Source organism: Gavia stellata, chromosome 34 (genome assembly GCF_030936135.1).
Source record: "Gavia stellata isolate bGavSte3 chromosome 34, bGavSte3.hap2, whole genome shotgun sequence".
NCBI classification, from domain to species: domain Eukaryota; kingdom Metazoa; phylum Chordata; class Aves; order Gaviiformes; family Gaviidae; genus Gavia; species Gavia stellata.
The window spans coordinates 3,072,452-3,356,123 of NC_082627.1; the positions used below are offsets into that span (position 1 = coordinate 3,072,452).

Consider the following 283,672-nt stretch of genomic DNA (forward strand, 5'->3'; position numbering starts at 1 on the left):
GCTGGTCTCTCTGCTGCTGAGCTGGGCTGGGCTCCTGGGATGGAGGGAGGGAGGGAGCTCATGGAGGACCAGCAGCGCTGCAGGGACACAGCTCTGCCCCGGAGCAGCTCCTCTGGGAAGCGCAGCAGGGCTGAGGGCACTGCCTGCAGGCACTCAGGGGAGGTAAGGGAAGAGAGAGTTGTTCCAGACAGTCTGGGGTGGGAGGATGCTGAGAGCTCATGGGGCGGGGCGGGGGGGAGTGAGACAATTATCACAGCCATCTACACAGTGAGTCTCTGGCTGCAGGGCAATGCACATGAGGATCCTGGAGAGGTCTGCAAAAGCTGGCACATCCACAGCTTACAAGGTCTGTAAGTACAATGCTCACAATTTCTCTAGTGTAGAAGAGAAGGACATGCTCCAGAGCAGGGTTTCCCTGCTGCACCATCAGATGGACAGGGCATGTTGGCTGCCTTCTCCCAAGGACAGCTGCAGGGGTGTAAAGGTGGGTGTGCATCCAGGGGTGCCCAGGGCTGTCCTTCAGAGCAGGGTCCCTGTGTCCCAGGGCTGTGTGCTGGGGCAGGGTCTCTGCCACCTTCCAGGGTCAGCTCTCAACTTGCCCAGGGAGCTCCCCATGACACCGTGGGGAGAAGCTGTGGCTGGAATGGGTGACCTCTGGCAGGGCAGGGTCCTTCTGTTGTCAAGAGGGTGCTGCGTGGGTCAGGGCTGCTCACAGCTCCACATCACCCCCAGGACATTTCCCAGGGCACTTCTCAAGAAGCACCTGAAGGCAGGAGCTGCCTGGAAGGAAAGCTGCTTTCCAGGGTGTCTGCTTTCAGTTCCCTGCTGTGGTGGTGAAACGGTGATGGAGCTGGAACGTTCAGACAAAAGACCAAGACTCTTACAGCAATACAGTGAGTGAACAATAGGTTCTCAAAAAGTCTGATGAAGTCCCTTCAGCCACTCCTTTGCCTACAGAAAGCACAAGAAGAGGTGGGAACAGAGGAACAGCTCCTGGCAGGGAGAGCTCCAGGCAGCAAAGACAGGGGCTGGGGGTGAAGTGAAAGTGCTGACAGCAAAGGCTGGGAGGGGGGATTTGGGCACCTCCCTGGCAGCCTTTCACTAAACATGTTTTTTCCACACCAAACCCTCTTAGAGTCCTCTCCCACTCTGTAGAGCCTCTGTCCTCAAGACCATGGGGGCCAGGGCAGAAGCTGCCTCCTCTGCAGCCAGAGCTCCAGGATGGAGACTCTCCTGAGTGCCCATCTGTCCTTCCCTGCCCTTGCCTCCCTTGGCAGATGCACTGTGACATTTCTCCTTGTTTCTCCACCCATCTCTGCTGTTGCTGTTCTTGTTTTCAGGCTCTGGGGATGGGGGTTTCAGTAGCCACTCAGCAACTGCTCCTGCAAGTGCTGCCACTGCTGATGTCTCTCTCCATGGAAGCAAGGTGCCAAAGCCCCCTCCTAACATATGGGGCTCTCGGCAATGCAGTCCTTGGGGTGGGGACAAGGCTGACCCTCCATTAAGTATACTTCATTTCCAGAGCATCCAGAAGCTCACAGCTCTTCCCTGGGCAGGGGAGTGTGGAGGTCATTTGCACTTTCAAAGTGGATTCCTCTGCTCTCAGCAGTATACACTTTCCTTTCAGGCAAATATCTGAGTGTGATCACCATCCAGACCAAAGAAGCGTGAGCCAAGGACATCTGGGAGCAAGACTGATGAAGAGACCAGCTCTCCTCCCTGTGCACTAAGGGTCTGTCCCTTTGCCTCCCAGGACTCTTAGTATAGCACTGGCAGAAATAGAGCACTAGCAGAAATGCAAGGGATGTCTACCTTCAAAAAACACTCCTCAGATGTAAGAGGGGAAATAGGAACAATATAAACAAGCCTCCCACCCCAGCCCTGATCAGTAGTTGGGTGAGTTGGGAGGGACAATGCTGAAAAGCTCTTTGATGTCACAAGTAGATTTAATCAGAGATCACTGCTGGTTCCTATTTTGCTGTTGCTGCACAGCAGTTCAGATTCCTCCACAGCAGTTCTGACTCCTCCACAGCAGAGGCCCCTGCTCCCCATTGCACCCAAAGCCAGCAAAACTCAGAGCTCCAGCCAGGGAGCTGCATGAAGGTCTTCCTGGAAGCACAGGGGCCATGTGGGGGTGGTCTCTGAGAAATGAAATAGATTTTGCTCAGAGAAATCTGTCCTAACTTATACCTGCTTATTATTCCTTAGGCTCCTGTTACCAGAGGGATCAAATGTCCAATGGCAGCTCCATCATGGAGTTCCTCCTCCTGGCATTGGCAGACACACGAGAGCTGCAGCTCTTGCACTTCTGGCTCTTCCTGGGCATCTACCTGGCTGCCCTCCTGGGCAATGGCCTCATCATCACCACCATAGCCTGCGACCACCACCTCCACACCCCCATGTACTTCTTCCTCCTCAACCTCTCCCTCCTCGACCTGGGTTTCATCTCCACCACTCTCCCAAAGTCCATGGCCAATTCCCTGTGGGACACCAGGGCCATCTCCTATGGGGGATGTGCTGCACAGGTCTTTCTGTTTGTCTTCTTGATCGCAGCAGAGTATTCTCTCCTCACTGTCATGGCCTATGACCGCTACGTTGCCATCTGCAAACCCCTGCACTACGGGACCCTCCTGGGCAGCAGAGCTTGTGTCCACATGGCAGCAGCTGCCTGGGGCAGTGGGTTTCTCTATGCTCTACTGCACACTGCCAATACATTTTCACTACCCCTCTGCCAAGGCAACGCCCTGGACCAGTTCTTCTGTGAAATCCCGCAGATCCTCAAGCTTTCCTGCTCAGACACCTACCTCAGGGAAGTTGGGCTTCTCATGATTAGTGGCTGTTTACTCTTTGGGCTTTTTGTTTTCATCATGCTGTCCTACGTGCAGATCTTCAGGGCCGTGGTGAGGATCCCCTCTGCGCAGGGACGGCACAAAGCCTTTTCCACATGCCTCCCTCACCTGGCTGTTTTCTCCCTGTTTCTTAGCACTGGCATGTTTGCCTACCTGAAGCCCCCCTCTGTTTCCTCCCCGCTTCTAAATCTGGTGGTGTCATTTCTGTACTCGGTGGTGCCTCCAGCAGTGAACCCTCTCATCTACAGCATGAGGAACCAGGAGCTCAAGGAAGCCCTGAGGAAACTCTTCGAAAACATGCTACTTCATCATCAATACTGTGACCATCAGTTTCATAGGACCTCTAGGGTATCGCAGGAATAGCCAGGACTATATTTTTTTCATATCTGTCTTTTTATTTTGGCTTTTTTATTTTTGTCTTTTTTTTTTTTTCATACCTCTGACAATATTATTTCCCTTTAGATAATGTTCTTCTTGGCATCCTATCTGCCTGGATTTATTGATCAACAGACCTCATGTACATATGGAGCCAAGCTCCCTGTGTAGGTAGACACAATAAAGAAACCAGCAGAAAATTATTTGTCCAAGCTCCCATCTCTTATATGTTTTCTGGAGCTGAGAGTGCAGCCGCAGTACGCAGGAGGGGTTCAGGAGCAAGAGCGCAGATACAGCATGGAGGACCTACGCCCTTTCGATTGCTCTCCAGTGAGAGAAATGGCAGGGCTGGGGAGGTGAGGAATAAGGTTGTCCATGCAGTGCCTGACCTCAAGGGGAGCTGTTCCTGCCCATCCAGACTTCATTAGGAGACCCCCTGCATCAATAGGGATTGGCGAATTCTGCTATCGCTTCTTCTGTAAAGTGAAAAAGTAATAAAATAACAGGAGTTATTCTTCCCCTGATGTAGAACTGGCCACTTCTCCTTGTAAACATCAAGTTTGTTGGCTGAATCCCAGAATCCACATTCTCCTGGACTGAAGCTCTGTTTGGTCAGTTGTTAATGTTTGTATGCAGATGGCTTACCCTGATGGTGTCTCACAAGAAACCACAATGAGTCATGGCATGGCACTACAGACAATGAAAGAAGTTACTAGTTTAATTTCTGAACCAAGGAGGAATTACCATGACAACCATCTCTGAAACACCAGAGGAGGGTATAAAGCAAGCAATACAGGGCCAGTGGAGAAAGAGTAAATTAGGGTTGGTATGCTAGAGTGTGCTAGTGGAAAATGTATACTTACACAGAGACCCAGAAAATATGGCTCCCTCCAGGAGCTGGTCTTAGACTCTCCGTCTACCCTGGACCTGGCCCACAGTCTTCTGCCCTCTCATGCTGACCCCTCAGCTCTCATCTGACTCAGACACAAAAAGAAAGCATACAGAAGGGGTGAGCAAGGATGGGTAACCTGGGAGAAATACAGAAACATTGTCCAAGCATCCAGCAATGGAGTTAGGAAAGCTAAAGACCAAATGGAATTAAATCTGCCCATTGATGTCAATGAAAACAAGAGGGGTTTCTATAAGTACATAGGAGACAAAAGGTAGATTAGGGACAGTGTGAGTCCGTTGCTTCCATTGGAATTGGATCAGGTCAGGGAATGGTTAGGCAAACGACATACACACAGAGCTGGCAGACGTTATAGTGAGGCCACTCTCAATAATCTTTTATCAATCAAAGCAACTGGGAGAAATTCCTGAAGATGGAAGGAAAGAAAGTGTCACCCTCGTCTTCAAGGAGGGCAGGAAGGAGGACCCAGGGAACTACAGCCCAGTCAGCCTCACCTCGATCCTAGGAAGCTGATGAAACAACTAATCCTGGAAACCCTTTCTAGGCACATGAAGGACAGGAAAGTCATCAGGAAGCATCATCACGGATTCACCAAGGGGAAGTCATGCTTGACCAACCTGATTACCTTCTGTGATGAAGTGACTGACCTGGTAGATGAGGGGAGAGCAGTGGCTACTGTCTACCTGGACTTCAGGAAGGCTTTCAACACCGTCTGCCCTAAGATCCTAGTAAAGAAGCTGTTGATGTATGCGCTGGATAAGCAGACAGGGAGGTGGATTGAAAACGGGCTGAATAACAGGACCCAGCGGGTGGTGATCTGCAGTGCAACGTCTGGTTGGAAACCAGCAAATAGCTCCAGCAAATCTCTGTCTTTCTCATAGTGGGGAGCCCTGCACTGGACACAGCACTCCAGAAGTGGCTTCACCAGTGACAAATGGAGGGGAAGGTTAACCTCTCTCCACCCCCAGCAACACTCTTCCTAATGCAGCACAGGAAGGTGATGGCCGCCTTTGCCACAAGCGTGCACTGCTGGCCCATGTTCAGCTTGTTGTCCACCTGGACCACAAGGTCCTTCCTCACAAAGCTGCTTTCCAGTCAGTCAGACACCAACATGTACTGGTGGCTGGCATTATTCCTTCCCAGGGGAAGGACTTTGCATTTCTCTTTGTGGAACTCTGCGAGGTTCCTCTTGGCCCAGTTCACCAGCCTGTCCCGGTCCCTCTGAATGGCAGTGACGCTATCATCTGGGGTATCCACAACTCCTCCTTTTTTTGTGTAATCTTCAAACTTCTGGAGGGTGCACTCAGTCCAATCACCTTGGTCACATAATGAAGCAGTTCAACACTGTTTGACCCAGTGTTGATTCCTGGGGCACACCGCTAATGACTGGCCTCTAGATGGGCTTTGTGCCCATGACCACAGCCCTCTGGGTTCGGCCATTCAGCCAGTTCTTAGTCTACGTCCCTTTTGTCATGGTTTAAGCCCAGCTGGCAACTAAGCACCACACAGCCACTCACTCACTCCCCCCAGGTGGGGTGGGGGAGAGGATCAGAAGAGTAAAAGTGAGAAAACTCGTGGGCTGAGATAAAAACAGTTTAATAGGTAGAGCAAAAAACACCGCGCGGAGAAGCAAAGCAAAAGAAGGAATTCATTCACCACTTCCCGTCGGCAGGCAGGTGTTCAGCTATCTGCAGGGAAGCAGGGCTCTATCACGCGTAGCGGTTGCTCGGGAAGACAAACGCCATTACTCCGAATGTCCCCCCCTTCCTTCTTCCTCCCCCAGCTTTATATACTGAGCATGATGTCATATGGTATGGAATATCCCTTTGGTCAGTTGGGGTCAGCTGTCCTGGCTGTGTTCCCTCCCAACTTCCCGTGCACCCCCAGCCCCCTCACTGGTGGGGTGGGGTGAGGAGCAGAAAAGGCCTTGGTGCTGTGTGAGCCCTGCTCAGCAGTAACTAAAACATTCCTGCTTTATCAACATTGTTTCCAGCCCAAATCCAAAACACAGCCCCATACAATCCAAAACACAGCCCCATACTAGCTGCTATGAAGAAAGTTAACCCCATCCCAGCCAAAACCAGCACATTCTCCACCCCTTATTCCATACCATTTACATCATGCTCAGGTCTCACACCATCCAAAATGTTCTCATTCCCTATCATCGCCCTTCCCATCCTTTGATATAGTACACAGATATCATTCCCTTAGTCTATGGACCACCCCGGTGAAATATTTGTAAAATGTCCATAAATGTCCATTGAGTTCATGTAGTCCATAACTTTGGGCTCCATCTGTTATGGTGGTCACTCAGGACAGGAGAGATGTTGTATTGAATGGAGTTATTGGGCACCACAGCTAGCTCAGGTCGGGTCACTGCTGCACTTGCACTGCTTCTTGTAAGGCTTGTCCTCCTTTGGTTCAGGTGGTTCCTGCTATAGTAATTCCTGTAACATATAACTCAAATTATGGATTAGTTTCACCCAGAATTAAATTACCTTGAGGTACACACTGGACTTCCCCATTCTTCTGCATTACCCACCAAGTGCACCCAGGTCCTTGAGCAAAAACAACCTGATGAATAGGTTTACCTTTTCCTGAGGAAGGAATAACCCAGACTGTTTTTCCCAGCAAGTTCCTTATATGTACTATGGGGATCTTATCTCCTTCCACAGTGCGCAGGGGTTTTGAATGGGCAGGGCCAGGTCGACTGGCAGAGCCTCTAGTGTTAACTGGCCAAGTGGCTTCTGCTAAATGTGTATCCCAATGCTTAAATGTCCCAGCACCCATTGCTTTCAGTGTAGTTTTTACCAGTGCGTTGTATCGTTCCATTTTCCCGGAGGCTGGTGCATGGTAGGGGATGTGATACACCCAGTCAATGCCGTGCTCCTTGACCCAGGTGTTAATGAGATTGTTTCGGAAATGAGTCCCATTGTCTGATTCAATTCTTTCAGGGTGCCATGTCGCCATAAAACTTGCTTTTCAAGGCCCAAAATAGTGTTCCGGGCAGCGGCGTGGGTCATGGGGTATGTTTCCATCCATCCGGTAGTTGCTTCCACCATTGTAAGCACATGCTGCTTCCCGTGGCGGGTTCGTGGTAGTGTGATATAATCAACCTGCCAGGCTTCCCCGTATTGATATTTCAGCCATCGTCCTCTATACCAAAAAGGCTTTAGCTGCCTAGCGTGTTTGACTATGGCACATGTTTGACATTCATGGATGATCTGTGCAATAGCATCAACGGTCAAGTCCACCCCTCGATCACGAGCCCATTTGTATGTTGCATCCCTTCCTAAATGTCCTGATGTGTCATGGGCCCATCGAGCTATAAATAGCTCACCCTTATGTTCCCAATCCAGATCCACCTGAGCCACTTCAATTCTAGCAGCTTGGTCCACCCGCTCATTGTTTCGATGTTCTTCAGTGGCACGACTCTTGGGTATGTGAGCATCTACATGACGTACTTTTACAACCAGGTTCTCTACCCGAGCAGCAATACCTTGCCATAATTCAGCAGCCCAGATGGGTTTACCTCTGCGCTGCCAGTTGCTCTGCTTCCATTGCTGTAGCCACCCCCACAGGGCATTTGCCACCATCCATGAGTCAACAGAGAGATAAAGTACTGGCCATTTCCCTCGTTCAGCAATATCTAAAGCCAGCTGAATGGCTTTCACCTCTGCAAACTGACTTGATTCACCTTGTCCTTCAGCAGTTTCTGCCATTTGTTGTGTAGGACTCCACGCAGCAGCTTTCCACCTTCGATGTTTTCCCACAATACGACAGGATCCATCTGTAAACAGGGCATATTGCTTCTAAGTCTCTGATAATTCATTATACAAAGGGGCCTCTTCAGAACGAGTCACCTTCTCTGGTGACACTCCGAAGTTTCGGCCCTCTGGCCAGTCCATGATCACTTCCAGGATTCCCGGGCAGTTGGGGTTTCCCATCCGAGCCTGTTGCGTTATCAGTGCAACCCACTTACTCCATGTAGCATCAGTTGCGTGATGCGTAGAGGGAATCTTCCCTTTGAACATCCACCCCAACACAGGCAATCGAGGGGCCAAAAGGAGCTGTGCTTCAGTACCAACTACTTCCGAAGCAGCTCGAATTCCTTCATATGCTGCTAATATTTCTTTTTCAGTTGGAGTGTAACGGGCTTCAGATCCCCTATATCCCTGACCTCCAAAACCCTAGAGGTCTCTCCAGGCGCTTTCTGCCAGAGGCTCCAGGTGGGGCCGTTATCCCCAGCTGAGGTGTAAAGCACATTTTTTACATCTTGTCCTGTTCGGACTGGCCCAAGCGCTACTGCACGAACTATCTCCCGTTTAATTTGTTCAAAGGCTTGCTGCTGTTCAGGGCCCCATTCAAAGTCATTCTTCTTCCGGGTGACTCGATAGAGAGGGCTTACGATCAGATTATAACCTGAAATATGCATCCTCCAGAAACCCAGAACACCTAAGAAAGCTTGTGTTTCCTTTTTGTTAGTTGGTGGAGACATGGCTGTTATTTTATTGATCACATCCATTGGGATATGACGACGCCCATCTTGCCATTTTATTCCTAAAATCTGAATTTCCTGTGCAGGCCCTTTGACCTTACTTTGTTTTATAGCAAAACCAGCTTTCAGGAGAATCTGGATTATTCTTCTCCCCTTCTCAAACACTTCCTCCGCTGTGTTGCCCCACACAATGACATCATCAATATACTGCTGGTGTTCAGGAGCTTCACCTTGTTCCAGTGCATTCTGTATCAACCCATGACAAATGGTAGGACTATGTTTCCACTCCTGGGGCAGTTGATTCCAGGTCTCCTGGATACCCCTCAGCGGCAGTGTGACTTCATTTAGGCCTCAATAGTCCACTGTTAACCGCCACTCTCCATTAGATTTTTGCACGGGCCATATGGGACTACTAAAAGGTGAATGAGTCCTACTGATCACTCCTTGACTTCCCAGTTGACAGATCAACTTATGGATGGGAACCAGGGAGTCTCGATTGGTGCAATATTGTCATGGTAGCAATTGGCACCTGCTGTTCTTTAACTTGCAGCAACGCCACCACAGAAGGATCCTCTGAGAGACCAGGCAAGCTAGACAGCTCTTTAATTTCCTCCGTACTCAAAGCAGCTATACCAAAAGCCCAGCGGTACCCTTTTGGGTCTCTGAAGTACCCTCTCCTGAGACAGTCTATGCCAAGGATGCATGGAGCCTCTGGACCAGTCACAATAGGGTGCTTTTGCCACTCATTCCCAGTTAGGCTTACTTCAGCCTCCAACACAGACAGTTCTTGGGATCCCCCTGTCACTCCAGAAATACAGATGGATTCTGCCCCCTTGTAATCTGATGGAATGAGAGTACACTGTGCACCGGTGTCCACTAGAGCTTTCTACTCCCGTGGGGCTGATGTGCCAGGCCACCGAATCCACACAGTCCAGTAAACCCGATTGTCCCTTTCCTCCGCCTGACCAAAGGCAGGGCCCCTCTGCTCCTGGTCGGAGTCTTCATTACTTGGTTTTTGTAAGTTCAAAACAGAAGTTCCTTCCTCAGAATCAAAGTTACAGTCAGCCCTTCTACTCTGCCCCACAGACACTGGAGCAGTAATTGTCCTGGGTGGATGCTTTTTAGCTGTTGTTTTTCCTTGCAATTCCTGCACCCGAGCTTCTAGTCTCCAGGGAGGTTGACCATCCCACTTCCTCATGTCCTCCCACTGCTCACACAGGAAGAACCACAGGGCTGCACCTGGTGTGCACCACCCGTACCCTTTCCCTTGAACAGGAAAAGGCTGACTCTTAATAGCTGAGGCTTTGGTTGGAGTGGATGAGGAAATCCTACCCTTCTCAGCTTGCTCAAACATGTTTTGGGTCAGTCTGTGTCTGTCCACAGCCGAGACACAAGCACACATGGAGGGAGCAAGATTATCTTCGTATTCTCGGAGCTGCCTGGCCAGTTCATCTCTAGTTGGTGCCTCAGTGTCTGTCCAGCTCATTATCGCCAGGGTGTGGGTGCATGACGTCGCTGCACCTTGTATAAACTTCCGCCACATGGACCGTGTGCACTGGATTTCATCCAGGTCTTTGGATGCCTGGTCATTATAGATCACCTCCAACACAGCTAATTCCCTCAGATACTGGATGCCCCCCAGAATGTTGGTCCATTTCCTTTGAGAATTTGCAAGTTCTTCCTTGAAGGGATACCTGTCCTTCACACTTGACAGGAGTCGCCGCCAAAGACTGAGGACTCCTGCCTTTTTTCCAATCCCTTTGTCAATGGCCTTATCCTTAGCAAGGGATCCCAGCTGCTGGGCTTCCTTACCCTCTAATTCCTGACTACTGGCCCCAATATCCCAGCATCGAAGCAACCAGCTGAGAATTAGCTCACCTGGTTGATGGCTAATATCTTTTTGCATATTTCACAGCTCACTTAAGGATAGGGAGCGGGCGGTTTCTGTCTCACTGATTATCTCAGTCTCTTCCTCCTCCTTTTCTTGTGGAGGCTCTGCTGCAGAACAGGCTGCCTCTTCTGATTCTTTCTCCTGCTCCCTCTTAGGAGAAGCTTCTTCATCCCTTACTGAACGAGCTGACTTCCGCTTCCACTGTTTCTTTTTAGTTATAGGGGCGACTGATACAGTGCCTGGTTTATTTCCCCTCTCTTCTTCCTGGGGGTGCTGCATAGTATCGAGCAGTGTTTGGTAGATACTGGCCAGGGCCCAGCACAGCGTGGTAAGTTGTGCCTCTCTGGAGTAGCCACAGCATTTTTTTTCAAACAGTCTGCTACTTCATCAGGATCCTGTAGTTGTTCAGGGGAGAAAGTCCAGATCATTGGAGGTGAGAAGTTCTCTAGATACCTGCCCATATTCTCCCACATGCCGTGCCACCCATGACCATACTCTCACGGAGCCTGGCTCATATTCCTAAATTGCTTGTTGGCCTTAGACAAAACTGAAGCAATATGTCTAAGGAATACCAATAGAAGTATTTTAACCACCCACGGATGTTCAAGGTACTGAGAAGCCATTGTAACGAGGGAGACAACATCACAGAAGGAGGAAGCAAGGGTGCTGTTCTGTATTTCTTCCACAAAATAACTCTCAGAGGAAGGAGCACAATTGTTAAATACATCCATGAGATGGTACCCGAAGTACAGTAACAGATTCAGCGCAGAGACCAAACACCAGATTACCCAGCTCAAGGTCAGTGTTTTAAAAACAAATCTCCCAGGCAAAACATCACTCATTACTGCAGAGCACAGCAAACTGAAAAAGCGCACAGCAATCTTTAACAAGTACAGCAAAGAAAAGATCATGGTGCAGATCAAATAAACTAATGTTGACCTGTAACTTTTAACAGATAGAAGTTCTGTTGAATCTGTTATTATCTCAAACCCTTTGTGCCCCACGATGGGCGCCAAAAAGAACTGTCATGGTTTAGTCCCAGCCAGCAACTAAGCACCACACAGCCGCTCGCTCACTCCCCTCCAGGTGGGATGGGGGAGAGAATCGTAAGAGTAGAAGTAAGAAAACTCGTGGGTTGAGATAAAGGCAGTTTAATAGGTAGAGCAAAAGCTGCGCAAAGAAGCAAAGCGAAAGAAGGCATTTATTCACCACTTCCCGTCGGCAGGCAGATGTTCAGCTACCTGCAGGAAAGCAGGGTTCCATCACACGTAACGATTGCTTGGGAAGACAAACGCCATTAGTCCGAATGTCCCGCCTTTCCTTCTTCCTCCCCCAGCTTTATGTGCTGAGCATGACGTCATATGGTCTGGAATATCCCTTTGGTCAGTTGGGGTCAGCTGTCCTGGCTGTGTCCCCTCCCAACTTCCCGTGCACCCCCAGCCCACTCACTGGTGGGGTGGGGTGAGGAGCAGAAAAGGCCTTGACTCTGTGTAAGCCCTTCTCAGCAGTTACTAAAACATCCCTGTGCTATCAACACTGTTTCCAGCACAAATCCAAAACACAGCCCCATACTAGCTGCTATGAAGAAAGTTAACTCTATCCCAGCCAAAACCAGCACACCCCTTCCTCCAGACACTGCTCTTCGTCCTCTTGCTCATCATCTACACTGCGACTGTCTTTGGGAACATCCTCATCGTTGTGCTGGTGATGGCAGATCAGCACCTGCACACCCCCATGTACTTCTTCCTGGGCAATCTCTCCTGCTTGGAGACCTGCTACAGCTCCACCATCCTGCCCTGGCTGCTGGCCAGCTTCCTGACTGGGGACAAGACCATCTCTGCTCCCGGCTGCATGGCTCAGTTCCACTTCTTTTCTAGTTTTGCTGGTACTGAGTGTTACCTGCTGGCGGCCATGTCCTATGATCGGTACTTGGCCATAGGCCAGCCTCTGCTCTACGCAAGCCTCATGACCTGGAGGGTGAGTCTCCAGTTGGCAGCTGGGTCGTGGCTGGGGGGACTGCTGCTATTTGCAGCACTCACCTTCCTCTTATCTCAGTTGCAGTTCTGTGGCCCCAAGGCAATTGACCACTTCTTCTGTGATTTTAGTCCATTGCTGGAGCTCTCCTGCAGTGACACCAGGGTGCTTACACAGGTCGCTTTAACCTTTGGCTTCTCGCATGTGGTATTCCCTTTTCTGTTCACGCTGGCCTCCTACGTGTGCATCACAGCTGCCATCCTGAGAATCCCGTCCCTCACAGGCAGGCAAAAAGCCTTCTCCACTTGCTTCTCTCACCTTACTGTCGTCACTGTCTTCTATGGCACTCTCATCACTGTCTACATGCTGCCCAGAACAGCCCCCCTGAGGCAGCTCAACAAAGCCTTCTCCTTTTTCTACACCATCCTCACGCCCCTGGTCAACCCCCTCATCTACAGCTTGAGGAACAGGGAGGTCAGGGAGGCCCTCTGGAAGGTGCTCAGGAAAGCCAAGGCCTGCACCCAGAGCTCCTGGTAGGAGAGAGACAGTAGGGACAAACCACTTGCAGGTCTTTCACAAGGGCAAGCGCTGCAGCCTGAGTGCATCTCCAGAAGTGTGTGCCTCTGAGCCTGCTTCAAACTGGTATGGGGATGAGAGGAGAGCTCTCAGAAAGAAAGATTCTTGTATAGGAGAGACTGTGAAAAATGTAGCGGGTTGGCTTTTCCCTTCATAATAAACGCGTTGGTGATCTTATCAACGTGAACCGTTGAAATGACAAAGTACTCCTTTACTAAGAAAGTAGAAGAAGAAATTTGGGATGACATCTGAGTATCTTCCACAGACAAGTGTCGGGGCACATCTTTCCCTGCCACAGCTGTGTTCCTCTGGCTCCAGCTGGAGCTTTGTTCCTTTCTCTTCACCTTGTGGTAGGGAAACAGGGACAGCCCCCATCCTAGCTCCTTCACCCTTGGAGGATCAGGCTTTCCTTCTCAGCCATATTTCTCTACCGGAAAGCGTTTACTCAGCCTTCCTCCAGAGCCCAGGGAGAGGAGTGGGCTTGGGGGCTGTATTCCCACAGATCTTGACTCCTTCGGTCCCCTTTGAGATGGGAGCCTTTGCCACCAGGGCACACAGCCGACTCCTCTTCAGCTTCCTCACCAAGAGCCCCATGGCCTCTTCTGCAAAGCTGTTCTCTGACCACTTGGCCCCTCTGGCTTTTTGCATGGGGCTTTTGGGTTTACTCCACCCCGATGTGCAGGACTCTGCCCCTGCCTTGGCTGGATTTCAGCATGCTCCTGAAAGTCCCATTCTGCAGCATGTTGAGAACCCCCTCAATAGTGAATCCAGAATCTCAAGCAGCAGCTAACAGAGACCAGAGCTCTTGGGTCACTGGCAGATGGGCACTGAAGGATCCTCCCCTGGTTTAACCTAGGAGAGGCTCAAGAGAGAGTCTATAACCTTGTCACAAAGGGATAAAATGATCCTCGGTCTCCTGTAAAGAGCAAACTCCTTGTGGGATATTGAACGAGGTTTGTGGAAATTTATAAAGCTTGTTTGGGGGTGTTTGAAGAGGACTGTAGGAGCACACCAAGATTATGCTAGGTGGTTCAGAAGTGCCAAAGGCAGGGAACTGGAGGGATCCAGGTCACTCAGAGAGGAGACAGCATGGGAAACCACAGTGGAGGGCCAATGAAGGGCACCAGCCCCATGTCAACAAGGTACTGATTGGTACACGTGCCTGGGTTAGCCTGGCACCTGATTCCTGCCTTGCTTGAAGGTGGGTGTGACATCGGATTTTTCCCAGTCATCAGAAACCTCCCCATCATCATGATCTTTCCACCCTGTTGGAGAACAATCCCACCTTGACATCGCCCAGCTTCCCTGGCAACCTTGAGTGCATCCCCTCTGCTCCCAGACACATGTGAGCCCAGTTTGCTTCTGTGCTCTCTACCTTGATGTTCCCCCATTGACAAGTGGGTCCCCATTTTCCTTCACCTTTTTTTTTCCCCCAAAGTGCAACAGCTTTTTTCATTGTTCATTACTTCCCCCTTTAACAATTTTGACCTCTAGCTATGCTTCAGCTTTCCTAATGCCACACATGCCAAGACTTGGACAACCTCTCCATCCAGGGTAGAAAATCCATGTCTCTATCTTCCCTGAACTTCCTACCATGCATTGAGCAGCTGGTCTGTCAGCTCTCCTGGCCCCATGGCTTCCACTGCTGTCTCCCATGAGATCCTTGCAAGGAGAGCCTTGAACAACCCAAAGTCTCTTCTCCAGCGGGCGAGGGTTTGGGTGCATCCTACACGCCTCCTACCAACATCTTTCCCCATGCAGTGGTCACACTGCTCCCACACTTAGGCACCCTTGGGTGTTTATCTGAGGTCCAGGTCATGGCGTCCATGGGTAGGACTAAAGAGAAAGGAGGCCGCTGTGTCCCAGTGGAGATCTTGGCCAGGGGTTGAGCTCTACAGGACCACATAAGGGGCAATGGGAAATGGCTCTTGCTGCTGCAGGAAATACAATAGCTTCAGCAGGACAGGGGATACAAGCCCACCAGGCAGTGATGGGGACCACACAGTATGGTGGGTGCAACACCCCCCATCCCCACCCCGACCCAGGACTGGGGTTAGGGGCCCAGGCATCTTGGCTCTGCTGGACGTCTCTCCAGTGAGCCCAGAAACCCCAACCCAAAGAAAAGAAATGCTGAGACATTTCACTGCTGAGAAGGCAAAAGCTGGCTGAAGGCTTGGGAGCACTAGTGCAGGTGTCCCACCACCTGTGGAAGAGTCCAGGGAAGGTTCCAGAAGAAGGGACCTCACAGGCACCTAACACAGCCACCAGCCTGATCCTGGACTTCAGAAAGGAATGACTTCACAAACACAGATGCCACTCATGAGCCTTCTGCTGGCCAATCAAGTGCCCAAGCATCAGTGACGCCATAAGCAACCTGTAACAGCCGTCATGTTACATACTCAGGCAGAAGTGACCTCACAAGTACCAAGCCTAGTCACCAACCCTTGCCTGGCCTAAGCGGAACTCTGCAACACATGACTTGACACACCTACGGGCTTGCTCATGGTCTCTCAGGTTCTCAGGCAGCAGCACCCTCATAAGTGGCATTCAGGCCATATGTCTGCTGCTGGCCTGTCACAGACTCAGGCAGAAGTGACCTCACAAGCACCTAGCTCATCCATGAGACTGGTGCTGGTCTATCAGGCACTCAGGCAGCGGTGACCTCCAAATCAATGTCCAAGTGGTCCGCCTGCTTCTGGCCTATCAGAGCTTCTGGCAGGACTGGCCGCAAAATTAACATCCAATCCAGGTGCCTGCTGCTGGCCTGTCCGGTACTCCTGAAGGAATGACCTCATAGGCACTGAACCCAGCCTTGAGCCTGGGGTTGGCCTGCCACCTGCAGAGACAGGGGTGAACTCCAAATGAGCATCCAAAGCGTACGCCAGCTGTGCAGGTACCTGGGACTACAGCAGCAGTGACCTCTCATGGTTTAAGCCCAGCTGGCAACTAAGCACCACACAGCCGCTCACTCACTCCCACCAGGTGGGATGGGGGAGAGAATCAGAAGAGTAAAAGTGAGAAAACTCATGGGTTGAGATAAAGACAGTTTAATAGGTGAAGCAAAAGCCGTGCAGGCAAGCAAAGCAGAGCAAGGAATTCCTTCACCACTTCCCATCGGCAGGCAGGTGTTCAGCCATCTCCAGGAAAGCAGGGCTCCATCACGCATAACGGTTACTTGGGAAGACAAACACCATCACTCCGAATGTCCCCTCCTTCCTTCTTCTTCCCCCAGCTTTATATGCTAAGCATGACATCATATGGTCTGGAATATCCCTTTGGTCAGTTGGGGTCAGCTGTCATACCTGTGTCCCCTCCCAACTTCTTGTGCACCCCCAGCCTCCTCACTGGTGGGGTGGTGTGAGGAGCAGAAAAGGCCTTGACTCTGTGTAAGCCCTGCTCAGCAGTTACTAAAACATCCCTGTGCTATCAACACTGTTTCCAGCCCAAATCCAAAACACAGCCCCATACTAGCTGCTGTGAAGAAAATTAACTCTACCCCAGCCAAAACCAGCACAGACCTCACATTCAACATGCCAGACATTGGGCTGCTGCTGGCCTACTGGGTTCTCAAGCAGAAGTGACCTCACCAGCAGCTACCCTAGACATAAAGCCTTTTGCTGGACTTTCATGTCCGCACAGAATCATGTAGATTGAAAAGGATCTTTGGAGATCATCTAGTACAATCCCCCTGCCTAAGGGGACTCAGCTAGAGCAGGTTGCCCAGGACCGTGTCCAGGCTGGTTTTGAGTATCTCCATGAATGGACACTCCACAGCCTCTCCAGGCAGCCGGTGACAGCCTCATGCACCCGTGATGCAGAAATCCATTTGCTTGAGTTCAGGTTGAATTTCCTGGTTTTGAGGTTCGAGGCCTAAACCATGTGCCCTGGGTGGGAAGGCTGAGGGACACGGGCTTCTTCAACCTGGTGAACCTCCTCCGGTGAGGGTCGTCATCCAAAAGGGATAAACTCACTGGAAATGTTTTAGCGAGAAAGATGGGAAATGATAGATATAGACAGAATGAAGGAGTTGGCTGAAGAGATAGTTAGCCTGCTGAAAGACAAGGGCAGGCTGCTAACTCCCTGAAGCTCAAAGCAGCACCTGGGTAGTCGAAGAGATCTGGCTGAGCAAGGAGTAAGGGGAGGGGAAAACTGGAGAGCAATGGAGGGGCATAGGTCCAGATTGCCTGCCGAGAAGACACCTTTAGACCTGGCCATTTTATCAGGACAGGTGGAAAGATTCAAGAGATTAAATACAGAGGATCATGGACAAAGTACTGGCAAAGCAAGTATGGGGGAAGGCAAGATTTCTTCTCCTTCAATTAATACTCTTCCTGGAAATTCCCATTCTTGCATGGTGGGAAAACATTGTCATTTCATAAAAAAATAGTGAGTCATCTCAGCTGGTGAAAAGGTGCTCATGTGTTTTGAAAAGTTGCAAGCAGTTCCAGGCAGAGCTCAGTTGTCTCACCATGGACACTGAGGGACACTTGTAGAGGCCCCAGTGTGTCTGAGGTGGTTCCCCATGGCTGGTCACTGTTACACAGGACAGGAGGTCTCCTGCAGGAGACCAGAGCCCCTTGAGAGCTGCTGACAGAGGCCAGGCAGAGGGTCCCAGGACACCTGCACTGGCACCAGCCATCTCTGTCCCTGTAACTTAAGACATCTCTGTCCCTGTAGCTACATCCCACCCCAGTTCTGGAAGTCCTCGTTTCTTTCCAGATAGTAATTAAAAGAAATGTTTGTGAAATCCCCCAAAGACTGGTTTATCAAAACAAAACAAAGCTAAACTAGGAGGAAATAAACACAAAGAATCAAAAAAACCACTGAAAACTACTTTAAAAAAGGTCTTTCTTTAAGATCTTTCCTCATTTCTTCTTTGTTTCTTTTTTATTGGTATTTTCTAAACATTTCTATCACAATAAGGCCTGCAGCATTAAAAAAAAAGTTATCTCTATGTCTTGCAGAGTTCCCAGTGTGCTAAAAACCCTGCCCACCCAGGAGCATCCATGCCACTCCTCACTCTCTGCACAAAAAGAGTCACCCACCAAGGTGGCAGCCTCTCTCAGCTGACACAGGGAAGCAAGGTGACCAGCTTCAGTGAAACACCCTGGGTTTGGGTGGCCAGATTTGCAGTCATCTCAACACATGCCTTTTACATTGTTGACTTAAAGGGGTCTCTGGATCACCTATGAACACTCCCTTTTCATTCCCTCCAGGGTAAATGAAGAGTGACGCCTTTTTAGGTGAAGAAAGGGAGGAGACTGATCTCCTCCAGCAACAGACACCTCAGTGCAGATGTCTGTGGCATGTCAAGTTTTCTAGACTTCCCTTTCTAGTCAATGGAGAGAAAGAAGTTGTCTCGACTGACGTGCCTGGAGATACTTTTCCTGGTGACCAGCTAATGCTCCAGGAGGGCTCCCGTAGGTCCTGGGTCAGGTTTCCAAGCACCCTATGGGTACTTATCCACCCCAGGGCATCTCAGAGAGCAATAGCTGACAGATGTGGGCAAAGGAACTAATGGAATTAATTTCCTCCATCACCTTCCCAGGGACTGAGATGCAGCTGACCAGCCTCTAGTTCCCTGGATGCTCCTTCTTGCCCTGCTTGAAAATGGGTGCAATGTTTGCCTTTCTCCAGTCACCAGGGAACTCCCTGTTTGCCCGGGTATTTCAAAGATGACCGAGAGCAGCCTTGCAATGACACCAGCCAGCTCCCCCAGCACCCTTGGGCACATCTCCTCTAGTCCCACGGACCTGTGTTTGCCCAGCCTGCATAAATGCCCCCCCAGACACATCTTCCCCTGCCATGAGTGCAGCCTTGCCAGCACAGATATTGGTAGGAGACTCAAGGACCAGGGAGGTCTGGGGGCAGATCCTATCAGGAGAAGAGGATGGAAAAAACCCAGTGAGTTCAGCCTTTTCCAGGTCTTATCACTCCATGTCCTGTCCTCTGAGCCATGAGACCACATTTTCCTCAGCTGACTCCTTGTGCTGCCCTTGAACTGACAGAAGGCTTTCTGGTTGCTGTCCCCATCCCTAGTACACCCAGGCCATGTGTCCATCTTCCTCCTTGACAGCTTGCTCCCTCTTCCACCCCTGTGCAATGCCTTCTGCTGTTTGAACTCTTCAGCCAGAAGATCCCTGCTCATCCCCACCAGCCTCCAGCCAGGCCCTGCTCGACTCCCAGGCTAGCAGACAGATGTGCTTCTGGGCTTTCATGCTGTTGTCCCTGAAGATCCAAGAGGGCTCCATGGACCTTGGCTCTCCAGGATTGCGCCAAGCAGGTCTTGAACAAACTGAAATCCGCTCTTCTGTACCCCAAGGCTGAGATTCTTCTGTTTGTCTTTTTTCTCTGCCATGGTCACTGCAGCCATGGCTGCCCTCAGCATTGACATCCTCATCCAGTTCTGCCTGGTTTGTGAGTAACAAAGTCCAGCCCTAGTCAGTCATCAACTGCCTATGTCAAAAAAGAGCGGGGTGAGGCAGGTGAAAGGGACCTGTCTGTGTGCTGGCTCTGAGGACACCTCTGTTATAGCCACCCAACCTGCTGCAGCAGGCAGGAGGACAGGCCACGCTCATGGACGCCCTGCTCAGCCCTATCTCCTCTGGAGCAGACCTGACAGCAAGCAGCACGTACCTCCTTGCCCAGGTCTCCTTTGAGTCCCACATTCTGCCCCTGATGCCCAGACACAACAAGGGGGTCATCCGCGGGCTTGCTTTGGCCGCTCCACCTTCCCCAAAGTTGCACTTGATGTATTATAACCAGGCAGAAGGTTTTTCATAGCGTGCTGCAAGAGTCCGTAGTGCGTGCACGGAGGTACAGTCTGAAGGTGGGTGGGTGTGCACAACAGAGCAGAGCTTTCTGGGACAGCACTAGCATCCTGCAGAGGTAATTGACCCTTTCTTTGCTTTATCCATCCTTTCAGAAGGTCCCCTTGGGCCAAAGTAGGCTCAGAACCAGATCTGGGAATTCAGCTTGGATGGGGTTCACCTGGAAAGAAGAGCCCAGGAGGGAGCTAATACCCAAGCTGTGTGGGGGCTGACCAGGTTCCTGGAGGCCAAGACAATGAAGGAAGCAAGTGATTTAAAAGTGCTGGGAGGAAAAATTACACTGAAGAAGGGTCAAGACTCCCTGTCAGCTGTAAGAGGAGCTTGTACAAGGAAGAGTGGAAAGACGCCCAAACAGCTGTTGGCTAAACAGGGAGAGCCAAATCCCAGGTGGAGTCCATGGGATGTGGGAATGCACCAGAAAGAGAAACTCCATGCTGTCCATGAACACCGGGAATGCTTTTTTAATAGTCACAGGTGGCATTCAGCTTCCCTGATGCCCAAAACTGACATGTAGGAGTTTCAGGGTCCAGACCATGGCCTTTGAGGTGGTTAAAGCAGGATGCAATGAGCTTCAGGGGCGATGTAGAGCCACCTGAGGCAGTGCTCCCCTTGCAGTCAATGGGGTGGATGTTCACCTGACTTGTCTTTGCTGGTCACATAAAACACAGGAGGTTTTGTGCCCCATAAACACCTGCTGTCTCATCTGCTGATACGATACCGGACAAGAGATGCTAAGATCATTGAGGTTCAGAATAGACCTTGGGAGGTCTATAGAAAACCACTCTGCTCAAAGCGGGGTCAGGTGTAGGTCAGACCTGGTTTCTCAGGGATTGGACCATCTGAGTCTTGAAAACCTGCAAGGACAGAGGACTTCACAGTCTCTCAGGGTGACCAATGCTTGCCTCATGGTGAAAAAGGTGAGTCCCCCACTTGCTGTGAGGTGCCCCTCAGCCATCCCTTCTCCAGGCTGAACAAGGGCAGCTTCATCAGCCTTTCCTCACAGGGGAAATGATCCCGCTCCCGGACCATCTTCGGGACCCTTCGCTAAACCCACTCCAGCTTGCCGGCCCCTTTGCAGTCCTGGGGTTCCCAAAACCGGACACAGTGGTCTGGATGTGGTCTAACAAGTGCCAAACAGAGGAGGGGAGTCCCTCCCCTCCATCTTCTGGCCATGCTCCTGGTCACACAGCCCAGGGCCCTGCTGGCCTCCCTTGCTGCCAGGGCACGTGGCTGCCTCCTGTCCAGCTCCCTGCCCACCAAGACCCTTCCCCCAGAACTGGTCCCCAGCCAGGCAGCCCCCAGCCTGTGCCATCGCCAGGCTGAGTCCCCTGCAGGGGCAGAAACTGGCACTTGTGCTATTTCGTGAGGTTCCTGCCAATACGTGCTCTCCTCCTCCTTGAGCCCTTTCGCTGAGCAGAGCCCTGGGAGACCTTTTTACCAACGTCTAAGGCACTGAAGGCATTGAGTCCCTCAGCTCCGTCTGGGTCTGCTGGTATGACACACACCCCCATCATTCATCTTCCCTGTTCAGCCTTTTACTGCAAACACAGGGACTGAAGCTCTCCATTTTGCTCTCGATGCTGCCTGCACTCCCCATCAGCTCCAGCTGAGCTTTAGCTTTCCTAAACACATGTCCGCATGCTCAGGCCACATTTCTAAATTCCTCCTTCCTTGCCTGTCCCTGCTTCCACCTCCTAATCTTTGTGTGGTGGCTCCCATCCCTGCACCAGCGCAGCCCAACTGCCCAACACGTGCTCCCAGGGCCCCCATCATCAGACGCTGCACAGGATGGTGTATGTATGGGGTGGGGAAACATCCTCCACCACAAATCCCCACGCCAGACCTCCATGTCCATCCTCACCAGCTCTCCTTCTTTTGTAGCCCACCAGTGCCCAGCCCCGGCCAAGACCCTGCCGTGTCCCATACAAGGACTCCCAGACAGCCCTGCTCTGGGGTCTGCCAAGGTCTGGGCAAGGCAGGAGGCTGGGGCAGGGCTGGCCATTTCCTGAACACAGGCACCAAGACCAACAGCAGGAAGGAGATGGCCACAGAGCAAAACCACCAATAACTGGGTGAGTGACCAGTGCTGGAAATGGCCGATGGGAGAGGCTGGGGCGTGATGAATGCCCTGGAGCACCTTCTCAGTCCCTCCATGCCACCAAGGGCACAGACCAGGCTCCTTTCTCCTGCACCTGCATGTCTTGGCTCCCTACCAGGAGATCGGGCTCTGCACCACACACCCACTGGAGCATGTCCCCGCCCTGCATGGTCAAATGTCTAAGAAAATACTGGTGCTGTCATCTCCTGGGCACTTTCCAGCCCAGCCCAGCCCCTCCCCACCTCTTCCCACCTCCCTTGCCTGCTCCCCAGCCCAGTCTGGGCTGGCCCCACAGCAGTGCCCACCACAGGGTGCTGCAGAGCTCTGGGCATTAAGCCCACAGCCCCAGCCCCTCTGAAGGGCACAGCAGCTGCTGGGGGGCAGAGGGGGGTCTCAGCCTCCCCATCAGCCCCCGGGCTGGAGGCTCACCATGGCATGAGGAAATGGAGGTTAATGAAACTGCAGGACTCCTGCTCTCAAGTCCAGAAGATCCCCACCACAGAATGAACATGCACTCCGGTGTCAGCCCCTCTCCCCACCCCAGCACAGGAGTCCTGGCCAGGGGAGAGAGCACCCTGCCCTGAGTGGGTGCCTGCAGAAAGAGGTTTCTGTTTCTCACTGGTTCCTTCCTTCAAGTCCAGAAATGCTCCCTTGCTCTTCTCCAGAGTTATCCCTGCTCTCCAGAGAGCCTTTCCCCAGGTGAGCACATCTGCGCTGGCCTGGCTGGCTGTTCCTGGTTCCCACCCCATGCTCCCTGCAGGGCCCCAAGCTGGCAGTGCTGCTCTGCAGAGTGGGGGGGCTGTGGTGCCCTGGGGCCATGGGGTGACTGTGCACTGGCCATGCTGCTCAGGGTGAGAAGCAGACCCAGCCAGAGGAGGTCACTGCTTCTGAGCCCCTTTCCATCTTCCCTGTCATCTCAGTAGCCAAGGACAGTGCTTGGTAGGACAATGGGGCGTCTCCAATGGCACTAAGGGCAGGGGAGGGCTGCACTAGATCCAGCCCACAGGCTTTCCATCAGAGTGTGAAGAACCACTGTCTAGTCGCACATCCCTTTGCCTTCTGGCTCCTCACAGCCTCTCCTGGCATTGCAGAGCCCTTGTCAACCTATGGTCTCCTCAGGTTCACATTTCCTCTGCGAGACTCCTCCTTGGATTGTCACTCGTTCTATGAGGTGCCACTCACTGCCCACCCAGACTCACACACTGTCCCTGGAGATGCCCTGACTTCTCCTGGCAGCTCCCGATTCTGCTCCGGGATGGCATCTGCTGTCATCCCCACTGCAGGTGGGACAGTGCCTGGCAGATAAGTCAAAGACCCATTGCTGTCTGAGTTGACATGTGCAACCAAGAAGGGAGGTCTTCATCCAGCCCTTGGTCACAAACAGATCCCCCTGGCACTCTGAGCTTGTCCCTCAGAATCCATCAAGAACCCAGAAGAGCTAAAGTCCTTTTGAGAGAGCAGCTTCTTGGGTCTATTCCTGAGACCAGATTTGGAAGGGCTGGCCAGCCTTCTGGCCCTGTCCTCAGGAGCCCTTTTGGTTATGGTGGTGCTAGAAGAGAGGCCAGCTCTGACACAGTGGTTCCCATGGCCTGTCCATGCCTTCAAGCCACAGGGATGCCCCTGTAGAGACAAAAGGACTGTCACAAGTTACACGAGACCTTAGGGGTGACACAAAGGCAAGGACACAGCAGGACAGCGTGGAAGTGAGGGGAGACCAGCACTGGAAAAGCCGTGTTCTGCTGCTGGCCATGTTCGTGGCTCCAGGGAAGCAGCAGCCCGGACTCAAAGGCAGCCGAGAGGCAGTGCCCTCAAGACAGTGAGAGGCAGCCCCAGTGACCATCAGGGTTGCTCCTCCATGGGGCAGCTGGGCATTCGCCTCCTGAACCCCTCCTGCACGCTGGGGCTGCTCCCCCAGGTCCAGAGGAGATGTGGGAGATAGGAACTGAGACAAATATTTTTCAACTGCTTTCTTTATTGAGTTTATCTAAAGAGAGAGCCTGGATCCACAGGTACATGAGGTACTTGGGTCAAGAAAAAACAAGTAGAAGGCTAAGAATAATACTATCACAGTTAAAAAACAAACAAACAAAAAAAACAAAAAGCAAAATCCAAACCCTAACGCAAAGGAAAAATAAAGACACATATGAGGAAAAATTAGTCCTGGCTTTTTCTGAGATACAGTGGGACCCCTAGTGGGATAACGGGCACCTTATTAATCTGAACTCGATCATATTCAAATACTTTCCACAAGGCTTCTATGATTTCCTTGTTCCTCACACTGTAGATGAGGGGGTTCACTGCTGGAGGCACCACCGAGTACAGAACTGCCAGCACCAGGTCCAGGGATGGGGAGGAGATGGAGGGGGGCTTCAGGTAGGCAAAAAATGAAGTGCTGATAAACAGGGAGACCACAACCAAGTGAGGGAGGCAGGTGGAAAAGGCTTTGTGCCGACCCTGCTCAGAAGGGATCCTCAGTACAGCCCTGAAGATCTGCACATAGGACAGCACAATGAAAACAAAACATCCAAAAGCTAAAAAAGAACTTAATGTAAGAAGCCCAGCTTCCCTGAGGTAGGATTCTGAGCAGGAGAGCTTGAGGATCTGGGGAAGTTCACAGAAGAACTGGTACAGGACATTACCCTGGCAGAGGGGTAGTGAAAAGGTATTGGCCGTGTGCAGCAGAGCATAGAGAAACCCACTGCCCCAGGCAGCTGCTGCCATGTGGACACAAGCTCTGCTGCCCAGGAGGGTCCCGTAGTGCAGGGGTTTGCAGATGGCAACGTAGCGGTCATAGGCCATGACTGTGAGGACATAATATTCTGATGATATAAAAAATAGAAACAGAAAGACCTGAGCAGCACATCCCCCATAGGAGATGGCCCTGGTGCCCCACAGAGAATTGGCCATGGATTTGGGCACAGTGGTGGAGATGCAGCCCAGATCGAGGAGAGAGAGATTGAGGAGGAAGAAGAACATGGGGGTGTGGAGGTGGTGGTCGCAGGCTATGGTGGTGATGATGAGGCCATTGCCCAGGAGGGCAGCCAGGTAGATGCCCAGGAAGAGCCAGAAGTGCAAGAGCTGCAGCTCTCGTGTGTCTGCCAATGCCAGGAGGAGGAACTCCATGATGGAGCTGCTGTTGGACATCTGAACCCTTTGTTCACAAGGCACTGCCAAAGGAGGAAAGCACACTCACAAGTTAGGACAGCTCTGAGCAAATCTCTTCCCATTTTCTGCCTTTCAAAACCCAACCCCTGAAAACACACAGTGCCTCCCTCTTTTTTTTCAGAATCTTCTTGCCTCTCCCTGCCTGGAGCTCTGGTTTATGCTGGCCAAGGGTGCCCTGAGGAGCAGAGCTCTGCCTGTGGGCTCCCAAGGAGTTATCCCTCCTCCACAGCAGGGGAGACCTGGGAAAGGGGGTGACAGCTTCTGAAAGTCACTATTCCCCTCATCTGTAATCCACTTCAGCATATTCCTGCAGGAGAACCTCAAGGAATCTCCTGCATGTCCTAAAATTGTAGTAACGTGAGCAGAGCCAGCTCGCTCCCGAGCCCTCCACACTGCATTGTCCAGACCCACAGGTTAGGGTGGGCTGAAAGGCTTTGCTCCCATGGACGCAGCTGCACTTGCAAGTTTCTCCTCCTCGAGGGTCAGGCTGCTAAGCAGGTGGCTCAGCCTGAGATCCCACTCCCTTGATGGCAGAGGCTCTACTGGGCAGGAGAGGAGACCAAGGGATTGCTCTGGGGAAGGCATCTGCCTGCAGCTGTCCCTGCTGGAAACTGTCCCCACCTCTCTTCCCTGCCAGCGCTCACAGACTCTATCCCACCCGCTGTGTGCTCAGCTCTGCCCTGCAGACACCTCCTGGCAGCAGGGCACTGCCCAGGGCATCTCCGTGATGGCAGGTCCTACAGTGCAGATCAGATCTATACTGAGGAGGACACAAAGGTGATGTTTGGGTGTTCTGCAGGCTGAGGGGGGTGAAGGGGCTTGACAAGGTTCTTTGAAGAGCTGTAGATGAAGCACTGTAATGCTGTACAAGTCTCCTACTCTGGGGCAAACCTTACAGCTCCATCACCATTTTCACCACCAGCACAGGAAACTGAAAGCAAAGACCCTAGAAAGCACCTTCACTCCCAGGTAGCCCCTGCCTTGAGGTGCTTCTGGAAAAGTGCCCTGGGAAATGTGTTGAGGTGATCTGGAGCTGTGAGCAAACCTGACCCACGCAGCAGCGTCTCAACAGCAGAAGGACCCTGCCCTGCCCTGCCCTGCTGCGGGTCACTCCTTCCACCCACAGCTTCTCCCCACAGCACTGTGGGGAGCTCCCCGGGCAGGCTGAGTGCTGACCCTGGCAGGTGGAAGAGTCCCTGCTCCAGCACACAGTGCCCTGGGGTGCAGGGACCCTGCTCGGAAGGACAGCCCTGGGCACGCCTGGACGCACACCCGCACTCACACCCCTGCAGCCCTCCCCAGGAGAAGGCAGCCGTCATGCCCTGTCCCTCTGATGGTGCAGCAGAGAATCCCTGATCTGGACCATGTCCTCCTCCTCTACACCGGAGCAACATCCCACAGGTTTTGGGCTATGACAGCTTTACGAGATCCCTGCAGGATCTGCAGCTGCATTGCCTTGCAGCCAGAGACTTACCGTGTCAGGGGCTGTGAAGATTTCTCCCCCAGTGAGCTCTCAGAGTCCTCCCACTCCCAGTTGCCTTCAACCTCACTCTGCCTTGCTCGTCTCTTCTCGGTGCCTGTGGGCAGTGCCCTCAGCCCTGCCATGCTTTGCAGAGGAGCTGCTCCTGGGCAGAGCTGTCTCTCTGCAGCACTGCCTGCTTGCTATGAGCTCTCTCCATCCCAGGAGCCTGGCCCAGCTCAGCAGCAGAGGACCAGCCCAAGACATTTTAATGACCCCTCTGGTGGGTTTTGGGGCTGAGTCCATGAACCTCAGACACTAAGAAGAAGATGAAGAAACCTCTCAAGAAGTCAAAGTCTGATGTAAACTCCAGAGTTTCTTGGAGTGTTAATGGGTCCCACTGAGGATCGTTACCAACAAAGCCTCCCCAGGGGCTTGTTAAAGCAGAAAACTGGAGGGAGTGATGGCAGGTAGGTAAAGGTGAAGTAAAGGTGACTCTGATGATGAGTAAATAATGATGTGTTACATTAAGGCAAACAGACAAGCCCTGAAAAGAAGCCTCTGCGTAAGGAGATCCTGTCCCTCACACATTGCTCTGGGCTCTTCCTGGGGCAGTTTGATGTGGGGATGTGCAATGCCAAGTGCAAGACTACGGCATGACCCTCCTGGTTGGGGCAAGGAGGTAATGAGGTCATCCTGAATAAGGTTAAGGTGTCTTCTGGTAGACCTTGGTTGCAGAGACAATAGCCATAATCATGGTGATGAAGAGGTCATCTCTGTTGGGGGCTTTCAGCATTGCCACTGTCCTCAGCCATCTACACCACAGGCTGCCCTGCCGTGCCCCACCCCTGCACCTCTTCCTTTGAAGACTGTTGACATCCAATCCGCTTTTCAATTTCACCCCAATATCTCACCACCCTTCCTGACATCTCCCCATCCTCCCTGGCTGTTCCTTGACAGACAAGGCCATGGGCTGGTTCAGACTCGCTCTGGGTGCCCTCTTGTACCAGTTTGAGGCTATTCCCTGAGCACCCGGAGCCTCCCCACCACCAGGCCAAAGAAGCCTGGGTCCCTCAGCCTGTCCACAAAGCGCATGTGCACTAGGCCCTTAACTCCATCTTGGCAGACGTCCTCTGGACACTCTCCAGTTCTACCCCTCTTCTCCAAAATGGGGAGCTGCACACTGCGACACGCCTTTGTGTGTTGAGCCACACCGCTGCTGAGTAAACAGGGATGGTAACTCAACCTGTCTGGGTGGCCACGCTCCTCCTAATGCAGCCCCATCTACAGCTGGCCTTGGTCATAGTGAGCATGCGCCACTGGCTCGCTGGGCGTCCCTCATGGTGCCCAGGCCCTTCTCCTCAGGGTCACTGCTCAGCACATCAGGTCCCAGCTGGCACTGATGTCTGGGGTTATTCTTCCCCCCAGGGCAGGACTGGTCACACCTTCTTGCAAAACTTCCAGGCATTTCTGTCGGTCAAATCCCAGAGTTTCCCAAGGTCCCCCTGGACTCAAGCTCCATTTGGTCAGCTCTTCATGTTTGGGTGCAGATGGCTCACCCTCATGGGGATGTCTCTCACAATATGATAGCATGAGGTGTTGCAGGGCACTACAGACAGTACAAGGAGATACGAGTTTAGTTGCTGACCCACGTAGGAATTACCGTGGCAACCGTCTCTGAAACACCAAAGGAGGGTACAAAGGCAGTGAACCTGGGACTTGGGGAGAAAAGGTAAATGAGGATTGGGCTGTTTGTGGGTTAGGCTATGTTAGTGGAAATGTATACCTATGTAGACACTCACAAAATACGGATCCCTCCAGGAGCTGGTCTTAGATCCTCCGTCTACCTGGGATCTGGCCCCAGGTTCCCCTCATACCCCCAGTTCCCCCACGCACAGACAAGCACACACCCACACAAATGTCTCCCTCCAGCACAGAATCACAGAACCATTGAGGCTGGAGGGCAGCCAGCTTCCACCTTCCCTGTGCTTCCTCTCACGCTTGGTTTGAGGCAGGAGCTCCTTTCTCAGCCATGCCAGTCTCCTGCCAGCTTTGTTTGACTTCCTGCAGGTCCAGGTGGACCATTCTTGGTCTTGAAGAGGAGATCTTTGACCATCAGTCAGGTCTCTGTACCCCTCTGCTCTGCAGGGATGTATCCCATTGGATTCTTCCAAGCAGGTCCCTCAGCAGGCCAGAGCCTGCTCTCCTGAAATCCTGCTCTTTGTTGCCTTCTCTTCTCTCAGGAGCCTCAGCTCGACCTTCTCATCCCTGACTTTTATAGCCCTGACCAGCTCTTCCTTGGTGGTAAGTAGGAAGTCCTACAAGACACCTCATCTCACTGCCTCCTCAGTCACCCTGGTCACAAAGATCTCATCAAGGAGCTCCAGAAAGGTCCTGGGTGGCGAGTACCTCGCTATGGGTCCCCTTTCAGCAGGTATTCAGATAGCCAAGTCCCCCATGAGTCCCACTGCAGTGGCTGGCACCCCATCCATACAAAGAGCAGAGCACCTCCTCATCCCACAGGGTTTTGGGAAATGCAGTTTCTCCCTGCTTGTTGTTCTTTCCTAGACATCCCATGGAGAGTCTTGAACAATTCCCAAATGAACCCCAGACGTGGAAACCCCCATCCTCAGTTGGCAAGGTCATCCTGGAAGGCTCTGCCATTGACCCACCTGGGGAGTCCCCCACCCAGGTCTGTGTTCCAGCAGCTGGAGCAGGGCTGCCAACATCTGGGACACCAATGTTTGGGTGCGTGCAACAGGCAGGACCATGGCCATAGGGATGCCAGTGCTGGGTAGAGTGAGTGCCTAAGACAGACCTGGGTCTTCTGCTGGAGACACTGCTGGGCTGGAGGAGGTTGACTGGCTTCCTGCTTCCCACCGGCAGCACGAGACCCACAGGGCCTGCCAACCATAGGTCTCACTGCTGCAAGAGCTTAGGAACTCGTGGAGGAGCAGCTGGGTTCAACTTGGCAAAGCAGGCTCTAAGTCCTTGCCAGGCTTGGCTTTCCACCCCATACCTGCTCAGGTTGATCAGGTTACCATTTTCCAGCTGCCACCAGCATCAGTTGGGTAGCAGTGAGGACCCCCAGCTCCTACTTCAGTCAGGGGAGCAGTCTCTGGAGGCAAGGCATGTTGTGCCAGAAAAAGGCCAACAAGGTGTCATGGAGTCACTAAAGCCAAGCGTGAAAGGAAAAATTACCCTCGTTTTTGACAGAAAGAAAAATAAAAGCAAGTTCATTTGGAGTTGAAATGTGAGTCAGATCTCAACTAGAGCCAAGAGTGAGTGTCAATATTATGCAGGAAAAGAAAATTCCTTCAGGTGCACTGGATCAAAACAGATCACTCGCCGAATCGCAGAATCAGGCAATAGCTGGGCTTGGGAAGGATCTCTGGAGACTGTCTTGTCCCACCCACCTGCTAAACCCCTCTTCAGTTCACGTGCCTGATGGGTGGTGGGGTCTGCTGAGCCATGGCTGCTCATGGGCCCCTCATCCTCCCAGTCTGGCCCCATGCAGGAGGAGGGGCTCCCATCGGCACTTGGACACGCTCCTGCACACCCAGAGCTCACGCTGTGAGCTGCCAGGGGCACTTGCTTCCCCACAGCCCAGCAGCCCCAAGATGAACCCCGGGTGATGGACGTAGCTCTGCCAAATGCACCACAGCTGGGGCACATCTGGAGCAGGGCTCTAGGTGTGACCAGAGATTGAACCAGGGAGGCCCCTCCCAGCAACGGCTGCACCTTACAGTTACGGAAGGACGCTGAGACAGGTGGGTACACTTCATGTGGGCATCTACTCCCATCACACGTTCCACATTCTTCACCTCCCCCTAACGGGAACCCTTTGCACACAAAGTGCCGTGATCAAAATGGATCTCTGGATGTGGGAGGACCATCTCTGTGTGCCAGCTGGTCACAAAGTGATACGTCAGCTGGAAGTGCAAAGACATGGGTACATTGTTCCTGGAAGACTTGTGAGGAAATGGAGGGAGCACCGGGCTGCGTCAGCCGCCACCCTCCACTCTCTGCATGCACTGGGAAATGGAGAAATGGGTTGAAGTGAGAAGGGATCTGGGCCCAGTTTAGACAAGCGCAGGGTGATACCATCCACGGTGAACATGGGAGATCAGGAATAAGTCCATGGGTGGAGACTTGTGCTGTGCTGGATTGTGCCAGAGGATTGGGCTGGGCTGCCAACGCTGCCTGCAAAAAAGGTCCTACTTTCATGAGCCCTGTGGAGAGAGGTGGACCAAGAGCCTGCCTGTACGAGGGGAGAGGGAAAGTCTTCTTCAGTGTCAGCAAGGATGAGACTCCCAGTGCCTTGAAGAATGAAATTCTTCTCTCTTAGCTTCAGAGGAACAATGCCAGGCTTAAGGTACCTTGGCTCAGTTTAGGTGCCTTAACATAAGTCCCTCCATGGCACAGCCAATTCTCAACAAGCTTCCCCTTCCTTCAGTTCTAATGCCACGTCTCATTGCTGCTAAATCTGATGCTGGCATTTGCCTTGCACTCCTCTCTTGGGAATTTAGACCCCACCATCTGCAGTTCACTGCAGCCACCTGACACCGACCCTCTGCAGAAGAGCTCACGTACCCATGGTTCCAAGTGCCTATGGCTCTGTCTCAGATATTGGCTCCAGAAGGTCACAAGAGGCCACCTCAAGCCTCTCATCTAGCTGGGCCCATTCCTGGAGGAAAAGAGAAGTGGCAGGATTTGACAGTCCTCTTCCCATGGTGCTTCCCCCTGCATCAGCACCCTCATCTCGCTCACAGGTGGGGATAGATCATCTGGTGGGCAACCAGCTCAAGTTCCAGATGCCACCCATCTTCTCTGGGGACTTGCTTCTTTTAGCCAACAGCCATTGCTGGCTCTTGCTCCACCTGCTCTCAACCCAACCACAGCTTCATCGCCCTTCTCACCATCAGCACCTTCTGTTCCTTCCAGAGTCAACACTTGCCTCCCTGAGAGCCACTCCCAGGTGACCAACAGCCTCTGTAACAGTGGCTGTAGGGGAGAGGGAAGGTAGGCATGAAGGTAGGCACTGACCTCGTGCCACCAGGAACTGTCTTCTTTGTATCAGCCCTTAGGAAGACCTGCTAAAGCATCTCCCAAACTGAGTGCTGGCAGGATGCTCTCCTGTAGACACTTCTGGTCTGAGTCTCCTGACTTCTGCACCCCTGGGCTGGGTGCTCTGCCTGCCACTGCACGATCAGGCCACTCTCCTACACAGAGGCAGAGTTCCCTGGCACACTTCTACACACAAATGTCTCTACCTCATGCCCTGCCGCTCTTTGGAAAGAAACACCTCTAGGACTTGAAGACATGCTTCAGGGCTGCCCATTGCTGTCACCCTCACTCCTCTGGATATCCACAGAGTGCTGGGGGGTGCTTGGGCTCCTCTTCAATGAGGCCATAACCAGAGTGTCCACACAGGTCTCAGGACAACAGGTGACACCATCCAGGCCCCAAACACACCCACAGTAGGTCCTCTACTTCACAGTGGTAGTTGGTGTAAGGGCCAGCTCTCACTCCCTACTGTACTATTCTGGGCTGTGTAAGCACTATCAGAAAATGTAGCTCCAGCTCCCCACCTGGTTCCTGCTTCCTGGGCTGCCTCCATAGTGAGGCTCCCATGAAACTATTGCACATGACTGTGAAACACCCCACAGCATGCAGGATGCCTTTGCACGGCCTGGATGAAACATCTGTTCTCCTGGGATGCAGCAGTCACCCTGGGCTGCAGGTTCCTCTCCTCCTGCTCTTCCTGATGACCCACACCATGACCCTGGCTGCAAACCTCTCCACTATTGTGCTGGTGGTTGTTGATGGGCATCTCCACACCCCCAGGTACCTCTTCCTGGGACACTTGTCCTGCTGTAGCTCCACCACCCTGCCTAGGCTACTGTCCTGACAGGGGACAGGGCCGTTTCCATCTGCTGCTGCATCCTGCAATTCTCCTGCTTTGCTTCTCTCACAGGAGCAGAGTGCTCACTCCTGGCTGTGATGTCCTCTCATCACCACGTGCCTGGCTGCAGACTGCTGCTCTGTGCAGCCCTGAGGAGGGCCAGATCCTGCCTGCAGCTGGCAGCTGGGCCATGGATCAGTGGGGCCCTGGCCACGGTGGCCAACACCTCCTGGCTGTCAGGCATGGTCTTACGTGGCCCCACCGACTTCCACCTCTCCTTTTGTGAGTTTTGCCTTCTCCATTCTCTGTATTTACTTCATTTCCATTGATTATAAAGTTCACCTTACCCGGAGGTCTCCTAGGCCCTGTGCCTGTATAAGGTGTCCTCATTGGCCCTGCATTCTGATGCTTGGTTCTTGCCATGGTGTTTCTGAGATTGTTACAGTGGAACTTCCATTCATCACCCCTTCCATTACACTAGTAACCCCTTTTTCTTACCTGTACTGTCCTACATCTGCTCAAGTTGTTGTGCTGGAGGAACCACGACTCAGTATGAGGTGTCTGCACATGTACCTTAAAGGCAGATGTGCTGGAGCTTCAGTGCACAGGGACCTTGAGACACTTGGGGATTTGGCCAACAGAAACCTCCTCAAGTTTTACAAGGAGAAGGGGTGAAGGGGCAAAGTGGCACTGGACGGCCTGGACTCTGACCAGAAGGGCCTGGGCGTTATGAGGGATGCCCTATGAGCCACTGGGAAAGGCTCAGCATGAATAAGGCCAGCTGCATACGGGGCAGTGTTAGGAGCATCGTGGCCACCCTCGACTCAGCACTGGTGTGGCCACATCTGCAATCATAGTCTCACAGAATGGTTTGGGTTTGAAGGGACCTTTACAGATCACCTAGTCCAATCCCTTCTTTTCAGGGACATCTTTAACTAGGTCGGATTGCTCAAAGTCCCGTCCGAACTGACCTTGAGCACTGCCAGTGATGGGGCATTCACAACTTCTCTGGGCATCCTTTTCCAGTGTCTCACCACCCTCATTATGAAAAATGTCTTCCGTATGTCCCATCTAAATCTACCCTCTTTCAGTTTAAAACCATTGCCCCTGTCATTACTGGCCCTGCTAAAATATCACTCTCTCTTATAAGACTCCTTCATATATTGAAAGGCTGCAGTAAGGCCTCCTTGGAGCCTTTTTGTCTTTAGGCTGAACAATTTTTGGACTTTAGTAAAGCTTTCGACACTGTCTCCCAGAGTATTCTCCTGGAGAAGCTGGTGACTCATGGCTTAGGCAGGCGCACTCTTCGCTGGGTTAAAAACTGGCTGGACAGCCGAGCCCAGAGAGTTGTGGTGAATGGAGTGAAATCCAGCTGGCGGCCAGTCACAAGCGGAGTCCCCCAGGGCTCAGTTTTGGGGCCGGTCTTGTATAATATATTTATCGATAATCTGGATGAGGGGATTGAGTGCTCCCTCAGCAAGTTTGCAGACGACACCAAGTTGGGAGGGAGTGTTGATCTGCTTGAGGGTAGGAAGGCTCTGCAGAGGGATCTGGACAGGCTGGATCGATGGGCCGAGGCCAATTATATGAGGTTCAACAAGGCCAAGTGCCGGGTCCGGCACTTGGGTCACAACGCCATGCAACTCTAGAGGCTTGTGGACGAGTGGCTGGAAAGCTGCCCGGTGGAAAAGGACCTGGGGGTGTTGATTGACAGCTGGCTGAAGATGAGCCAGCAGTGTGCCCAGGTGGCCAAGAAGGCCACCGACATCCTGGCCTGTATCAGAAGCAGTGTGGCCAGGAGGAGTAGAGAGGTGATCGTGCCCCTGTATGCAGCACTGGTGCAGCCACACCTCAAATCCTGTGTTCAGTTTTGGGCCCCTCACTACAAGAAGGACATAGAGGTGCTGGAGTGTGTCCAGAGAAGGGCGACGAAGCTGGTGAGGGGTCTGGAGCACAAGTCTGATGAGGAGCAGCTGAGGGAGCTGGGGTTGTTCTGTCTGCAGAAGAGGAGGCTGAGGGGAGACCTCATCACTCTCTACAACTACCTGAAAGGGGGTTGCAGAGAGGTGGGTGTTGGTCTCTTCTCCCAAGTGATGAGTGACAGGACAAGAGGAAATGGCCTCAAGTTGCGCCAGGGGAGGCTCAGGCTGGATATTAGGAAAAATTTCTTTACTGAGAGAGTGGTGAAACACTGGAACAGGCTGCCCAGGGAGGTGGTGGAGTCACCATCCCTGGAGATGTTCAAGGAACATGTGGACGAGGCATTGTGGGACATGGTTTAGTGGGCATGGTGGTGTTAGTTGATGGTTGGACTTGATGATCTTACAGGTCTTTTCCAACCTTGGTGATTCTGTGATTCTGTGAATTCTAACGCTCACAGCTTTTCTTCATAGGAGAGGTCTTCCAGCCCTCAAATAATTTTTTGTGATGCTGCTCTTGACCCGCTCCAACAGCTCCATGTCTTTATTGTGCTGAGGCCCCTAGAACCAGACACACTGTTTCAGATGAAGTAGTATGAGATTGGAGTAGAGAGGGAGAATCCCCTCCCTCCACTGGCTGGCCATGCTTCTTTTGATACAGCCCAGGGTATGATTGGCTTTCTGAGCTGCAAGTGCACATTGCCAGCTCTTGCCCAATTTATCACGCACCAGTGTGCCCAAGTCCTTCTCCACAGGTTGCTCTCAATTCAGTCATCAACGAGTCTGTATTGATACTGGGCTTTGCCCCGACCCAGGTGCAGGGCCTTGCACTTGGACTTGTTGACTGTCAGGCACATGTGTCCCATTTACCAGTTACTTAAACAACTGAATGTTTCTTTCCCAAGGTTTAGGGTCTTGACTATATTTTTCCCCTGGCATATATCCCTTCAGCTCATGAATCCCACCAGGGTATGATCCCTGCAGCCCAGGCTCCCACTAATCTTGGCCTCTCCAATACGTTTCTCTGAGTTGGAGACCGGGCTAGGGAGTTGGGTTTGGGTTTAGGCTGCAGGCATGTGCTGAGTGTTTCTGCTTTGGCATTCGTGTTGAGGGAAGGGCTAAAGATGAGAGCTCCAGCTTAGGTACTAGGGTTAGGGTACAGGCAAAGGCTTAAGGTGACCTGCACAGTGCCACGTCTGAGGGGCAAGGGTGGGTAGGCACTCTGCCTGTATCAGCCCTTGTTGAGACCAGAGGGAAACCTCAGCTGCTGAAGACCAAAAGCATCATCACTGTGATGGGCTGGGGATGAGCACGGGCCCCCTTGGCTTGACAGGGCACATCCTAACTGATATAGGACACCTCTGTCTCCTTTCTTTGTCATCCTGAGATTGCTGCCTCTGGTTTTCTGCTCTAATCAGCCCCCAGGGAGACACGCTTCAATTTCCTGAAGCACCTTCATCACCCACAGCCCTCGGCAAGCCCTACTAAACCTCCAGGGCTCTTGGTTCCTGCCATGGCCCTCCGCACTCAGTGACTTTCCCCTGGGAGCTTGTTAGTGTGCAGCAACTGTAAGGAGTTTAGTGTTGCATCTCAATTTCGGCATGCTTGCAGAGGGACTACCAGGAGAGACCATCTTCGAGGAAGGCTTTTGCTAAGTGTGACGATGTTAACAAGCACCTGATGCCACACAGGTTCATTTCTTTCTCACTCCTAACTCAGGAATGCTTTGAACATTGACTGTAAAATGTTCCCACAAAGCACCCCAAATTCATTTGCTGGAGGTGGGCATGGGATCTGGAGGCACAGGCAGCCAGGTAGATGTGACCACAGGTGGATGGGCAGGGAGATCTCTAGAGACCTGAGTTGTTGACAAGGCTCTGGGATGGAAATTTGGCCAAGAATAAGGCAAAGTTGATTGAATCTGCCAAACTGTCCCTTTAGCCAACTCACTAATTGTGTGTATATTTATCATTTCTTATCTGTCTGCCAAACATATTTATTTTATGGTCGTTCTTGAGGAAGGTGGACCTTATTGGAGGCTTGGACTTGGCATACAGTTGAGGAGTCCATTGGGTCTTTTCATTTATTTTTTTCACCCTTTACTTCTGTTTGTTCAAAATTAATAAGAATCCTCTGTCAATTTACAGGCAAGTCTCAGGGTAAATCGGGTGGGAATTGGTGCAAAGGAGCTGTAACACTCAGCTGCAGACTTCATTGTGGAAGTCTGATGTAGGAAAAGAATGCAAGTGCCAGGCGGCCCCTGAGAGAAATGGTGGGGCTGGGGAGGTGGGGAGGAAAGGTGCCCAGACAGTGCGGGACCTCGAGGAGACGGCTGCTGCTGCCTCTCCAGACCTCCTTAGGAGACCTTCTGCATCAATATCAATTGGAGAAAGCTGCTATCACTTCTTCTGTAGATTTAAAAATAATTTATCCCCTTTAAAAGTAAAAAAAAAAAACCAAACTTGCTTTTTAATTGAGTTCTGATTGAAATCTTCCACTTTAATTAGACTCCTGAGACCTTTCCAATTAGCTGTACAACTCTGGAAGCCCTGAAGAAATTTATGGAAGACATGTGCCTCCTTAGGGCTTTCTGCACTTTAACGAGCCCCATGGGGTATTTGGTGCTGAGTCCATGAGCCTCAGATACTGAGAGGAGATTGAACAACCTCTCAAGGAGTTAAAGTCAGAAGCAAAAGCCAAAGCATCTTGGAGCATTAATTGGCCCCTCTGAGGGCCATTACAGACCAAACCTCCCCATGCATTTGTTTGAGTAGAAAATCGAAGGCTGTGATGACAGGTAGGCAGAGCCACTGTGCAGGGGGATATGACGCTGAGTAAAACTTGATCTGTTTTATCATGGCAAGCGGTCAGCCCTGTGAAGGGGGATCCTGTCCCTCACCAAAGAGCTCAGGGCTCTTCCTGGAGCAGTGTGATGTGGGGTGGGCAATGCTGAGAGAAGGGCAGCAGTACCACACCTCCCAGCCTCCCTGGGGGGGTGCAAGGAAGTAAGGAGGCCCCAGTTCCATGAGACTAACATGTCTGCTCTCAGGCCCTTGTAGCAGAGCCAGCTGCCATAGCCAAGGGGACAAAGACCTGCAGGCTGTGGACACCAAACTTAGGTCCTCACCTTGCACCCACCGTGGCATCTCCCTGCCTTTTCTGATATCTCTTCTTCCTCCCTGCCTGTGCCTTGAAACACAAAGCATTGCGCTGATCCAGGCTCCCTCTGCGTGACCTCTGGCACCACAGCACTACCCTTCAAGGCACATCTCTTTCTCTTCCTGTCCAGCCTCAACCTCCCAAGCTGCACTTTGTCATGCTTTTCCTTTCTCATGTGGTTTCCCACTGCAGAGGAAAGCTCCATCATCTCTGAAAACACCCTGAAACCACCTGAAACTCCTAATTTCAGGCTACTCTCTTACTCCCGCACAAGCCTCCACATCACCAGGGCAAGGAAGCCCAGGTCCCTCAGCCTCTCCACACAAGTTATGTGCTTCATGCCTCCTTAAACCCACCTTTGCAGGCATCCTCTGGACACTCTCCTGTTCCTTCCCACTCTTCAGAATGGAAAGCCACACAGACTGTTACAGGTGTGGTCACACCCGTGCTGGGTCAAGGGAGATGATGACTCCCCGTGTCTGGGTGTTCATGCTACAATGCAGCTCCGTATGCAGGAGCTGCCCATATTCATGGTGAGCCTTTCCCAGTGGCTCATATGGCATCCCTCATAATGCCCAGGGCCTTCTCCTTAGACTCCAGTCCTGTCCCACTCTGCCCCTTCTCCTTGTAAAACTTGAGGAGGTTTCTGCTGGCCCAATCCCCAAGTGTCTCAAGGGCCCTGTGCACTGAAGCTCCAGCACGTCAGCATTTAAGGTACATGTGTGCAGATGGCTCATGAGAAGTCATGGTTCCTCTAACATGACAACTTGAGTAGAGGTGGGACAGCACAGGTAAGAGAAAGAAATGCGAGTTTAATGCAAGTGATGATGAAGGTGGGAAGTACCACTGTAACACTAAGCCAGCTAATCCTCAATCACACTGAACCTCACAGGAACTTCACAACGAGCAGTGAGGTTGACCTACATCTACGTGCCTCACATGGTCACTACCACTCTTCATCTTTTAAGGACAGGGTCAAGTTCAGTGACAGGAGTGACAAAAAGCAGCATTTGGTGCTTTCCAAAACTTGCAGCAGGCTCCTGCCAGCAGGCAGCAGAGGGGCACAGATACAGAAGCCACCCTGACAAGAACATTTTGTGTGTGCTGACAAACCTTTTTGGTTGAAGAAAGACGGTGGGAAGGGCTGAGTAGTTTGTCACAACAGGCAGAGCACAGCCTGACTCTTTCAAGACTAGTTCGTGTTACTACAAAGGACAACACAAAGGAAATGTGTGCTAGCAAATGGCCTGGATCATTAGCGTTACTCACGACCTTTTGGTCCTAGAGATCGAACGATCCAACCGGTTGAATGGGATAAGCGTGACAGATGCAGAGGGCAGTGGGGCCCATAAGAACTTGCCTACTTGGCAAAAATGCTTGCAAGGAGCCAGTCTTCCCGAGAAAGGCAATCTGTGAAGTCCTCTTTTGCACAGATGAACACTTGGAAATCCAGGGTGCTGCTGTCCTCCTGAAGGATCACAGCAGGTTTTCTGAAGACAAATAGTGTTACCTGGATCCAGATCTCTGCCAGTTTAGCCCAATTATTTTATCAAAATACTGCTCTGATCACAGGAACTGCGTAAAAGTGGATCAGACAATTGCCAGTAAACAAGCATCCCATTTAAGTATACTGCCCATATGGCCTACCCCTCTTTAGTACTAACAGAAATCTATGTTCAAAAATACCCAACTGACTTAGGAACTGGGAATCAGGTCATACAGGACCTGCACTCATTGAAAAGCACAGGATATGCGCATACCATCTGCAGATGCCTTCAGTTTACTTCTACCTTCTCCTTCCTTCTCATCCAGTTGAGGATACTTCTAAGAGAAAGAGCAAATTTTGCCACCACGCACAAAGGCGTGGAGAATACAGTCCTGCCTCAGCACTGGGAAGAGAACTGTCAAATCCTGTCACTTCTCTTTTCCTCCAGGAATGGGCCCAACTCGATGAGAGGCTTGAGGTGGCCTGTCGTGACCTTCTGGAGCCAATATCTGAGACAGAGCCATAGGCACTTGGAACCATGGGTACGTGAGCTCTTCCAGAGAGGGTCTGTGTCAGGTGGCTGCAGTGAACAGCAGATGGTGGGGTTTAAATTCCCAAGAGAGGAGTGCAAAACAAATGCCAGCATCAGAGCCTTGGAGTTCAGGATAGAAATTTTTTCTTGTTCAGGAAACTCCTGTGCTGGATTTCATGGGAAAGTGCCCTGGAGGACAAAGGGACCTCAGACAACTGCTTCATCTTCAAGGAGAACCATGTGAAAACACAAGACCCCTCCAGGCTTTTATGGATAAAGGTGATCAGCCATGGCAGGAGGTCAGCACACTTTCTTTCCACCCCTGCCACTGCAGTTGCCTGTGCCTGAGACTGCCCACTTGCCCTCCCCACAGGCACGTTTGCACTGCAAGTCCAAGAAAATCCCAGCGCTCCTACCCTCGAGCTGGCACCTGCCCCGATTTGGTAGCCTGGCCAACCCCAGAGGCAGCAGCTGCCCAGTGCCCCTGTGTGCAGCCCAGGGCATGGGTCGCACCCGCCTTTCCCTGTTGGTGCCCCAGCTCCCAGCACTGCTGTGCTGTGCCCATGTCCCACCCTCCTGCCACCAGCCTTCCCCTGAGCCCGAGGCAGCTCCAGCTCCCTTGGAGGGCTCTGACCAAGCCTTCCTGGAGCAGGTTGCAGTGGGGTGCCAGGGGATGGGCTCTTGGCACTGCCAGGCTGGCCGGCCTGGGCAGGGAGAGGGCAGCCCCCATCTGTGGGGTTGGGCTGGGACTGGTCACAGGGACGTCCCTGAGGAGCACTCCTCTTGCGCTCCAGTCTTCACTGAGGCAGGGCTGGCACCAGGACAAGGGCCCCTGGGGCAGGGCAGAAGTAGCTGAGCTGAGAGAGGCTTTGACTGACGACCCACAGATAGGAGCCCCAGCTTCAGCAATGTGTTCCCCCTCAGCATTTAGCAGAGCTGCTCTGTCTTCTTCCAACCTTCCCTGCTCCTTGTCCCTCCACCCTCCTCATGCCCAAGGCAGAGCTTCCCCCAGGCTGGGCACTGCTTGAGTGACCCAACTCATACTCACTTGGTCATACCCAACTCTCACTCATACATGAGGTGAAGAGTTGCAGCCAAGGGTTCAGGGGGTGCTGTCTGAGGTCATTGTGTGTCTGCTTCTGTCATTCTGGGAAAACCATGGCAGTGAGGGAGGTTCCTGATGCTTGGGAAAAGGCAAACATCCCACCCATCTTCATGAAGAGCAAAAAGTAGGTCAGGGAACTACAGGCTGGTCAGCTTGATGTCCATCCCTGGCAAGGTGATGGAGCAAATCCTTCAGGAAGCCATTTCCAAACACCTGAAGTCCACGAAGGGGATTGGGAATTGGCAGCATGATCTCAAGAAGAAAAATTGTGCCTGACTAACCTGAATTCTTTGAAAGATGACATGATGGGCCCTCTGAATGAGGAAAAATGTGGATATCATAGCCCTTGACAACTTTGTGAAAATGGGCTGCCTGTAACCTGCACAAAGTTGAAGCAAGACAAATGTCACGTTCATCTTGTCGCTGTGCTGGGACAGCTCCGTGCAACAGGCCAGGCTGGGGATGACTGGCTGGAAGGCAGCGCTGCAGAAAAGGACCTGGGAGTCCGGGTGGACAGCAGGCGGGACAGGAGGGAGCAGTGTGTCCTTGGGATGAGGAATGCCAACTGCGTCCTGGGTGGGATTAGCAAAATCACAGCCAGGAGGGAAAGGGAAGTGACGCTTCCCCTCTATTTGGGGACCACATCAGGACTGCCAAGTCTAGTGTGGGTCTCCCCAGCACGAGGAAGTCCCTGATAGACTTTGGATAGTCCAGCAGAGGATAGAAAGGTGGTTTTGAATTGAAGCACATTATGCACCAGAAGAGGTTGAGAGAGCTGGTTTTTAGGGGCTGTTTGAGAAATCTCTCAAGAGCCAATCAGCAGAGGAAGGGCCCAGGAAAGGTTGTGTGTCAGCCAACGGAGATATTCTGAATTTGTTGAGAAAATGTCAACAGCACCTGATCTAGCACAAGCTGTGTGGAAATGGGCTTGGAGTAGAGACAAACTTTGGCAGGAGCTGTGGCATATCGGGTCTGAGTGTCAGTATGGAAGTGGCTTGTTCTTTGGTCATGATGGTGGTGGAGGAGGGTATCAGAGTTGTGCCTGTGTGCACCCCCATTGCACTGAAGCCGTTAGAGCACGAGGCATTATTTTTTCCTTTTAAAACAGCTGTGAGCATTTGTGCAGACCTCACAGGTCTCACTCAGCAGAAATTACTTTGGGATCCGTGGTTCCCATTTACACCAAGAAGAATTCTCGGGTGAGGACATCCTGCAGGGCTCACACATGCTCCCCGCACACTCTCAGCTCTTCTGCAAGAAGCATTGCTGGGCTGGCACTCAGCACATGCTGTGGGCTGAGGAGCACCACAGCCCACCTCCAAGGACAGCCTGGCCAGGATCTCCTGAGACCCTGCCATCTAGCTATGGTGACTGCTCAAAGCAGAGGCAGGCAGTGTGGGTGCCTGCATGGGCTCAGAAAAGGGCACACAGAGACACCTCATCGCCCAGCACAGAGGGACTGTGGCAGTGCCCGTGGGTGACAGAGCTGGGGACTGTGGGGTGAGACCTCCTCAGCTGCGCCAGCCAAGTCCCCCTGCCCCAATGGCCCCATAGCCTTGCGGTGCAGGCACTGCGTGGACCAGGGTGCATTAGGGGTTCCAAGATCATCTCCCCAGCATAGTCCCCATGGCAGCCCTCTCTGCTTCCTCCCCAAGCAGCCTCCTATTTGGCTTCCTCCCACCAGTGCCTCACTCACTCCCCACCCCAGCAAGATGGGGGCAGAGAATAGGAAGAGCAAAATTGAGGAAAGTTATGTGTTAGGACAGAAAGAGATTAATAAGTGAAGGAAAGAGGAACAAAGAAGAAAGAAAAAACACAGAAACCTTAAAATAATAAGTGATGACATTGCAATCACTACCAACCTCCCACAAGTACACTAGTGCCCCACCAGTCCCCAGATGGGGACCCAGCCAAAACACCCCATCCTTCCCTTTTTATTGCTGAGCATGATGCCATATGGAACAGAGGACCTGTTGGGTCTCTTTGGGTCAGCTGTCCTGGCTGTGTCCCCTCCCAAGTTCTTGTGCCCCCTCAACCTCCTCACTGTAAGGGCAGTGTGAGAAACAGAGACGGTCTTGATGCTGTGCAGACACTGTTCAGCAATAGCTAAAACATTGGTGTGTTATCAACATGGCTTTGGTCCCCAATCCAAAACACTGCACCTTATGGGCTGCTCGGAGGAAAATGACCTCCATCGCAGGCAGCCCCAGCCAGTGGGGAAGGAGGGCGAGTTGGAAAGCCTGATCCCCCAAGGATGAAGGAGCTGTAGCAGGGCAGTGGCTGTCCCTGTCTCTGTCCAAGAAGATGTAGGGTGAAGAGAGGAGCTTGAGCCTGAGCCAGACGAGCACAGCTGGAGCCAGGACTTGCTCCTTTCTCTGGGAAGAAGGGAGGAAAAAGTGTGGGAAGGGAGATCCAGGGGATGATCTTGTTTTAGCTCTCAGAAAGAGGAACTGCTCCCCCCACTCCAGCCTCTCCACCTCCCCTTGCAGCAGGAGAAGCAAAGGCTTCTTCCTCAGCTGCTCACCTGCTGCATCCCCAACTGATTCCTAAGACATGCCTAAGAAAAGGCCTGCTTTTCTTAGTGATACAGTGACAGTAGGCCTTCATTTGTGGCTGACATGTGAGGTTCATGCTCTGGAAATGTGCATCACAGGGGAAGATGATTCCCATACTGGGAACGCAGAGTCAGAAAGATGCCCGTGCGATGGTCCTTACAAGTATTCAATTATTAGGCCAAATACACATTCTTATGTCCTCTAGAAAAGAAAATCTTGACACTTCAACAGTTCCCACGCATAAGACCAACAAGGTGTTTATTATCAAGGCACAAGCAAACCCATGACACTTTCAACATTGTTTTTTAAACAACGGTATTTACCTCCAAGGACCTTTTGCTTTCTTGCCCTTGCCAATCCACAAGCAATCTCAGAGGCTTGCACTTCTGAAGTGTCAGCTGGTATCCAGAGATTTCAAAGGAGCTAGAAGTGTCTTTTGCCTGTGTCACCAAGGTAGTGTGAGCTCTGGGTGCAAGGCAGGGCTTTCCTGAGCACCTTCCTGATGGCCTCCCTGACCTCCCTGTTCCGCAGGCCGTAGATGAAGGGATTGACCAGGGGTGTGAGGACAGTGTAGAAAAAGGAGAAAGCTTTGTTGAGCTGTCTCAGGGGGGCTGTTCTGGGCAGCATATAGACAACAAAAAGGGTGCCATAGAAAGTGGTGACAAGAGTGAGGTGAGAGGAGCAAGTGGAGAAGGCCTTCTGCCTGCCAGTGCTGGATGGGATCCTCAGGATGGCAGTTATGATGCAAATGTAGGAGGCCAGTGTGAACAGGAAGGGAAAAACTACATCGAAGATACCAAATATGAAAGAAACAATTGTGATTGCTCTGGTGTCGCTGCAGGCAAGCTCCAGCAATGCGGTAAAATCACAGAAGAAGTGGTCAATGGCCTTGGGACCACAGAACTGCAACTGGGATAACAAGACTGTGACTACCACCAGCAGCAGTGAACCCCCCAGCCAAGATGCAGCTGCCAGGTGTAGAGAGACCTTCCAGGTCATGAGGCTTGCATAGAGCAAGGGCTGGCATATGGCCAAGTACCGATCGTAGGACATGGCCGTCAGCAGGTAACACTCAGTAGTCAAAAAGGAACCAAAGAAGTAGAACTGAGCCATGCAGCCGTGACCAGAGATACTGCTGTCCCCAGTCAGGAATCTGGCCAGCAGCTGGGGCAGGATGGTGGAGCTGTAGCAGGTCTCCAAGGAGGACAGATGGCCCAGGAAGAAGTACATGGGGGTGTGCAGATGCCGGTCAGCCACCACCAGCACAACGATGAGGATGTTCCCAACCATGGTGACTGAGTAGATAATAAGCAAGAGGAGAAAGAGCAGGCTCTGGAGCATGAGGACATCACGTATTCCCAGCAGCACAAAATCCATGGATGATGTCCTGTTGTCCCTTTCCCCATCGGCCATGCAGTCTTGTTTGTCGTTTATTTCCTCAGTAGCCACAGAGAGGGGCTATGAGAAAGAGACTCATTTCAGCATTTACCTTCAACATTTATTTGGGTAGGACATTGCTCTCTTCACATTAGCTGTTTGTGTTTCATAACTAGTGAAAGCACAAAATAAATGTTTTTCCTGATGGGTAAAGAACACTCATCCCAGCAGAACCACTGCAGACTCGAGAGGCGAGCTGCCCAATGGAAAGTCTTTCTCACTGTAGAATAAATCCATGATGTGCATTTGCTCACGCAGAAACAGACAATGTGATATGCCTGTGGTTATGCCCAGGAAGACGTGTTATAGGTGTTGAGGATGGACATCCTTCTGCTCTCAGGAAAGAGAAGGTGTGCCAGAGAAAACAAAACTCACTATCCAAAAAATCCCTGTTTATGAAATGCCATGCCAGACACCACCCTTCCTCCAAAGCAAGGGATGGGCACATCGCAGGGTCAGTGGCCACAGCTCGCTGAATCATTCACATGAGAAGGGAAGGATTCCCACCCCACTCCTCCCCCATCAGCCAACAGGCCAATTTCTTCCCTTGAGAAAGGGCAAATGAGGAGTTACTGCTTCAGATGGCCAAGGGACTGTGCTGCGGGACTGCCAGAGAGCATGCTAAAAACCACATTGTGGGTCAAAAGGTGGGAAGGAGGAAATCAAATAAAGATAGGGAAGGGGTAACAGGGAGTCAACCAAGCCCCATGGGAGAGGTTGTGCAGGAAGAACAGATGGGAGGAAGAAAGGAGACAAAGCCAGACTCTCTTCAGTGGTGCCAGGAAGAAAGGACACATTGAAATATAAGGAAATTCCATTTAAAGATAGGGTGGTCAAGCACTGGAACAGTTGTCCAGAGAGCCTACAGAGGCTCCATCCTTGTGGATATTCAAAACTCAACTGGACATGGTCCTGAGCCACCTGCTCTTGCTGACTCTGCTTTTAGGAGGGGAGCTTGGACTGAATGATATCCTGAGGTGACTTCCAAGCCCAGCTGCTCCATCATTCTGTGATTAAAAGCTGCTGGGCAGAACCATTTGCTTCACATTTTTCCCTCCTCAGCAGAGGTTCCTGAGGGCTTTGGGGTGGCCTGCCTGCAAATCCCAGCCCAGCAGCAGGACCACAGCATGGCCAGCTGTGCTTGTGGGGCTCCCGGAAAAAAGTAGGATATTGAGCTGGACTCTGCAGGGTGCCTGGGGGTGAGTGGGAGAGGATCAGGTTCAGGGGCATGGGCCATGCCAGGTACATGCCTTGGTGCATGACTGGAGAAAGCTCATGCCCAGGAAACACAGCTCTCTGAAACAGCAGTTCCCTCCAAGTGTCTCACACCCACCCCTTGGGCTGGAATGCATCTCTTCCAGGCATGATAATCGCAGGAACTCTTCTGAGAGTTTGCCAAAAGTGAGTCCGAATAACTGATAGCCCCAGTAAGTAAAACAAAGCAAGACTGAAATAGCCCTGTGAAAGATGAAGTGAAGGGCACAGGCAATCTGGCCCCACACAGCCTGCCCAAATGCTCCCCCCCGACCCCGCCCAGCTAAGGTGGGAGAGTGTCCCCGGGCTGTCCCTGGGATCTCACTGTGCAGTGCCAGGGGCTCGGGGGTGTGCGGAGGAAAGCGGGAGGTGGGGTGGGAAGACATGAAGGAAAGGACAAGGCTGAGACTCAGGGCTCTCTGCTCTCATTTCTTCTCTTCAAAGACCCAGCAGCTTGACTAATAAGACCCAGCCTTCACTCACCCTCAGCACATCCAGCACAAACGCGCAGTCCTCATCATGAAGCCGTGTCATCTGCTCTGATGGATCATGGCAAAGAAGTCCAAGGTCAGGGTCTTACCTTCTGCCCCTTCCCTACCACTTCTTCACTTCTTGGACCTCACTGCAAGCCCCGAACCAGGGCTCATTCCTTACTCTGCCTCTGCCCTCTTCTCCCAGCAGCTCCTGAGCTCAGTCTCCAGCAGCACCTCAAGGCTCCCTGCCCTCTGAGGTGTCCCAGGGTTTATGGCACAAACGAGTCTCTAAAGATTCCTGCTCCTGAGGATTTGCAGAGAGTAAAACCAATCTGATTGCCTCCCTGGTGGGATGGAAGCTGTGAGGAGGTGGAGACTGTGTCTACAGCTCCAGGCAGTGCTGACCCCCCAGAAACACAATGTAAACCGAGGCAGGGCAACTGAACCAGAGACATCTCTGAATTTGGTGAGCAGGACAGCAAAGTCCCCAGAAATGGCATTCCCCTCCCTGCCCTTCAGACAACTGCATCTTCATCAACTCATATCAAATCAGAAAGCCTCAGACGTTCTGAGGCAGAGGGTCCTGGCTTGTTGGGAGCTGAAGGCAGCAGAGCAGTCGGCATGTCCTTCCAGAGAGGATTCCTCTCTCCAGCACGGGAGGTGCACAGGGGCCTCCCTTCCTCCTTTGCTAGCCAAGGGGAGCAAGTGGGCATGACTCCCTCCAGTCCCGTTGGGCTTCCAACTTGCGAGAAGCATTTCCTGTGCCTCTGCCCAGGCTGGAAAGGCAGGAGAGGGAGGCCCAGTGGGCTCAGTAATGTGTGCTGTTGCTCCTACGTCTGATGGACACACTTGACTCCTAGCCAGACTTTGGTTTGGCTGACTAAAGAGCAATGGGCATCACGTCCTTGGGGGGAACTTGAGAACTGGAAAGCACCTGGCTCGCATACATGGGAGTGAATGAGTCTTCAAAACTATTTCGAAAGGTGGTTTCAAAACCAAAAAGTGCAAGATAATCAAAGTACAGAACACCATACCAGAATTAAAACAAGAGCATCTATCTTGTCTATACTGTTGACTTCAAGCCAACTACTTCACCCTATAAATATTACCATCAGGATGGGGCCAATGTGAGCTCTCCCTTGAATTACAGATGGGCAACACGCACGCTGACTCTCCCCTTGAGCAGGAACGTTTCTTAAGGTTAGAAATTCCTCTCCTGAGACTGAGAGATCCTTCCTTACCCAAGGTGGAGAGATGCCTTACCTGCAACAGATCCTCACTAAGTAACTGACAGCATGCTGAATTAATACTATGAAACTTTATTAATCCATGTAGCTACTCAATATTATTATAAACATTGTATGGACGATTCCATTAGACATAAACTATTGACCAAGTCTGAGACTAAGGTTGGTATGGCTGGCCCAAGGCTCCAAAAAACATTTAGAAGGCAAGCGGGTCCACTCTGTAGCCCGTGACTCAACGGAAGGTTCCTCCTTACTCTTTGTGTCTCCGATCTCCGTGTGAATCACTCTAACTCGATTCTAACTCAATTTTCTTCCATGCAGTACTTAATAAGGTGAACCTTGCCATCAAACTTACTGAACCTTGTCAAACCACTGTCAAACTTCGTGAAATTCCATTGAACATACTGAAGTCTGACAAATTCTTATTTTACCTCAATAAAACGTATTGCTGCTTCTCTCTTTGGAATGAGGTGCATTCCACTCATCCATGACAGGATCCGATGGTCCCCCTTTGTACGAAGAAGAATCGTGGGGTGAGGACATCCTGCAGGCCTCAGGCATGTCTCCTGCACAGCATGAGCTCATCTGCAGGGGACATTCCTGGGCTGGCACTCAGCACATGCTGTGGGCTGAGGAGCATCACAGCCTGTCTCCAAGGCCAAGTCTGGCCAGGATCTCTTGGGACCATGCAGGCAGCCCACCGTGACCAGCTCCAAGCAGAGAGAGGCACTGTGGGTGGCTACATGGGCTCAGAGAAGGGCACACAGAGACACCTCATCACTCAGCACAGAGGGACTGTGGCAGTGCCCATGGGGTGACAGTGGGCAGAGCTGGGGACTGTGGAGGGAGCAGGGAAGACCTCCTCAGCTGGGTCGGACAAGTCCCACTGCCCCACATAGCCCCACAGCCCCATGGTGCAGGCACTGCATGGACCAGGGTGCATTCGGGGTGGGAAAACCTCTGCCCAGCACAGTCCCCATGGCAGCCATCCATGCTTCTTCCTCCAGCAGTGGCAGCCTCTCACCGCTGCCTACCCCTGCGCAACCCCAGTTGAATCCCACACAGGGTTTTGCAACAACCCTGCTGCAGGGTCTGGCAGCATCTGGGTCAGGAGAGATTGCACAGGGCTGGCCATGCCCCTGCACGCACTGAGCCTAGGAGGAAGATGGAGTTTGCCATGCAGCAGAGTCCCTGCCCACAGCTGCTTGTACTGCCAGAGGTGGAAATGGCCAGAGTTCAGGGCTGGTTTTGGCCAGTGTTCATGGGGCAGCTTCCTCAGGGTGTCCAGGGACCATGGCACAGTCCAGGCGCTCTCTTTTCTGCCTTTGATGTCTTGCGTCCTTCTCCAAAAGGCCTGGCTGTGCACCGCGATCACACTGCTGTGTGCTCCCACCCTGCACACTCACACAGCTCAGCTAGCAGCGCTGTTTTCTGCTCCCAACAAACCTTCCAGCCCAGCCCAGCCCCTCCCTGGCTCTCCCCACCTCCCCTGCCCTCTCCCCAGACCACCTCAGCAGAGCAGCCCAGTCTGGGCCGGCCCCATGGCAGTTCCCGCTGCAGGCTGCTGCCGAGCTCTGGGCACTCCCACCACAGCTCCAGCCCTTCTGAAGGGCACAGCAGCTCCAGGGCCATTGAGGCTGTTCAGCCTCCCCATCAGCCCCAGGGCTGGAGCTGGCCCCAAGGGCACAAGGAGACACAGGCCAGTCACTCTCTGTCTCTCCCGCATTCATGCTGCAAGTGATGCCCAGCCCTGCCTGCCTCTGTCCCCCTCTGCCTCCCCACCAGCCCTGCTCCCCAAGACAGCGTGAGAGCCCCTTCCCTGGGGCACCTCAGGCAGCTCCCTCATCTCTGCCGTCTCCCTTCCCTGTGCCTGCTGCAGTTTCACTGGCTCCCACAGAACTGCAGGGTCATGGTTTGTGGGTATCTGGATTTAGTGCCTTACTCTGGGAAAACTTCACCTTTGGGGTGTTTCATCTTCTGAGTCTCCATTCACTGCCCTCCCCAAGACACACGGAGAGTGTCCTTTCTCTCCTGACCCCTCCAGACTCCTTTCCACAGGGAACAATATAGGCCATCAGCCCTCCTATACATGTGGCAGCGTAAAGAGGTAATGGAGAGCCTCTGCAGCATCCACATGGCCTCTGGACACCAGGAATAGAGTCTTGCTCCACTTGCTGTCTAATAGATCTCAGAGCTGCCACAAGCTTATTGCCCCCAACACAGGGAGAAAAGAATGAGAAAAGACCTCTTTAAAGTCTAATTCCTTGGGCTTGTTCTTGGCAGCAGCTTTTTAAGGACAGCCCAGCCTTCAGGCCCTGCACTCAGGAGACCCCTTTGATGGCTGAGATGCTGTCAGGGAGGCCAGATCTGATGCAGCATTCAAAGCATTTGTGAAAGGGTCAGACGGGACAGGATGAAGCCTCTAGGGAAGTGGTAGTAAGCAGAGCAGGTACCTATTACTACAATTATCACAGGAGAAAGACATCAGAGGCCAGGCCTAAGCCAAGCTCCGGGAGAACTTGCAGAGAAGGGGAGGGAGGTTACTGCTGGTGGAACAAAATCCATTGGATCAATATCTCCATGGCGTCCTTGAGCTCCCTGTTCCTCATGCTGTAGGTGAAGGGGTTCAGAGTTGGAGGTTCCATTGAGTACAGAACAGCCACCACCAGATCGAAGGATGGGGAAGAGATGGAGGGGGGCTTCAGGTAGGCAAAAAATGAAGTGCTGATGAACAGAGAGACTGTGGCCAGGTGAGGATGGCACGTGGAAAAAGGTTTGTGCCGTCCCTGCTCAGAGGACATCCTCAGCACGGCCCTGAAGGTCTGCACATAGGAGAGCACAATGAAAACAAAATACCCAGAAACTAAGCATGCACCACCCACAAGGATCCCAACTTCCCGGAGACAGTCTGAGTCTGAGCAGGAGAGCTTGAGGATCTGGGGGATTTCACAGAAGAACTGGTCCAGGGCATTGCCATGGCAGAGTGGTAGTGAAAAGGTATAGGCAGTGTGCAGCAGAGCATGGAGAAACCCACTGCCCCAGGCAGCTGCCGGTGGCTAAAACAGTGTTGATAACACCCTGATGTTGTAGCTATGGCTGATCAGTGCTGGCATAGTGTCAAGGTCGCCTCTGTTTCTCATTCTGACCCCACAGTTAGGAGGCTGAGGGTGGAAAAGAGGTTGGGAGGGGACAAAGTCAGGACAGGTGACCCGAACGGGCCAAAGAGATATTCCATGCCATATGGCATCTTGTTCAGCACTAAAAGTGGGAGGGGAGTTTCTCCAAAGTAGCCCTTGCTCTGAGACTGCCTGGGCATTGGTCTGCTGGTGTGAGGGAGTGCTTCTCCATCCCCTGTGTCCTTCCCTTTTTATTTTTCACCATTTATTAAGGTGTCATTATTTTGACCCATGAGGTTTTCTCTCACTTTTGCCCTTCCATTAGTCTCCACCATCCTGCTGGGGAGTGAGTGAGTGGCTGGTTGAGGTCCCTTGTTCCCTGGAATCTCATAGGCGAGCAGATAGTCAATAGGCGGCTATGTTGTGGTCAGGTCACTGGTGCCCGAGTAGCTGTTAGGCAAGGGGAGACACATGGCCTGGGTATGTACTTGTGATGTCACTCATGGCTGAGTAGCTGATAGGCCAGGACCAGGTACATGGCTTGTATAGGCCATGGTGAGGTCATTGGAGCCCGAGTACCTCCATGGCAAGTTCATGGCAGATGGAGATGATACGTACTTGTGAGGTCACTCTCGGTTGAATATCTGATAGGCCAGGAACAGGCCTATGGATTGTGTAGGTGCTTGTGAGGTCACTGGGGCCTGAGTAGATGATAGGCTGGGAGGTGGCACATGGCTTGGGAATGTCTTTGTGATGTCAGTGGTTCCTGAGTTACTGGCAGGCCAGGAGAAACATGTCTTGTGTTGGATATCATGAGGTCACAGGTGCCTGAGAAGGTGGTAGGCCAGGAGTAAGAACTTGTCTTGTGTAGGTGTTTGCAAGGTCATTTGTGACTGATTAGCTGATAGGCCAGGACCAGGCCTATGGGTTGGGTTGTGTAGGTACTTGTGAAGTCACTGCTGCCCTAGTATCTGATAGGCCAGGAGCAGGCACATGGCGGGTTGAGATGCTGTGACATCACCTACGGTTGAGTGGCGGATAGGCCAGGAGTATGCACGTGGCTTGTGTACGAGCTTGTGATTTCACTGGTGCCAGAGAAACTTTTAGGCCAAGGGCAGGCGTATGGCTTGTGTGGGTGCTTCTGATGGCATCAAAATAATACTTAGACCCTACCCAAATATGGCTTTTGGGAAGAACCGTCATCAGCAGAAGCCCGAACGCAGCACACACATGTGTGACTGTAACTCATGAGCTCACAGCAGCAGAAGTAGGAGGGTGTGACGTCACCGTCACCATAACTGCTGAGCACGCAGCGGTGGCAGTAGGAGGGTGTGATGTCACATCACCGATGGCACCTCATGGCCGTGGGGCTCGGTGCAGAGCATCCGTGTGCATCAGAGGGGCATCACGGGGGACAGGAGCTGCCCGGCCCCGTGTCTGTGAGGCCGAAGGAGCAGCCCCCGCAGCCCTGGCTGGAGCAGTCGGGGTGGGGGTGGCTCGGGGGCACCGCGGGGATGTGCCTGGGCACGGTGCCAGCAGGAAACCACAGACTGCCTTCCCCGGGCGCTGCGGGGGGAGCGCGGCGAGCGCTGCGAGGCCACGTGGGCTGTGGTTTGTGCACCTGCAGGCTCCAGCTCCCGATCCGCCCGTGGGGAATAACGGCCCCTCGGTGACAGGCTGAGAGTCAGGGACACGTCTGAGGCTCTGGGCTGCATGTCTGCTGTCAGGGCAGGGACAGGTCCCAGCTCTGGCTCCTGTGAGGGACCCACCGTGGGGCTCTCTGCGGAAGGACGGGCGAGCCAGCACTCCTGGAAGGGAGCTCTTCCCCTGGCCAAGGACCTTGCCCAGCTGCTGCTCCCAGCACAGCGGGGTCTGTCGCAGGGGCAGGGGCTGTTTCCTTCCCGTCCCAACACAGACCCCAGTGCAGCCCCAGCTCCATGGTTCCCACATCTCGGGGGCAGCTGGACGCTTGCCTCTTGGGTTCTTGGATGAGCCCAGCATAGGAGATGCTCAGTGCTCCCAGTCCCCACAGCAAGGTTCAAGGGGTGACAGACCCATTTCCCCTCCACACCCAGCTTGTCCTATGACGATCCCCTGCCACAGAGACTGTGACACCCGCAGCGGGACATATATGTGCCTCATATATGGTCATGAACGGCGCTGGAGAAGTTCATTGGAGGACTGGGCCATGTCGGAGGGGAGATAGCTCCCGATAACGTCTAAAAAGGTGCTGCTGCTTCGATTGGCTCCTCCTGCAGCTGGGCCAGCATCTGCAGAGATATAGTCCCCTGCCATCGCCTGAGTCCCCAGCAGCCGTGAGAGGGAGTGGGGCGCAGCAGGGCTGTGCCAGCAGGGCAGGAGGCTCAGGATGGGCACAGAAGGACTCCTGTCCCCTCGGGTGCTGTGGCTGCTCCTGTGGGTGCAGCTGTGCAGGGGTAAGTGCGGGCTTCCTTGTCCCACAGATAGGGCCAGCGGGCACCAGTGGGCTCATTGGGATAGCTCTGGGAATGGGGTTTCTTGGCATGTGCCAGTGAGATGAGGGGCAGAAGGTGCTCAAGTCAATTGAACTTCTGCCTTTCCCTGTGCCTCTCTGGGTGGGAGAGGGAGCTGTGGGCCTGGGGGCACGGGGCTGTACAGGGCTTGCTGGGCTGGTGAGGAGACGGTGCCCTGTGCAGGGCCGGGCACGGTGTGCAGGTGGGCATGGGCAGGGGGTCGTTGAGGTGGGAGGAGGTGCCGCAGGCTGTGGGGTGGCGAATGGCACAGCAGGTCTTTCGATGGGCACCCCCAGCCCTTTGCAGCCTATGGGGAGAAAAGAGACCCCCACACTGCCCTGGGGACAGCCCAGAAGAGGAGAGGTCCCACCCAGGTGCCTGTGACACATCCTGGGCAGGGGGTTCTTCCAGACCTGCAGTCTGTTGCTCCGCACTTTCTTGATGGGTCCCCTGTCAATGTTTGAAGGGGCTGCAGAGGTGAGGCTGGAAAATGGTGGCGGACGCTGTGCTGGAAGAGTGGAGGTGCAACACCAGGGCCAGTGGGGGACTGTCTGTAGTGACAGATGGGACATGGCCGATGCCGCAGTGGTTTGTAAGCAGCTGGGCTGTGGGTCTGCTCTTGAAGCTCCTCAGTACGGACACTTTGGGCCAGGATCTGGCCCCATTTGGATGGATGAAGTTCGCTGTCGTGGCACCGAGTCTGCCCTCTCTGACTGTACGCACAACGGATGGGGTCAACACTACTGTGATCACAGTTGGGACGCTGGAGTGAGGTGTTCAGGTAAGGGGCCGGCCCGTTCCCCACCTCTGTGACTGGGATGGGGGAAGGGACCTGGCTGTGCCCTCAGGGAAACAAGGGTGTACTGGAGAAGGGCCTGGTGGGGCCGGTCACACTGCCGAGATGGGACTGTCATTGCTGGTTTCCCCAGTCCCTGAGGACACTCCAGTGGGAACCCACCACTGCCTGACCCCCGATGCGGCTCAGCCCACCCTCCATGGGTGCCTGGGGCTGGGAGATGAATGCCCGCCCTGCCCCGCAGTCTCTGTTGGTTCCCAGCTTTCTCCTCCCGTTCACACAGGAGCTATATGGCAGCACCGAGGAGCAGGTCCCCCCATGGCAGAGGCACTGAGAGCATCTCACGTGTCAACCCAAATGCCCAGGGAAGGGCCCAAGGTGGCCAGGGAATTCTGGGTTGTGATCCCTGGCTAACACACGTCCCCCAAAGCAGAGGGGCTGCTCAGAGGAGAGGAGCACTGGGCTTGGGCAGCAGAGCAGCGTGGCCTGTAGCTACCTCATTCCTCTTCCCGGGTCCCCCCAGGAGAGCCAGCCCCCAGGGAAACAACCCTGTGCCGGCAGTGCTGACCTGCTGCCCAGGCTCTCCTGCCTACAGCCCCTGGCTGCCCTGTGCCACAGGGCATTTGCCAGCACTTTCTGGCTCTCCTTGGTGCCTATCCTTGCATTGGGAGCTTGTATCAGTCCAGGGCTGCTCCTCTGCTCACTCTCCTGCCTTCTGCCCAGCCGTTGGCCAGGGCTGTGCACGCCTGGCAGTGCCCTCTGGCCCTGGCTGAGGAGCCCTCCCCGGGTAGGTGCTGGAGCTGGGGGCTGGTGGCGACAGCAACCGCAGGTACGCTCACACGGCATCTGTGCCCTGAGAGATGTCCCATATAACAGCAGTTCCCCAACAGCCCAAGAACCACCCGGGAATGATGTGCATTTCTGGCGGCTCCAAGGGGTTCCGCAGCCTGCCCCTGGGCTTGGCCAGCAGAGCAGGCTGCAGCAGCCAACAGCTCCGGGGCCCCTCTCCTTGGGCTCAAGTGCTCCGGGTGCTGCAGTGCCTGGGGCCAGTCCTGGGCCGCCCAGGGTCTCCAGGGCAGCAGCAGTTTGTCTGAGCAGTTCCTGCGGCTGGGGGTTTGGGAGAGAAGCAAACCCCCAAGTGCTGTGCTGATGTCTGAGGAGCAGCAGGGTGTCCCTGCTGTGTTTGTGCCATCAGCACCCACTGGGAGCTGCTGGGGTCGTTGCGGGGCTCTTTGCCTGCAGCCACCTTGGAGATGAGGTGGGACGTGGGCATGTAACTGCCAGGGAGCTCTAGGAACGCACAGGAGTTTGGTTTCTTTAGGATTTTTCCAGCTGGTCGGAGGGGACAGCCCCTGCTCAGGACGTGTGGAGATCCGTGATGGGAACCAGTGGAAAACTGTCTGTGACTCAGACTTTGGTCCCAAAGCCGCCAACGTGGTCTGCAGGGAGCTGAAGTACGGCACAGCCCTGTCCGTGCCTGGGTCAGCTCACTTTGGAGAAGGTGTGGGTCCCATCTGGGACAGAGAGCTGCAGTGTGAGGGGAATGAACCCCTTCTCGCCTCCTGCCCCAGGGGGTCCCCCAGGGACCAGCCCTGCACCCACGCAAACGATGCCGGTGTCACCTGCACACGTAAGAACTCAGGGTGGGGTGTTGAACTCTGTGTGGGAGCTGGGGATGGGGGAGCAGGACAGGGGCTGTGCTGTGCGGGGTGTGATGACAGAAGGGGTGATGTGGTTGTGTGCAGCCCTAAAAGAGTGCAGAAGGAGCAGAAAGGAAGGCTGTGCCTCTGGCCTCTCCTCCAGCTATGGAGGGTGCCAGAGCACCAATGCACCCTTTCTCATCTTTCTCTGTCTCTGAGTACACAGGGTTCAGGCTGGTGAACGGCAGCACGGCGTGTGAGGGGAGGGTGGAGGTCCAGGTGCTGGGGACCTGGGGCACTCTCTGTGCCTCCCGCTGGGATCTCTTGGACGCCCACGTTCTCTGTCGTCACCTCGACTGTGGATTTGCTGAGTCTCTTCCTGGAGGAGGGCATTTTGGGAGAGGCACCGGCCCTGTCTGGACAGACTCATTCCACTGTAATGGGACTGAAGCCCACCTGGGACAGTGCCCAGTGACTGCCCTGGGGGCCTCGCCATGCTCCCACGAGAACAACGCTGCTGTCATTTGCTCAGGTGAGTGCTGGGAAAACACTGAGGTAACTACATTTGCGCCCTGGGTGTGGCATGGCCATGCAAAGCAGGGGACCCCATGGCAGCACCAGCGTGAATTTCTCCCTGGAGAATACCTGGTTTCACCAGGAGCAATGTGGAGAGCTTTGCCTGCTAGAATGACTGCTCTGCTGTGGGAGAGCTGAGGACAGAACAGAGACAGGCATCTTTGACCCCGAGGCGGCGGCTCAGGCCCTGGGGCCACCGCCAGGCCCAGGGTCCTCTGCTCCTGCTGCAGGACAGGCCAAGAACAGGGCTGCAGGGCTTTGCTCCATCTCTCCGGCTGCCGACAGCCCTGACCCAGCCCCACAGAGAGCCCCACAGAGCCCAATTCCCCACCCGCAGGGGTTGTCCAGGTACCCCCAGGAGCAGTAGCACACCTGGGGTGTAGGTCGCAGAGCAGGGCTGGGCTTTGCCCTTGCTTCTGGTCAGCACAAGTCCCAAACTGACCCCCCTCGCTCTGCTCCCTGCCATGGACACAGGATCCCAGTCCCCGATCCCCAGGGGTGCAGAGGGGCAGAGACGTGTGGGCTCTGCCTGGTGTCTCAGTGGTGCCAGTGCCAGCGCTGAGGTTGGGCAAGGCTTGTCCCAGCGCTGCCTGTCCCCGGGTAACTGCACCGGCTGCTGCTTCTTCCTATAGCAGCTGCTCCATCTGGCGCAGCAGGGACCTGTTGGGTGGCTCTGCCCCACCAAGAGCAAAGAGAGTGTCTTGCTCCGGAAGGCTCAGGGACTGGGAAACTAATCCTGTGGAAACATGCTCCTGAAGCTCCCTGCAGAGGGCTGGGGGCAGGTGGGTGAGCTCCAGGGTGTTGTGAGGGTTCCAGAGCCTGGAGAGGTGCTGCAGATTTGTGGGCTCTCTGGTGCCACCAAGGGCTGGGGCCTGGCTGCTCTCCGCAGGCTCAGCCGGCTCCATGTCCCTGCGGCTGGTGGGTGGAGGGAGCCGGTGCGACGGACGAGTGGAGATCTTCCAGCACGGGACGTGGGGCAGAGTCCTGGATGAGCAGTGGGACGTGCAGGAGGCCAGCGTGGTGTGCCGGCAACTGCAGTGCAGAGAGGCAGAGACAGCCTACAATCCCCCGAAGGCTGAGAGAGGGACGGGTCCCGTGGGGCTGCGAGGGGTCCGGTGCGCAGGGCACGAGGCCAACCTGACCCTCTGCAACACCTCCCTGCCTGCAAGTGCACCAGGAGCAGAGGACGTGGGGGTTGTTTGCAGGGGTGAGTGGCACTGCACGGGCCCCCCCAGGCTCTGAGCTGGGTGGGCACCAGCCCCTGATGGCAGATGGGGTTTCTTCCCGCTGCAGGGAGCCGGCAGGTCCGGCTGGTGAATGCGACTGGGCGCTGTGCGGGAAGAGTGGAGATCTACTACCAGGGCAGCTGGGGGACCATCTGCGATGATGGCTGGGACCTGTCTGATGCCGCAGTCGTTTGCCACCAGCTGGGCTGCGGAGGGGCAGTGGAGGCAGTTGGCTCTGCTAAGTTCGGGGAGGGCTCTGGTCAGATCTGGCTGGACGGTGTGAACTGCTCCGGGGCCGAAGCTACCCTCTGGGACTGCCCGGCAGGGTCCTGGGGGCAGCACAACTGCGGGCACAAAGAGGACGCAGGAGTTGTCTGCTCAGGTCTGTGCTGGGAGCAGGGGCGTGAGGCAGGTGCCTGGGGAGGCCGGGACGTGGGGAGAGCCGGGAACTGCCAAGGCTGTCCCTGGCTGCACCTGAGCCGCTGTCTGAGTCCGTCCTGGGGACACCCATGCACAAACGCCCTTGGTCCCACTGCGGGTCTCCGGGGAGCTCAGCCATCCCCAGCGGTTAACGGGGAGGGCAAGGATTTCTATCCTTCAGGGACTTCTCTCTGCCCATGCTTGCAAGGGGGAGTTGTTAGCTGTGCCCCTGCCTGGCTAAGGGCCTGGGGGGTGAAAAGGCTTCTCTACGCCCACAGCCCCACACCAGCCCCTTCCCCCTCTGTGCCCTTCTTCCAGAGTTTGTGGCCCTGAGGTTGGAGAACAGCAGCAGCTGCTCCGGGCGCCTGCAGGTTTTCTACAACGGGACGTGGGGGAGCGTTTGCTCCAACTCAATGACTCCCGAAACTTGATCGCTGGCATGCAAAGAGTTGGGCTGCGGGGATGGAGGGTACCTGCATACACCCCCGCTCTACCACAACTTCTCTGGTCCCACCTGGTTGGATCGTGTGGAGTGTGGGGAGAGAAACAGCTCCTTCTGGCAATGTCCCTCCGCTCCCTGGCACCCGCAGTCGTGCGATGACCTGCGAGATGAGACCCACATCACCTGCAATGGTAATTCTGAGCTACCTGGGCACCAGCACCACCCCAGCTCCAGTTCCCTGCTAGGCACAGTCAAGCATAGGGACAAGGCCCACAGCGGGCTTTTGCTTTACGTGCCAGACCCTGCTGCTTCTGGGGACACAAATGGGACTTCAGCTCTCAGAGCCACTCACATTCCCCAGGTTCCCTTTGGGGCTGAGCTGTCAGGGTCCCCCACATTGCCCTGCGTGTCCCCTGAATGACCAGGGTTCAGCTGCTGCCGTGAGTGTGGTGGCACGGGGAGGCACGAGCAGAGCTCAGCCCCACTCTCTGCTGCATAACCCCCTGCAGCAGCCCCTTCAGCCCAGCATTTCCTTCTGCAGGGAGACGGCCAGAAACACCCCCGGCCCTAGGGACACTGTGCCCTAACTCCACAAGCTGCACAGGTAGCTGCTCCTCTGCATGCCCCTCTCACCTGGCAGGGCTCTGCCTGCTGTCCCGCTGCCCTGGGAGCTCTCCCTTCTCCAGACAGGGAGAAGATTCGTGCCATGGGAGGCGAGAACAGCTGCTCGGGCAGAGTGGAGATCTGGCACCGCGGCTCCTGGGGGACGGTGTGTGACGACTCCTGGGACATGCGGGATGCCGAGGTGGCATGCAGGCAGCTGGGCTGTGGCCCCGCAGTGTCTGCTCTGAATGAGGCTGCATTTGGGGAGGGGACAGGCCCCATCTGGCTGGAGCAGGTGGAGTGCCGGGGGACAGAGCCGTCTCTGCAGGACTGCTGGGCCCGGCCTGGGGACAGCGGTGCCTGCCGGCATAAGGAGGATGCTGCTGTGAACTGCTCAGGTGAGCGGAGGGGCTGAGACCCCTCACAGGGGTATTGGCAAGGAGCCGGGGCAGGTGTTTACGCTGCTGGGTCCCACCATGGCCCCAGAGATCCTGAGAGCAAGGCCATCCCTGCAGATTATGGCAGCCTGTTCCCAAGTGGGCAGCAGCTTCTGTGGGGCTGGATGTCCTCCAGCGTCTGCCCACAGGGCTCTGCAGCCCCCCGGGACATCTCCCAGGCTGGTTGTGCCATCCTGCCCACAGCCCAGAGCAGGGCCCTGGGCTCTGTCCCAGCCACCCTGAGCAGCCCGGCAGGAGAGGCAATTTGTGAGGGATATGTCAGGGATGTCTGCACGCGTATGCACGCGTGCACACGCACACACATGGCATGTGAGAGAGGAGGGTCCCTGGTACCCTCACACACATCCTCTCAGCCCAGCTCTCTTTCTCCTCCTCTGCAGCTGCACCCAGGACGGCAGCACCAACCCCCCGAGCAGGTAACCTGTCCTCCTCACCAGCGTTGCGACTTCTCGGGCTCAGGCTGTGACCCAGAGCCAGAGGGAAGGGGATCCTTGCTGGGGTGTGAAGCTCCCGAGAGGAGGCACTGGGTAGCAGTGGAGGGGGTTGGGGAGGGCTCTCATTTTCCCATCAGGGTGGGAGCTTTGCCATCACTCACCCCTGGGGTTCCCTACCCCCGCTGTAATGGGGGGCAGTACTGGGGTGCCCCGGCCCCCCACCTCTCCCGAGCCTGGTGCTGCCCTTTCTGTGTTCCTGCCCACGCAGATCCCACGCGGGGCCGTCCGACCGGCAGCAGGAGTGTCTCATTGCCCGTCATCATCTGCATCATCCTGGGAGCCCTTCTCTGCCTGCTCCTGGCCCTCCTGGCAGGGCAAGTGCGAAGCGCCAGGGCTGGGCGCAGAGGTGGGTCCTTTCCCCACGGTCCCAGGGGAAGATGCCTCCTGGCAGGACCAGGGGTGCTGTGGGGTGTCAGTGAGTGGTACAGGTAAAGCTGCGGGGAGGAGAGAGTGTGCTGCCTGCTGTCCCAATGTCCCATTGACGGCCTGGCCATGGGCTGTCGGCAGCGAGGTGTAGAGAGAGTCCAGACGTGGGAGGAGCCAGGGATGGGGTGAAGAGAGAAATGGCAGAGCTGGGCTGGGGGAGATGGGAACAGAGGGGAAACAGAGGAGGACATGCCACCAGAAAGTGCTCTGGACAGCTCTGGAGGGGGCTCTGTGTCAGGGGAGATGCCAGGAGGAACGTGGGGCAGCAGGGTCCATCCCCGTGGTTTCAGGCCCCTGGGCTGTTCCTCCATCCAACCCTGACCTCTTCTCATCAGGGTATGGGCCGTGCTATGGATCCATGGGGCAGAGAGGAGGCAGGTCCAGGGGGAGAGGAAAGGTGGAGCTGCTCCAAGCTCAGCATCACGGACCTGACCCAGAGGCCAGAGGGGCACAAGGACTATCTCTGAGGGGATGGTGGGAGGGTGTCGCTGTCCCAGACCATCTCCATGGGGACATTGCCCTCACTGAAGAAGTGGCAGTGGGGACTGGACAGTGCAGCGGGGATATGCTGTGGCGACAGCCCTGGGGTGGCCCAGGGGAACAGGGCTGGGGGAGCAGAGCGGGATCCCATCCCCTCTCTGTGTGTCCCTGGGCCAGCCCTGCCTCTGTCCACAGGCTCCGAGAGAGCTTGGGAGCCCTTCCCTGAGGCCGTCTATGAGGAGATTGGTTACAGCCCAGCTTTGGAGAAGCAGGCAAGGTTCAGCGGCTCAGGTGGGTGTGCGTCCCTCCTGGAGGGCACATGTGCAGGGCTCTTTCCCCACTTCCTCACCCAGGGATGACCCCCTGCAGCCCCCTGATCCACAGTCCCTGCAGCCCTGGGGCTGTGGGGGCTGTGGGGAGAGCAGCCAGGTCCTTGGCCCAGGCCAGAAGCTTCCTCCCCACCAGCTCTGCCCGTCCCAGCTGGGGACAGCCCCTCACTGCCTGCCCCTGCATCCTGAGGGCTGAGGGAAGGGGCTGTCCCAGGGCATGTCTGGGAGCCCCTTTGAGACAGGGTTTGTCCCAGGGGAGCAGGGTGAGTCCTGAGCCCTCCTCTCCACTCAGCCCTGGCTCTGTGGGTCCCCCGTCCCCAGCAGCACTGACCATGAGCTGGGTCAGCAGAGCGCACTCCCATCACACCTGCTGCACCTCTCGCCAGGCTCCTATTCAGAGGGGTCCTTGACCAAGCTGCAGCCCTACCCTGGGGACAGCAAGGAGGAGGATGGTCCAGGGTCAGCACCAGGTAACAGGGGGCCAGAAGGGGTGGATCTCTCCTCCCTGCAGACGTGTGGGGAACAGCAGTGTCACTGAGTGTCACCGTCAGAGTTGGGGAGGACATGGGGAGTCTTCTGTGGTGCTGCCAACACCAGTGCCTGAGCCCCATGTCCCTGTGCATCCTCCTGTCATTGCTCTGCAGGACGTATCTTCTCACTGTCACCAGCTCCCCTCTCCTTTCAGACATCCCTGTCCTGGCTGGAGGTGACCCAGTGGATGGCTACGATGATGCCAGGGAGGCTTCTGACCCTGGGGAGGATCCTGCCCCTGGGCAGGAAGGCTGGGAAATGCCCAGGGCACCAGAGGAGGGAGAAGGGCCCAGGGGTGCACCTGGAGGTAAGAGGGAAAGATAGCGCTGCCGGTTCCTGGGGTGCCATCCCTGGTGCCAGAAGAATTGCTGTCGTACTGAAAGCTCAACCTCCTGGGACGGGGGAACCTGTCCATTCGAGTTTTGCTTGGGGGGACCATGGGTGGGAGAGGGAGCTGAACATCTCAGGACTGCTGAGGAGAAGGGAGGAAGGTGATGTACTGATGAGGAGGGGCAGCCCATGGGATGAACGTGCAATGGCCTGCCTTGCTGCTTGCAGGGACAAACCTGCACTCCCCGAGAAGTGCTGGGGCCCCTGGAGCTGAGGGAGATGCCTGGTGCCTGTCCCCAGAGAGCACGGGCTATGACAATGCTGAAGAGGTGTCTCTGGCACATCCCCCTGAGGACACAAAGGCTGTGACAGCAGAGCTCAGTGCACAGCAGTCCCTGAGCCGCGGGCCAGGAGAGCCCGTCCCTGCCGTGCAGCTGGGTGCAGCCGGGAGGGAGGAGAGGTCTGTGCATCTGGGAGAGCCGTGAGCACCAGGGAACTGTCTCCCTTTTCCATGGGCAGCAGAAACAGCCGGGCATGTCCTCCATTTTTATTCCCCTGCTTTTACATGATTCTTATTCTTTTACATGTTCTTATTAAAAGGCTTTGGGGTTTGAGCCAGAGCTGGCGCTTGCCTGCCCAGGTGTCGGGCTGTCTCCCTGAGGCTGACTGGGGGGAGCAGAGCACCAAGACATGGCAGTGGGGAAGGGGCACGTCTTGGGGACAGTGGGCTTGGGGTCAGGCTGTGGGGCTGTGAGAGCTCATGGTCCCTGGGGAATATTCCTGCTGACAGAGACATTTCCAGCCTGACAGCCACAGTTTCCAGCAAAAATGGCTCTCTGCAAGGTCCCGTGATACACCCCAGCGGGAGCACCCACCTCCTCACCCTGGGGTTCCCCAGTTGCTCTTTCCCCTGGCCCTGCCTGGGCCACACTGGTGCCACGGCAGAGAGGTCACGACAGAGCTGCCATATTGGGGTGAGCTGTAGACCCACAGAAGGGAGTCCTAAGGTGGCTGTGGTGCCTTGAACACCCGAGCCAGCCCCAGGGGGGATCACAGCCCATGCATTACCTCCCACAGTGGTCCCTAGAGTTTTCCTGCTGGCAACCCCTGGCCCCAGAGCCAGCCCCTCCATCCCCAGCCCTGGGCCCACCTCTCCCTGTGGAGATGCAGGGCTGGAGCCTGCCCCGGTGGGAGTTTCCCAGGGGATGGAGGCTGTGTTTGCAGTCCCCGTGTATGTCATCCACCACCTTGGGGGTTTCACCCTGGCAAAGCTGTTCTCCCGTGGACTTTCCACAGCCGTACTCTGCCCAGAATGGGGCAGCATTGCAGAGGGTTGGGGTCTCACCATCATGCCACTCTGGTAGGTGCTTGGGGGTTGCAGGAGCAAGCACAGGTCTGGGGCACAGTGATGATCCTGCATTGCTCCAGGGAATGGACCCAGCCTGCAGGGCCAGACAGTTCAGGCCCCAAAGTGTCATGGAATGGGCTCTTTCTGCTCAGATGAGCTGCCACCTCACACACACCCAGGGCCAGTGGCTCATCTCCCCAAGGAGGAGGCAAACCTCTGCCAGGTGCCAGAGTAAGGGAGAAACCTTACACTTGCGGGAGGGCAGAGCCAGCAGGGAGGTGGCATGGGACAGGCGCTGGGCTCTTCTCCACAGTACCCACCTGGGGTGGCTTGAGTTCGCAGGTCAGTGCCCATACTGGCACCCACCGTCATGTTCAGAAGATATCCCCACACCCCTTCTTCTTTGCTTCACTTTTGTACATTATTTCTCAGAATCTGGGCCCACCGTTCCTGGGCCTGGGCACCCTGCAGAGAAACACCATGGCTCACACCCCATTTTGGTTGCAGGCGGTTTTGCCAGGGGAGCAGCCAAGGCACCATGTCCTTGCTCTCCCGGTCTGTGCACGGCTGTGCACTGGCCTGTGCCTCCCTGTTCCCACCAGCATGGAGTGGACGGTGACACCAAACCCCCCAGGAACAAGAGGTGGGCACCGTCCCACCAGTCCCACCTCTGCAGGGCTGTGCCTGACCTCAGGAGCTCCGGGTTCCCTGAGCTGAGGCTCTGCTCGAGCAGGGGGTGATGGCAGAGGGAAAAGGACCTGGAGACAGGGTCAGGGTAAGAAATGTCACTCTTCAGCTCAGACACCCTGACCCTCTGGCACCGAGGGCTGCTTCCCACGTGGTATGGGTTCTCCACCTGGAGACAGGATAATCTCACACCCGTCCCTCTGGAAAGCCACAGGGGAAGTGTGGCCCTGGTGCCGAAGGACACCTGGGCTGGACCAGCACCCTCACATCCCATCTCTCAGTGCAGCCAGGAAGGATTGCCAGCACCCAGGGTGCTGCTGATGTCTATCCCCTCCCTGAGGGCCACCCCTCGCCTTCCCACAGGGGCTGTGCTGCCAAGCAGGGACCCCGGCTGGTGTGTGGGGTGGGTCTGTGGTGCAGGGCAGTGACCTGCACTCAGGTCCAGCACAGCTGCCTGCCTCTCCTCTGGGAGGGGGCTCAGCAGAGGCAGCACACACAGCCCTCCTTACCCCATGACCAGGCCCTGGGAGGGCAGGGCAGGCCCACAGCACCTGGAGAGGAGCAGAGCCCCAGCTCCAGCCCTCGCCCAGCCGAGCCTGGCGAGTCAGAGCAAAAACACCCCTGAAGATGGAACCCGGGACCTCTTGCATAGGAAACGGGTGCTCTTCCATTGACCTACACCCCCTTGACACCTGCCAGCAGGCGGAAAACTCTCCTCCCATGACATATCTATGACAAGCACAGCCCTCTTGTCACTTGGGTGCCCAGGGACCCTCAGCAGAAAACAGCATTTGAACCCTCCTGAGATGGGGGAAGTCCAGACTGCCTCCCCACTGGCGCCTCATCCTGGCACGGGGATGCACTGCCGAGCACGGCCCCTTCACCGTCTCTGCAGGGTGATGGGGCAGAAGGCGGCTCTTGCTGCAGGCACCGCTCTCACCCTCTGGCCTACCCTGAGCCCCCTCTGCCACCCAGGGCAACACTCCTCTGTGTCACATCTGTCCCCAACTCCACATCAGGAGCAGAACTACAGGGTGAGGGAAAGACCCTCCCTGGGATGAGGTGCCCCCACGCTCTGATGGCACCCCAGGGCATGCGGAAGGGGGACAAGGGGACAGAAATCTCACACCCCCCTCATGCAGGCACCAGGCCTCCCCTGCACCCCTCTGCCCCCCAGCACCCCTGGAGATGGGGTGAAGGGCAAGCTTCCATCTCCCTGGGGCTGCGGGTTTGGGTTGGGCTCAGGGACCTTCCCATTCCTGCAGCACTGAGCACTGTCCTGAGGGCAAAGCCGTGCCCTGGGACAGCCCTGGCTGGGGTCTCTGGGGCAGGGTGGGTGCGCATGTTCAGCTCTTAATTGAGAGGTCGATGGATTGAGCACACGCAGGGATGGTATCTTCGCGGTGCTACAGCTGGGACCATTGTCTTGCCCAATGCCATAGAATTTTCCCCACGGAGGCCCTGCCTGGCAGAGAGGGTTAGGGGGAATCCAAACCAGAGCACAGTCACTGTGAACTTCTGGAGTGGTTGAGTGGAGTGAAGGGGATGGACTACTCATCTGTTCCGCTTTGCACACATGGCCCCAAAGCTCAAGAACAACCTCGAAGGACTTTTGGAGCAGTGATAGCTCTGCAGACACCTTCTCTGTGGCTAAGCATTTTCAAGCTCGTGCTCAAAGCTGGCAAGACAGTAACCTTGCTTGGACAGATGGTCTCTCCTTCTCCCTCCTTCACTTGTGCTCAGTCAGGACAAAAGCCAAACTTCTCTGAAGGAGAATCCCTGGGGAACTGGCTGAGACATCAGAGCTGCAGGGGTCTAGGACATGCCCATTGCTTTGGGACTATAGTCCAGGATGTGCCATTCCTTGGCCTGACTGGCTGACCTGGGAGAGGCTGAGACTGGAGACAGAGGGGGATGTGCTGGGTTGCCGTCATCACTGTGTTCCTAATGGTCAAGCAGGGTTCCGTAGCAGCAAGAGGTTGCAAGAGGGGACCCCAACATCTTGTTGGAGCTCATGAGCAGGTCTTTCTTCCTCTGGGCAGGGACTGATGGCTCTGAGGGTCTGCAGCTGGGCTGGACAGTGCAGTCTAGTGGGTGAGCAGGTTGGGATAAGGCAATTGGGAAAAATTGAGACACTTGTGCTGTGGGCCCTGGGTCTGGTGCTGAGGGGATGGAGAACACAGACACATGTGCGATGCTAGGATGTGCAGAGGAAAGTCAATGTGGAGAGGTAAAGTGACATCCAGTGTTTGAGCTGGGGCTGTTGTGAAGACACTGTGACAGTTGGTGACCTTCTGTGCAGGACTCCAGGCAGCCACTGCTGGCATTTCTGTCCCAACTTGTGCCCTTGCAGCAGGAAGGAACTGATGCAGAGGGATATTCATGTGGGGCCCCAGAGGGATCCCCCTGTGCTTTGTGTGCCCTAGCTGATGCCCAGAGAGGAGCACATATGTATTTCACCGATCATTGCAGCAGGGGGGCAACAGGGGCCAAGAAACTCTGCTCGGGACAGCGCATGACTAAACAACACTGGTGCCCAGGCACTACAGTGGATGATCCTCAGCACGGCTTTGTCAACTGTCCTGGGCACATCAGAGGTCTCGCTGCGACAGACACCTGGAGGGAGGATGCTGCCTTTCAGGCCTCAGCTCCAGGGAGTGCCTCTCCCTGAGACTCAGGGGATGGCGGCCTCTGGTCTGGGAACTGAGGAGCAGGTGAAGGTGTGTGAGGAGGGGAGCAGTCAGTGCAGCATCGAGAATGGCAAAGAGGAGAGAGACAGGGTCCTTGCAGAGACCCCGCAGAGGAGAGATCCCAGTCACTTTGGAGCAAGGAAGTAGGGACAGCAGGAGACCACCCCAACGGAGCACTGACTGGAGAGTCCTGCCCAGGGGGAGGCTGGGGACTTGTGCTGCTGGAGGAAGGCTCCTTCTAAGCTGCAGATCTGCAGCTGCAGAGCAGGGACTCTGCTCTGGCAAGAGGTGAAGGAGCAAGCAGGGCTGGGGCAGGCTGGAAGAAGGCAGATGGGCTCTGCCAAAATCTAAGGGACAAAATCATTGCTGAAGCCCGGCGTTGAACCAGGGACCTTTAGATCTTCAGTCTAACGCTCTCCCAGCTGAGCTACTTCAGCCCTGCCCCAGCAGCCCTTCTCCCTCTGCCACCCATGCCAGGCCACAGGCTGACACACAGGAGGAGCGCTCCTCAGGGAGCTTCCCAGGGAAAAGCTGTGCCCAGCCCCGGGCAGAGGGGACCTGGCCTCTCCCTGCCTCCAAGGCCAGGTGGGCTCCAGGTTTGGTGGAGGCCAGCTTACACTGGGTGTGCCAAGATGTGTGAGGGCCTTGCACAACCGTGACAGTGGCAAAGGCAAGTGGGCAGATTGGGCATGTGCAATTGCAAAGGCTGAGGGTGAAAGAAGCGTGGGGCTGGTGGAAGAACTTGTCTCCTTCCCCATGGAAGGTGTCCTCCCACCCTTTTCTCCCTGGCTCAACTTACCTCCTTCGTTCCCAACTCTTCTACCTCCTCCTCCCTGAGCAGTGCAGGGGGATGGGGAGTGGGGGTTCCAGTCAGTCCGTAACCGTTCCTCTCTGCGGCTCCTTCCTTCTGACACTTCTCCCATGGGGTCCCTCTTACCGCTACAGTCCTTTGAGACAAACCTGCTCCAGCATGGGCTCTCCTCAAGCCACCATTCTTCCAGGAAATAGCCAACATCTCCAGTGTTGGGTCCTCCACAGACTGCAGGGCTTACCTTCTCCAATGTGGTCTTCTCCAGGGGCTGCAGGAGACTATCTGCTCTGGCACCTGGAGCACCTCTTCTCCCTCCTTCTTCACCAGCCTTGGTGTTTGCAGCTCTGGTTCTCACACTTTTTTTCCCTCACTCCTCCCACTCTGGCTGTTGTGTCCTTTCTTAAATATGCTTTCACAGAGGTTCCACCAGCTTCATTGAAGGGCTCAGTTTTGGCCAGCGGTGGGTCCACCTTGGAGCTGGCTGGAACCAGCTCTGTCTGGGACGGAGGCAGCCCCTGGTCTCTTCTCACAGAGGCCAGCCCTGCAGCCCCCCTGCTACCACAACTTGGACATGGACACCAATGCACAGTGTAAATCCTTGCCTTGCTGAATGACGTCCCCTGCTCTTCCCTGGTCAACAAATGCAATTGCCTCACTGGGGAGGAAGAGAGAGAACCGAGAAGGCCTTGATGCTGTGCAAACATGGTTCAGCAATAGCTACAACATTGGTGTGTTGTCAACACTGTTTTGGTCCCAAATCCCAGACACAGCACCGTACAGGCTGCTATGAAGAACATTAACTCCATCCCAGCCAAAACCTGTACTGTGTGCCCGGAAATATTTTCCACGATGAGCTGCTCAATCCTCTCTCTCTTCCCAGGGCGAGAGGTGAGGCTGACTGGCCTCTAGTTCCCTGGGTCCTCCTTCTTGCCTTTCTGGAAGATAGGAGGGACATGTGATTCCTTCCAGTCGTCAGAGGACTGTATTGTGTGCACACCTCAACTGAGGCAAGAGGAATCCCACCACCTGTGGGTTTGGGGCAGGCATGGGAGGGAGCTGAGTCCCTGTGACGGATGCACTCCACTCCCTGACCAAACCGGTGTGGTTTGGTTCAGGCTCGAAAGGGGATAAAGGCCGAGGTGTAGCCGGGCCAAGAACCTCTCTAGTTCCAATCTGATCTCTGGAAACTCACACAGGAACAGAGAGACACGGTGACCGCTGATGCCTATGGGCTTGGAAACTGGAACAGCGACCATGCGATTAACACGTGAAGAGCAGGTGGTTCCTCCAAGACTCATTTATCAAGGAATAAAGTAAGTTGTGGGGACAAGGAGTCTCATGCTTGCCTTTTCCACTGCATGTTATTTGACTACGAGCCAACTACTTTATCCCGTAAATATGACAGCCTAAGCGAGCCTTCTCTCCCTGCTAGGCAGCATGGCTGCATGGCAGTGATCTCCCCTTGAGCTGGGACACCTCTCATGGTTACTCCTTGAGGTTGAGAGACCTCTTAGCAAATTCAGATCTTTGGTAAGTGACTGATATCGCGCAAAACCTTAATGCACTAAGATTTTGTATTGGTAGCTTTGAATCATTGTTACATCCTTTGTGCAGTAAGCAATTGAGTGAGCCTGGCCATCAAACATGTTACGTTTCAAGAAAACCACTTTTGCCAATACCTTTGGCAGTGGTTCTTTAAGCGGTCTAAATTGCCCATCCACGACAAGTTGGTGTAGTCAGCAGGATTCTGAATGAGGATCCGTGACAGGAGACCTTATTGCAGCCATGCAATATATAAAGGAGGCTTATGAGAAGATGGAGAGAGACATTGTTCCAGGGCCTGTAGTGATAGGACAAGGGACAACGGTCTTAAAGTAAAAGAGGGTAAATTTAGATTGGACATAAGAAGAGATTTTTGATGGTGAGAGTGGTGAGACACTGGAACATATTGCCCAGAGAAATTGTGGATGCCCCATCCCTGGCAGTGTTCAAGGTCAGGTTGGATGGGGATTTGAGGAACCTGTTCAAGGGGAAGGTGTCCCTGTCCATGGCAGGGGTGTTGGACTAGATGATCTTTAAAGGTTCCTTTCCAATCAAAACCATTCTATGCTTCTATCAGTCTATGATTCTATGACTCTATACTTACCAGCTTCCCTCTTGTTAGCATTAGGCAGGTGAGTAGAGGTGCAGAGAGAGGAGAATAGTCAAGGGCTGAGAAGACAGGTACAGGGGAGGGCACTGTGGTGAGGACCTTGCAGCAATGCCGTGGTGTTGTCATTCAGGTTGTGGCACACGGTCACTGGGCCCCTTTGGGAGGCCCTGGGGTCTCTGCCCCACACCAGCTCTAGCAGGGCATGGCTCTCCTGGAGGTTCAGTGCTGTGTTTGCCTACTGAGTGGAGTTGTGTTTGGCACCCAGCACCTGGCTTGGCACTAGAGGCTTTTTTCTTTTAATGGCATTAAAATGAGAGCCCTGAAATAAAAGTCTTCAGTGCAGGGATGTGGATGTGTCTTAGCTCTAGAGTGACTGGAGCTTTAGAGAGTACATTGGCAAGAGAGAGACCAGGGTTTCCTCCTGGGGCACTCCTTGGTTTGATCAGCTCAGGGGGACACTTGACAAGGCACATTCAGGTGCCCTGAATGTCTGGTGTGATTGTGGGTGGCCAAGGATATCCCCCTTCCCCCTGTGGCCCTCAGCTGAACCTCAGGAAGGACCTGGGTATGCTCAGAGATTTTCCATCAGAGCTTGCGAACACTTGCACATGTCTTGGGCCACCTCTGGCACCTTGATCATCACAGAGTATCTGTATGTGAGCACCTGAGTCCGTGCTGAATAAAGGCAAGGGGCTCAGAGCAGGGGCTCACACGCTGTCAACTCTTTTGTGCACACCCAAAGTGAAGCAGGAGGATTCCCAGCTCCTCTGGGTCTGTGCGGTGCATGGGGAGAGCTGAACCGCGCTTCAACCTGAGGGCTTCCTAGTCAGGAGGAGATGCCTGCACCACCTCAGCTGAATCCCTGCCCTGCACAAGGGAAACCAACCCCTCCCTGTCGCTGTCTGTGACTCCTTTTTGTTATGGGTCAAGAATGTTGGTGTCCAGAGGGGAACATTGACACCTGTCATAGAGAACCACACTCGGGTAGGAGAAACCATGCTGCTGGAATCAGTCTCTCTCCACTGTTGGTGATTACTTGAGGTGATGTTGCAGCCCGTTCCCCAGGGGTGACCCTGCTGCCTTTCAGGAGCTGACAGTCCCAGAGCTGCAGGGACATCTCCAGTGAGTCCAGAGTGGGCAGAGAAGGTGCTGCCTTGGTCTGGTCCTCTGCTGCTGAGCTGGGCTGGGCTTCTGGGACGGAGGAAGCTCATGGCAAGCGGGCAGCAGTGCAGAGAGACAGCTCTGCCCAGGCAGAGCTTGTCAGTGAAAGCTGAGGGGAAAAAGGTGCTGAATATCTCAAATCTTTACAGGCCTTTGCTTACAAGGTCCCCTGCCCCACTCAGCAACAGCTACATATTTTCCTTAGCTGCTGTTTGTCGAGGAATGGCTTAGTAACAAGGGACACGATCTGATTCCCATGAGCAACCCAGTCTCTGATGAGAGGGAAGGCTCGGAGGAAACCGTTAACTGTCCTTGAAAGCCTGTTGTGATAAGAGACAGTGGAATGGTAAACAAGAAGAAGGAGCTACATCCACGAAGAGGAGAAGTGCTCCTGTGCGTGCACAAGAGCACTGTACCAATCACACTCGCCGCCCTGGCACGTGAACAGAGGCTGTAAGCCAATTATACAACTGTTGCGGATGCGTGTTCTTGGCATCTGTCTATATATACTCTGTAAACTTGAATAAAGGGGAGAATGACTATACTCATATTGAGATTTCATCGTTACTCCGGGTGGTTCTCCCTCTCCAACATCTGGTAGCAGAGGATGGTTCAGTTCGACTGAGGTCTCCGTGACTGCGGTAAGCAGCTAGAGGAGGGGAGTGGGAAAACCACGACTGAGGGAGGTGCTGCTCGGGCACAAGAAGTGCAGCAGACACCAGTGTGTGAGGTCGCTCCTCACCCCTCAGGTGCAGCTATGGAAATAGAAGCTGCGGCCACCTTGCTTGCAGGAATCCTCTCTATGAGAGGGATTGAAGCACCTGTAAAGCTGCTGATTAAGTTAATTAGATTGGGACAGCGATGGGGTCATTTTTCTGACATGCATGTGCTGTTTTCTGTCTCGGAATGGCGGGACTTTGGAGGGACAATGTGGCAAAAAACGATTGAGGGGAATGAAAAAGATGAAAAAGAAATAAAGATTGTCCGTGGACTGTGGAATGACGTGTTAGCAACATTGAAAGCGATGAAAGCAGAGCGGGAAATAGCCTGTGCCGCCGCTCAAATGCTAGGCTCAGGAACGGCTGCTCTGAAACTGCCAAGTAAGCCGGGACCTATTGCGCGGTTCTTTGGTATGCCTGTGGTGAAGGGCATGTCCGGGACTGTTTGCAAAACTGTTGCTGATATTCAAACTTATGAGACCCCTGACCCTCCTGAGGAAAGAAAAAGCCTGCCGCGGAGCCCCGTGCAGGACGCGGAAACAGCGGAAGTGAGCGGTTCTAAGCCAAAACGGAGAAATAATACGCATGCGGAAGTGCCTCCTCAGAAAACTCTAACGGAGGAGGGACCTGGGCCACCTACTGAGCTCATCGATTTGGGACATGAGGCATTCGGGAAGAAAAAAATCCGCGCCAGCACGTGGCGAAGTGGGGAGCGGGGAGGGGGTGAACATCTGTCTGCAGCAGCCCGGGCCTGGCTGTGCCGCCGCCGCGCGTGCGCCCGTGCTGCATGCACCCGGCGCCCCCCCCCGCCCTCCCTCCCTCCCCCCGTCCCCCGCCCTCCCTCCCCCGAAAAAACCCCTCAATTCAGAAGTTGCAGCATTCTCAACCCCCCCCAGTCTCTTCCGCACTCAAGTAAAGCATCACCTTAGTGCTTCTGAACACAAACAGGCAGAAGCAATAGATAAAGTTAGTGATAAAGGGTTTACCGCTCAAAATTTTATTTGACAAAATAGACTTATAGAAAGCAATTTGTATTAAGAGGTTTGAAGAGCAACTGAAGTGTTTTCTCCAGGAGAAATTAAGAACAAATCTATCAGGAGCTTATGTGAAACAAAGAATGAACCAGTCTGTCAAGTATTTATCCCAAACTTCAAGTTTTCCTACGTATTTCATACATTACAAATCTTGGTTTCTTCCAGCAACAGGTAAGAAGGACAGGCTTGGCCTGTTTCAAGGATCTACACATCCTCTAAGCTTAAGATTAGACAGTTCCTGCTCGTGTATCATTACATGGATGATGTTTTAGTTGCAGGGAAAGATTTAGATGTTGGAAAAACATTGCAAGATTTGACAGTTACGGTAGAGAGAAAAGGTTTAAAAATTGCACCTGAAAAGGTTCAAAAGGGTCCTCCATGGCATTATTTGGGTTGGATCATCATACAAAGTACTGTGAGGCCACAGAAAATACAGCTGACCACGCAGATAACAACATTAACAGATGTGCAGAAATTATTGGGGGACATTCGGAGTAATGGCTTTTGTCTTCCCAAGTAATAGTTACGCGTGATGGAGCCCTGCTTTCCTGGAGATGGCTGAACACCTGCCTGCCGACGGGAAGTGGTGAATGAATTCCTTGTTTTGCTTTGCTTGCCTGTGCGGCTTTTGCTTTAATGCCTCTGTTAGGGACTTCTGCATCTGCTGATGCATCGAGAACTTTATCGATGCAGCAACAGCAAGCTTTGCAAAAGATAACTGAGAAATTAGTCGGCAGGGTGTCACAACGATTTATTACAGACCTACCTATACACTTACTTATTGTTAATTCCAGTAAAAGTAGGAACCATGTTTTAGGTCTCCTAATCCAGCAATCACCAAAAAGTGTCATACTATTAGAATGGCTTTTCTTGTCGTATCAGTCTAAGACAACAGTGTGTACTAGAATAGAACTGCTTGCAAATATCATCATAAAGGGAAGGCGTCGCAGTATTTATTTAAGAGGGCAGGATCCAGAATGAATTTGTATTCTTATTAAGCAATCCTATTTAGATTGGCTTTTGTCCTCTTCTGATATTTTCCAACACGCTTTTGCTGAATATACTGGTCAGATTACTAATGCTTACCCACCTACAAGACTTTTACCGTTGTTACAGGACCAAGCGTTTGAAGAATCTCTGCAATTATCAGAAACGCCTGTCCCAGGGCTTACTGTTTTTACCGATGCAGGAGAAAAGTCAAAACGAGCCACTATTACTTGGTGTGTTCAGGGACAATGGCATTCCCAATTGCTTACAGGTTATCCGCAAGATTCGTTGCAAACATTGGAGCTGAAGGCCGAGGTTTGGGCTTTTCAGAATTGGACAACTCAACCTGTTAACATCGTCTCTGATTCCTTGTATGTAGTGGGTACTGTTTAAACGGATTGAGCGATCTATGGTACGTGAGGTGAAAAACCCAATATTATATCAGTTGTTGTTACAGATGTTGCATTTGTTAAACCAGCAAACCAATCCTTATTTTATTACGCATATTCGCAGCCATCAGTTTGACTCTGGTCTGGCCATTGGCAATAACAGAGCAGATAACTTAGTTGCCACCACTTGGGAAATCGCCAAACTAACCTGTTTGAGCAAGCCCAGAATTCCCATGAATTTTTTCACCGATCGGCTAAAGTTTTAGCGAGACAATTTAATCTTTCTATTTCTGATGCCTGTGGCATTGTACAATCATGTCCGGACTGCCAAATTACAGGTCTGGGATTGGGTTTAAGAGTCAATCCTTGTGGACTGCATGCTTTACAATTGTGGCACATGGACATCACTCATATTCCTGAATTTGGGCATCAAAAATATGTTCATGTAAGCATTGACACATATTCTCTGGCTATGTGGGCAACGGTTCAGACAGGTGAAACGGCGAGACATGTGATTAGACATATGTGCACATCCATCGCTGTGTTAGGTGTACCTAATGAAATTAAAACCGATAATGGTCCTGCTTATGTTTTGCAACGCTTCGCACATTTTTGTACCCAGTGGGGTATCCGTAGGTCTACGGGTATTCCACATTCCCTGACGGAACAGACCATAGTAGAACGTGCTCATGCTACGCTGAAATCGCTTTTGCAAAAACAAAAAGGGGGAGACTCATCCCTGTGTCCAGCTGAACGGCTTGCAAAAGCGCTGTATGTGTTAAATTTTTTACGCTTAACGGGCGACCGCGAGTCCCCCCCAATAGTGATATATCATTTATCGCTGAAATCTGGCCTGCAGCCCTCGACACCTGTGTGGGTACAGTTCAAGGACCCAATTTCTGGGGAATGGAAAGGTCCTGCTGAAGTTAAAATGACTGGGAGAGGTTATGCTTGTATCTTAACAGATCAGGGTCCACAGTGGGTCCCAGCGCAGTGGATTAGACCATGGAGAGAACCTCCTCCTTCGATTGACCCCATCCAGTTGAATGACAACTGAATACGTGCACTGTGCCACCTGCGGACAACAAGAATTTCGTTGTCGAGGATTAGCGGGACATTGGTGTCATGACTGTTTAGAAGGACAATACCAAATTCGGTTCGCAATGCTTCTCGCATCGTGGTAGCAACAGGTCACGAGCCTGAGGCCAACTCTGAGAGACTGCTCCAACAGACTCAGTTATGGTATACACGGATATGGCAGCAAATGAGTTCCGGGAACTCATCCGCGTAAGACTGCCCTTTTTAGAATTCTGATGAATATGGATGATTTTTCTGTATATGAACTGAAGTGTTTTGCTAACTCGTTGGAGCACTCATGGTGGACAAATCCCCAGTGCTGCCCAGCGCTGTATTAAAGAATGCCTGCTTAATAACAAACTAGTTGTTATTAAGTTATTCATCTCGGAAAACCGTCCTGATTGCGGGCTTGGTACCGACTTTGTTGTTTCAGTTTTAGATGGGACAATCTCTGTCTGGCTGCAGGAACCTCTGAATCGGCGACTCTCTAGGCCGGCCCCGGAGATTTCTCTGGAGGGACTCACCGATTCAGCGGATCCTCGTGGGGACAGACAAGGACCTCTGGTAAGAATAAGGCATTCATTTTTGTTAGGGACCGGTTATTTGAAGCTGCTCATAACTTGTGGTTCGTGAGAACCCCGCCTGGTGACATACAATTGCATGTATGATTTGTATTCATCACTTGGTTACTACGTTGCATGATTTGTATTGATCATTTGGTTAGTATGGTCATTTGGTTGTGCATGAATGGGAACAAACTAAATCAAAGTGTGCTGATTTGTTTAAATATAATCTCTTAATTATGATAGTTATAATTACTGTTTTAGTATGCTTAAGCTGTACTATATCTTGTATAAAAAGGTTAATTTTGCAGCTCGCTCACCAAGCCTGGATTGCTCAAAAACAAGAAGGGGGAATTGTGGAGGAATGGCTTAGTAACAAGGGACACGATCTGATTCCCATGAGCAACCCAGTCTCTGATGAGAGGGAAGGCTCGGAGGAAACCGTTAACTGTCCTTGAAAGCCTGTTGTGATAAGAGACAGTGGAATGGTAAACAAGAAGAAGGAGCTACATCCACGAAGAGGAGAAGTGCTCCTGTGCGTGCACAAGAGCACTGTACCAATCACACTCGCCGCCCTGGCGCGTGAACAGAGGCTGTAAGCCAATTATACAACTGTTGCGGATGCGTGTTCTTGGCATCTGTCTATATATACTCTGTAAACTTGAATAAAGGGGAGAACGACTATACTCATATTGAGATTTCATTGTTACTCCGGGTGGTTCTCCCTCTCCAACAGCTGTTGATAGCTTTTGGTATTGCTTTAGAGAAGCTGTTCTGGTTACCCAGCCCTTGCTGGTTCCAGCTCCAGCTGAGCTCTAACTCGAGTTGCCCTAATTCTACCCCTGCACGCTCAGACACAGTCTCGGTGTTCCCCCTGGGCAGCTGTCCCTCTTTCACTGCCTGTGCACATCCACCCAGCAGCCTGAGCTTGGCTGCTCCTGACAGGGCAGAGGTGGAGGGTCACCAGGAGCAGCTCCTGAGGGAGCTCTCCAAGAAAAAGCTGTGCCCAGCCCTGGGCAAACTCTGCCCTGAGCACAGGGAAGGTAGGGGCAGGCTGGAAGAAGAGCAAGATGCTCTGTAAAAGCCCAAGGGAAAGCGTTGCCAGACCCTGGGCTTGAGGCAGGGACCTTTAGCTCTTCCCTCTAACACTCTCCCAGCTGAGCTTCTTCCGCTCTGCCCCAGGAGCCCTAGTCCCCATGCCAGCTGTGCAAGGGCACAGAGAGATACAGAAGATGTGTGCTCCTCAGGAAGGTTCCCGGGAACAAGCTGTGCCCAGCCCCAAGAGAGGGGAGCTGGCTTCTCCCTGCCCAGGCAGTGCCAAGGGCCCATCTCCTGCCACCCCACCTCAGCCTGCTGCTGAAAGGTTTCAACTCAGCCCCCGAGGCAGCTGGGGCTGTCTGGGGCTCCTGGGCACTCTGTGGCAGAAGGACAGGACATGGGCACTGCATCAGCGATGCTGCAGCAGAATGACAAAATCTGCCCTGGGTGGCACAGCTGGGGCACTGCATGACTGATGCCTCCATGACCGGTTGGGATCCAGGTTTGTGGTGAACGCTAGATCGATGTTAGGAGTTCCAGGAGTCTTGTGGGCTTCCAGGTCAAATGTGATCAGAGCAAAGACAAGATACAAGCCACTGCAAAGGCTGAGGGTGGAGAAAGAAGCGTGGGGCTGATGAAAGAGCTCTCTCCTTCCCCGTAGGGAAGAGAGGTCTCAGGGGATGCAGAGTCTGTGCTGGTGCCATGGCTCTCTTGCTTGACTCCAGCAGGAGCAAGACTGTTTTGGTCAATGGGAGGAGATGACAGGCAGGGTGGAAGAAGACTTGAATACCTCCACGAATAGGGATGGCACAACCTCTCTTGGCAACTGACCTCATGGTGAAAACATTTCTCCTTATCCACTGGTGCCTTCTCTGCTCCAGGCTGAACAAGCTTTGCTCCCTCACTCTTGCCTTAGATGGCAAGTGCTCCAGCCTGCCCCCAACCCAACCATCTCATAGCCCTCCACTGAGCTTGCTCCAGCTGATCAATGTCTTGCATGTCCCAGGACAGACCTTTGCAGTGCTTCACTTACTCCTGGCCTCCAGGCAGAGTCTTACCTGTTCAGGATGATCCTCTGTCCTGTCTCAGCAGATGGGGATGAAGCCCCACAGATTTGTATGGGTCAAGTTCTCTCCTTGATCCTGGTGCACTGCTGGGTTTTCTTCTCCTCTTTGAACAAATTAAGAAGAATATCAATGTATTTCATAAGAGGAGAGAGTCAGACATGAAACTGAGAAGAAAATTACCTGGTCCAAAACGCTGGAGCTTCCAGGAAGCTTCCAGTTTTAAGGAAATTTTTAAGTTTCCAGTTTTTAAGTTAAAAAAATCAAACTTTTTCAGTTTTCCAGTGTTAAGGAAATTTGGATTGATGGCAGCAGAGAGATTGAAGCAGCTGGGCAGCAAAGACCTGCCTTTTCACTCTTCTTTCTTAAAAAATTTCATGAATGGCCACCAACTCAATCGTGAGGCACAGTTATTGTCTGTTGCACTGACTGAGCTTTGCTGGAGCTCCTTTTGGGTGTAGGGGTATGGAGATGAGGAATTTTTTCCTTTCCCCATCTCCTGCAGTCAACATCACAGTGGTGCATGGAGGAGGACAAGAGATTAACACAAGAAAAGTTCACACCAGGAACAAGGGAAATCTTTCTCCTCGTGAGGACAGTCAAGCACAGGAAGTGGCTACCCAGAGAAATCATCCAGGTTCCATTCTTGGAGGTTTTCAAGGAGCAACTGGGATCAAGCCCTGAGCAACAAGCTCTGACCCCGGAGCTGACCCTGCTGGGCTGGAGACCTCCTTCCAACCTGTATGTACTGGTTTTGGCTGATGATTTAGTTGTTGCTGAGCAGTGTTTGCACAGCATCAAGGCTTTTTCTGCTCCTCAGACTGCCCCACCAGCAGGCAGGCTGGGGGTGCACCAGAAGTTGGGAGGGGACACAGCTAGGACAGCTGACCCCATCTGACCAAAGGGATAGTCCATACCATATGATGTCATGCTCAGAAATAAAACTGGGTGGGGTAGAGGTCAGAGGCAGCTGTCATTGCTGGGGGATTGTCTGGGCATTGATTGGTTGGTGGTGAGCAATTGTTTTCTTTTGCATCACTTGTTCTTCTTGGGTTTTATTTTCCTCTCTCTTTAGATTTGTTTTTTATTTTTTTATAGCAGGTTCATCACTACGTCTGCCAAGTAGAGACAACATCATGGAGAGAGGGCAGAGGAAAAGTCCAGGAGAGGGGATAGCTGTGGGTTGTTCCTTGTGAGGCCCTGTCAGTTGTAGCAAAGTGAGAGTCTATCAGGTACATCAGCATCATGCGGCCATCGAGTGAACCAGAGCATGGGGGAGGGCAGTGGAGATGCCGGTCGTGGTGACATGACTGGGAGCTCAGGTTTGTCAGGGGGCAGCAAGGGACAACTGCTCTGGAAGGCACAGGTAGTTGGGAACCCAGGGGTATCCCCAGGTGAGCAGGGAGGGGGCTCACCAGCCTGAGCTCCCAACAAGGGAGCAGGACAGGCAAGGGGCCTCACAGCCGGAGGCAGTTCAGAGTCCAGATCATCTGGCAAGGTTCGGATGAGGGAGCAGGTCCAAGGTGAAGCCAGGAAGTTGATCCACAGGTTGGGGTCAGGATGAGGCCCAGTAAGGGATACTGGGGTCAAGCACAGCCCAGAGCTGCCTCCTCCCCAGCAGGACCTCAAGCAGAGGAGTGTATCACCTGCACCTCTCCCATGTTGTGCCCCTTCTCCTCTGCCTGACAAAGGGGCTGAAAGCGACTGTGCTGTGGCTGTGGAAGGTGGTGTGCAGAGCTGGGTAAGGTGAAAACCCCCCTGAGTGCCCATCTGTCTCTCCCTTGGCAGGAGGATGACACTGTTGCTCCTTGTTTTCCCCACCTGTGTCTGCTGCTCTTGCTGGCTGGACGGCCGAGCCCAGAGAATTGTGGTGAATGGAGTGAAATCCAGTTGGCGGCCGGTCACAAGCCGAGTCCCCCAGGGATCAGTTTTGGGGCTGGTCTTTATCGATGATCTGGATGAGGGGGTTGAGTACTCCCTCAGTAAGTTTGCAGATGACATCAAGCTGGGAGGGAGTGTTGATCTGCTCAAGGGTCAGAAGGCTCTGCAGAGGGATCTGGATAGGCTGCATCGAATGTCCAAGGCCAATTGTATGAAGTTCAACAAGGCCAAGTGACGGGTCCTGCACTTTCGTCACAACAACCCCATGCAACGCTCCAGGCTTGGGGACAAGTGGCTGGAAAGCTGCCCGGCGGAAAAGGACCTGGGGTTGTTGATTGACAGCCGGCTGAAGATGAGCCAGCAGTGTGCCCAGGTGGCCAAGAAGGCCAACAGCATCCTGGCCTGTATCAGAAATAGTGTGGCCAGCAGGAGTAGGGAGGTGATCATGCCCCTGTACTCGGCGCTGTGAGGCCGCATCTCGAATCTTGTGTTCAGTTTTGGGCCCCTCACTACAAGAAGGACATTGAGGTGCTGGAGCGTGTCCAGAGAAGGGCAATGAAGCTGGTGAGGGGTCTGGAACACAAGTCTGATGAGGAGCGGCTGAGGGAGCCTGGGTTGTTTAGCCTGGAGAAGAGGAGGCTGAGGGGAGACCTCATTGCTCTCTACAATTACCTGAAAGGGGGTTGCAGAGAGGTGGGTGCTGACCTCTTCTCCCAAGTCACTAGTGACAAGGGGAAATGGCCTCAAGTTGCACCAGGGGAGGCTCAGTTTGGATGGCCCATATGGACATCCAGTTGACTCTCTCAAGGGAATTCAACGGCACCAAGATGAGTTCTTACCACTGAAGTTAGAGTCAAAGAAGAAACCAAGACCATGTGGGGCCACTGCAGAATTTAGCAAGAGCAGGTGTAAATGGGTCTGAGGTGCTCTATGCTGTCTTTGGTTCAGCCTTCATCAGCAAGGTCTCCCAGACCCTGGTGCCTTGAGGCAGAACCCATGGAGAACAGCTATCAGTGGGTGGGGATCAAGTCACTCAAAGGAGTGAGAATACCTGAGAGAAACTACTCTACAGACACCAAGGTCAGTGAAGAAGGAGGGGGAGGAGGTGCTCCAGGCACCGGATCAGACATTCCCCTGCAGCCCTTGGTGAAGACCATGGTGAGGCAGGCTGTCCCACTGCAGCCCATAGAGGTCCACAGTGGAGCAGATATCCACCTGCAGTCCCGGGAGGACCTCATGCCAGAGCAGGTGGATGCACCCAAAGGAGGCTGTGACCCCGTGGAGAGCCCATGCTGAAGCAGGCTCCTGGACGCAGCTGTGGACACCTGGGGAGAGGAGCCCACACTGGAGCAGGTTTGCTGGCAGGACTTGTGACCTCATGGGAACCTCACATGGGAGCAGTCTGTTCCTGAAGGAGTGAACTCTGTGGAGATGACCCAAGCTGGAGAAGTATCTGGAGGACTGTCTCCCATGGGAGGGACCCTACTCTGGAGCAGGGGAAGAGTGTGAGGAGGAAGAAGCGTCAGAGAGAACATGTGATGAACTGACTCAACCCCCATTCCACATCCCCCTGTGCCACTCTGGGGGAGGAGGTAGAGAAACAAGGAGTAACTTGAGCCCAAGAAGAAGGGAGGGGTGGGGGGAAGGTGTTTTAAGTTTTAGTTTTATTTTCTCATTATGCTACACTGCTTTGATTCACGATGAAGTCAATTAATGTCCCCAAGTCGAGTCTCTTTTGCCTGTGGCGGTGATTGCTGAGTGATACCCCTGTCCTTATCTCAACCCACGAGCCTTTCATTATATTTTGTCTCCAGTGTCCAGTTGAGGCTGGGCAAAAAGGTGAGTAAAAGACTGATTGGATGCATTGGGTTCTCTCCTGGGACTTAATGATATTATCAATGTCCCAGAGGACCTGACAGAATTTGCAGATGACACAAAACTGAGGCAGGGGACCACTGTGTACACTGGAGGGCTGCCTTCGGGAGGAACTTCAACAGCTTGGAAGAGTGGGCCAACAAGAAGCTACCAGATTTCAGAAAGGAGAAATTCCAAGTCTTGCCGCTGGGGTTGCCTAACCCTGGGCAACAGCCCTGGCTGGGGCACAGCTCAGCAGAAAAGGCCCTGAGGGTCGTGGGGAACATGAAGGTGCATATAAGTATGTGGTGAGGCCTGGCAGCCAAGAAGGCCAACAGCATGTTGGCTGTATGAACAGGAGCAAGGCCAGGAGATGAGGGGGAGGGATTCTCCCCCTCTATCCAGTCCTCACTAGACCGCACGCACAGCACTGCACTGAGTTTGGGGCCTCCAGTCCCCAGTAGAGGCAAGAAGCGCTGCCAAGGGAAGGCGAGGGCCAGCAACAGCATTTAGTGCTTTAACCATCCATGTGGGAGAAGCTGCTGGATGTTCTCAATTTTGGAGCTGGGCTCTGGCGAGACTGAGAATGTGAGGGAACGTTAAGTGTCGAAGGAGGTGCAGATCTCCACGGTTGTTTTGCTTGCTTGAGATGGAGTTAGCTTTCCCCATCGGAGCCCTCATAACGCTATGCTTTGTTTTGATAGCTTGAAAGGTGTTGATAACACACCAGTATTTTGGCTGAGCGGTGCTTGCACAGCATCCAGGCTGTCTCTCCAACATTCTCCCCCCTCATCCCCAAAGGCCACTCGGCTGGGGGTGGGCAAGATGTTGGGAGGGGACATAGCTGGGACAGCTGATCCAAACTGACCAAATGGATATTCCACACCGTATGATGTCTGGTCAGCAATGAAAGCTAAGAGAAAGAAGGAGGAGAGGGGAGCATTCGTTATGATGACGTTTCTTGTCCAGAGCAACCGCTACATGTACTGAAGCCCTGCTTCCCAGGAAGTGGCTGGACATCGCCTGCTGATGTGAAGTAGACAATAAACCTTTTGTTTTCCTTGGCTTCTGCGCATGGCCTTGGCTTAAACTGCCTTTATCTTGACCCACAAGTTTTTTCCATCTTCTATTCTCTCCCCCGCCATCCTGCTGAGGAGGGCAGTGATAGAGCAGCTTGGTGGGCACCTGATGTTCAGCCAAGGTCAACCCACCACAGACAAGTAACCTGGGATCATTATAGAGACATTGTCTGAGAATCCAGGGACTAACACAGAAAAGCTAAAGCCCAAAAGGAATTCAATAATTAGATCTGGCCAGGAATGTCAAAGACAGCAAGAAGGGCTTCTGTAAAGACACGGGAAGCAACAGGAAGACTAGGGAAAGATGTAGGTCCATTGCTCATCAAGACAGGAGGCCTGATTACACAGGACATGGCAAAGGCTGAGGTACAGGGTTCCACCTTTGCCTCAGTCTTTGCTAGCAAGACTGGCCTTCAGTAATCCCAGGTCCCAGAGACCAGGGGAAAACGTTGGAGCAAGGAAGAGGTGCATTTGGTGGAAGGAGATCAGGTCAGCGAATGCTTAGGCAAACTGGACAGACATACGTCCATGGGCCCAGATGGGCTGTACCCACGAGTCTTGCGGGAGCTGTCAGATGTAGTTGTGAGGCAATACTCGATAATCTTGGTGCCATTGAATTCCCTTGAGACAGTCAACTTACTGTCCGTATGGGCCATTGCAGGAGGCTGTCCTTAAAGACCGGCTGTACTGAGCTCTGCTCAGTGCACAGTACTTGTGCTCTGCCCTTCAGTGCTCCTGCCTGTAAGTTCCCCAACTGAAAACCCCCAGAACAGTTTATCCCTCTGAGGTCTTGTGTCTGCACTTGTACTCTCCTTTTAACACTCTGCTCAGGAGCTGGGACACACCCTGATTTTCATGGTCGCTACAACAGAGTGTGATGCTGGATTTCACATCCCTGACCAGCTCTTCCATGTTTGCAAGTACCAGACCCAAGCAAGCATCACCTTTGTTGGGCTCCCTGGAAGCTGTGAGAAGAAGTTTCCCCACAAACCTCCAGAAACCTCCTGCACTGTGTTCCCAATGCAGTCAATGTCAGGGTCATTGAAGGTCCTGATAAGACCCGGTGTCATTGATCCAGAGAAAGCCTCAGGTTTTCAAAGAAGACTTTGACAACTGCTTTGCCCTGACTGCAGTTTCCTTATGTCCTGCCACAATATCACCCTAAATGGCCTCTCCTCTGGCTCTCACCCACAAGCGCTCAGCCCACCTCTTGCCCATCCCATAGTGGAGATCCATACTTCCCAGCAGCTCCATCAAACAGATGATGAGCGTCTCCTGAAGAGCCTGTGTCCATCCTGCACATCCCCCGAGTTGTGTGAGTTGTCCCACCACACCTTGGCAGTTCTTCCATCCATGTGGCACTTCTGTGATGGCACGCGGGGCTCCAGCTCCTCCTCTCTGTGCCCCAGGCTGAGGGCATTGGTGCACGTTTGGGCTGCAGCACCTCAGCTGCTGCCCGCTGGGGCCCACCTCAGACTTGTCACAAACTAAACTGGAACTCTGAGTCCCAAGACCCCATATATGTAAATACTTTGCTACATGGCAGAGATGTGCTCGGAATGGATAGCAGATGCAAAGTAAAAGATTATATAAGTTTTAGATGTAGATGGAGATGTAGATGCAGATGTAGATGTAGATGAGGATGATGAGAAAGATGACATGAGGGGTCCACAGAGTGAGCAAACCCTGCTCTCACTGAATCCAGATTGAAGAGGTCCAGGGCTGTACAGCCCTGGCAGGACACCATGAGACACCATAGTCAATGGTGATCTAATACATATAGGTGATGGAGAAGAGAAAGAGAGAAACTTAGCTCTCCTGGTGCAAAATAACTCCACTGGGGCAGACGAATACCTCTATAGGTTACCCTGTCCATACTGAGTGGGGACAAGTTTCATTGTCCTAAATGTGGCCATCTGCTGTCATTTCAGTTTACCAAAGGAATTTCCCAACAGACTCCAAGATGGACACTGCCCTGTCCATGAGAATTGCTCCACTAGAGCCTGCCTGCAGTTTCCTGCACATACCTTGGGCCACCTCTGGCACCTCAGATGCCACCAGGTATTTACATCTGAAGCACTCACTCCTGCCCTCCATCTCCATTAATTAGCAGGGGAGCTGAGACAAAAAGCTCACATGCAAATGTCCATTTTTGCACACCTGAAGAGAGGCAAGAGAAATCCCACCTCCTGTGGGTTTGTGGCAGGCATGGGAGGGAGCTGAGACCCCTTCCAGGCAAAAAAACTACAAACCCAAAATAAGATGCCTCGATTGCCTCAGCTGAATCTCTTCCCTCAGAAGCGGTAAAGGAGATCCCTCACACTCACTGGGTATTCTGCTACTGATGGGACAAGGATAGGTGATATTTAGATTGAACTCTCTCTCTGAGCAGGAAAATGGCAGTGCTGGGAAGAAGCGTCTCTGAGCTGCAGGGCAATAATAACAAGTATTCTGCAGGGGTCTCCAAGACCTGGTTCATCCCATAGCCTGTAGGAACTTCCCAGAGGACTCTCACAGATTCCCTAGTATAGAGGAGAAGGATGTGCTCCACAGCAGGGATTCCTCCCTGCACTGTCAGAGGGACAGGGCACGATGGCTGCCTTCTCCCGGGGATGGCTGTAGGGGTTTGAAACCAGGTGTGCATCCAGGGGTGCCCAGGGCTGTCCTTCCGAGCAGGGTCCCTGCACCCCAGGGCACTGTGAGCCGGGGCAGGGACTCCGCTGCCTGCCAGGGTCAGCACTCAGCCTGCCCAGGGAGCTCCCCAGGGCACTGCGGGGAGAAGCTCAGGGTGGAAGGAGTGACCGCTAGCCAGGCAGGGTCCTTCTGCTGTCAAGAGGGTGCTGCCTGTGTCAGGGCTACTAACAGCTCCACATCACCCCCAGCACATTTCTGGAGAGGATCTTTCAAAGATGACAGTCAAGGCAAGGCTTTCCTGCTTCAGCTTGTGCATTCCTGAGTGTTTGCAATAAAGGTTATACTAGTTGGATGGGTGGGAATAGAAATGGATCTGTCAGGTGTGGACAACCCTCTGAGACACCTTATCTGTTACACTGAGAGATCCCAGGTCAAGCTCACCAAGTGACTCTTTCCAGAGGAGACTTTGCCATAGGAAGGTCAATGAAGTTGCTCTTTGAGACAAAGTTGCTTTCCCGACCCTCAGTTCATGTCCTGCACTGAGGGAGAGGAGAGAGGGCAGGGAAGGAGTGATGGAGGTGTTGAATTTGGACAAGACACCAAGACTCCAGGAGCATTGCTTTGAGGGATGGGTAGGTCTGCAAGGAACCTCATCTAGTCCCCTAAGGCACTGCTCAGCCTACAGACAGCAGGGCAGCAGCACCTAGGTGGTCTCTGTGGGACTTGTTTGAGCTGCTCCTTAGCTTCTGCACACGCAGAGATGCCCCTGGGCAGTGCCCTGCTGCCAGGAGGTGTCTGCAGGGCAGAGCTGAGCACACAGCGGGTGCGTTGGGGTCTTGAGCACTGGCAGGGAGCAGACACGTGGGGACAGAGAAATAGCTCCTGGCAGGGAGAGCTCCAGGCAGCAGAGACATGGGCAGGGAGGGAGAGGGAGCTACTCTCAGAAAGACTGTGGGAGGGGGAACTGGGTACCTCCCTGCCATCCCCTGCAGTGCAGAAACCTCCCCTGGAGTACACACCACCCCCCATCAGGTCTCCTCTCCCATGTAGATGTAGCACAGCCTGTGGCAATGCATTTTGCAGGGCTGGGAGAGAGCCAATCCACTTTTTGGATGCCCCATTATTAGGATGTTTGACTCGTTCCCTGGGGGGTCCTGCTGGGCTGCAGGGTGCCCTCCAGAAGGGCACAGCTCACCCATGGCATCTCTGTGTTTTGCAGGAGCCCCATGGAGAAGACAAGTCAGCGCTAAGGCCACAGAAATGCTGCTGGGTGGCTCCACGCAGGCAGCGGCAGTGAGCCCTCTGTGCCCCTGGCTGGGAGGGGAGAGCTGAGCTCCTCCTTGGGTACGCTGAGGCAGGGTGAGGGGTTTGGAGGTCTGCACTTGGAAACTGCATTTCTTTTGCTCTCAGCAGCGTCCAGTTTCATTTGGGGAGAACACTTGAGTGCTATCGTCCTCCAGCTCAAAGAGGTGCCAGCACAAGGCAGCTGAGACCAGGGCTGATGGACACACTGGCTGTCCTCACTCTGCACTAAGGGACGGCACCTTTGCTTCTCAGGACCCACAAGGTTTCACCTGGAGGGCACTACTAATGCCAAGGATTTCTACCTTAAAAACACTCCTCGGGGTTGGTGGGACCACTAGAGCAGAATAAACAAAACAAAATCCTCACAGCTCTGCTCCAGGGTTGGGTGCCTTGGGAGAGACAGTGGGGAAAAGCTCTTTGATATCACGAGCGGATTTAACCATAGACCCCATTCGCAGACACCCAGGAGCTGCATCTCTTGCAGTTCTGGCTCTTCCTGGGCATCTACCTGACTGCACTCCTGGGCAATGGGATCATCATCACCACCATCGCCTGTGACCACCACCTCCACACCCCCATGTACTTCTTCCTCCTCAACCTCTCCCTCCTTGACCTGGGCTCCATCTCCACCACTCTCCCCAAATCCATGGCCAATTCCCTGTGGGACACCAGGGCCATCTCTTATGGGGGATGTGCTCTCCAGGTCTTTATGTTTCTATTTTTTCTATCATCAGAATATTTTCTTCTCACTGTCATGGCCTATGACCGCTACGTTGCCATCTGCAAACCCCTGCACTACGGGACCCTCCTGGGCAGCAGAGCTTGTGTCCACATGGCAGCAGCTGCCTGGGGCAGTGGGTTTCTCAACACTCTGCTGAACACGGCCAATACCTTTTCACTGCCACTCTACAAAGACAATGCCTTGTACCAATTCTTTTGTGAAGTCCCCCAGATCCTCAGGCTCTCCTGCTCAGACACCTACCTCAGCGAGGTTGGGCTTATTGCTTTTATTGCTTTTCTAGTTTTCGGGTGTTTTGTTTTCATTGTGCTCTCCTATGTGCAGATCTTCAGGGCTGTGCTGAGGATCCCCTCTGAACAGGGACGTCATAAAGCCTTTTCCACCTGCCTCCCTCACGTGGTCGTCGTCTCCCTGTTTATCAGCACTGCCATGGTTGCCTACCTGAAGCCGCCCTCCATCTCCTCCCCACTTCTCAATCTGATGGTGTCATTTCTGTACTCAGTGGTGCCTCCAGCAGTGAACCCCCTCATCTACAGCATGAGGAACCAGGAGCTCAAGGATGCCCTGAGCAAACTGGTAACTGGATGTCTTTCAGCAGCCATAGGCTGCCTACCTTCCTCTGCAGCTGCCTCCCAGCGTCTGTCGTGACAGGCCAAGTCTGCTTTTCCTACATTTTTTTTTTTTCCCCACTTTGGAAGTTGTTGTTTTCAATTACATATAAGTATTCCTCCCCTTAATGATTCACCCCATTTTGTGTGACCCAGAGTCTTTGTATAAATAGGAAACCATTTTCTTTAAGAAATTAAAAGTACCTGCAGCAACTTCTTGGTCTATGATCCATCCTCAGCATAGGAGAAATAAATCGGAAACAGAAACGCCTTTCTGGCTGCACCAGCTTGGAGAAGGCTGCTTTGTGCTAGAGAGATGAGGAGCTCTTGAGGACTGCAAGGACTAGGGCTCTTGTGCCAGCCTGGGGAGACGGGATGGTCCGGAGGGGCTGCGGACCTCTCAGGATATGCTGGAGAGGAGAACAGGGGACACAGGGTGCCACTGATCTCCTTGTCCTTGTGGCCCCCCGTCTCTGGGACTGCCCCCCAGGGGCTGCTGTGCCCTTCAGAGGGGCTGGGGCTCTGGGGTGAGTGGCCAGAGCTCTGCAGCACCCTGTGGCAAGTAGTGCTGTGGGGCCAGACCAGAGTGGGCTGGGCTGGAGAGAGGGCAGGGGAGGTAGGAGGTCTTGGAGGGAGCTGGGCTGAGCTGGAAAGTTCCTGCAAGAGAAAAACATCAGTGTGCAGCTTGTACTGCATGACCGTGCAGGATGAGGGCTCGCATCAGGGGGCTTGTGGTGCACAGACAGGGCTCCTGGATGCGAGCTGAGACACGCAGGTACAGGAGAGAGGAGGCCAGTCTGTGTCCTTGGTGGCACGGACAGACCAGGAAGGTGGCCCAGGGCCTTTTTCACCTCCCAGCCTCTCTCACCAGTCATTTCCAGCACTGGCCGTTCACCCAGTTTATGGGTAAGTCTGGCTGTGAGGCCATCTCCATTCTCCTGCTGGGCTCAGTGCCTGCATCGGGGAAATGGCCAGCTCTGACCAGCTGCTGCTGAAGAGTGATTGGCCCTGAGCAGCAGTGATTGGCCATGTGTAGGCCTGGGAGAGAGGGTCGGGAGATGTCCCTGAGAAACAAGGTGATGACCGATGGCTTTAGCAAATCCTTCCAGCCATGCCTGAGCCCAGAAATGGAAAGCAGTCGATCTGTGAGGGTGGAGGAGGAGAAGGAGGAGGAGTTTTTTCCTGGGAAGGTGGCAGGAAGAAAGTCCCCTCTTGTGCACAGCAAAGATAAGGAAGATGTCTCCATCTTGTGTGCATGCCTCACCCTGGCAGAGAGGGAATGCCCGCTGTTGGGGATGGCTGTGTTCAGTCACTCCTCATGAGCTGGCCTTGCTCTCTTCCCCTCCTTCACTGCCCACACTTGGATGGACCACAAGAACCATCCATGATGCTGGAAAATGCATGACCCTCCCAGAGGGAGGTCCCATAACTGCAGGGGAAGCGGGAAGGGTTTGTGAGACCCATGGGAGTGCAGGGAGAGAGCGGGGTGTGCCCAGCAGTAAGTGTGTTAAGGGTTGGAAGAGTACCTGAAATAGCAGGGGGTGTGTGGGTGTGTGTGCTGTCATGCTGAAGTGAAGTAGGTTGAGCGTTGACTTTAAAGGATGCAGGAGAAGATCGATGTGCATCTCAGTGCTGGGATGTGGATATACATAGAGGATTCAAGCAAGTGTGGGGCTGGGACATCTTGGGAGCTAGAGGAGCATCAGGAGGGCTTTGAAGGAAACCGGATAGGTTGTGGGGAACTCACAGGCACTGGCAAATCTTCAGCTTTGTGTTTGAAGCAACAGCCAGTGAGGACAGAAGGACATCAGTAAAACCTGGGATAACATAGGGTCAGAGCAAGGTGGGAAGCAGTGGGGTGGCTAAAATCTGCAGGGAAACAGGCAGAGGCATAGGACAGTGTAGGACCATCTGTGGTGGGGATGGCCGAGAGGCTGGACTGATTTCAGCAGAGCTGAAGTGTTTATCCTCCCTGTTATGGCAACTGTCTCTTCCACTGACACCTGTGAGAAAACAGTGATTCCATACAGCCCAGAGCCTCATTGCCTCCTCACCCTCACTCCACAGAGCCTAGGAAATGTCCTAACACTGTCCTGCACTCGGCATCACACACCCCCATATCCCACCGCTCCCAGGAAGAGCCATTAGCATCGCTTGGTGGAACGGATCGCCCTCCTCGGGGGACGACGGCCAGGCCTTGGCCATCGTGATTGCTGAAACACATATAGGGCTTTCACAGCCACATCCACATGGAGGTGGGCCACATGGTCGTTCCCTCCATGGTGTCTTCAGTGACGGTCTTCAGTGGAGCCCACTAACAGTCTCAGAAACTTGGACGTTTGCTGCTGACTTCTACTTCTTCAGAGGCTTGTCCAATCTTTCAGGATCTGCAGTTCAGGAGCTTGGCACCAGAGGGCTCATTAACATGCAAAACTCCCTAAGGAGCCAAGGCTCTGTGCATCATTTTCCTTTAGGTCTTCAATTCTTATGTGGTTAATAGGAGAGGTTTCAGGAGTGCAGTCAAAGTCAAAAGATGTCAATACTAAACAGTAAGAAAGGATTCATTTTTTCCCCACTTTTCTTCATTTTTCTGCTTATACATTCTGTGAGATCAGGAATCTTCAGTCCATATTGATCCTGAGCATCTCCAGTGGAGTTTGAATGTATACAAAAATCAAGACCCTTTATGTTGACAATCTGTGGCCATTCTTCAGCCCTACCCACAGCCCCACCTTTTCTCTCATCAACCACCTGGCACTTACAGCAGCCTCGTTCAAATCAGAGCTTTCTGCACTGAAGTCTGTAGCTGCATGTTTCAGCCTGTGGGCACCAACTCCCACCTGCTTTATTGGAGATGCGCCAGAGGATGGAGCTGGCCATGTAGCACCCCACAGCCGGGCTGAGCAGACAGCACTGGAAACGAACGATGTGAGGGGCTGCCCTGGGACAAGTAACTTATCATCTGCTCTTTCTCAAGGGAAGAAATTGGCCTCTTGGGTGATGGGGGAGGAGTGGGGTGGGAATCCTTTCCTTCTTGTGCAAGTGTTTAAGAGAGCTGTTGCTACTCACCCTGCGATGTGCCTGTCCCTTGCTTTGGAGGAAGGGTGGTGTCTGGCATGGCGTTTCACACAACAAGGCTCTTTTGGAGAGTGGGGTTTGTTTTCCCTGGCACACCTTCTCTTTCCTGAGAGCAGAAGGATGTCGATCCTCGACACCTGTAACACGTCTTCCTGGGCATGCCCACAGGCATATCAAATTGTCTGTTTCTGTGTGAGCAAATGCACATCACAGATTTATTCTGCAGTGAGAAAGACCTTCCATTGGGCAGCTCCCCTCTCGAGTCTGCAGTGGTTCTGCTGCAATGAGTGTTCTTTACCCATCAGGAAGAACATTTATTTTGTGCTTTCACTAGGCAGGAAACACATACAGCTACTGTGAGGAGAGCAATGTCCTACAAAAAAAAAAATATTGACAGTAAATGCTGAAATGAGTTTCTTTCTCATAGCCCCTCTTTGTGGCTATTGAGGAAATAAAAGACAAACGACACTGCAAGGCAAAGGGGAAAGGGACAACGGGACATCATCCACGGATTTTGTGCTGCTGGGAATACGTGATGTCCCCATGCTCCAGAACCTGCTCTTCCTCCTCTTGCTTATGATCTACTCAGTCACCATGGTTGGGAACATCCTCATCGTTGTGCTGGTGGTGGCTGACCAGCATCTGCACACCCTCATGTAATTCTTCCTGGGCAATCTGTCTTCCTTGGAGACCTGCTACAGCCCCACCATCCTGCCCCAGCTGCTGGCCAGCTTCCTGACTGGGGACAGCAGCATCTCTGCTCAGTTCTACTTCTTTGCTTCCTTTGCGACTACTGAGTGTTACCTGCTGACGGCCATGTCCTACGATCGGTATTTTGCCATATGCCAGCCCTTGCTCTATGCAAGCCTCATGACCTGGAAGGTCTCTCTACACCTGGCAGCTGCATCTTGGCTGGGGGGTTCACTGCTGCTGGTGGTAGTCACAGTCTTGTTATCGCAATTGCAGTTCTGTGGCCCCAAGGCCATTGACCACTTCTTCTGTGATTTAACACCATTGCTGGAGCTTGCCTGCAGTGACACCAGAGCAATCACAATTGTTTCTTTCATATTTGGTATCTTCGATGTAGTTTTTCCCTTCCTGTTCACACTGGCCTCCTACATTTGCATCATAGCTGCCATCCTGAGGATCCCATCCAGCACTGGCAGGCAGAAGGCCTTCTCCACTTGCTCCTCTCACCTCATTCTTGTCACCATTTTCTATGGCACCCTTTTTGTTGTCTATATGCTGCCCAGAACAGACACCCTGAGACACCTCAACAAAGCTTTCTCCTTTTTCTACACTGTCCTCACACCCCTGGTCAATCCCTTCATCTACAGCCTGCGGAACAGGGAGGTCAGGGAGGCCATCAGGAAGGTGCTCAGGAAAGCCCTGCCTTGCACCCAGAGCTCACGCTACCTTGGTGACACAGGCAAAAGACACTTCTAGCTCCTTTGAAATCTCTGGATACCAGCTGGCACTTCAGAAGTGCAAGCCACTGAGATCGCTTGTGGAGTGGCAAGGGCAAGAAAGCAAAAAGTCCTTGGAGGTAAATACCGTTGTTTAAAAAACAATGTTGAAAGTGTCATGGGTTTGCTTGTGCCTTGATAATAAACACCTTGTTGGTCTTATGTGTGGCAACTGTTGAAGTGTCAAGATTTTCTTTTCTAGAGGACACAAGAATGTGTATTTGGCCTAATAATTGAATCCTTGTAAGGACCATTGCGAGGGCATCTTTCTGACTCTGCGTTCCCAGTATGGGAATCATCTTCCCCTGTGATGCACATTTCCAGAGCATGAACCTCACATGTCAGCCACAAATGAAGGTCTACTCTCAGCGCATCACTTAGAAAAGCCGGCCATTTCTTAGGCATCAGTTGGGGATGCAGCAGCTCAGCAGCTGAGGAAGAAGCCTTTTCTTCTCCTGATGCAAGGGGAGGTGGAGAGGCTGGAGTGGGGGGAGCAGTTCCTCTTTCTGAGAGCTAAAACAAGATCATCCCCTGGATCTCCCTTCCCCCACTTTTTCCTCCCCTCTTCCCAGAGAAAGGAGCAAATCCTGGCTCCAGCTGTGCTCCTCCTCTGCTACAGAGACAGGGACAGCCACTGCCTTGCCCCAGCTCCTTCATCCTTGGGGGATCAGGCTTTCCACCTCAGCCCTCCTTCCCCACTGGCTGGGGCTGCCTGCGATGGAGCTCATTTTCCTCCGAGCAGCCCATAAGGTGCTGTGTTTTGGATTGGGGACCAAAGCCATGTTGATAACACACCAATGTTTTAGCTATTGCTGAACAGTGTCTGCACAGCATCAAGACCGTCTCTGTTTCTCACACTGCCCTTACAGTGAGGAGGTTGAGGGGGCACAAGAACTTGGGAGGGGACACAGCCAGGACAGCTGACCCAAAGAGACCCAACAGGTCTTCTGTGCCATATGGCATCATGCTCAGCAATAAAAAGGGAGGGATGGGGTGTTTTGGCTGGGTCCCCATCTGGGGACTGGTGGGGCACTAGTGTACTTGTGGGAGGTGGTGACTGATTGCCATTTCATCACTTATTATTTTAAGGTTTCTGTGTTTTTTCTTTCTTCTTTGTTCCTCTTTCCTTCACTTATTAATCTCTTTCTGTCCTAACACATAACTTTCCTCCCTTTTGCTCTTCCTATTCTCTGCCCCCATCCTGCTGGGGTGGGGAGTGAGTGAGGCACTGGTGGGAGGAAGCCAAATAGGAGTCTGCTTGGGGAGGAAGCAGAGAGGGCTGCCACAGGGACTGTGCTGGGGAGATGATCTTGGAACCCCTAATGCACCCTGGTCCACGCAGTGCCTGCACCGCAAGGCTATGGGGCCATTGGGGCAGGGGGACTTGGCTGGCGCAGCTGAGGAGGTCTCACCCCACAGTCCCCAGCTCTGTCACCCACAGGCACTGCCACAGTCCCTCTGTGCTGGGCGATGAGGTGTCTCTGTGTGCCCTTCTCTGAGTCCATGCAGGCACCCACACTGCCTGCCTCTGCTTTGAGCAGTCACCATAGCTAGATGGCAGGGTCTCAGGAGATCCTGGCCAGGCTGTCCTTGGAGGTGGGCTGTGGTGCTCCTCAGCCCACAGCATGTGCTGAGTGCCAGCCCAGCAATGCTTCTTGCAGAAGAGCTGAGAGTGTGCGGGGAGCATGTGTGAGCCCTGCAGGATGTCCTCACCCAAGAATTCTTCTTGGTGTAAATGGGAACCACGGATCCCAAAGTAATTTCTGCTGAGTGAGACCTGTGAGGTCTGCACAAATGCTCACAGCTGTTCTAAAAGGAAAAAATAATGCCTTGTGCTCTAACGGCTTCAGTGCAGTGGGGGTGCACACAGGCACAACTCTGATACCCTCCTCCAACACCATCATGACCAAAGAACAAGCCACTTCCATACTGACACTCAGACCCGATATGCCACAGCTCCTGCCAAAGTTTGTCTCTACTCCAAGCCCATTTCCACACAGCTTGTGCTAGATCAGGTGCTCTCGACATTTTCTCAACAAATTCAGAATATCTCCGTTGGCTGACCTCCCACAACCTTTCCTGGGCCCTTCCTCTTTTGATTGGCTCTTGAAAGATTTCTCAAAAAGTCCCTAAAAACCAGCTCTCTCAACCTCTTCTGGTGCATAATCTGCTTCAAGTCAAAACCACCTTTCTATCCTCTTCTGGACTATCAAAAGTCTATCAGGGAATTCCTCGTGCTGGGGAGACTCACACTAGACTTGGCAGTCCTGATGCAGTCCCCAAATAGAGGGGAAGCGTCACTTCCCTTTCCCTGCTGGCTGTGATTTTGCTAATCCCACCCAGGATGCAGTTGGCATTCCTCATCCCAAGGACACATTACTCCCTCCTGTCCCACCTGCTGTCCACCCAGACTCCCAGGTCCTTTTCTGCAGCGCTGCCTTCCAGCCAGTCATCCCCAGCCTGGTCTGTTGCACGGAGCTGTCCAAGCACAGCGACAAGATGAACGTGACATTTGTCTTGCTTCAACTTTGTGCAGGTTACAGGCAGTCCATTTTCACAAAGTTGTCAAGGACTATGACATCCACCTCTTTCCTCATCCAAAGGGCCCATCATGTCATCTTTCAAAGAATTCAGGTTAGTCAGGCACAATTTGCCCTTGTTGACTTCGTGCTGCCAATTCCCAATCGCCTTCTTGGACTTCAGGTGCTTGGAAATGGCTTTCTGGAGGATTTGCTCCATCACCTTGCCAGGGACGGATATCAAGCTGACCAGCCTGTAGTTCCCTGACCTACTTTTTGCTCTTCATGAAGATGGGTGGGATGTTTGCCTTTTCCCAAGCATCAGGAACCTCCCTCACTGCCATGGTTTTCCCAGAATGACAGCAGCAGACACACAATGACTTTAGCCAGCACCCCCTGATCCCTTGGCTGCAACTCCTCACCTCGTGCATGACTGAGACTCGTGTATGACCAATCAGCTCACTGATGCTCTCTCCACATGCTCTTGGTCACTAGGCACCCTGCCCCACTGAGCAGTGGGCCCACATTTTTCTTGGCTTTCCTTGGGCTTCCAGCACACTTACCTTCTTGCTACCCTTTGCATCACTCAAGCAGTGCCCAGCCTGGGGGAAGCTCTGCCCTGGGCATGAGGAGGGTGGAGGGACGAGGAGCAGGGAAGGTTGGAAGAAGACAGAGCAGCTCTGCAAAAGACCAAGGGGGAACACATTGCTGAAGCTGGGGCTCCTACCTGTGAGTCGTCAGTCGAAGCCTCTCCCAGCTCAGCTACTTCTGCCCTTCCCCAGGAGCCCTTGTCCTGGTGCCAGCCCTGCCTCAGTGCAGACTGGAGCGCAAGAGGTGTGCTCCTCAGGGACGTCCCTGTGAGCAGTCCCAGCCCAACCCCACAGATGGGGGCTGCCCTCTCCCTGCCCAGGCTGGCCAGCCTGGCAGTGCCAAGAGCCCATCCCCTGGCACCCCACTGCAACCTGCTCCTGGAAGGCTTGGTCAGAGCCCTCCAAGGGAGCTGGAGCTGCCTCGGGCTCAGGGGAAGGCTGGTGGCAGGAGGGTGGGACATGGGCACAGCACAGCAGTGCTGGGAGCTGGGGCACCAACAGGGAAAGGCGGGTGCGACCCATGCCCTGGGCTGCACACGGGGGCACTGGGCAGCTGCTGCCTCTGGGGTTGGCCAGGCTACCAAATCGGGGCAGGTGCCAGCTCGAGGGTAGGAGCGCGGGGATTTTCTTGGACTTGCAGTGCAAACGTGCCTGTGGGGAGGGCAAGTGGGCAGGCTCAGGCACAGGCAACTGCAGTGGCAGGGGTGGAAAGAAAGTGTGCTGGCCTCCTGCCATGGCTGATCACCTTTAGCCATAAAAGCCTGGAGGGGTCTTGTGTTTTCACATGGTTCTCCTTGAAGATGAAGCAGTTGTCTGAGGTCCCTTTGTCCTCCAGGGCACTTTCCCATGAAATCCAGCACAGGAGTTTCCTGAACAAGAAAAAATTTCTATCCTGAACTCCAAGGCTCTGATGCTGGCATTTGTTTTGCACTCCTCTCTTGGAAATTTAAACCCCACCATCTGCTGTTCACTGCAGCCATCTGACACAGACCCTCTCTGGAAGAGCTCACGTACCCATGGTTCCAAGTGCCTATGGCTCTGTCTCAGATATTGGCTACAGAAGGTCACGACAGGCCACCTCAGGCCTCTCATTGAGTTGGGCCCATTCCTGGAGGAAAAGAGAAGTGACAGGATTTGACAGTTCTCTTCCCAGTGCTGAGGCAGGACTGTATTCTCCACGCCTTTGTGCATGGTGGCAAAATTAGCTCTTTCTCTTAGTAGTATCCTCAACTGGATGAGAAGGAAGGAGAAGGTAGAAGTAAACTGAAGGCATCTGCAGATGGTATGCGCATATCCTGTACTTTTCAATGAGTGCAGGTCCTGTATGACCTGATTCCCAGTTCCTAAGTCAGTTGGGTATTTTTGAACATAGATTTCTGTTAGTAGTAAAGAGGGGTAGGCCATATGGGCAGTATACTTAAATGGGATGCTTGTTTACTGGCAATTGTCTGATCCACTTTTACGCAGTTCCTGTGATCAGAGCAGTATTTTGATAAAATAATTGGGCCAAACTGGCAGAGATCTGGATCCAGGTAACACTATTTGTCTTCAGAAAACCTGCTGTGATCCTTCAGCAGGACAGCAGCACCCTGGATTTCCAAGTGCTCATCTGTGCAAAAGAGGACTTCACAGATTGCCTTTCTTGGGAAGACTGGCTCCTTGCAAGCATTTTTGCCAAGTAGGCAAGTTCTTATGGGCCCCACTGCCCTCTGCATCTGTCACGCATATCCCATTCAACCGGTTTGATCGTTCGATCTCTAGGACCAAAAGCTCGTGAGTAACGCTAATGATCCAGGCCATTTGCTAGCACATATTTCCTTCGTGTTGTCCTTTGTAGTAACACGAACTAGTCTTGAAAGAGTCAGGCTGTGCTCTGCCTGTTGTGACAAACTACTCAGCCCTTCCCACCGTCTGTCTTCAACCAAAAAGGTTTGTCAGCACACACAAAATGTTCTTGTCAGGGTGGCTTCTGCATCCGTGCCCCTCTGCTGCCTGCTGGCAGGAGCCTGCTGCAAGTTCTGGAAAGCACCAAATGCTGCTTTTTGTCACTCCTGTCACTGAACTTGACCCTGTCCTTAAAAGATGAAGAGTGGTAGTGACCATGTGAGGCACGTAGATGTAGGTCAACCTCACTGCTCGTTGTGAAGTTCCTGTGAGGTTCAGTGTGATTGAGGATTAGCTGGCTTAGTGTTACAGTGGTACTTCCCACCTTCATCATCACTTGCATTAAACTCGCATTTCTTTCTCTTACCTGTGCTGTCCCACCTCGACTCAAGTTGCTGTCGTGTTAGAGGAACCATGACTCCTCATGAGCCATCTGCACACATGCCTTGAATGCTGACGTGCTGGAGCTTCAGTGCACAGGGCCCTTGAGACACTTGGGGATTGGGCCAGCAGAAACCTCCTCAAGTTTTACAAGGAGAAGGGGCAGAGTGGGACAGGACTGGACTCTGACCAGGAGGCCCTGGGCATTATGAGGGATGCCATATGAGCCACTGGGAAAGGCTCACCATGAATATAGGCAGCTCCTGCATACGGAGCTGCATTGTAGCATGAACACCCAGACACCGGGAGTCATCATCCCCCTTGACCCAGCACTGGTGTGACCACACCTGTAACTGTGGGGCTTTCCATTCTGAAGAGTGGGAAGGAACAGGAGAGTGTCCAGAGGATGCCTGCAAAGGTGGGTTTAACATGAAGCATATGTCCTGTGTGGAGAGGCTGAAGGACCTGGGCTTCCATGCCCTGGTGATGTGGAGGCTCGTGCGGGAGTAAGAGAGTAGCCTGAAATTTGGAGTTTCAGGTGGTTTCAGGGTGTTTTCAGAGATGATGGAGCTTTCCTCTGCAGTGGGAAACCACATGAGAAAGGAAAAGCATGACAAAGTGCAGCTTGGGAGGTTGAGGCTGGACAGGAAGAGAAAGAGATGTGCCTTGAAGGGTAGTGCTGTGATGCCAGAGGTCACGCAGAGGGAGCCTGGATCAGCGCAATGCTTTGTGTTTCAAGGCACAGGCAGGGAGGAAGAAGAGATATCAGAAAAGGCAGGGAGATGCCACGGTGGGTGCAAGGTGAGGACCTAAGTTTGGTGTCCACAGCCTGCAGGTCTTTGTCCCCTTGGCTATGGCAGCTGGCTCTGCTACAAGGGCCTGAGAGCAGACATGTTAGTCTCATGGAACTGGGGCCTCCTTACTTCCTTGCACCCCCCAGGGAGGCTGGGAGGTGTGGTACCTTCTCTCAGCATTGCCCACCCCACATCACACTGCTCCAGGAAGAGCCCTGAGCTCTTTGGTGAGGGACAGGATCCCCCTTCACAGGGCTGACCGCTTGCCATGATAAAACAGATCAAGATTTACTCAGCGTCATATCCCCCTGCACAGTGGCTCTGCCTACCTGTCATCACAGCCTTCGATTTTCTACTCAAACAAATGCATGGGGAGGTTTGGTCTGTAATGGCCCTCAGAGGGGCCAATTAATGCTCCAAGATGCTTTGGCTTTTGCTTCTGACTTTAACTCCTTGAGAGCTTGTTCAATCTCCTCTCAGTATCTGAGGCTCATGGACTCAGCACCAAATACCCCATGGGGCTCCTTAAGGTGCAGAAAGCCCTAAGGAGGCACATCTCTTCCATAAATTTCTTCAGGGCTTCCAGAGTTGTACAGCTAATTGGAAAGGTCTCAGGAGTCTAATTAAAGTGGAAGATTTCAATCAGAACTCAATTAAAAAGCAAGTTTGGTTTTTTTTTTTTACTTTTAAAGGGGATAAATTATTTTTAAATCTACAGAAGAAGTGATAGCAGCTTTCTCCAATTGATATTGATGCAGAAGGTCTCCTAAGGAGGTCTGGAGAGGCAGCAGCAGCCGTCTCCTCGAGGTCCCGCACTGTCTGGGCACCTTTCCTCCCCACCTCCCCAGCCCCACCATTTCTCTCAGGGGCCGCCTGGCACTTGCATTCTTTTCCTACATCAGACTTCCACAATGAAGTCTGCAGCTGAGTGTTACAGCTCCTTTGCACCAATTCCCACCCGATTTACCCTGAGACTTGCCTGTAAATTGACAGAGGATTCTTATTAATTTTGAACAAACAGAAGTAAAGGGTGAAAAAAATAAATGAAAAGACCCAATGGACTCCTCAACTGTATGCCAAGTCCAAGCCTCCAATAAGGTCCACCTTCTTCAAGAACGACCATAAAAGAAATATGTTTGGCAGACAGATAAGAAATTATAAATATACACACAATTAGTGAGTTGGCTAAAGGGACAGTTTGGCAGATTCAATCAACTTTGCCTTATTCTTGGCCAAATTTCCATCCCAGAGCCTTGTCAACAACTCAGGTCTCTAGAGATCTCCCTGCCCATCCACCTGTGGTCACATCTACCTGGCTGCCTGTGCCTCCAGATCCCATGCCCACCTCCAGCAAATGAATTTGGGGTGCTTTGTGGGAACATTTTACAGTCAATGTTCAAAGCATTCCTGAGTTAGGAGTGAGAAAGAAATGAACCTGTGTGGCATCAGGTGCTTGTTAACATCGTCACACTTAGCAAAAGCCTTCCTAGAAGATGGTCTCTCCTGGTAGTCCCTCTGCAAGCATGCCGAAATTGAGATGCAACACTAAACTCCTTACAGTTGCTGCACACTAACAAGCTCCCAGGGGAAAGTCACTGAGTGCGGAGGGCCATGGCAGGAACCAAGAGCCCTGGAGGTTTAGTAGGGCCTGCCGAGGGCTGTGGGTGATGAAGGTGCTTCAGGAAATTGAAGTGTGCCTCCCTGGGGGCTGATTGACACGCGGAAACGAACTTCACAACTCAAAGAGTTATAAAGCAGGCATGTTTATTGCGGCACCGAGTGCAAGGGGATTTCTCCACAAAGCTTGCACACAGGGTTAAAATCATGACAGGTATTTAAAACAGTTAACAAAGTTAGTTATGCCTACTGGTTCTACCCCTTAATTAACTATTGGTTAATACTTTTCTTACTTCATCTTAAAGTTACAGTTCTCTTTGAATTCACCACACATGCTCAGAGAGTAGGGTGCTAAATTGGGTTGGGGCTTTTCTAGCTAGGAGGTGTGTTTTTTAGTATTAAAACGAGATTATAATGAGACAAGTTAATTCTAGGGCATTATGTTGGCAGTCTATTCTATTTTTCTACGATTCGTCCTTGTGCTAATCATTATTGCTAGTTAGCAGAGAGTCAGTGGAGACAGTCTTTATCTCTAATATGTCTAAGTTCCGGGTGCAGTTGTTACAAAGAATCTTCTCTACATTTTTCTTCCTTACTTTTAACCCTTGTTTCTCAAGATGCCCTGTAACACCTGTGTGGCATCAGGTGCTCGTTAACATCATCACACTTAGCAAAAGCCTTCCTCGAAGATGGTCTCTCCTGGTAGTCCCTCTGCAAGCGTGCTGAAATTGAGATGCAAGACTAAACTCCTTACAGTTGCTGCACACTAACAAGCTCCCAGGGGAGACTCAGTGAGCGCGGAGGGCCATGGCAGGAATCAAGAGCCCTGGAGGTTTAGTAGGGCCTGCCGAGGGCTGTGGGTGATGAAGGTGCTTCAGGAAATTGAAGCGTGTCTCCCTGGGGGCTGATTAGAGCAGAAAACCAGAGGCAGCAATCTCAGGATGACAAAGAAAGGAGACAGAGGTGTCCTATATCAGTTAGCCCCTTGGATGTGCCCTGTCAAGCCAAGGGGGCCCGTGCTCATCCCCAGCCCATCACAGTGATGATGCTTTTGGTCTTCAGCAGCTGAGGTTTCCCTCTGGTCTCAACAAGGGCTGATACAGGCAGAGTGCCTACCCACCCTTGCCCCTCAGACGTGGCACTGTGCAGCTCACCTTAAGCCTTTGCCTGTACCCTAAGCCTAGTACCTAAGCTGGAGCTCTCATCTTTAGCCCTTCCCTCAACACGAATGCCAAAGCAGAAACACTCAGCACATGCCTGCAGCCTAAACCCAAACCCAACTCCCTAGCCCAGTCTCCAACTCAGAGAAACGTATTGGAGAGGCCAAGATTAGTGGGAGCCTGGGCTGCAGGGATCATACCCTGGTGGGATTCATGATCTGAAGGGATATATGCCAGGGGAAAAATATAGTCAAGACCCTAAACCTTGGGAAAGAAACATTCAGTTGTTTAAGTAACTGGTAAATGGGACACATGTGCCTGACAGTCAACAAGTCCAAGTGCAAGGCCCTGCACCTGGGTCGGGGCAAAGCCCAGTATCAATACAGACTCGTTGATGACTGGATTGAGAGCAACCTGTGGAGAAGGACTTGGGCACACTGGTGCGTGATAAATTGGACAAGAGCTGGCAATGTGCACTTGCAGCTCAGAAAGCCAATCATACCCTGGGCTGTATCAAAAGAAGCATGGCCAGCCAGTGGAGGGAGGGGATTCTCCCTCTCTACTCCAATCTCATACTACTTCATCTGAAACAGTGTGTCTGGTTCTAGGGGCCTCAGCACAATAAAGACATGGAGCTGTTGGAGCGGGTCAAGAGCAGCATCACAAAAAATGATTTGAGGGCTGGAAGACCTCTCCTATGAAGAAAAGCTGTGAGCGTTAGAATTCACAGAATCACAGAATCACTAAGGTTGGAAAAGACCTGTAAGATCATCAAGTCCAACCATCAACTAACACCACCATGCCCACTAAACCATGTCCCACAATGCCTCGTCCACATGTTCCTTGAACATCTCCAGGGATGGTGACTCCACCACCTCCCTGGGCAGCCTGTTCCAGTGTTTCACCACTCTCTCAGTAAAGAAATTTTTCCTAATATCCAGCCTGAGCCTCCCCTGGCGCAACTTGAGGCCATTTCCTCTTGTCCTGTCACTCATCACTTGGGAGAAGAGACCAACACCCACCTCTCTGCAACCCCCTTTCAGGTAGTTGTAGAGAGTGATGAGGTCTCCCCTCAGCCTCCTCTTCTCCAGACTGAACAACCCCAGCTCCCTCAGCTGCTCCTCATCAGACTTGTGCTCCAGACCCCTCACCAGCTTCGTCGCCCTTCTCTGGACACACTCCAGCACCTCTATGTCCTTCTTGTAGTGAGGGGCCCAAAACTGAACACAGGATTTGAGGTGTGGCTGCACCAGTGCTGCATACAGGGGCACGATCACCTCTCTACTCCTCCTGGCCACACTGCTTCTGATACAGGCCAGGATGTCGGTGGCCTTCTTGGCCACCTGGGCACACTGCTGGCTCATCTTCAGCCAGCTGTCAATCAACACCCCCAGGTCCTTTTCCACCGGGCAGCTTTCCAGCCACTCGTCCACAAGCCTCTAGAGTTGCATGGCGTTGTGACCCAAGTGCCGGACCCGGCACTTGGCCTTGTTGAACCTCATATAATTGGCCTCAGCCCATCGATCCAGCCTGTCCAGATCCCTCTGCAGAGCCTTCCTACCCTCAAGCAGATCAACATTCCCTCCCAACTTGGTGTCGACTGCAAACTTGCTGAGGGAGCACTCAATCCCCTCATCCAGATTATCGATAAATATATTATACAAGACCGGCCCCAAAACTGAGCCCTGGGGGACTCCGCTTGTGACTGGTTGCCAACTGGATTTCACTCCATTCACCACAACTCTCTGGGCTCAGCTGTCCAGCCAGTTTTTAACCCAGCGAAGAGTGCGCCTGCCTAAGCCATGAGTCACCAGCTTCTCCAGGAGAATACTCTGGGAGACAGTGTCGAAAGCTTTACTAAAGTCCAGGAATTGTTCAGCCTAAGGACAAAAAGGCTCCAAGGAGGCCTTACTGCAGCCTTCCAATATATGAAGGAGTCTTATAAGAGAGAGTGATATTTTAGCAGGGCCAGTAATGACAGGGGCAATGGTTTTAAACTGAAAGAGGGTAGATTTAGATGGGACATACGGAAGACATTTTTCATAATGAGGGTGGTGAGACACTGGAAAAGGATGCCCAGAGAAGTTGTGAATGCCCCATCACTGGCAGTGCTCAAGGTCAGTTCGGACGGGACTTTGAGCAATCCGACCTAGTTAAAGATGTCCCTGAAAAGAAGGGATTGGACTAGGTGATCTTTAAAGGTCCCTTCAAACCCAAACCATTCTGTGAGACTATGATTGCAGATGTGGCCACACCAGTGCTGAGTCGAGGGTGGCCACGCTCCTCCTAACACTGCCCCGTATGCAGCTGGCCTTATTCATGCTGAGCCTTTCCCAGTGGCTCATAGGGCATCCCTCATAACGCCCAGGCCCTTCTGGTCAGAGTCCAGGCCGTCCAGTGCCACTTTGCCCCTTCACCCCTTCTCCTTGTAAAACTTGAGGAGGTTTCTGTTGGCCAAATCCCCAAGTGTCTCAAGGTCCCTGTGCACTGAAGCTCCAGCACATCTGCCTTTAAGGTACGTATGCAGACACCTCATACTGAGTTGTGGTTCCTCCAGCACAACAACTTGAGCAGATGTAGGACAGTACAGGTAAGAAAAAGGGGTTACAAGTGTAATGGAAGGGGTGATGAATGGAAGTTCCACTGTAACAATCTCAGAAACACCATGGCAAGAACAAAGCATCCGAATGCAGGGCCAATGAGGACACCTTATACAGGCACAGGGCCTAGGAGACCTCCGGGTAAGGTGAACTTTATAATCAATGGAAATGAAGTAAATACAGAGAATGGAGAAGGCAAAACTCACAAAAGGAGAGGTGGAAGTCGGTGGGGCCACGTAAGACCATGCCTGACAGCCAGGAGGTGTTGGCCACCGTGGCCAGGGCCCCACTGATCCATGGCCCAGCTGCCAGCTGCAGGCAGGATCTGGCCCTCCTCAGGGCTGCACAGAGCAGCAGTCTGCAGCCAGGCACGTGGTGATGAGAGGACATCACAGGCAGGAGTGAGCACTCTGCTCCTGTGAGAGAAGCAAAGCAGGAGAATTGCAGGATGCAGCAGCAGATGGAAACGGCCCTGTCCCCTGTCAGGACAGTAGCCTAGGCAGGGTGGTGGAGCTACAGCAGGACAAGTGTCCCAGGAAGAGGTACCTGGGGGTGTGGAGATGCCCATCAACAACCACCAGCACAATAGTGGAGAGGTTTGCAGCCAGGGTCATGGTGTGGGTCATCAGGAAGAGCAGGAGGAGAGGAACCTGCAGCCCAGGGTGACTGCTGCATCCCAGGAGAACAGATGTTTCATCCAGGCCGTGCAAAGGCATCCTGCATGCTGTGGGGTGTTTCACAGTCATGTGCAATAGTTGCATGGGAGCCTCACTATGGAGGCAGCCCAGGAAGCAGGAACCAGGTGGGGAGCTGGAGCTACATTTTCTGATAGTGCTTACACAGCCCAGAATAGTACAGTAGGGAGTGAGAGCTGGCCCTTACACCAACTACCACTGTGAAGTAGAGGACCTACTGTGGGTGTGTTTGGGGCCTGGATGGTGTCACCTGTTGTCCTGAGACCTGTGTGGACACTCTGGTTATGGCCTCATTGAAGAGGAGCCCAAGCACCCCCCAGCACTCTGTGGATATCCAGAGGAGTGAGGGTGACAGGAATGGGCAGCCCTGAAGCATGTCTTCAAGTCCTAGAGGTGTTTCTTTCCAAAGAGCGGCAGGGCATGAGGTAGAGACATTTGTGTGTAGAAGTGTGCCAGGGAACTCTGCCTCTGTGTAGGAGAGTGGCCTGATCGTGCAGTGGCAGGCAGAGCACCCAGCCCAGGGGTGCAGAAGTCAGGAGACTCAGACCAGAAGTGTCTACAGGAGAGCATCCTGCCAGCACTCAGTTTGGGAGATGCTTTAGCAGGGCTTCCTAAGGGCTGATACAAAGAAGACAGTTCCTGGTGGCACAAGGTCAGTGCTTACCTTCATGCCTACCTTCCCTCTCCCCTACAGCCACTGTTACAGAGGCTGTTGGTCACCTGGGAGTGGCTCTCAGGGAGGCAAGAGTTGACTCTGGAAGGAACAGAAGGTGCTGATGGTGAGAAGGGCGATGAAGCTGTGGTTGGGTTGAGAGCAGGTGGAGCAAGAGCCAGCAATGGCTGTTGGCTAAAAGAAGCAAGTCCCCAGAGAAGATGGGTGGCATCTGGAACTTGAGCTGGTTGCCCACCAGATGATCTATCCCCACCTGTGAGCGAGATGAGGGTGCTGATGCAGGGGGAAGCACCATGGGAAGAGGACTGTCAAATCCTGCCACTTCTCTTTTCCTCCAGGAATGGACCCAGCTTGATGAGAGGCTTGAGGTGGCCTCTCGTGACCTTCTGGAGCCAATATCTGAGACAGAGCCATAGGCACTTGGAACCATGGGTACGTGAGCTCTTCTGCAGAGGGTCTGTGTCAGGTGGCTGCAGTGAACTGCAGATGGTGGGGTCTAAATTCCCAAGAGAGGAGTGCAAGGCAAATGCCAGCATCAGATTTAGCAGCAATGAGACGTGGCATTAGAACTGAAGGAAGGGGAAGCTTGTTGAGAATTGGCTGTGCCATGGAGGGACTTATGTTAAGGCACCTAAACTGAGCCAAGGTACCTTAAGCCTGGCATTGTTCCTCTGAAGCTAAGAGAGAAGAATTTCATTCTTCAAGGCACTGGGAGTCTCATCCTTGCTGACACTGAAGAAGACTTTCCCTCTCCCCTCGTACAGGCAGGCTCTTGGTCCACCTCTCTCCACAGGGCTCATGAAAGTAGGACCTTTTTTGCAGGCAGCGTTGGCAGCCCAGCCCAATCCTCTGGCACAATCCAGCACAGCACAAGTCTCCACCCATGGACTTATTCCTGATCTCCCATGTTCACCGTGGATGGTATCACCCTGCGCTTGTCTAAACTGGGCCCAGATCCCTTCTCACTTCAACCCATTTCTCCATTTCCCAGTGCATGCAGGGAGTGGAGAGTGGGGGCTGACGCAGCCCGGTGCTCCCTCCATTTCCTCACAAGTCTTCCAGGAACAATGTACCCATGTCTTTGCACTTCCAGCTGACGTATCACTTTGTGACCAGCTGGCACACAGAGATGGTCCTCCCACATCCAGAGATCCATTTTGATCACGGCACTTTGTGTGCAAAGGGTTCCCGTTAGGGGGAGGTGAAGAATGTGGAACGTGTGATGGGAGTAGTTGCCCACATGAAGTGTACCCACCTGTCTCAGCGTCCTTCCGTAACTGTAAGGTGCAGCCGTTGCTGGGAGGGGCCTCCCTGGTTCAATCTCTGGTCACACCTAGAGCCCTGCTCCAGATGTGCCCCAGCTGTGGTGCATTTGGCAGAGCTACGTCCATCACCCGGGGTTCATCTTGGGGCTGCTGGGCTGTGGGGAAGCAAGTGCCCCTGGCAGCTCACAGCGTGAGCTCTGGGTGTGCAGGAGCGTGTCCAAGTGCCGATGGGAGCCCCTCCTCCTGCATGGGGCCAGACTGGGAGGATGAGGGGCCCATGAGCAGCCATGGCTCAGCAGACCCCACCACCCATCAGGCACGTGAACTGAAGAGGGGTTTAGCAGGTGGGTGGGACAAGACAGTCTCCAGAGATCCTTCCCAAGCCCAGCTATTGCCTGATTCTGTGATTCGGCGAGTGATCTGTTTTGATCCAGTGCACCTGAAGGAATTTTCTTTTCCTGCATAATATTGACACTCACTCTTGGCTCTAGTTGAGATCTGACTCACATTTCAACTCCAAATGAACTTGCTTTTATTTTTCTTTCTGTCAAAAACGAAGGCAATTTTTCCTTTCACGCTTGGCTTTAGTGACTCCATGACACCTTGTTGGCCTTTTTCTGGCACAACATGCCTTGCCTCCAGAGACTGCTCCCCTGACTGAAGTAGGAGCTGGGGGTCCTCATTGCTGCCCACCTGATGCTGGTGGCAGCTGGAAAATGGTAACCTGATCAACCTGAGCAGGTATGGGGTGGAAAGCCAAGCCTGGCAAGGACTTAGAGCCTGCTTTGCCAAGTTGAACCCAGCTGCTCCTCCACGAGTTCCTAAGCTCTTGCAGCAGTGAGACCTATGGTTGGCAGGCCCTGTGGGTCTCGTGCTGCCGGTGGGAAGCAGGAAGCCAGTCAACCTCCTCCAGCCCAGCAGTGTCTCCAGCAGAAGACCCAGGTCTGTCTTAGGCACTCACTCTACCCAGCACTGGCATCCCTATGGCCATGGTCCTGCCTGTTGCACGCACCCAAACATTGGTGTCCCAGATGTTGGCAGCCCTGCTCCAGCTGCTGGAACACAGACCTGGGTGTGGGACTCCCCAGGTGGGTCAATGGCAGAGCCTTCCAGGATGACCTTGCCGACTGAGGATGGGGGTTTCCACGTCTGGGGTTCATTTGGGAATTGTTCAAGACTCTCCATGGGATGTCTAGGAAAGAACAACAAGCAGGGAGAAACTGCATTTCCCAAAACCCTGTGGGATGAGGAGGTGCTCTGCTCTTTGTATGGATGGGGTGCCAGCCACTGCAGTGGGACTCATGGGGGACTTGGCTATCTGAATACCTGCTGAAAGGGGACCCATAGCGAGGTACTCGCCACCCAGGACCTTTCTGGAGCTCCTTGATGAGATCTTTGTGACCAGGGTGACTGAGGAGGCAGTGAGATGAGGTGTCTTGTAGGACTTCCTACTTACCACCAAGGAAGAGATGGTCTGGGCTATAAAAGTCAGGGATGAGAAGGTCGAGCTGAGGCTCCTGAGAGAAGAGAAGGCAACAAAGAGCAGGATTTCAGGAGAGCAGGCTCTGGCCTGCTGAGGGACCTGCTTGGAAGAATCCAATGGGATACAGCCCTGCAGAGCAGAGGGGTACAGAGACCTCTTTGATGGTCAAAGATCTCCTCTTCAAGACCAAGAATGGTCCACCTGGACCTGCAGGAAGTCAAACAAAGCTGGCAGGAGACTGGCATGGCTGAGAAAGGAGCTCCTGCCTCAAACCAAGCGTGAGAGGAAGCACAGGGAAGGTGGAAGCTGGCTGCCCTCCAGCCTCAATGGTTCTGTGATTCTGTGCTGGAGGGAGACATTTGTGTGGGTGTGTGCTTGTCTGTGCGTGGGGGAACTGGGGGTATGAGGGGAACCTGGGGCCAGATCCCAGGTAGATGGAGGATCTAAGACCAGCTCCTGGAGGGATCCGTATTTTGTGAGTGTCTACATAGGTATACATTTCCACTAACATAGCCTAACCCACAAACAGCCCAATCCTCATTTACCTTTTCTCCCCAAGTCCCAGGTTCACTGCCTTTGTACCCTCCTTTGGTGTTTCAGAGACGGTTGCCACGGTAATTCCTACGTGGGTCAGCAACTAAACTCGTATCTCCTTGTACTGTCTGTAGTGCCCTGCAACACCTCATGCTATCATATTGTGAGAGACATCCCCATGAGGGTGAGCCATCTGCACCCAAACATGAAGAGCTGACCAAATGGAGCTTGAGTCCAGGGGGACCTTGGGAAACTCTGGGATTTGACCGACAGAAATGCCTGGAAGTTTTGCAAGAAGGTGTGACCAGTCCTGCCCTGGGGGGAAGAATAACCCCAGACATCAGTGCCAGCTGGGACCTGATGTGCTGAGCAGTGACCCTGAGGAGAAGGGCCTGGGCACCATGAGGGACGCCCAGCGAGCCAGTGGCGCATGCTCACTATGACCAAGGCCAGCTGTAGATGGGGCTGCATTAGGAGGAGCGTGGCCACCCAGACAGGTTGAGTTACCATCCCTGTTTACTCAGCAGCGGTGTGGCTCAACACACAAAGGCGTGTCGCAGTGTGCAGCTCCCCATTTTGGAGAAGAGAGGTAGAACTGGAGAGTGTCCAGAGGACGTCTGCCAAGATGGAGTTAAGGGCCTAGTGCACATGCGCTTTGTGGACAGGCTGAGGGACCCAGGCTTCTTTGGCCTGGTGGTGGGGAGGCTCCGGGTGCTCAGGGAATAGCCTCAAACTGGTACAAGAGGGCACCCAGAGCGAGTCTGAACCAGCCCATGGCATTGTCTGTCAAGGAACAGCCAGGGAGGATGGGGAGATGTCAGGAAGGGTGGTGAGATATTGGGGTGAAATTGAAAAGCGGATTGGGTGTCAACAGTCTTCAAAGGAAGAGGTGCAGGGGTGGGGCACGGCAGGGCAGCCTGTGGTGTAGATGGCTGAGGACAGTGGCAATGCTGAAAGCCCCCAACAGAGATGACCTCTTCATCACCATGATTATGGCTATTGTCTCTGCAACCAAGGTCTACCAGAAGACACCTTAACCTTATTCAGGATGACCTCATTACCTCCTTGCCCCAACCAGGAGGGTCATGCCGTAGTCTTGCACTTGGCATTGCACATCCCCACATCAAACTGCCCCAGGAAGAGCCCAGAGCAATGTGTGAGGGACAGGATCTCCTTACGCAGAGGCTTCTTTTCAGGGCTTGTCTGTTTGCCTTAATGTAACACATCATTATTTACTCATCATCAGAGTCACCTTTACTTCACCTTTACCTACCTGCCATCACTCCCTCCAGTTTTCTGCTTTAACAAGCCCCTGGGGAGGCTTTGTTGGTAACGATCCTCCGTGGGACCCATTAACACTCCAAGAAACTCTGGAGTTTACATCAGACTTTGACTTCTTGAGAGGTTTCTTCATCTTCTTCTTAGTGTCTGAGGTTCATGGACTCGGCCCCAAAACCCACCAGAGGGGTCATTAAAATGTCTTGGGCTGGTCCTCTGCTGCTGAGCTGGGCCAGGCTCCTGGGATGGAGAGAGCTCATGGCAAGCAGGCAGTGCTGCAGAGAGACAGCTCTGCCCAGGAGCAGCTCCTCTGCAAAGCATGGCAGGGCTGAGGGCACTGCCCACAGGCACCGAGAAGAGACGAGCAAGGCAGAGTGAGGTTGAAGACAACTGGGAGTGGGAGGACTCTGAGAGCTCACTGGGGGAGAAATCTTCACAGCCCTTGACACGGTAAGTCTCTGGCTGCACGGCAATGCAGCTGCAGATCCTGCAGGGATCTCGTAAAGCTGTCATAGCCCAAAACCTGTGGGATGTTTCTCCGGTGTAGAGGAGGAGGACATGGTCCAGATCAGGGATTCTCTGCTGCACCATCAGAGGGACAGGGCATGACGGCTGCCTTCTCCTGGGGAGGGCTGCAGGGGTGTGAGTGCGGGTGTGCATCCAGGCGTGCCCAGGGCTGTCCTTCCGAGCAGGGTCCCTGCACCCCGGGGCACTGTGCGCTGGAGCAGGGACTCTTCCACCTGCCAGGGTCAGCACTCAGCCTGCCCGGGGAGCTCCCCACAGTGCTGTGGGGAGAAGCTGTGGGTGGAAGGAGTGACCCGCAGCAGGGCAGGGCAGGGCAGGGTCCTTCTGCTGTTGAGACGCTGCTGCGTGGGTCAGGTTTGCTCACAGCTCCAGATCACCTCAACACATTTCCCAGGGCACTTTTCCAGAAGCACCTCAAGGCAGGGGCTACCTGGGAGTGAAGGTGCTTTCTAGGGTCTTTGCTTTCAGTTTCCTGTGCTGGTGGTGAAAATGGTGATGGAGCTGTAAGGTTTGCCCCAGAGTAGGAGACTTGTACAGCATTACAGTGCTTCATCTACAGCTCTTCAAAGAACCTTGTCAAGCCCCTTCACCCCCCTCAGCCTGCAGAACACCCAAACATCACCTTTGTGTCCTCCTCAGTATAGATCTGATCTGCACTGTAGGACCTGCCATCACGGAGATGCCCTGGGCAGTGCCCTGCTGCCAGGAGGTGTCTGCAGGGCAGAGCTGAGCACACAGCGGGTGGGATGGGGTCTGTGAGTGCTGGCAGGGAGGAGAGGTGGGGACAGCTTCCAGCAGGGACAGCTGCTGCAGGCAGGTGCCTTCCCCAGAGCAATCCCTTGGTCTCCTCTCCTGCCCAGTAGAGCCTCTGCCATCAAGGGAGTGGGATCTCAGGCTGAGCCACCTGCTTAGCAGCCTGACCCTCGAGGAGGAGAAACTTGCAAGTGCAGCTGCGTCCATGGGAGCAAAGCCTTTCAGCCCACCCTAACCTGTGGGTCTGGACAATGCAGTGTGGAGGGCTCGGGAGCGAGCTGGCTCTGCTCACGTTACTACAATTTTAGGACATGCAGGAGATTCCTTGAGGTTCTCCTGCAGGAATATGCTGAAGTGGATTACAGATGAGGGGAATAGTGACTTTCAGAAGCTGTCACCCCCTTTCCCAGGTCTCCCCTGCTGTGGAGGAGGGATAACTCCTTGGGAGCCCACAGGCAGAGCTCTGCTCCTCAGGGCACCCTTGGCCAGCATAAACCAGAGCTCCAGGCAGGGAGAGGCAAGAAGATTGTGAAAAAAAAGAGGGAGGCACTGTGTGTTTTCAGGGGTTGGGTTTTGAAAGGCAGAAAATGGGAAGAGATTTGCTCAGAGCTGTCCTAACTTGTGAGTGTGCTTTCCTCCTTTGGCAGTGCCTTGTGAACAAAGGGTTCAGATGTCCAACAGCAGCTCCATCATGGAGTTCCTCCTCCTGGCATTGGCAGACACACGAGAGCTGCAGCTCTTGCACTTCTGGCTCTTCCTGGGCATCTACCTGGCTGCCCTCCTGGGCAATGGCCTCATCATCACCACCATAGCCTGCGACCACCACCTCCACACCCCCATGTTCTTCTTCCTCCTCAATCTCTCTCTCCTCGATCTGGGCTGCATCTCCACCACTGTGCCCAAATCCATGGCCAATTCTCTGTGGGGCACCAGGGCCATCTCCTATGGGGGATGTGCTGCTCAGGTCTTTCTGTTTCTATTTTTTATATCATCAGAATATTATGTCCTCACAGTCATGGCCTATGACCGCTACGTTGCCATCTGCAAACCCCTGCACTACGGGACCCTCCTGGGCAGCAGAGCTTGTGTCCACATGGCAGCAGCTGCCTGGGGCAGTGGGTTTCTCTATGCTCTGCTGCACACGGCCAATACCTTTTCACTACCCCTCTGCCAGGGTAATGTCCTGGACCAGTTCTTCTGTGAACTTCCCCAGATCCTCAAGCTCTCCTGCTCAGAATCCTACCTCAGGGAAGCTGGGCTTCTTACATTAAGTTCTTTTTTAGCTTTTGGATGTTTTGTTTTCATTGTGCTGTCCTATGTGCAGATCTTCAGGGCTGTACTGAGGATCCCTTCTGAGCAGGGTCGGCACAAAGCCTTTTCCACCTGCCTCCCTCACTTGGTTGTGGTCTCCCTGTTTATCAGCACTTCATTTTTTGCCTACCTGAAGCCCCCCTCCATCTCCTCCCCATCCCTGGACCTGGTGCTGGCAGTTCTGTACTCGGTGGTGCCTCCAGCACTGAACCCCCTCATCTACAGTGTGAGGAACAAGGAAATCATAGAAGCCTTGTGGAAAGTATTTGAATATGATCGAGTTCAGATTAATAAGGTGCCCGTTATCCCACTAGGGGTCCCACTGTATCTCAGAAAAAGCCAGGACTAATTTTTCCTCATATGTGTCTTTATTTTTCCTTTGCGTTAGGGTTTGGATTTTGCTTTTTGGTTTTTTTGTTTGTTTGTTTTTTAACTGTGATAGTATTAGTCTTAGCCTTCTACTTGTTTTTTCTTGACCCAAGTACCTCATGTACCTGTGGATCCAGGCTCTCTCTTTAGATAAACTCAATAAAGAAAGCAGTTGAAAAATATTTGTCTCAGTTCCTATCTCCCACATCTCCTCTGGACCTGGGGGAGCAGCCCCAGCGTGCAGGAGGGGTTCAGGAGGCGAATGCCCAGCTGCCCCATGGAGGAGCAACCCCGATGGTCACTGGGGCTGCCTCTCACTGTCTTGAGGGCACTGCCTCTCGGCTGCCTTTGAGTCCGGGCTGCTGCTTCCCTGGAGCCACGAACATGGCCAGCAGCAGAACACGGCTTTTCCAGTGCTGGTCTCCCCTCACTTCCACGCTGTCCTGCTGTGTCCTTGCCATTGTGTCACCCCTAAGGTCTCGTGTAACTTGTGACAGTCCTTTTGTCTCTACAGGGGCATCCCTGTGGCTTGAAGGCATGGACAGGCCATGGGAACCACTGTGTCAGAGCTGGCCTCTCTTCTAGCACCACCATAACCAAAAGGGCTCCTGAGGACAGGGCCAGAAGGCTGGCCAGCCCTTCCAAATCTGGTGTCAGGAATAGACCCAAGAAGCTGCTCTCTCAAAAGGACTTTAGCTCTTCTGGGTTCTTGATGGATTCTGAGGGACAAGCTCAGAGTGCCAGGGGGATCTGTTTGTGACCAAGGGCTGGATGAAGACCTCCCTTCTTGGTTGCACATGTCAACTCAGAGAGGAACGGGTCTTTGACTTATCTGCCAGGCACTGTCCCACCTGCAGTGGGGCTGATAGCAGATGCCATCCCGGAGCAGAATCGGGAGCTGCCAGGAGAAGTCAGGGCATCTCCAGGGACAGTGTGTGAGTCTGGGTGGGCAGTGAGTGGCACCTCATAGAACGAGTGACAATCCAAGGAGGAGTCTCGCAGAGGAAATGTGAACCTGAGGAGACCATAGGTTGACAAGGGCTCTGCAATGCCAGGAGAGGCTGTGAGGAGCCAGAAGGCAAAGGGATGTGCGACTAGACAGTGGTTCTTCACACTCTGATGGAAAGCCTGTGGGCTGGATCTAGTGCAGCCCTCCCCTGCCCTTAGTGCCATTGGAGACGCCCCATTGTCCTACCAAGCACTGTCCTTGGCTACTGAGATGACAGGGAAGATGGAAAGGGGCTCAGAAGCAGTGACCTCCTCTGGCTGGGTCTGCTTCGCACCCTGAGCAGCATGGCCAGTGCAGGGTCACCCCATGGCCCCAGGGCACCACAGCCCCCCCACTCTGCAGAGCAGCACTGCCAGCTTGGGGCCCTGCAGGGAGCATGGTGAGGGAACCAGGAACAGCCAGCCAGGCCAGCGCAGATGTGCTCACCTGGGGAAAGGCTCTCTGGAGAGCAGGGATAACTCTGGAGAAGAGCAAGGGAGCATTTCTGGACTTGAAGGAAGGAACCAGTGAGAAAGAGAAACCTCTTTCTGCAGGCACCCACTCAGGGCAGGGTGCTCTCTCCCCTGGCCAGGACTCCTGTGGTGGTTTGGGGAGAGGGGCTGACACCGGAGTGCATGTTCATTCTGTGGTGGGGATCTTCTGGACTTGAGAGCAGGAGTCCTGCAGTTTCATTAACCTCCATTTCCTCATGCCATGGTGAGCCTCCAGCCCGGGGGCTGATGGGGAGGCTGAGACCCCCCTCTGCCCCCCAGCAGCTGCTGTGCCCTTCAGAGGGGCTGGGGCTGTGGGCTTAATGCCCAGAGCTCTGCAGCACCCTGTGGTGGGCACTGCTGTGGGGCCAGCCCAGACTGGGCTGGGGAGCAGGCAAGGGAGGTGGGAAGGGGTGGGGAGGGGCTGGGCTGGGCTGGAAAGTGCCCAGGAGATGACAGCACCAGTATTTTCTTAGACATTTGACCATGCAGGGCGGGGACATGCTCCAGTGGGTGTGTGGTGCAGAGCCCGATCTCCTGGTAGGGAGCCAAGACATGCAGGTGCAGGAGAAAGGAGCCTGGTCTGTGCCCTTGGTGGCATGGAGGGACTGAGAAGGTGCTCCAGGGCATTCATCACGCCCCAGCCTCTCCCATCGGCCATTTCCAGCACTGGTCACTCACCCAGTTATTGGTGGTTTTGCTCTGTGGCCATCTCCTTCCTGCTGTTGGTCTTGGTGCCTGTGTTCGGGAAACGGCCAGCCCTGCCCCAGCCTCCTGCCTTGCCCAGACCTTGGCAGACCCCAGAGCAGGGCTGTCTGGGAGCCCTTGTATGGGACACGGCAGGGTCTTGGCCGGGGCTGGGCACTGGTGGGCTACAAAAGAAGGAGAGCTCGTGAGGATGGACATGGAGGTCTGGCGTGGGGATTTGTGGTGGAGGATGTTTCCCCACCCCATACATACACCATCCTGTGCAGCGTCTGATGATGGGGGCCCTGGGAGCACGTGTTGGGCAGTTGAGCTGCGCTGGTGCAGGGATGGGAGCCACCACACAAAGATTAGGAGGTGGAAGCAGGGACAGGCTAGGAAGGAGGAATTTAGAAATGTGGCCTGAGCATGCGGACATGTGTTTAGGAAAGCTAAAGCTCAGCTGGAGCTGATGGGGAGTGCAGGCAGCATCGAGAGCAAAATGGAGAGCTTCAGTCCCTGTGTTTGCAGTAAAAGGCTGAACAGGGAAGATGAATGATGGGGGGGTGTGTCATACCAGCAGACCCAGACGGGGCTGAGGGACTCAATGCCTTCAGTGCCTTAAACATTGGTAACAAGGTCTGCCAGGGCTCTGCTCAGTGAAAGGGCTCAAGGAGGAGGAGAGCACGTATTGGCAGGAACCTCACGAAAACCCACAAGGACAAGTGCCAGTTTCTGCCCCTGCAGGGGACTCAGCCTGACGATGGCACAGGCTGGGGGCTGCCTGGCTGGGGACCAGCTCTGGAGGAAGGGTCTCAGTGGGCAGGGAGCTGGACAGGAGGCAGCCACGTGCCCTGGCAGCAAGGGAGGCCAGCAGGGCCCTGGGCTGTGTGACCAGGAGTGTGGCCAGAAGATGGAGGGGAGGGACTCCCCTCCTCTGTTTGGCACTTGTGAGACCACATCCAGACCACTGTGTCCGGTTTTGGGAACCCCAGGACTGCAAAGGGGCCGGCAAGCTGGAGTGGGTTTAGCGAAGGGTCCCGAAGATGGTCCGGGGGTGGGATCATTTTCCCTGTGAGGAAAGGCTGATGAAGCTGGCCTTGTTCAGCCTGGAGAAGGGATGGCTGAGGAGCACCTCACAGCAAGCGGGGGACTCACCTTTTTCACCATGAGGCAAGCACTGGTCACCCTGAGAGACTGTGAAGTCCTCTGTCCTTGCAGGTTTTCAAGACTCAGATGGTCCAGGCCCTGAGAAACCAGGTCTGACCTACACCTGACCCCGCTTTGAGCAGAGTGTTTTTCTATAGACCTCCCAAGGTCTACTCTGAACAAATCTGGCCACCCAAACCCAGGTTTTTTCACTGAAGTTGGCCACCCTGCTTCCCCCTGTCAGCTGAGAGAGCCTGCCACCTTGGTGAGCGACTCATTTTGTGCAAAAAGTGAGGAGTGGCATGGATGCTCCTGTGTGGAGAGGCTTTTTAGCACAGTGGGAACTCCGACAGACATAGAAATAACATTTTTTATGCTGCAGGCCTGATTGAGATAGAAATGTTCAGAAAACATCAATCAAAATGAAACAAAGAACAAATGAGGAAAGATCTAAAACAAAGATCTTTTTAATGGAATTTTCAGGTGTTTTTAAATTCTTTGTGATTATTTCCTCCTAGTTTAGCTTTGTTTTGTTTGATATACAAGTCTTTGGAGGACTTAATGAACATTTCTTTTAATTACTATTTTGAAAGAAAAAAGGGTTTCCAGAACTGGGGTGGGATGTAGCTACAGGGACAGAGATGTCTTAAGTTACAGGGACAGAGATGGCTGGTGCCAGTGCAGGTGTCCTGGGACCCTCTGCCTGGCCTCTGTCAGCAGCTCTCAAGGGGCTCTGGTCTCCTGCAGGAGACCTCCTGTCCTGTGTAACAGTGACCAGCCATAGGGAACCACCTCAGATACACTGGGACCTCTACAAGCGTCCCTCAGTGTCCATGGTGAGACAACAGAGCTCTGCCTGGAACTGCTTGCAGTTTTTCAAAAGAGCGCCTTTTCACCAGCCGAGACGACTCAGTATTTTTTTATAAAATGACAATGTTTTCCCACCATGTAAGAATGGGAATTTCCAGGAAGAGTATTAATTGCAGGAGAAGAAACCTTGACTTGCCCCGTACTTGCTTTGCCAGTTCTTTGTCCATGATCCTCTGTATTTAATCTCTTGAATCTTTCCACCTGTCCTGACAAAATGGCCAGGTCTAAAGGCGACTTCTCGGCAGGCAATCTGGACCTATGCCCCTTCCCATTGCTCTCCAGTTTTCCCCTCCCCTTACTCCTTGCTCAGCCAGATCTCTTCAACTACCGAGGTGCTGCTTTGAGCTTCAGGGAGTTAGCAGCCTGCCCTTGTCTTTCAGCAGGCTAACTATCTCTTCAGCCAACTCCTTCATTCTCTCTATATCTATCATTTCCCATCTTTCTCGCTAAAACATTTCCAGTGAGTTTATCCCTTTTGGATGACGACCCTCACTGGAGGAGGTTCACCAGGTTGAAGAAGCCCGTGTCCCTCAGCCTTCCCACCCAGGGCACATGGTTTAGGCCCCAACCTTCAAAACCAGGAAATTCAACCTGAACTCAAGCAAACGGATTTCTGCATCACGGGTGCATGAGGCTGTCACCGGCTGCCCGGAGAGGCTGTGGAGTGTCCATTCATGGAGATACTCAAAACCAGCCTGGACACGGTCCTGGGCAACCTGCTCTAGCTGAGTCCCCTTAGGCAGGGGGATTGTACTAGATGATCTCCAAAGGTCCTTTTCAATCTACATGATTCTGTGAGGACATGAAAGTCCAGCAAAAGGCTTTATGTCTAGGGTAGCTGCTGGTGAGGTCACTTCTGCTTGAGAACCCAGTAGGCCAGCAGCAGCCCAATGTCTGGCATGTTGAATGTGAGGTCTGTGCTGGTTTTGGCTGGGGTAGAGTTAATTTTCTTCATAGTAGCTAGTATGGGGCTGTGTTTTGGATTTGGGCTGGAAACAGTGTTGATAGCACAGGGGTTTTAGTAACTGCTGAGCAGTGCTTACACAGTCAAGGCCTTTTCTGCTCCTCATACCACCCCACCAGTGAGGAGGCTGGGGGTGCACAAGAAGTTGGGAGGGGACACAGCTGGGACAGCTGACCCCAACTGACCAAAGGGATATTCGATACCATATGATGTCATGCTCAGCAATTAAAGCTGGGGGAAGAAGAAGGAAGGAGGGGACATTCGGAGTGATGGCATTTGTCTTCCCAAGCAACCGTTATGCGTGATGGAGCCCTGCTTTCCTGGGGATGGCTGAACACCTGCCTGCGGACGGTAAGTGGTGAAGGAATTCCTTGCTTTGCTTTGCTTGCCTGCACGGCTTTTGCTTTCCCTATTAAACTGTCTTTATCTCAACCCATGAGTTTTCTCACTTTTACTCTTCTGATTCTCTACCCCATCCCACCTGGGGGGAGAGAATGAGCGGCTGTGTGGTGCTTAGTTGCCAGCTGGGCTTCAACCACGACAGGTCACTGCTGCTGTAGTCCCAGGTACCTGCACAGCTGGCGCACGCTTTGGATGCTCTTTTGGAGTTCACCCCTGTCTCTGCAGGTGGCAGGCCAACCCCAGGCTCAAGGCTGGGTTCAGTGCCTATGAGGTCATTCCTTCAGGAGTACCGGACAGGCCAGCAGCAGGCACCTGGATTGGATGTTAATTTTGCGGCCAGTGCTGCCAGAAGCTCTGATAGGCCAGAAGCAGGCGGACCACTTGGACATTGATTTGGAGGTCACTGCTGCCTGAGTGCCTGATAGGCCAGCACCAGTCTCATGGATGAGCTAGGTGCTTGTGAGGTCACTTCTGACTGAGTCTGTGACAGACCAGCAGCAGACATATGGCCTGAATGCCACTTACGAGGGTGCTGCTGCCTGAGAACCTGAGAGACCATGAGCAAGCTCGTAGGTGTGTCAAGTCATGTGTTGCAGAGTACCACTTAGGCCAGCCGAGGGTTGGTGACTAGGCTTGGTACTTGTGAGGTCACTTCTGCCTGAGTATGTAACATGACGGCTGTTACAGGTTGCTTATGGCGTCACTGATGCTTGGGCACTTGATTGGCCAGCAGAAGGCTCATGACTGGCATCTGTGTTTGTGAAGTCATTCCTTTCTGAAGTCCAGGATCAGGCTGGTGGCTGTGTTAGGTGCCTGTGAGGTCTCTTCTTCTGGAACCTTCCCTGGACTCTTCCACAGGTGGTGGGACACCTGCACTAGTGCTCCCAAGCCTTCAGCCAGCTTTTGCCTTCTCAGCAGTGAAATGTCTCGGCATTTCTTTTCTTTGGGTTGGGGTTTCTGGGCTCACTGGAGAGACATCCAGCAGAGCCAAGATGCCTGGGCCCCTAACCCCAGTCCTGGGTCGGGGTGGGGATGGGGGGTGTTGAACCCACCATACTGTGTGGTCCCCATCACTGCCTGGTGGGCTTGTATCCCCCATCCTGCTGAAGCCACTGTATTTCCTGCAGCAGCAAGAGCCATTTCCCATTGCCCCTTATGTGGTCCTGTAGAGCTCAACCCCTGGACAAGATCTCCACTGGGACACAGGGGCCTCCTTTCTCTTTAGTCCCACCCATGGACACCATGACCTGGACCTCAGATAAACACCCAAGGGTGCCTAAGTGTGGTAGCAGTGTGACCACTGCATGGGGAAAGATGTTGGTAGGAGGCATGTAGGATGCACCCAAACCCTCGCCCGCTGGAGAAGAGACTTTTGGTTGTTCAAGGCTCTGCTTGCAAGGATCCCATGGGAGACAGCAGTGGAAGCCATGGGGCCAGGAGAGCTGACAGACCAGCTGCTCAATGCATGGTAGGAAGTTCAGGGAAGATAGAGACATGGATTTTCTACCCTGGATGGAGACGTTGTCCAAGTCTTGGCATGTGTGGCATTAGGAAAGCTGAAGCATAGCTAGAGGTCAAAATTGTTAAAGGGGGAAGTAATGAACAAAGAAAAAAGCTCTTGCACTTTGGGGGAAAAAAAACAGGTGAAGGAAAATGGGGACCCACTGGTCACTGGAGGAACATCAAGGTAGAGAGCACAGAAGCAAACTGGGCTCACATGTGTCTGGGAGCAGACGGGATGCACTCAAGGTTGCCAGGGAAGCTGGGCGATGTCAAGGTGGGATTGTTCTCCAACAGGGTGGAAAGATCACGATGACGGGGAGGTTTCTGATGACTGGGAAAAATCCGATGTCACACCCACCTTCAAGCAAGGCAGGAATCAGGTGCCAGGCTAACCCAGCAACTTGTTGACATGGGGCTGGTCCCTTTCATTGGCCCTCCTCTCCGGTTTCCCATGCTGTCTCCTCTCTGAGTGACCTGGATCCCTCCAGTTCCCCGCCTTTGGCCCTTCTGAACCACCTAGCATAATCTTGGTGTGCTCCCACAGTCCTCTTCAAACACCCCCAAACAAGCTTTATACATTCCCACAAACCTCGTTCAATATCCCACAAGGAGTTTGCTCTTTACAGAAGACTGAGGATCATTTTATCCCTTTGTGACAAGGTTACAGACTCTCTCTTGAGCCTCTCCTAGGTTAAACCAGGGGAGGATCCTTCAGTGCCCATCTACCAGTGACCCAAGAGCTCTGGTCTCTGTTAGCTGCTGCTTGAGATTCTGGATTCGCTATTGAGGGGGATCTCGACATGCTGCAGAATGGGACTTTCAGGAGCATGCTGAAATCCAGCCAAGGCAGGGGCAGAGTCCTGCACATTGGGGTGGAGTAAACCCAAAAGCCCCGTGCAAAAAGCCAGCTAGGGGCTGAGTGGTCAGAGAACAGCTTTGCAGAAGAGGCCATGGGGCTCTTGGTGAGGAAGCTGAAGAGGCGTCAGCTGTGTGCCCTGGTGGAAAAGGCTCCCAGCAATGGACTAAAATCACAGAAGAAGTGGTCAATTGCCTTGGCACCACAGAACTTCAACTGAGATAAGAGGAAGGTGAGTGCCACATATAGCAGCAATCCCCCCAGCCAAGGCCCAGCTGCCAACTGGAGACTCACCCTCCAGGTCATGATGCTTGCGTAGAGCAGAGGCTGGCCTATGGCCAAGTACCGATCATAGGACATGGCCGCCAGCAGGTAACACTCAGTACCTGCAAAACTAGAAAAGAAGTGGAACTGAGCCATGCAGCCGGGAGCAGAGATGGTCTTGTCCCCAGTCAGGAAGCTGGCCAGCAGCCAGGGCAGGATGGTGGAGCTGTAGCAGGTCTCCAAGCAGGAGAGATTGCCCAGGAAGAAGTACATGGGGGTGTGCAGGTGCTGATCTGCCATCACCAGCACAACGATGAGGATGTTCCCAAAGACAGTTGCAGTGTAGATGATGAGCAAGAGGACGAAGAGCAGTGTCTGGAGGGAGGGGTGTGCTGGTTTTGGCTGGGATAGAGTTAACTTTCTTCGTAGCAGCTAGTATGGGGCTGTGTTTTCGATTTGGGCTGGAAACAGTGTTGATAAAGCAGGGATGTTTTAGTTACTGCTGAGCAGGGCTCACACAGAGTCAAGGCCTTTTCTGCTCCTCACACCACCCCACCAGTGAGTGGGCTGGGGGTGCATGGGAAGTTGGGAGGGGACACAGCTGGGACAGCTGACCCCAACTGACCAAAGGGATATTCCAGACCTTATGACGTCATGCTCAGCACATAAAGCTGGGGGAGGAAGAAGGAAAGGTGGGACATTCGGAGTAATGGCATTTGTCTTTCCAAGCAATCGTTACATGTGATGGAACCCTGCTTTCCTGCAGATAGCTGAACACCTGCCTGCCGACGGGAAGTGGTGAATAAATTCCTTCTTTCGCTTTGCTTCTTTGCGCAGCTTTTGCTCTACCTATTAAACTGCCTTTATCTCAACCCACGAGTTTTCTTACTTCTACTCTTACGATTCTCTCCCCCATCCCACCTGGGAGTGAGTGAGCGAGCTGCTGTGTGGTGCTTAGTTGCTGGCTGGGACTAAACCATGACAGTTCTTTTTGGTGCCCATCGTGGGGCACAAAGGGTTTGAGATAATAACAGATTCAACAGAACTTCTATCTGTTAAAAGTTACAGGTCAACATTAGTTTATTTGGTCTGCACCATGATCTTTTCTTTGCTGTACTTGTTAAAGATTGCTGTGCGCTTTTTCAGTTTGCTGTGCTCTGCAGTAATTAGTGATGTTTTGCCTGGGAGATTTGTTTTTAAAACACTGACCTTGAGCTGGGTAATCTGGTGTTTGGTCTCTGCGCTGAATCCGTTATTGTACTTCGGGTACCATCTCATGGATGTATTTAACAATTGTGCTCCTTCCTCTGAGAGTTGTTTTGTGGAAGAAATACAGAACAGCACCCTTGCTTCCTCCTTCTGTGATGTTGTCTCCCTCGTTACAATGGCTTCTCAGTACCTTGAACATCCGTGGGTAGTTAAAATACTTCTATTGGTATTCCTTAGACATATTGCTTCAGTTTTCTCTAAGGTCAACAAGCAATTTAGGAATATGAGCCAGGCTCCGCGAGAGTATGGTCATGGGTGGCACGGCATGTGGGAGAATATGGGCAGGTATCCAGAGAACTTCTCACCTCCAATGATCTGGACTTTCTCCCCTGAACAACTACAGGATCCTGATGAAGTAGCAGACTGTTTGAAAAAAAATGCTGTGACTACTCCAGAGATGCACAACTTACCACGCTGTGCTGGGCCCTGGCCAGTATCTACCAAACACTGCTCGATACTATGCAGCACCCCCAGGAAGAAGAGAGGGGAAATAAACCAGGCACTGTATCAGTCGCCCCTATAACTAAAAAGAAACAGTGGAAGCGGAAGTCAGCTCGTTCAGTAAGGGATGAAGAAGCTTCTCCTAAGAGGGATCAGGAGGAAGAATCAGAAGAGGCAGCCTGTTCTGTGGTAGAGCAATCACAAGAACAGGAGGAGGAAGAGACTGAGATAATCAATGAGACAGAAACCACCCGCTCCCTATCCCTGAGTGAGCTGTGAGATATGCAAAAAGATATTAGCCATCAACCAGGTGAACTAATTCTCAGCTGGTTGCTTCGATGCTGGGATATTGGGGCCAGTAGTCAGGAATTAGAGGGTAAGGAAGCCCGGCAGCTGGGATCCCTTGCTAAGGATAAGGCCATTGACAAAGGGATTGGAAAAAAGGCAGGAGTCCTCAGTCTTTGGCAGCGACTCCTATCAAGTGTGAAGGACAGGTATCCCTTCAAGGAAGAACTTGCAAATTCTCGAAGGAAATGGACCAACATTGAGGGGGGCATCCAGTATCTGAAGGAATTAGCTGTGTTGGAGGTGATCTATAATGACCAGGCATCCAAAGACCTGGATGAAATCCAGCGCACAAGGTCCATGTGGCGGAAGTTTATACGAAGTGCAGCGACGTCATGCACCCACACCCTGGCGATAATGAGCTGGACAGACACTGAGGCACCAACTAGAGATGAACTGGCCAGACAACTCCGAGAATACGAAGATAATCTTGCTCCCTCCATGTGTGCTTGTGTCTCGGCTGTGGACAGACACAGACTGACCCAAAACATGTTTGAGCAAGCTGAGAAGGGTAGGATTTCCTCATCCACTCCAACCAAAGCCTCAGCTATTAAGAGTCAGCCTTTTCCTGCTCAAGGGAAAGGGTACCGGTGGCGCACACCACGTGCAACCCTGTGGTTCTTCCTGCGTGACCAGGGGGAGGACATGAGGAAGTGGGATGGTCAACCTCCCTGGAGACTAGAAGCTTGGGTGCAGGAACTGCAAGGGAAAACAACAGCCAAAAAGCATCCACCCAGGACAATTACTGCTCCAGTGTCTGTTGGGCAGAGTAGAAGGGCTGACTGTACCTTTGATCCTGAGGAAGGAACTTCTGTTTTGAACTTACAAAAACTAAGTAATGAAGACTCAGACCAGGAGTAGAGGGACCATGCCTTTGGTCAGGCGGAGGAAAGGGACAATCGGGTTTACTGGACTGTGTGGATTCGGCGGCCTGACACATCAGCCCCACGGGAGTAGAAAGCTCTAGTGGACACCCGTGCACAGTGTACTCTAATTCCATCAGATTACAAGGGGGCAGAATCCATCTGTATTTCTGGAGTGACAGGGGGATCCCAAGAACTGTCTGTGTTGGAGGCTGAAGTGAGCCTAACTGGGAATGAGTGGCAAAAGCACCCTATTGTGACTGGTCCAGAGGCTCCATGCATCCTTGGCATAGGCTATCTCAGGAGAGGGTACTTCAGAGACCCAAAAGGGTACCGCTGGGCTTTTGGTATAGCTGCTTTGAGTACGGAGGAAATTAGACAGCTGTCTAGCTTGCCTGGTCTCTCAGAGGATCCTTCTGTGGTGGCATTGCTGCAAGTTAAAGAACAGCAGGTGCCAATTGCTACTATGACAGTGCATCGGCGACAATATCGCACCAATCGAGACTCCCTGGTTCCCATCCATAAGTTGATCCATCAACTGGAAAGTCAAGGAATGATCAGTAAGACTCATTCACCCTTTAATAGTCCCATATGGCCCATGCAAAAATCTAATGGAGAGTGGCGGTTAACAGTGGACTATCGAGGCCTGAACGAAGTCACACCGCCGCTGAGTGCTGCCGTACCAGACGTGCAAGAACTTCAATATGAACTGGAGTCAAAGGCTGACAGCTGACCACAACTGACCAAAGGGATATTCCATACCATATGATGCCATTCTCAGTATATAAATTAGGGGAAAAGCTGGCCGGGGGACTGCTGCTTGGGCTGGGCATTGGTCGGAGGGTGGTGACCAATTGTTTTCATTTGCATCACTTGCCTTTCCTGCTTGTTGTTGTTATTTTCCTTTTCATTACAATTTTTATTATTATTGTCATTATTATTTTATTTTATTTCATTTCACTTATTAAACTGTTTTTATCTCAACCCACAACCTTTCTCGCTTTTACTTTTCCTATTCTCTCCCCCATCCAACCTCGGGGGAGGGAGTGAGCGGCTGTGTGGTGCTTAGTTGCCAGCTGGGACTAAACCACGACACCCATCCTTTGATATAGTACACAGATATCATTCCCTTAGTCTATGAATCACTCCTGTGAAATGTCTTTAAAGTGTCCATAAATATCCACAAATGTCCACAAAATGTCCATTGAGTTCATTTAGTCCATGACTTTGGGCTCCATCTCTTATGGTGGTCACTCAGGACAGGAGAGATGTTGTATTGCATGGAGTTATTGGGCACCACAGCCAGCTCAGGTCGGGTCACTGCTGCACTTGCACTGCTTCTTGTAAGGCTTGTCCTCCATTGGTTCAGGTGGTTCCTGCTACAGTAATTCCTCTAACATGCAACTCCAATCATGGATTACAGCAATTTAAAGGTATTTCCATGACAATCTCCTCCCCTGGTCCCTTTGGGCCAGGTTTTAGGGTTTAGCATTCCAATGAACTCCTCCCCTTGCTCCTAGCCTGGAGAGCAACAAGGGGTTCTTGTTATAGGAATTCCTATAACATGCAACTCAGATCCCAGGTTACAACAATTTAAAGGTTTTTCTATTACAACCTCCACCCCTGGTCCCTTTGGAATAGACCATAGATTTTAACATTGCAATGAACTCCTCCCCTTGCCCCTGCTCCAGCTTGGACCTACCCACAGACTGCAGTCCCTTAGGGGTGTACCTGCTCCAAGTGGAGCCTTATCTGTGCTCCACAGTCTCTTCAGGGGTATACCTGCTGCGGCACAGAGCTATCCACAGCCACAGTCACTTTGCGGTGCACCTGTTCCAGCGTGGCCTTATCCATGGGTCACAATGCCTTCAGAAGTAAAACTGCTCCAACATGACCTTACCCACGGCTGCAGTCTCTCCAGGGGTGTACCTGCTCTGCCGTGGGCTTCTCCATGGCCTCACACTTTCAAGTGCTCCAGCATGACCTCACACTTTCAAGTGCTCCAGCATGACCTCATGCACAGCCACTGATGCTTCCAGGTGTACCTGCTGCAGCATGGGCTTATCCACAGCCACAGATGCTTCCAGGTGTACCTTCTCCTGCGTGGGCTTACCCTTGGGCCACAATCCCTTCAGAGGTACACCTGCTGCGGCACAGACATAACCACGGCCACAGACACTTCGAGGTGTACCTGCTCTGATATGGACTTATTCACGGACACAGATGCTTTGGGGTGTCCTGCTCCCACGTGGACTCATCCACAGGTCACAGTCCCTTCGACTCCAGTTCACACTGGATTTCCAGCCTGTCCAGTACAGCAGCACAGAACCAGCAGCGATGCCCTGGCCATCTGCCAGCCCAGGCGCATGGCCATTGCTGTTATCAACATGTTCCCAGGCACAGCAGAGGGAGATGATCAGCAGTATGGCAGTACAGAGAGCAGCGAAAGCAAAAAGCAGCCATTAACGAGCACTAGACTCTAATATACAGTGAGGCAAGCAAGCCCCATGGCAAGCCCAGGAGCCCAGGAGCCTGCCGATTAATAGCTGAATCGGAAGAGTAAAAGTGAGAAAGCTCATGGGTTGAGATAAAGACAGTTTAACAGGTAAAGCAAAAGCCGCGCAGGCAGGCAAAGCAAAACAAGGAATTCATTCACTCCTTCCCATTGGTAGGCAGGTGTTCAGCCATCTCCAGGAAAGCAGGGCTCCATCATGCATTACAGTTACTTGGGAAGACAAACACCATCGCTCCATACTAGCTGCTATGAAGAAAGTTAACTCTTCCCCAGCCAAAACCAGCACAATATCCCAGCACTGAAATGCATGTCCTCCTTCTTCTGCTGCCTCAAAATCCAAAATCAACCTGTTTCACTTCAGCATGACACCCCCTTCAGCCCCGCCACTACTTCAGGTCTTCTTCCTGCCTTTAACACACTCATTGCTGGGCACACTCCGCTCTCTCCCTGCACTCCCATGGGTCTCACAAATCATTCCCGCTTCCCCTGCAGTTATGGGACCTCCCTCTGGGAGGGTCATGCATTTTGCAGCATCATGGATGTTTCCTGTGGTCCATTCAAGTGTGGGTCCATGCAGGAGCCCTGTCTCTGCACCACAAGCCCCCTGATGCGAGCCCTCACCCTGCACAGTCATGCAGTACAAGCTGTACACTGATGTTTTTCTCTCGCAGGAACTTTCCAGCTCAGCCCAGCTCCCTCCAAGACCTCCTACCTCCCCTGCCCTCTCTCCAGCCCAGCCCACTCTGGTCTGGCCCCACAGCACTACTTGCCACAGGGTGCTGCAGAGCTCTGGGCACTCATCCCAGAGCCCCAGCCCCTCTGAAGGGCACAGCAGACCCTGGAGGGCAGTCCCAGAGACAGGGGGCCACAAGGACAAGGAAATCAGTGGCATCCTGTGTCCCCTGTTCTCCTCTCCAGCATATCCTGAGAGGTCTGCAGCGCCTGTGTGCCATCCCGTCTCCCCAGGCTGGCACAAGAGCCCTAGTCCTTGTGGTCCTCAAGATCTCCTCATCCCCCCAGCACAAAGCAGCCTGCCCCAAGCTGGTGCAGCCAGAAAGGTCTTTCTATTTCCCATTTATTTCTGCTATGCTGAGGATGGATCGTACACCAAGAAGTTGTTGCAGGTTCATTTATTTTCTTAAATGAAATGGTTTCCTATTTATACAAAGTCTCTGGGTCACACAAGATGGGAGGATCACTAAGGGGAGTAATAATTGCATTTATTTCAAGACAAAAAGATCAAAAGTGGAAAAAGGAAAAAAAAATATAGGAAAGGCAGACTTGGCCTGTCATGACATACACTGGGAGTCAGCTGCAGAGGAAGGTAGGCAGCTTTTGGCTGCTGAAAGACATCCAGTTACCAGATTCCTCAGGGCATCCTTGAGCTCCTGGTTTCTCATGCTGTAGATGAGGGGGTTCACTGCTGGAGGCACCACTGAGTAAAAAATGGCAAACACCACATCCAGGGACGAGGAGAAGATAGAAGGAGGCTTCAGGTAGGCAAATATGCCAGTACTGAGAAAGAGGGAGACGACAGCCAGGTGAGGGATGCAGGTGGAAAAGGCTTTGTGCCGTCCCTGCGCAGAGGGGATCCTCAGCACAGCCCTGAAGATCTGCACGTAGGACAGCACCATGAAAACAAAACACCCCAAAAGTAGAAAAACACTAAAAGCAATAAGCCCAACTTCCCTGAGGTAGGTGTCTGAACGGGAAAGTTTGAGGATCTGGGGGATTTCACAGAAGAACTGGTCCAGGGCATTGCCTCGGCAGAGTGGTAGTGAAAAGGTATTGGCCGTGTGCAGCAGAGCATAGAGAAACGCATTGCCCCAGACAGCTGCTGCCATGTGGACACAAGCTCTGCTGCCCAGGAGGGTCCCGTAGTGCAGGGGTTTGCAGATGGCCACGTAGCGGTCATAGGCCATGACAGTGAGGAGGGGGGTGTGGAGGTGGTGGTCACAGGCTATGGCGGTGATGATGAGGCCATTGCCCAGGAGGGCAGCCAGGTAGATGCACAGGAAGAGCCAGAAGTGCAAGAGCTGCAGCTCCCGTGTGTCTGCCAATGCCAGGAGGAGGAACTCGGTGATAGAGCTGCTGTTGGACATCAGCATCCTCTGGGCATGGGACACAGTCCAAGGAGGAAAACAAACTAAGTTAGAGAAGAATTCTCTGAGCAAAATCAAAGCCGTTTCCCATCGATACTCCCCCTGCTACACACTCTCCCTTTTCTTTTTTCAGAAGGCTTTCCTCAACTCCCATGCTGGAGCCCAGGCTGATGCTGGCTGAATGTGCCATGAGGAGCCAGGCCTTTGCCCACTGGATGCTGAGGATTCAGCCCTGCTTTGCAGCAGTGTGTTCATGGGAACCATGGGGTCAGTGGCCAGTCCTGCTGTTGGATTTTGTTAGACAAAAATGGTCCTAACGCAGAAGGGCTTGTCAGCATCTGCACTCCCAGTGCTAAGGAATGGGGATGACAAATGCAATTTGAATGGTTTGGGTTTTTTACAGCTCCCCCCTTCTCACCTGGGGAGTGTTCTTGGATGTCAGAAACCCTCAGCATTTCTGCTGCACTCAGGGAGAACACAGCGATTCCTGCAAAGCAAGAGCATTGCTTTTGGCTGAGAGCAGTGGGAGGGAACCTGGGCTGTCCCTCCTTATTGTTTCCTGCTGCCCTGGGATTACAGCATTCTCAGATGGAGGGTGATCTGACTCCTGTGTTACCCTGAAAAGCCACCAGACACAGCTGAGAGTAGAGTGATCAACTGCGGACTGCTAAATATCTCACCCTTTCTCAAGGTCTCAGCACCCCACTTCCAACCACAGACACGCATGGCTCATGTCACCAACCTCACAGCTTTTCCTTGGTTGTAGTGCCTCTATGCTTTCAGAAACCGGAAAGTTGCTATGGGACAGGTTTGCATTTTGGAGAGCAGCTCACAGCTTGGAAGGACACCCCAAGGAGATAGCCAATGTCCTAATTATCCTATCTAATTTAGGGAAAACCAGCTCATTCCAAAGTCCCACAGGCTGCATTGCCCACAGCCCCACAAGTGAAAGCTGGGACACCTCATTTCCATGGACACACCTGCACAGGAGGACCCACAAGATCAGTGTGTGACTCTGCAGCTGGAACTCCCATCCCCACAGAGCCTGGCAGCAAGAATGAAATAACAACAGCAATAACACAGAGAAGAGGAGAAACATGGGGAAATACAGCGAGGGTCTGGCTGAGAGAGGCAGGGGGAGAGGCAGCCGGGCACTCAGGAAAGCGTTACCCTTAACCCACTGCCCAGACCACCTCCCAGACACCAACACTGCTGGGCAGATGTTCTCAGCCCCTGTGCTCTGCGGAGGGGAACTGGGCCCGAGGCTGGAGAGCTGCACCTCGGCTCTGCTGGAGCTCTGGCTGCAGAGGAGGTGGTTCATGCCTTGGAGCCCATGGCCCTGAAGGCAGAGGCTGTGCTGGGTGGGAGAGGAAGGGGTCTGCATTGGAGGGGATCATCAGGAGTTTTCTCAATTCTCCCTGCCACAACATTTCTGGGTTTAGTTTCCTCTCATTCCAGGATCATATCTGGACATATGCTGCCTGGAGATTTTCCTCCTCGGAGATGTTTCCTTGTGCCATGTCTTTTCCTTGTCAGTGCTCCCAGACCTCATCCCAACCTCTGTGCACTCACCTTGGTCCTACAGAAACCTGCCTGTTTGCAGGGCAGTGCCTGGGTGCCTGTGTCTGATGGCAGGTGGAAAAGGACAGGTCTGAGCAACCCTGATGGGTCCAGCAGAGGTGATTCTGGTGTTGTCCCTAGGCAGAGGAGTGGCTGAAGGCACTTTAGGAGGCTCTTGGCAGACCTCCTGATCACTCAAAGTTGCAGTTCAGGAGTCTCAGTGATTGCTTAAAAATCGACAGCTCCTTTTCCATTTATCCTTTTCTCTCCTCCCCACTGCCCCTCTGGAATAGGAAACTGAGAAGACAGGCTCAGGAAAGCTCCTTATCTTTATTGTAACCCCAACCTTGATCTTCTCCTTGCAACATCCCATTTGAAGTATTCTAGGTGTGATCTGGAGCTGTGAGCAGCCGTGACCCACACAGCACCCTCTTGACAGCACAAGGACCCTGCCCTGCCCTGCCAAGGGTTACTCATTCAACCCACAGCTCCCCACAGCGCTGTGGGGAGTTCTCTGGGTAGGCTGAGTGCTGACCCTGGCAGGCAGCAGAGTCCTTGCCCAAACACACAGCCCCTGGGGCACAGGGACCCTGCTCTGAAGGACAGCCCTGGGCACCGCTGGCTGCACACCCACCTTTACACCCCTGCAGCCGTCCCCGGAAGAAAGCAGTCTTCATGTTCTTTATCTCTGATGGTGCAGCGGAATGTCCCTAATCTGCAGCACATCCTCCTCCTCTACAACAGAGACCCTGAGAGAGTTGTACTTCCAGATCCCATAAGCTGTGGGATGTGCCACCTTTAGGAGATCCCTCCAGGAACCACAGCTGCTTTTCCCTGCAGTCAGAGATTTACTGTGTTAAGGGCTATGAAGATTTCCCTTCAAATCAGCTCTCTGCATCTTCCCACTCCACACTGCCTTTAACCTCTCTCTGCCTCCCGCCTCTCCCCTCCGTGCTTACAGGCAGTGTCCTCAGCCCTGCTGCGCTTTGAAGAAAAGCTGCTCATGGGCAGAGCTGTCTCTCTGCAGCACTGCTGGTCCTCCATGAGCTCCCTCCCTCCCTCCATCCCAGGAGCCCAGCCCAGCTCAGCAGCAGAGGACCAGCCCAAGGCAGCACTTTCTCTGCCCCCTCTGGGCTCCCTCCAGGTGTCCCTGGGGCTCCAGGGGAACCTGCTGTGAAACAGGCTGAAGGAATCACTGCTGTTCCCTTCCTCAGCTGGGGAGAGACGCTTCTTTCCAGCACTGTCATTTTCCTGCTCAGAGAGAGAGTTCAGTCTAAATATCACCTTTCCTTGTCCCATCAGTAGGCAGAATACCCAGTGAGCGTGAGGGATCTCCTTGACCACTTCTGAGGGAAGAGATTCAGCTGAGGCAATCGAGGCATCCCATCCTGGGTGTGTAGTCCTGGTCCTGGAAGGGGTCTCAGCTCCCTTGCATGACTGCCACAAACCCACAGGAGGATGGATCCCTCTTGCCTCAGTTCAGTGGTGCACAAAATAGGCAACTGCATGTGAGCTCCTTGTCTCAGCTCCCCTGCTCATAGATGCACAGGGATGCTAGGAATGAGATGCAATGTCTGGTTACATTTGAGGTGCCAGAGGTGGTTGAAGATATGTGCAGGTAACTGCAAACTCAAATGGAGTAGTTCATAGAGACAGAGCAGCATCTGGAGGCATCCTCTTGGAAGCTCTTGGGTATTTCCTTTGGCCAACTGAAATGACAGCTGATGCCCAAATTTAGGGCAGATCAACTCATTATGTTCAGGGCAGCTTATTCATCGGAATGATTGGAGCCCTGTGCCATAGGGAGAGCTCAGTCTCTCTCTTTCCCCTTCTCCATCAGTTCGGTTTCCTAGACCCCCACTGACTACCTTGGCATTTGCCTCATGCTCAACCCCATAATGCCTGACAGAATTTAGGGCAGCTACTCAATTTAATGCTCAAACCTAGCCCCACAGAGCTACATGAGGTGCCAGGGCTTGCAGGAACTGCAGAGGACTTACAGGAAAGCAGTTTCCATTCACAGCAGTTGCATGACAGACACCGCGGACAGCATTGCAGGGAGTGCGATTTGCTGCCTGTGTGCTGTTGACTGTTGCCATCAGTCAGGGGCATCAGTCATCAGATGCCTTCAAAGAGGCCCTCCTCTACCCAATAGCTGCAGGCATTGCATGTACAGAAAGCACGTCACACTGGGGTCTTTGCCCACACCCATGGTGATACAGTCAAGGAACACACCAATCACCTTCACAGTGTGCCTGGATACATCTTCAAGGACAGCAGTAATCCTCATAAGAACTCAATTGAAACTGAAAAGGGAATGCAAAAGGAACCAAGATAAGCTCTTGCTGCATCAGCAACAGTTGAAGAAGAAACAGAGAGAATGTGGGACCACTGCTGAATGTGGTAAGAGTAGGTGTAGATAGATCTGAGATAGTCTATGTCCTCTTTGCCTCAGGTACTACCAGCGACGTCTCCCAGGACTTTGAGCTTTGAGGCAGGACTTGGGAAAGGAACAACCAGTGGAGGGTGGGGATCAAGCCAGAGGTTGCTTGAGCAAACTACACCCTCACCAGTCCATGGCACTGGAGAGACTGCATCCAAGGGTGCTGGTCAGCAAGGTGAGCTCATGTGGATGACTGAGCACAGCCACCCCCAGCAGCGGGCATGCCCCATCTGCCAGGCCGAGGCATGCACGCAAGGTGGAAATGTCTGTATCAGCCCTGACAGGCACAGGAGGGACCTTCCTTCCTGCTGGATTCTCAGGACAATCCTCTTCCTCCTCCTCTACCTGCAGACATCCACTGCTTTCCATTTCCGGGCTCAGACATGTTGTAAGGATTTGCTAAAGCCATCAGCCATCAGCTTATTTCTCATTGACATCCCCCCAACCCTCTCTCCCAGACCTGCAACCAGCCAGACACTGCTGCTCAGGGCCACTCACTCTTCAGAAGAAGCCTTCCTCTGATTATTACAAGCCTCCTAGCTCCCTCCAGAGCTCATGCTGAGCTTTCTTGGCCATAACAGGGCCTTTAGCACCATCTCTTATGAAATGGTTGTCTTTTGATAATCAGCTGTGCAGAAAGCGTAGTCACAGAAAAGCACCAAACACATCAAAAGCGATGCTGAGTGAATTGTCAGTAAGACCTGGGGGAGCTACCTCCATGCCTGTGGCTTCCTGGCAAGGAGTCTGTCCTGAGCAGGGGATCCAGCCTCTGCCACTCTCTGGAGAGGGAAATCTGCAGTGTCCATGCCACCTGGGGACACAAAGGGTGGCTTCTGCAAGTCCACCCTTCATCTGAACTGCTTCAGATATGTACTTGTCGGTTGGGTATCATGCTGTATATTGCAAATACTGATTGAATTGGCATTGCCCCACGTGGCTACCACAGATGCAGATTGCTCCGATGCAGATATTGATATTTAGGCACAGTAAGGCTTTTGTTGTTGTTGTTGTTGTACTGATATTCTTAGGGAAATCACACAAACCCTTGAAGGATAATTGGAGGATTCCCACTTCAGTGGCCCTGTAGTTAACTGGTTCCTGTTTCTCAGTGTCTCACTGTCATTGTGCAGGGTGTGGTGTAAAAGGTGCTGAGCAGAGGCAGATAACCACTTATGGCTGTTCTCCTGCTCATACAGCCCAGGATGCTGTTGTCCAAATTTTCCGCTGGCTTATGTTTTGCCTAACGAAACTCAAGCACCACCAGAGCCATTTCCACAGAGTGGCCAAACCCAGAGGGCTGTGGTCATGGGCACAAAGCCCACCTGGAGGCCAGTCATTAGTGCTGTGCCCCAGGAATCACTACTGGGTCAAAAAGAGTTTAACTTCTTCATGTCCATTGTTTCACCTTCCATTTTCTTTTCCCCTCTTTTCACCCATCCAAGTCCTTCGCTTTGATCATCCTTGTACACACATGCAAACAGCCAGCCTCTGTTTGCCCTTTCCCCAATGGCCCTGGCTTTGCTTGCTTTGTAGCTGTTTCTGAGATGGTCACCATGGTTAATCCTACTTTGGAAGGAAATTCCATTGAAGTACTACCTCTCCTCAGTATTTGTAGTTATCTGGAACACCTCATGGCATTACCTTGTGACAGACGCCACAATCAGGGTAAGCCATCTGCACACTAACATTCATATCTGACCAAATGGAGCTTCAGTCCGGGGAGACATTACGAAACTTTGGGCTTTGGCCAACAGAAACGTCCTGAAGTTCACAAGGAGAACTGGCCAGTCCTTCCTCAGGGGAAAGAATAACCCCGTACATCAGGAGCTGGGACCTGACGTGCTGAGTAGTGACCCTGAGGAGAAGGGCCTGTGGGCGCTATGAGGGACACCATAGGAGCCAGTGGTGCCTGCTCACCATGAAGAAGGCCAGCTGCATACAGGGCTGCATTAGGAGGAACGTGGCTGCCCAGACAGGGGGAGTTATCATCTCCCTTGACCCAGCACGGCTGTGGCCACAGCCAGACTAGGGTTTCTCTCTGTGGGGCTTCATGATCTAGGCAAGTGGGCAGAACCTGAGGAGTTCCCAGAGGAGATCTGCCACGATGGGATTCGGAGCCGAGTGCACGTGCCCTATGTGGGGAGGCTGAGGAACCTGGGCTGCTTCACTCTGGTGAAGTGGAGGCCCCGGAAAGTAGAGTAGTTGCCTGTGACTCTTTGAAGGGTGCTTGCAGAGAGGACGGAGGTTTCGTTCTCAGTGCAAAACCACGTTAGAAAGGAAGAGTGCCACAAAGTGCATTTGGGAGGTAGGGATTGGCCATGAGAAGAAAGAAAGAAATGGCAGTCAAAGGGCAGTGCTGTGATACAATAGCCCACCCAGCTGGAGTCTGGATCAGCCCATCAGACATCTTTCTCTCCATTTCTTTGTTGCTTCATTTTTTTGGAAACGGTCTCAACATTTCCATCATACTGAGGCCCACGGTATTGAAAAGAGAATCTTCTGCCTTTCACAGAGCCCAGTGCCCTAAAAAACTCTCTGCCCAGGACTGTTCATGCCGCCACTCGCTCTTGGTACAGAGCAAGTCATGCTCTTAGGTGTCCACCTCTCTTGCGCGACAGAGGAATGCAAGGTACAAAGCTTCAATCAAACGCACTATTTTTGAACAGCCACATTTACAATTTACATCAAATCTGTGCTATCTGTCTTCCTCTGTGACTATATATGCAAGTCTCTCTGTATCTATAGATATATCTAAATGTATTAAAAAAAAGTATAGGTGTGTACAGTTTCTCAACAAAATGCATTTCCTACCAATACTCTGAGTGGAGATAGTCTGTCTGAGAAATTATTCTATTTATACTGTGTTTGTCACTACATCCCACCCCTCAGTTGGCACTGGGACCATGTTTTCCTTAGCTGCCTTCCCTGTGCCGACAACAAATTTAGAGAAGCACTTCTGGGCATCCTTCACACACCTCACCATTTTCAGATGAGCTTTGGCTTTCCTGGCTCCACCTCTGCACCCCCACACTAGGTTTCTATCTGTCTCCTGGGTAGCCTGTTCCTCCTCTACCTTCTCTGCACTTCCTTCTGGTGTGTGAAATCCCATATCAGGGGGTCCCTGTTCATACACACCGACCTCCTGCCAGGTCCTGCTCTGCTCCCTCCACATCAGACTGATGTGTTCCCAGGCTTTGAGGATGTTGTCCCTGAGGAGCTAAAAGGGCCTCACAGCCCATTTGCCCTCCAGTCAAAGTCCAAGCAGACCCTCCACCAACTGAAATCAGCTCTCCTGCAGTCCGGCACTGTGATTCTTCTGGTTGTCCTGCTTTGATACCATCTCACAGTCATTACAGCCATGGCTGCCCTCAGCGTTCACAACCCCATCCAGATCCGCCTTGTCTCTGAGTAAGATACCAACTCTAATCAGCTCATTGACCGTCTGTGCCAAAATGTTGCCTTCAACACCCTCCAGGAACCTCCTGGGTTACTTGTGCCTGGTCCTACTGCCCTTCCAGCAGGCTGTGGGGTGCTTCAGCTGCCTGTGGTTTTGAGGAGCTGTGACCATGAGGCTTCCTCCAAGGCAAGGCTCTGTGCACACCAGCCTTCCCTTTGCCCCGAGCTCACCTCCACCTCCTCACCCTCCTGCCTGCCTTCCTGACAAGCCATCACCACCCACGGCTTCCCTCCCACCACCCGAGCTGTCCACCACGACTCTGCAGTCCCTGTGGACGAGCCCATTTCTGCCTGTGCAGCAGCAATGACAGCACCGGTGAGGGGAGAGGAGAGGCCGGCAAAGGGGAAGTGCCTGGGAGTTTGGCTGGAAGGTTACTTCTGTTGTGGGAACAGGGAGATGCGAGGAGAGGCAGCCATGAAATGGGTTTGAAGGCACTTTTTTTTGCAACAACTCAATTGGTCAGGTGCTGAGGCAGGTCTAGTGATGTCACCTGGAGTATCAGAAAACCTCCCCAGCAGTGCTAAGAGCTGAGGAGAGGGGAGAGGTAGAAGAAGGTGAAGGTGACATGGCTGGAAGGTGGAGTGTGATGCCATTTCTATTGCAGTAACCTGGGTGTCTTGCAGGCAGGCAGATACAGTGACATCATCAAGCACATCACAAACCCCAGTGTGACACAGATGACACCTCAGAGAGGGGAGAGGGAGAGAGGTGGCTAAAGCCAACAGAGTTGGGCTGTTGCCTGTGAGGTCATCTCATCACAGCAACGTGATTGGGCAGGAGCAGTCTGGCATCATGAGGTCCTAAAGAACTCCAGAGGCGAAAGCTGCAGGCAGATGAGTAGGCCCCTGGTGAGGTCCTGCCCTGGGGTGAAGGCACCTGTATGCGACATGGGAACCTATGGGCCATGGCATGAGAAATTTCAGGATGTGGCAGAGAAGAGTGTGAGAAGGGACCAGAAGTACAGGCAAGACCATGTGCCCTGGCTGGATCTCACATGCCGTTGAAGGGTAGAGATGTGAGAAGCAGCCAAACAGCACTGATAACTGGAGAGGAGCGTTGAGGAGCTTCTAGGCAGACAAGACTTGAAAGGCCAGCAGTGCCAATGCAAGCCAGTCAGTGGTGCCATTGAAGGCCCAGATGGCCAAGGCAATGGTATCTGAACCAGCAAATGAGGGTACAACTGGTGAGGGGTATTAAATGTGGAGGAGACTGGGGCAGAGAGAGGGAGAGGTCAAGATGGACTGTGAGGAAGAAGCCTGATCACCATAGTCTTGCTTTCTTATTAAACTCTGCTCCCGGCTATTTGCTGCGTGAGTGTACTCACTGTTGGGTGTGTATTTGGGGTGCATGTGTGTACATGCTTTGCTGGCCAGCTCCAGGTGCGGCTGGTTGGAGAAGGAGGACACCAGGATCTGGAGAGACCTAGGGCTGGAGCTGCCAAGTGGGTAACAGCCCTGAGCCTGGTCAGGGCCCCTGCACAGACCCAAAGGCCAGGCCCACACTGGAGGGACTGCGGGTGTTTTTGTGCCCATGGGTAAGTTCCCCCCATGCAGGGGATGCATGGACCACTTGTGACCTTTACATCAGATCAGCCTGAGAGAGGGAACAGCATGGGGCTGTTTGTGTTGCTTATGGTTGTTTTGAGTGCTGCTGATGGTGTGGTAGATGTAAAGGTGTCGTTCCCTGTTGGAGTTGGTCTGTGTATGATTGGCTGTGTCCATCCTGTGTGTGTGTGCACCTGTGTATGGCTACAGGATTGTGTATTTGCTTGTTCATGTGTGTACATGTGTGTGCATTTGTTGGGGCTTCTGGGGCAGACTCTCCTTTTTGTTCATACACCAACAACCTGGGCTTGATCTTTGGAGTGAGGGACACTGCTTGAAGGCTCACATCGGGGTGGTGTACAGGGCCCCAGGTTCTCCTCCACATGCTCCCTCCTCCTGCAGGTCTCACAAAGACCACCAGCCCCACAGAGAAGTCAAGAAAGGGCTCATCCTCCCCATGATCACAACTGAATCCCAGACCTCCAGCTCAACCCTGTCTGAGAATCACAGAATTACGGAATCACAGTATCAAAGAATGGTTGAGGTTGGAAGGGACCTCTGCAAAATTCCCTGCTCAAGCAGAGCCACCTAGAGCCAGAAATGCAGAACCATGCCCAGAGGCTTTAGAATATGTCCAAGGATGAAGAATCCACAACATCACTGGGCCACCTCTGCTAGTGCTCGGTCACCTTCACAGTCAAAAAGTGCTTCCTGATGATCAGAGAGAAGCTCCTGTGTTTCGGTTTGTGCCCATTGCCTCTTGTTCTGTCACTGGGCACCACTGAGAAGAGCCTGGCTCCACCCTCTTTGCACCCTCCCTTCATGGATTTATAGCTAATCCTAAGATCCTTCCTGAGCCTTCTGTTCTCCAGGCTGAACAGTCCTGCCTCGCTCAGCCTTTCCTCATAGGAGAGATGCTCCAGTGCCTCATCACCTTGGTGCCTCTTTACTGGACTCTCTCCGGTATGCCCAAGCCTCTCTTGTCCTGGAGAGCCCAGAAATGGACACAGCACTCCAGGTGTGAGTTCACCAGTGCTGAGCAGAGGGGAAGGGTCACCTCCCTCGACCTGCTGGCAATACTTCAATGCAGGCGAGGATGCTATTAGCCTCCTTTGTCACAAATGCCCATTGCTGGCTCAGGTCAGCTTGATGTCCACCAGAAACACCCCGGGCCTTCTCTGCCAGGCTGCTTGCCTGCTGGGTGGCTCTGAGCGTGGACTGGTGCCTGGGGTTATTCCTCCCATTGCACTTCTCCTTGTTGACCTGCATGAGGTTCCTGCTGGTCCATTTCTCCAGCCTGTCAAGGTGCCTCTGGTTTGCATCACGACCCTCTGGTGTATTAGCCACTCCTCTGCCCCATCACTCAGATCATTAATGAAGATGTTAGACAGGACTGGAACCACTATTGACCCCTGGGGTGCACCACTAGTTACCGGCCTCCAACTAGACTTCATGCCACTGATCACCACGCTCTGGGCCCAGCCATTCAGCCTGTTTGCAATCCACCTCCCTGTCTGCTAATCCAGCACACACATCAACAGCTTATTTACTAGAATCTTAAGGCAGATAGTGTTGAAAGCCTTCCTGAAGTCCAGGTAGACAGTAGCCACTGCTCTCCCCTCATCTCCCCTCATCAAGATAATCAAGTAGGTGAAGCATGACTTTTCCTTGGTGAATCCGTGCAGACTCTTCCTGATGACTTTCCTGTCCTTCATGTGCCTAGAAAGGGTTTACAGGGATTGAGGTGAGGCTGACTGGGCTGTAGTTCCCTGGGTGATCCTTCCTGCCCTTCTTGTAGATGGGGGTGACATCTCCTTTCCTTCAATCTCCAGGGACTACTCCCAGTCTCTGGGAGATCAGTCTCTGGCATTGATCAAAGATTATCGAGCGTTGCCTCACAAAAACATCTGCCAGCTCCCGCAGCACTCGTGGGTGCAGCCCATCTGGGCCCATGGACGTATGTCTGTCCAGTTTGCCTAAGCATTCCCTGACCAGATCTACTTCCACCAAATGCACATCTTCCTTGCTCCAACGTTTTCCCCTGGTCTCTGGGACCTGGGATTACTGAAGGCCAGTCTTGCTAGCAAAGACTGAGGCAAAGGTGGCACCCAGTACCTCAGCCTTTGCCATGTCCTGTGTAATCAGGTCTCCTGTCTTGTTGAGCAATGGACCTACATTTTTCCCTAGTCTTCCGGTTGTCTCCCATGTCTTTAGAGAAGCCCTTCTTGCTGTCTTTGACATTCCTGGCCAGGTTTAATTATTGAATTCCTCTTGGGCTTTAGCTTTTCTGTCTTAGTCCCTGGATTCTCAGACAATGTCTCTATAATCATCCCAGGTTACTTGTCTGTGGTGGGTTGACCTTGGCTGGACATCAGGTGCCCACCAAGCTGCTCTATCACTGCCCTCCTCAGCAGGATGGTGGGGGAGAGAAAAGGAGATGCAAAAAGCTTGTGGGTCAAGATAAAGGCAGTTTAAGCCAAGGCCATGCGAAGAAGCCAAGGAAAACAAAAGATTTATTCTCTACTTCCCATCAGCAGGCGATGTCCAACCACTTCCCAGGAAGCAGGGCTTCAGTACGTGTAGCGGTTGCTCTGGACAAGAAACATCATCATAACAAATGCTCCCCTCTCCTCCTTCTTCCTCTTAGCTTTCATTGCTGAGCAGACGTCACATGGTGTGGAATTACTGTTCGGTCAGTTTGGGTCAGCTGTCCTGGCTATGTCCCCTCACAACATCTTGCCCACCCCCAGCTAAGTGGCCTTTGGGGGTGAGGGGGGAGAATGTTGGAGAGACAGCCTTGATGCTGTGCGAGCACCACTCAGCCAAAATACTGGTGTGTTATCAACACCTTTCAAGCTATCAAAACAAAGCACAGCGTTATGAGGGCTCCTATGGGGAAAGCTAACTCCATCTCAAGCAAGTAAAAAACCCTGGACATCTGCACCTGCTTAGCCACCTAACGTCCCCTCCCACTCTCACTCTCACCAGAGCCCAGCTCCAAAATTGAAAACATCCAGCAACTGCTCCCACATGGAAGGTTAAAGCACTAAATGCTGTTGCTGGTCCTCACCTTCCCTTGGCAGCGCTTCTTTCCTCTGCTGGGGACCGGAGGCCCCAAACTCAGTGCAGTGCTGTATGTGTGGTCTAGTGAGGACTGGATAGAGGGGGACAATCCCTCCCCCTCATCTCCTGGCCTTGCTCCTGTTCATACAGCCACCATGCTTTTGGCCTTCTTGGCTGCCAAGCCTCACCACCTACTTATATGCAGCATGATGTTCATCACAACCCTCAGGGCCTTTTCTGCTGAGCTGTGCCCCAGCCGGGGCTGTTGCACAGGGCTAGGCAACCCCCGCAGCAAGACTTGTAATTTCTCCTTTCTGAAATCTAGTAGCTTCTTGTTGGCCCACTCTTTCAAGCTGTCGAAGTTCCTCCTGAAGACAGCCTTCCAGTGTATACACTGGTCCCCTGCCTCAGTTTTGTGTCATCTGCAAATTCTGTCAGGTCCTCTGGGACATTGATAATATCATTAAGTCCCAGGAGAGACCCCAATGCATCCAATCAGTCTTTTACTCACCTTTTTGCCCAGCCTCAACTGGACAGGGGAGACAAAATATAATGAAAGGCTCGTGGGTTGAGATAAGGACAGGGGTATCACTCAGCAATCACCATCACAGGCAAAAGAGACTCGACTTGGGGACATTAATTTACTTCATCGCGAATCAAATCAGAGTAGCATAATGAGAAAATAAAACTAAAACTTAAACCACCTTCCCCCCTCTCCTCCCTTCTTCTTGGGCTCAAGTTAGTCCTGATTTCTCTACCTCCTCCCCCAGAATGGCACAGGGGGATGGGGAATGGGGGTTGAGTCAGATCATCACATGTTCTCTGTGACGCTTCTTCATCCTCACACTCTTCCCCTGCTCCAGATTAGGGTCCCTCCCATGGGAGACAGTCCTCCAGATACTTCTCCAGCTTGGGTCATCTCCACAGAGTTCACTCCTTCAGGAACAGACTGCTCCCGTGTGAGCTCCCCACGAGGTCACAAGTCCTGCCAGCAAACCTGCTCCAGTGTGGGCTCCTCTCCCCACGGGTCCACAGGTCCGTCCAGGAGCCTGCTTCAGCATGGGCTCTCCACGGGGTCATAGCCTCCTTTGGGTGCATCCCCTTCCTCTGGCATGGGGTCCTCCAGGGACTGCAGGTGGATATCTGCTCCACTGTGGACCTCCATGGGCTGCAGTAAGACAGCCTGCCTCACCATGGTCTTCACCACGGGCTGCAGGGGAATCTCTGCTCTGGTTCCTGGAGCACCTCCTCCCCCTCCTTCTTCACTGATCTTGGTGTCTGTGGAGTTCTTTCTCTCACATATTCTCACTCCTTTGAGTGACTTGATCCCCACCCACTGATAGCTGTTCTCCATGGGTTCTGCCTCAAGGCACCAGGGTCTGGGAGACCTTGCTGATGAAGACTGAGCCAGAGCACCTCAGACCCATTTACACCTGCTCTTGCTAAATTCTGCAGTGGCCCCACATGGTCTTGGTTTCCTCTTTGATTCTAACTTCAGTGGTAAGAGCTCGTCTTGGTGCCATTGAATTTCCTTGAGAGAGTCAACTGGATGTCCATATGGGCCATTGCAGGAGGCTGTCCTTAAAGCTCTGCTCAGTGTGCAGTACTTGCGCTCCGCCTTTCAGTGCTCCTGCCTGTAAGTTCCCCAACTGAAAACCCCCGGACCCGGCCACAGTTTACCCCTCTGAGGTCTTGCGTCTGCACTTGTACTCTCCTTTTAACACTCTGCTCAGGAGCTGGGACCCACCCCTCTTTCATGGTCGCTACAACAGAGTGTGACTTTGGTTTTCACATCCCTGACCAGCTCTTCCATGTTTGCAAGTACCAGACCCAAGCAAGCATCACCTTTGTTGGGCTCCCTGGCAGCTGTGAGAAGTTGTTTCCCCAAAAACCTCCAGAAACCTCCTGTCGTGGTTTAAGTCCAGCTGGCAACTTAGCACCACACAGCTGCTCACTCACTGCCCCCAGGTGGGATAGGGGAGAGAATCAGAAGAGTAAAAGTGAGAAAAGTCCTGGGTTGAGATAAAGACAGTTTAATAGGGAAAGCAAAAGCCACGCAGGCAAGCAAAGCAAAGCAAGGAATTCCTTCACCACTTCCCATCGGCAGGCAGGTGTTCAGCCATCCCCAGGAAAGCAGGGCTCCATCACGCATAACGGTTACTTGGGAAGACAAACGCCATTACTCCGAATGTCCCCCCCTTCCCTCTTCTTCCCCCAGCTTTATATGCTGAGCATGATGTCATATGGTATGGAATATCCCTTTGGTCAGTTGGGGTCAGCTGTCCCACCTGTGTCCCCTCCCAACTTCTTGTGCACCCCCAGCCTACTCGCTGGTGGGGTGGTGTGAGAAGCAGAAAAGGCCTTGACTCTGTGTAAGCCCTGCTAAGCAGTAACTAAAACATCCCTGTGCTATCAACACTGTTTCCAGCACAAATCCAAAACACAGCCCAATACTACACTGCCCCATACTAGCTACTATGAAGAAAATTAACCCCATCCCAGCCAAAACCAGCACATTCACTAAAGAAATTTTTCCTAACATCCAGATTGAGCCTCCCCTGGAACAACTTGAGGCCATTTCCTCTTGTCCTGTTGCTAGCCACTTGGGAGAAGAGACCAGCACCCACCTCTCTGCAACCCCCTTTCAGGTAGTTGTAGAGAGCGATGATGTCTCCCCTCAGCCTCCTCTTCTCCAGACTGAACAACCCCAGCTCCCTCAGCCGCCCCTCATCAGACTTGTGTTCCAGACCCCTCACCAGCTTCGTCGCCCTTCTCTGGACACGCTCCAGCACCTTAATATCCTTCCTGTAGAGAGGGCCCGAAAACTGAACAGAAGATACAAGATGCGGCCTCACAGAGCCGAGTACAGGGGCACAATCACCTCCCTACTCCTGCTGGCCACACTCTTTCTGATACAGGCCAGGGTGCTGTTGGCCTTCTTGGCCACCTGGGCACACTGCTGGCTCATCTTCAGCCGGCTGTCAATGAACAGCCTCAGGTCCTTTTCTGCAGTACAGCTTTCCAGCCACTTGTCCCCAAGCCTGCAGCGTTGCATGGGGTTGTTGTGACAGAAGTGCAGGACCCGACACATGTCCTTGTTGAACTTCATACAATTGGCCTGGGCCCATCGATCCAGCCTGTCCAGATCCCTCTGCAGAGCCTTCCGACCCTTGAGCGTATCAACACTCCCTCCCAGCTTGATGTCATCTGCAAACTTACTGAGGGAGCACTCAACCCCCTCATCCAGATCATCGATAAAGATATTAAACAAGACCAGTCCCAAAACTGATCCCTGGGGGACTCGGCTTGTGACCGGCCGCCAACTGGATTTCACTCCATTCACCACAATTCTCTGGGCTCAGCCATACAGCCAGCAAGAGCAGCAGACACAGGTGGGGAAAACAAGGAGCAACAGTGTCATCCTCCTGCCAAGGGAGAGACAGATGGGCACTCAGGAGGGTTTTCACCTTACCCAGCTCTGCACACCACCTCCCACAGCCACAGCACAGTCGCTTTCAGCCCCTTTGTCAGGCAGAGGGGAAGGGGCACAACGTGGGAGAGGTGCAGGAGATACACTCCTCTGCTTGAGGTCCTGCTGGGGAGGAGGCAGCTCTGGGCTGTGCTTGACCCCAGTATCCCTTACTGGGCCTCATCCTGACCCCAACCTGTGGATCAACTTCCTGGCTTCACCTTGGACCTGCTCCCTCATCAGAACCTTGCCAGATGATCTGGACTCTGAACTGCCTCCAGCTGTGAGGCCCCTTGCCTGTCCTGCTCCCTTGCTGGGAGCTCAGGCTGGTGAGACCCCCTCCCTGCTCACCTGGGGATACCCCTGGGTTCCCAACTACCTGTGCCTTCCAGAGCAGTTGTCCCTTGCTGCCCCCTGACAAACCGGAGCTCCCAGTCATGTCACCATGACCAGCATCTCCACTGCCCTCCCCCATGCTCTGGTTCACTCGATGGCCGCGTGATGCTGATGTACCTGATGGACTCTCACTTTGCTACAACTGACAGGGCCTCACAAGGAACAACCCACTGCTATCCCCTCTCCTGGACTTTTCCTCTGCCCTCTCTCCATGCTGTTGGCTCTAATTGGCAGCTGTAGTGATGAACCTGCTAAAAAAGAAGAAAAAACAAATCTAAAGAAAGAGGAAAATAAACCCCAAGAAAAACAAGTGATCCAAAAGAAAACAATTGCTCACCACCAACCAATCAATGCCCAGACAATCCCCGAGCAATGACAGCTGCCTCTGACCTCTACCCCACCCAGTTTTATTTCTGAGCATGACATCATATGGTATGGACTATCCCTTTGGTCACTTGGGGTCAGCTGTCCTAGGTGTGTGCCCTCCCAACTTCTGGTGCACCCCCCGCCTGCCTGCTGGTGGGGCAGTCTGAGGAGCAGAAAAAGCCTTGATGCTGTGCAAACACTGCTCAGCAAGACCTAAATCATCAGCCAAAACCAGTACATACAGGTTGGAAGGAGGTCTCCAGCCCAGCAGGGTCAGCTCCGGGGTCAGAGCTTGTTGCTCAGGACTTGATCCCAGTTGCTCCTTGAAATCCTCCAAGAATGGTACCTGGATGATTTCTCTGGGTAGCCACTCCCTGTGCTTGACTGTCCTCACGAGGAGAAAGATTTCCCTTGTCCCTGGTGTGAACTTTTCTTGTGTCAATCTCTTGTCCTCCTCCATGCACCACTGTGATGCTGACTGCAGGAGATGGGGAAAGGAAAAAATTCCTCATCTCCATACCCCTACACCCAAAAGGAGCTCCAGCAAAGCTCAGTCAGTGCAACAGACAATAACTGTGCCTCACGATTGAGCTGGTGGCCATTCATGAAATTTTTTAAGAAAGAAGAGTGAAAAGGCAGGTCTTTGCTGCCCTGCTGCTTCAATCTCTCTGCTGCCATCAATCCAAATTTCCTTACACTGGAAAACTGAAAAAGTTTGATTTTTTTAACTTAAAAACTGGAAACTTAAAAATTTCCTTAAAACTGGAAGCTTCCTGGAAGCTCCAGCGTTTTGGACCAGGTAATTTTCTTCTCAGTTTCATGTCTGACTCTCTCCTCTTATGAAATACATTGATATTCTTCTTAATTTGTTCAAAGAGGTGAAGAAATCCCAGCAGGGCACAAGGATCAAGGAGAGAACTTGACCCGTACAAATCTGTGGGGCTTCATCCCCAGCTGCTGAAAGAGGACAGCGGATCATACTGAACAGGTAACACACTGCCTGGAGGCCAGGAGTAAGTGAAGTACTGCAAAGGTCTGTCCTGGGACATGCAAGACATTGATCAGCTGGAGCAAGCTCAGTGGAGGGCTATGAGACAGTTGGGTTGGGGGCAGGCTGGAGCACTTGCCATCTAAGGCAAGAGTGAGGGAGCAAAGCTTGTTCAGCCTGGAGCAGAGAAGGCACCAAGGGATAAGGAGAAATGTTTTCCCCATGAGGTCAGTTGCCAAGAGAGGTTGTGCCATCCCTGTTCTTGGAGGTATTCAAGTCTTCTTCCACCCTGCCTGTCATCTCCTCCCATTGACCAAAACAGTCTTGCTCCAGCAGGAGTCAAGCAAGAGAGCCATGGCACCAGCACAGACTCTGCATCCCCTGAGACCTCTCTACCCTACGGTGAAGGAGAGAGCTCTTTCATCAGCCCCACGCTTCTTTCTCCACCCTCAGCCTTTGCAGTTGCCTCTATCTTGTCTTTGCTCTGATCACATTTGACCTGGAAGCCCACAAGACTCCTGGAACTCCTAACGTCGATCTGGCGTTCACCACAAACCTGGATCCCAACCGGTCATGGAGGCATCAGTCATGCAGTGCCCCAGCTGTGCCACCCAGGGCAGATTTTGTCATTCCGCTGCAGCATCGCTGATGCAGTGCCCATGTCCTGTCCTTCTGCCACAGAGTGCCCAGGAGCCCCAGACAGCCCCAGCTGCCTCGGGGGCTGTGATGAAACATTTCAGCAGCAGGCTGAGGTGGGGTGGCAGGAGATGGGCGCTTGGCACTGCCTGGGCAGGGAGAAGCCAGCTCCCCTCTCTTGGGGCTGGGCACAGCTTGTTCCCGGGAACCTCCCTGAGGAGCACACATCTTCTGTATCTCTCTGTGCCCTTGCACAGCTGGCATGGGGACTGGGGCTCCTGGGGCAGAGCGGAAGAAGCTCAGCTGGGAGAGTGTTAGAGGGAAGAGCTAAAGGTCCCTGCCTCAAGCCCAGGGTCTGGCAACATTTTCCCTTGGGCTTTTACAGAGCATCTTGCTCTTCTTCCAGCCTGCCCCTGCCTTCCCTGTGCTCAGGGCAGAGTTTGCCCAGGGCTGGGCACAGCTTTTCCCTGGAGAGCTCCCTCAGGAGCTGCTCCTGGTGATCCTCCACGTCTGCCCTGTGAGGAGCAGCCAAGCTCAGGCTGCTGGGTGGATGTGCACAGGCAGTGAAAGAGGGACAGGCTGCCCAGGGGGAACACCGAGACTGTGTGCATGCAGGGGAAGAGTTAGGGCAGCTATAGTTAGAGCTGAGCTGGAGCTGGAACCAGCAAGGGCTGGGTAACCAGAACAGCTTCTCTGAGGAAAGCAATACCAAAAGCTATTGGTACCAGCTAAGGAAAATATGTAGCTGTTGCTGAGTGGGGCAGGGGACCTTGTAAGCAAAGGCCTGTAAAGATTTGAGATATTCAGCACCTTTTTCCCCTCAGCTTTCACTGACAAGCTCTGCCTGGGCAGAGCTGTCTCTCTGCACTGCTGCCCGCTTGCCATGAGCTTCCTCTGTCCCAGCAGCCCAGCCCAACTCAGCAGCAGAGGACCAGACCAAGGCGGCACCTTATATGCCCCCTCTGGGCTCACTGGAGATGTCCCTGCAGCTCTGGGACTGTCAGCTCCTGAAAGGCAGCAGGGTCACCCCTGGGGAATGTGCTGCAACATCACCTCAAGTAATCACCAACAGTGGAGAGAGACTGATTCCAGCAGCATGGTTTCTCCTACCCGAGTGTGGTTCTCTATGACAAGTGTCAATGTTCCCCTCTGGACACCAACATTCTTAACCCATAACAAAAAGGAGTCACAGACAGGGACAGGGAGGGGTTGGTTTCCCTTGTGCAGGGCAGGGATTCAGCTGAGGTGGTGCAGGCATCTCCTCCTGACTAGGAAGCCCTCAGGTTGAAGCGCGGTTCAACTCTCCCCATGCACCCCACAGACCCCGAGGAGCTGGGAATCCTCCTGCTTCACTTCGGGTGTGCACAAAAGAGTTGCCAGTGTGTGAGCCCCTGCTCTGAGCCCCTTGCCTTTATTCAGCACGGACTCAGGTGCTCGCATACAGATACTCTGTGATGATCAAGGTGCCAGAGGTGGCCCAAGACATGTGCAAGTGTTTGCAAGCTCTGATGGAAAATCTCTGAGCATACCCAGGTCCTTCCTGAGCATCAGCTGAGGGCCAGAGGGGGAAGGGGGATATCCTTGGCCACCCGCAATCACACCAGATGTTCAGGGCACCTGAATGTGCCTTCTCAAGTGTCCCCCTGAGCTGATCAAACCAAGGAGTGCCCCAGGAGGAGACCCTGGTCTCTCTCTTGCCAATGTACTCACTAAAGCTCCAGTCACTCTAGAGCTAAGACACATCCACATCCCTGCACTGAAGACTTTTATTTCAGGGCTCTCATTTTAATGCCATTAAAAGAAAAAAAGCCTCTAGTGCCATGCCAGGTGCCTGGGTGCCAAACACAACTCCACTCAGTAGGCAAACACAGCAGCAAACCTCCAGGAGAGCCATGCCCTGCTAGAGCTGGTGTGGGGCAGAGACCCCAGGGCCTCTCAAAGGGGCCCAGGGACTGTGTGCCAAGACCTGAATGACAACACCACGGCATTGCTGCAAGGTCCCCACCACGGTGCCCTCCCCTGTACCTGTCTTCTCAGCCATTGACTATTCTCCTCTCTCTGCACCTCTACTCACCTGCCTGATGCTAACAAGAGGGAAGCTGGTAAGTATAGAGTCACAGAATCATAGACTGATAGAAGAATAGAATGGTTTTGGTTGGAAAGGAACCTTTAAAGATCATCTAGTCCAACACCCCTGCCATGGACAGGGACACCTTCCCCTTGAACAGGTTCCTCAAATCCCCATCCAACCTGACCTTGAACACTCCCAGGGATGGGGCATCCACAATTTCTCTGGGCAATATGTTCCAGTGTCTCACCACTCTCACCATCAAAAATCTCTTCTTATGTCCAATCTAAATTTATCCTCTTTTACTTTAAGACCGTTGCCCCTTGTCCTATCACTACAGGCCCTGGAACAATGTCTCTCTCCATCTTCTCATAAGCCTCCTTTATATATTGCATGGCTGCAATAAGGTCTCCTGTCGCGGATCCTCATTCAGAATCCTGCTGACTACACCAATTTGTCGTGGATGGGCAATTTAGACCGCTTAAAGAACCACTGGCAAAGGTATTGGCAAAAGTGGTTTTCTTGAAACGTAACATGTTTGATGGCCAGGCTCACTCAATTGCTTACTGCACAAAGGATATAACAATGATTCAAAGCTACCAATACAAAATCTTAGTGCACTAAGGTTTTACGCGATATCAGCCACTTACCAAAGATCTGAATTTGCTAAGAGGTCTCTCAACCTCGAGGAGTAACCGTGAGAGGTGTCCCAGCTCAAGGGGAGATCACTGCCATGCAGCCATGCTGCCTAGCAGGGAGAGCTCAAAGAAGGCTCACTTAGGCTGTCATATTTACGGGATAAAGTAGTTGGCTTGTAGTCAGATAACATGCAGTGGAAAAGGCAAGCATGAGACTCCTTGTCCCCACAACTTACTTTGTTCCTTGATAAATGAGTCTTGGAGGAACCACCTGCTCTTCACGTGTTCATCACATGGTCGCTGTTCCAATTTCCAAGCCCATATGCATCAGCGGTCACCATGTCTCTCTGTTCCTGTGTGGGTTTCCAGAGATCACATTGCAACTAGAGAGGTTCTTGGCCCGGCTGCACCTCGGCTTTTATCTCCTTTGGAGCCTGAACCAAACGACACTGGTTTGGTCAGGGAGTGGAGTGCATCCATCACAGGGACTCAGCTCCCTCCCATGCCTGCCCCAAACCCACAGGTGGTGGGATTCCTCTTGCCTCAGTTGAGGTGTGCACACAATACAGTCCTCTGAAGACTGGAAGGAATCACATGTCCCTCCTATCTTCCAGAAAGGCAAGAAGGAGGACCCAGGGAACTAGAGGCCAGTCAGCCTCACCTCTCGCCCTGGGAAGAGAGAGACGATCGAGCAGCTCATCCTGGAAAATATTTCCGGGCACACAGTACAGGTTTTGGCTGCGATGGAGTTAATGTTCTTCATAGCAGCCCGTATGGTGCTGTGTCTGGGATTTGGGACCAAAACAATGTTGACAACACACCAGTGTTGTAGCTATTGCTGAACCATGTTTGCACAGCATCAAGGCCTTCTCGGTTCTCTCTCTTCCCCCCCAGCGAGGAAATTGCATTTGTTGACGAGGGAAGAGCAGGGGACGTCATTCAGCAAGGCAACAATTTACACTGTGCATTGGTGTTGTGGAATTTGGATAATGAGGTGGGATTCCTGTGCACAAAGAGCAGTTAAGACTGCCCTTGTTATCTCTTGTGCAACCCGGGGGAGTGGAGACCTGCCCGGCTAACACAGGATGCAGATAAGGAGGGGGCCCCGTGGAGGCAGGACAGCCCTGTTTCTTTGAAAAGGCTTCATGTCCGATAACTGACTTTTGCCTCATTACCGGTGAAATGCATATTACAACTCACACCCCTGCATATGCTAGTGAAGATTATAGAGGTCATGCTAAACATATATGACTATAGCACTCGTCTCTCCACCCAAATCATGCTACACGTCACATATGGGGGGGGAACCTCGTAGTTTTGGGGATAAAAGACGGAGAAAATGATTGTTAAGGTGGGAGAGAAGAACCTCAACGCCTGACAGACCAGTCGACGGGCTGTGTTCTCTTCCTCCACGCCAGGCAGGGACGCCTCTCTGGGTAAGCACTGCGCCTCTCACCCTCTGGGTGAAAGTTATCCCCAGGTTCTTGTATTATTATCAAGTCTGCTAGCAATATTAACCTTAATTAGTAGCACTATTATAGTTAGTGAATTTATCAACGGCAATCTCGAATCTGTTTCTGTCGCCTTCAATAAAATAACTCATTTCGATTTTTGTGCATCTGCTCAGTGCAAGTCCTTTTGCTGGGGCTCTGGTAAATGGGTCAGTGAAAGTCCTGGGACTCTGACAGACAAATTTCGAAACTGCATTCCTTTTAACGCGACAGTAAAAATTGGCGTCACGGACAGGATAGCCATGGATAAACTGCTAGAAAAAAATAAATGTGCGCCGTCCCATCGGGGACTAGAATGGGCCCAGAAATTCTGGAAAAATGAAAATAAAATAATAGAGCGAATTCAACAGTGCAGGAGTGAACAGAAGGTTAAAGATGGTAAGGGTAAAGGAATTGTTTGTGCTATTTTAGGAGCTTGTTTATTACTTGTTTATTACTGCATTCCTTTTAACGCAACAGGTGTCCCTGTCCAAGTTGTGGTAGCAGGGGGGCTGCAGGGCTGGCCTCTGTGAGAAGAGACCAGGGGCTGCCTCCGTCCCAGACAGAGCTGGTTCTAGCCAGCTCCAAGGTGGACCCACCGCTGGCCAAAACTGAGCCCGTCAATGAAGCTGGTGGAACCTCTGTGAAAGCGTATTTAAGAAAGGACACAACAGCCAGAGTGGGAGAGGAGTGAGGGAAAAAAAGTGTGAGAACCAGCCCTGCAAACACCAAGGCTGGTGAAGAAGGAGGGAGAAGAGGTGCTCCAGGTGCCAGAGCAGATAGTCTCCTGCAGCCCCTGGAGAAGACCACAGTGGAGAAGGTCAGCCCTGCAGCCTGTGGAGGACCCAACACTGGAGATGTTGGCTATTTCCTGGAAGAATGGTGGCTTGAGGAGAGCCCATGCTGGAGCAGGTTTGTCTCAAAGGACTGTAGCGGTAAGAGGGACCCCATGGGAGAAGTGTCAGAAGGAAGGAGCCACAGAGAGGAACGGTTACGGACTGACTGCAACCTCCACTCCCCATCCCCCTCCGCTGCTCAGGGAGGAGGAGGTAGAAGAGTTGGGAACGAAGGAGGTAAGTTGAGCCGGGAAGAAAAGGGTGGGAGGACACCTTCCATGGGGAAGGAGACAAGGTCTTCCACCAGCCCCACGCTTCTTTCACCCTCAGCCTTTGCAATTGCACATGCCCCATCTGCCCACTTGCCTTTGCCACTGTCACGGTTGTGCAAGGCCCTCAGACATCTTGGCACACCCAGTGTAAGCTGGCCTCCACCAAACCTGGAGCCCACCTGGCCTTGGAGGCAGGGAGAGGCCAGGTCCCCTCTGCCTGGGGCTGGGCACAGCTTTTCCCTGGGAAGCCTCCCGAGGAGCGCTCCTCCTGTGTGTCAGCCTGTGGCCTGGCATGGGTGGCAGGGGGAGAAGGGCTGCTGGGGCAGGGCTGAAGTAGCTCAGCTGGGAGAGCGTTAGACTGAAGATCTAAAGGTCCCTGGTTCAACCCCGGGCTTCAGCAATGATTTTGTCCCTTAGATTTTGGCAGAGCCCATCTGCCTTCTTCCAGCCTGCCCCAGCCCTGCTTGCTCCTTCACCTCTTGCCAGAGCAGAGTCCCTGCTCTGCAGCTGCAGATCTGCAGCTTAGAAGGAACCTTCCTCCAGCAGCACAAGTCCCCAGCCTCCCCCTGGGCAGGACTCTCCAGTCAGTGCGCCTTTGGGGTGGTCTCCTGCTGTCCCTACTTCCTTGCTCCAAAGTGACCGGGATGTCTCCTCTGCGGGGTCTCCGCAAGGACCCTGTCTCTCTCCTCTTTGCCATTCTCGATGCTGCACTGACTGCTCCCCTCCTCACACACCTTCACCTGCTCCTCAGTTCCCAGACCAGAGGCCGCCATCCCCTGAGTCCCAGGGAGAGGCACTCCCTGGAGCTGAGGCCTGAAAGGCAGCATCCTCCCTCCAGGTGTCTGTCGCAGCGAGACCTCTGATGTACCCAGGACAGTTGACAAAGCCGTGCTGAGGATCATCCACTGTAGTGCCTGGGCACCAGTGTTGTTTAGTCATGCGCTGTCCCGAGCAGAGTTTCTTGGCCCCCATTGCCCCCTGCCACAATGATCGGTGAAATACATATGTGCTCCTCTCTGGGCATCAGCTGGGACATACACAACACAGGGGGATCCCTCTGGGGCCCCACATGAATATCCCTCTGCATCAGTTCCTTCCTGCTGCAAGGGCACAAGTTGGGACAGAAATGCCAGCAGTGGCCGCCTGGAGTCCTGCACAGAAGGTCACCAACTGTCACAGTGTCTTCACAACAGCCCCAGCTCAAACACTGGATGTCACTTTACCTCTCCACATTGACTTTCCTCTGCACATCCTGGCATCGCACATGTGTCTGTGTTCTCCGTCCCCTCAGCACCAGACCCAGGGCCTACAGCACAAGGGTCTCAGTTGTCCCCCATTGCTTATCCCAACCTGCTCACCCACTAGACTGCACTGTCCAGCCCGGCTGCAGACCCTCAGAGCCATCAGTCCCTGCCCAGAGGAAGAAAGGCCTGCTCATGAGCTCCAACAAGATGTTGGGGTCCCCTCTTGCAACCTCTTGCTGCTATGGAACCCTGCTTGACCATTGGGAACACAGTGATGATGGCAACACAGCACATCCCCCTCTGTCTCCAGTCTCAGCCTCTCCCAGGTCAGCCAGTCAGGCCAAGGAATGGCACATCCTGGACTATAGTCCCAAAGCAATGGGCATGTCCTAGACCCCTGCAGCTCTGATGTCTCAGCCAGTTCCCCAGGGATTCTCCTTCAGAGAAGTCTGGCTTTTGTCCTGACTGAGCACAAGTGAAGGAGGGAGAAGGAGAGACCATCTGTCCAAGCAAGGTTACTGTCTTGCCAGCTTTGAGCACGAGCTTGAAAATGCTTGGCCACAGGGAAGGTGTCTGCAGAGCTATCACTGCTCCAAAAGTCCTTCGAGGTTGTTCTTGAGCTTTGGGGCCATGTGTGCAAAGCGGAACAGATGAGTAGTCCATCCCCTTCACTCCACTCAACCACTCCAGAAGTTCACAGTGACTGTGCTCTGGTTTGGATTCCCCCAAAACCTCTCTGCCAGGCAGGGCCTCCGTGGGGAAAATTCTATGGCATTGGGCAAGACAATGGTCCCAGCTGTAGCACCGCGAGGACACCATCCCTGCGTGTGCTCAATCCATCGACCTCTCAGTTAACAGCTGAACATGCGCACCCACCCTGCCCCAGAGACCCCAGCCAGGGCTGTCCCAGGGCACGGCTTTGCCCTCAGGACAGTGCTCAGTGCTGCAGGAATGGGAAGGTCCCTGAGCCCGACCCACACCCGCAGCCCCAGGGAGATGGAAGATTACCCTTCACCCCATCTCCAGGGGTGTTTGGGGGCAGAGGGGTGCAGGGGAGGCCTGGTGCCTGCATGAGGGGGGTGTGAGATTTCTGCCCCCATGTCCCCCTTCCGCATGCCCTGGGGTGCCATCAGAGCATGGGGGCACCTCATCCCAGGGAGGGTCTTTACCTCACCCTGTTGTTCTGCTCCTGATGTGGAGTTGGGGACAGTTGAGACACAGAGGGTTGTTTCCGTGGGTGGCAGAGGGGGCTCAGGGTAGGCCAGAGGGTGGGAGCGGTGCCTGCAGCACGGTGAAGGGACCGTGCTCGGCAGTGCATCCCTGTGCCAGGATCAGGCCCCAGTGGGGAGGCAGTCTGGACTTCCCCCATCTCAGGAGGGTTCAAATGCTGTTTTCTGCTGAGGGTGCCTGGGCACCCACGGGACAAGAGGGCTGTGCTTGTCATAGATATGTCATGGGAGGAGAGTTTTCTGCCTGCTGGCAGGTGTCAAGGGGGTGTAGGTCAGTGGAAGAGCACCCACCTCCCATGCAAGAGGTTCCGGGTTCCATCTTCAGGGGTGTTTTTGCTCTGACTCGCCAGGCTCGGCTGGGCAAGGGCTGGAGCTGGGGCTCTGCTCCTCTCCAGGTGCTGTGGGCCTGCCCTGCCCTCCCAGGGCCTGGTCATGGGGTAAGGAGGGCTGTGTGTGCTGCCTCTGCTGAGCCCCCTCCCAGAGGAGAGGCAGGCAGCTGTGCTGGACCTGAGTGCAGGTCACTGCCCTGCACCACAGACCCACCCCACACACCAGCCGGGGTCCCTGCTTGGCAGCAGAGTCCCTGTGGGAAGGCGAGGGGTGGCCCTCAGGGAGGGGATAGACATCAGCAGCACCCTGGGTGCTGGCAATCCTTCCTGGCTGCACTGAGAGATGGGATGTGAGGGTGCTAGTCCAGCCCAGGTGTCCTTCGGCACCAGGGCCACACTTCCCTCGTGGCTTTCCAGAGGGACGGGTGTGAGATTATCCTGTCTCCAGGTGGACATCCCATACCACGTGGGAAGCAGCCGTTGGTGCCAGAGGGTAGGGGTGTCTGAGCTGAAGAGTGACATTTCTTACCCTGATGCTCTGTCCAGGATCTTTTCCCTCTGACATCACCCCCGGCTCAAGCAGAGCCTTGGCTCAGGGAACCCGGAGCAGCCGAGGTCAGGCACAGCCCTGCAGAGGTGGGACTGGTGGGGCCGGTGCCCACCTCTTTTCCTGGGCGGTTTGGTGTCACCGTCCACCCCATGCTGGTGGGAACAGGGAGGCACAGGCCAGTGCACAGCCGTGCACAGACCGGGAGGGCAAGGACATGGTGCCTCGGCTGCTCCCCTGGCAAAACCGCCTGCAACCAAAATGGGGTTTGAGCCCTGGCGTTTCATTGCAGGTTTCCCAGGCCCAGGAATGGTGGGCCCAGATCCTGAGAAATAAGGTATAAAAGTGAAGCAAAGAAGGAGTGTGGGGGTGGGGATATCTTCTGAACATGATGGTGGGTGCCAGTATGGGCACTGACCTGTGAACTCAAGGCACCCCAGGTGGGTACTGTGGAGAAGAGAATCACAGAATCACAGAATCACTACGGTTGGAAAAGACCTGTAAGATCATCAAGTCCAACCTGGGAAAAAAAAAACCAAAAAAACCCAACAAAAAAAAAAAAAAACAAAAAAACCCCCACCACACAACAACAACAAGCCACAACCCACCCAACACCACACAGCACCATGTCCATCAAGCTACATCCCACAATGCCACATCCACACGCTCCTTGAATATCTCCAGGGAGGGTGACTCTACCACCTCCCCGGGCAGCCTATTCCAATGTTTCACTACTCTCTCAGTAAAGAACTTTTTCCTAATATCTAGCCTGAACCTCCCCTGGCGCAACTTGAGGCCATTTCCTCTAGTCCTGTCACTTGTCACTTGGGAGAAGAGACCAGCACCCACCTCTCTGCAACCCCCTTTCAGGTAGTTGTAGAGAGCGATAAGGTCTCCCCTCAGCCTCCTCTTCTCCAGGCTAAACAACCCCAGCTCCCTCAGCCGCTCCTCATAAGACTTGTGTTCCAGACCCCTCACCAGCTTCGTCGCCCTTCTCTGGACACGCTCCAGCACCTCAATGTCTTTCTTGTAGTGAGCCCAGCGCCTGTCCCATGCCACCTCCCTGCCGGCTCGGCCCTCCCGCAAGTGTAAGGTTTCTCCCTTACTCTGGCACCTGGCAGAGGTTTGCCTCCTCCTTGGGGAGATGAGCCACCGGCCCTCAGTGTGTGTGAGGTGGCAGCACATCTGAGCAGAAAGAGCCCATTCCATGACATTTTGGGGCCTGAACAGCCTGGCCCTGCAGGCTGGGTCCATTCCCTGGAGCAATGCAGGATCATCACTGTGCCCCAGACCTGTGCTTGCTCCTGCAACCCCCAAGCACCCACCCAATGTCTGTGGTGGTGAGACCTCAACCCTCTGCACTGCTGCCCCACACTGGGCAGAGCATGGCTGTGGAAAGCCCACGGGAGAGCAGCGTTACCAGGTGAGACCCCCAAGGTGGTGGATGACATACATGGGGACTGCAAACACAGCCTCCATCCCCTGGGAAACTCCCACCGGGGCAGGCTCCAGCCCTGCATCTCCACAGGGAGAGAAGGGCCCAGGGCTGGGGATGGAGGGGCTGGCTCTGGGGCCAGGGGTTGCCAGCAGGAAAACTCTAGGGACCACTGTGGGAGGTGATGCATGGGCTGTGATCCCCCCTGGGGCTGGCTCGGGTGTTCAAGGCACCACAGCCACCTTAGGACTCCCTTCTGTGGGTCTACAGCTCACCCCAATATGGCAGCTCTGTCGTGACCTCTGTGCCGTGGCACCAGTGTGGCCCAGGCAGGGCTGGGGGAAAGAGCAACTGGGGAACCCCAGGGTGAGGAGGTGGGTGCTCCCGCTGGGGAACCCCGGGGTGAGGAGGCTGGTGCTCCCGACCTTGCAGAGAGCCATTTTTGCTGGAAACTGTGGCTGGCAAGCTGGAAATGTCTCTGTCAGCAGGAATATTCCCCAGGGACCATGAGCTCTCACAGCCCCACAGCCTGACCCCGAGCCCACTGTCCCCAAGACGTGCCCCTTCCCCACTGCCATGTCTTGGTGCTCTGCTCCCCCCAGTCAGCCTCAGGGAGACACCCCGACACCTGGGCAGGCAAGCGCCAGCTCTGGCTCAAACCCCAAAGCCTTTTAATAAGAACACACATGAAGGAATCATGTAAAAGCAGGGGAATAAAAATGGAGGACATGCCCGGCTGTTTCTGCTGCCCGTGGAAAAGGGAGACAGTTCCCTGGTGCTCACAGCTCTCCCAGATGCACAGACCTCTCCTCCCTCCCGGCTGCACCCAGCTGCACGGCAGGGACGGGCTCTCCTGGCCCGCGGCTCAGGGACTGCTGTGCACTGAGCTCTGCTGTCACAGCCTTTGTGTCCTCAGGGGGATGTGCCAGAGACACCTCTTCAGCATCGTCATAGCCCGTGCTCTCTGGGGACAGGCACCAGGCATCTCCCTCAGCTCCAGGGGCCCCAGCACTTCTCGGGGAGTGCAGGTTTGTCCCTGCAAGCAGCAAGGCAGGCCATTGCACGTTCATCCCATGGGCTGCCCCTCCTCATCAGTACATCACCTTCCTCCCTTCTCCTCAGCAGTCCTGAGATGTTCAGCTCCCTCTCCCACCCATGGTCCCCCCAAGGAAAACTCGAATGGACAGGTTCCCCCGTCCCAGGAGGTTGAGCTTTCAGTATGACAGCGATTCATCCAGCACCAGGGATGGCACCCCAGGAACCGGCAGCGCTATCTTTCCCTCTTACCTCCAGGTGCATCCCTGGGCCCTTCTCCCTCCTCTGGTGCCCTGGGCATTTCCCAGCCTTCCTGCCCAGGGGCAGGATGCTCCCCAGGGTCGGAAGCCTCCCTGGCATCATCGTAGCCATCCACTGGGTCACCTCCAGCCAGGACAGGGATGTCTGAAAGGACAGGGGAGCTGGTGACAGTGAGAAGATATGTCCTGCAGAGCAGAGGGCAGGAGGATGCACAGGGACATGGGGCTCAGGCACTGGTGTTGGCAGCACCACAGAAGACTCCCCATGTCCTCCCCAACTCTGCCGGTGACACTCAGTGACACTGCTGTCCCCCACACGTCTGCAGGGAGGAGAGAGCCACCCCTTCTGGCCCCCTGTTACCTGGTGCTGACCCTGGACCATCCTCCTCCTTGCTGTCCCCAGGGTAGGGCTGCAGCTTGGTCAGGGAACCCTCTGAATAGGAGCCTGGTGAGAGGTGCAGCGGGTGTGATGGGAATGCACTCTGCTGACCCAGCTCATGGTCAGTGCTGCTGGGGACGGGGGACCCACAGAGCCAGGGCTGAGTGGGGAGGAGGGCTCAGGACTCACCCTGCTCCCCTGGGACAAACCCTGTCTCAAAGGGGCTCTCAGACATGCCCTGGGACAGCCCCTTCCCTCAGCCCTCAGGATGCAGGGGCAGGCAGTGAGGGGCTGTCCCCAGCTGGGATGGGCAGAGCTGGTGGGGAGGAAGCTTCTGGCCTGGGCCAAGGACCTGGCTGCTCTCCCCAGAGCCCCCACAGCCCCAGCGCTGCAGGGACTGTGGGTCAGGGGGCTGCAGGGGGTCATCCCTGGGTGAGGAAGTGGGGAAAGAGCCCTGCACATGTGCCCTCCAGGAGGGACACACACCCACCTGAGCCGCTGAACCTTGCCTGCTTCTCCAAAGCTGGGCTGTAACCAATCTCCTCATAGACGGCCTCAGGGAAGGGCTCCCAAGCTCTCTCAGAGCCTGTGGACAGAGGCAGGGCTGGCCCAGGGACACACAGAGAGGGGATGGGATCCCGCTCTGCTCCCCCAGCCCTGTTCCCCTGGGCCACCCCTCGCCACAGCATATGCCCGCTGCACTGTCCAGTCCCCACTGCCACTTCTTCAGTGAGGGCAATGTCCCCATGGAGATGGTCTGGGACAGCGACACCCTCGCACCATCCCCTCAGAGACAGCCCTTGTGCCCCTCTGGCCTCTGGGTCAGGTCCCTGGTGCTGAGCTTGGAGCAGCTCCACCTTTCCTCTCCCCCTGGACCTGCCCCCTCTCTGCCCCATGGATCCATAGCACGGCCTATGCCCTGACGAGAAGAGGTGAAGGAACAGCCTGGGGGCCTGAAACCATGAGGATGGACCCTGCTGCCCCACGTTCCTCCTGGCATCTCCCCTGACACAGAGCCCCCTCCAGAGATGCCCAGAGCACTTCTGGTGGCATGTCCTCCTGTTTCCCATCTGTTCCCATCTCCCCCAGCCCAGCTCTGCCATTTCTCTCTTCACCCCATCCCTGGCTCCTCCCACGTCTGGACTCTCTCTACACCTTGCTGCCGACGGCCCATGGCCAGGCCGTCAATGGGACATTGGGACAGCAGGCAGCACACACTCTCCTCCCCGCAGCTTTACCTGTACCACTCACTGACACCCCACAGCACCCCTGGCCCTGCCAGGAGGCATCTTCCCCTGGGACCGTGGGGAAAGGACCCACCTCTGCGCCCAGCCCTGGCGCTTCGCACTTGCCCTGCCAGGAGGGCCAGGAGCAGGCAGAGAAGGGCTCCCAGGATGATGCAGATGATGACGGGCAATGAGACACTCCTGCTGCCGGTCGGACGGCCCCGCGTGGGATCTGCGTGGGCAGGAACACAGAAAGGGCAGCACCAGGCTCGGGAGAGGTGGGGGGCCGGGGCACCCCAGTACTGCCCCCCATTACAGCGGGGGTAGGGAACCCCAGGGGTGAGTGATGGCAAAGCTCCCACCCTGATGGGAAAATGAGAGCCCTCCCCAACCCCCTCCACTGCTACCCAGTGCCTCCTCTCGGGAGCTTCACACCCCAGCAAGGATCCCCTTCCCTCTGGCTCTGGGTCACAGCCTGAGCCCGAGAAGTCGCAACGCTGGTGAGGAGGACAGGTTACCTGCTCGGGGGGTTGGTGCTGCCGTCCTGGGTGCAGCTGCAGAGGAGGAGAAAGAGAGCTGGGCTGAGAGGATGTGTGTGAGGGTACCAGGGACCCTCCTCTCTCACATGCCGTGTGTGTGCGTGTGCACGCGTGCATACGCGTGCAGACATCCCTGACACATCCCTCCCAAATTGCCTCTCCTGCGGGGCTGCTCAAGGTGGCTGGGACAGAGCCCAGGGCCCTGCTCTGGGCTGTGGGTAGGATGGCACAACCAGCCTGGGAGATGTCCCGGGGGGCTGCAGAGCCCTGTGGGCAGACGCTGGAGGACATCCAGCCCCACAGAAGCTGCTGCCCACTTGGGAACAGGCTGCCATAATCTGCAGGGATGGCCTTGCTCTCAGGATCTCTGGGGCCATGATGGGACCCAGCAGCGTAAACACCTGCCCCGGCTCCTTGCCAATACCCCTGTGAGGGGTCTCAGCCCCTCCACTCACCTGAGCAGTTCACAGCAGCATCCTCCTTATGCCGGCAGGCACCGCTGTCCCCAGGCCGGGCCCAGCAGTCCTGCAGAGACGGCTCTGTCCCCCGGCACTCCACCTGCTCCAGCCAGATGGGGCCTGTCCCCTCCCCAAATGCAGCCTCATTCAGAGCAGACACTGCGGGGCCACAGCCCAGCTGCCTGCATGCCACCTCGGCATCCCGCATGTCCCAGGAGTCGTCGCACACCGTCCCCCAGGAGCCGCGGTGCCAGATCTCCACTCTGCCCGAGCAGCCGTTCTCGCCTCCCATGGCACGAATCTTCTCCCTGTCTGGAGAAGGGAGAGCTCCCAGGGCAGCGGGACAGCAGGCAGAGCCCTGCCAGGTGAGAGGGGCATGCAAAGCAGCAGCTACCTGTGCAGCTTGTGGAGTTAGGGCACAGGGTCCCTAGGGCCGGGGGTGTTTCTGGCCGTCTCCCTGCAGAAGGAAATGCTGGGCTGAAGGGGCTGCTGCAGGGGGTTATGCAGCAGAGAGTGGGGCTGAGCTCTGCTCGTGCATCCTCATGCCACCTCACTCACGGCAGCAGCTGAACCCTGGTCATTCAGGGGACACGCAGGGCAATGTGGGGCACCCTGACAGCTCAGCCCCAAAGGGAACCTGGGGAATGTGAGTGGCTCTGAGAGCTGAAGTCCCATTTGTGTCCCCAGAAGCAGCAGGGTCTGGCACGTAAAGCAAAAGCCCGCTGTGGGCCTTGTCCCTACGCTTGACTGTGCCTAGCAGGGAACTGGAGCTGGGGTGGTGCTGGTGCCCAGGTAGCTCAGAATTACCATTGCAGGTGATGTGGGTCTCATCTCGCAGGTCATCGCATGACTGCGGGTGCCAGGGAGCGGAGGGACATTGCCAGAAGGAGCTGTTTCTCTCCCCACACTCCACACGATCCAACCAGGTGGGACCAGAGAAGTTGTGGTAGAGCGGGGGTGTATCCAGGTACCCTCCATCCCCGCAGCCCAACTCTTTGCATGCCAGCGACCAAGTTTCGGGAGTCATTGAGTTGGAGCAAACGCTCCCCCACGTCCCGTTGTAGAAAACCTGCAGGCGCCCGGAGCAGCTGCTGCTGTTCTCCAACCTCAGGGCCACAAACTCTGGAAGAAAGGCACAGAGGGGGAAGGGGCTGGTGTGGGGCTGCGGGCGTAGAGAAGCCTCTTCACCCCCCAGGCCCTTAGCCAGGCAGGGGCACAGCTAACAACTCCCCCTTGCAAGCATGAGCAGAGAGAAGTCCTTGAAGGACGGACACCCTTGCCCTCCCCGTTAACCACTGGGGATGGCTCAGCTCCCCCGGGACCTGCAGTGGGACCAAGGGCGTATCCCGAGGATACGCCTGGGTATCCCGAGGACAGGCTCGGACAGCAGCTCGAGGCAGCCAGGGACAGCCTTGGCAGTTCCCGGCTCTCCCCGTGTCCCGGCCTCCCCAGGCACCTGCCTCATGCCCCTGCTCCCAGCACAGACCTGAGCAGACGACTCCTGCGTCCTCCTTGTGCCCGCAGTCGTGCTGCCCCCAGGACCCTGCCGGGCAGTCCCAGAGGGTAGCTTCGGCCCCGGAGCAGTTCACACCATCCAGCCAGATCTGACCAGAGCCTTCCCCGAACTTAGCAGAGCCAACCACCTCCACCGCCCCTCCGCAGCCCAGCTGCTGGCAAACAACTGCAGCATCAGACACGTCCCAGCCATCATCGCAGATAGTCCCCCAGCTGCCCTGGTAGTAGATCTCCACTCTTCCCGCACAGCGCCCAGTCGCATTCACCAGCCGGACCTGCCGGCTGCCTGCAGTGGGAAGAAACCCCATCTGCCATCAGGGGCTGGTGCCCACCCAGCTCAGAGCCTGGGGGGCCCGTGCAGTGCCACTCACCCCAGCAAACGACCCCCACGTCCTCTGCAATCCCTGCTCCTGGTGCACTCTCAGGCAGGGAGGTGTTGCAGAGGGTCAGGTTGGCCTCGTGCCCTGCACACCGGACCCCTCGCAGCCCCACGGGACCCGTCCCTCTCTCAGCCTTCGGGGGATTGTAGGCTGTCTCTGCCTCTCCGCACTGCAGTTGCCGGCACACCACGCTGGCCTCCTGCACGTCCCACTGCTCATCCAGGACTCTGCCCCACGTCCCATGCTGGAAGATCTCCACTCGTCCGTCGCACCGGCTCCCTCCACCCACCAGCCGCAGGGACATGGAGCCGGCTGAGCCTGCGGAGAGCAGCCAGGCCCCAGCCCTTTGTGGCACCAGAGAACCCAGAAATCTGCAGCACCTCTCCAGGCTCTGGAACCCTCACAACACCCTGGAGCTCACCCACCTGCCCCCAGCCCTCTGCAGGGAGCTTCAGGAGCACGTTTCCACAGGATTTGTTTCCCAGTCCCTGAGCCTTCCGGAGCAAGACACTCTCTTTGCTCTTGGTGGGGCAGAGCCACCCAACAGGTCCCTGCTGCGCCAGATGGAGCAGCTGCCACAGGAAGGACCAGCAGCCGGTGCAGTTACCCGGGGACAGGCAGCGCTGGGACAAGCCTTGCCCAACCTCAGCGCTGGCACTGGCACCACTGAGACACCAGGCAGAGCCCACACGTCTCTGCCCCTCTGCACCCCTGGGGATCGGGGACTGGGATCCTCTGTCCCTGGCAGGGAGCAGAGCGAGGGGGGTCAGTCTGGGACTTGTGCTGACCAGAAGCAAGGGCAAAGCCCAGCCCTGCTCTGCGACCTATACCCCAGGTGTGCTACTGCTCCTGGGGGCACCTGGACAACCCCTGTGGGTGGGGAATTGGGCTCTGTGGGGCTCTCTGTGGGGCTGGGTCAGGGCTGTCTGCAGCCGGAGAGATGGAGCAAAGCCTTGCAGCCCTGTTCTTGGCCTGTCCTGCAGCAGGAGCAGAGGAGCCTGGGCCTGGCGGTGGCCCCAGGGCCTGAGCCGCCGCCTCGGGGGGCAAAGATGCCTGTCTCTGTTCTGTCCTCAGCTCTCCCACAGCAGAGCAGTCATTCTAGCAGGCAAAGCTCTCCACATTGCTCCTGGTGAAACCAGGTATTCTCCAGGGAGAAATTCACGCTGGTGCTGCCATGGGGTCCCCTGCTTTGCATGGCCATGCCACACCCAGGGCACAAATGGAGTTACCTCAGTGTTCTCCCAGCACTCACCTGAGCAAATGACAGCAGCATCGTTCTCGTGGGAGCATGGCGAGGCCCCCAGGGCAGTCACTGGGCACTGTCCCAGGTGGGCTTCAGTCCCATCACAGTGGAATGAGTCTCTCCAGACGGGGCCGGTGCCTCTCCCAAAATGCCCTCCTCCAGGAAGAGACTCAGCAAATCCACAGTCGAGGTGACGACAGAGAACGTGGGCGTCCAAGAGATCCCAGCGGGAGGCACAGAGAGTGCCCCAGGTCCCCAGCACCTGGACCTCCACCCTCCCCTCACACGCCGTGCTGCCATTCACCAGCCTGAACCCTGTGTACTCAGAGACAGAGAAAGATGAGAAAGGGTGCATTGGTGCTCTGGCACCCTCCGCAGCTGGAGGAGAGGCCAGAGGCACAGCCTTCCTTTCTGCTCCTTCTGCACTCTTTTAGGGCTGCACACAACCACATCACCCCTTCTGTCATCACACCCCGCACAGCACAGCCCCTGTCCTGCTCCCCCATCCCCAGCTCCCACGCAGAGTTCAACACCCCACCCTGAGTTCTTACGTGTGCAGGTGACACCGGCATCGTTTGCGTGGGTGCAGGGCTGGTCCCTGGGGGACCCCCTGGGGCAGGAGGCGAGAAAGGCTTCATTCCCCTCACACTGCAGCTCTCTGTCCCAGATGGGACCCACACCTTCTCCAAAGTGAGCTGACCCGGGCACGGACAGGGCTGTGCCGCACTTCAGCTCCCTGCAGACCATGTTGGCGGCTTTGGGACCAAAGTCTGAGTCACAGACAGTTTTCCACTGGTTCCCATCACGGATCTCCACACGTCCTGAGCAGGGGCTGTCCCCTCCGACCAGCTGGAAAAACCCTAAAGAAACCAAACTCCTGTGCGTTCCTAGAGCTCCCTGGCAGTTACATGCCCACGTCCCACCTCATCTCCAAGGTGGCTGCAGGCAAAGAGCCCCGCAACGACCCCAGCAGCTCCCAGTGGGTGCTGATGGCACAAACACAGCAGGGACACCCTGATGCTCCTCAGACATCAGCACTGCACTTGTGCATTTGCTTGTCTCCCAAACCCCCAGCCGCAGGAACTGCTCAGACAAACTGCTGCTGCCCTGGAGACCCTGGGCGGCCCAGGACTGGCCCCAGGCACTGCAGCACCCGGAGCACTTGAGCCCAAGGAGAGGGGCCCCGGAGCTGTTGGCTGCTGCAGCCTGCTCTGCTGGCCAAGCCCAGGGGCAGGCTGCGGAACCCCTTGGAGCCACCAGAAATGCACCTCATTCCTGGGTGGTTCTCGGGCTGTTGGGGAACTGCTGTTATATGGGACATCTCTCAGGGCACAGATGCCGTGTGAGCGTACCTGCGGTTGCTGTCGCCACCAGCCCCCAGCTCCAGCACCTACCGGGGAGGGCTCCTCAGCCAGGGCCAGAGGGCACTGCCAGGCGTGCACAGCCCTGGCTAACGGCTGGGCAGAAGGCAGGAGAGTGAGCAGAGGAGCAGCCCTGGACTGATACAAGCTCCCAATGCAAGGATAGGCACCAAGGAGAGCCAGAAATTGCTGGCAAATGCCCTGCGGCACAGGGCAGCCAGGGGCTGTAGGCAGGAGAGCCTGGGCAGCAGGTCAGCACTGCCGGCACAGGGTTGTTTCCCTGGGGGCTGGCTCTCCTGGGGGGACCCGGGAAGAGGAATGAGGTAGCTACAGGCCACGCTGCTCTGCTGCCCAAGCCCAGTGCTCCTCTCCTCTGAGCAGCCCCTCTGCTTTGGGGGACGTGTGTTAGCCGGGGATCACAACCAAGAATTCCCCAGCCACCTTGGGCCCTTCCCTGGGCATTTGGGTTGACACGTGAGATGCTCTCAGTGCCTCTGCCATGGGGGGACCTGCTCCTTGGTGCTGCCAGATAGCTCCTGTGTGAACAGGAGGAGAAAGCTGGGAACCAACAGAGACTGCGGGGCAGGGTGGGCATTCATCTCCCAGCCCCAGGCACCCATGGAGGGTGGGCTGAGCCGCATCAGGGGTCAGGCAGTGGTGGGTTCCCACTTGACTTTCCTCAAGGACTGGGGAAACCAGCAATGACAGTCCCAGCTCGGCAGTGTGACCGGCCCCACCAGGCCCTTCTCCAGTACACCCTTGTTTCCCTGAGGGCACAGCCAGGTCCCTTCCCCCATCCCAGTCACAGAGGTGGGGAACGGGTTGGCCCCTTACCTGAACACCTCACTCCAGCGTCCCAACTGTGATAACAGTTGTGTTGACCCCATCCGTTGTGTGTACAGTCAGAGAGGGCAGACTCGGTGCCACGACAGCGAACTTCATCCATCCAAATGGGGCCAGATCCTGGCCCAAAGGTTGCGTACTTAGGAGCTTCAAGAGCAGACCCACAGCCCAGCTGCTTACAAACCACTGCGGCATCGGCCATGTCCCATCTGTCACTACAGACAGTCCCCCACTGGCCCTGGTGTTGCACCTCCACTCTTCCAGCACAGCGTCCGCCACCATTTTCCAGCCTCACCTCTGCAGCCCCTTCAAACATTGACATGGGACGCATCAAGAAAGTGCGGAGCAACAGACTGCAGGTCTGGAAGAACCCCCTGCCCAGGACGTGTCACAGGCATCTGGGTGGGGACCTCTCCTCTTCTGGGCTGTCCCCAGGGCAGTGTGGGGGTCTCTATTCTCCCCATAGGCTGCAAAGGGCTGGGGGTGCCCATTGGCAGACCTGCTGTGCCATTCGCCACCCCACAGCCTGTGGCGCCTCCTCCCACCTCAACCACCCCCTGCTCATGCCCACCTGCACACCGTGCCCGGCCCTGCACAGGGCACCGTCTCCTCACCAGCCCAGCAAACCCTGTACAGCCCTGTGCCCCCAGGCCCACAGCTCCCTCTCCCACCCAGAGAGGCACAGGGAAAGGCAGAAGTTCGATTGACTTGAGCACCTTCTGCCCCTCATCTCACTGGCACATGCCAAGAAACCCCATTCCCAGAGGTATCCCGATGAGCCCACTGGTGCCCGCTGGCCCTATCTGTGGGACAAGGAAGCCCGCACTTACCCCTGCACAGTTGCACCCACAGGAGCAGCCACAGCACCTGAGGGGACAGGAGTCCTTCTGTGCCCATCCTGAGCCTCCTGCCCTCCTGGCACAGCCCTGCTGCGCCCCACTCCCTCTCACGGCTGCCGGGGACTCAGGCAATGGCAGGGGACTATATCTCTGCAGATGCTGGCCCAGCTGCAGGAGGAGCCAATCGAAGCAGCAGCACCTTTTTAGACGTTATCGGGAGCTATCTCCCCTCCGACACGGCCCAGCCCTCCAATGAACTTCTCCAGCGCGTTTCATGACCATATATGAGGCACATATATGTCCCGCTGCGGGTGTCACTGTCTCTGTGGCGGGGGATCGTCACAGGACAAGCTGGGTATGGAGGGGAAATGGGTCTGTCACTCCTTGAACCTTGCTGTGGGGACTGGGAGCACTGAGCATCTCCTATGCTGGGTTCATCCAAGAACCCAAGAGGCAAGTGTCCAGCTGCCCCCGAGATGTGGGAGCCATGGAGCTGGGGCTGCACCGGGGTCTGTGTTGGGATGGGAAGGAAACAGCCCCTGCCCCTGCGACAGACCCCGCTGTGCTGGGAGCAGCAGCTGGGCAAGGTCCTTGGCCAGGGGAAGAGCTCCCTTCCAGGAGTGCTGGCTCGCCCATCCCTCCCCAGAGAGCCCCACGGTGGGTCCCTCGCAGGAGCCAGAGCTGGGACATGTCCCTGCGCTGGCAGCAGACATGCAGCCCAGAGCCTCAGACGTGTCCCTGACTCTCAGTCTGTCACCGAGGGGCCGTTATTCCCCACGGGCGGATTGGGAGCTGGAGCCTGCAGGTGCACAAACCACAGCCCACGTGGCCTCGCAGCGCTCGCCGCGCTCCCCCCGCAGCGCCCGGGGAAGGCAGTCTGTGGTTTCCTGCTGGCACCGTGCCCAGGCACATCCCCGCGGTGCCCCCGAGCCACCCCCACCCCGACTGCTCCAGCCAGGGCTGCGGGGGCTGCTCCTTCGGCCTCGCAGACACGGGGCCGGGCAGCTCCTGTCCCCCGTGATGCCCCTCTGATGCACACAGACACTCTGCACCGAGACCCATGGCCATGAGGTGCCATTGGTGACGTGACATCACATCCCTCCTACTGACACTGCTGTGTACTGAGCAGTTATGGTGACGGTGACGTCACACCCTCCTACTTCTGCTGCTGTGAGCTCATGAGTTACAGTCACACATGTGTGTGCTGCCTGCGGGCTTCTGCTGATGACAGTTCTTCCCAAAAGCCATATTTGGGTGGGGTCTAAGTATTATTTTGATGCCATCAGAATCTGCTCGCCTATGACATTCCAGGGAACAAGTGACCTCAACCAGCCACTCACTCACTCCCCAGCAGGATGGTGGAGACATATGGAAGGGCAAAAGTGAGAGAAAACCTCATGGGTCAAAATAATGACACCTTAATAAATGGTGAAAAATAAAAAGGGAAGGACACAGGGGATGGAGAAGCACTCCCTCACACCAGCAGACCAATGCCCAGGCAGTCTCTGAGCAAGGGCTACTTTGGAGAAACTCCCCTCCCACTTTTAGTGCTGAACAAGATGCCATATGGCATGGAATATCTCTTTGGCCCGTTCGGGTCAGCTGTCCTCACTTTGTCCCCTCCCAACCTCTTGTCCACCCTCAGCCTCCTAACTGTGGGGTCAGAATGAGAAACAGAGGCAGCCTTGACACTATGCCAGCACTGATCAGCCATAGCTACAACATCAGGGTGTTATCAATGCTGTTTTAGCCACCAGCAGCTGCCTGGGGCAGTGGGTTTCTCCATGCTCTGCTGCACACTGCCAATACCTTTTCACTACCACTCTGCCATGGCAATGCTCTGGACCAGTTCTTCTGTGAAATCCCCCAGATCCTCAAGCTCTCCTGCTCAGACTCAGACTGTCTCCGGGAAGTTGGGATCCTTGTGGGTGGTTAGTTTCTGGGTATTCTGTTTTCATTGTGCTCTCCTATGTGCAGACCGTCAGGGCCATGCTGAGGATGCCCTCTGAGCAAGGATGGCACAAACCTTTTTCCACATGCCTCCCTCACCTGGCCACAGTCTCTCTGTTCATCAGCACTTCATTTTTTGCCTACCTGAAGCCCCCCTCCATCTCTTCCCCATCCCTCGATCTGGTGGTGGCTGTTCTGTACTCAATGGGACCTCCAACTCTGAACCCCTTCACCTACAGCATGAGGAACAGGGAGCTCAAGGACACCATGGAGAAATTGATCCAATGGATCTTGTTCCACCAGCAGTAACCTCCCTCCCCTTCTCTGCAAGTTCTCCCAGAGCTTGGCTTAGGCCTGGCCTCTGATGTCTTTCTCCTGTGATAATTGTCGTAATAGGTACCTGCTCTGCTTCCTACCACTTCCCTAGAGGCTTCATCCTGTCCTGTCTGAGCCTTTCACAAATGCTTTCAACGCTGCATCAGATCTGGCCTCCCTGACAGCATCTCAGCAATCAAAGGGGTCTCCTGAGTGCAGGGCCTGAAGGCTGGGCTGTCCTTAAAAAGCTGCTGCCAAGAACAAGCCCAAGGAATTAGACTTTAAAGAGGTCTTTTCTGATTCTTTTCTCCCTGTGTTGGGGGCAGTAAGCTTGTGGCAGCTCTGAGATCTATTAGACAGCAAGTGGAGCAAGACTCTATTCCTGGTGTCCAGGGGCCGTGTGGATGCTGCAGAGGCTCTCCATTACCTCTTTACGCTGCCACATGTATAGCAGGGCTGATGGCATATATTGTTCCCTGTGGAAAGGAGTCTGGAGGGGTCAGGAGAGAAAGGACACTCTCTGTGTGTCTTGGGGAGGGCAGTGAATGGAGACTCAGAAGATGAAACACCCCCAAAGGTGAAGTTTTCCCAGAGTAAGGCACTAAATCCAGACACCCACAAACTATGACCCTGCAGTTCTGTGGGAGCCAGTGAAACTGCAGCAGGCACAGGGAAGGGAGACGGCAGAGATGCGGGAGCTGCCTGAGGTGCCCCAGGGAAGGGGCTCTCACGCTGTCTTGGGGAGCAGGGCTGGTGGGGAGGCAGAGGGGGACAGAGGCAGGCAGGGCTGGGCATCACTTGCAGCATGAATGCGGGAGAGACAGAGAGTGACTGGCCTGTGTCTCCTTGTGCCCTTGGGGCCAGCTCCAGCCCTGGGGCTGATGGGGAGGCTGAACAGCCTCAATGGCCCTGGAGCTGCTGTGCCCTTCAGAAGGGCTGGAGCTGTGGTGGGAGTGCCCAGAGCTCGGCAGCAGCCTGCAGCGGGAACTGCCATGGGGCCGGCCCAGACTGGGCTGCTCTGCTGTGGTGGTCTGGGGAGAGGGCAGGGGAGGTGGGGAGAGCCAGGGAGGGGCTGGGCTGGGCTGGAAGGTTTTGTTGGTGGAGGAAAACAGCGCTGCTAGCTGAGCTGTGTGAGTGTGCAGGGTGGGAGCACACAGCAGTGTGATTGCGGTGCACAGCCAGGCCTTTTGGAGAAGGACGCAAGATATCAAAGGCAGAAAAGAGAGGACCTGGTCTGTGCCATGGTCCCTGGACACCCTGAGGAAGCTTCCCCATGAACACTGGCCAAAACCAGCCCTGAACTCTGGCCATTTCCACCTCTGGTGATACAAGCAGCTGTGGGCAGGGACTCTGCTGCACGGCAAACTCCATCTTCCTCCTGGGCTCAGTGCGTGCAGGGGCATGGCCAGCCCTGTGCAATCTCTCCTGACCCAGATGCTGCCAGACCCTGCAGCGAGGCTGTTGCAAAACCCTACATGGGATTCAACTGGGGTTGGGAAGGGACAGGCAGTGGTGAGAGGTTGCCACGGCTGGAGGAAGAAGCGTGGATGGCTGTCATGGGGAGTGTGCTGGGCAGAGATTTTCCCACCCCGAATGCACCCTGGTCCATGCAGTGCCTGCACCATGAAGCTGTGGGGCCATGTGGGGCAGCAGGACTTGGCCAGCCCAGCTGAGGAGGTCTTCCCTGCTCTGCCCACAGTCACCCCACGGGCACTGCCACAGTCCCTCTGTGCTGGGTGATGAGGTATCTCTGCGTACCCTTCTCTGAGCTCAATGGGCACCCACAGTGTGTGTCATTGCCTGGAGCTGGTCGTTGTGGCCTCTCTGCATGATCCTGACCAGGCTGTCCTTGGAGATGGTCTGTGATGGTCCTCAGCCCACAGCATGTGCCGAGTGCCAGCCCGGGAATGCCCCCTGCAGATGAGCTCGCACTGTGCTGGGGGTACAGGCAAGCCCTGCAGGATGTTCTCACACCAGGATTCTTCTTGGTACAAAGGGGGACCATTGCATGCTAAAGTAATTTCTGCTGGGTGGGAGCTGTGAGGGATGCAGAAAGGCTCACGGATAGAAAGATAATTTTAAAAAGGAAGAATAATGTATTGCACTCTAAAGACTTCGGTGCAGTGGGGCTGCATACAGGCACAACTCTGATACCCACCTCCACCACTGATATGAACAAAGAAGAAACCAGTTGCATGCTGATACTCAGACTCGATGTGCCATAGCTCCTGCCTAAGTTGTTCTCCAAGCCTCTTCTGAGCAGTGGGCCCACATTATTCTTTGCCTTCCGCTGGCTGCCAGCACACTTAATGAAGGCCTTCTTGCTAACCTCCACATCACTCAAGCAGTGCCCAGCCTGGGGGAAGCTCTGCCCTGGGCATGAGGAGGGTGGAGGGACGAGGAGCAGGGAAAGCGGGAAGAAGACCGAGCAGCTCTGCAAAAGGCCAAGGGGGAACACATTGCTGAAGCTGGGGCTTCAGGGGGGTGCGACCCATGCCCTGGGCTGCACACAGGGGCACTGGGCAGCTGCTGCCTCTGGGGTTGGCCAGGCTACCAAATCGGGGGAGATGTCAACTCGAGGGCAGGAGCGCTGGGATTTTCTTGGATTTCCAGTGCAAACGTGCCTGTGGGGAGGGCAAGTGGGCAGGCTCAGGCACAGGCAACTGCAATGGCAGGGGGGGATAAGAAAGTGTGCTGGCCTCCTGCCATGGCTGATCACTTTTATCCATAAAAGCCTGGAAGTTTCTTGTGTTTTCAAATGGTTCTCCTTGAAGGTGAAGCAGTTGTCTGAAACCCCTTTGTCCTCTAAGGCAGTTCCCCATGAAATCCAGCTTAGAAGCTCCTTGAACAACAAAAAATTTCTATCCTGAACAGCGAGGCTCTGATGCTGGCATTTGTATTGCATTCCTTTCTTGGGAATTTAAACCCCACCATGTGCTGTTCACTGCAGCCACCTGACACCGACCCTCTGTGGAAGAGCTCACGTACCCATGGTTCCAAGTGCCTATGGCTCTGTCTCAGATATTGGCTCCAGAAGGTCACGACAGGCCACTGCAAGCCTCTCATCAAGCTGGGCCCATTCCTTTTCCTGGGCCCATTGCGTTTGATTTCAGAGAAGAAACAGTTTTAATTCACAACAAAGCAACAAGAACAACAACAACCACCATTTTTCATGTTCCTGGAACAGATAGAAGAGTGTTTAGTTCTGCTCATACGGATATTGCATCCTGCTTTTAATGAACAGGTTTGTGGTTTGACAGATTCCTTGGCAGGAGGAGAAGTACATGGACAAACCCTGCACTGATTTTGAGCTGGTGAACTCCTTGACCTCTTAGGTCCAATGTTAAATTACTTCTGTTAGTAGCAAAGAGTCATAGGCCATAGGCAGTTTACTTAAATGGGATGCTTGTTTACTGGCAATTGTCTAAACTGCTCTAGGGTTGTTCCTGTTATCAGACCAGTATTTTGTTGAAATAATTGGGCCAAACTGGCAGAGATCTGGATTCAGGTAAGACTATTTCTCTTCAGAAAGACCTGCTGTGATCCTTCAGCAGGATATCAGCACCCTGGACTTGCGAGTGTTCATCTGTGCAAAAAAAGACTTTGCGGATTGCCTCTCTTGGGAAGACTGGCTCCTTACAAGCATTTTTGCCAAATAGGCAAGTTCTTATGGGCCTCACTGCCCTCTGCATCTGTCATGCATATCCCCTTCAACCGGATGGATCATTCATCCTCTGGGACCAAAAGTTCATGAGTAACGCTAATGATCCAGGCCATTTGCTAGCACACATTTCCTTCATGTTATCCTTTCCAGTCACATGAACCAGGCCTGGAAACGGTAGGCTTTGCTATGCCTGTCGTGACAAACCACTCAGCCCTTGCCACCGTCTGCCTTCAAACAGAAAGTTTTTTCAGCATGCACAACATCCTTGTCAGGGTGGCTTCTGCATCCGTGCCCCTCTGCTGCCTGCTGGCAGGAGCCTGCTGCAAGTTTTGGAAAGCAGCAAATGCTGCTTTTTGTCACTCCAGTCACTGAACTTGATCCTGTCCTTAAAAGATGAAGAGTGGTAGTGACCATGTGAGGCACGTAGATCTAAGTCAACCTCACTGCTCGTTGTGAAGTTCCTGTGAGGTTCAGTGTGACTGAGGATTAGAGGAACCATGACTCCTCATGAGCCATCTGCACACATGCCTTGAATGCTGATGTGCTGGAGCTTCAGTGCACAGGGCCCTTGAGACACTTGGGGATTGGGCCAGCAGAAACCTCCTCAAGTTTTACAAGGAGAAGGGGCAGAGTGGGACTGGACTGGACTCTGACCAGGAGGCCCTGGGCATTATGAGGGATGCCATATGAACCACTGGGAAAGGCTCACCATCAATACAGGCAGCTCCTGCATACGGAGCTGCATTGTAGCATGACCACCCAGACACGGGGAGTCATCATCCCCCTCAAACCAGCACTGGCGTGGCCACACCTGCAAGAGTCTGTGGGGCTTTCCATTCTGAAGAGTGGGAAGGAACAGGAGAGTGTCCAGAGGACACCTGCAAAGGTGGGTTTAAGGGGGCATGAAGCACATGACTTGTGTGGAGAGGCTGAGGGACCTGGGCTTCCTTGCCCTGGTGATGTGGAGGCTTGTGCGGGAGTAAGAGAGTAGCCTGAAATTAGGAGTTTCAGGTGGTTTCAGGGTGTTTTCAGAGATGATGGAGCTTTCCTCTGCAGTGGGAAACCACATGAGAAAGGAAAAGCGTGACAATATGCAGCTTGGGAGGTTGAGGCTGGACAGGAAGAGAAAGAGATGTGCCTTGAAGGGTAGTGCTGTGGTGCCAGAGGTCACGCAGAGGGAGCCTGGATCAGCGCAATGCTTTGTGTTTCAAGGCACAGGCAGGGAGGAAGAAGAGGTATCAGAAAAGGCGGGGAGATGCCACGGTGGGTGCAAGGTGAGGACCTAAGTTTGGTGTCCACAGCCTGCAGGTCTTTGTCCCCTTGGCAGCTGGCTCTGCTACAAGGGCCTGAGAGCAGACATGTTAGTCTCATGGAACTGGGGCCTCCTTACTTCCTTGCACCCCCCCAGGGAGGCTGCGAGGTGTGGTACCTTCTCTCAGCATTGCCCACCCGACATCACACTGCTCCAGGAAGAGCCCTGAGCTCTTTGGTGAGGGACAGGGTCCCCCTTCGCAGGGCTGACCACTTGCCATGATAAAATAGATCAAGTTTTACTCAGCGTCAGATCCCCCTGCACAGTGCCTTTGCCTACCTGTCATCACAGCCTCCGATTTTCTACTCGAACAAATGCATGGGGAGGCTTGGTCTGTAATGGCCCTCAGAGGGGCCAATTAATGCTCCAAGACACTTTGGCTTTTGCTTCTGACTTTAACTCCTTGAGAGCTTCTTCAATCATCTCCTCTCAGTATCTGAGGCTCATGGACTCAGCACCAAATACCCTATGAGGCTCGTTAAAGTGCAGAAAGCCCTAAGGAGGCACATGTCTTCCGTAATTTTCTTCAGGGCTTCCAGACTTGTACAGCTAATTGGAAAGGTCTCAGGAGTCTAATTAAAGTGGAAGATTTCAGTCAGAACTCAATTAAAAAGCAGGCTGTTCTTTTTTTTTTTACTTTTAAAGGGTTTTAAAATTATTGTTTCATTCTACAGAAGAAGTGATAGCAGCTTTCTCCAATTGATATTGATGCAGAAGGTCTCCTAAGGAGGTCTGGAGAGGTAGCAGCAGCCGTCTCCTCGAGGTCCCCCACTGTATGGGCACCTTTCCTCCCCACCTCCCCAGCCCCACCATTTCTCTCAGGGGCTGCCTGGCACTTGCATTCTTTTCCTACATCAGACTTCCACACTGAAGTCTGCAGCTGAGTGTACAGCTCCTTTGCACCAATTCCCACCTGATTTACCCTGAGACTTGCCTGTAAATTGACAGAGGATTCTTATTAATTTTGAACAAACAGAAGTAAAGGGTGAAAAAAATAAATGAAAAGACCCAATGGGCTCCTCAACTGTATGCCAAGTCCAAGCCTCCAATAAGGTCGACCTTCCTCAAGCAACAAACCACCATAAAAGAAACATGTTTGGCAGACAGATAAGAAATGATAAATACACACGCAATTAGTGAATTGGCTAAAGGGACAGTTTGGCAGATTCAATCAACTTTGCCTTATTCTTAGCCAAATTTCTATCCCAGAGCCTTGGCAACAACTCAGGTCTCTAGAGATGTCCTTGCCCATCCCCCTGTGGTCACATCTACCTGGCTGCCTGTGCCTCCTGATCCCATGCCCACCTCCAGCAAATGAAGTTGGGGTGTTGTGTGGGAACATTTTACAGTCAGTGTTCAAAGCATTCCTGAGTTAGGACTGAGAAAGAAATGAACCTGTGTGGCATCAGGTGCTTGTTAACATCATCACACTTAGCAAAAGCCTTCCTCGAAGATGGTCTCTCCTGGAAGTCCCTCTGCAAGCATGCCGAAATTGAGATGCAAGACTAAACTCCTTACAGTTGCTGCACACTAACAAGCTCCCAGGGGAAAGTCACTGAGCGTGGAGGGCCATGGCAGGAATGAAGAGCCCTGGAGGTTTAGTAGGGCCTGCCGAGGGCTGTGGGTGATGAAGCTGCTTCAGGAAATTGAAGCGTGCCTCTCTGGGGGCTGATTAGAGCAGAAAATCAGAGGCAGCAATCTCAGGATGACAAAGCAAGGAGACAGAAGCGTCCTGTGTCAGGTAGCCCCTTGGATGTGCCCTGTCAAGGCAAGGGGCCCCGTGCTGATCCCCAGCCCATCACAGTGATGATGCTTTTGGTCTTCAGCAGCTGAGGTTTCCCTCTGGTCTCAACAAGGGCCAATACAGGCAGAGTGCCTACCCACCCTTGCCCCTCAGACGTGGCACTGTGCAGCTCACCTTAAGCCTTTGCCTGTACCCTAACCCTAGTACCGAAGCTGGAGCTCTCATCTTTAGCCCTTCCCTCAACACGAATGCCAAAGCAGAAACACTCACCACATGCCTGCAGCCTAAACCCAAACCCAACTCCCTAGCCCGGTCTCCAACTCAGAGAAACGTATTGGAGAGGCCAAGATCAGTGGGAGCCTGGGCTGCAGGGATCATACCCTGGTGGAATTCACTATCTGAAAAGATATATGCCAGGGGAAAATATAGTCAGGACCCTAAACCTTGGGAAAGAAACATTCAGTTGTTTAAGTAATTGGTAAATGGGACCCATGCGCCCCTCTTGAAGGTCAACAAGTCCAAGTGCAAGGCCCTGCACCTGGGTCGGGGCAAAGCCCAGTATCAATACAGACTCGTTGATGACTGGATTGAGAGCAACCTGTGGAGAAGGACTTGGGCACACTGGTGCGTGATAAATTGGACAAGAGCTGGCAATGTGCACTTGCAGCTCAGAAAGCCAATCATACCCTGGGCTGCATCAAAAGAAGCATGGCCAGCAGGTGGAGGGAGGGGATTCTCCCTCTCTACTCCAATCTCATACTACTTCATCTGAAACACTGTGTCTGGTTCTAGGGGCCCCAGCACAATAAAGACATGGACCTGTTGGAGTGGGTCAAGAGGAGCATCACAAAAAATGTTTTGAGGGCTGGAAGACCTCTCCAATGAAGAAAAGCTGCGAGCGTTAGAATTCACAGAATCACAGAATCACGAAGGTTGGAAAAGACCTGTAAGATCATCAAGTCCAACCATCAACTAACACCACCATGCCCACTAAACCATGTCCCACAATGCCACGTCCACATGTTCCTTGAACATCCCCAGTGAGAGTGACTCCACCAACTCCCTGGGCAGCCTGGTCCAGTGTTTTACCACTCTCTCAGCAAAGATATTTTTCCTAATATCCAGCCTGAGCCTCCGCTGGTGCAAACTGAGGCCATTTCCTCTTGTCGTGTCATTAGCCGCTTGGGAGAAGAGACCAACACCCACCTCTCTGCAACCTCCTTTCAGGTAGTTGTAGAGAGCGATGAAGTCTCCCCTCAGCCTCCTCTTCTCCAGACTGAACAACCCCAGCTCCCTCAGCTGCTCCTCATCAGACTTGTGCTCCAGACCCCTCACCAGCTCCGTCGCCCTTCTCTGGACACGCTCCAGCACCTCAGTGTCCTTCTTGTAGTGAGGGGCCCAAAACTGAACACAGCATTCGAGGTGCGGCCTCACCAGAGCCGAGTACAGGGGCATGATCACCTCCCTACTCCTGCTGGCCACACCATTTCTGATACAGGCCAGGATGTCGGTGGCCTTCTTGGCCACCTGGGCACACTGCTGGCTCATCTTCAGCCGGCTGTCAATGAACAGCCACAGGTCCTTTTCTGCAGGGGAGCTTTCCAGCCACTCGTCCACAAGCCTCTGGAGTTGCATGGCGTTGTAAACCAAGTGCCGGACCCGGCACTTGGCCTTGTTGAACCTCATATAATTGGCCTGGGCCCATCGATCCAGCCTGTCCAGATTCCTCTGCAGAGCCTTCCAACCCTCCAGCAGATCAACAGTCCCTCCCAACTTGGTGTCGTCTGCAAACTTGCTGAGGGAGCACTCAATCCCCTCATCCAGATTATGGATAAATATATTAAACAAGACCGGCCCCAAAACTGAGCCCTGGGGGACTCCGCTTGTGACCGGTTGCCAACTGGATTTCACTCCATTCACCACAACTCTCTGGCCTTGGCTGTCCAGCCAGTTTTTAACCCAGCAAAGAGTGCGCCTGTCTAAGCCACGAGTCGCCAGCTTCTCCAGGAGAATACTCTGGGAGACAGTGTCGAAAGCTTTACTGAAGTCCAGGAATTGTTCAGCCTAAAGACAAAAAGGCTCCAAGGAGGCCTTACTGCAGCCTTCCAATGTATGAAGAAGTCTTATAAGAGAGAGTGATATTTTAGCAGGGCCAGTAATGGAGGACAAGGGGCAATGGTTTTAAACTGAAAGAGTGTAGATTTAGATTGGACATATGGAAGACATTTTTCATAATGAGGGTGGTGAGACACTGGAAAAGGATGCCCAGAGATGTTGTGGATGCCCCATCACTGGCAGTGCTCAAGGTCAGTTTGGACGGGACTTTGAGCAATCCGACCTAGTTGAAGAGAAGGGATTGGACTAGGTGATCTTTAAAGGTCCCTTCAAACCCAAACCATCCTGTGAGACTATGATTGCAGATGTGGCCACACTAGTGCTGAGTCGAGGGTGGCCACGCTCCTCCTAACACTGCCCCATATGCAGCTGGCCTTATTCATGCTGAGCCTTTCCCAGTGGCTCATAGGGCATCCCTCATAATGCCCAGGCCCTTCTGGTCAGAGTCCAGGCCTTCCAGTGCCACTTTGCCCCTTCACCCCTTCTCCTTGTAAAACCTGAGGAGGTTTCTGTTGGCCAAATCCTCAGGTGTCTCAAGGTCCCTGTGCACTGAAGCTCCAGCACATCAGCATTTAAGTTACACATGCTGACACCTCATACTGAGTCATGGTTCCTCCAGCACAACAACTTGAGCAGATGTAGGACAGTACAGGTAAGAAAAAGGGGTTACAAGTGTAATGGAAGGGGTGATGAATGGAAGTTCCACTGTAACAATCTCAGAAACACCATGGCAAGAACAAAGCATCCGAATGCAGGGCCAATGAGGACACCTTATACAGGCACAGGGCCTGGGAGACCTCCGGGTAAGGTGCAACTTTATAATCAATGGAGATGAAGTAAAGACAGAGAATGGAGAAGGCAAAACTCACAAAAGGAGAGGTGGAAGTCAGTGGGGCCATGTAAGACAATGCCTGACAGCCAAGAGGTGTTGGCCACCATGGCCAGGGCCCCACTGATCCATGGCCCAGCTGCCAGCTGCAGGCAGGATCTGGCCCTCCTCAGGGCTGCGTAGAGCAGCAGTCTGCAGCCAGGCACGCGGTGATGAGAGGACATCACAGCCAGGAGTGAGCACTCTGCTCCTGTGAGAGAAGCAAAGCAGGAGAATTGCAGGATGCAGCAGCAGATGGAAACGGCCCTGTCCCCTGTCAGGACAGTAGCCTAGGCAGGGTGGTGGAGCTACAGCAGGACAAGTGTCCCAGGAAGAGGTACCTGGGGGTGTGGAGATGCCCATCAACAACCACCAGCACAATAGTGGAGAGGTTTGCAGCCAGGGTCATGGTGTGGGTCATCAGGAAGAGCAGGAGGAGAGGAACCTGCAGCCCAGGGTGACTGCTGCATCCCAGGAGCACAGATGTTTCATCCAGGCCGTGCAAAGGCGTCCTGCATGCTGTGGGGTGTTTCACAGTCATGTGCAATAGTTGCATGGGAGCCTCAGTATGGAGGCAGCCCAGGTTTAAATTCCCAAGAGAGGAGTGCAAGGCAAATGCCAGCATCAGAGCTTGGAGTTTGAGTTATCCACTCCAATAATCAGGAAAACAGCTTTAGGAGCAATGAGAAGTGGCATCAGAAGGAAGGGAAGCTTGTTGAGAATTGGCTGTGCCACAGAGGGACTTATGTTAATGCACCTAAAATAGGCCAAGGTACCTCTGTTTTGAGCCTGGCATTGTTCCTCTGAAGCTAAGAGAGAGGAATTTCATTCTTCAAGGCACTGGGAGTCTCATCCTTGCTGACATTGAAGAAGACTTTCCCTCTCCCCATGTACAGGCAGGCTCTTGGTCCACCTCTCTCCACAGGGCTCATGAAAGTAGGACCTCGCATCCCAGCCCCATCCTCTGGCACCATCCAGCACAGTACAAGTCTCCATCCATGGACTTGTTCCTGATCTCCCGTGTTCATTTGGACGGTATGACCCTGCGCTTGTCTAAACTGGGCCCAGATCCCTTCTCACTTCAACCTATTTCTCCATTTCCCAGTGCATGCAGGGTGTGGAGAGTGGGGGCTGATGCAGCCCAGTGCTCCCTCCATTTCCTCACAAGTCTTCCAGGAATGATGTACCCATGTCTTTGCACTTCCAGCTGACGTATCACTTTGTGACCAGCTGGCACACAGAGATGGTCCTCCCACATCTTGAGATGCATTTTGATCATGGCCCTTTGTGTGCAAAGGGTTCCCGTTAGGGGGAGGTGAAGAATGTGGAATGTGTGATGGGAGTAGTTGCCCACATGAAGTGTACCCACCTGTCTCAGCGTCCTTCTGTAACTGTAAGGTGCAGCCATTGCTGGGAGGGGCCTCCCTGGTTCAATATCTGATCACACCTAGAGCCCTGCTCCAGATGTGCCCCAGCTGTGGGTACATTTGGCAGAGCTACATCCATCACCCGGGGTTCATCTTGGGGCTGCTGGGCTGTGGGGAAGCACGTGCCCCTGGCAGCTCACAGTGTGAGCTCTGGGTGTGCAGGAGCGTGTCCAAGTGACGATGGGAGCCCCTCCTCCTGCATGAGGCCAGACTGGGAGGATGAGGGGCCCATGAGCAGCCATGGCTCAGCAGACCCCACCACCCATCAGACACGTGAGCTGAAGAGGGGTTTAGTAGGTGGGTGGGACAAGAGAGTCTCCAGAGATCCTTCCCAAGCCCAGCTATTGCCTGATTCTGCGATTCTGCGAGTGATCTGTTTTGATCCAGTGCCCCTGAAGGAATTTTCTTTTCCTGGATAACATTCACACTCACTCTTGGCTCTAATTAAGATCTGACCCATATTTCGACTCCAAATGAACTTGCTTTCATTTTTCTATCTGTCAAAAGCGAAGGCAATTTTTCCTTTCATGCTTGGGTTTAGTGACTCCTAGACACCTTGTTGGCCTTTTTCTGCCACAACATGCCTTGCCTCCAGAGACTGCTCCCCTGACTGAAGTAGGAGCTGGGGGTCCTCATTGTGCTCTGCTCTTTGTACGGATGGGGTGCCAGCCACTGCAGTGGGACTCATGGGGGACTTGGCTACCTGAATACCTGCTGAAAGGGGACCCATAGCGAGGTACTCACCACCCAGGACCTTTCTGGAGCTCCTTGATGAGATCTTTGTGACCAGGGTGACTGAGGAGGCAGTGAGATGAGGTGTCTTGTAGGACTTGCTACTTACCACCAAGGAAGAGCTGGTCAGGGCTGTAAAAGTCAGGGATGAGAAGGTCGAGTTGAGGCTCCTGAGAGAAGAGAAGGCAACAAAGAGCAGGATTTCAGGAGAGCAGGCTCTGGCCTGCTGAGGGACCTGCTTGGAAAAATCCAATGGGATACATCCCTGCAGAGCAGAGGGGTAGAGAGACCTGACTGATGGTCAAAGATCTCCTCTTCAAGACCAAGAATGGTCCACCTGGACCTGCAGGAAGTCACACAAAGCTGCCAGGAGACTGGCATGGCTGAGAAAGGAGCTCCTGCCTCAAACCAAGCGTGAAAGGAAGCACAGGGAAGGTGGAAGCTGGCTGCCCTCCAGCCTCAATGGTTCTGTGATTCTGTGCTGGAGGGAGATATTTGTGTGTGTGTCTGTGCTTGTCTGTGTGTGGGGGAACTGGGGGTATGAGGGGAACCTGAGGCCAGCTCCCAGGTAGACGGAGGGTCTAAGACCAGCTCCTGGAGAGATCCATATTGTCTGAGTGTCTATATAGGTATACATTCCCACTAACATAGCCTAACCCACAAACAACCCAATCCTCATTTACCTTTTCTCCCCAAGTCCCTGGTTATACTGGCTTTGTACCCTCCTTTGGTGTTTCAGAGACAGTTGCCATGGTAATTCCTACCTGGGTCAGCAATTAAACTCATATCTCCTTGTATTGTCTGTAGTGCCCTGCAACACCTCATGCTGTCATCTTGTGAGAGACATCCCCATCAGGGTGAGCCATCTGCACCCAAACGTGAAGAGCTGACTAAATGGAGCTTGAGTCCAGGGGGACCTTGGGAAACTCTGGGATTTGACCGACAGAAATGCCTTGAAGTTTTGCAAGGAAGAGTGGCCAGTCCTGCCCTGGGGGGAAGAATAACCCCATATATCAGTGCCAGCTGGGACCTGATGTGCTGAGCAGAGACCCTGAGGAGAAGGGCCTGGGCACCATGAGGGACGCCCAGCGAGCTGGTGGCTCATGCTCACTATGACCAAGGCCAGCTGTAGATGGGGCTGCATTAGGAGGAGCGTGGCCACCCAGACAACTTGAGTTACCATCCCCGTCTATTCAGCAGCGGTGCGGCTCAACACACACACAGGCGTGTCCCAACACACCCAGGCCTGTCCCAGTGTTCAGCTCCCCATTTTGGAGAAGAGGGGTAGAACTGGAGAGTGTCCAGAGGACGTCTGCCAAGATGGAGTTAAGGGCCTAGTGCACATGCGCTTTGTGGACAGGCTGAGGGACCCGGGCTTTTGTGGCCTGGTGGTGGGGAGGCTCCGGGTGCTCTAGGAATAGCCTGAAACTGGTACAAGAGGGCACCCAGAGGGAGTGTGAACCAGCCCATGGCCTTGTCTGTCAAGGAACAGCCAGGGAGGATGGGGAGATGTCAGGAAGGGTGGTGAGATATTGGGGTGAAATTGGAAAGAGGATTGGGTGTCAACAGTCTTCAAAGGAAGAGGCGCAGGGGTGGGGCACAGCAGGGCAGCCTGTGGTGTAGATGGCTGAGGACAGTGGCAAGGCTGAAAGCCCCCAACAGAGATGACCTCTTTGTCACCATGGCTATGGCTGTTGTCTCAGCAACCAAGGTCTACCAGAAGACACCTTAACCTTATTCAGGATGACCTTATTACCTCCTTGCCCCAACCAGGAGGGTCATGCCATAGTCTTGCACTTGGCATTGCACATCCCCACATCGCACTGCCCCAGGAAAAGCCCTGAGCAACGTGTGAGGGACAGGATCTCCTTACACAGAGGCTTCTTTTCAGTGCTTGTCCGTTTGGCTTAATGTAACACATTCAGGTTTACTCATCGTCAGAATCACCTTTACTTCGCCTTTACCTACCTGTCATCACTCCCTCCAGTTTTCTGCTTTAACAAGCCCCTGGGGAGGCTTTGTTGGTAACGATCCTCAGTGGGACCCATTAACACTCCAAGAAACTCTGGAGTTTACATCTGACTTTGCCTTCTTGAGAGGTTTCTTCAACTTCTTCTCAGTGTGTGAGGTTGATGGACTCAGCTCCCAACCCACCAGAGGGGTCATTAAAATGTCTTGGGCTGGTCCTCTGCTGCTGCGCTGGGCCAGGCTCCTGGGATGGAGGGAGCTCATAGCAAGCGGGCAGCGCTGCAGAGAGACAGCTCTGCCCAGGAGCAGCTCCTCTGCAAAGCACGGCAGGGCTGAGGGCACTGCCTGCAGGCACCGAGAAGAGACGAGCAAGGCAGAGAGAGGTTAAAGGCAACTGGGAGTGGGAGGACTCTGAGAGCTCACTGGGGGAGAAATCTTCACAGCCCTTGACACGGTAAGTCTCTGGCTGCAAGGCAATGCAGCTGCAGTTCCTGCAGGGATCTCCTAAAGCTGTCATAGCCCAAAACCTGTGGGATGTTGCTCCGGTGTAGAGGAGGAGGACATGCTCCAGATCAGGGATTCTCTGCTGTGCCATCAGAGGGACAGGGCATGACGGCTGCCTTCTCCCGGGGAGGGCTGCAGGGGTGTGAGTGCAGGTGTGCATCCAGGGGTGCCCAGGGCTGTCCTTCCGAGCAGGGTCACTGCACGCCAGGGCACTGTGTGTTTGGGCAGGGACTCTTCCACCTGCCAGGGTCAGCACTCAGCCTGCCCAGGGAGCTCCCACAGCGCTGTGGGGAGAAGCTGTGGGTGGAAGGAGTGACCTCTGGCAGGGCAGGGCAGGGTTCTTCTGCTGTCGAGAAGGTGTTGCGTGGGTCAGGTTTGCTCACAGCTCCACATCACTTCAACCCATTTCCCAGGGCACTTTTCCAGAGGCACCTCAAGGCAGGGGCTACCTGGGAGTAAAGGTGCTTTCCAGGGTCTTTGCTTTCAGTTTCCTGCTGTGCTGGTGGTGAAAATGGAGATGGAGCTGTAAGGTTTGCCCCAGAGTAGGAGACTTATACAGCATTACAGTGCTTCATCTACAGCTCTTCAAAGAACCTTGTCAAGCCCCTTCACCCACCTCAGCCTGCAGAACGCCCAAACATCACCTTTGTGTCCTCTTCAGTATAGATCTGATCTGCCCTGTAGGACCTGCCAACACGGAGATGCCCTGGGCAGTGCCCTGCTGCCAGGAGGTGTCTGCAGGGCAGAGCTGAGCACACAGCGGGTGGGATAGAGTCTGTGAGCGCTGGCAGGGAGGAGAGATGGGGACAGCTTCCAGCAGGGACAGCTGCTGCAGGCAGATGCCTTCCCCAGAGCAATCCCTTGGTCTCCTCTCCTGCCCAGTAGAGCCTCTGCCATCAAGGGAGTGGGATCTCAGGCTTAGCAGCCTGACCCTCGAGGAGGAGAAACTTGCAAGTGCTGTCTTGGTGTCACTGAGGTGAATAAGGTGTCACCCCTTTCCCAGGTCTCCCCTGCTGTGGAGCAGGGATAACTCCTTGGGAGCCCACAGGCAGAGCTCCGCTCCTCACGGCACACTTGGCCAGCATAAACCAGAGCTCCAGGCAGGGAGATGCAAGAAGTTTCTGAAAAAAAGGAGAGAGGAACTGTGTGTTTTCAGGGGTTGGGTTTTGAAGGGCACAAATGGGAAGAGATTTGCTCAGAGCTGTCCTAAATTGTGAGTGTGCTTTCCTCCTTTGGCAGTAAACAAAGGGATCAGATGTCCAACAGCAGCTCCATGACCGAGTTCCTCCTCCTGGCATTCGCGGACACAAGGGAGCTGCAGCTCTTGCACTTCTGGCTCTTCCTGGGCATCTACCTGGCTGCCCTCCTGGGAAATGGCCTCATCATCACCACCATCGCCTGCAACCACCACCTCCACACCCCCATGTACTTCTTCCTCCTCAACCTCTCACTCCTCGACATGGGCTGCATCTCCACCACTCTCCCTAAAGCCATGGCCAATTCCCTGTGGGACAGGAGGGACATTTCCTTCTCAGGATGTGCTGCCCAGGTCTTTCTATTTGTGTTCTTGATGTCAGCAGAATTGTATCTCCTCAGCTTCATGGCCTACGACCGCTATGTTGCCATCTGCAAACCCCTGCACTACGAGACCCTCCTGGGCAGCAGAGCTTGTGTCCACATGGCAGCAGCTGCCTGGGGCAGTGGGTTTCTCTGTGCTGTGCTGCACACGGCCAATACATTTTCATTACCACTCTGCCAAGGAAATGCCCTGGACCAGTTCTTCTGTGAAATCCCCCAAATCCTCAGGCTCTCCTGCTCAGACTCAGACTACCTCAGGGCAGTTGGGCTTCTCATGGTCAGTGTCTCTTTTAGTTTTGCATGTTTTGTTTTCATTGTGCTCTCCTATGTGCAGATCTTCAGGGTTGTGCTGAGGATCCCCTCTGAGCAGGGACAGCACAAAGCCTTTTCCACTTGCCTCCCTCACCTGGTCGTGGTCTCTCTGTTTATCAGCACTGCCATGGTTGCCTACGTGAAGCCCCCCTCCATCTCCTTCTCATTCCTGAATCTAGTGGTCTCATTTCTGTACTCGGTGGTGCCTCCAGCAGTGAACCCCTTCATCTACAGCATGAGGAACCAGGAGCTCAAGGATGCCCTGAGGAAACTATTGCAATATACTATATTTCGACATCAGTGTCGTAGCTGTCTTTCTCCTATGACTCCCACCATAGTCACAGAAAATAGCTGCATGATCTCTTGTTCATAAGCTTTTTCCTTCCTTCCTTCCTTCCTTCCTTCCTTCCTTCTTTCCTTCCTTCCTTCCTTCTTTCCTTTCCTCCTTTTTTTTCTTTGCTTCTTTCCTTCTTTGTTAGACCTGTGGTAATATTATTCCTGATCTCATTTCTTACACATTTTAGTGTTCTTTTTATGCCTAAATACCTGATACACATGAGAAGCCAGACTCCCTCTGTAATTTATAAAAAAAGAAAGGCAGCAGCTGAAAATCAAGTTTCTCAGCTCCCTTTTCTGATAAATTTTCTGGAGCTGAGGGCGAAGCTCCTCTGACTGTGCAGTCCCAGGATGGGCTTTAGCAAGATGAAGGGCAAGGGCTGTAACACTGGAGCGTGATTCATGATACCCTGTTGTACTGGCTTTGGATGGGATGGAGTTAAATTTCTTATGGAGCTATGTTTTGGATTTGTGATGAAAGCCACGTTGATAACACACCGATGCTTTAGTTACTGCTGAGCAGGGCTTACAAAGCATCATGGACTTTTCTGCTTCTCGGGTTGCCCTGCCAGTGAATAGGAACTGCGTGTACCCCAACCGGCCAAAGGGTTAGTCCATACCAGCTGGGGGAAGGAGAAGGAAGTGGGGGTTACTTGGATTTATAGCGTTTGTCTTCCCTGGAGCCCTGCTTTCCTGGAGATGGCTGAACACCTGCCTGCCAATGGGAAGTAGTGAATGAATTCCTTATTTTGCTTTGGTGATACACACGGCTTTTGCTTTTTCTATATTAAACTGTCTTTATCTCAGCCCTCTGTTGTTGTCAATTGCATCCTTCCAATTCTCTGCCCCATCCCACCCAGCGGGGGAGTGAGCGGGCGCCTGTGTGTTTCTTAGCTGCCTACTCGGCTTAAAGAAGACCTGTTTGAAACACCACATGCCAGATCTAGTGGAGCACCCAAATGCAGAGGCATTGGAAATGCCCCATGGCCCTACCAAGCACCTTTCTTGGCCATAGGTCCATCAGGAAGCGCAAGACGGAAAGGGGCTCATCAGCAGCTATTGCTGTCCGTCTGAGTCTGCTTCCCACCCTGAGCAGCATGGCCAGTGCAGGTCACCCCATAGCCCTGGCTGGGGAGGGGCTGGGCTGGAAATTGTCCAGTGAATGACAACACCAGTGAACAGCTCAGCTGTGTGAGTGTGCAGGCTTGGGGCACTCAGCAGTGTCCTTGCATGGCCAAGCCTCCTGGGAGAGACTTGAAGGACCATCAGAGCAGGACCTGGTCTCTGCCATGGTCCCTGGACACCCTGAGGAAGCTGCCCGAGGGCAATCGTCACAGACCAGCCCCTTGCAGCCGCCAGTGCCACCACTGGCAATGCACTCCAGCTCAGGGAGGTGGTTTGTCCCTCCAGAGAGGGACACCGAAAGACTGGTTCAAAAGTTTATTCTTGCATTACAGACTCATGCTTGCACATCTCATGCGTGCGATGAGATGAACTTGAGTGAACAGAAGTGCCATCAGCTGTTCCTCGGGGTGCCCTGAAGATGTGTGGGGCAGATGGTTTCCCAAGGCCCCTGCAGTTTGCAAGAAACATCCCCCAGGTAACCACCACGGGAATGTGCTTCTTTGCATCTAGGACCCCGTGTCCATTCCTTGTGCCGTGGGGTACCTGCGACGAGTGCAGAGCAGGATGATTCACCGCAGGGCTGAGGTGCCTCCCACCCTCTGGGAATGGCAGCAGGAAGCCAGAGAGATACTACAATTGCTGCAGTGTACTGCCTTTGCATGTGCAGGGGAAGGACTCCTGTCTCTGATCACCCCTGGGTGCATGAGAAGTGCACGAGGCCAGCTCAGATGTGCACACCTCACAGAGCCCTGACATTTCTCTCTGTGACTCCAGAAGCAAACCCCACCATCCCAGTCAGATTTATCTCACCGGCCTTGGACAGGTTGCTATCTGCTGTGTGAAGAACCTGTTCTAGGTCCCGGTCAACTAGGTCTTTTTGGGTGGTTCTATGTAACACCTAGAAAAATATTAATCTCAACACCAGATCAATTAATGATTTTGATTTTGATAAAAATCAAATATGAAAGTATTTGATAAAAAAAGATTCATCAACATGTGATTCCAAGGCCATTTTATCCTCCATGCTGAACTAGCTGAACAAAAAGACACTTCCATTGCAGAAAATCATCTCCTTGCGAAATATCTCCTCTGGAAAGGCTTTTCTGTGCTGTTGGCTATAACGTGGTGTAAGGCTACCCTGGTCAGACTCAGTCATCCATTTTTCAGACAGTGGGAACCAATGATTCTTTATAAATATAGCGGCAAGCAGCATAGTGACATGACACAGTCCTTTTTTACCTTCCCGTACATACTTCTCAAACGTGAGATTTCACTCCAGGCTCTTTCTCAAAGTGAACCCAAGTGCAGGAAGCATGAATAAACAGACTTGCTCTTTCTGCAAATGAAAAATATTGGCTGTGTGTGACATATCCTTGTATTCCTAATATTTGAACTACCTAGCACTTCAGTTGGGTACCTTCAACAGTAGAAATAACCCCTTCCAGGGAGGAGTTATCTCCAAGGACATGATTTTCTCCAATGGAAGTGTCCATTTGTTTCAGAAAAGTCCTAAGGAGCGACGAGTCTAAGAAATTTGCTGCAACATTTTGCTAATCACAGAGTCGTTCTGGCTTCTTTGCTCTTTGAACTTATCTGTTTCATCATGGTAGCCCCATGCCGGAGCTCATGTTCATATCTAGCTCTCTCAGCCACTAAGCAGGTGTTCACGTTGGGGTTTGAAGTATGAGAAAGACAGCATACTTGACAGAGGATGAAACAGGCCTGAGAGGCTGGATTGTGACTGAACCCCATGAGAGTAGCTAAGGAAGGATTACACTAAGCTCAGGAGAGCAGCTTGTGAAAGTAGGTGATGGCTGATATTCACTGGGTCACCAAGGAAATGTGATTCTGGGATCACTGGGTCCTGAATTTCTGAAGCTTTAATGCACATACCAGAGCAGTCCACATAACTGGACTAATACTGACAAAGCCGGGGAGAGTGAGACCTACCACAAAGGCTGCCTTCCATCATGCTCGCATGTCCCAGAGAAGAATAACTCCCTTTGGATTAATAAGTCACTTGTTTCTTTCTTCACTCTGCTGCTAGGCTTTAGAGGTGTTATTTCCCAATCTCTGAGAAACTAGCAGTCAAAAGAAGACCAGAAAAGTGCTTTGGGAGTGGAACAGCTAATGCATCATCTCTCTTATGTCGATAGTCTAGGACTCGATTCTCTTTTCATGAAGGTTCAAGTCTAAAAAGCTCAGGCAAGTTGTGACGTAGAAATCTGTCGTTCTTAATGGAGTGCTCTTAAAGTGACATTAAACATGGTGCTCAGCTGGAAGCATTAGCCATCAGCACTAAGGCTGGGTGATTTGATTTTCACATGCAGACGGAAGCCAAAAACCCCATATAAATGAACAAAAGTGAGAAGGGATGTATTTTCCTGCTTCTTCCTAAAGGACGGTTTTTTCCTCTGCCTCTTGCAAGAGAATCCAGAGATCATCCTCCAAGGAAGGAACATAGCTGAAATCCCCCAGTTCCACAGGGAACAGATGCCCGATGTACTCGGTGCTTTTGTTTCCCTTTCCCCCAGGAAATGAGAGGTGTTGGTGAGTAGTTCTTCTCTGCTTTCTTCAACATTTTTCGTAGTGTTTCAGTGCCTGGAAACACAGCAGAAGCTTCATACTTCATGTGCATGCTTCTAAAAAAGTCAGATGGGAATTATTCAATCCATCCATCTTAGAAGCACAGTTTGAACAGGGTGAGTTGTCCTAGGGAGTTGCCTAGCGCTCTGCTCTCACTAGAGTATCAAAACAAAATGCCTGACAAGGGGATACCAGGATGCTGCTTTGGCCACCCCACTTTGGCTCTGTATCCAAATTTGTTGGTTTGCTGAGTGTTTGTCATGATATTACCATGGGAATCCCAGCCTGATGTGGTGTTAATTTTGTAGTTTTACAGGTGTTGGTATGTCCAGATCAATTAGGGTTAGGTTAGAGTTAGGGTTAGGGCTGGGGTTAGGTTAGGCTTAGGGTTGGCGTCAGGTTTTTCATTAGGGTTTATTGGCCCTGTGGTAGAAGATATTCATCGTCTCACTGGTCATGCCACTCGAGTGAACCTTGTTCTTGCCTGCGGATTAGGTCTCTGAGCCTCTGCTCGATCCTGTCCTTGCCCCACAAAGGACAAGGGGGAGGGCTGTGATTAGGGTTCAGTGACACTGAAGCACTGAAGGCCAATCTGAGTCCAGTCCTGGGTTATTGTCATTCACAGATCAATACCATGCATGTGGTCAGTTCGTGTAACACCCTCATCTACAAGATTTGAGGTAACCGGGCCTTCATTTCTTCCATCAGAGGTTGGCACTACCTGTGTCCATGAACAAATCGTTGTACCTGGGCCACGGATTGAGGCCAAGGCCTGTTGGTTAAGCTAGCCCAGTGCTCTAAAGTTCCTGAGAGGTTCAGCACGCCATGCCTTATGTAGCAAATAATGCATCAGTTTTCTACAATATCCTCATACGAGGATGTCCTCATCCTGATGGACCAGCTGATGAAGTATAGACTAGACAAGTGCACGGTGAGGTGGACTGAAGACGGTCTGAACTGTTGGGATCACCCGGTTGTGATTAGTGGCATGAAGTTCAGCTGGATGCCAGTCACTAGCAGCCTACCCCAAGGGTCAACAGTGAGCCCAGTCCTGTTCAACACCTCTGTTAGTGATCTGGATGATGGGGCAGAGAGTACCCTCAGCGAGTTTGCTGATGAAACAGAACTGGGAGGAGTGACCGATATGCCACATGGCTGTTCTGCTCTTTGGAGGGACCTGGACAGTCTGGAGAAGTGGGATACGAGGAACCTCAGGAAGTTCAACAAAGGGAAGTACAAAGTCCTGCTCCTGCCCCATGCACCGGTATATGTTTGGGGCTGAGTGGCTGTGGAGAAGAACCTGGGACACCGAGGTGAACATGAGCTGACAATGTGCTGCTGTGGCAAAGAATGCTAATGGTGTCCTGGGCTCCATTAGGAGGAGCGTGGCCAGCAGGTGGAGGGAGGTGATCCTTCCCCTCTGCTCAGCACTGGTGGGGCCACACCTGGAACGCTGTGTCCAGCTCTGGTCTCCCTTGTACAAGAGAGATGTGGCCTGCTGCAGAGAGTCCAGCAAAGGGCCACGAAGATGATGAAGGGACTGGAGCATATCTCAATATGAGAAGGTCCTGAGAGAGCTGGGAGCGTTCAGCCTGGAGAAGAGAAGGCTCAGAGGGATGAAATTTAGTCTGAACATAAGAGAACACTTCTCTTTTGTTTAACAGTGAGGGTGGTTAACACTGGAACAGGTTGTTGAGGGAAGTTGTGGATTCTCCATCCTTGCAAATATTCCAAACCTGACTGGAATCCATCCTGGGCAGCCTGCTCTAGCTGCCCCGTTTCATCAGGGGATTGGACAAGACAATCTGCAGGGGTTCCTTTCCAACCTCAAGTATCCTGTGATACTGTGAATATTCAATTCTTCATTCATTAAGGGTCTTCTCAGTGCTTCAGAGGATTGCTCTGGAAAGAAAAACACAAAAACCAACCAACCATCCAACAAAAACCCCAAATCCAACAACGCACAAAACCATAAAAAAACCGCAAATGCTCCTAATCCACCCAATAATCCTACAAAAGCATTAGGTCATGGTATTTTTATTTCTTTTCTTTAGAATTTGAGTTTTTGAGCACCTCTCTAAGCATTTCCCACTCCTTTTGCTTTTGCAATAGTGTTAGTACTTGAAGACACAGTGTCTTGGTGGCACAGTATCTTTATGTATTTATGCTTTTTTTCTCTGCTTGGTGACTGCTTTCAGAGCTCCTGTCTGGTTTTCAGCTTTTGCGGATTTGCCTATGCAGCACGACATCCTGCACTATTGATCTTTGTGTTCACAGCTCAGAGTTCTTTCAGTTGGACATTCTCTTTTTCTTACATCTTTAGCACTTTCTCCTTTTTCTGCATTTACTTCCTGAGAATCCCCCATATCATCTGCCTCAGGTACAGCATGCACTTCCAAGACCAAGCATTATGTTGATGGAGGTGTTAGTTTCCAGCAGAAGAAAGGAGCTTTTTATTTCCCAATCCAATCCTGCATTTAAAATGTACAAGCACAGTATTCCCTCACAAAGTCTTTCAGAAGAAACCCGTAACACAAGGGTCCTGTTGTGATTTTTCCAGGCATGAATTCCTGCTGGCCAGGAGGATTCTTAATGTTTTCTCACCCACTTGATCATCCCCAGGAGTCTGCAAGAAGCATTTTTCAAGGCCTCTTTCACCTGCTCGTTCCTTAGGCTGTGTACGAAAGGATTTAAAAGAGGTGTGACAATGCTGGAAAGAACAGAGAGTATTCCGTTGAGGTGCCTGGCGTCCCTCTGGTACAGCCTGGTATAGATAAAGATGCAGATGCCAAAACCCACGGAAACCACAGTGAAATGAGAAGCACAAGTGGCAAATGCTTTCTGTCTGCCCTGGGCTGATGGGATCCGGACCATGGTTGAAATGATCCAAGAATACGACCTTGCACTCAGTGCCAAGGAGCCCAGGAGCAGGACAAAGGACACCACAAAACTGTTCAGCTCAACAAGCCAGGTGTCGGTGCAAGCGAGGTGCAGGAGAGGTGCGTTCTCACAGAAGTAGTGGTCAATGACATTGGGACCACAGTAGAGCAGCCTGGCTTTGAGGACCACTCATGGCAGGACCATGACCAAGCCACCCACCCACGTGCCCAGGACAAGTTGGCTACACACCCTTCCCATCATGATGGTGGGATACCTCAAGGGTTTGCTTATTGGCACGTGTCGGTCACAGGACATGATGGCAAAGAGAATGAGCTCTGTTGCAGCCAGGGAGAAATGAAAGTAGAGATGGCTGAAGCAGCCCGCAAAGGAGATGATTTTCTTCCCTGACAAGGCACTTGCCAGCATTTTTGGCACCACAAAGGAAGCCATGGAGATCTCAATGATGGAGAAGTTACCGGGGAAGTAATGCATGGGAGATTGGAGATTGCAGTCTGTATGGACAAGCACAATGATAAGAGCATTTGCCAGGGCAGTCACCACATAAATAAGCAGGAACACCACAAAGATGATCTCTACCTCACAGCTGTAAGGAAATCCCACTGGGATGAACTCTGTCACAGATGTGATATTCCCCCTCTCCAAGCATTTTCTGTCACCGGGAGAGTAACAGCAACACAATCTCCTTGAAAATTCAATTCATTGACTTCAAAGGAAGATCTTTCCTCACTAGACACATCTCCACTCCTCCCCACTCAGCAGTCACCAACTCTTGTTACAGCTCTTCACTTAAGAAAGAACAGTGAACAGGCAGGTCTTGGCTGCCCGGCTGCTTCAGTCTCTCTGCTGCCGTCAATCAAACTTTCCAACAAATCACAATGTAAGTTTCATTATTTTCATCCTACGTTTCCTACATCTGTATTTCTGAGTCACACATGCTCAAAGGGGCAAAACATTGCATTTGCAAGGGAAATATTTTTGCTCACACATCACTTTGTTCATGCTTACGTTCAGCAGTGAGGACACCCCAGGTATGTATTCTTGGTGCCTTGCTGAAGGCAGTTGTTCCTGAGTTCCTGCTGATAGTTCAGTGCTGGTGACCAAGAGGCAAACTGTGGAGAGACAGACTGAGAGAGAGAGAGAGAGAGAGGATCCCACGCTCCCAGTTTATATCATAACATCAGAAGAACTCACTCTCTCATTGAGTTACTCATTGCACAGCTCCCAGCACAGCGAATGCAACGTGAGCCACAGGGCTCGGACTATCAGAATAAAAAGGGCTTTATGCTCTTGCTGCTGCTATAACCTTGGCTGTCTTGCAGGATCTGACAAGCTGAGCTCCATGCCACGAGAACTGGCCGCTGTTCCCCATGGTCTGCGGAAGCCCTGACTGCTGATTGCCATGGGAATTAGCTAAGTCTTTGCAAAAAAGCCTACAAAATTAGTAAGTTTGAAACCTCCCAGGGAAGGAGATCCAGAAAGCAATAGTCAGCTGATGGCCGGAAACATTCTTTGTTACTATTATTGGGATTTTAATTTCTCCTTTAGTGAAGAGAGTAGATTTCACAGTGGGACAATGATACTTGACAGACCCTCTGAGAAATGCCATAGGGTATGATAGAATAGCTGGCTCCCTCACAGCAACTTGGGGCCTCAAAGCCTGGAGATTTCTGATGCAGGGGATTCTGGCAAAGAAGTTTTATGTAAGATTTATAAAAGTAGAACACTTCCCATGTGGAACTGATTTTCTTCTGCCTCCACCAAGGCTTGATGGCCTCATGAAGCACCAGACAACAAAAGCCTTTTCCAATGAATCAGATCAGGGATGAGCCTTCAAGGCTCCTATCCCTCAGAGAGCCCAACATACAGATGGGCTCGCAAACAAGGGGTCAGCCGGACCATTGAGGCCATCTCACAGGTCACCCATGAAGTTGAAACGTGCTGCAATCAAGTGAGCCACGTGAGTGAAGTCTCCCCGGAATAGCAGGCAGTGGTTGGGTTTTCGATATGGCAAGGCCTGGCAAATTGACTGTATTGGGCCACTGCCAATGCAAGCACTACGGACTCACCCTGGTGGGAGCGACTACTGGTTGCCTAGAAACATACCCTATAGACCATGCCAGCACCCGAAGCACCATCTTGGACCTTATAAGGCAAGCTCTGTGGCGAAATGGTAAGCTAGCAAGAATTGAGTGAATGGGACTCATTTCCAGAATAACCTCATAGACTCCTGGGCCAAGAGACACAACATTCACTGGGTGCATCACATCTCCTATCAGCCACAAGCCTCCAGAAGGATGGAGTGATACAATGGACGGTTAAAGACTATGGTGAGGGTGTTGGGCACTGGGGCAGGGAAGCACTGAGATACAAATTTCGCAGAAGCCACTTGACTGGTTAACACCAGAGGCTCTGCTAGCCCTCCTGGTGGTGCCCAAACCAAGCCCCCCATACTGTGGGAAGAGATAAGGTCCCCGTAGTACACATGGGGAAGTGGCTGGGGAAGGCAGTGTGGGTTGCTCCTCCCTTGGGAAAAGGCAAGGCCGTTCATGGGATTGTCTTCGCTCAAGGAGTTGGATGCACTTGGTGGGTAATGCAAAAGGATGGGGAAATCTGGTGTGTGCCTCAAAGAGATTTAATCCTTGGGGGAAAATAATCCTTGCTGTGAGCTGTATGTTTGAGGAAGTAATGTAGCAGGAACCACCTGAACCGATGAAGAGTGAGCTTTGATGGGAACTGGGCTAGTGCAACGATGACCCAAACCCAGCTGGTGTTGGCACCCAACAATCCAACATGCAGCTTATCCTGTCCTGAGTGACCACCTTGATAGAGGGGGCCCAGGTCATTGCCTGTTCTTATGGACATTTTTGGGAGTGGCAGAGGCCCATGGAATGGGGAAATGACATTTATCTCTCTGACAAGGAACAGGGGATAGTGATTAATGAGGACGTATAAATCCTTATGTTGGATGTAAAGATGGTTTACATATGCAGTATAAGTTTTAAGTGTTGGTGAGGGGGATTTCAGGAATGAGAAATAGATACAATGGGATGGTCAGGAGATATGAAAACATATCAAGTTATGTGGGACCTGAGCATGATGCAAACGGTATGGAATAAGAGGTATAGATTGTACTGGCTCTGGCTGGGAAGGAGTAAACTTTCCTCACAGCAGCCCATGCAGTTCTGTGCTTTGCACTGGTTGCTAGAACAATGTAGATAATGAGCCAGTGTTTTGTTTATCACTGGGCAGTACTCGCATAGCATGAAGGCTGGCTCGCCTACTCTACCCCTCACCCTCCAAAGGCCAGTAGGCTGGGGGTAGGCAAGAGGTTGGGAGGGGGCACAGCCAAGAGAGCAAACCCAAACTGATCAAAGGGATATTCCATATCTAATGATGTCATGATCAGTAATAAAAGATGAGAGAAAGGGGTTGGGCAGGGGCATTCATAAATATGGCATTTTTCTTCCAAACCAATCGCTAGGAGTGCTGAGGCCATGCTTCCCAGGAATTGGCTGGACACATGCCTGACAATGGGAAGGAGAGAATGAATCTTGTTTTCCTTTGCTTCTGCCAGAGGCCTTTGGTTTTCTCATTAAACTATCTTTGTCTCTAGCCACAAGCTTGTCCATCTTATTTTCTCCCCCTGTCTTGCTGCGGAGGGGGAGTGAGAGAGTGACTGCATGGAGGCTTAGCTGCCAGCCAGGTCTGCCCATCACTCCGTGGTATATTTCCATACATACCTGGAGATCTTAGTCTAGCTTTCCTACTACTGCAATAGTGTATGCTGGTGTTTGTGGTCTTTCCCTGTGCTTGAGTGGTATGTGATGGCGGACGGGACATCACCAACCTCCAACAGCTGTTATTTGGATTACTTTATACGGAGAAAACTCCCCGGAGTAGTGGCTTGGAAAATCACACAGCTGGATCTGGATTTCTTCTGGGATTTTCTGTCCACACCAACCTGCAGAGCTTGCGCTTCACAATTTTCCTTTTCACCTACCTCGTGGTCCTCATAGGGAATGGCCTCGTCATGCTCAGGCCGCCACAGCACCATTGACTTCTTCCTGAGGAATTTGTCCTTCCTGGAGATCGGTTCTACATCAATCACTCTGCCAAAAATGCTGGTGGGCTTCCTGAGAGAAGACAGCAGGACCTCCTTCGATGGATGTACTGCCCAGCTGTATCTCCTGGTTCCCTGGAGGCACCAAAAGCCTTCCCCTGGCTGCCGTGGCCTGCGACCCTTACGTAGCCATCTGTGACCCCCTGCACTATAACCTCATCATGAACGGGGGGGTTCTGCGTCACACTGGTAGTGGGGTCACAGCTGGCTGTCATACCAGTACAAGTAGGGCAGACCTATCAGGCATTCACTTTGCCCTTCTGGGCATCCCTTGACCTTCATCACTGCTTGTGTGACACCTCCTCTGCTAGAACTAGTCTCTGCAGACACTTTCTGGAAGCAAGTGGCACTACACACCATCGTCGTGGTATTCGCAGTCCTTCCCTTTGCCTTTCTAGTTATTCCTTACAGTACAATTATCAGGGCTATTCTGAAAATGCCTTCAGTTCTGAGCAGACATAGAGCCTTTTCTACTTGCGCCTCACACCTCGGGGTAGTGACTCTCTTCTTTGGCTTAGTCATGGCTGCGTGGTTTAAACACTAGTCAAGGCACTCTGCAGGCACTGGCAAATGATAGATTCATAGAATCACAGAATGGTTTGAGTTGGAAAGGAAGATCATCGAGTCCACCTGCCCTGTCCCAGGTAGGGACATCTTTCACTAGGTCAGGTTGCTCAATGTCCCATCCAGCCTGACTTTCAACACTTCCAGGGATGGGACATCTACAACTTCTCTGGGCAACCTGTTCCAGTGTCTTGCAAACCTCATTGTACAACATTTCTTCCCTACGTCCGATTTAAACCTACTCTCTTTCAGATTAAAACCATTGCCCCTTGTCCTGACACTACAGACCTTGGTAAAAAGTCTCTCTCCATCTTTCTCATAAGACCTCTTCATATATATATATATATATAGGGTTGACTGGACACCTCCAAAGGCCCATTCCTATTTGAATGCTTTCCTGAATGTAGGACAACTTTTGTTCTAAACTGACTTGCTGGTCATTTGGAGAAAGAAGGTCAAGACCGAGTCACTCAGCTTTTCTCAGTGTCTCCCTTAGAATGAGATGAATCATCTTCCAGCTTCTCCCTGTGTCTCTGACGGTGGCAAAGTGGGCCTAGACCATGATCTGAGGTGTTTTATGTCTTGCATGATGTGACAGCAGTTCCACTCTCTGGAGGATCACCTTCACTTTCCAAAATTGCAGCACACTGGAGAGGATCTGGAACAACCTCCAGATGACTGGATGCATCGAAGAAGTCCATAGGCATCCTACAGGTGATGTACCCTCAAACACTTTAGGATGTCTTTAATTGCCTGCTGCTTGTTCATTGTGGTTTAAGCTTTCATAGAGAGTTATCACCGGCCTGGCTTCAGTTCTGTCTCTAATTCCTTTTCAGTCTTGGAGCTTGGCTGTATGACACAGCCTTTGAGGGAGGAAACACAGCAACATAGGCAGACCACAATGAAGAGGACTTACCGGGTCATCCAGACAGATGGATGTTATGGTCCTTATCATGTGTGGTCAGTGCTAGTAAATGCCTCATGTAATGAGGACCTGGTCACGGACAGGCGGGAGGCAAATAGTTTGCTCTGTTTCACACATGCCCCATGTATGCATTTTGATCTGAGCAAATGCCCCGCACTTCCATAAACATAAAGAATTGCCATTTCTAGGGCATGAATCACCCTGTTTTCAGAGAAACAAGTAAAAACCCAAATGGAAAACCTTTCTTTCACAGACGGGGCCAAGATATTTGGGTGTAAGACTCAGCAGGTGGATCAATGGGAGAGCCTCCCAGGTTGACCTTGCACAGTGAGGGTGGGGGTTTCTGCCTCTGGGTGTCTGAGACTCATGATGGGCTGCAAGAAAGAGCATTTGGGGATTGTGCAAGACTTCCTGGGGAATGTCTAGGAAAGGACCAAAGGCAGCAAGAGAGAGGGATCATGATGGTTTGGGGAGGAACAAGCGTGGGAAAACTGAGGGAAAAGGGGATAAAAGGAGATGGTCACGTGTAAACAGGTGGCCGGTCAGTACACTTGTCTGGCCATGCCCTGCAACTAGTCAGCCCAGTCTGTCTCATGTTCTTATTCAACTCCAATTTCCCACAAGTTTCTGGGGTGTGGATAATCTCTGGGTTTGTGTATGGATGGAGGTCCAATTGCCAGCCACTGGAGTGGGAACCATAAGTCATATGGGCTCATGTTCATATGGGAGCCCAGAAACTGGAGACATTGGAGACTGTGCATATAATGTTGTGGTGGATGTCAGTGGGTGTAAGCACTAGCAAACATCAAAACAGGGCAACCGGTGAGTAGAAGCAGCAGCCTGGGAGCCCAGCATTTAGAGACCCTAAGTCTGGACTGGACACTGGAGAACCCAGAGGGTCTGCAAGTTGGCTACTGGAAGGAGAAGGTGGCCCAAACCACCTCCTGGGAAAACTGTGCGGTATTAAGGGTCTGGTACTGATAAGGCCACAGGTCTGGACCTGGAGGGGAAGTTGCTCTTGATGGGAGAGAGCAGCAGGAAAGCGTGGAGCTCTGCCTGGGCACAAATCATGAGTCAGCTGAGAGCTGAAGGGTCAGCATGAGAGGGTAGAACAACATGGGCAACACTGTGGTGGGTGGATGTTTGCTCCAGACCTCCTGATCAGGAAGAGGAAGTAAATGAGGCCTTCTTCAGACAACTGGAAGAACCCTCATGTTTGCAGGCCCTGGTCCTCATGGGGGGACTTCAACTGTCCCAAGTGCCTCTGCTGAAGAGGCAACATAGCGAGGTGAAAGCCATCCAGGAGGTTTTTGGAGCTCGTTGATGACATCTTCCTGACTAGGGTGACAGAGGAGGCAATGAGGTGAGGTGCCCTGCAGAACTTCATACGTTCAAAATGGAAGAACTGGTACGGGATGTAAAAGGCAGGAGTGAGAAGGTAGAGTTGAGGATCTGGAGAGAAGGGAACAAGGCAGAGAGCCTTGATGTTCAAGGATCTCCTTTTGAAGCTCCAAAATGGTCCACCCAGACGTGCAGGAAGTCAAGGAAAGGTGGCAGGAGGAAGGCATGGATGAGAAAGGAGGTCCTGACAAAAAGAAACAGCATGAAGAGGAAGCACAGCGAAGGTGGAAGCTGGCTGCCTTCCAGCCTCAATGGTTCTGTGATTCTGTGCTGGAGAGAGCTATTTGTGTTTGTGTGTTTGTCTGTGTGTGGGGGAACTGGGGAGATGAGGGCGTCCCAGGGCCAGGTCCCAGATAGATGGAGGGTCTAAGATCACACAGCTGGATCGATCCATATTGTCTGAGTGTCTATATAGGTATACATTTTCCACTAACATAGCCTGACCCACAAACAGCCCAATCCTCTTTTATCCTTTCTCTTCTGACCCAGGTTTTGCTGGCTTTGTGCCCTCCTTTGGTGTTTTGGAGACTGTGTTCATGGCAATTCCTACCTGGGTCTGTAGTGCCCTGCAACACCTCATGCTGTCATCTCGTGAGACTCCACCATCAGGGTGAGGCATCCGCACACAACCCTTAACAGCTGACCAAATGGAGCTTCAATCCAGAAGGACCTTAAGAAACTCAGGGATTTGGCCAACAGAAACCTCTTGAAATTTGTAGGATAATTGGCCAGTCTGGCCTCAGGGTGAATAACAAACCTATACATCAGGGCCAGATGGAACCTGATGTGCTGAGGAGTGACTGTGAGGAGAAGGGCCTGGGAACTACAAGGGACACCATGAGAGCCAGTGGTTTACGCTCACTGTGAACAAGGGCAGTTGCATACAGGGCTGCATTAGGAGGAGCATGGTCACCCAGACCAGGGTCATCATTATCCCCCTTGACACAGCACTGGTAGGGACCCCCACACAGGGGTTTGTCCCAGTTATTGGCTCCCTGTTTTGATGGAGTTGGGAGGAGCTGGAGAGTGCCCAGAGGAGATCTGGCAAGGTAGAGTTTGGGGCCTTAAGCAGACGCCCAGTGTGGAGGGGCTGAGAGACCTGGGCTTCTTTGGCCCTTTTGCCCAGTGGCCGAGAGGCTCAGCACAGTTTGGGAGTAGCCTGAGACTGCTTGAAAGGTGATTTCAGAGATGGTGGAGCTTTCTGAAAATTGGGAAACACCATGAGAAAGAAAAACTGCTACAAAGTGCAGCTTGGGAAGTTGACACTGGAAACGAGGAGAAAGAAATACCACTCCAAGTGTAGTTCCGTGGTGCAGTAGGCCACCCAGAAAGAGTCTGGATTAGTCAAGGCTTTGTATTTCAATGAACAATCTGCGGGGATGGAGAGATATCAGGAAGGGTAGGAAGACGCTCAGGTGAGACCAAGGTTGGTAAGCAGGGTGGATGTCAACAGCCTTCAGGGAAAGAGATGCAGGTGTAGGACACCATAAGACATCCTGTGGTGGAGACAGCTGTGGGCACTGGCAAGGCTGAAAGCCCCAACACAGCCGAGGTCTTTGTCTGCTGGGCTGTGGCTGTTCTCTCTGCTCATGATGCCTGTCAGGAGACATCTTAGCATTATAACACCAGGACTTCATTGCCTCCTCGTCACAACGTGTGAGCCTGAGAAAGATTGTATCATAGTCCTGCTCTAGGCATTGCACATCCTCACATCACACTGCCCCAGGAAGAGCCCTGAGCAATGCGTGAGGGACAAGATCTCTCCTCCCAGGGGCTGGGGGTCAGGGCTTGGCCCATTGACTTAGTATACCACATCCAGTGTTACTCAACATCAGAGCCACCTTTTCTTTCCTTTGCCTACCTGTCATGAGTACCTCCAGTTTTCTGTTCTAACCAGCCCCCGGGGAGGCTTTATCACTAATGTCCCTCTGTGGGACCCATTAATGCTCCAAGAAACTTTGGAGTTTGAATCTGACTTTGACTTCCTGAGAGGTTTCTTCGACTTCCTCTCAGTGTCTGAGGTTCATGGACTCAGCATCAAACCCACCAGAGGGGTCATTAAAATGTCTTGGGCTGGTCCTCTGCTGCTGAGCTGCTGGGACAAGGGGAGCTCACAGCAAGCAGGCAGCGCTGCAGAGATACAGCTCCGCCCAGGAGCAGCTTTTCTTCAAAGCACAGTAGGGCTGAGGGCACTGCCCGCAGGCACCGAGGGGAGAGGAGTGAGGCAGAGAGAGCTTAAAGGCAGTCGGGAGTGGGAGGATGGCTAAGAGCTCTCTGGGAGACAAAGCATCAGAGCCCTTGACAGGGTAAGTCTCTGGGAGCAGGGCAATGCAGATGCAGTTCCTGGAGGCAAGTCCTAAAGCTGGCACAGTCCAGAGCTCATGGGATCTGTAAGGAGGACTCCCTGTCCAGAGGCTCTTGTTAGGTGAGTTTGAATGGCTGTGAAGCCAGGGGTGCAGCCAGGCGTGCCCAGGGCTGTCCTTCAGAGCAAGGTCCCTGTGCCCCAGGGGCTGCGTACCAGGGCAGGGACTCTGCCACCTGCCAGGGTCAGCACTCAGCCTGCCCAGGGAGCTCACTGAGGGGAGAAGCTGTGGGTGGAAGGAGCGACCCACTGGAAGGGCAGGACAGGGCAAGGTCCTTCTGCTGTCGAGAAGGTGCTGTATGGGTCAGGGTGGTTCACAGCTCCAGATCACCCCCAGGACATTTCCCAGGGCACTTTTCAGGAAGCACAGTAAGGCAGGGGTACATGGAAACAAAGGCGCTTTCCAGGGTCGGTGCTTTCAATTTCCTGCTGTGCTGGTAGGAGGAAAGGGTAATGGAGCTGTCAGGTTTGCACGGGAGACTGAGACCCCTACAGCATTATAGTGACTTATGAACAGGTTTTTCAAGGCACCTGATAAAGTAACTTCACACTTTCCTCTGCCTACAGAAAGCATGGACATCACCTTTTTTGTCTCTTCAGGGTTTATCTGATCTTCTCTTTAGGACTTGCCAACACGGAGATGCCCTGGGCAGTGCCCTGTTGCCAGGAGCTGTCTGCAGGGCAGAGCTGAGCACACAGCGGGTGGGATGGGGTCTGTGAGCGCTGGCAGGGAGGAGACGTGGGGACAGAGAAAGAGCTGCTGGCAGGGAGAGCTCCAGGCAGCAGAGACATGGGCAGGGAGTGGGAGGAAACTGCAGACAAGCCCTGGGGTAGGCTGCCTTCAGCCAGCTCTCTTTTGTCCCTCACTGTAGATGTCTTCTGGGCGTTGTCTGCTGTTCTGACCAATGGTCTGACTCTCCCTGTAGGCCATCCCATCACCAGGACATCTGACTCTGTGCTTTGCCTGTCCTGCTGGGCTTGTGAGCTGGCCGCAGAAAAGCACAGCTCTCCTGTAGGATCCTAGGGAGTGCTGAGCTTTCCCTTGGAGGTCAGTACTCTCCCCTCAGAGTCCTTTGCTTCTCTCTGTGAGGTGTCATGTCCTGCTCTCTCCATCACAACTCCACCTCTGGGCTGGGATAGAGGAGTTTGCAGATCTGCCCTTTGAAACAGGGCTCCCCTGCTCTCATCAGAGTCTGGTTTTGGGGTTTTTTTTAAAGGGTAATTTGTGTGTGAAGTTGTCTTCAAGGCAGCACAAGTGAAAGAACAGAGCAGCTGGGTAACAGACTAACAGACACTGCAGTTCTCCTGACTGCACTAAGCTACAATGACATGAGCCCTTTTGCCTGTCCTGTCTCAAGACTCCACATTTTCAGACATAAAATAAGTATTTCTACCCCTAAAAAGAACACTGATCAGATGAGATAGTGGAAAATAGAAAACAAAGACAAAATTCTTATAAGGACATGCTGAGCCTCTCTTCTGCAGCCCACACCCTTCCGAGTCATGAGTGAGGCTATGGATCTTTTCCGTTAAAGGTGGATTACATCTGGCATTGGTTGTGGACATCGGAGCTGTCACAAACCAGCTCCATGTACCCACTGCAGCAGAGAAAAGATGACTCCTCAGCTCCTCACAACACACTCAGCCACTCACAAAACTGAGAAATGAAATGTCTTTCAAATGGGGAGGATTTCTATGAAAATGGAATGGCTTTGCTCAGAGGAGTCTGTCCTAATTTTTCCTTGTCCCTTCCTTTTTTGTACAGGCCCGCATGCCAAGAAACAGCAGATGTCCAACAGCAGCTCCATCACTGAGTTCCTCCTCCTGGCATTCTCAGACACCCGGGAGCTGCAGCTCTTGCACTTCTGGCTCTTCCTGGGCATCTACCTGGCTGCCCTCCTGGGAAATGGCCTCATCATCACCGCCGTAGCCTGCAACCACCACCTCCACACCCCCATGCACTTCTTCCTCCTCAACCTCTCCCTCCTTGACCTGGGCTGCATCTCCACCACTGTGCCCAAATCCATGGCCAATTCCCTGTGGGGCACCAGGGCCATCTCCTATGGGGGATGTGTTGCCCAGGTCTTTCTGTTTGTCTTCTTGATCGCAGCAGAGTATTCTCTCCTCACTGTCATGGCCTATGACCGCTACGTTGCCATCTGCAAACCCCTGCACTACGGGACCCTCCTGGGCAGCAGAGCTTGTGTCCACATGGCAGCAGCTGCCTGGGGCAGTGGGTTTCTCAATTCTGTGCTTCACACTGCCAGTACATTTTCACTACCAGTCTGCCAGGGTAATGTCCTGGAGCAGTTCTTCTGTGAAATTCCCCAGATCCTCAAGCTCTCCTGCTCAGAATCCTACCTCAGGGAAGCTGGGCTTCTTATATTAAGTTGTTTTTTAGCTTTTGGCTGTTTTGTTTTCATCGTGCTGTCCTATGTGCAGATCTTCAGGGCTGTGCTGAGGATCCCCTCTGAGCAGGGTCGGCACAAAGCTGTTTCCACGTGCCTCCCTCACCTGGTTGTGGTCTCCCTGTTTGTCAGCACAGGCATATTTGCTCACCTGAAGCCCCCCTCCATCTCCTCCCCGTCCCTGAATGTGGTGGTTACAGTTCTGTACTTGGTGGTGCCTCCAGCAGTGAACCCCCTCATCTACAGCATGAGGAACAAGGAAATCATAGAAGCCCTGCGGAAAGTATTTGAATACGCTCGACTTCAGACTAATAAGGAGCCCATTATCCCACTAGGGCTCGCACTGTACCTCAGGAAAAGTGAGGGCTAACTTTTCTTCGTATGTGTCTTTATTTTTAATTTGTGGTTGGGGTTTTTTCTTTTTGCCTTTTTTTTTTGTTTTGTTTTGTTTTGTTTTGTTTTGTACCTGTGATATTATTGTTCTTAGCCTCCTACTTGTTTTTTCTTGACTGTGCTGGGCCCTGGCCAGTATCTACCAAACACTGCTCGATACTATGCAGCACCCACAGGAAGAAGAGAGGGGAAATAAACCAACAGACACTGTGGCTAAACCAGGCACTGTATCAGTTGCCCCTATAACTAAAAAGAAACAGTGGAAGCAGAAGTCAGCTCGTTCAGTAAGGGATGAAGAAGCTTCTCCTAAGAGGGAGCAGGAGAAAGAATCAGAAGAGGCAGCCTGTTCTGTGGCAGAGCAATCACAAGAACAGGGGGAGGAAGAGACTGAGGCAATCAATGAGACAGAAACCACCCGCTCCCTATCCCTGAGTGAGCTGCGAGATATCCGAAAAGATTTTAGTCATCAACCAGGTGAGCTAATTCTCAGCTGGTTGCTTCAACGCTGGGATATCGGGGCCATTAGTCAGGAATTAGAGGGTAAGGAAGCCCGGCAGCTGGGATCCCTTGCTAAGGATAAGGCCGTTGACAAAAGTATTGGAAAAAAGGCAGGAGTCCTCAGTCTTTGGCGGCGACTCCTGTCAAGTGTGAAGGACAGGTATCCCTTCAAGGAAGAACTTGCAAATTCTCGAAGGAAATGGACCAACATTGAGGGGGGCATCCAGTATCTGAGGGAATTAGCTGTGTTGGAGGTGATCTATAATGACCAGACATGCAAAGACCCGGATGAAATCCGGTGCACACGGTCCATGTGGCGAAGGTTTGTACGAAATGCAGTGACGTCATACACCCACACCCTGGTGATAATGAGCTGGACACTGGGCACCAACTAGAGATGAACTGGCCAGACAGCTCCGAGAATACGAAGATAGTCTTGCTCCCTCCATGTGTGCCTGTGTCTCGGCTGTGGACAGACACAGACTGACCCAAAACATGTTTGAGCAAGATGAGAAGGGTAGGTTTTCCTCATGCACTCCAACCAAAGCCTCAGCTATTAAGAGTCAGCTTTTCCCTGTTCAAGCGAAAGGGTACGTACGGGTGGTGCACACCACGTGCAACCCTGTGGTTCTTCCTGCGTGACAGGGGGGACGACATGAGGAAGTGGGATGGTCAACCTCCCTGGAGACTAGAAGCTCGGGTGCAGGAACTGCGAGGGAAAACAACAGCCAAAAAGCATCCATCCAGGACAATTACTGCTCCAGTGTCTGTGGGGCAGAGTAGAAGGGCTGACTGTACCTTTGATCCTGAGGAAGGAACTTCGGTTTTTCACTTACAAAAACCAAGTAATGAAGACTCAGAGCAGGAGTAGAGGGGTCCTGCCTTTGGTCGGGTGGAGGAAAGGGACAATCGGGTTTACTGGACTGTGTGGATTCGGTGGCCTGGCACATCAGCCCCACAGGAGTATAAAGCTCTAGTGGACACCGGTGCACAGTGTACTCTAATTCCATCAGATTACAAGGGGGCAGAATCCATCTGTATTTCTGGAGTGACAGGGGGATCCCAAGAACTGTCTGTGTTGGAGGCTGAAGTAAGCCTAACTGGGAATGAGTGGCAAAAGCACCCTATTGTGACTGGTCCAGAGGCTCCATGCATCCTTGGCATAGACTATCTCAGGAGAGGGTACTTCAGAGACCCAAAAGGGTACCGCTGGGCTTTTGGTATAGCTGCTTTGAGTATGGAGGAAATTAAAGAGCTGTCTAGCTTGCCTGGTCTCTCAGAGGATCCTTCTGTGGTGGCGTTGCTGCAAGTTAAAGAACAGCAGGTGCCAATTGCTACCATGACAGTGCACCGGCAACAATATCGCACCAATCGAGACTCCCTGGTTCCCATCCATAAGTTGATCCATCAACTGGAAAGTCAAGGAGTGATCAGCAAGACTCATTCACCCTTTAGTAATCCCATATGGCCCGTGCAAAAATCTAATGGAGAGTGGCGGTTAACAGAGGACTATCGAGGCCTGAACGAAGTCATACCGCCGCTGAGTGCTGCCGTACCAGACGTGCGAGAACTTCAATATGAACTGGAATCAAAGGCTGCCTAATGGTATGCAACAATAGATATCGGCACTGTGTTTTTCTCCATCCCTCTGGCAGCAGAGTGCAGGCCACAATTTGCTTTCACATGGAGGGGTATCCAGTACACCTGGAATCGACTGCCCCAGGGGTGGAAACATAGTCCTACCATTTGTCATGGATTGATACAGAGTGCACTGGAGCAAGGTGAAGCTCTCAAACAACTGCAGTATATTGATGACATCATTGTGTGGGGCAACACAGCAGAGGAAGTGTTTGAGAAGGGGAGAAGAATAATCCAGATTCTCCTGAAAGCAGGTTTTGCTACAAAACAAAATAAGGTCAAAGGGCCTGTACAGGAAATTCAGTTTTTAGGAATAAAATGGCAAGACATGCGTCGTCATATCCCAATGGATGTGATCAATAAAATAACAGCCATGTCTCCACCAGCTAACAAAAAGTAAGCACAAGCTTTCTTAGGTGTTCTGGGTTTCTGGAGGATGCATATTCCAGGTTATAGTCTGATCGTAAGCCCTCTCTATTGAGTGACCTGGAAGAAGAACTGCTTTGAATGGGGCCCTGAGCAGCAGCAAGCCTTTGAACAAATTAAACGGGAGATAGTTTGTGCAGTAGCGCTTGGGCCAGTCCGGACAGGACAAGATGTGAAAAATGTGCTTTACACCTCAGCTGGGGATAACGGACCCACCTGGAGCCTCTTGCAGAAAGCGCCTGGGGAGATTCGAGGTCGACCTCTAGGGTTTTGGAGCCAGGGATATAGGGGATCTGAAGCCCGTTACACTCCAACTGAAAAAGAAATATTAGCAGCATATGAAGGAATTCGAGCTGCTTCGGAAGTAGTTGGTACTGAAGCACAGCTCCTTTTGGCCCCTTGATTGCCTGTGCTGGGCTGGATGTTCAAAGGGAAGATCCCCTCTACGCATCACGCAACTGATGCTACATGGAGTAAGTGGGTCGCACTGATAACGCAACGGGCTCGGATGGGAAACCCCGACCGCCCAGAAATGGACACAGCACTCCAGGTGTGAGCTCACCAGTGCTGAGCAGAGGGGAAGGATCCCCCTCCCTCGACCTGCTGGCAATACTTCAATGCAGGCGAGGATGCTATTAGCCTACTTTGTCACAAATTCCCATTGCTGGCTCATGGTCAGCTTGGTGTCCACCAGAAAAATCCGGGCCTTCTCTGCCAGGCTGCTTGCCTGCTGGGTGGCTCTGAGCGTGGACTGGTGCCTGGGGTTATTCCTCCCATTGCACTTCTCCCTTTTGACCTGCATGAGGTTCCTGTTGGTCCATTTCTCCAGCCTGTCAAGGTGCCTTTGGTTTGCAGCACGACCCTCTGGTGTATCAGCCACTCCTCTGCCCCATCACTCAGATCATTAATGAAGATGTTAGACAGGACTGGAACCAGTATTGACCCCTGGGGTGTACCACTAGTTACTGGCCTCCAACTAGACTTCATGCCACTGATAACCACGCTCTGGGCCCAGCCATTCAGCCCATTTGCAATCCTCCTCCCTGTCTGCTAATCCAGCGCACACATCAACCGCTTCTTTACTAGAATCTTAAGGCAGACAGTGTTGAAAGCTTTCCTGAAATCCAGGTAGACAGTAGCCACTGCTCTCCCCTCATCTCCCCTCATCAAGATAATCAAGTAGGTCAAGCATGACTTCCCCTTGGTGAATCTATGCTGCCTCTTCCTGATGACCTTCCTGTCCTTCATGTGCCCAGAAATGGTGTCCAGGATTAGTTGCTCTATCAGGTTCCTAGGGATCAAGGTGAGGCTGACTGGGCTGTAGTTCCCTGGGTCCTCCTTCCTGCCCTTCTTGAAGATGGGGGTGACATTTCCTTTCCTTCCATCTTCAGGCACTTCTCTCAGTCTCTGGGAGATAAGTCTCTGGCATTGATCAAAGATTATCAAGCGTTGCCTCACAACAACATCTGCCAACTCCCGCAGCACTCATGGGTGCAGCCCATCTGGGCCCATGGACATATTTGTGACCAGTTTGCCTAAGCATTCCCTGACCAGATCTACTTCCACCAAATGCACATCTTCCTTGCTCCAGCCTTTTCCCCTGGTCTCTGGGACCTGGGATTACTGAAGGCCAGTCTTGATAGCAAAGACTGAGGCAAAGGTGGCACCCGGTACCTCAGCCTTTGCCATGTCCTGTGTAATCAGGCCTCCTGTCTTGTTGAGCAATGGACCTACACTTTTCCCTAGTCTTCCTGCTGTCTCCCATGTCTTTACAGAAGCCCTTCTTGCTGTCTTTGACATTCCTGGCCAGGTTTAATTATTGAATTCCTCTTGGGCTTCAGCTTTTCTATGTTAGTCCCTGGATTCTCAGACAATGTCGCTGTAATCATCGCAGGTTTCTTGTCTGTGGTGGGTTGATCTTGGCAGGACATCAGGTGCCCACCAAGCTGCTCTATCACTCCCTTCCTCAGCAGGATGGTGGGGGAGAGAAAAGAAGATGCAAAAAACTTGAGGGTCAAGATAAAGGCAGTTTAAGCCAAGGCCATGCGAAGAAGCCAAGGAAAACAAAAGGTTTATTCTCTACTTCCCATCAGCAGGAGATGTCCAGCCACTTCCCGGGAAGCAGGGCTTCAGTACGTCTGGCGGTTGCTGTGGATGACAAACGTCATCATAACAAATGCTCCCCTCTCCTCCTTCTTTCTCTTAGCTTTCATTGCTGCGCAGACATCATATGGTGTGGAATTACTGTTTGGTCAGTTTGGGTCAGCTGTCCCAGCTATGTCCCCTCCCAACATCTTGCCCACCCCCAGCCGAGTGGCCTTTGGGGGTGAGGGGGGAGAATGTTGGAGAGACAGCCTTGATGCTGTGCGAGCACCACTCAGCCAAAATACTGGTGTGTTATCAACACCTTTCAAGGTATCAAAACAAAGCACAGCATTATGAGGGCTCCTATGGGGAAAGCTAACTCCATCTCAAGCAAGTAAAAAAACCCCGGAGATCTGCGCCTGCTTCGCCACCTAACGTTCCACTCACACTCTCACTCTCGCCAGAGCCCAGCTCCAAAATTGAAAACATCCAGCAACTGCTCCCACATGGAAGGTTAAAGCACTAAATGCTGTTGCTGGCCCTCACCTTCCCTTGGCAGCGCTTCTTTCCTCTACTGGGGACTGGAGGCCCCAAACTCAGTGCAGTGCTGTGCGTGCGGTCTAGTGAGGACTGGATAGAGGGGGACAATCCCTCCCCCTCATCTCCTGGCCTTGCTCCTGTTCATACAGCCACCATGCTGTTGGCCTTCTTGGCTGCCAGGCCTCACCACCGACTTATATGCAGCTTGATGTTCCCCACGACCTTCAGGGCCTTTTCTACTGAGCTGTGCCCCAGCCGGCGCTGTTGCCCATAGTTAGGCAACGCCAGCGGCAAGACTTGGAGTTTATCCTTTCTGAAATGCAGTAGCTTCTTGTTGGCCCACTCTTCCAAGCTGTCGAGGTTCCTCCAGAAGACAGCACTCCAGTGTATATACTGAGATGAGGATAGGGATATCACTCAGCAATCACCGTCACAGGAAAAGAGACTTGACTTGGGGACATTAATTTACTTCATCGCGAATCAAATCAGAGTAGAATAATGAGAAAATAAAACCAAAACTTAAAATACCTTCCCCCCACCCCTCCCTTCTTCTTGGGCTCAAGTTACTCCTTATTTCTCTACCTCCTCCCCCAGAGTGGCACAGGGGGATGGGGAATGGGGATTGAGTCAGTTCATCACATGTTCTCTGTGACGCTTCTTCATCCTCACACTCTTCCCCTGCTCCAGAGTAGGGTGCCTCCCATGGGAGATAGTCCTCCAGATACTTCTCCAACATGGGTCATCTCCACAGAGTTCACTCCTTCAGGAACAGACTGCTCCCGTGTGAGGTCCCCACGAGGTCACAAGTCCTGCCAGCAAACCTGCTCCAGTGTGGGCTCCTCTCCCCACGGGTCCACAGCTGCGTCCACAGCTCCATCCAGGAGCCTGCTTCAGCATGGGCTCTCCACGGGGTCACAGCCTCCTTTGGGTGCATCCACCTGCTCTGGCATGGGGTCCTCCAGGGGCTGCAGGTGGATATCTGCTGCACCGTGGACCTCCATGGGCTGCAGTGGGACAGCCTGCCTCACCATGGGCTTCACCAGGGGCTGCAGCGGAATTTCTGCTCTGGCACCTGGAGTGCCTCCTCCCCCTCCTTCTTCACTGACCTTCGTGTCTGTAGAGTAGTTTCTCTCACATATTCTCACTCCTTTGAGTGACTTGATCCCCACCCACTGATAGCTGTTCTCCGTGGGTTCTGCCTCAAGGCACAAGGGTCTGGGAGACCTTGCTGATGAAGGCTGAGCCAAAGACAGCATAGAGCATCTCAGACCCATTTACACCTGCTCTTGCTAAATTCTGCAGTGGCCCCACATGGTCTTGGTTTCTTCTTCGACTCTAACTTCAGTGGTAAGAGCTCGTCTTGGTGCCATTGAATTTCCTTGAGAGATTCAACTGACTGTCCGTATGGGCCATTGCAGGAGGCTGTCCTTAAAGACCGGCTGTACTGAGCTCTGCTCAGTGCGCAGTACTTGTGCTCTGCCCTTCAGTGCTCCTGCCCCTAAGTTCCCCAACTGAAAACCCCCAGAACAGGCCACAGGTTACCCCTCTGAGGTCTTGCGTCTGCACTTGTACTCTCCTTTTAACACTCTGCTCAGGAGGTGGGACACACCCTGATTTTCACGGTCGCTACAACAGAGTGTGACGCTGGTTTTCACATCCCTGACCAGCTCTTCCATGTTTGCAAGTACCAGATCCAAGCAAGCATCACCTTTGTTGGGCTCCCTGGCAGCTGTGAGAAGAAGTTTTCCCAAAAACCTCCAGAAACCTCCTGCACTGTGTTCCAAATCCAGTGAATGTCAGGGTCATTGAAGTTCCCAGTAAGACCCGGTGTCATTGATCCAGAGAAATGCTCAGGTTTTCAAAGACAGATTTGTCCACTTCCTTGACCTGACTGTAGTTTCTTTATGTCCTGCCACAATATCACCCTAAATTGCCTATCCTCTGGCTCTCACCCACAAGCGCTCAGTCCACCTCTTGCCCATCCCATAGTGGAGGTCCATACTTCCCAGCAGCTCCATCAAACACATGACGAGTGTCTCCTGAAGAGCCTGTGTCCATCCTGCACATTCCCCGAGTTGTGCGAGCTGTCCCACCACACCTTGGCAGTTCTTCCATCAATGTGGCACTTCTGTGATGGCACGTGGGGCTCCAGCTCCTCCTGTCTGTGCCCCAGGCTGAGGGCATTGGTGCGCATTTGGGCTGCAGCACCTCAGCTGCTGCCCGCTGGGGCCCACCTCAGACTTGTCACAAACTAAACTGGAACTGAGTCCCAAGACCCAATATATGTAAAGGCTTTGCTACATGGCAGAGATGTGCTCGGAATGGATTGCAGATGGCAACGTAAAAGATGATATGCGACGTAGGTGCAGCTGTAGATGTAGATGTAGATGATGAGAAAGATGACATGAGGTGCCCACAGAGTGAGCAAACCCTGCTGCCACTGAATCCAGATGGAAGAGGACACCATAGTCATCACCATACATACAGGTGATGGAGAAGAGAAAGAGAGAAACTTAGCTCTCCTGGTGCAAAATAACACCATTGGGGCAGACGAATACCTCTACACGCTGCCCTGTCCTTACCAAGTGTGGGCAAGTTTCATTGTCCTAAATGTGGCCATCTGCTGTCGTTTCAGTTGGCCAAAGGAATTTCCCAACAGCCTCCAAGATGGACACTGCCCTGTCCATGAGAAATGCTCCACTAGAGCCTGCAGTTTCCTGCACATACCTTGGGCCACCTCTGGCACCTCAGATGCCACCAGGTATTTGCATCTGAAGCACTCACTCCTGCCCTCCATCTCCATTAATTAGCAGGGGATCTGAGACAAAAAGCTCACATGCAAATGTCAGTTTTTGCACACCTGAAGAGAGGCAAGAGGGATCCCACCTCCTGTGGGTTTGTGCCAGTCATGGGAGGGAGCTGAGACCCCTTCCAGCCCCTGCACTACAAAGCCAGAATAAGATGCCTCGATTGCCTCAGCTGAATCTCCTCCCTCAGAAGTGGTAAAGGAGATCCCTTATGTTCACTGTGTATTTTGCCTACTGATGTGACAAGGAAAGTCTCTCTCTGAGCAGGAAAATGACAGTGCTGGAAAGAAGCATCTCTCCCCAGCTGAGGAAGGGAACAGCAGTGATTCCTTCAGCCTGTTTCACAGCAGGTTCCCCTGGAGCCCCAGGGACACCTGGAGGGAGCCCAGAGAGGGCAGAGAAAGTGCTGCCTTGGGCTGGTCCTCTGCTGCTGAGCTGGGCTGGGCTCCTGGGGTGGAGGGAGGGAGCTGATGGCAAGCGGGAAGCGCTGCAGAGAGACAGCTCTGCCCAGGAGCAGCTTTTCTTCAAAGCACAGCAAGGCTGAGGGCACTGCTTGTAAGAACTGAGGAGAGAGGAGCGAGGCAGAGAGACTTTAAAGGCAGCGTGGAGTTGGAGGACAGAGGAGAGTTCACTGGAAGAGAAATCCTCACAGCCCTCTATATGGTAAGTCTCTGAGCTGCAGGGCAATAATAATGAGTATTCTGCAGGGGTCTCCTGGATCTGGTTCTTCCCATAGCCTGTAGGAACTTCCAGGAGGACTCACAGTACGGAGGAGAACGTTGTGCTCCACAGCAGTGTTTCCTCACTGCACTGTCAGAGGGACAGGGTATGATGGCTGCCTTCTCCAGGGGATGGCTGCAGGGGTGTAAAGGTGGGTGTGCATCCAGGGGTGCCCAGGGCTGTCCTTCAGAGCAGGGTCCCTGCACCCCAGGGCACTGTGAGCCGGGGCAGGGACTCCGCTGCCTGCCAGGGTCAGCACTCAGCCTGCCCAGGGAGCTCCCCAGGGCACTGCGGGGAGAAGCTCAGGGTGGAAGGAGTGACCGGTAGCCAGGGGGGGTCCTTCTGCTGTTGAGAGGGTGCTGTGTATGTCAGGGCTGCTCACAGCTCCACATCACCCCCAGCACATTTCTGGAGAGGATCTTTCAAAGATGACAGTCAAGGCAAGGCTTTCCTGCTTCAGCTTCTGCATTCCTGAGTCTTTGCAATAAAGGTTATACTAGTTGGATGGGTGGGAACGGAAATGGATCTGTCAGGTGTGGACAACCCTCTGAGACACCTTAACAGTTACACTGAGAGATCCCAGGTCGAGCTCACCAAGTGACTATTTCCAGAGGAGACTTTGCCATAGGAAGGTCAATGAAGTTGCTCTTTGAGACAAAGTTGCTTTCCCGACCCCCAGTTCATGTCCTGCACTAAGGGAGAAGAGAGAGGGCAGGGAAAGAGTAATGGAGGTGTTGAATATGGACAAGACACCGAGACTCCAGAAGCATTGCACTGAGAGATGGATAGGTCTGCAAGGAACCTCATCTAGTCCCCTAAGGCACTGCTCAGCCTACAGACAGCACGACAGCATCACCTCGGTGGTGTCTGTGGGACTTGGTTGAGCTTCTCCTTAGCTTCTGCACACATAGAGATGCCCCTGGGCAGTGCCCTCCTGCCAGGAGGTGTCTGCAGGGCAGAGCTGAGCACACAGTGGGTGCATTGGGGTCTCTGAGCACTGACAGGGAGCAGACACATGGGGACAGGGAAATAGCTCCTGGCAGGGAGAGCTCCAGGCAGCAGAGACATGGTCAGGGAGGGAGAGGGAGCTACTCTCAGAAAGACTGTGGGAGGGGGAACTGGGTACCTCCCTGCCATCCCCTGCAGTGCAGAAACCTCCCCTGGAGCACACACCACCCCCCATCAGGTCTCTTCCCCCATGTAGATGTAGCACAGCCTGTGGAAATGCATTTTGCAGGGCTGGGAGAGAGCTAATGCTCCTTTTGGATGCCCCATCTTTAGGATGTTTGACTCTTTCCCTGGGGGTCCTGCTGGGCTGCAGGGTGCCCTCCAGAAGGGCACAGCTCACCCATGGCATCTCTGTGTTATGCAGGAGCCCCGTGGAGAAGACAAGTCTGCGCTAAGGCCACAGAAATGCTGCTGGGTGGCTCCACGCAGGCAGAGGCAATGAGCCCTCTGTGCCCCTGGCAGGGAGGGGAGAGCTGAGCTCCTCCTTGGGTACGCTGAGGCAGGGTGAGGGGTTTGGAGGTCTGCACTTGGAAACTGCATTTCTTTTGCTCTCAGCAGCGTCCAGTTTCTTTTGGGGGAACACTTGAGTGCTATCGTCCTCCAGCTCAAAGAGGTGCCAGCACACGGCAGCTGAGACCAGGGCTGATGGACAGACTGGCTGTCCTCACTCTGCACTAAGGGACGGCCCCTCTGCTTCTCAGGACCCACAAGGTTTCACCTGGAGGGCCGTACTAATGCCAAGGATTTCTGCCTTAAAAACACTCCTCAGGGGTGGTGGGGCCACTAGAGCAGAATAAAAAAATCAAAATCCTCACAGCTCTGCTCCAGGGTTGGGTGACTTGGGAGTGACAGTGCGGAAAAGCTCTTTGATATCACAAGCAGATTTAACCATAGACGTGCATTCCTATTTTCCTATTGTTGTAAGGCAGCGCTGCCTCCCCCGGAGCCCACTGCAGAGTGCACTGCTGCCAGGGACACCCTCAGCCAGCACCAACCAGAGCTCACAAAAGGGACCTGCCAAATGCCTTCTTGATTAGGGACAGGTGGTTTGGGAGTTTCTATAAGAAATGGAATAGATTTTGCTCAGAGAATTCTCTCCTAACTCATTGATGCCTTTTCCTCCATAAATAGGCTCCCATGCCATGAGGGACCAAATGTCAAATGGAAGTTCCATCACCGAGTTCCTCCTTCTGGCATTCGCAGACACCCGGGAGCTGCAGCTCTTGCACTTCTGGCTCTTCCTGGGCTTCTATCTGGCTGCCCTCCTGGGAAATGGCCTCATAATGACCACCATAGCCTGCGACCACCACCTCCACACCCCCATGTACTTCTTCCTCCTCAACCTCTCTTTTCTTGATCTGGGCTGCATCTCCACCACTCTCCCCAAATCCATAGCCAATTCCCTCTGGGACTGGAGGGACATTTCCTACTCAGGATGTGCTGCCCAGGTCTTTCTGTTTCTCTTTTTTATATCATCAGAATATTTTCTTCTCACTGTCATGGCCTACGACCGCTATGTTGCCATCTGCAAACCCCTGCACTACGGGACCCTCCTGGGCAGCAGAGCTTGTGTCCACATGGCAGCAGCTGCCTGGGGCAGTGGGTTTCTCCATGCTCTGCTCCACACAGCCAATACCTTTGCACTACCACTCTGCCAAGGCAATGCCCTGGAGCAGTTATTCTGTGAAATCCCCCAGATCCTCAAGCTCTCCTGCTCAGACACCTACCTCAGGAAATTTGGGCTTACTATGGTTAGTGCTTTTCTGGTTTTGGGGTGTTTTGTCTTCATTGTGTTGTCCTATGTGCAGATCTTCAGGGCTGTGCTGAGGATCCCCTCTGAGCAGGGACGGCACAAAGCCTTTTCCACGTGCCTCCCTCACCTGGTCGTGGTATCCCTGTTTCTTAGTACTGCCACGGTTGCCTACCTGAAGCCGCCCTCCATCTCATCCCCACTTCTCAATCTGGTGGTATCTTTTCTGTACTCGGTGGTGCCTCCAGCAGTGAACCCCCTCATCTATAGCATGAGGAACCAGGAGCTCAAGGATGCCCTGAGGAAACTGGTAACTGGATGTCTTTCAGCAGCCATAGGCTGCCTATCTTCCTCTGCAGCTGACTCCCAGTGTATGTCGTGACAGGCCAAGTCTGCCCTTCCTGTGGTTTTTTTCCTTTTTCCACTTTTCATGTTCTTGTCTTCAAATACATAAAATTATTCCTCCCCTTAGTGATCCACCCATCTTGTGTTACCCAGAGACTTTGTATAAATGGGAATACATTTTCTTTAAGAAAATAAAAGAACCTGCAGCAACTTCTTGGTCTAAGATCCATCCTCAGCATAGCACAAATTAATCGGAAACAGAAACACCTTTCTGGCTGCACCAGCTTAGGGCAGGCTGCTTTGTGCTGAATCAATTAAGAGATCTTGAGGAACACAAGGACTAGGGCTCTTGTGCCAGCCTGGGGAGACGATGGCCCGGAGGGGCTGCGGACCTCTAAGGATATGCTGGAGAGGAGAACAGGGGACACAGGGTGCCACTGACCTCCTTGACCTTGTGGCCCCCCATCTCTGGGGCTGACTTCTCTCTGCCCCCCCAGGGGCTGCTGTGCCCTTCAGAGGGGCTGGGGCTCTGGGATGAGTGGCCAGAGCTCTGCAGCACCCTGTGGCAAGTAGTGCTGTGGGGCCAGACCAGAGTGGGCTGGGCTGGAGAGAGGGCAGGGGAGGTAGGAGGTCTTGGAGGGAGCTGGGCTGAGCTGGAAAGTTCCTGTGAGAGAAAAACATCAGTGTACAGCTTGTACTGCATGACTGCGCAGGGTGAGGGCTCGCATCAGGGGGCTTGTGGTGCAGAGACAGGGCTCCTGGATGGAAGCCGAGACACGCAGGTGCAGGAGAGAGGAGGCCAGTCTGTGCCCTTGGTGGCATGGACAGGCCGGGAAGGTGGTCCAGGGCCTTTGTCTCCCCCCAGCCTCTCTCACCAGCCATTTCCAGCGCTGGCCGTTCACCCAGTTTATGGGTAAGTCTGGCTGTGAGGCCATCTCCATTCTCCTGCTGAGCTCAGTGCCTGCATCAGGGAAATGGCCAGCTCTGACCAGCTGCTGCTGAAGAGTGAGTGGCCCTGAGCAGCAGTGATTGGCCATGTGTAGGCCTGGGAGAGAGGGTCGCGAGATGTCCCTGAGAAACAAGGTGATGACCGATGGCTTTAGCAAATCCTTCCAGCCATGCCTGAGCCCAGAAATGGAAAGCAGTCGATCTGTGAGGGTGGAGGAGGAGAAGGAGGAGGAGTTTTTTCCTGGGAAGGTGTCAGGAAGAAAGTCCCCTCTTGTGCACAGCAAAGATAAGGAAGATGTCTCCATCTTGTGTGCATGCCTCACCCTGGCAGAGAGGGAATGCCCGCTGTTGGGGATGGCTGTGTTCAGTCACTCCTCATGAGCTGGCCTTGCTCTCTTCCCCTCCTTCACTGCCCACACTTGGATGGACCACAAGAACCATCCGTGATGCTGGAAAATGCATGACCCTCCCAGAGGGAGGTCCCATAACTGCAGGGGAAAAGGGAACGGTTTGTGAGACCCATGGGAGTGCAGGGAGAGAGCGGTGTGTGCACAGCAGTGAGTGTGTTAAAGGCAGGAAAAGGACCTGAAATAGCAGGGGAGGTGTGTGGGTGTGTGTGCTGTCATGCTGAAGTGAAATAGGTTGAGCGTTAACTTTAAAGGATGCAGGAGAAGATCGATGTGCATCTCAGTGCTGGGATGTGGATATAAGTACAGGATTCAAGCAAGTGTGGGGCTGGGACATCTTGGGAGCTAGAGGAGCATCAGGAAGGCTTTGAAAGAAACCGGATAGGTTGTGGGGAACTCACAGGCACTGGCAAATCTTCAGCTTTGTGTTTGAAGCATCAGCCAGTAAGGACAGAACGCCATCAGTAAAACTTGGGGTATCATGGGGCCAGAGCAAGGTGGGAAGCAGTGGGGTGGCTAAAATGTGCAGGGAAACAGGCAGAGGCATAGGACAGTGTAGGACTGCCTGTGATAGGGATGTCCAAAATGCTGGACCGGGGTCAACAGAACTGAAGTCTTTGTCCTCCCTGTTATGGCAACTGTCTCTTCCACTGACACCCGTGAGAAAACAGTGATTCCATACAGCCCAGAGCCTCATTGCCTCCTCACCCTCACTCCACAGAGCCTAGGAAATGGCCTACCGCTCTCCTGTACTCAGCATCACACACCCCCATTATCACACTGTTCCCAGGAAGAGCCATTAGCATTACATCATGGGGAAAAGGCAGGGGATGAGGGTCAGGGCTTGGCCATCCTGATTGCTGAAAGACATTTAGGGCTTTCACAGCCACCTCCACAGTTGATTTTCCACCTGTAACCAGGGCCTCTGACTTTCTGTTTCATCAGTCCTCAGGGACCACCTCCTTGTCTGGTCGTTCCCTCCATGCTCTCTTCAGTGATGGTCCTTAGTGGGGCCCACTAACAGTCTCAGAAACTTGGACGTTTGCTGCTGACGTTGACTTCTTCAGACGCTTGTCCAATCTTCCAGAATCCGCAATTCAGGAACTTGGCACATGCAAAACTCCCTAAGGAGCCAAGGCTCTGTGAATCGTTTTCCTTTATGTCTTCAATTCTTATGTGGTTAATACGAGAGGTTTCAGGAGTGCAGTCAAAAGATGTCACTACTAAACACTAAGAAAGGATTCATTTTTCCCCCCACTTTTCTTCCTTTTTCTGCTTACACATTCTGTGAGATCAGAAAACCTCAATCCATATTGATCCTGAGTGTCTCCAGTGGAGTTTGAATGTATACAAATATCAGGACCTTTTATGTTGACAATCTATGGCCATTCTTCACGCCTTTTCTCTCATCAACCACCTGCCACTTACAGCAGCCTCGTTCAAATTGGAGACTTCTGCACTGAAGTCTGTAGCTGCATGTTTCAGCCCGTGGGCACCAACTCCCACCTGCTTTGCTTGGAGAATGACTGCACGCAAACACGGAGGGATGTGATACGGTCATCGTCTGTATATAAAGTCCACGTTACCCCCTCTGAAGTCCACTTCCCACAGTGGATAGCCTTGGACCAATAGAAAACACACTTTCATGTCAAGGAGAGACGCCAAGATCCCCCCAAACACTCCCTGTCCCGGCTTCTTTTGGTCCATATTCACTCTTTGCACACAGCGAATCACACGCTGAGGTCACGAGCTCCCTCAATTCACAGAGGGAAAAAAGAGACAAAGTGAAGGAAACGCTCTCTTTTGGACAGCCAGATCTGCACTAACCCCAATGTATCTGGGTTACAGGAGACTCTGCAATATCCAGACCCCTGCATTTTTCATTCCCTGCAGGGTAAACTACATGTGACTCCATTGTAGGTGAAGGCAGGGATGAGTGTCCTCTTCTAACATTGCACAACTTGGGAGCCATTTTCCAGGCTTCCCTTTCTAGACAAGGGAGAGCTGTCTCAGCTGAGATGCCTTGGCCTTTCCTGCCTGTCCACCAGGCCCTGCTCCAGAAGGGCTCCCATAGGTCCTGAGCCACATTTTCCAGTGCCCTGTGGGGGCTTCAGCTACCCCCACGTATCTTGGAGACAGTGGCCACCACTGTGTGGGCAACTGCATCAAGCCCTGTGTGAAGATTTTATGCAAAAGTTGAACCATGTGCAGAAGAGACCTTGGTGTAATAAGTGTGTAAAACTTCTACATTTTCAGAACTTTCACATTGGTCTGTAAATCCTCATGAATTTTTTCATAGGCCATGGACATGGACCAGCAAGATGATGATACTTTTTCTCTCTCTATGTAAATAGCGATCTATACAGCCATTTCCAAAAATGTATTTCCTGCCAATGCTTCAAATGGGGAAACTGTGTTCTGGTGACACATTTATATTGTCATATTGTGCATGTACATTTCATACCTAAAGGGAGCTCGGAGCAATGAAGGTTGGAGAAGTTGGATGGATCACCCTCTCTTTCTTTGCCATCAAGAAATGGCCACACCTGCTATCACTTCCATCATATTGATACCAAAGACTTAAACAAATTAGTTAGCATACAAAAAACCCAGATCCCTTTGTGCAAACTTTGTACAGATGAGTTAAGATGATACTGCCTCGCACAAACTGAAATATGCATTAGTTTTCCCGGAAACAGGCTGGCTGTGGCGATTAGCTCTATTGTGTTATGTTAATGTTGTCTACCTGGGGACAAAAGTAGACCTAGCACCTGATATAGCCTCTGGGTCTACTGATAATGGCCGATATGCAAACTTGAGACTTGGCCAAACAGCCAAGTCAGTGAAATGCCCCAAATGGGTGCCCTAAGGCTGACCTACCTCATTATAATGTTAAAAACCACACCTCCTAGCTAGAAAAGCCCCCAACCCAAATAAGCCCCCTACTCTCTGGGCATGCGTAGTGAATTAAAAGAGAACTGTATCTTTAAGATGAAGTAAGAAAGATCCTAACCAATAGTTAGCTAAAGGGTGGGACCAGTAGGCGTAACTAACTTTGTTAACTGTTTAAATACGTGTCATGATTTCAACTGGGTGTGCATGCTAGGAGGAAGGATCCCCCATGCACCCAGCGCTGCAATAAACCAATGTCGGCTTTCTAAACTATCATTTGGTTTGGAGAGTTTTCTTGGTTACGATTTTCGGTAACAATATCATCCCTTCTTCTGAGCTGGCCACGTCTTTATGGGATGTACAATGGATCTTTATGGGGTGTACAATGGCATAACACCATGGCCTGCCAAATGCTAGACCTCAACTGATACACAGAGGCCTAGAGCACAGCCACATAAAGAGTCCCAGAGAACAGAAGTGAAAAGCAAATATCACTCCTGTCTTCCCGAAAGAAAACAAAAAAGACCCAGGGAACTACAGGTGAGTCAGACTCATCTCTGTCCCTGGGAAGGTGATGGAGCAGCTGATCCGGGAAACCATTTCCAGGTACATGAACAACATGAAAACCATCAGGAGTAGTAAAGGCCCAGGGACTTCGGTATGTCCAGATTGCCTAAGTATTCCCTCATCTGATCCTCTTCTACCCAGGCACATCTCCATGCTCCAGACTTGCCCCCTGTCTCTCTGGCAGCTGGGATTCCTGAAGGCTGGCCTTGCTGGCAGCTACTGGGACTTCTAAGGGACCTTCCACCCTCCCCTCAGGATCCTGAACTCCACCATCTCGTGGTCACTATAGCCCCATCTCATGGTCACAAGGACACCTTTGACCTTCAGATCCCCAAAAAGCACCTCCTTGTTGGTGAGGAGGAGGTCCAGCAAAGCACATCTCATTGTCTTCTCTGTCACTTGGATGAGGATTTTATCACCAATGCGCTCCACAAACGTCCTGGATTGCTGATCACAGAATCACAGAATCACGAAGGTTGGAAAAGACGTGTAAGATCATCAAGTCCAACCATCAACCCAACACCACCATGTCCACTAAACCATGTCCCGCAATGCCACGTCCACACGGTCCTTGAACACCTCCAGTGAGGGTGACTCCACCAATTCCCTGGGCAGTTTATTCCAGTGTCTCACCACTCTCTTAGTGTCTTGGTTTAAGCCCAGCTGGCAACTAAGCACCACACAGCCGCTCGCTCACTCCCTCCAGGTGGGATGGGGGGGAGAATCGGAAGAGTAAAAGTGAGAAAACTTGGGGGTTGAGATAAAGACAGTTTAACAGGTAAAGCAAAAGCTGTGCAGGCAAGCAAAGCAAAGCAAGGAATTCCTTCACCACTTCCCATCGGCTGGCAGGTGTTCAGCCATCCCCAGGAAAGCAGGGCTCCATCACGCATAACGGTTACTTGGGAAGACAAATGCCATCACTCCGAATGTCCCCCTCTTCCCTCTTCTTCCCCCAGCTTTATATGCTGAGCATGATGTCATATGGTATGGAATATCCCTTTGGTCAGTTGGGGTCAGCTGTCCTACCTGTGTCCCCTCCCAACTTCTTGCACACCCCCAGCCTACTCGCTGGTGGGGCGGTGTGAGAAGCAGAAAAGGCCTTGACTCTGTGTAAGCCCTGATCAGCAGTAACTAAAACATCCCTGTGCTATCAACACTGTTTCCAGCACAAATCCAAAACACAGCCCCATACTACACAGCCCCATACTAGCTACTATGAAGAAAATTAACTCTATTGCAGCCAAAACCAGCACACTCAGTAAAGAAATTTTTCCTAACATCCAAACTGAGCCTCCCCTGGTGCAACTTGAGGCCATTTCCCCTTGTCACTAGTGACTTGGGAGAAGAGGTCAGCACCCACCTCTCTGCAACCCCCTTTCAGGTAATTGTAGAGAGCGATGATGTCTCCCCTCAGCCTCCTCTTCTCCAGGCTAAACAACCCCAGTTCCCTCAGCCGCTCCTCATCAGACTTGTGTTCCAGACCCCTCACCAGCTTCGTCGCCCTTCTCTGGACACGCTCCAGCACCTCAATGTCCTTCTTGTAGTGAGGGGCCCAAAACTGAACACAAGGTTTGAGATGCAGCCTCACAGCGCCGAGTACAGGAGCACGATCACCTCCCTACTCCTGCTGGCCACACTCTTTCTGATACAGGCCAGGATGCTGTTGGCCTTCTTGGCCACCTGGGCACACTGCTGGCTCATCTTCAGCCGGCTGTCAATGAACAGCCCCAGGTCCTTTTCCGCTGGGCAGCTTTCCAGCCACTTGTCCCCAAGCCTGGAGCGTTGCATGGGGTTGTTGTGATGAAAGTGCAGGACCCGTCACTTGGCCTTGTTGAACTTCATACAATTGGCCTTGGACATTCGATGCAGCCTGTCCAGATCCCTCTGCAGAGCCTTCTGACCCTTGAGCAGATCAACACTCCCTCCCAGCTTGATGTCATCTGCAAACTTACTGAGGGAGTACTCAGCCCCCTCATCCAGATCATCGATAAAGATATTAAACAAGACCGGTCCCAAAGCTGATCCCTGGGGGACTCGGCTTGTGACCGGCCTCCAACTGGATTTCACTCCATTCACCACAATTCTCTGGGCTCGGCCTCATTACTGGTGAAATGCATATTACACCTCACACCCCTGCATATGCTAATGAAGATTATAGAGGTCATGCTAAACTTATATGACTATAGCACTCGTTTCTCCACCCAAATCATGCTACATGTCACATACGGGGGGGGAAACTCATAGTTTTGGGGATAAAAGACGGAGAAAATGATTGTTAAGGTGGGAGAGAAGAACCTCAACGCCTGACAGACCAGTCGACGGGCTGTGTTCTCTTCCTCCACGCCAGGCAGGGACGCCTCTCTGGGTAAGCGCAGCGCCTCTCACCCTCTGGGTGAAAGTTATCTCCAGGTTCTTGTATTATTATCAAGTCTGCTAGCAATATTACCCTTAATTAGTAGCACTATTATAGTTAGTGAATTTATCAACGGCAATCTCGAATCTGTTTCTGTCGCCTTCAATAAAATAACTCATTTCGATTTTTGTGCATCTGCTCAGTGCAAGTCCTTTTGCTGGGGCTCTGGTAAATGGGTCAGTGAAAGTCCTGGGACTCTGACAGACAAATTTCGAAACTGCATTCCTTTTAATGCGACAGTAAAAATTGGCGTCATGGACAGGATAGCCATGGATAAACTGCTAGAAAAATATAAATGTGCGCCATCCCATTGGGGACTAGAATGGGCCCAGAAATTCTGGAAAAATGAAAATAACATAATAGAGCGAATTCAACAGTGCAGGAGTGAACAGAAGGTTAAAGATGGTAAGGGTAAAGGAATTGTTTGTGCTATTTTAGGAGCTTGTTTATTACTTGTTTATTACTGCATTCCTTTTAACGCAACAGGTGTCCATGTCCAAGTTGTGGTAGCAGGAGGGCTGCAGGGCTGGCCTCTGTGAGAAGAGACCAGGGGCTGTCTCTGTGCCAGACAGAGCTGGTTCCAGCCATCTCCAAGGCAGACCCACCGCTGGCCAAAACTGAGCCCGTCAATGAAGCTGGTGGAACCTCTGTGAAAGCGTATTTAAGAAAGGACACAACAGCCAGAGTGGGAGAGGAGTGAGGGAAAAAAAGTGTGAGAACCAGCCCTGCAAACACCAAGGCTGGTGAAGAAGGAGGGAGAAGAGGTGCTTCAGGTGCCAGGGCAGATAGTCTCCTGCAGCCCCTGGAGAAGACCAAAGCGGAGAAGGTCAGCCCTGCAGTCTGTGGAGGACCCAATACTGGAGACATTGGCTATTTCCTGGAAGAATGGTGGCTTGAGGAGAGCCCATGCTGGAGCAGGTTTGTCTCAAAGGACTGTAGCGGTAAGAGGGACCCCATGGGAGAAGTGTCAGAAGGAAGGAGCCACAGAGAGGAACGGTTACGGACTGACTGCAACCTCCACTCCCCATCCCCCTGCACTGCTCAGGGAGGAGGAGGTAGAAGAGTTGGGAACGAAGGAGGTAAGTTGAGCCGGGAAGAAAAGGGTGGGAGGACACCTTCCATGGGGAAAGAGACAAGGTCTTCCACCAGCCCCACGCTTCTTTCACCCTCAGCCTTTGCAATTGCACATGCCCAATCTGCCCACTTGCCTTTGCCACTGTCACGGTTGTGCAAGGCCCTCACACATCTTGGCACACCCAGTGTAAGCTGGCCTCCACCAAACCTGGAGCCCACCTGGCCTTGGAGGCAGGGAGAGGCCAGGTCCCCTCTGCCTGGGGCTGGGCACAGCTTTTCCCTGGGAAGCCTCCCGAGGAGCGCTCCTCCTGTGTGTCAGCCTGTGGCCTGGCATGGGTGGCAGAGGGAGAAGGGCTGCTGGGGCAGGGCTGAAGTAGCTCAGCAGGGAGAGCGTTAGACTGAAGATCTAAAGGTCCCTGGTTCAACCCCGGGCTTCAGCAATTATTTTCTCCCTTAGATTTTGGCAGAGCCCATCTGCCTTCTTCCAGCCTGCCCCAGTCCTGCTTGCTCCTTCACCTCTTGCCAGAGCAGAGTCCCTGCTCTGCAGCTGCAGATCTGCAGCTTAGAAGGAACCTTCCTCCAGCAGCACAAGTCCCCAGCCTCCCCCTGGGCAGGACTCTCCAGTCAGTGCACCTTTGGGGTGGTCTCCTGCTGTCCCTACTTCCTTGCTCCAAAGTGACCGGGATGTCTCCTCTGCGGGGTCTCCGCAAGGACCCTGTCTCTCTCCTCTTTGCCATTCTCGATGCTGCACTGACTGCTCCCCTCCTCACACACCTTCACCTGCTCCTCAGTTCCCAGACCAGAGGCCGCCATCCCCTGAGTCCCAGGGAGAGGCACTCCGTGGAGCTGAGGCCTGAAAGGCAGCATCCTCCCTCCAGGTGTCTGTCGCAGCGAGACCTCTGATGTACCCAGGACAGTTGACAAAGCCGTGCTGAGGATCATCCACTGTAGTGCCTGGGCACCAGTGTTGTTTAGTCATGCGCTGTCCCGAGCAGAGTTTCTTGGCCCCCATTGCCCCCTGCCGCAATGATCGGTGAAATACATATGTGCTCCTCTCTGGGCATCAGCTAGGGCACACAAAGCACAGGGGTATGCCTCTGGGGCCCCACATGAACATCCCTCTGCATCAGTTCCTTCCTGCTGCAAGGGCACAAGTCGGGACAGAAATGCCAGCAGTGGCCGCCTGGAGTCCTGCACAGAAGGTCACTAACTGTCACAGTGTCTTCACAACAGCCCCAGCTCAAACACTGGATGTCACTTTACCTCTCCACATTGACTTTCCTCTGCACATCCTGGCATCGCACATGTGTCTGTGTTCTCCGTCCCCTCAGCACCAGACCCAGGGCCTACAGCACAAGGGTCTCAGTTGTCCCCCATTGCTTATCCCAACCTGCTCACCCACTAGACTGCACTGTTCAGCCCGGCTGCAGACCCTCAGAGCCATCAGTCCCTGCCCAGAGGAAGAAAGGCCTGCTCATGAGCTCCAACAAGATGTTGGGGTCCCCTCTTGCAACCTCTTGCTGCTATGGAACCCTGCTTGACCATTGGGAACACAGTGATGATGGCAACACAGCACATCCCCCTCTGTCTCCAGTCTCAGCCTCTCCCAGGTCAGCCAGTCAGGCCAAGGAATGGCACATCCTGGACTATAGTCCCAAAGCAATGGGCATGTCCTAGACCCCTGCAGCTCTGATGTCTCAGCCAGTTCCCCAGGGATTCTCCTTCAGAGAAGTCTGGCTTTTGTCCTGACTGAGCACAAGTGAAGGAGGGAGAAGGAGAGACCATCTGTCCAAGCAAGGTTACTGTCTTGCCAGCTTTGAGCACGAGCTTGAAAATGCTTGGCCACAGGGAAGGTGTCTGCAGAGCTATCACTGCTCCAAAAGTCCTTCGAGGTTGTTCTTGAGCTTTGGGGCCATGTGTGCAAAGCGGAACAGATGAGTAGTCCATCCCCTTCACTCCACTCAACCACTCCAGAAGTTCACAGTGACTGTGCTCTGGTTTGGATTCCCCCAAACCCTCTCTGCCAGGCAGGGCCTCCGTGGGGAAAATTCTATGGCATTGGGCAAGACAATGGTCCCAGCTGTAGCACCGCGAGGACACCATCCCTGCGTGTGCTCAATCCATCGACCTCTCAGTTAACAGCTGAACATGCGCACCCACCCTGCCCCAGAGACCCCAGCCAGGGCTGTCCCAGGGCACGGCTTTGCCCTCAGGACAGTGCTCAGTGCTGCAGGAATGGGAAGGTCCCTGAGCCCAACCCACACCCGCAGCCCCAGGGAGATGGAAGATTACCCTTCACCCCATCTCCAGGGGTGTTTGGGGGCAGAGGGGTGCAGGGGAGGCCTGGTGCCTGCATGAGGGGGGTGTGAGATTTCTGCCCCCATGTCCCCCTTCCGCATGCCCTGGGGTGCCATCAGAGCATGGGGGCACCTCATCCCAGGGAGGGTCTTTACCTCACCCTGTTGTTCTGCTCCTGATGTGGAGTTGGGGACAGTTGAGACACAGAGGGTTGTTTCTGTGGGTGGCAGAGGGGGCTCAGGGTAGGCCAGAGGGTGGGAGCGGTGCCTGCAGCACGGTGAAGGGACCGTGCTCGGCAGTGCATCCCTGTGCCAGGATCAGGCCCCAGTGGGGAGGCAGTCTGGACTTCCCCCATCTCAGGAGGGTTCAAATGCTGTTTTCTGCTGAGGGTGCCTGGGCACCCAGGGGACAAGAGGGCTGTGCTTGTCATAGATATGTCATGGGAGGAGAGTTTTCTGCCTGCTGGCAGGTGTCAAGGGGGTGTAGGTCAGTGGAAGAGCACCCACCTCCCATGCAAGAGGTTCCGGGTTCCATCTTCAGGGGTGTTTTTGCTCTGACTCGCCAGGCTCGGGTGGGGGAGGGCTGGAGCTGGGGCTCTGCTCCTCTCCAGGTGCTGTGGGCCTGCCCTGCCCTCCCAGGGCCTGGTCATGGGGTAAGGAGGGCTGTGTGTGCTGCCTCTGCTGAGCCCCCTCCCAGAGGAGAGGCAGGCAGCTGTGCTGGACCTGAGTGCAGGTCACTGCCCTGCACCACAGACCCACCCCACACACCAGCCAGGGTCCCTGCTTGGCAGCAGAGTCCCTGTGGGAAGGCGAGGCGTGGCCCTCAGGGAGGGGATAGACATCAGCAGCACCCTGGGTGCTGGCAATCCTTCCTGGCTGCACTGAGAGATGGGATGTGAGGGTGCTAGTCCAGCCCAGGTGTCCTTCGGCACCAGGGCCACACTTCCCTCGTGGCTTTCCAGAGGGACGGGTGTGAGATTATCCTGTCTCCAGGTGGAGATCCCATACCACGTGGGAAGCAGCCCTCGGTGCCAGAGGGTAGGGGTGTCTGAGCTGAAGAGTGACATTTCTTACCCTGATGCTCTGTCCAGGATCTTTTCGCTCTGACATCACCCCCGGCTCAAGCAGAGCCTTGGCTCAGGGAACCCGGAGCAGCCGAGGTCAGGCACAGCCCTGCAGAGGTGGGACTGGTGGGGCCGGTGCCCACCTCTTGTTCCTGGGCGGTTTGGTGTCACCATCCACCCCATGCTGGTGGGAACAGGGAGGCACAGGCCTGTGCACAGCCGTGCACAGACCGGGAGGGCAAGGACATGGTGCCTCGGCTGCTCCCCTGGCAAAACCGCCTGCAACCAAAATGGGGTTTGAGCCCTGGCGTTTCATTGCACGTTTCCCAGGCCCAGGAATGGTGGGCCCAGATCCTGAGAAATAAGGTATAAAAGTGAAGCAAAGAAGGAGGGTGGGGGTGGGGATATCTTCTGAACATGATGGTGGGTGCCAGTATGGGCACTGACCTGCGAACTCAAGCCACCCCAGCTGGGTACTGTGGAGAAGAGAATCACAGAATCACAGAATCACTACGGTTGGAAAAGACCTGTAAGATCATCAAGTCCAACCTGGGAAAAAAAAAAACAAAAAAACCCAACAAAAAAAAAAAAAAAAAAAAACAAAAAAACCCCCACCACACAACAACAACAAGCCACAACCCACCCAACACCACACAGCACCATGTCCATCAAGCTACATCCCACAATGCCACATCCACACGCTCCTTGAATATCTCCAGGGAGGGTGACTCTACCACCTCCCCGGGCAGCCTATTCCAATGTTTCACTACTCTCTCAGTAAAGAACTTTTTCCTAATATCTAGCCTGAACCTCCCCTGGCGCAACTTGAGGCCATTTCCTCTAGTCCTGTCACTTGTCACTTGGGAGAAGACACCAGCACCCACCTCTCTGCAACCCCCTTTCAGGTAGTTGTAGAGAGCGATAAGGTCTCCCCTCAGCCTCCTCTTCTCCAGGCTAAACAACCCCAGCTCCCTCAGCCGCTCCTCATAAGACTTGTGTTCCAGACCCCTCACCAGCTTCGTCGCCCTTCTCTGGACACGCTCCAGCACCTCAATGTCTTTCTTGTAGTGAGCCCAGCGCCTGCCCCATGCCACCTCCCTGCCGGCTCGGCCCTCCCGCAAGTGTAAGGTTTCTCCCTTACTCTGGCACCTGGCAGAGGTTTGCCTCCTCCTTGGGGAGATGAGCCACCGGCCCTGGGTGTGTGTGAGGTGGCAGCACATCTGAGCAGAAAGAGCCCATTCCATGACATTTTGGGGCCTGAACAGCCTGGCCCTGCAGGCTGGGTCCATTCCCTGGAGCAATGCAGGATCATCACTGTGCCCCAGACCTGTGCTTGCTCCTGCAACCCCCAAGCACCCACCCAATGTCTGTGGTGGTGAGACCTCAACCCTCTGCACTGCTGCCCCACGCTGGGCAGAGCACGGCTGTGGAAAGCCCACGGGAGAGCAGCGTTCCCAGGTGAGACCCCCAAGGTGGTGGATGACATACATGGGGACTGCAAACACAGCCTCCATCCCCTGGGAAACTCCCACCGGGGCAGGCTCCAGCCCTGCATCTCCACAGGGAGAGATGGGCCCATGGCTGGGGATGGAGGGGCTGCTCTGGGGCCAGGGGTTGCCAGCAGGAAAACTCTAGGGACCACTGTGTGAGGTGATGCATGGGCTGTGATCCCCCCTGGGGCTGGCTCGGGTGTTCAAGGCACCACAGCCACCTTAGGACTCCCTTCTGTGGGTCTACAGCTCACCCCAATATGGCAGCTCTGTCGTGACCTCTGTGCCGTGGCACCAGTGTGGCCCAGGAAGGGCCAGGGGAAAGAGCAACTGGGGAACCCCGGGGTGAGGAGGTGGGTGCTCCCGACCTTGCAGAGAGCCATTTTTGCTGGAAACTGTGGCTGTCAGGCTGCAAATGTCTCTGTCAGCAGGAATATTCCCCAGGGACCATGAGCTCTCACAGCCCCACAGCCCGACCCCGAGCCCACTGTCCCCAAGACGTGCCCCTTCCCCACTGCCATGTCTTTGTGCTCTGCTCCCCCCAGTCAGCCTCAGGGAGACACCCCAACACCTGGGCAGGCAAGCGCCAGCTCTGGCTCAAAACCCAAAGCCTTTTAATAAGAACATGTAAAAGAATAAGAATCATGTAAAAGCAGGGGAATAAAAATGGAGGACATGGCCGGCTGTTTCTGCTGCCCATGGAAAAGGGAGACAGTTCCCTGGTGCTCACGGCTCTCCCAGCTGCACAGACCTCTCCTCCCTCCCGGCTGCACCCAGCTGCACGGCAGGGACGGGCTCTCCTGGCCCGCGGCTCAGGGACTGCTGTGCACTGAGCTCTGCTCTCACAGCCTTTGTGTCCTCAGGGGGATGTGCCAGAGACACCTCTTCAGCATCGTCATAGCCCGTGCTCTCTGGGGACAGGCACCAGGCATCTCCCTCAGCTCCAGGGGCCCCAGCACTTCTCGGGGAGTGCAGGTTTGTCCCTGCAAGCAGCAAGGCAGGCCATTGCACGTTCATCCCATGGGCTGCCCCTCCTCGTCAGTACATCACCTTCCTCCCTTCTCCTCAGCAGTCCTGAGATGTTCAGCTCCCTCTCCCACCCATGGTCCCCCCAAGCAAAATTCGAATGGGCAGGTTCCCCCGTCCCAGGAGGTTGAGCTTTCAGTATGACAGCGATTCATCCGGCACCAGGGATGGCACCCCAGGAACCGGCAGCGCTACCTTTCCCTCTTACCTCCAGGTGCATCCCTGGGCCCTTCTCCCTCCTCTGGTGCCCTGGCCATTTCGCAGCCTTCCTGCCCAGGGGCAGGATCCTCCCCAGGGTCAGAAGCCTCCCTGGCATCATCGTAGCCATCCACTGGGTCACCTCCAGCCAGGACAGGGATGTCTGAAAGGAGAGGGGAGCTGGTGACAGTGAGAAGATACGTCCTGCAGAGCAATGACAGGAGGATGCACAGGGACATGGGGCTCAGGCACTGCTGTTGGCAGCACCACAGAAGACTCCCCATGTCCTCCCCAACTCTGACGGTGACACTCAGTGACACTGCTGTCCCCCACACGTCTGCAGGGAGGAGAGATCCACCCCTTCTGGCCCCCTGTTACCTGGTGCTGACCCTGGACCATCCTCCTCCTTGCTGTCCCCAGGGTAGGGCTGCAGCTTGGTCAGGGACCCCTCTGAATAGGAGCCTGGCGAGAGGTGCAGCGGGTGTGATGGGAGTGCGCTCTGCTGACCCAGCTCATGGTCAGTGCTGCTGGGGTCGGGGGACCCACAGAGCCAGGGCTGAGTGGGGAGGAGGGCTCAGGACTCACCCTGCTCCCCTGGGACAAACCCTGTCTCAAAGGGGCTCCCAGACATGCCCTGGGACAGCCCCTTCCCTCAGCCCTCAGGATGCAGGGGCAGGCAGTGAGGGGCTGTCCCCAGCTGGGACGGGCAGAGCTGGTGGGGAGGAAGCTTCTGGCCTGGGCCAAGGACCTGGCTGCTCTCCCCACAGCCCCCACAGCCCCAGCGCTGCAGGGACTGTGGGTCAGGGGGCTGCAGGGGGTCATCCCTGGGTGAGGAAGTGGGGAAAGAGCCCTGCACATGTGCCCTCCAGGAGGGACGCACACCCACCTGAGCCGCTGAACCTTGCCTGCTTCTCCAAAGCTGGGCTGTAACCAATCTCCTCATAGACGGCCTCAGGGAAGGGCTCCCAAGCTCTCTCGGAGCCTGCGGACAGAGGCAGGGCTGGCCCAGGGACACACAGAGAGGGGATGGGATCCCGCTCTGCTCCCCCAGCCCTGTTCCCCTGGGCCACCCCAGGGCTGTCGCCACAGCATATGCCCGCTGCACTGTCCAGTCCCCACTGCCACTTCTTCAGTGAGGGCAATGTCCCCATGGAGATGGTCTGGGACAGCGACACCCTCCCACCATCCCCTCAGAGATAGCCCTTGTGCCCCTCTGGCCTCTGGGTCAGGTCCGTGGTGCTGAGCTTGGAGCAGCTCCACCTTTCCTCTCCCCCTGGACCTGCCCCCTCTCTGCCCCATGGATCCATAGCATGGCCTATGCCCTGACGAGAAGAGGTGAAGGAACAGCCCGGGGGCCTGAAACCATGAGGATGGACCCTGCTGCCCCACGTTCCTCCTGGCATCTCCCCTGACACAGAGCCCCCTCCAGAGATGCCCAGAGCACTTCTGGTGGCATGTCCTCCTGTTTCCCATCTGTTCCCATCTCCCCCAGCCCAGCTCTGCCATTTCTCTCTTCACCCCATCCCTGGCTCCTCCCACGTCTGGACTCTCTCTACACCTTGCTGCCGACGGCCCATGGCCAGGCCGTCAATGGGACATTGGGACAGCAGGCAGCACACACTCTCCTCCCCGCAGCTTTACCTGTACCAGTCACTGACATCCCACAGCACCCCTGGCCCTGCCAGGAGGCATCTTCCCCTGGGACCGTGGGGAAAGGACCCACCTCTGCGCCCAGCCCTGGCGCTTCGCACTTGCCCTGCCAGGAGGGCCAGGAGCAGGCAGAGAAGGGCTCCCAGGATGATGCAGATGATGACGGGCAATGAGACACTCCTGCTGCCGGTCGGACGGCCCCGCGTGGGATCTGCGTGGGCAGGAACACAGAAAGGGCAGCACCAGGCTCGGGAGAGGTGGGGGGCCGGGGCACCCCAGTACTGACCCCCATTACAGCGGGGGTAGGGAACCCCAGGGGTGAGTGATGGCGAAGCTCCCACCCTGATGGGAAAATGAGAGCCCTCCCCAACCCCCTCCACTGCTACCCAGTGCCTCCTCTCGGGAGCTTCACACCCCAGCAAGGATCCCCTTCCCTCTGGCTCTGGGTCACAGCCTGAGCCCGAGAAGTCGCAACGCTGGTGAGGAGGACAGGTTACCTGCTCGGGGGGTTGGTGCTGCCGTCCTGGGTGCAGCTGCAGAGGAGGAGAAAGAGAGCTGGGCTGAGAGGATGTGTGTGAGGGTACCAGGGACCCTCCTCTCTCACATGCCGTGTGTGTGCGTGTGCACACCTGCATATGCGTGCAGACATCCCTGACACAGCCCTCCCAAATTGCCTCTCCTGCGGGGCTGCTCAAGGTGGCTGGGACAGAGCCCAGGGCCCTGCTCTGGGCTGTGGGCAGGATGGCACAACCAGCCTGGGAGATGTCCCGGGGGGCTGCAGAGCCCTGTGGGCAGACGCTGGAGGACATCCAGCCCCACAGAAGCTGCTGCCCACTTGGGAACAGGCTGCCATAATCTGCAGGGATGGCCTTGCTCTCAGGATCTCTGGGGCCATGATGGGACCCAGCAGCGTAAACACCTGCCCCGGCTCCTTGCCAATACCCCTGTGAGGTGTCTCAGCCCCTCTGCTCACCTGAGCCTCATTCAGAGCAGACAGTGCGGGGCCACAGCCCAGCTGCCTGCATGCCACCTCGGCATCCCGCATGTCCCAGGAGTCGTCGCACACCGTCCCCCAGGAGCCGCGGTGCCAGATCTCCACTCTGCCCGAGCAGCCGTTCTCGCCTCCCATGGCACGAATCTTCTCCCTGTCTGGAGAAGGGAGAGAGCTCCCAGGGCAGCGGGACAGCAGGCAGAGCCCTGCCAGGTGAGAGGGGCATGCAAAGCAGCAGCTACCTGTGCAGCTTGTGGAGTTTGGGCACAGTGTCCCTAGGGCCAGGGGTGTTTCTGGCCATCTCCCTGCAGAAGGAAATGCTGGGCTGAAGGGGCTGCTGCAGGGGGTTATGCAGCAGAGAGTGGGGCTGAGCTCTGCTCGTGCATCCCCATGCCACCTCACTCACGGCAGCAGCTGAACCCTGGTCATTCAGGGGACACGCAGGGCAATGTGGGGCACCCTGACAGCTCAGCCCCAAAGGGAACCTGGTGAATGTGAGTGGCTCTGAGAGCTGAAGTCCCATTTGTGTCCCCAGAAGCAGCAGGGTCTGGCACGCAAAGCAAAAGCCCGCTGTGGGCCTTGTCCCTACGCTTGACTGTGCCTAGCAGGGAACTGGAGCTGAGGTGGTGCTGGTGCCCAGGTAGCTCAGAATTACCATTGCAGGTGATGTGGGTCTCATCTCGCAGGTCATCGCATGACTGCGGGTGCCAGGGAGTGGAGGGACATTGCCAGAAGGAGCTGTTTCTCTCCCCACACTCCACACGATCCAACCAGGTGGGACCAGAGAAGTTGTGGTAGAGCGGGGGTGTATGCAGGTACCCTCCATCCCCGCAGCCCAACTCTTTGCATGCCAGCGACCAAGTTTTGGGAGTCATTGAGTTGGAGCAAACGCTCCCCCACGTCCCGTTGTAGAAAACCTGCAGGCGCCCGGAGCAGCTGCTGCTGTTCTCCAACCTCAGGGCCACAAACTCTGGAAGAAAGGCACAGAGGGGGAAGGGGCTGGTGTGGGGCTGTGGGTGTAGAGAAGCCTTTTCACCCCCCAGGCCCTTAGCCAGGCAGGGGCACAGCTAACAACTCCCCCTTGCAAGCACGGGCAGAGAGAAGTCCCTGAAGGACAGAAATCCTTGCCCTCCCCGTTAACCGCTGGGGATGGCTCAGCTCCCCAGAGACCCGCAGTGGGACCGAGGGCGTCTGTGCATGGGTGTCCCCAGGACGGACTCAGACAGCGGCTCAGGGGCAGCCAGGGACAGCCTTAGCGGTTCCCGGCTCTCCCCACGTACCGGCCTCCCCAGGCACCTGCCTCATGCCCCTGCTCCCAGCACAGACCTGAGCAGACGACTCCTGCGTCCTCTTTGTGCCCGCAGTCGTGCTGCCCCCAGGACCCTGCCGGGCAGTCCCAGAGGGTAGCTTCGGCCCCGGAGCAGTTCACACCATCCAGCCAGATCTGACCAGAGCCTTCCCCGAACTTAGCAGAGCCAACTGCCTCCACTGCCCCTCCGCAGCCCAGCTGGTGGCAAACGACTGCGGCATCAGACAGGTCCCAGCCATCATCGCAGATGGTCCCCCAGCTGCCCTGGTAGTAGATCTCCACTCTTCCCGCACAGCGCCCAGTCGCATTCACCAGCCGGACCTGCCGGCTCCCTGCAGCGGGAAGAAACCCCATCTGCCATCAGGGGCTGGTGCCCACCCAGCTCAGAGCCTGGGGGGGCCCGTGCAGTGCCACTCACCCCTGCAAACGACCCCCACGTCCTCTGCAATCCCTGCTCCTGGTGCACTTGCAGGCAGGGAGGTGTTGCAGAGGGTCAGGTTGGCCTCGTGCCCTGCACACCGGACCCCTCGCAGCCCCACGGGACCCGTCCCTCTCTCAGCCTTCGGGGGATTGTAGGCTGTCTCTGCCTCTCCGCACTGCAGTTGCCGGCACACCACGCTGGCCTCCTGCACGTCCCACTGCTCATCCAGGACTCTGCCCCACGTCCCGTGCTGGAAGATCTCCACTCGTCTGTCGCACCGGCTCCCTCCACCCACCAGCCGCAGGGACATGGAGCCGGCTGAGCCTGCGGAGAGCAGCCAGGCCCCAGCCCTTGGCGGCACCAGAGAGCCCACAAATCTGCAGCACCTCTGTAGGCTCTGGAACCCTCACAACACCCTGGAGCTCACCCACCTGCCCCCAGCCCTCTGCAGGGAGCTTCAGGAGCACGTTTCCACAGGATTTGTTTCCCAGTCCCTGAGCCTTCCGGAGCAAGACACTGTCTTTGCTCTTGGTGGGGCAGAGCCACCCAACAGGTCCCTGCTGCGCCAGATGGAGCAGCTGCTATAGGAAGGAGCAGCAGCCGGTGCAGTTACCCGGGGACAGGCAGCGCTGGGACAAGCCTTGCCCAACCTCAGCGCTGGCACTGGCACCACTGAGACACCAGGCAGAGCCCACACGTCTCTGCCCCTCTGCACCCCTGGGGATCGGGGACTGGGATCCTCTGTCCCTGGCAGGGAGCAGAGCGAGGGGGGTCAGTTTGGGACTTGTGCTGACCAGAAGCAAGGGCAAAGCCCAGCCCTGCTCTACGACCTACACCCCAGGTGTGCTACTGCTCCTGGGGGCACCTGGACAACCCCTGTGGGTGGGGAATTGGGCTCTGTGGGGCTCTCTGTGGGGCTGGGTCAGGGCTGTCTGCAGCCGGAGAGGTGGAGCAAAGCCCTGCAGCCCTGTTCTTGGCCTGTCCTGCAGCAGGAGCAGAGGAGCCTGGGCCTGGCGGTGGCCCCAGGGCCTGAGCTGCCGCCTCGGGGGGCAAAGATGCCTGTCTCTGTTCCGTCCTCAGCTCTCCCACAGCAGAGCAGTCATTCTAGCAGGCAAAGCTCTCCACATTGCTCCTGGTGAAACCAGGTATTCTCCAGGGAGAAATTCACCCTGGTGCTGCCATGGGGTCCCCTGCTTTGCATGGCCATGCCACACCCAGGGCGCAAATGGAGTTACTGCAGTGTTTTCCCAGCACTCACCTGAGCAAATGACAGCAGCATCGTTCTCGTGGGAGCATGGCGAGGCCCCCAGGGCAGTCACTGGGCACTGTCCCAGGTGGGCTTCAGTCCCATCACAGTGGAATGAGTCTCTCCAGACAGGGCCGGTGCCTCTCCCAAAATGCCCTCCTCCAGGAAGAGACTCAGCAAATCCACAGTCGAGGTGACGACAGAGAACGTGGGCGTCCAAGAGATCCCAGCAGGAGGCACAGAGGGTGCCCCAGGTCCCCAGCACCTGGACCTCCACCCTCCCCTCACATGCCGTGCTGCCGTTCACCAGCCTGAACCCTGTGTACTCTGGGAAACACAGAAAGATGAGAAAGGGTGCATTGGTGCTCTGGCACCCTCCGTAGCTGGAGGAGAGGCCAGAGGCACAGCCTTCCTTTCTGCTCCTTCTGCACTCTTTTAGGGCTGCACACAACCACATCACCCCTTCTGTCATCACACCCCGCACAGCACAGCCCCTGTCCTGCTCCCCCATCCCCAGCTCACACTCAGTGTTCAACACCCCACCCTGAGTCCTTACGTGTGCAGGTGACACCGGCATCGTTTGTGTGGGTGCAGGGCTGGTCCCTGGGGGACCCCCTGGGGCAGGAGGCGAGAAGGGGTTCATTCCCCGCACACTGCAGCTCTCTGTCCCAGATGGGACCCACACCTTCTCCAAAGTGAGCTGACCCGGGCACGGACAGGGCTGTGCCGCACTTCAGCTCCCTGCAGACCACGTTGGCGGCTTTGGGACCAAAGTCTGAGTCACAGACAGTTTTCCACTGGTTCCCATCACGGATCTCCACACGTCCTGAGCAGGGACTATCCCCTCCGACCAGCTGGAAAAATCCTGAAGAAACCAAACTCCTGTGCATTCCTAGAGATCCCTGGCAGTTACATGCCGTTGTGCCACCTCATCTCCAAGGTGGCTGCAGGCAAAGAGCCCCGCAATGACCCCAGCAGCTCCCAGTGGGTGCTGATGGCACAAACACAGCAGGGACACCCTGCTGCTCCTCAGACATCAGTACAGCACTTGGGGGTTTGCTTCTCTCCCAAACCCCCAGCCGCAGGAACTGCTCAGACAAACTGCTGCTGCCCTGGAGACCCTGGGCGGCCCAGGACTGGCCCCAGGCACTGCAGCACCCGGAGCACTTGAGCCCAAGGAGAGGGGCCCAGGAGCTGTTGGCTGCTGCAGCCTGCTCTGCCGGCCAAGCTCAGGGCCAGGCTGCGGAACCCCTTGGAGCCGCCAGAAGTGCACCTCATTCCCGGGTGGTTCTTGGGCTGTTGGGGAACTGCTGTTATATGGGACATCGCTCGGGGCACAGATGCCGTGTGAGCGTACCTGCGGTTGCTGTCGCCATCAGCCCCCAGCTCCAGCACCTAGGCAGGGAGGGCTCCTCAGCCAGGGCCAGAGGGCACTGCCAGGCGTGCACAGCCCCGGCCAACAGCTGGGCAGAGGGCAGGAGAGTGGGCAGAGGAGCAGCCCTGGACTGATACAAACTCCCAATGCAAGGATAGGCACGAAGGAGAGCCAGAAAGTGCTGGCAAATGTCCTGTGGCACAGGGCAGCCAGGGGCTGTAGGCAGGAGAGCCTGGGCAGCAGGTCAGCACTGCCGGCACAGGGTTGTTTCCCTGGGGGCTGGCTCTCCTGGGCTGACCCTGGAAGAAGAATGAGGTAGCTATGGGCCACGCTGCTCTGCTGCCCAAGCCCAGTGCTCCTCTCCTCTGAGCAGCCCCTCTGCTTTGGGGGACTTGTGTTAGCCAGGGAACACAACCCAGAATTCCCCGGCCACCTTGGGCCCTTCCCTGGGGCTGTGGGTGGCCACATGAGCTGCTATCGGTGCCTCTGCCATGGGGGGACCTGCTCCTCAGTGCTGCCAGATAGCTCCTGTGTGAACAGGAGGAGAAAGCTGGGAACCAACAGAGACTGCAGAGCAGGGTGGGCATTCATCTCCCAGCCCCAGGCACCCATGGAGGGTGGGCTGAGCCGCATCGGGGGTCAGGCAGTGGTGGGTTCCCACTGGAGTGTCCTCAGGGACTGGGGAAACCAGCAATGACAGTCCCAGCTCTGCAGTGTGACCGGCCCCACCAGGCCCTTCTCCAGTACACCCTTGTCTCCCTGAGGGCACAGCCAGGTCCCTTCCCCCATCCCAGTCACAGAGGTGGGGAACGGGCTGGCCCCTTACCTGAACACCTCACTCCAGCGTCCCAATTGTGATAACAGTTGTGTTGACCCCATCCATTGTGTGTACAGTCAGAGAGGGCAGACTCGGTGCCACGACAGCGAACATAATCCATCCAAATGGGGCCAGATCCTGGCCCAAAGTGTCCGTACTGAGGAGCTTCAAGAGCAGACCCACAGCCCAGCTGCTTACAAACCACTGCAGCATCATCCACGTCCCAGTCGTAACCACACACGGTCCCCCACTGGCCCTGGTGTTTCACCTCCACTCTTCCAGTGCAGCGTCCGCCACCATTTTCCAGCCTCACCTCCGCAGCCCCTTCAACATTGACAGGGGACCAGTCAAGAGAGTGAGGAGCCCCAAACTTTGTGTCTGGAGGTCCCCCGTGCCCAGGCTGAGTTACAGGCACCAGGGTGGGAGCCCTCCCCATTCCAGGCTGTCCCCAGGGCAGTGTGGGGGTCTCTTTTCTCCCCATAGGCTGCAAAGGGCTGGGGGTGCCCATCGGCTGACCTGCTGTGCCATTCACCACCCCACAGCCTGCGGCGCCTCCTCCCACCTCAACCACCCCCTGCCCATGCCCACCTGCACACCATGCCCGGCCCTGCACAGGGCACAGTCTCCTCACCAGCCCAGCAAGCCCTGTACAGCCCTGTGCCCCCAGGCCCACAGCTCCCTCTCCCACCCAGAGGCACAGAGAAAGGCAGAAGTTCGATTGACTTGAGCACCTTCTGCCCCTCATCTCACTGGCACATGCCAAGAAACCCCAAGAAACCCACTGGCCCTATCTGTGGGACAAGGAAGCCGGCACTTACCCCTGCACAGCTGCACCCACAGGAGCAGCCACAGCACCCGAGGGGACAGGAGTCCTTCTGTGCCCATCCTGAGCCTCCTGCCCTCCTGGCACAGCCCTGCTGAGCCCCACTCCCTCTCACGGCTGCCGGGGACTCAGGCGATGGCAGGGGACTATATCTCTGCAGATGCTGGCCCAGCTGCAGGAGGAGCCAATCGAAGCAGCAGCACCTTTTTAGACGTTATCGGGAGCTATCTCCCCTCCGACACGGCCCAGCCCTCCAATGAACTTCTCCAGCGCCGTTCATGACCATATATGAGGCACATATATGTCCCGCTGCGGGTGTCACTGTCTCTGTGGTGGGGGATCGTCACGGGACAAGCTGGGTATGGAGGGGAAATGGGTCTGTCACCCCTTGAACCTTGCTGTGGGGACTGGGAGCACTGAGCATCTCCTATGCTGGGCTCATCCAAGAACCCAAGAGGCAAGCATCCAGCTGCCCCCGAGATGTGGGAACCATGGAGCTGGGGCTGCACCGGGGTCTGTGTCAGGATGGGAAGGGAACAGCCCCTGCCCCTGCGACAGACCCCGCTGTGCTGGGAGCAGCAGCTGGGCAAGGTCCTTGGCCAGGGGAAGAGCTCCCTTCCAGGAGTGCTGGCTCGCCCGTCCCTCCCCAGAGAGCCCTACGGTGGGTCCCTTGCAGGAGCCAGAGCTGGGACATGTCCCTGCCCTGACAGCAGACATGCAGCCCAGAGCCTCAGACGTGTCCCTGACTCTCAGCCTGTCACCGAGGGGCCGTTATTCCCACGGGCGGATCGGGAGCTGGAGCCTGCAGGTGCACAAACCACAGCCCACGTGGCCTCGCAGCGCTCGCCGCGCTCCCCCCGCAGTGCCCGGGGAAGGCAGTCTGTGGTTTCCTGCTGGCACCGTGCCCAGGCACATCCCCGCGGTGCCCCCGAGCCACCCCCACCCCGACTGCTCCAGCCAGGGCTGCGGGGGCTGCTCCTTCGGCCTCGCAGACACGGGGCCGGGCAGCTCCTGTCCCCCGTGATGCCCCTCTGATGCACACGGACGTTCTGCACCGAGACCCACGGCCATGGGGTGCCATTGGTGACGTGACATCACACCATCCTACTGCCACCGCTGTGTACTGAGCAGTTATGGTGACGGTGACCTCACACCCTCCTACTTCTGCTGCTGTGAGCTCATGAGTTACAGTCACACATGTGTGTGCTGCATTCGGGCTTCTGCTGATGACGGTTCTTCCCAAAAGCCATATTTGGGTGGGGTCTAAGTATTATTTTGATGCCATCAGAAGCACCCACACAAGCCATACGCCTGCTCTTGGCCTAAAAGCTTCTCCGGCACCAGTGAAATCACAAGCTCCTACACAAGCCATGTGCATACTCCTGGCCTATCCGCCACTCAGCCGCAGGTGATGTCACAGCATCTCAACCCGCCATGTGCCTGCTCCTGGCCTATCAGATACTGGGGCAGCACTGACTTCACAAGTACCTACACAACCCATAGGCCTCGTCCTGGCCTATCAGCTAATCAGTCACAAATGACCTTGCAAACACCTACACAAGACAAGTTCTTACTCCTGGCCTACCACCTTCTCAGGCACTTGTGACCTCATAATATCCAACACAAGACATGTTTCTCCTGGCCTACCAGCTACTCAGGCACCACTGACATCACAAAGACATTCCCAAGCCATGTGCCACCTCCCGGCCTATAGTCTACTCAGGCCGCAGTGACCTCACAAGCACCTACACAATCCATAGGCCTGTTCCTGGCCTATCAGATATTCAACCGAGAGTGACCTCACAAGTACGTATCTCTCCATCTGCCATGAACTTGCCATGGAGGTACTCGGGCTCCAATGACCTCACCATGGCCTATACAAGCCATGTAACTGGTCCTGGCCTATCAGCTACTCAGCCACAAGTAACATCACAAGTACATACCCAGGCCATGTCTCTCCCCTTGCCTAACAGCTACTCGGGCACCAGTGACCTGACAACCACATATCCGCCTATTGACTATCTGCTCGCCTATGAGATATGAGGGAACAAGTGACCTCAACCAGCCACTCACTCACTCCCTGGCAGGATGGCGGAGACATATGGAAGGGCAAAAATGAGAGAAAACCACATGGGTCAAGAGAATGACACCTTAATAAATGGTGAAAAATAAAAAGGGAAGGACACAGGGGATGGAGAAGCACTCCCTCACACCAGCAGACCAATGCCCAGGCAGTCTCTGAGCAAGGGCTACTTTGGAGAAACTCCCTTCCACTTTTAGTGCTGAACAAGATGCCACATGGTATGGAATATCTCTTTGGTCCGTTCGGGTCAGCGGTCCTCACTTTGTCGCCTCCCAACCTCTTGTCCACCTCTGGCCTCCTCGCTGTGGGGTCAGAATGAGAAATAGAGGCGGCCTTGACGCTAAACCAGCACTGATCAGCCATAGCTACAACATCAGGGTGTTATCAACGCTGTTTTAGCCACCGGAAGCTGCCTGGAGCAGTGGTTTTCTCCATGCTCTGCTGCACACTGCCAATACCTTTTCACTACCACTCTGCCATGGCAATGCCCTGGACCAGTTCTTCTGTGAAATCCCCCAGATCCTCAAGCTCTCCTGCTCAGACTCAGACTGTCTCCGGGAAGTTGGGGTCCTTGTGGGTGGTGCATGCTTAGTTTCTGGGTATTCTGTTTTCATTGTGCTGTCCTATGTGCAGATCTTCAGGGCCGTGCTGAGGATGTCCTCTGAGCAGGGACATCACAAAGCCTTTTCCATGTGCCTTCCTCACCTGGCCATGGTTTCTGTGTTCATCAGAACTTCATTTTTTGCCTACCTGAAGCCCCCCTCCATCTCTTCCCCATCCCTCGATCTGGTGGTGGCTGTTCTGTACTCAATGGGACCTCCAACTCTGAACCCCTTCACCTACAGCATGAGGAACAGGGAGCTCAAGGACGCCGTGGAGAAATTGATCCAATGGATTTTGTTCCACCAGCAGTAACCTCCCTCCCCTTCTCTGCAAGTTCTCCCAGAGCTTGGCTTAGGCCAGGCCTCTGATCTCTTTCTCCTGTGATAATTGTAGTCATAGGTACCTGCTCTGCTTCCTACCACTTCCGTAGAGGCTTCATCCTGTCCTGTCTGAGCCTTTCCCAAATGCTTTGAAAGCTGCATCAGATCTGGCCTCCCTGACAGCATCTCAGCAATCAAAGGGGTCTCCTGAGTGCAGGGCCTGAAGGCTGGGCTATCCTTAAAAAGCTGCTGCCAAGAACAAGCCCAAGGAATTAGACTTTAAAAAGGTCTTTTCTGATTCTTTTCTCCCTGTGTTGGGGGCAGTAAGCTTGTGGCAGCTCTGAGATCTATTAGACAGCAAATGGTGCAAGACTCTATTCCTGGTGTCCAGGGGCCATGTGGATGCTGCATGAGCTCTCCATTACCTCCTTACGCTGCCACATGTATAGCAGGGCTGATGGCATATATTGTTCCCTGTGGAAAGGAGTCTGGAGGGGTCAGGAGAGAAAGGACACTCTCCGTGTGTCTTGGGGAGGGCAGTGAATGGAGACTCAGAAGATGAAACACCCTCAAAGGTGAAGTTTTCCCAGAGTAAGGCACTAAATCCAGACACCCACAAACCATGACCCTGCAGTTGTGTGGGAGCCAGTGAAACTGCAGCAGGCACAGGGAAGGGAGACGGCAGAGATGCGGGAGCTGCCTGAGGTGCCCCAGGGAAGGGGCTCTCACGCTGTCTTGGGGAGCAGGGCTGGTGGGGAGGCAGAGGGGGACAGAGGCAGGCAGGGCTGGGCATCACTTGCAGCATGAATGCGGGAGAGACAGAGGGTGACTGGCCTGTGTCTCCTTGTGCCCTTGGGGCCAGCTCCAGCCCTGGGGCTGATGGGGAGGCTGAACAGCCTCAATGGCCCTGGAGCTGCTGTGCCCTTCAGAAGGGCTGGAGCTGTGGTGGGAGTGCCCAGAGCTCGGCAGCAGCCTGCAGCGGGAACTGCCATGGGGCCGGCCCAGACTGGGCTGCTCTGCTGCGGTGGTCTGGGGAGAGGGCAGGGGAGGTGGGGAGAGCCAGGGAGGGGCTGGGCTGGGCTGGAAGATTTTGTTGGTGGAGGAAAACAGCGCTGCTAGCTGAGCTGTGTGAGTGTGCAGGGTGGGAGCACACAGCAGTGTGATCGCGGTGCACAGCCAGGCCTTTTGGAGAAGGATGCAAGACATCAAAGGCAGAAAAGGAGGACCTGGTCTGTGCCATGGTCCCTGGACACCCTGAGGAAGCTGCCCCATGAACACTGGCCAAAACCAGCCCTGAACTCTGGCCATTTCCACCTCTGGCAGTACAAGCAGCTGTGGGCAGGGACTCTGCTGCATGGCAAACTCCATCTTCCTCCTGGGCTCATTACCTGCAGGGGCATGGCCAGCCCTGTGCAATCTCTCCTGACCCAGATGCTGCCAGACCCTGCAGCGAGGCTGTTGCAAAAGCCTACGTGGGATTCCACTGGGGTTGGGCAGGGGCAGGCAGTGGTGAGAGGCTGCCACTGCTGGAGGAAGAAGCATTGATGGCTGTCATGGGGAGTGTGCTGGGCAGAGATTTTCCCACCCCGAATGCACCACCCATGCAGTGCCTGCACCACGGGGCTGTGGGGCCATGTGGGGCAGCAGGACTTGGCCGGTCCAGCTGAAGAGCTCTTCCCTGCTCTGCCCACAGTCACCCCACGGGCACTGCCACAGTCCCTCTGTGCTGGGCTATGAGGTGTCTCTGCGTACCCTTCTCTGAGCTCAATGGACACCCACAGTGTGTGTCATTGCCTGGAGCTGGTCATTGTGGCCTCTCTGCATGATCCTGACCAGGCTGTCCTTGGAGATGGACTGTGATGGTCCTCAGCCCACAGCATGTGCTGAGTGCCAGCCCGGGAATGCCCCCTGCAGATGAGCTCACACTGTGCTGGGGGCATGGGCAAGCCCTGCAGGATGTTCTCACACCAGGATTCTTCTTGGTACAAAGGGGGACCATTGCATCCTGAAGTAATTTCTGCTAGGTGGGAGCTGTGAGGGCTGCCCAAATGCTCACAGATAGAAAGATTATTTTGAAAAGGAAGAATAATATATTGGGTCCTAATGACTTCGGTGCAGTGGGGGTGCATACACGCACAACTCTGATACCCACCTCCACCACTGATATGAACAAAGAAGAAACCAGTTTCATACTGACACTCAGACTTGATGTGCCGTAACTTCTGCCTAAGTTGTTCTCCAAGCCTATTCTCTGACAACTCATGCTAGGTCAAGTGGATTGGCCCTTGTCACAACAAGTTTGGAATATCTCTGTTGACTGAGATCCAACCATTTCCACTGGGCCCTTGCTCCGGTGTGTGGTTCTGAGGGATTTCTCAAAATAAACCAAGCCTAAAAACCAAACAGCACTCTCAGCCTCCAGTGGTAGCTAATGTGCTCCAGGCCCCAACCATCTGTCCAGCCTCTGCTGGACTTGCCACAGCCTGTCAAGGTCTTTCTTGTTCTGGGAAGACCCACACTGGACACAGCAATCCTAACGGGGTCCATGAACAGGGGTGAAGAATCACTTCCCTTTCCCTCCTGGCTGTGATTTTGCTAAGCCAGCCCCGGATGCTGTTGGCCTACCTCTTCCCAAGGGCACACTGCTCCCTCCTGTCCCACTTGCTGTCCACCCGGACTCCCAGGACCTTTTCTGCAGAGCTGCCTTCCAACCAATTGTCCCCAGCCTGCCTGTTGCATGGAGTTCTCCCAGTGCAGTGCCAGGATGAATGCGACATTTGTCTTCCTTCAACTTTGTAGGGTTCCAGGCAGCCCTTTTCACTAAGCTGCCGAGAACTACTGCATCCATCTCTCTCCTCATCCAAAGGGCCCGTCATGTAATAATAAAAAGTATTCAGGTTAGTCAGGCAGAATTTCAGAATCACAGAATCACAGAATCACTAAGGTTGGAAAAGCATCAGGAACCTCCCTGACTGCCACAGCCTTTCCAGGATGACAGAAGCAGCCACACAATGACTTGAGACAGCACCCCCTGAACCCTTGGCTGCAACACTTCACATCGTTTATGAGTGAGAGTCTGTCACATTAAAGGGCAAGGCAATTTGGCAGAAAATAAACCCTGTTGCGTTCCAGCTTGTCCTCAGGTATCAGAGGGGCTGGGGGTGGCTGGGCTTAGAATCTGAGTGATGCCCAGTTCTCTGTGTTACAAGTCCGGTCGCGTTCAATGTATTGAACTCTCATGATTACGGATACACTCGTAACACCATACACTTTCAGTCCAGTCGCGTTTCATGAACTAGCAGGCCACACTTAAGGGTTTTGGTGATGTTCCGTGAGAACTCTCACGGCTAGATTAGTGAATAGTGCAGTTTATTGAAGCAACAGATGCACAAGTTCTTTTGGATTGCCGGTGATAAAATTACTGCTTGCAAAGCATGTGTAAATACCAAGAATATGAGTAATACAGCCTGCCTACAAACACGTTAAGTTATAAAGCAACTGTATAGAGATTTCTAAGTTTCCTGGGGAAGCATTCGGTATAACCAGGTGTTTGAATCTTACCCAAAGACGTCCCTGTCGGGGAGAAGAGAGGCTCAGCCCATTGACTGATCCCAGATGTCAGAGGTGGTCTGCGGTGGTATCTTCCCTGGCATCCTTCCTCTCTTAAGCCATTTTTATATCATTTGTCCTTACAGGTGGAGCTTGAGTGACTCTAGTCATATATACATCTATTATAACAGAGCCTGGCCACGGTGTCTTCACTCCGCTCCACCCGCTGTGTAGTTTCTCTTAGAGTCAGCACACCAAGCTCCCCTGGTGTTGCCAACATCTAAGGTTGCCTAGGGAACTTCTGTGGGATGGATTCCTTGCATATTCGCCACACTCCACCCTGAAGATTTCTTCAATGCTGTACCTTTAATATAAATTTAATTCCTAAGTTACCTCCAGCAATTATTCCACAGACCCGTGTATGGCCAGTCAGCTCGCTGACACTCTCTCCACATGCTCTTGGTCACTAGGCACCCTGCCCCACTGAGCAGTGGGCCCACATCTTTCGTTGCCTTCCGCTGGCTGCTAACACACTTACTGAAGCCCTTCTTGCGACCTTCCGCATCACTCAAGCAGTGCCCAGCCTGGGGGAAGCTCTGCCCTGGGCATGAGGAGGGTGGAGGGATGAGGAGCAGGGAAAGCGGGAAGAAGACAGAGCAGCGCTGCTAAATGCTGAGGGGGAACACATTGCTGAAGCTGGGGCTCCTACCTGTGGGTCGTCAGTCGAAGCCTCTCCCAGCTCAGCTACTTCTGCCCTTCCCCAGGAGCCCTTGTCCTGGTGCCAGCCCTGCCTCAGTGCAGACTGGAGCGCAAGAGGAGTGTTCCTCAGGGACGTCCCTGTGAGCAGTCCCAGCCCAACCCCACAGATGGGGGCTGCCCTCTCCCTGCCCAGGCTGGCCAGCCTGGCAGTGCCAAGAGCCCATCCCCTGGCACCCCACTGCAACCTGCTCCTGGAAGGCTTGGTCAGAGCCCTCCAAGGGAGCTGGAGCTGCCTCGGGCTCAGGGGAAGGCTGGTGGCAGGAGGGTGGGACATGGGCACAGCACAGCAGTGCTGGGAGCTGGGGCACCAACAGGGAAAGGCGGGTGCGACCCATGCCCTGGGCTGCACACAGGGGCACTGGGCAGCTGCTGCCTCTGGGGTTGGCCAGGCTACCAAATCGGGGCAGGTGCCAGCTCGAGGGTAGGAGCGCGGGGATTTTCTTGGACTTGCAGTGCAAACGTGCCTGTGGGGAGGGCAAGTGGGCAGGCTCAGGCACAGGCAACTGCAGTGGCAGGGGTGGAAAGAAAGTGTGCTGGCCTCCTGCCATGGCTGATCACCTTTAGCCATAAAAGCCTGGAGGGGTCTTGTGTTTTCACATGGTTCTCCTTGAAGATGAAGCAGTTGTCTGAGGCCCCTTTGTCCTCCAGGGCAATTTTCCATGAAATCCAGCACAGGAGTTCCCTGAACAAGAAAAGATTTCTATCCTGAACTCCAAGCTCTGATGCTGGGATTTGTTTTGCACTTCTCTCTTGGGAATTTAAACCCCACCATCTACTGTTCACTGCAGCCACGTGACACTGACCCCCTGTGGAAGAGCTCACGTACCCATGGTTCCAAGTGCCCATGGATCTGTCTCAGATATTGGCTCCAGAAGGTCACGACAGGCCACCTCAAGCCTCTCATCGAGTTGGGCCCATTCCTGGAGGAAAAGAGAAGTGACAGGATTTGACAGTCCTCTTCCCAGTGCTGAGGCAGGTCTGTATTCTCAACACGTTTGTGCGTGGTGGTAAAATTAGCTCTTTCTCTTAGTAGTATCCTCAACTGGGTGAGAAGGAAGGAGAAGGTAGAAGTAAACTGAAGGCGTCTGCAGATGATATGCACATATTCTGTATTTTTCAATGAATGCAGGTCCTGTATGACCTGATTCCCAGTTCCTAAGTCAGTTGGGTATTTTTGAACATAGGTTTCTGTTAGTAGCAAAGAGTCATAGGCCATATGAGCAGTATACTTAAAGGGGATGCTTGTTTACTGGCAATTGTCTGATCTGCTCTTACATGGTTCCTGTGATCAGAGCAGTATTTTGATAAAATAATCGGGCCAGTCTGGCAGAGATCTGGATTCAGGTAACACTATTTGTCTTCAGAAAGACCTGCTGTGATCCTTCAGCAGGACAGCAACACCCTGGATTTTCAAGTGTTCATCTGTGGAAAAAAAGACTTTGCAGATTGCCTTTCTTGGGAAGACTGTCTCCTTGCAAGCATTTTTGCCAAGTAGGCAGGTTCTTATGGGCCCCACTGCCCTCTGCATCTGTCACACATATCCCCTTCAACCGGTTGGATCGTTCGATCTCTAGGACCAAAAGGTCGTGAGTAACGCTAATGATCCAGGCCATTTGCTAGCACATATTTCCTTCGTGTTGTCCTTTGTAGTAATACGAATGTCGTGGTTTAAGCCCAGCTGGCAACCAAGCACCACACAGCCGCTCGCTCACTCCCCCCAGGTGGGATGGGGGAGAGAATCGGAAGAGTAAAAAGTGAGAAAGCTCGTGGGTTGAGATAAAGACAGTTTAATAGGTAAAGCAAAAGCCGCACACGCAAGCAAAGCAAAACAAGGAATTCATTCACCACTTCCCATCGGCAGGCAGGTGTTCAGCCATCTCCAGGAAAGCAGGGCTCCATCACGCGTAACGGTTACTTGGGAAGACAAACGCCATTACTCCAAATGTCCCCCCCTTCCTTCTTCTTTCCCCAGCTTTATATGCTGAGCATGACGTCATATGGTCTGGAATATCCCTTTGGTCAGTTGGGGTCAGCTGTCCCGGCTGTGTCCCCTCCCAACTTCTTGTGCACCCCCAGCCTACTCGCTGGTGGTGAGAAGCAGAAAAGGCCTTGACTCTGTGTAAGCACTGCTCAGCAGTAACTAAAACATCCCTGCTTTATCAACACTGTTTCCAGCACAAATCCAAAACACAGCCCCATACTAGCTGCTATGAAGAAAGTTACCTCTACCCCAGCCAAAACCAGCACAACGAACTAGTCTTGAAAGAGTCAGGCTGTGCTCCGCCTGTCGTGACAAGCTACTGAGCCCTTGCCACCGCCTGCCTTCAACCAAAAATTTTTTTCAGCGTACACAATGTTCTTCTCAGTGTGGCTTCTGCATCCGTGCCCCTCTGCTGCCTACTGGCAGGAGCCTGCTGCAACTTTTGGAAAGCACCAAATGCTGCTTTTGTCACTCCTGTCACCAAACTTGATCCTGTAGTTGAAAAGGGAGGAGTGGTAGTGACCATGTGAGGCACGTAGACCTAAGTCAACCTCACTGCTCGTTGTGAAGTTCCTGTGAGGTTCAGTGTGATTGAGGATTAGCTGGCTTAGTGTTACAGTGGTACTTCCCACCTTCATCATCACTTGCATTAAACTCGCATTTCTTTTTCTTACGTGCACTGTCCCACCTCTACTCAAGTTGCTGTCGTGTTAGAGGAACCATGACTCCTCATGAGCCATCTGCACACATGCCTTGAATGCTGACGTGCTGGAGCTTCAGTGCACAGGGCCCTTGAGACACTTGGGGATTGGGCCAGCAGAAACCTCCTCAAGTTTTAGAAGGAGAAGGGGCAGAGTGGGACAGGACTGGACTCTGACCAGAAGGCCCTGGGCATTATGAGGGATGCCATATGAACCACTGGGAAAGGCTCACCATCAATACAGGCAGCTCCTGCATACGGAGCTGCATTGTAGCATGACCACCCAGACACGGGGAGTCATCATCCCCTTCGACCCAGCACTGGTGTGGCCACACCTGTAAAAGCCTGTGGGGCTTTCCATTCTGAAGAGTGGGAAGGAACAGGAGAGCGTCCAGAGGATGCCTGAAAAGGTGGGTTTAAGAGGCATGAAGCATATGACTTGTGTGGAGAGGCTGAAGGACCTGGGCTTCCTTGTCCTGATGATGTGGAGGCTTGTGTGGGAGTAAGAGAGTAGCCTGAAATTAGGAGTTTCTGGTGGTTTCAGGGTGTTTTCAGAGATGATGGAGCTTTCCTCTGCAGTGGGAAACCACATGAGGAAAAGCATGACAATATGCAGCTTGGGAGGCTGAGGCTGGACAGGAAGAGAAAGAGATGTGCCTTGAAGGGTAGTGCTGTGGTGCCAGAGGTCACGCAGAGGGAGCCTGGATCAGCGCAATGCGTTGTGTTTCAAGTCACAGGCAGGGAGGAAGAAGAGATATCAGAAAAGGCAGGGAGATGCCATGGTGGGTGCAAGGTGAGGACCTAAGTTTGGTGTCCACAGCCTGCAGGTCTTTGTCCCCTTGGCTATGGCAGCTGGCTCTGCTACAAGGGCCTGAAAGCAGACACGTTAGTCTCATGGAACTGGGGCCTCCTTACTTCCTTGCACCCCCCAGGGAGGCTGGGAGGTGTGGTACCGCTGCCCTTCTCTCAGCATTGCCCACCCCACATCACACTGCTCCAGGAAGAGCCCTGAGCTCTTTGGTGAGGGACAGGATCCCCCTTCGCAGGGCTAACCGCTTGCCATGATAAAACAGATCAAGTTTTACTCAGCGTCAGATCCCCCTGCACAGTGCCTTTGCCTACCTGTCATCACAGCCTCCAATTTTCTGCTCAAACAAATGCATGTGGAGCCTTGGTCTGTAATGGCCCTCAGAGGGGCCAATTAATGCTCCAAGAAACTTTGGGTTTTGCTTCTGACTTTAACTCCTTGAGAGCTTTTTCAATCTCCTCTCAGTATCTGAGGCTCATGGACTCAGCACCAAATACCCCATGGGGCTCATTAAAGTGCAGAAAGCCCTAATAAGGCACATCTCTTCCTTAATTTTCTTCAGGGCTTCCAGAGTTGTACAGCTAATTGGAAAGGTCTCAGGAGTCTAATTAAAGTGGAAGATTTCAATCAGAACTCAATAAAAAAGCGGGCTGTTCTTTTTTTTTTACTTTTAAAGGGGTTTTAAATTATAGTTTCATTCTACAGAAGAAGTGATAGCAGCTTTCTCCAATTGATATTGATGCAGAAGGTCTCCTAAGGAGGTCTGGAGAGGTAGCAGCAGCCGTCTCCTCGAGGTTCCCCACTGGATGGGCACCTTTCCTCCTTACCTCCCCAGCCCCACCATTTCTCTCAGGGACCGCCTGGCACTTGCATTCTTTTCCTACATCAGACTTCCACACTGAAGTCTGCAGCTGAGTGTTACAGCTCCTTTGCACCAATTCCCACCGGATTTACCCTGAGACTTCGCTGTAAATACAAGCAGGATTCTTATTAATTTTGAACAAACAGAAGTAAAGGGTGAAAAAAATAAATGAAAAGACTCAACGGACTCATCAACTGTATGCCAAGTCTAAGACTCCAATAAGGTCCACCTTCCTCAAGCGATGAACGACCATAAAAGAAATATGTTTGACAGACAGATAAGAAATGATAAATATACAGACAATTAGTGAGTTGGCTAAAGGGACAGTTTGGCAGATTCAATCAACTTTGCCTGATTCTTGGCCAAATTTCCATCCCAGAGCCTTGTCAACAACTCATGTCTCTAGAGATCTCCCTGCCCCTCCCCCTGTGGTCACATCTACCTGGCTGCCTGTGCCTCCTCATCCCATGCCCACCTCTAGCAAATGAAGTTGGGGTGCTTTGTGGGAACATTTTACAGTCAATGTTCAAAGCATTCCTGAGTTAGGACTGAGAAAGAAATGAACTTGTGTGGCATCAGGTGCTCGTTAACATCATCACACTTAGCAAAAGCCTTCCTCGAAGATGGTCTCTCCTGGTAGTCCCTCTGCAAGCATGCCGAAATTGAGATGCAAGACTAAACTCCTTACAGTTGCTGCACACTAACAAGCTCCCAGGGGAGAGTCAGTGAGCGCGGAGGGCCATGGCAGGAGTCAAGAGCCCTGGAGGTTTAGTAGGGCCTGCCGAGGGCTGTGGGTGATGAAGCTGCTTCAGGAAATTGAAGCGTGCCTCTCTGGGGGCTGATTAGAGCAGAAAATCAGAGGCAGCAATCTCAGGATGACAAAGCAAGGAGACAGAGGTGTCCTGTGTCAGGTAGCCCCTTGGATGTGCCCATGCTGATCCCCAGCCCATCACAATGATGATGCTTTTGGTCTTCAGCAGCTGAGGTTTCCGTTGTGGTCTCAACAAGGGCTGATACACACAGAGTGCCTACCCACCCTTGCCCCTCAGACGTGGCACTGTGCAGCTCACCTTAAGCCTTTGCCTGTACCCTAACCCTAGTACCTAAGCTGGAGCTCTCATCTTCAGCCCTTCCCTCAACACGAATGCCAAAGCAGAAACACTCACCACATGCCTGCAGCCTAAACCCAAACCCAACTCCCTAGCCCGGTCACCAACGCAGAGAAACGTATTGGAGAGGCCAAGATTAGTGGGAGCCTGGGCTGCAGGGATCATACCCTGGTGGAATTCACTATCTGAAAAGATATATGCCAGGGGAAAAATATAGTCAGGACCCTAAACCTTGGGAAAGAAACATTCAGTTGTTTAAGTAACTGGTAAATGGGACCCATGCGCCCCTGAAGGTCAACCCCCCTCCTGAAGGTCAACAAGTCCAAGTGCAAGGCCCTGCACCTGGGTCGGGGCAAAGCCCAGTATCAATACAGACTTGTTGATCACTGGATTGAGAGCAACCTGTGGAGAAGGACTGGGGCACACTGGTGTGTGAAAAATTGGACAAGAGCTGGCGATGTGCACTTGCAGCTCAGAAAGCTAATCATACCCTGGGCTGCATCAAAAGAAGCATGGCCAGCCAGTGGAGGGAGGGGATTCTCCCTCTCTACTCCAATCTCATGCTACTTCATCTGAAACACTGTGTCTGGTTCTAGGGGCCCCAGGACAATAAAGACATGGACCTGTTGGAGCGGGTCAAGAAAAGCATCACGAAAATTGATTTCAGAGCTGGAAGACCTCTCCTATGAAGAAAAGCCGACAGAGCTGGAATTCACAGATTCACAGAATCACAGAATCTAAGGTTGGAAAAGACCTGTAAGATCATCAAGTCCAACCATCAACCCAACACCACCATGCCCACTAAACCTTGTCCCACGATGCCACGTCCAAATGTTCCTTGAAGACCTCCAGGGATGGTGACTCCACCACTTCCCTGGGCAGTTTGTGCCAATGTTTCACCACTCTCTCAGTAAAGAAATTTTTCCTAATATCCAGCCTGAACGTCCCCTGGTGCAAATTGAGGCCATTTCCTCTTGTCCTGTCGCTAGTCACTTGGGAGAAGAGACCAGCACCCACCTCTCTGCAACCCCCTCTGAGGTAAATGTAGAGAGCGATAAGGTCTCCCCTCAGCCTCCTCTTCTCCAGACTTTACAACCCCAGTTCCCTCAGCCGCCCCTCATCAGACTTGTGCTCCAGACCCCTCACCAGCTTCGTTGCCCTTCTCTGGACACGCTCCAGCTCCTCAATGTCCTTATTGTAGTGAGGGGCCCAAAACTGAACACAAGATTCAAGGTGCGGCCTCACAGCGCCAAGTACAGGGGCACGATCAGTTCCCTCCTCCTGCTGGCCACACTCTTTCTGACACAGGCCAGGATGTCGTTGGTCTTCTTGGCCACCTGGGCACACTGCTGGCTCATCTTCAGCCGGGTGTCAATCAACACCCAGAGATCCTTTTCTGCGGGGGAGCTTTCCAGCCACTCGTCCCCAAGCCTGTAGTGTTGCATGGGGTTGTTGTGACCCAAGTGCAGGACCCGGCACTTGGCCTTGTTGAACCTTATACAATTGGCCTGGGTCCATCGATCCAGCCTGTCCAGATCCTTCTGCAGTGCCTTCCGACCCTCAAACACATCAACACTCCCTCCCAGCTTGGTGTCATCTGCAAACTTACTGAGGGCGCACTCAATCCCCTCGTCCAGATCTCTGATAAAGCTATTGAAGAGAACTGGCCCCAATACTGAGTCCTGGGGAACAGCACTTGTGACTGGCTACCCACTGGATTCCCAGCTCCTGAGGGGCATGAGGAAGGAGAATAGAATACTACAGAAGTTGGACACCAGAGGAGTACACCTTGGCCTGTTCTGGGGAGTTTTTGTGTGGATCTCATTGTCAGCAGCACTGAAGGGCAGCAGAGGTCAGTGCAGCCACTCTTCAAGGACAGCATCTGCCAAGTTCGGTGTGCTGGCCTGACCTTGGCTGGTGGCCAGGTGCCCACTAAGCCGCTCAAGAAGTCCTTCTCTTCCTCAGCAGGACAGGGAGAAATATAAGATTAAAAACTTGTGGGTCAAGATAAAGGCAGATTAATAAAGAAAAGAAAAGGCACCGCACAGAAGCAAAGGAAAAGAAACACCCAAAAATTCATTCTCTATTTCCCATCAGCAGGTGATGTCCAGCCACTTCCCTTCCTGGGAAGTAGGACCTCAGTTCACACAGCGCTTGCTTCCGAACACCCTTCTAGCTACAAATACAAAGCACAGCACTAGGAGGGCTGCTATGAGGAAAGTTAACTCCTCGACCTCACTCGTCCTAATCAGTGGATTGACTTCCTGGCTTAACCGCACTCAAGCCCCCATCCCCAGGCTTGTCCTGCTTGCCTTGCTCAGATACTGTGGGGCTGGGCCCTGGCTGGGGACGCACCACCTGCGTTGCCATCCATGGTGCTTCCCTCGGCTCCCAGCTCACCTTGATTTAGGGAGCAACCTTGCTCTTGCTGCTCCCTGACAGGGCAAGACTGTCTCCTGTCCAAGCAGAGACATTGTCAATATAATACCTGCACCTGACCTCATCATCTAGCCTCGCTTCTCATTCACCACGAAGAAAATACCCTCCAAGGTATCTAGGAAGCACAACTCATCCCACTTAATGTGGATGACTCGAACCACTCGAGAAGCATATGCTTCCCTTTATGGACCATCTTCTTTCCTCCAGATGAACACATGGTCCCCTTGGCCAATGGAAAAGAATAATTGGGAAGAGCGTGACTTATCAGAGGTGCTCTGCACAGATGAAGCCAAAAGCAATGGATTACCTTCAGGAAGTCTCCCTCTGCTGATTACAGCAGAAGTGTAGAACAGCTCGGACTTTGCAACTGTCTCCAAGGTGTGTAAAATTGCCTGAGACTAATTGCACCCCTTCCGTTCTCTAGCTCTGTGCAGATATCACTTCTGTTTCTCATTCCCCCTCACCACTGCCTTCCTAGCTCTATAAATGGGGCTCACTGTGTGTTCACCCACAATAAATCATCAGGAGCTTGCCTTCATGCAATGACTGGATGAAACAAAGACAAGCAGAAGAATATTCACATTTTCCTCTGTGTGCTGTTGGGAGGTTGATCTCAGTAGGGTTTCATGTGCTTGCCCAAGAGTCATACTTCTCTCTCTTCACACAGGGCTCTTGAAGAACAATAATGCAACTCCAGAAGGTGATGATAGGTCTTGCCTCTGCCTTCTGCTTGCAACACAGCATCGGCCTTGGCAGGTAACTTACTGTTGTCTCATGCGTCAGTTCTGGACACACAGAAGATGCCTGAAACTGCTGCGTTCTAAATACTTGGAAGTCCAAAGTTCCCGGTGGTTGGATATTGAGGTTCTCATACCACCAGCAGATGCCAGCATAGGAACACAGGGATATGAATGTGGATTTCTTCTGCCTCATTTCAGCTCTCAGATGATCCAGTCTAAATTAAGGTCAAAGTCTTAGTTCTGAACTTAATCTGTGTTAAGTTCTAAGATCACATCTAATCTCTAAATTTGGCATCTGGTCTGCGGCCCTTTTCTGTGGTCAGTAGAGGCAAATCTGTGAAGTGGTGAGCATATAGTCCCCCACCATAGGACGTGATGAATCATGAACGGGAAATGTTTCTCTTCCCATAAGTAGCAGAAGGAACCAGGAGGAATGACGCAGAGAAGGTGATTTGGGGGGGACTCATCTCAGATAGTTGTAAATGTCTCCTCAGAAGCCATTTGCAATGAGTCCGTCTCATAAATCAAAAGAGAGAGGGACTTTCAAGGTAAAATGTGTCCTGAGCTGACTGAGACTGGTTTTACCTTCAGTTCACTTGCACATTCTGAGACTTACCATACATCTCGGCAACAACAGGATTATTATTACTTCTGGCTGGAGCACGGAGCAATAATGGAACCAGAAAGTCTCCAACCAGCCGGTGCTGTGCAAGATCCATATGGAGGCAGAGCAAGTTTAACCCTCGGGTATTGTCTGCCACAAAAGGATATTTCTGTACAGCAACCCACAGAGAAGCCCCCAAAACATGCACTAGCCCTCTGCCTGTACCAAAGGAAGAATTGCTTCGAAATGGATCCGAATAGTTCTGTGTTCATTACTAAAGTCCTCAAAGTGAACCCGGATGCTTAGTTTCTTTAGTTGTGTGCATGTTCAATTTAGCCCCTGAAAAAACTCCTCCATTATTCATGGAGCTCAGGTGCCAGGGAAGTAGATGGTTATTTTGGGGACTCTTACCCACAGAAGGAAATGTGGTATTTACCGTCCACATCCATTACAAGGAGGAGACCCTGGTCCTCAGACCGTGCTGTTCATAGTGCATAATTTCCACGTCTCCTGGGTCTAGTCTGGCTCCATGAGGATCCACTAAAGCCCAGAAACATAGTCCTGTATTTCTCTGTTTCTCCCACCCAAAGTACATGATGGCTGTAACGCGTGCTTTGTTTTGTTTCGTAGGATGACAGCAAGGATGTTCTGCACACATGTTTGGCATCAAATACAGTTTGGCATCTGGTGAGAGAAAAGAATCAGCGCCTGGCACAGTCTTGGTGATGCGCGTTATAAGGAGCAGCTCTTGGAGTGGCAGCTCTTGGAGAGATCTGTGCCTTCACTTGAGGGAGCCCTTTCCCCAATGAACTACGCCCACAACGGCACCCGGACTTCTCCCTGGTGTGAATGAGGTGAATAAGGTGAAGAGTCTGGAGAACATGTACACAAGGACCTCAGGAACTTGCTGTGTAGAGGCACCAGTGGAGATTCAGCCAAGCCTAAGCTATCTATGTAAAAATATCAGAGCCATTAGTGCACAAGCGACTTTGGGTAGGATTTGTCATGATAACATGCCTGAGCATAGCTAAGCTAAACCCTCACCTGTGATTCCAAAATCTTTTCACTGAAGAAGCCCTGGTGGCACTCTTTGCCAGCTTGGATGGGATAGGACTCATCCTACTGACTCAGGCATCTGAGATACAGCCATTCATCTTAGTTTTCAGTACTATTAATATGTGTGCCAGCGGGATGCAATCATCTCTATATCTCAGTGTTTTCATGGCTTGGGAGGGAAGTTATTTAAACAATGCAAATAAACCCTCTCAGATCAAATGCAAAAAATATCTCACATAGAATGACAATCCCATGCTTTCATGCAAGTGAAGGAGCAAGTCATGGTTTTGATTCTCTTTCCAAAAGAGAACATTTTTCTTGCAAGCAATGTGTGAAAAATCTTCCAAAAAATTAAAAATCAACAACACTGTGACAGAGATTATGGAAGACGAGATGTTGCTGTTGAATTTTGGAGAGACCTAACAGTCCAGCTGTAAACCTTGTGGCTTGAAACGCTGAACCCTGCTGAGCAAGAGTCCCTCCCCTCTGCAAATTACCACCCCTTGTACTTGTTTCCCACCATGAGTTCCTAAGCTCTTGCAGCAGTGAGACCTATGGTTGGCAGGCCCTGTGGGTCTCGTGCTGCTGGTGGGAAGCAGGAAGCCAATCAACTTCCTCCAGCCCAGCTGCGTCTCCAGCAGAAGACCCAGGTCTGTCTTAGGCACTCACTCTACCCAGCACAGGGATCCCTATGGCCATGGTCCTGCCTGTTGCACGCACCCAAACATTGGTGCCCCAGATGTTGGCAGCCCTGCTCCAGCTGCTGGAACACAGACCTGGGTGGGGGACTCCCCAGGTGGGTCAATGGCAGAGCCTTCCAGGATGACCTGGCCGACTGAGGATGGGGTTTCCGCCTCTGGGGGTCATTTGGGAATTGTTCACGACTCTCCATGGGATGTCTAGGAAAGAACCAAATGCAGGGAAAAACTCCATTTCCCAAAACCCTGTGGGATGAGGAGGTGCTCTCTCTTTGTACGGATGGGGTGCCAGCCACTGCAGTGGGACTCATGGGGGACTTGGCTACCTGAATACCTGCTGAAAGGGGACCCATAGCGAGGTACTCGCCACCCAGGACCTTTCTGGAGCTCCTTGATGAGATCTTTGTGACCAGGGTGACTCTGGAGGCAGTGAGATGAGGTGTCTTGTAGGACTTCCTACTTACCACCAAGGAAGAGCTGGTCAGGGCTGTAAAAGTCAGGGATGAGAAGGTCGAGTTGAGGCTCCTGAGAGAAGAGAGGGCAACAAAGAGCAGGATTTCAGGGAATCAGGCTCTGGCCTGCTGAGGGACCTGCTTGGAAGAATCCAATGGGATACAGCCCTGCAGAGCAGAAGGGTATGGAGACCTGTTTGATGGTCAAAGATCTCCTCTTCAAGATCAAGAATGGTCCATGTGGACGTGCAAGAAGTCACACAAAGCTGGCAGGAGAGTGGCATGGCTGAGAAAGGAGCTCCTGCCTCAAACCAAGCGTGAAAGGAAGCACAGGGAAGGGGGAAGCTGTCTGCCCTCCAGCCTCAATGGTTCTGTGATTCTGTGCTGGAGGGAGATATTTGTGTGTGTGTGTGCTTGTCTGTGTGTGGGGGAACTGGGGGTATGAGGGGAACCTGGGGCCAGCTCCTGGTTAGACGGAGGGTCTAAGATCAGCTCCTGGAGGGATCCGTATTGTCTGAGTGTCTATATAGGTATACATTCCCACTAACATAGTCTAACCCACAAACAGCCCAATCCTCGTTTACCTTTTCTCCCCAAGTCCCAGTTTCACTGCCTTTGTACCCTCCTTTGGTGTTTCAGAGACGGTTGCCATGGTAATTCCTACGTGGGTCAGCAATTAAACCCGTATCTCCTTGTATTGTCTGTAGTGCCCTGCAACACCTCATGCTGTCATCTTGTGAGAGACATCCCCATCAGGGTGAGCCATCTGCACCCAAACATGAAGAGCTGACCAAATGGAGCTTGAGCCCAGGGGACCTTGGGAAACTCTGGGATTTGAGCAACAGAAACGCCTTGAAGTTTTGCAAGGAGGAGTGACCAGTCCTGCCCTGGGGGGAAGAATAACCCCATACATGAGTACCAGCTGGGACCTGAAGTGCTGAGCAGAGACCCTGAGGAGAAGGGCCTGGGCATCATGAGGGACTCCCAGCGAGCCAGTGGCGCATGCTCACTATGACCAAGGCCAGCTGTAGAGGGGGCTACATTAGGAGGAGCGTGGCCACCCAGACAACTTGAGTTACCATCCCCGCCTACTCAGCACTGGTGTGACCCAACACACCCATGCATGTCCCAGTGTGCAGCTCCCCATTTTGGAGAAGAGGGGTAGAACTGGAGAGTGTCCAGAGGACATCTGCCAAGATGGAGTTAAGGGCCTAGTGCACATGCGCTTTGTGGACAGGCTGAGGGACCCGGGCTTTTGTGGCCTGGTGGCAGGGAGGCTCCGGCTGCTCAGGGAATAGCCTGAAACTGGTACAAGAGGGCACCCAGAGGGAGTGTGAACCAGCCCATGGCCTTGTCTGTCAAGGAACAGCCAGGGAGGATGGGGAGATGTCAGGAAGGGTGGTGAGATATTGGGGTGAAATTGGAAAGAGGATTGGGTGTCAACAGTCTTCAAAGGAAGAGGCGCAGGGGTGGGGCACGACAGGGCAGCCTGTGCTGTAGATGGCTGAGGACAGTGGACAGGCTGAAAGCCCCCAACAGAGATGACCTCTTCGTCACCATGGCTATGGCTATTGTCTCTGCAACCAAGGTCTACCAGAAGACACCTTAACCTTATTCAGGATGACCTCATTACCTCCTTGCCCCAACCAGGAGGGTCATGCCATAGTCTTGCATTTGGCATTGCACATCCCCACATCACACTGCCCCAGGAAGAGCCCTGAGCAATAACAGGATCTTCTTATGCAGAGGCTTCTTTTCAGGGCTTGTTCGTTTTGCTTAATGTAACACATCATTAATTACTCATCATCAGATTCACCTTTACTTCGCCTTTACCTACCTGCCATCACTCCCTCCAGTTTTCTGCTTTAACAAGCCCCTGGGGAGGCTTTGTTGGTAACGATCCTCAGTGGGACCCATTAACACTCCAAGAAACTCTGGAGTTTACATCTGACTTTGACTTCTTGAGAGGTTTCTTCAACTTCTTCTCAGTGTCTGAGGTTCATGGACTCGGCCCCAAAACCCACCAGAGGGGTCATTAAAATGTCTTGGGCTGGTCCTCTGCTGCTGCGCTGGGCCAGGCTCCTGGGATGGAGGGAGCTCATAGCAAGCGGGCAGCGCTGCAGAGAGACAGCTGTGCCCAGGAGCAGCTCCTCTGCAAAGCACGGCAGGGCTGAGGGCACTGCCCACAGGCACCGAGAAGAGACGAGCAAGGCAGAGAGGTTGAAGGCAACTGGGAGTGCGAGGACTCTGAGAGCTCACTGGGGGAGAAATCTTCACAGCCCTTGACACGGTAAGTCTCTGGCAGCAAGGCAATGCAGCTGCAGTTCCTGCAGGGAACTCCTAAAGCTGTCATAGCCCAAAACCTGTGGGATGTCGCTCCGGTGTAGAGGAGGAGGACATGCTCCAGATCAGGGAGTCTCTGCTGCACCATCAGAGGGACAGGGCATGACGGCTGCCTTCTCCTGGGGAGGGCTGCATGGGTGTGAGTGCGGGTGTGCATCCAGGGGTGCCCAGGGCTGTCCTTCCAAGCAGGGTCCCTGCACCCCAGGGCACTGTGCGCTGGAGCAGGGACTCTTCCACCTGCCAGGGTCAGCACTCAGCCTGCTCGGGGAGCTCCCCACAGTGCTGTGGGGAGAAGCTGTGGGGGGAAGGAATGACCCCCTGCAGGGCAGGGCAGGGTTCTTCTCCTGTTGAGAGGGTGCTGCGTGGGTCACGTTTGCTCACAGCTCCGGATCACCTCAACCCATTTCCCAGGGCACTTTTCCAGAAGCACCTCAAGGCAGGGGCTACCTGGGAGTAAAGGTGCTTTCCAGGTTCTTTGCTTTCAGTTTCCTGCTGTGCTGGTGGTGGTGAAAATGGTGTAAGGTTTGCCCCAGAGTAGGAGACTTGTACAGCATTATAGTGCTTGATCTACAGCTCTTCAAAGAACCTTGTCAAGCCCCTTCACCCACCTCAGCCTGCAGAACACCCAAACATCACCTTTGTGTCCTCTTCAGTATAGATCTGATCTGCACCGTAGGACCTGCCAACACGGAGATGCCCTGGGCAGTGCCCTGCTGCCAGGAGGTGTCTGCAGGGCAGAGCTGAGCACACAGCGGGTGGGATGGGGTCTGTGAGCGCTGGCAGGGAGGAAAGGTGGGGACAGCTTCCAGCAGGGACAGCTGCAGGCAGTTCCCTTCCCCAGAGCAATCCCTTGGTCTCCTCTCCTGCCCAGTAGAGCCTCTGCCATCAAGGGAGTGGGATCTCAGGCTGAGCCTGACCCTCGAGGAGGAGAAACTTCCAAGTGCCATCTCGGTGTCACCGTCCTCCCTCAGCAGAGGCATTGGGGCATTTCTCCACCTTCCCATCCTGCCCATGCTGCCTTTGCTCTTCCTTTCAGACTCTCTGGGGACAAGGGGGCTTCAGGGGCAGCTCACACCCCAGCGCTGCAGGTACTGCCATGCAGCTGTGACCATGGGAGCAAAGCCTTTCAGCCCACCCTAACCTGTGGGTCTCTGGACAATGCAGTGTGGAGGGCTCAGGAGCGAGCTGGCTCTGCTCATGTCACTACAGTTTTAGGACATCCAAGATTTTCCTTTATGTTCTTGTGCAGGAATATGCTGAAGTGGATTACAGATGAGGTGAACAGTGACTTTCAGAAGCTGTCACCCCCTTTCCCAGGTCCCCCCTGCTGTGGAGCAGGGATAACTCCTTGGGAGCCCACAGGCAGAGCTCCACTCCTCACGGCACCCTTGGCCAGCATAAACCAGAGCTCCAGGCAGCGAAAGGGAAGAAGTTTCTGAAAGAAAGGAGAGAGGCACTGTGTGTTTTCAGGGGTTGGGTTTTGAAGGGCACAAATGGGAAGCGATTTGCTCAGAGCTGTCCTAACTTGTGAGTGTGCTTTCCTTCTTTGGCAGTAAACAAAGGGATTAGATGTCCAATGGCAGCTGCATCACCGAGTTCCTCCTCCTGGCATTTGCAGACACACGGGAGCTGCAGCTCTTGCACTTCTGGCTCTTCCTGGGCATCTACGTGGCTGCCCTCCTGGGCAATGGCCTCATCATCACCGCCATAGCCTGCAACCACCACCTCCACACCCCCATGTACTTCTTCCTCCTCAATCTCTCTCTCCTCGACCTGGGCTGCATCTCCACCACTGTGCCCAAATCCATGGCCAATTCTCTGTTGGCCACCAGGGCCATCTCCTATGGGGGATGTGCTGCACAGGGCTTTATGTTTCTATTTTTTATATCATCAGAATATTATCTTCTCACTGTCATGGCCTACGACCGCTACGTTGCCATCTGCAAACCCCTGCACTACGGGACCCTCCTGGGCAGCAGAGCTTGTGTCCACATGGCAGCAGCTGCCTGGGGCAGTGGGTTTCTCTGTGCTCTGCTGCACACGGCCAATACCTTTTCACTACCACTCTGCCAAGGAAATGCTGTGGAGCAGTTCTTCTGTGAAATCCCCCAGATCCTCAAGCTCTCCTGCTCAGACTCAGACTACCTCAGGGCAGTTGGGCTTCTCATGTTCAATGCCTCTTTTAGTTTTGCATGTTTTGTTTTCATTGTGCTGTCCTATGTGCAGATCTTCAGGGTTGTGCTGAGGATCCCCTCTGAGCAGGGATGGCACAAAGCCTTTTCCACATGCCTCCCTCACCTGGTCGTGGTCTCTCTGTTTATCAGCACTGGCATGGTTGCCTACATGAAGCCCCCCTCCATCTCCTTCTCATTCCTGAATCTAGTGGTGTCATTTCTGTACTCGGTGGTGCCTCCAGCAGTGAACCCCCTCATCTACAGCATGAGGAACCAGGAGCTCAAGGATGCCCTGAGGAAACTATTTCCATATACTATATTTCGACATCAGTGATGTAGCTGTCTTTCTCCTATGACTCCCACCATAGTCACAGAAAAGAGCAGGATGATCTCTTGTTCATAAGCTTTTTCCTTCCTTCCTTCCTTCCTTCCTTCCTTCCTTCCTTCCTTCCTTCCTTCCTTCCCTACTTCCTTCCTTCCTTCCTTCCCTACTTCCTTCCTTCCCTCCCTCCCTCCCTCCCTCCTTCCTTCCTTGTTAGACCTGTGGTAATATTATTCCTAATCTCGATTCTTAAGCATTTCAGTGTTCTGTTCTTGCCCAAAGACCTGATGTACATGAGAAGCCAGACTCCCTCTGTAATTTAAAAAAAAGAAAGGCACCAGCAGAAAATCCAGTTTCTCAGCTCCTTTTCCTGATAAATTTTCTGGAGCTGAGGGTGAAGCTCCTCTGACTCTGCAGTCCCAGAATGGGCTTTAGCAAGCCGAAGGGCAAGGGATGTAATACTGGAACGTGATTCATGATGCCCTGTTGTACTGGCTTTGGATGGGATGGAGTTAAATTTCTTATGGAGCTATGTTTTGGATTTGTGATTAAAGCTGTGTTGATAACACACCGATGCTTTAGTTACTGCTGAGCAGGGCTTACAAAGCATCACGGCCTTTTCTGCTCCTCGGGCTGCCCTGCCAGCAAATAGGCACTGCGCATACCCCAACCGGCCAAAGGGTTAGTCCATACCACATGACGTCACGTTCAGCAATTCCAGCTGGGGGAAGGAGAAGGAAGTGGGGGATACTCGGATTTATAGCGTTTGTCTTCCCTGGAGCCCTGCTTTCCTGGACATGGCTGAACACCTGCCTGCCAATGGGAAGTAGTGAAGGAATTCCTTGTTTTGCTTTCCTTGCCTGCGCAGCTTTTGCTCTACCTATTAAACTGTCTTTACCTCAACCCATGAGCTTTCTCACTTTTACTCTTCTGATTCTCTCCCCCATCCCACCTGGGGGGAGTGAGCAAGTGGCTGTGTGGTGCTTAGTTGCCAGCTGGGCTTAAACTACGACAGACTCCAAGGGCATTCTATTCTCCAGGCTGAATGAGCTGAACAAATGGACACTTCCATTGGAGAAAATCATCTTGCTGGAAATTACCTCCTCTGGAAGGGCTTCTCTGTGCTGTTGGCTATAGCGCGGTGTAAGGCTACCCTGGTCCGACTCAGTCATCCATTTCTCAGACAAACAGCATAGTGACATGACAAGGTCCTTTTTTACCTTCCCATGCACTCTTCTCAAACATGAGATTTCTCTCCACGCTCTTCCTGAGTGCGAATGCAAGTGAATAAACCATGAACAGTCTTTTTTTTCTGCAAATGAAAAATGTTTGTCTGTGCATGATACACCCTTGTATTTCTAATACTTGAGCTATCCAACATTTCAGCCAGGAGATTTTATTCTGCTTCCACAGATTCACAGCACAAATAACCCCTTCTAGCAGAGAGTATCTCCAAGAGCATGGTTTTCTCCAATGGAAATGTCCATTTGTTTCAGAAAAGCATGGAGGGGTGAGTCTAAGAAATCTGACTTTTAAAGACGTCCTCCAGTGGCTACAAAGGAAACAGAAATTACTCCATTATATCTATACATTGCAGATGTTCAAACCAAATCCTACCCAACATTTTACTAATCACAGTCATTCTGTCGTCTTTGAACTTTGAACTTACTTGCTTCATCATGCTAGCTCTGTGCTACCATTCTGCCAAGGCAATGCCCTGGAAGCAGTTCTTTTGTGAAATCCCCCAGATCCTCAGGCTTTCCTGATCAGAATCCTACCTCAGGGAAGTTGGGGCTACTGTCGTTAGTGTCTTTTTTGGTTTTGGATGTTTTGTTTTCATTGTGCTGTCCTATGGGCAGATCTTCAGGGCTGTGGTGAGGATCCCCTCTGAGCAGGGACGGCACAAAGCCTTTTCTACCTGCCTCCCTCCTGTGCTCATCGACTCCGTGTTTCTTAGAACTGGCATGTTTGCCTACCTGAAGCCCAACTCCATCTCCTCCCCACTTCTCAATCTGGTGGTGTCATTTCTGTACTCAGTGATGCCTCCAGCAGTGAACCCCCACATCTACAGCATGAGGAACCAGGAGCTCAAGGACGGTATTAGGAAACTGATTCCATGGAGTCCTATTTAGCAGCAAGAAACATCCCATCTCTCCACAAGTGACTCCCAGGGTATTCTACACCAGTCCTGACTTTCTTCTTTATTCTCTCTATTATTATCATCATTATTATTTTGTTGTTATAATGCTTCTACAGTAATGTTTGGATTCTTCTTACTTCTACAGAGGGATGAACCCCCTCTCTCTTACCTGGAGCCTCTATAGAGGTGTCCAATGCTTGTTGAGTCTGAACCTGTCACGACCGCTCTGTAATAAAATGGGATCTCTTCTGTGCTGTGTGTTAACACTGGATTGGTTTTCCAATGCTGGTGTCAGGAGTAGGCAGGAAAAAGGGCTGTTGCTCAGGGTTCTGCACGACTGCAGGAGCAAAAGCCTCTCAGTCCCCTTGTGACCTTCTGGAGATCATGGATTGGATTTAGGACTCCCCTGTCAGTGCCCTGTGCCAGTGGAGGCCATGGCTGGTCACTGAGTGACATACCCAAGGCTGTCACATCTCGGACATGGCAGACACCATTGTTCCCAAGGGGAAACTGGAGCTGCCTGGAGATCCCCCAGGCTCTCTGGGGACAGAAGGTGCCCAAGGTGGGCAGTGAATGGAGCCCCACAAAGGGAGAGAGCAGCCAAGGTGGAGTCACCAAAGGTGAAGTGCTGACTTGGTGTGTCCACAGGGAAACAAGGACTCTGCAATGCCAGAAGGGACAGCGTGGACCCAGCAGCATTGGGAAGGGAGGCTGGAGAGTGATTAATGTCACCCTCATTCAGTGGAGGCCCACTCATCTCTGGTGTTGATGCAGAGGAAGGCTGTGGGTCACTTCGAATTGCTCTGTCACGGCTTGAGACACTTCTACATGTCTTGGACAGCCCCGGCACCTCAAATGCCACCAGGTCTTTTGTGTGAGGAACTACCTGCCACCCTCCATCCCCACTGATTCGAGAAGGAGCTCAGGCCAGGACCTCGCAGGCAGGAGCTTCTCTTGTGCACATCTGCACTGCAGCAAGAGGGTGGGTCTGTGGGGTGCATGGGGGAGCTGAACACCCATCCAGTCCGAGGGTTTCCAACCAGGCCTTGGATACCTGCACTGGCTCAGCGGGGTCACTGCTCTACAGAAGGGGAAATGGACCTCTTGCTGTCCCTGCCTAGGGACAGAAAGAGGGGTTAACAGAGGGGGAGATCTCCATCTCTTTTAGACACTTGCTCTCTGTCAAATCATGCTCTTGGAATTCGATGCCCTCCACTCTTTGGAGAGAGAATTCAAGGACGCAGTGAGAAAAACGATTTTGTAGCCATGTATCATCTCTAATAACTTGCCCAGCCCTATGCAGTCATGACACTGCACATGGTATCTAAGGGCAGGTCTGCAATCTGCTTGGTTTTCCTTGTGGTTATGGTCTCTGTCACCCTTATGTTCCTACAGAAATGTTTGGATCCATCCCAGCTCTGCTAGTGGCTAAACCTCCTGTGTCTGACCTTGAAGCATCTGGTAAATGTTGACAACATTATCAGAGCTGGCTCCCTAATACTATGTCTTTAAAAAGAGTCATGTCACTGCAGAGACCTTCAGTGCAGGTCCTGAAGACCAGGCTAGAAGTCAAAAGATCATGAAAGGACACTGTAATTCAACTGCACCCTAAAAGATCCTCTGGCTTTCGTCTGGTTCCCCACTGACCTGGAGGATGAGCTCAGCACCCCAGTGTGCTCTGTTGGGGACCCAGGTCTGGATCCAGGGCTCAGGTGTCAGTGGCGAGTGCAAAGAGAGTTGGAGAGTTGTCCCATGGTTGCCTGCCTTGGGCTGCCACACATGCTATAGGCTGATGGCCAACACTCCTTCTTTCTGGAGGTGCATGGGGAGAGCTCAGGGGATGTGAAGGGACAGCGTGTGCCCAGGGGTGAGTAGGAAGCTTCACAAAATGAGAGACCACCCAAGGCGTAGTCATAAAAAGGGAAAACACTAAATCCAAGTGTGCAAAGGTAATTGAGGACTCTGCAATCCCAGGGGAGGCCACAGGGACCCAGCAGGCACAGGGAGGGATGCTGGAGAGTGAATCATGCATCTTCAGTAAAGAAACCTTGGCCTGGATCTGGTGTAGCACCCAAACACCTCTCATGCTTGTGGATTAAAGAAGAAAGAGAAATCCATTTCTGCACATGCAAGTCCAGGGCTGGCTGCTCTATGGCTGGGGCAGCAGGTGCTGATGGAGGAGACCCAGGATCACGGCTTTTCTGCTGCCCTGGGGAGAGGGGATGGCAGTGGGAATGGGGGGAAGGCAAAGGTTGTCTTGTTTAGGATTTTCCAGGATACAAGGAGCCTGGGTACATTGGCCTCCATTTCCTCATGCCATTGTTGGCCTCCTGTCTTGGGGCTGATGGGAGGGCTGACACCCGCCACCCTGATGCCCCTCCTCCCCATCTTCCTGGGACTGCTGTTCCCTTCAAAGGAGGCCACGCTTTGGTGGGAGATCCCAGAGCTCTGTAGCACCCTGTGGTGGGTACTGGGGAGAGGTGGGAGTGGGGCTGACCTTGTCTGAACAATGGAGCTGAGCATCGAGCTCTTCAGTGTGACCAGGGAGTGTGTTGGCTAACAGCATTGTGCTCACAGTGCAGAGCCAGGACTTGCTGCAGAGAAACCAAGTGTGGAAGGTGCAGAAGAGAAGCTCGGTCTGATCCCCTGCTCCCTGGACACGCGGGGAAGCTGCCAGGGGACACTTGTCCCAGGGCAGCCCCTCACATCACTCGTTTCCAGTGCTGGCTGCTCAGTCCGGCTGTGGGGCAGTCCATGGCCAGCTCCATCCTCCAGCACATCTCCATATCCTGACTAAGGAACAAAGGCCAGCCCAGCATGGCTCCTCTTCTGGACCAGAGCCCAAGAGGTCCTGGAAGATGGCTGTCTCCTGTGCCCATGTGGGATGCAGCTGGGCTGTGCAGGGACTGGGTGCTCAGGTCCCACACTTTCTGCTGGGAGGCTTGGGAAACTGGGAAGCCTCAGGCAGAGCTTGTCAGTGAAAGCTGAGGGGAAAAAGGTGCTGAATATCCCAAATCTTTCCAGGCCCTTGCTTACAAGGTCCCCTGCCCCACTCAGCAACAGCTACATATCTTCCTTAGCTGCCGTTGATAGCTGTTCTGGTTACCCAGCCCTTGCTGGTTCCAGCTCCAGCTGAGCTCTAACTATAGCTGCCCTAACTCTACCCCTGCATGCACAGACACAGTCTCGGTGTTCCCCCTGGGCAGCCTGTCCCTCTTTCACTGCCTGTGCACTTCCACCCAGCAGCCTGAGCTTGGCTGCTCCTGACAGGGCAGAGGTGGAGGATCACCAGGAGCAGCTCCTGAGGGAGCTCTCCAAGGAAAAGCTGTGCCCAGCCCTGGGCAAACTCTGCCCTGAGCACAGGGAAGGCAGGGGCAGGCTGGGAGAAGAGCAAGAGGCTCTGCAAAAGCCCAAGGCAAAACATTGCCAAAGCCCATACTTGAGCCTGGGAACTTTAGCTCTTCCCTCTAACACTCTCCCAGCTGAGCTTCTTCTGCTCTGCCCCAGGAGCCCTAGTCCCCATGCCACCTGTGCAAGGGCACAGAAAGATACAGAAGACGTGTGCTGCTCAGGGAGGTTCCCGGGAACAAGCTATGCCCAGCCCCAAGAGAGGGGAGCTGGCTTCTCCCTGCCCAGGCAGTGCCAAGCGCCCATCTCCTGCCACCCCACCTCAGCCTGCTGCTGAAAGGTTTCATCACAGCCCCCGAGGCAGCTGGGGCTGTCTGGGGCTCCTGGGCACTCTGTGGCAGAAGGACAGGACATGGGCACTGCATCAGCGGTGCTGGCAGCGGAATGACAAAATCTGCCTTGGGTGGCACAGCTGGGGCACTGCATGACTGATGCCTCCATGACCGGTTGGGATCCAGGTTTGTGGTGAATGCCAGATCCACGTTAGGAGTTCCAGGAGTCTTGTGGGCTTCCAGGTCAAATGTGATCAGAGCAAAGACAAGATACAGGCAACTGCAAAGGCTGAGGGTGGAGAAAGAAGCGTGGGGCTGATGAAAGACCTCTCTCCTTCCCCGTGGGGAAGAGAGGTCTCAGGGGATGCAGAGTCTGTGCTGGTGCCATGGCTCTCTTGCTTGGCTCCTGCTGGAGCAAGACTGTTTTGGTCAATGGGAGGAGATGACAGGCAGTGTGGAAGAAGACTTGAATACCTCCATGAATAGGGATGGCACAACCTCTCTTGGCAACTGACCTCATGGGGAAAACATTTCTCCTTATCCCCTGGTGCCTTCTCTGCTCCAGGCTGAACAAGCTTTGCTCCCTCACTCTTGCCTTAGATGGCAAGTGCTCCAGCCTGCCCCCAACCCAACCATCTCATAGCCCTCCTCTGAGCTTGCTCCAGCTGATCAATGTCTTGCATGTCCCAGGACAGACCCTTGCAGTACTTCACTTACTCCTGGCCTCCAGGCAGTGTGTTACCTGTTCAGGATGATCCGCTGTCCTCTTTCAGTGGCTGGGGATCAAGACACACAGATTTTTACGGGTCAAGTTCTCTCCTTGACCCTTGTGCCCTGCTGGGATTTCTTCACCTCTTTGAACAAATTAAGAAGAATGTCAATGTATTTCATAAGAGGAGAGAGTCAGACATGAAACTGAGAAGAAAATTACCTGGTCCAAAACGCTGGAGCTTCCAGGAAGCTTCCAGTTTTAAGGAAATTTTTCAGTTTCCAGTTTTTAAGTTAAAAAAATCAAACTTTTTCAGTTTTCCAGTGTTAAGGAAATTTGGATTGATGTCAGCAGAGAGATTGAAGCAGTGGGGCAGCAAAGACCTGCCTTTTCACTCTTCTTTCTTAAAAAATTTCATGAATGGCCACCAGCTCAATCGTGAGGCACAGTTATTGTCTGTTGCACTGACTGAGCTTTGCTGGAGCTCCTTTTGGGTGTAGGCGTATGGAGATGAGGAATTTTTTCCTTTCCCCATCTCCTGCAGTCAGCGTCACATTGGTGCATGGAGGAGGACAAGAGATTGACACAAGAAAAGTTCACACCAGGGACAAGGGAAATCTTTCTCCTCGTGAGGACAGTCAAGCACAGGAAGTGGCTACCCAGAGAAATCATCCAGGTACCATTCTTGGAGGTTTTCAAGGAGCAACGGGGATCAAGCCCTGAGCAACAAGCTCTGACCCCGGAGCTGACCCTGCTGGGCTGGAGACCTCCTTCCAACCTGTATGTACTGGTTTTGGCTGATGATTTAGTTGTTGCTGAGCAGTGTTTGCACAGCATCAAGGCTTTTTCTGCTCCTCAGACTGCCCCACCAGCAGGCAGGCTGGGGGTGCACCAGAAGTTGGGAGGGGACACAGCTAGGACAGCTGACCCCATCTGACCAAAGGGATAGTCCATACCATATGATGTCATGCTCAGAAATAAAACTGGGTGGGGTAGAGGTCAGAGGCAGCTGTCATTGCTGGGGGATTGTCTGGGCATTGATTTGTTGGTGGTGGCAATTGTTTTCTTTTGCATCACTTGTTCTTCTTGGGGTTTATTTTCCTCTCTCATTAGATTTGTTTTTTCTTCTTTTTTAGCAGGTTCATCACTACACCTGCCAATTAGAGCCAACAGCGTGGAGAAAGGGCAGAGGAAAAGTCCAGGAGAGGGGATAGCGGTGGGTTGTTCCTTGTGAGGCCCTGTCAGTTGTAGCAAAGTGAGAGTCCATCAGGTACATCAGCATCACGCGGCCATCGAGTGAACCAGAGCATGGGGGAGGGCAGTGGAGATGCCAGTCATGGTGACAGGTTTGTCAGGGGGCAGCAAGGGACAACTGCTCTGGAAGGCACAGGTAGTTGGGAACCCAGGGGTATCCCCAGGTGAGCAGGGAGGGGGCTCACCAGCCTGAGCTCCCAACAAGGGAGCAGGGGCCTCACAGCTGGAGGCAGTTCAGAGTCCAGATCATCTGGCAAGGTTCGGGTGAGGGAGCAGGTCCAAGGTGAAGCCAGGAAGTTGATCCACAGGTTGGGGTCAGGATGAGGCCCAGTAAGGGATACTGGGGTCAAGCACAGCCCAGAGCTGCCTCCTCCCCAGCAGGACCTCAAGCAGAGGAGCGTATATCCTGCACCTCTCCCCCATTGTGCCCCTTCCCCTCTGCCTGACAAAGGGGCTGAAAGTGGCTGTGGGAGGTGGTGTGCCGAGCTGGGTAAGGTGAAGGCCCTCCCGAGTGCCCATCTGTCCCTTGGCAGGAGGATGACACTGTTGCTCCTTGTTTTCCCCACCTGTGTCCGCTGCTCTTGTTCTAGCTCCCGGGCTCTCTGGCATGGGGCGTTCAGTTGCCTTTCAGACACTTGACCCTGTGGGTCCTGCCATGGAAGTGTCTGCGTGGAGGTGCCCAAGCCCCCTTCTAACCTGTGGGGCTCCAGGCAATGCAGTCCATGAGGTCTACGTCTGTAGCCTACAGCATACGGCTATGAGGCCTACGTCTCCTTTAAACTACACAATCACAGAATCACAGAATCACTAAGGTTGGAAAAGACCTGTAAGATCCTCAAATCCAACCATCAACCAAAAAAAAAACCCACCACCATGCCCATTAAGCCATATCCCACAATGCCGCGTCCACGTCCACAATGCTACTGTCTTCTTGTGGGAGTTCTTCCAGGCTGTCAGTTATCCTCCAGAAAACAACAGCTCTCCCTTTGCAATAGCTGTGATATCTGTGGTATCTGTGATATCTTGGTTTTGTCCTTCGAGTCAGGAGATTTATGCATCACTCCTTCTTGGTCACTTTCTCCATGGCTGGGCTAAGAAAGGCAGAGGAGTTGGGAGATCTGCACTTGGAAACCGCACTCGTCCATTTTTAGCACACTACAGTTTCTCTTTTGGGGGCAACTCACGAGTATGACTGCCTTTTAGCTGAGAGCACATGGCAGCACAAGACTTGCATGGGCAGATCAACTCTCCTGACTGCAGTAAGCCACACCTCCAAGGCTCACGACTTTCACTGATAGCAATGGAAATGCTTTCTACCCCTGCAGAGAACACCTTCCCAGGGGGATAGGGGCATCTAAGAAGTAATTCAAGGTAGAGCTAAGCCCCTCTGCCACACCTCATGCTGTAGAGAAGAGCAGGAAAGGAACTTCCTCTGGGGATGAACATGGACATCCAAGCTGGTCACCTCCATTCCCCGTAGTAGAGTGACTGCAGAAAGAGGACAGACGGTACACTGACGTGAGGACAGAGTTTGTCTCATTGGAACAACGACCCCTAGAACGGGGTGGGTCACCCCTGACTTCACATCCCGAGTTATCTCCCGAGGCTTGGGTGGGAGCTGGTGGTGATGAACACAGTGGTTACAGACACAGTTTTAGGCCCAGAAGTCCAACAACCTCCAGCTGCTGGAAAGAGGGAGTCTGCTGAAGACCATTCGGCTCAACTAGATGTAGTGCCATGGGGGTTTTTGGATCATAATGGGTGACTACCTCATGCAGGGGATAGAGGCACTCATCTGTCGGCCCTACCAACCCTCCAGAGAGGTTTGCTGCTTGCTGGGGACCAGGATCCAGGGTGTTGTGGTGGAACGTTCAAAGCTCGTCTGTCCCTCTGACTACTACCCCCTGCTCTTATTCCAGGTGGGCACAAATGACACTGCCAGGGGAAACCTGGACAGGATCAGAAGTGGCTACAACTCTGGGGGTCGTAGTGAAGGGCCTGGGGGCCCAGATGGTGTTCTTCTCAATCCTGTTGGTGAGGGGAAGGGGTGCGAGCAGAAAAGCTCTAGTAGGACAATTTAATAATTAACTGCGGCACTGGTGTAGGGGACATGGTTTTGGGTGCTACAACCATGGGCCCCTGTCTGCAGACCGGCATCTGCTTGGGAGAGATGGGATCCACCTCACTAAGCAGGGCAAAGCTGTTTTTGCCAACAGCCTGGCTGACCTCATAAGGAGAGCTTGAAACTAAGAATGATGTAAGAGGGAGGGAGTAACGATCAGTCCTCTAAGGGAGTGACAGACAGGATCAATGAGCAAAGGGCATGGAGTGCTGTGATGGGAAGGGATCACAAAATCAACAAAATGGGCCTCAAGTGAGGTCATCTCCAGCACTTTCATGTAAGCAAGGAAATGCCTACAAAGCACCATGAGGGAGAAATCTCTCACACCCTCTCCAAGAACTCCACACGCTGGGTTACCTCTCTAAAGCATCTGTACTTTAACGCATGTAGTACAGGGCATAACCATGAGGATTTAGAGATCTGTGTGCAGCTGCAGGACAACAATCTTGTTGCGATCATGGAGATGTGGTGGGACGGCTTCCGTGACTGCAGTGTTGCCATGGAGAGAGAGAGGCTCTGGAGGAAGGTGAGGATGGGAAGACAAGGGTGGAGAGTTGCCCTTTACATGTAAGAACAGCTGGAGTACATGGAGCTCTGGGGATGGATAGAGAGCCAAGGGAGAGCTTAAGGGTGAGGATTAAAGAGAGGACAGGGTGGCATTATAGTGGAGGTCTGCTGTAAGCCACACAACCAGGAAGAAAAAGTATATGAGGTCCTCAATGGATAGGCAGGAGCAGCCTCACATTCGCATGGTCCTCATGGGAGACGTCAATTACCGCGATATCTGCTCGAAGGACAACACAGCAGGGCATAAGCAATCCTGGAGGTTTGTGGAGTGCACTGATGATAAATGCCTCACCCAAGTGACAGAGGAGCCAATGAGGAGAGGTGCTTTGCTGGACCTACTCCTCACCAACAAGGAGGGGCTTGTTGGGGATCTGAAGGTCAAAGGCAGCCTTGTGACCATGAGATAGGGCTGTAGTGACCACGAGATGGTGGAGTTCAGGATCCTGAGGGGAGGGAGGAAGGTAAAAAGCAATCTCAGAACCCCCGGTTTAAGGAGAGTAGAGTTTGGCCTATTCAAGTATTCACTTGGAAGACCCCTATGAGATTTGGCCCTGGAGGGAAGGCGGGGCCCAGGAAAGCTGGCTAATATTCAAGGATCACCTCCTCCAAGCTCAAGAAGGGTGCATCCCACGAAACGTGATGTCAGGCAAAAATGCCAGGAGGGCTGCGTGGATGAACAAAGCGTTCCTGGCCAAACTCAAACACAAAAAGGAACCATTCCGATGGTGGGAACAAGGACAGGTAAGCTGGGAGGAACACAGAGATGTTGTCTGAGCATGGAGGGAGAAAGATAGGAAAGCTAAAGCCCAAATGGAATGGGATTTGGTGAGGGATGTCAAAAAAAAGAAGAAGGTCTTCTGTAAATAACCAGGTAACAAAAGGGAAGAAGGGATGATATGATGGAAGTGATAGCAGGTGTGGCCATTTCTTGATGGCAAAGAAAGAGAGGGTGATCTATCCAACTTCTCCAACCTTCATTGCTCCAAGCTCCCTTCAGATATGAAATGTATATGTACAATATGACAATATAAATGTGTCACCAGAACACAGTTTCCCCATTTGAAGCGTTGTCACGAAATACGTTTTTGGAAATGGTTGTATAAATCTCTATTTACATAGAGGGAGAGAAAGTATCATCATCTTGCTGGTCCATGTCCATGGTCTATGGAAAAATTCATGAGGATTTACAGACCAATGTCAAAGTTCTGAAAATGTAGAATTTTTACACGCTTATTACACCAAGGTCTTTTCTGCACATGGTTCAACTTTTGCAGAAAATCTTCACACAGGGCTTGATGCAGTTGCCCACACAGTGGTGGCCACTGTCTCCAAGATACATGGGGGTAGCTGAAAACCCCACAGGGCACTGGAAAATGTGGCTCAGGACCTATGGGAGCCCTTCTGGAGCAGGGCCTGGTGGACAGGCAGGGAAGGCCAAGGCATCTCAGCTGAGACAGCTGATTTCTCTCCCTTGTCTAGAAAGGGAAGCCTGGAAAATGGCCCTCACGTTGTGCAACGTTAGAGGAGGTCACTCTCATCCCTGCCTTCACCTACGATGAAGTCACATGTACTTTACGCTGCAGGGAATGAAAAATGCGGGGGTCTGGATATTGCAGAGTCTCCTGTAACCCAGATACATTGGGGTTAATGCAGATCTGGCTGTCCAAAAGAGAGCGTTTCCTTCACTTTGTCTCTTTTTTCCCTCTGTGAATTGAGGGAGCTCGTGACCTCAGCGTGTGACTCGCTGTGTGCAAAGAGTGAATATGGACCAACAGAGGCCGGGGTAGGGAGTGTTTGGGGGGTGTTGGGATCTCTCCTTGACACAAAAGTGTGTTTTCTATTGGTCCAAGGCTATCCACTGTGGGAAGTGGACTTCAGAGGAAGTAAAACAGATTTAGTATACAGCCGATAAGTGAATCACATCCCTCCGTGTCTGCGTGCAGTCGTTCTAAAAGTAAAGCAGGCGGGAGTTGGTGCCCACGGGCTGAAACATGCAGCTACAGACTTCAGTGCAGAAAGCTCCGATTTGAACGAGGCTGTTGTAAGTGCCAGGTGGTTGATGAGAGAAAAGGTGGGGTTGGGGGCAGGGCTGAAGAATGGTTGTAGATTGTCAAGATAAAGGGTCCTGATTTTGTATACAATCAAACTCCACTGCAGACGCTCAGGATCAATATGGATTGAGGCTTTCTGATCTCACAGAATGTGTAAGCAGAAAAAGGAAGAAAAGTGAGGAAAAAATGAATCCTTTCTTACTGTTTAGTAGTGACATCTTTTGACTGCACTCCTGAAACCTCTCCTATTAACCACATAAAATTTGAAGACCTAAAAAAAAACGATGCACAGAGCCTTGGCTCGTTAGGGAATTTTGCATGTTAATGAACCCACTGCTGCCAAGTTCCTGTATTGCGGATCCTGGAAGATTGGACAAGCCTCTGAAGAAGTAGAAGTCAGCAGCAAACGTCCAAGTTTCTGAGACTGTTAGTTGGCCCCACTAAGGACCATCACTGAAGAGAGCATGGAGGGAACAACCAGTCAAGGAGGTGGTCCCTGAGGACTGATGAAACAGAAAGTCAGAGGCCCTGGTTACAGGTGGAAAATCAACTGTGGAGGTGGCTGTGAAAGCCCTAAATGTCTTTCAGCAATCAGGATGGCCAAGCCCTGACCCTCATCCCCTGCCTTTCCCCCATGATGTAATGCTAATGGCTCTTCCTGGGAGCAGTGGGATATGGAGGTGTGTGATGCTGAGTGCAGGAGAGCGGTAGGCCATTTCCTAGGCTCTGTGGAGTGAGGGTGAGGAGGCAATGAGGCTCTGGGCTGTATGGAATCACTGTTTTCTCATGGGTGTCAGGGGAAGAGACAGTTGCCATAACAGGGAGGACAAAGACTTCAGTTCTGTTGACCCTGGTCCAGCATTTTGGACATCCCCACCACAGACAGTCCTACACTGTCCTATGCCTCTGCCTCTTTCCCTGCAGATTTTAGCCACCCCACAGCTTCCCACCTTGCTCTGACCCCATGGTATCCCAAGTTTTACTGATGTCATTCTGTCCTCACTGGCTGTTGCTTCAAACACAAAGCTGAAGATTTGCCAGTGCCTCTGAGTTCCCCACAACCTATCCGGTTTCCTTCAAAGCCCTCCTGATGCTCCTCTAGCTCCCAAGATGTCCCAGCCCCACACTTGCTTGAATCCTCTATGTATATCCACATCCCAGCACTGAGATGCACATCGATCTTCTCCTGCATCCTTTTAAAGTCAACGCTCAACCTATTTCACCTCAGCATGACAGCACTCACCCCCCGCCCCCCCCCCCCCCCCCATACGCCCCTGCTATTTCAGGTCCTTTTCCTGCTTTTTACACACACTGCTGTGCACACCCCGCTCTCTCCCTGCACTCCCATGGGTCTCACAAACCCTTCCCGCTTCCCCTGCAGTTATGGGACCTCCCTCTGGGAGGGTCATGCATTTTCCAGCATCATGGATGGTTCTTGTGGTCCATCCAAGTGTGGGCAGTTAAGGAGGGGAAGAGAGCAACGCCAGCTCATGAGGCGAACTGAACACAGCCACCCCCAGAAGCGGGCATTCCCTCTCTGCCAGGGTGAGGCATGCACACAACATGGAGACATCTTCCTTATCTTTGCTGTGCACAAGAGGGGACTTTCTTCCTGACACCTTCCCAGGAAAAACCTCCTCTTCCTCCTCCACCCGCACAGATCCACTGCTTTCCATTTCTGGGCTCAGGCATGGCTGGAAGGATTTGCTAATGCCATGAGCCATCACTTTTTTTCTCAGGGACATCTCCCGACCCTCTCTCCCAGGCCTACACATGGCCAATCACTGCTGCTCAGGGCCACTCACTCTTCAGCAGCAGCTGGTCAGAGCTGGCCATTTCCCCGATGCAGGCACTGAGCCCAGCAGGAGAATGGAGATGGCCTCACAGCCAGACTTACCCATAAACTGGGTGAACGGCCAGCGCTGGAAATGACTGGTGAGAGAGGCTGGGAGGTGAAAAAGGCCCTGGGACACCTTCCCGGTCTGTCCATGCCACCAAGGACACAGACTGGCCTCCTCTCTCCTGCACCTGCGTGTCTCGGCTCCCATCCAGGAGCCCTGTCTGTGCACCACAAGCCGCCTGATGCGAGCCCTCATCCTGCACGGTCATGCAGTACAAGCTGTACACTGATGTTTTTCTCTCGCAGGAACTTTCCAGCTCAGCCCAGCTCCCTCCAAGACCTCCTACCTCCCCTGCCCTCTCTCCAGCCCAGCCCACTCTGGTCTGGCCCCACAGCACTACTTGCCACAGGGTGCTGCAGAGCTCTGGGCACTCACCCCAGAGCCCCAGCCCCTCTGAAGGGCACAGCAGCCCCTGGGGGGCAGAGAGGAGTCAGCCTCAGACATGGGGGGCCACAAGGACAAGGAGGTCAGTGGCACCCTGTGTCCCCTGTTTGCCTGTCCCACATATCCTGAGAGATCTGCAGCCCCTCTGTGCCATCCCGTCTCTGCAGGCTGGCACAAGAGCCCTAGTCCTTGTGGTCCTCAAGAGCTCCTGATTCCCCCAGCACAAAGCAGCCTGCCCCAAGCTGGTGCAGCCAGAAAGGTCTTTCTATTTCCCATTTATTTCTGCTATGCTGAGGATGGATCATAGACCAAGAAGTTGCTGCAGGTTCTTTTATTTTCTTAAAGAAAATAGTTCCCCATTTATACAAAGTCTCTGGGTCACACAAGATGAGTGGATCATAAGGGGAGGAATAATTTTACGTACTTGAAGACAACAACTTCCAAAGAGGAAAAAGCAAAAAAAAAACAGGAAAGGCAGACTTGGCCTGTCACGACCTACACTGGGAGTCAGCTGCAGAGGAAGGTAGGCAGCCTATGGCTGCTGAAAGATGTCCAGTTACCAGTTTGCTCAGGGCATCCTTGAGCTCCTGGTTCCTCATGCTGTAGATGAGGGGGTTCAGTGCTGGAGGCACCACTGAGTACAGAAATGACACCACCAGATTGAGAAGTGGGGAGGAGATGGAGGGCGGCTTCAGGTAGGCAACCATGGCAGTGCTGATAAACAGGGAGACCACGACCACATGAGGGAGGCAGGTGGAAAAGGATTTGTGCCGTCCCTGCTCAGAGGGGATCCTCACCACAGCCCTGAAGATCTGCACATAGGACAGCACAATGAAAACAAAACACCCCAAAAACAGAAAAGCACTAACCACGATAAGCCCAACTTCCCTGACGTAGGTGTCTGAGCAGGAGAGCCTGAGGATCTGGGGGATTTCACAGAAGAATTGGTCCAGGACATTACCCTGGCAGACTGGTAGTGAAAATGTACTGGCAGTGTGAAGCACAGAATTGAGAAACCCACTGCCCCAGGCAGCTGCTGCCATGTGGACACAAGCTCTGCTGCCCAGGAGGGTCCCGTAGTGCAGGGGTTTGCAGATGGCAACGTAGCGGTCATAGGCCATGACAGTGAGAAAAAAAATACTCTGCTGACAACAGAAAGAAAAAAAGAAACACTTGAGCAGCACATCCCTTATAGGAGATGGCCCTGGTGTCCCAGAGGGAATTGGCCATGGATTTGGGGGGAGTGGTGGAGATGCAGCCCAGGTCAAGAAAAGAGAGGTTGAGGAGGAAGAAGTACATGGGGGTGTGGAGGTGGTGGTCAGAGGCGATGGTGGTGATGATGAGGCCGTTGCCCAGGAGGGCAGCCAGGTAGATGCCCAGGAAGAGCCAGAAGTGCAAGAGCTGCAGCTCCCGTGTGTCTGCGAATGCCAGGAGGAGGAACTCAGTCATGGAGCTTCCATTGGACATTTGGTCTCTCATGGCATGGGAGCCTGTTCATGGAGGAAAAGACATCAATGAGTTAGGAATGATTTCTCTGAGCAAAATCTATTCCATTTCTTATAGAAACCCCCAAACCACCTGTCCCTAATCAAGAAGACGTTTGGCAGGTCCCTTTTGTGAGCTCTGGTTGGTGCTGGCTGAGGGTGTCCCTGGCAGCAGTGCACTCTGCAGCAGTGGGCTCTGGGGGAGCCAGCGCTGCCCTACAGCAATAGGGAAATGGGAACGCAGGGTCTATGGTTAAATCCGCTTGTGATATCAAAGAGCTTTTCCCCACTGTCTCTCCCAAGGCACCCAACCCTGGAGCAGAGCTGGGAGGATTTCGTTTTGTTTATTCTGCTCTAGTGGCCCCACCACCCCTGAGGAGTGTTTTTAAGGCAGAAATCCTTGGCATTAGTAGTGCCCTCCAAGTGAAACCTTGTGGGTCCTGAGCAGCAAAGGGACCGTCCCTTAGTGCAGAGTGAGGACAGACAGTCTGTCCATCAGCCCTGGTCTCAGCTGCCTTGTGCTGGCACCTCTTTGAGCTGGAGGACGATGGCACTCAAGTGTTCCCCCCAAAAGAAACTGGACGCTGCTGAGAGCAAAAGAAATGCAGTTTCCAAGTGCAGACCTCCAAACCCCTCACCCTGCCTCAGCGTACCCAAGGAGGAGCTCAGCTCTCCCCTCCCAGCCAGGGGCACAGAGGGCTCACTGCCGCTGCCTGCGTGGAGCCACCCAGCAGCATTTCTGTGGCCTTAGCGCTGACTTGTCTTCTCCATGGGGCTCCTGCATAACACAGAGATGCCATGGGTGACCTGTGCCCTTCTGGAGGGCACCCTGCAGCCCAGCAGGGCCCCCCAGGGAAAGAGTCAAATGTCCTAAACATGGGGCATCCATAAGGAGTGTTGGCTCTCTCCCAGCCCTGCAAAATGCATTGCCCAGAGCTTCCAACTCTGGTGGGAACTACAGCAGCATGGACAGGAGAGGAAACATGGATAAATGCCCTAATGCTACTGTCAACAGCAGCAGGATAGACAAATGGGTACTCCGGAGTTTCTCCTCATGAGGGGCCCTGTTGAGAAGGAGTGACTCAGCCTGAAATCCCATGGCCTTGGGGCCACAGGCTGTGCTTCACCTACATGGCAGAGGAGACCTGATGAGGGGTGGTGTGAGCTCCAGGGGAGGTTTCTGCACTGCAGGGGATGGCAGGGAGGTACCCAGTTCCCCCTCCCACAGTCTTTCTGAGAGTAGCTCCCTCTCCCTCCCTGCCCATGTCTCTGCTGCCTGGAGCTCTCCCTGCCAGGAGCTATTTCCCTGTCCCCATGTGTCTGCTCCCTGCCAGTGCTCAGAGACCCCAACGCACCCGCTGTGTGCTCAGCTCTGCCCTGCAGACACCTCCTGGCAGCAGGGCACTGCCCAGCGGCATCTCTGTGTGTGCAGAAGCTAAGGAGCAGCTCAAACAAGTCCCACAGAGACCACCGAGGTGATGCTCTCGTGCTGTCTGTAGGCTGAGCAGTGCCTTAGGGGGACTAGATGAGGTTCCTTGCAGACCTATCCATCTCTCAGTGCAATGCTCCTGGAGTCTCGGTGTCTTGTCCAACTTCAACACCTCCATCACTCTCTCCCTGCCCTCTCTCCTCTCCCTCAGTGCAGGACATGAACTGAGCTCGACCTGGGATCTCTCAGTGTAACTGTTAAGGTGTCTCAGAGGGTTGTCCACACCTGACAGATCCATTTCCGTTCCCACCCATCCAACTAGTATAATCTTCAGTGCAAAGACTCAGGAATGCACAAGCTGAAGCAGGAAAGCCTTGCTTTGACTGTCATCTTTGAAAGATCCTCTCCAGAAATGTGCTGGGGGTGATGTGGAGCTGTGAGCAGCCCTGACACACACAGCACCCTCTCAACAGCAGATGGACCCCCCCTGGCTAGCGGTCACTCCTTCCACCCTGAGCTTCTCCCCACAGTGCCCTGGGGAGCTCCCTGGGCAGGCTGAGTGCTGACCCTGGCAGGCAGTGGAGTCCCTGTCCCGGCTCACAGTGCCCTGGGGTGCAGGGACCATGCTCTGAAGGACAGCCCTGGGCACCCCTGGATGCACACCCACCTTTACACCCCTGCAGGCGTCCCCGGGAGAAGGCAGCCATCATACCCTGTCCCTCTGACAGTGCAGGGAGGAATCCCTGCTGTGGAGCACATCCTTCTCCTCTATACTAGGGAATCTGTGAGAGTCCTCCGGGAAGTTCCTACAGGCTATGGGATGAACCAGGTCTAGGAGACCCCTGCAGAATACTCATTATTATTGCCCTGCAGCTCAGAGACTTACCATATAGAGGGCTGTGAAGATTTATCTCCCAGTGAACTCTCAGCTGTCGTCCCACTCCACACTGCCTTTAATCTCTCTCTGCCTCGATCCTCTCCCCTCGGTGCCTGCAGGCAGTGCCCTCAGCCCTGTTGCGCTTTGAAGAAAAGCTGCTCCTGGGCAGGGCTGTCTCTCTGCAGCACTGCCCACTTGCCATCAGCTCCCTCCCTCCACCCCAGGAGCCCAGCCCAGCTCAGCAGCAGAGGACCAGCCCAAGGCAGCACTTTCTCTGCCCCCTCTGGGCTCCCTCCAGGTGTCCCTGGGGCTCCAGGGGAATCTGCTGTGAAACAGGCTGAAGGAATCACTGCTGTTCCCTTCCTCAGCTGGGGAGAGACACTACTTCCCAGCACTGTCATTTTCCTTCTCAGAGATAGAGTTCAATCTAAATACCACCTTTCCTTGTGCCATCAGTAGGAAGAATACCCAGAGAGCATGAGAGATCTCCTTTACCACTTCTGAGGGAAGACATTCAGCTGAGGCAATCGAGGCATCTTATTCTGGGTTTGTAGTTTTTTTGCCTGGAAGGGGTCTCAGCTCCCTTCCATGGCTGCCACAAACCCACAGGAGGTGGGATTTCTCTTGCCTCTCTTCAGGTGTGCAAAAGTGGACATTTGGATGTGAGCTTTTAGTCTCAGCTCCCCTGCTAATTAATGGAGATGGAGGGCAGGAGTGAGTGCTTCACGTGCAAATACCTGGTGGCATCTGAGGTGCCAGAGGTGGCCCAAGGTATGTGCAGGAAACTGCAGGCTCTAGTGGAGCAATTCTCATGGACAGGGCAGTGTCCATCTTGGAGGCCATTGGGAAATTCCTTTGGCCAACTGAAATGACAGCAGATGGCCACATTTAGGACAATGAAACTTGTCCCCACTCGGTATGGACAGGGCAGCATAGAGAGGTATTCATCTGCCCCGGTGGTGTTATTTTGCACCAGGAGAGCTAAGTTCCTCTCTTTCTCTTCTCCATCACCTATATGTATTAGATCAGCATTGACTATGGTGTCTCATGGTCTCCTGCCAGGGCTGCGCAGCCCAGGCCCTCTTCCATCTGGATTCAGTGAGAGCAGGGTTTGCTCACTCTGTGGACCCCTCATGGCATCTTTCTCATCATCTACAACTATATCTGCATCTGCATCTACATCTACATCTACATCTACATCTACATCTACATCTACATATCATATCATCTTTTACGTTGCCATCTGCAATCCATTCCGAGCACATCTCTGCCATGTAGCAAAGCCTTTACATATATGGGGTCTTGGGACTCAGTTCCACTTTAGTTTGTGACATGTCTGAGGTGGGCCCCAGCGGGCAGCAGCTGAGGGGCTGCAGCCCACATGTGCACCAATGCCCTCAGCCTGGGGCACAGACAGGAGGAGCTGGAGCCCCACGTGCCATCACAGAAGTGCCACATTGATGGAAGAACTGCCAAGGTGTGATGGGACAGCTCGCACAAATCAGGGGATGTGCAGGATGGACACAGGCTCTTCAGGAGACACTCGTCACCTGTTTGATGGAGCTGCTGGGAAGTATGGACCTCCACCATCTGATGGGCAAGAGGTGGGCTGAGCGCTTCTGGGTGAAACCCAGAGGAGAGGCCATTAAGGGTGATATTGTGGCAGGACAAAAGGAAACTACAGTCAGGGAAAAGAAGTGGACAAAGCCTTCTTTGAAAACCTGAGGCTTTCTCTGGATCAATGACATTGGGTCTTACCGGGAACTTCAATGACCCTGAAATTCAGTGGATTGGGAACACAGTGCAGGAGGTTTCTGGAGGTTTTTGGGAAAACTTCTTCTCACAGCTGCCAGGGAGCCCAACAAAGGTGATGCTTGCTTGGTTCTGGTACTTGCAAACATGGAAGTGCTGGTCAGGGATGTGAAAACCAGCGTCACACTCTGTTGTAGCAACCGTGAAAGAGCAGTGGGTCCCAGCTCCTGAGCAGAGTCTTAAAAGGAGAGTACAAGTGCAGACGCAAGACCTCAGAGGGGTAAACTGTGGCCTGTTCTGGGGGTTTTCAGTTGGGGAACTTACGGGCAGGAGCACTGACGGGCAGAGCACAAGTACTGCGCACTGAGCAGAGCTCAGTACAGCCGGTCTTTAAGGACAGCCTCCTGCAATGGCCCATATGGACATCCAGTTGACTCTCTCAAGGGAATTCAATGGCACCAAGACGAGCTCTTACCACTGACGTTAGAGTCAAAGAAGAAACCAAGACCATGTGGGGCCACTGCAGAATTTAGCAAGAGCAGGTGTAAATAGGTCTGAGACGCTCTATGCTGTCTTTGGCTCAGCCTTCATCAGCAAGGTCTCCCAGACCCTGGTGCCTTGAGGCAGAACCTATGGAGAA

The 283,672-nt window shown here is 53.4% G+C and overlaps 7 protein-coding genes, 1 non-coding gene and 3 pseudogenes across 8 annotated transcripts; 6 read left to right on the forward strand and 5 right to left on the reverse strand.

Annotated features, from left to right (window-relative positions):
* Positions 1–24,155: 24,155 nt before the first annotated feature.
* Positions 24,156–25,151, reverse strand: LOC132320181 (olfactory receptor 14A16-like). Its single transcript, XM_059832453.1, has one exon. The coding sequence runs from the start codon at positions 25,143–25,145 to the stop codon at positions 24,156–24,158; it is 990 nt and encodes a 329-aa protein (XP_059688436.1). The 5' UTR covers positions 25,146–25,151.
* An 18,558-nt stretch (positions 25,152–43,709) lies between these two features.
* On the reverse strand, positions 43,710–44,699 carry LOC132320271 (olfactory receptor 5AP2-like). The gene has a single exon (XM_059832545.1). It carries the CDS (start codon positions 44,697–44,699, stop codon positions 43,710–43,712), a length of 990 nt encoding a protein of 329 aa, XP_059688528.1.
* A 42,407-nt stretch (positions 44,700–87,106) lies between these two features.
* Positions 87,107–87,916, forward strand: LOC132320272 (olfactory receptor 14J1-like). The gene has a single exon (XM_059832546.1). It carries the CDS (start codon positions 87,107–87,109, stop codon positions 87,914–87,916), a length of 810 nt encoding a protein of 269 aa, XP_059688529.1.
* A 1,018-nt stretch (positions 87,917–88,934) lies between these two features.
* Positions 88,935–92,400, forward strand: LOC132320273 (olfactory receptor 5AP2-like; annotated as a pseudogene).
* Positions 92,401–111,817: 19,417 nt separating this feature from the next.
* LOC132320274 (olfactory receptor 14A16-like) lies at positions 111,818–112,831 on the forward strand. Its single transcript, XM_059832548.1, has one exon. It carries the CDS (start codon positions 111,842–111,844, stop codon positions 112,829–112,831), a length of 990 nt encoding a protein of 329 aa, XP_059688531.1. The 5' UTR covers positions 111,818–111,841.
* A 7,782-nt stretch (positions 112,832–120,613) lies between these two features.
* LOC132320275 (scavenger receptor cysteine-rich type 1 protein M130-like) lies at positions 120,614–235,129 on the reverse strand. The gene is given in 18 exon segments (XM_059832549.1): positions 120,614–120,682; positions 121,053–121,397; positions 155,551–155,579; positions 157,855–158,007; positions 158,224–158,307; positions 158,732–158,827; positions 159,562–159,699; positions 160,462–160,776; positions 160,859–160,921; positions 161,272–161,586; positions 161,951–162,265; positions 162,351–162,443; positions 163,612–163,917; positions 164,154–164,462; positions 165,798–166,112; positions 233,745–234,059; positions 234,416–234,812; positions 234,815–235,129. Coding segments are annotated over 18 exon segments (3,972 nt in total).
* TRNAF-GAA (transfer RNA phenylalanine (anticodon GAA)) lies at positions 152,111–152,183 on the forward strand. The gene has a single exon. It is a non-coding gene; the product is annotated as a tRNA-Phe (tRNA).
* Positions 184,500–185,507, forward strand: LOC132320182 (olfactory receptor 14A16-like). The gene has a single exon (XM_059832454.1). It carries the CDS (start codon positions 184,500–184,502, stop codon positions 185,505–185,507), a length of 1,008 nt encoding a protein of 335 aa, XP_059688437.1.
* Positions 191,771–196,417, reverse strand: LOC132320183 (olfactory receptor 6C4-like; annotated as a pseudogene).
* Positions 203,243–204,232, forward strand: LOC132320184 (olfactory receptor 14A16-like). Its single transcript, XM_059832455.1, has one exon. It carries the CDS (start codon positions 203,243–203,245, stop codon positions 204,230–204,232), a length of 990 nt encoding a protein of 329 aa, XP_059688438.1.
* A 42,849-nt stretch (positions 235,130–277,978) lies between the features above and the next one.
* Positions 277,979–278,957, reverse strand: LOC132320276 (olfactory receptor 14A16-like; annotated as a pseudogene).
* Between the last annotated feature and the right edge of the window lie 4,715 nt (positions 278,958–283,672).

What these genes read in the sequence shown, in the direction of transcription:
- LOC132320182 (XM_059832454.1), top strand. Translation starts at nt 184,500, where the DNA reads ATGTCCAACAGCAGCTCCATGACCGAGTTCCTCCTCCTGGCATTCGCG.
- LOC132320274 (XM_059832548.1), top strand. Translation starts at nt 111,842, where the DNA reads ATGTCCAACAGCAGCTCCATCATGGAGTTCCTCCTCCTGGCATTGGCA.
- LOC132320184 (XM_059832455.1), top strand. Translation starts at nt 203,243, where the DNA reads ATGTCCAACAGCAGCTCCATCACTGAGTTCCTCCTCCTGGCATTCTCA.
- LOC132320181 (XM_059832453.1), bottom strand. Translation starts at nt 25,145, where the DNA reads ATGTCCAACAGCAGCTCCATCATGGAGTTCCTCCTCCTGGCATTGGCA.
- LOC132320271 (XM_059832545.1), bottom strand. Translation starts at nt 44,699, where the DNA reads ATGGCCGATGGGGAAAGGGACAACAGGACATCATCCATGGATTTTGTG.
- LOC132320272 (XM_059832546.1), top strand. Translation starts at nt 87,107, where the DNA reads ATGTACTTCTTCCTCCTCAACCTCTCCCTCCTTGACCTGGGCTCCATC.